The sequence below is a fragment of the Tenebrio molitor genome, chromosome 8 (assembly GCF_963966145.1).
Source record: "Tenebrio molitor chromosome 8, icTenMoli1.1, whole genome shotgun sequence".
Taxonomy (NCBI): Eukaryota; Metazoa; Arthropoda; class Insecta; order Coleoptera; family Tenebrionidae; genus Tenebrio; species Tenebrio molitor.
This window is the reverse complement of record NC_091053.1, coordinates 16181458-16432337: the sequence shown is the minus strand read 5'-3', so window position 1 is coordinate 16432337 and position 250880 is coordinate 16181458. Positions and strand designations below refer to the sequence as shown.

Below are 250880 nucleotides of genomic sequence, written 5' to 3'. Positions count from 1 at the left end.
CCGTTGGCGCGTTGACATTGTTGGCAACCATAACAAAACAAAGCACTAGATGCGGGCCTTTAGCCAGGGTCGCCAAACTAAAATCAGCTTTCCATAGCCGCCTACGATGCACATTTATAATAAATGGAGTATAATCTCGTGTCAAAATGGATTACTCCCTAGGATTTAGGGATATTCGTTACTAGGTTGCCATAAATTTGGTTAGGTTGGAGGCTATGTGGTTTCTGGTGACAAACAAAAGATATCCAAAAATGTAAGACAGCAAATTAATTGTAACAGTTGCAAATGACTAATTTCTTGCTAAGTGATAGATGATTTTTCGTTTCACAATCAATTTTGGTTACTGGCGGCATATTTATTTGGATTTAATCTCTCAATTCAAAGTAACCAACCTTAGGCATTCAAAATAACTTTTGAAAATTCTAGTTACACACAACATGAAAATCGTTATTTCCCTAAAAGTTCGAATTCTAGGGAGTGATCCATTTTTGACACGAGAGTATAATCTGTTTCAAAATCAAAAATCCACCACCTGTTGAATTATGTTGGCAGAAAAAAAGAAATCCCCAGAAAAAGTTTAATTTTTTTTGGTTGCCTCAACCTCCCGCTAAAATTTGACATTGAACTGTTGAGTTTATTTACGAAACACAAAATAATTATTATGTACAAAAAGGTTTTAGCTACCATATCATACTTTTTGAGTGAAATAATAAAATAAGAATAAAAAACACCATGAACTACAACCAAAACGACTGTCCAACAGTTTTCTTTCATAACCCCACTTTTTTCTGACACTTGCAGACACTAAAAACAAAAGTCGGCGACGTTGTCGGTTGTATTTTCGAGGTAGAATGCAGTGTTGGTGGATTTTTGATTTTGAAACAGATTATAGGTATGTACAGTTGCGGCCGTTGAAATCTCAGACAGGAAAGATTTAAACACTCTGTATAAATTCCGAAATTTGATTAGCGTAAACAGGATTTTCATCAAGGATTATAAAGTCAGTGTCAGTATTTGACATATTAGGTCAGAATCGCGCGTAACTTTTGAAATGCCGCAATTATCTGATTTGCAAAAATGTGTTTGACTGAGGGACGGTGTGAGTATAAGAGCCATTGCGAGAGAAATTAATGTGGATAATGTTTGAGTGACATTTTGAGAACCGTCACTTTGAATACCATTTACAAAGCCAAAAGTTTGGCGTTGTCAAAGTGTCTGAGTTTTCAACGGCCGCAACTGTACATATAAAAATTAAATTGAATTCATCAGATTAAAGAGAGCTGAAAGTAATACAGTTAAATGCACAATATTTTGGTCGTCAATGTCGTTTTTTGACAAACTTTAATCACAGAATAGAATCAATTGTTTTTATTCTGTGTTTTAATTGTGACATTAGCGCGGCGATGTTCATTTAAATTTATCCTCAAAGTTGGCGTTGAAGAGTCGATTGTGATCGCACCACTTGTGTAAAAACGTAAGATTTAAACAGCTGATCCGCGATAGGTACGTATAGTGCGTTCACAATCGACTCTCCAACGCCAACTTTGAGGATAAATTTAAATGAACGCAGGATACTAATTGACGTTTAAATTATTTTTGATTTTTTGATGACAATAAGGCTTGATTACACAGTGTAAATTACAAAATTCTGACATAAACGAATAATTTTTTAGTGACATTGACGACCAAAACGTTTTGAATTCGACTGTTCACCTACCTATGAATTTAGGGTATTCCTGAAAAAAGTTCTAAAATTGCTACGAGTCATCTTCTGCTCGTAGATACATACTCTCGTGTCAAAAATAAATTACTCCCTAGAATTCGAACTTTTAGGTTAGGGAAATAACGATTTTCATGTTGTGTGTAACTAGAATTTTCAAAAGTTATTTTGAATGCCTCAGGTTGGTTACTTTGAATTGAGAGATTAAATCCAAATAAATATGCCGCCAGTATTTATTATTATTATTATTATTAGTCATTTGCAACTGTTACAATTAATTTGCTGTCTTACATTTTTGAGATATCTTTTGTTTGTCACCAGAAACCACATAGCCTCCAACCTAACCAAATTTATGGCAACCTAGTAACGAATATCCCTAAATCCTAGGGAGTAATCCATTTTTGACACGAGATTATACTCCATTTATTATAAATGTGCATCGTAGGCGGCTATGGAAAGCTGATTTTAGTTTGGCGACCCTGGCTAAAGGCCCGCATCTAGTGCTTTGTTTTGTTATGGTTGCCAACAATGTCAACGCGCCAACGGCCAACCGTTCAGCGTTCTTTCAAAACTTCATCAGAGTTCGTAGTTTTCATCGTATCTGAAAGTTGTTGTTCTTTGTGAGTTTTCTTGTGGTTTTCTTCTGATTTCAAAGTTCCGTTTGCACACGTGATACTTTAAAAAAACAGTATTTTTCATACAAAGGAATGGTTGAATTGAGAGATTAAATCCAAATAAATATGCCGCCAGTATTTATTATTATTATTATTATTAGTCATTTGCAACTGTTACAATTAATTTGCTGTCTTACATTTTTGAGATATCTTTTGTTTGTCACCAGAAACCACATAGCCTCCAACCTAACCAAATTTATGGCAACCTAGTAACGAATATCCCTAAATCCTAGGGAGTAATTTATTTTTGACACGAGAGTATGTAAATAAATTTGAAAACATTTTTTTTAAACTAGTGTTTTTATCTTGAATATTGATAATATGTTAGTTTCTTCCTCACCCCCACAAATACCACCAAAAATAATTGTCCCCCCCAAAATTAACCCCATCTCTCTAAAAAAAAACCATATTTGGGGGGGAAACCCCCAATCTGGCAACACTGCATTGAACACATTGTAACAGTCAAAATCGCCGGTGCAGGAGGCGGAGCGGGTCCTGCAAATGCTAGGGTACTTTTACACCATTGTGCGAACACCTGAACACAATAAAAAGTCAAAACAGATCAGTGACGTGACTCCCGACGCTCGGTTCGACGAAGACACGTTCGCATCTCGGCTCAGCCCTCGAAGGGAGTCGAACCTAAAATTTTTATCTATTAAATTCATTTCTCGGTACCGGACGTGAGGCACCCGGACAAATACCGTTTTACCGTGCCTCAGAATTTTAGTGTGTCGGCCACTACACGTCGACAAGTCGTCTCGGCTGCTACTTCTTTTCATTACCGCTGTCCTGTCTAAATGTTTTCTTCTCAGCCGCGGAAGGCGTCTCCGCCCCCGATGACCCATGGCGAAACTCCCGTTCTTTCCCTGGGAAGGGGCTCCTTCCGAATCCTCTTCCAGTTTAGCTTTCTTCCCGAATCCCGCTTTCGCCCACGTCGCGCAGGTAAACAAACAACCTAACCTCAATCCGGTCAACCAACCATATATCTAATACTACTAGTATTAGACAAGGAGTATATAATAATAGGGAGGGAACATAAGCTAGCTTATGGGCGCGGTAAATTGAAGCGGTGAGGGACAAGGAAACGGGTGCAATTTTATGCAACCCGTGAGGTACGCCCCAGTTAACACTACTTGAGATGTTGGGAATTAACAATAAAACTGCAGGAAAATAAAATACTATAATTTTTTTTTGCATCACAAATGTATTCAGAGTATGAGAAACTAGAAAACCACATTAAATATCACAATGCAACTGATTTTATTCACTTTCTTGGGGCGTACTAATAGCAGACATGCGCATTAAGGCGGCTTCACTCGACCGGCCGCATGTCCCCTCCCTATTATTCTGTACTCCTTGGTATTAGATATATGCAACCAACTCGGAATCGGACACGGAGCGGGAAAACACTGGAAAACGCACCACGTTAAGTTGGCAAAAATGCGCGAACTGAAATCAACGTGTTTCCGGCCCGGGCCGAGCCAATAGGAGAACGCCGCGCGAGTGACGAAAAGAGGGAAAAAGAAAAAACCCTTGAGTTTCCGTCTTCATTTTTCCGTAATGGCCGTGTACTGAGACGCGCTTTCCGACCTGCAACTCAGCAAAATCGACGCCATCTAAGGTAATTATCGCGCGAATCGGCTAGCAAACGTTCGAAAATCAGCATTTTCATAGATCCAGCGGCGTTTCGAGAACCACCACCGAAAACCTGCGAGCTGACCACGTTGCCGCTTAACCTCGTCACGCGAGTTGACGTCTGACCCTCAAAAGAGGTAAAAATTGCACAAAATCAAAATTCGAACGCGCGCTACGACAAATTTCTGCACCCAGGGTCGCAGGTAGGGGCCGCCGGATCGCCGATAGGGGCCCCAAAGTCGCCGATAAGGCTACTGTACCACCGTTTGGGGTGAGAAATCCCGTTCGAGCCACCTCGGCAGGCGAAAGCCCGGAAGCTCGCATCACGACCCCGCCGCAGTCCCGATCAGCGAGGGCTACGACCACCACCCCTCCTGAGGCGCCGTAGCAGGACCAACCCGGATTACCGGAGCCGCCCGAAGTCCACCCCATAGTACGCAGGATTCCCGGAAAGCAGACCAGAGTTGTTTCGTACCCTACCGCTATTTGTATCGTTGTCAAATCGTTGTAAATCGTACCGTACCGTACCGCGTCGAGGACGGTTCGCCAGCTCGGACTATTTTGTCTTGATTTCCCGTGTCCGTGGAGGTGCGACGAATACGCACTCTGACTTACCGCTTGTCGTCCCGTTTGTTTTGTCAAAGGTAGAGAGAGTCAATCACGGAAATTAAAGTCTTGTTGTAATTGTTAACCTAGTTGTAAGCTGTCACTAAACCTAGATAAGTGTTATTTTTGAACTGCTTTGTTTTTTTTCGCGCCCAAGTGTGACAAGAGTAGTCTTGACTGGCCAGTATATTTTTTTTTGTAATACCTACTTGTTAAAGGTGGCTTTCCGGATTGTTTGTCACCATGTAAACAACCTCATAACGGCCGGAGTCCGTTAAGGGTGTCCGTTATGAGCGGGAGCGGCCGTTATGAATGATTAAATAACTATAGCAACGTAGATCTAAACTTTATTTTTCAACTTTTTTACAATTGGTACAATAATTAATGTTTAATGTTATGGGACACACCTTGAATTAATCGAAATCCGTATGCCACTAGCAGATGTAGACGAGATCGAAGATTATGCTTCAGAATTTTAACACCAACACAAGCGCGATTTTGCAGGGAATAACGATGACCTCACTTGCTCTGCGGCCATCCGGACATCGGGAATATCTTGATCGCGGTTTTTTATTGATTTCAGTCGTTTATTTTCAACGGAAAGTTAAGTGTTGAGCAAATCTGACAAACAGCAGCAAATGTAGACAAGATCGAAGATGATGCTTCACAAGTTTAAGACTAACACAAGCACGATTTTGCAGGCAATAACGATACCTCACTTCCGGACATCGGGCATATCTTGATTGCGATTTTTTATTGATTTCATTCATTTATTTTCAACGGAAAATTAAGCTTTGAACAAATCTGACAAACAACATTGAAACGATTTTTTTTCACAAACAACGGTTGACATGACGACGTCCTCCGCACGCTTATTAATCATTCGGTTTTTTCGATGGCATTGAAAAAAATGTATTTCAAAAAGATAATTGTGAACGAATCGTAGAGATATTACAAAAACTATTGTACAATACACGTCCGTTAGGGCCTTTACAGCCTCGCCAGTATTATTCGACTCGCTCTGCGAGCTCGTCTCACAAAATCTCTGGCTCGGCAGTAAAGGCTATCCTAACGGACTTCTACTGTAAAATACTATTATTTCATCCTGTGTCAAATTTCAATACTTTACGTCATCAGTTTGAATCCGGGAAAACGCAAAAAACGGCCGGACGCCGGTTAAGTGTTGCTATTGGAAACACAAAAGTAACAATCGCACAAATCGCAATAACAATTATTCAGGTTTAAGAAATGTTTTATTCAAAACTATCTAAATACAAATTAACAATTTAACTATTTCGGCCACAAAGAAGATGATGCACTTACTTTCTCAGACTAAAAACGTTAGTTCACAAATAAAATAATACAACCATTTAAACCAAATCTAAAAAAATAGGCCAGCCAGCATAACCTCTTCCGTAGGTAATTTTCTTCACATTATTTTCTGATTTCCATTTACAAAAATGGCTGAATTGTTTTTGATACCTTTCACCAGACTTGCTAGGTATTAATTCAGCACAGGCTTCTGCAGATTTTCTTACAATTTCTGGAGGATTTGCTTTAGAAGTCATTTTGACGCACCAAATTATTTCAACAAAATAAACAATTGCCAAACAGCTGTTGCTAATCATGTTCCAAAAATGTGACTAGATTTGGAGCATTTGTTAAATTTGAAATTAATTTCAATGTTTCTTTCAAACTAAATTTGAGGCAGGATGAAATAAAATACATAGCGACATTCGTCCGTGAACTCTTTTTACAGTATTCGTTTCGAGTTTCAACGTCTAACTCGTACTGTAAACTATGAGTTCCCGGACTTAATTACCAATTAATTACTATTGATCGCTGTATACGAGTTGCTCGCCACTTGACAGGTGCGAGTGTTTGACAGGCAGTCAATATATTGTTAAAAGTTTGTGTTTGTTTCCTTTTCGAGCGGCTTTCAGTAGCACAGAGCCGAAATCAAGCTACTTGGCGCCCTGTTTCGTTTTGTACAGAACTCTGTGGAGGAATCCAAGAGTTTGTCCGAACCACGACCCGCTCCATAACAAATACAGCTCCGGTGCTCGTGTGTGACTGTCTTTAGGAGGTCACAACATCATTTCTTCTTGTACACCAGTACACCATTCTCTTGTTTACCTTTTCTAATCGCCCCTCCTTGTCTGAAACATCACTCTCCATCTCTATTTGTTTTAACCTAGACTCGAAATAAAAATTCTTCTCCTTCAGCAGGTTGCAGTTCTCTTCCAGGACTCTGTTTTTCACTTCCATCAAATTGATTATTCGCTTCAAGTTGTCGTTCTCGTACTCGAGAGTGTTGTCCGCTTTGGTTTCTCCATTGCTCTTTCGACTTTTCGTCTTGGTCTTGTTTTCCGTATCACTGCCGGTTTCAGACCGTTTTTGTAGAGAAGAACTTCATATTTGCTGCACAACAGTTTTTCGTCCATCGTGTCGTGGACCGGAATTACGCGCTTCACTCACCGTAAATCCTCGTCGTGCGTCGGCTTACGTAATCATAACCCACTGCCGCTTTTTCGACAGCGAAAGGTGATTTGCCTCGGACAATTTCTTAAAAATATGAGAGCAAAACTTATGTCTTTGAAAATGTTTGGTGTATCCGTTTACCAAGTCTTGTAGACTGCCAGCGTCATTTGTACCTCATTTATGTGTTGTATTTGTTTATCGTTCTGCTATCACATATTTAATCTATTTTTAAACGTTGAAAGGTGCATTCATGCGAAAACAGCGGCATTTTTAAATCAAAATGTCAGTGGTCATTCGTCAATTGATTCTGCATCAGGCGGTTAGTTTGAATTTTACAATTAAATAAATTAAACCACTTTTCACACCATTGACCGGAACTGTACAGTAATGTCATTGTTGGAGTGGCCGGTCCAATTTAGTTTATGACGCCGCTTCCAATATTCCTGGCGACAATGATCCCCGGTGCCGGTACGTTGGTGGTCTCTTTACAATAGTGGGAAAGTCCCGCCATCTGGCTCATTCACATCTTGCAAAAGACCACCAGCGTACTACCCATGACGGAGAGGGGGTGCGAATTTACTTTTGTACATTTTCGTTAGTTTTAAGTTAGTTGATAAGTAAATATAGACCAAGAAACATCAATACATCTTTGAATTAATCTGAAGTATCTATCCTTATTTTGAAATCACGGTCCACATTGTGCGAAACCCCTACGCGTAACAAGAAAACACTCTCGGACACGCAATTGGCGTGTCATAGGTTCAAACTCCTGGGTACGGAAACATCCGTCATACTTCTTAGGAGGCAATTGAACCGAAACAGTCATTTTGTCCATAAATTAACAAAGTAAATCTGATTTGGTATTAGTTTAATGTGAACTAACCTAAACAGCTGATATTTATACGTAAACCTGTTATAGTCTAGTGGAGCGTCTAATTTTTACAAAAAATTGCAAAAACACGTTGTTTTAAGCGGAAAATACAAATCTGCAAGAAACACACAAGGGAGGATTCACCATTCACACAAAAAACTAAAATGCGTAGGACATGAACATAACCCCACTTACTCACGAGTCACGATGTTTGTTTAGATATTGAACATGCGGAAATATTTAACGGTGTTCTCTCATTTAACGTTGTTGTTACGTTTCAATCATGGTTTTAAATTTCAATCAATTTTAAACAATTTTTGTGGCTGGAGACGAAAATTCAAAATTGCAGCCATTGTTGCCAATTAAAATAATGGAACTGTACCCATTTCGTGATTTCGAGTGAATACTTAGAAGTCGCAAAATTCAAGTCTGGACTTATATTTTTTTGCGGTTGGCAGTCCTAGTGACATTTTCCCGTGTCTGTCATATTTCAAAAATGTGCCTGAATTTTTGCAAAAATGCAGATTTTGTGTTTATTTCGCGAGATAATTCACATCGGAATGTTTTCCTGGAATGTTTTGTGAACTATTCATGCAAAAAGTAAGTATGTTACCACCACGACCTTCTAAATAGTCGAGACTCTTGGCTCTCTCCGGCCTGTTCATTTGGCAGTTTTCGGCGTTCGCCGTTTGGCGAAGTATTGCCGGCGCTGAAATTGGCGCGAAATGTTAAATGTCAAAAAGATGACATGTAAAATGCTATTTGGAGACGTGTAAGGATTATAAAAAGACAAAAACATTCAATGAATTGGCTTCAGAAAGTTTAAATATTTGCCCAGGTAGGGATTTCAAAAATCTTTTAATTAGTAATAGACTTGCAATAATTTAAAATGTACTTCAAAAATATTCCTCACTAACATAATGTTGTAGGCAAGCCTTTCCAATAGTGCTGCTAATGTACCGATCCCGACGGAAACATTCTCTGTCACCGCAAACAGTCCTTTGCCTGCTTAAATCTCCATTTTCTTTTCCTTCGTCTACTTCCAATGTTGTGGGTATTATAACAAGTACTGAATTCCGTGAAATAATTAAATTCATACTCACATCTCCATAAATTTCGTTGTATTTAAGAATAGGTATATTAGGAATGATTATCTATGTAATTAATATGCTTAACTAACCGAAAATTTCGATTAAAATGTAGTAATCATGTCTTTATCCGACAAAGTGACAACACAATGACAGAAAGCCAAGTTTCAAACCGCATGGTTCCGAACTCAAATCGCCCGTTCGCTAGCGCCAAACGGCTTACAAGTGCATAACTGCATAATGGTATTTTGCTCAAATGAACAGGCCGGAGAGAGCCAAGCGTCTCGACTATTTAGAAGGTCGTGGTTACCACTTATGCAACCGTGTACTATCACTTTTGAATTTAGGGGCTAGGTTCGCTACTTTTTACTTTTTGTGTTTTTTTTTTCTTTTGATAAAAGAATCCTTCCACGGTTTTCTCTTATCGAGTCATTATCACCGCGCAAGACACGACGTTTTTGCAGATCTTTGTGAGAATCGTGATTCTTGCCAAAAACTCACATAAGGGTCAGTTTCATAAACTTCTTCCCAATCCCCCTGGACCACCATTCGGACAGACCGGATGTTGACATCATCATCGGCGACACCTCTCGAGACACAATTGTAGACACCTTCTTCGTTTTTTGATACCGCCTGAGAACCGTACCAAATTACTTCTTTACTTGGAACAATTGTGTTAAAAATAAACGCAATAATAAATTTATTATTATACAGGTGATCCAAAAAATTTTTAAAATGCTCTAGCAGCTTTATTTCTTGTCCGATTTTAACAAGCGATATATCAAATGAAAAGGCGTTGAAGGGACCACGAACTGCCATATAATATTTATTTTTTAAAGAAGCAGTTTAAGTGGGGTGATATTTAACTTTCTTATTTTAAATAGTGACATATGTTTTTCATTGCTTATTTTTAAAGTCACTATTTTTCTAAACATTGCTGTACAAAAATATTATTTGTTTTTTGAAAAAAAATTAAGAAATAAAAATGACATTTTAATGAAAAAGCGATTAAAATCAAGATGCTTTGTGAGACCTGTCAGCTAGAGCATTTGTTACACAAAGAATTTGACAATTCAGCGGCCTGTGCACTTTTTTCACTCAAAATACGCTTGTAGCATGTCGGTTATTTCTTCAAAGGTATTCATTTTTATAGTTCTCCCAGAGCTGCAGCGGTTTTATGGCAGGGCAATAGTAATTATTACGCCTGTTGAGATGCCGATACGCGACATAAACAGACCCCTGTCAATCATCATTTTCGTTCTATACCTGTCAGTTTACAGGGTAGTACTTGGACGAATTTACGATTAGGGGTTGTACTTGCGGTTTAAACCTATTGTCGGTGTTGTTAACGTTTATACAATGGTACCCTGCCATAAAACCGCTGCAGCTCTGGGAGAACTATACTCACGATTACGAGGAAATACAATTTTAACAACTTGTCAAATTCTTTGCGTAACAAATGCTGTAGAAAGCAATTTGATTTTATTCGCTTTTTCATTAAAATGTCTCAATTATTATTTATTAAACATTTTTATTTCTTCATAACTTTTCAAAAAACAAATAATATTTTTATACAGCAATGTTTAGAAAAATAGTGACTTTAAAAATAAATAATGAAAAGCATATGTCACAATTTAAAATAAGAATAATAAATATCACCCCACTTAAACTGCTTCTTTAAAAAATAAATTTTATATGGCAGTTCATAGTCCCTTAAACGCCTTTTCATTTGATATATCGCTTATTGAAATCGGACAAAAAATAAAGTTGCTAGAGCATTTAAAAAAAAAAATTGGATCACCTGTATAACGAAGTAACGTAAACATTGTGTTTTTTATTTGAACATAAAACGAAATCCCACAAGCTTCGCTCCCACCTTGAACTCACCTTTATCGTCAGATTGCCAGATAACACTTCGTATTTAAACTTGCCAATGTCGTAAGTTTGGGTAAAAATCACCAAGGTGGCAAATTATAAGTTTGGTTTTATGATGAAAAAACTTGGAAGCTATGATTATGAAAATTAGCTTAAATCGTCACTAAACTTGTGTATAAATAATATTTAAATTGGGCAAGCACAAAACACATTAATTTTTTTCTAATTTGTTTTAAAAAAAAAACCATTGCAAAAAATCGTCATTTCGAGAACTTTCTTTTTCTAGCATTAGCTTTTTTTCTTCGGCGCAAATTAGCGCAAATTAGACGAACTATCTTTTTTTAGTAACTTTTTCGGCCTTGTTTTGGTATTTTCAGCCTCGTGGTGCCATATTGCTATGATAAAAACAACAAGTATAATATCTTGTTGAAAATTGTGTAAACACAACATAAACAATACATTTATTGAGAATTTGCAATAGCAGATATCACTCCAGGAATGAAACAGTCATCCTGGGAACATCATTATCCTTTTGAGAACATGCCATCATGTCCGGGAACGTTCCCGAAATGACCGTTCACGAAATGACGTTTTCAACTAAACGCTGTTTTTTTTTTTGACGGCAGCCATTTTTGACGCGGTCTGACATGGTTAGTGTAAAATATTTCAGGTTATTGTTTTAATGTTATAATCTAAAGTGAATTTTTTTAATATTCCAAACTTATAGTTGAATTTTTTTAATAAACAATTGTCAAAACGTTGTCTTGTTGGTATGAGCCAAACTGTGATTTTCATGATAATACGATTGGTCACATTGAGTATCAACATTTTTTTATGTAACTGAGCCTGCGCCCTAACGAGCGAGAGTTTATTTCAAATTCGAAAAGGTTTCTCCTGATTTCTCATTAAATTTATTTTGAAAATGAATTCACAGAAGAAAGGTACGGGAAGTGAAGTGAACATAACCTTAACCATGATTTGGTGTCAAATTGTTATACAGCTGGTTCATATGTCCAAATTTTAGGGTGGTACAGTATGGTTTTTTACTTCATTTTGACACTGACAATTGTTTATTAAAAAAAATTCACTATATAAACGCATTCCCGGAATGATGACCTACTGATGTACGCTCTGTAAATAGTGAATTGAAAGGTACTTATCACTTAATTATAATTAATTTGGCGAAAAACACTTATGACGGCCGGTTCCTACCACAAACTGCGGCTAGCACCTAAAGGCTGTGTTCATTATAATTTTTTTTCAGCTAGTTACAACTGCGTTCACTGAAATGATGCATACTTTGTCGGACAAAATATTTAAGCATATTTCTATTTAAATTAATTAGATTTTTTGAATAATAGTTAAAAAAAATTAGATGTTAAATAAAATTGGCCGCTGATAAGTAGTGGAAACTGTTTAATATCGTTTATTTTATGGGAATTCCTGGTGTATGTTTCTAAGGATCGTTCCTTGGGACGCGTTCTCGAAATGACTTTCCATACATATGTATATCTTGAAATAATATTAAAAACTATAATTACTGTTGAAAATCTTTTAAACAAAGCTGAACTCCTTAACAGACACGTGGCTTATACTTTAATCAAAAACTGTCTTTTTATACCAAAATTTAATTTTTTATTAAGAACAACTCCATTTTGGAAATTTTCTAATTATGTTAATTCAATTGATTCTTCTTTAAAGTCTTGTTTAGAGAGAATACTTAATTTACGTTTAACTGATTTACAATGGCGTCAGTCCACTTTACCGATTAGATTTGGTGGTCTGGGAATTCGTCGCATTTCCGATATTTGCCTCCCTGCTTTCCTATCTTCAATTAATGGGGTTAAAAAGCTTGTTTCTTTATTACTAAACTCAAAGGATAATGAGCTTAATATTCACCATTATGATGAAGCTTTAGCAGTCTGGGGTGTAGCAAATGAGAACGAAATACCAACAATCCCACAATTTCAGAAGAATTGGGATAATATTAATATCAAAGGAATAATTGCCAATGACTTAATCTTTAATTCGGCTCAGCCAAGAATTAGCGCCGCACAAAATGGCGCTATCCATTAAACAGTGCGACAATATAGCGCTCGACATAATAGCACTGATTCAAAATAACGCTGATATGAAAACGCGTCGGACTAAATAGCGTCGGTCACAATAATTCTTTTACAAAATAGCGCCGAAAAATAATAAATTGCGACAAAATAGCGTCGGACAAAAATCAAAATTGCTGCCTTCAACTGTAATAATTTTAAGTGCCATCAATCGTTTCTTTCACTTGAAATTACGAAGAAGATAATGGAGTTTGGGAAGTCTCAAAAGGGTGGAAATATTCTGTTCTACGACGGCTTCAAATACCGGGTAGATAAAAAACGAGAAGGCTATACAACCTGGCGATGCAGCAGATCTACTTGTAAGGGGAGGTTGATGGTCATCACAGGCAAGGACACTCCGAATAGAACTACCGGACATAATCACGCTCCTGACCATGTGGACAAAGTTATATCTTCAGTGAAGGAAAATATAAGAGAGCTGGCTCGCACCACTGACGCGAATCCTCGTGCGATCGTACAGCAAGCTTGTAGTAATAGCATATCTTCTGAAGAGGTGGCTGTAAATCTTCCCAGTTATGAAGCGTCGCGAAAAACTATCCAAAGAATAAGAAACAAGGAATTCAAAAAATCTTCTATCTTTAACAGCATCGCTGAAGTAAGAATAGAGGGACAGTATGCGAAAACCGATAGAAATGAAGATTTTTTGTTGTACGATTCCGGCAGCAATAATAAGAACAGAATATTAATTTTTGGAACGCGAAATAATCTAGACTTGCTGAAAGAATTTACACACTGGTCCGTAGATGGAACATTTAAAGCTTGTCCGGAGGTTTTCTATCAATTATTTGTGATACATGCTTTAATCGATACAAAGGCGTTACCGATGTTGTATGCGTTGCTTCCAAACAAGCTACAAAATACCTACGTTGAACTGTTCGAATCACTAAAAACTTTGGATCAAGCGTTGGAACCTGTCAGCGTAATCGTTGATTTTGAGCAAGCTTCCATAAACGCGATAATGCATGTTTTTCCCAATTCTAGAATCGTCGGCTGTGCTTTCCACCTCGCACAGAACTTGTGGCGAAGAATTCAACGAAACGGTTTAACTCAGTTGTATAAAGATAACGAAGAAATTCGACTTCTGTGTAAAATGTTACTTGGGTTAAGTTACGTACCGGAAAGGGACGTCCAGTTTGCGATGGAAATAATTTCCCAGGAAGTTCCTGCTCAACTGAAACCGATTTTTCAATATTGGGAAGATAATTATGTCGGTAGAAGAATGAACAACATAAAAGCCAGGTTTGACATATCGACGTGGAACGCATTTGAACGTGTAAACAGTGATCTGCCAAAAACGAATAACTCTTTGGAAGCATGGCATCATTCATTACAGCGTAGTCTGAACTGTCAACATCCACATATATATAAATTATTGAACCAACTGAAGAAGGAACAAAACTCTGTCGAAATTTTCATAAGCAGACATCGTGCCGGTTTCAGGAAAAAAGATACACCCAATAGTAAATATGTACAAAAGAATAAGCGGTTGAAGACTCTTGTGGCAACGTATTCGTTTCCTAGAGTTTACCAATATTTAAAATCCATTGCGTTCAATTTATCTCTTTAAACAAGACTGTTATTTAATGATTTCTTTTTCAAATCATGTTAACTCCTTTTTTTAATATATCGATAAAGTTATTGTGTCTCGACTTGATTTTGACCGACGCTCTTGAGTTCTTAAGGCGTTTCGTCCAGCTCTCTTTAGTCTGTGAGTTATTTTGTCCGGTGCTATTTTGAATTGCGCTTTTTTTGACAGCGCCATTTTGTCCTAACGCTGTTTCGGAGCGCTTTTTTTGATAGCGCCATTTTGTGCGGCGCTAATTCTTGGCTGAGCCATTTGGGATACCGTGCGGGTTGGTGGTCAGGTTTTTGATGCCCTTCAGGTTTGACTACTCACCCTTGGCGGAACTCGTGGCCCTTTACGAAATCACGATTTGCATTTTGGTCACGACGGTTATCATAGTGATCACGATGCTGATATGCGGGGTTTTGATGCACACAACTGCACAACTGGGACACTTGAAGGGGATGATCTTGGAGATGTCGTCAGTGACAGATCGAGACGTTTTGGAGGGTAGAATGAGGTTATGTGTTAAATACCACACCGCCATTGTTGAGTGAGTCACAGTTGTAGTGATTTCGGTTTGTTAAAGTTGGTACTGCAGCTACGCCACCAGAGCCGATCAGGCTTTCAACCAGATGATGTTGTTGCATATCACTTGGACCAGTTTTATCATCAGCATTCTAGGTTTCGAGATCACCACAACCCCTGATTACCTCGAGGCTTTTAGATTTGTCCTGCATCTGTCGGGGTGGTTGGGCATGCTGTTCATCGTGTGCTACTATGGACAAGCGATCATGGACGAGGTACAGTTCGTTTCATCGTGGGTGGGACTCACTTAGAAGTTTTACGCAGAGTTCGGCCATCTCCGACGCGATTTACTCGTTCCGCTGGTACGAAAAAGAATCCTCAATGCAGAAATATGTGATCTTGATCTTGTTGCGGAGCCAGAAAGCGCTCACTTTGAAGGCTTGCGGACTGAAAGTGATGTCTTTGGCCACATTTCTGGGGGTTGAGTGCGATTTGGAGTGTTGTTTCTTGTTAATTTGCATGTTTTCAGGTTTTGTACTCGGCTTATTCGTACTTTACGTTGCTCTTGAAACTGAAGCCGTAGGCCGTTTTTTGAAGATGGCATCACTTTAATCAGCACTTTTGACAGTAGTTCACAATAAATTCGAAATCAGACTTGTTTTCTTAAACCATTTAAACCTAACCAGTAATTTTTCAAATTGAAAAAAAAACTTTTCTTCACTATTAAAGAATGAATGCATTCTTGTTAGATAGTCAATGAAAGAATGATATCAATTCCATGCCCCGTGATAGAATATGTATCTCGAAATCCACGGCTATCGGCCAATTACATCCCTCATATTTTCATTCTATCACGAGCAGATCGTCAATCGGATGCCTTTGTAAACAGTAAGTCGCGCATCGCGTATAGCAACCGCTAAACGAGGCACAATTTTAGTTGTCAAATATTAAAAATCAATTTTCAAAGATTGTTTTTTCTTGGTATAATCGTGGAGAAATTATAGTCTTCAACTCGCGTATAATAGCTATTATTCACTCAGACGATTCCACCACTCGCCTACTGCTCGTCTGAATAATAGCCAGCATTATACGCTCATTGAAGAATGTACTAAGTATTCTGGTAAGTTTTGATTGTTACTGAAAAAGAAAGGACACACTGCGCATTTGCTGATTCGTTATGTCAAAGTGTCAAAAAGTGAAAAATGTTCTTCTTTCAAAACAGCCACTGTCAGAATGTATCGTGTTTTGCTCCAGCAAAAGAATCCATTTAAGTTTCTTTGGTAGGTCCAAGACCGGACGCTACATAAAAATAACACAGAACATTTGTAAATACGCATGCGCAAGTCGTAGATTGCCGCGAAGGCTCCCGACAAGACAACTCGTAATCGCGAAGTGATCTGTTATCTGTGACTGTAATAAAACTTCCAAAACCGCCAATTTAATCATTTTATGGTTACTCCTTTAAAGTCTTAATCCTATTTTATTAATCGCATAATAAATAGCATCTGTTAATGAATCAGATATAAAAAGTCACCATCAAGAAAAACTACAATAATTCATTGAAGAAAAGAGAGAACCTGAACAAGAAATTGACCTTGAAACCGCGAAACAGCTTATAATTGAAGATTTCTAGTGCTTTGTAAATAATTTGGATATGCAATCATTTAATAAATTGTCTAGTTATTGTCGAGATTTGGAATCATCAGTGTCATTATCAAGGAAAAGAAAATTTTGAAAACGAGTAGGTACTTCCCATTGTCGAAAAAATCTAAATAAACACGTTTTTGAACTCACCACCTTCAAAATGAGATTTCGCGACCGCATAGTAGTGAGCGAAATCGATGCGGTCGCAGGACATAATGAAGCACTAGTGCGCGAAATCGACGTTCGCGCACTAGCGCGAATGCTTCCTGGATGATTTTGAAGCACTAGAGCGCGAACGTCAATGTCGCACACTAGTGCTTCAAAATCATCCAAAACGCCATTTGGAAAGAGTGGAAATAAATCGCTATGAATTCGATTGACACTTTGGCAATCGCATGGACAAACGCCATTCTATTCATAAAAGGTATACGACAAATTAGACATAATGTTCGTTTCAAAAAATATTGTAGAACGAACTTCGATGCAAGAAGACGTATTAGCCACTTTCGCGCAAATGAAGCACTCGCTCCTTCGTCGCTCGTGCCTCAAATGATGCCCTCATGCGCGAAAAATGTCTTCTCGCACTCATTTCGTAAATAACTATTTTCTACTTTTATTCAGCTTTAGTTGTGAAAATATTTTATAATTATTAAATAATTATTATAAATTATTAATTCTTTTATAATATATGAATAAATAAAATAATTTAGATATAAAAGAAAAATCAGATAAAATAAAATATTTATAGATATACCTACACATGCTAAAACCAAATAACCACCACCTGTTGAATTAAGTTGGTGAAAACAAAATTACACTGAGGGCCAATTAATAGAAAGAGAATTAAATATTTAATTCGAATTAAATTATTAAAATTTAATCAAGTTGCTTTGTAAGACCTGTCAGCTAGAGCTAATTGTGAGTAAAAATGAATACCTTTGAAGAAATTACCGGCATACTACATGTCAGATCTAAACTCCATTCGAGGAACGGAAACACCGTGTCCTTCTCAAATTCTTTGCGTAACAAATGCTCTAGCTGACAGCAACTTGATTTTATTCGCTTTTTCATTAAAATGTCTCAATTATTATTTATTAAACATTTTTATTTCTTCAAAACTTTTCAAAAAACAAATAACAACAGTTGATGAACTTAATTTTTGATTTCATTAATCAGAACAGGAAAACGTCATTTTGACATTTTTAGCCAAATTACGTACCTACGTTGATTACTAAATTAAATCACATTATAAACGGTATCAAGTGGTCTGCGTCATTAGTATTTTTGGTTGCGTACAAAATAAATTCAGAAATAAGCCTTATGTGACTTGCCCTGTATATACTTAAAATTAGTTTCCGTTTTCTAGAAAAAAAAATTAGAAGATTTTTGCAAAAATTAACAGAAATCATACTGTTCTTCTATACATTATTCTGTATATATTGTATTCTGCTTCTGTAACATCTCGACAAACAGTCCAGCAATAATACTCGTCTACAGTGGAAAAATATTCGGAATAATTTTAATTAATTTTTGCTTGTCTACCCATGCTGAATACGAGTTGATAAATAAAAGTCATTTTCACGATACCTGATATCTTCCAAATTTAAGGATCCTAACCTTCTTGAACTTGATACAAATATTGATATTTACTTAGTTATTGGCATCAAATCTTGAAAATATTGTGTTTTAGTGCTCTGTTCTGTATTACTAAGTGATAAGAGTGTTAAAAGAGACATTTTGCTATAAAATATAATTATTTTTTTAACTTTTAACACTTTTTTGTAGTATCTAGTTGTTAAAGGTGGCTTTCCGGACTGTTTGTCACCATGTAAACAACCTCATAACGGCCGGAGTCCGTTATAGGTGTCCGTTATGAGCGGGAGCGGCCGTTATAAATGACTAAATAACTATAGCAACGTAGATCAAAACTTTATTTTTCAACTTTTTTACAATTGGTACAATAATTAATGTTTAATGTTATGGGACACACCTTGAATTAATCGAAATCCCAATGCCACTAGCAGATGTAGACGAGATCGAAGATGATGCTTCAGAATTTTAACACTAACACAAGCGCGATTTTGCAGGGAATAACGATGACTTCACTTGCTCTGCGGCCATCCGGACATCGGGAATATCTTGATCGCGATTTTTTATTCATTTCAGTCGTTTATTTTCAACGGAAAGTTAAGTGTTGAACAAATCTGACAAACAGCAGCAAATGGAGACAAGATCGAAGATGATGCTTCACTAACACAAGTGCGATTTTGCAGGCAATAACGATGACCTCACTTCCGGACATCGGGAATATCTTGATTGCGATTTTTTATTGATTTCATTCACTTATTTTCAACGGAAAGTTAAGCGTTGAACAAATTTGACAAACAACATTGAAACTATTTTTTTTCACAAAACGGTTGACATGACGATGTCCTCCGCACACTTATTAATCATTCGATTTTTTCAATGGCGTTTAAAAAAATGTGTTTCAAAAAGATAATTTTGAACGAATCGTAGAGATATTACAAAAACTATTGTACAATACACGTTCGTTAGCGTTAGGGCCTTTACAGCCTCGCCAGTATTATTCGACTCGCTCTGCGAGCTCGTCTCACAAAATCACTGGCTCGGCAGTAAAGGCTATCCTAACGGACTTCTACTTAGTAATACAGAACAGAGCACTAAAACACAATATTTTCAAAATTTGATGCCAACCAACTCGTAAATATCAGTATTATCAAGCTCAAGGAGGTTTGGATCGTTAAATTTGGAAGATATCATTGATATCAGGTATCGTGAAAACTTAAACTAATAAATGACTTTTACTTATCAACTCGTATTCAGCATGGGTAGACAAGCAAAAATTAGTTAAAATTATTCAGAATATTTTTTCAGTGTAGCCCATTTGATTGTCTAATTCAAATAAAATGTTGATCGCTTGACATTATGTTAACTTTAACAACGACTTGACATCGCTTTATACAACCGGGCCTTAGTTTAGTATAAGTATTTGACATTAAAGTAAAAAATTTGAAAAAAGACTGAGAGGATCCTCATTTATGGAGGGTGTGGAAAGAATGCTGTCGCTGCTGCGGATGTTTAAAAGCCGATATAATTATAAAATGATAGAAATTACAACAGGAATGATGGTAATGCCCAATAATAATTAAAATTGTCTAAACCACATTTTATTTTTTGATGAAGCCACGTTTTGTCTGAATGGGTTTGTAAGCAGACACTACTGTTGCTACTGGTCCAGTGAAAATCCTCATTGGATGATGGAACACCATACTCAGCATCCACAAAAACTTAATGTTTGGGTTGGTATTATTGGGCACCACATAATATGTCCAGCAAGACGGCGCTCCACCACATCATGGAGTTAATGTTGACCTGTTTCTTGAATAAAATCTTTCGAGGTCGTCGGATAGGACGTCGGGGATTTATTAAATGGCCTGGCAGGTCGCCTGATTTGAGTCCCCTAGATTTTTTCAATTCAGTTATCAATAGATGTCTAACATAAAGTGATCATAGGTAATGGTTAATGATACGATAAAATAATAATTTATGATACTTTGGGCTTACAAATTATCCCAAAATCTAAAATGAATGCTCTATAATAAGATCAACTATCCCACCTCCACCCGGCGGCACGGCAATTTTGCCGGAGTACATACACTATTACGGATATTACTATCAAGTAATAGTGCAGTGCTTATCAACATAATTACCGGCGTCTCGCCTCCGCATTTTGACTTTGTTGTGTAATATGTTCTGTGTCAATGTTAAGGAATTTCCTCACGATGTGACATGAGTATAATAATATACCTTTTTGAATTTCAACTACCAATGTGTTATCTAAATCCAGAATTTTTAAATTTTTAAAAAGAGATTGCGGTACTATTCCCGTTGCTGAAATTACAAGTGGTAAAATCGAAATTTTTTCTAAACACCAAAGATTTCTCATAGCAACGGACAGCTCTAAATATTTATTAATTTTTGTGTTATATGTCTGTGTTATATTATGTGAATTTGGAACAGCTATATCTAAAAGATATGCTTGCTTTTGTTGTTTATTTAAAATTATAATGTCTGGTCTGTTATGCTTAATATGAATGTCAGTTAAAATTGTTCTATCAAAATATAACTTGTAACTGTCATTTTCCAAACAACTTTCTGGTGTATAATATAAGATTATATTTATATTTATATTTATATTTTATATTTTTTTTACACCACCCAACAGACATGTAGTCCAATTAGAGGGTAGGAAAAACCAAAATCAGTATATTAATCTGTATAGAAGCACATCCCCTTTATGTCTCTAATAATGCAGTTGAAAATATCGAGGGAAGGTAACTTATTAGAATTATGACACATCATGAAGAGCGGAGAAAATTTTTGCGTATTAATGCGAGGAGTATCCATATAAAAAGTCAACTGATTTCTGGATGCCAGCCTAGGTACATGAAAATTAATTTTACCCAGCAGTTCAGGACAGTCGAAGACGTTGTTAATTAGTCGATGTAAAAAAATAAGGGAATGGCAAACGCGGCGATGCAAAAGACTGTCTACATTCCAACGACGTAACAGGTCATGTTGTGGATGGCCGTTCTCTGGATAAGTACCATCAACTTTGAAACTCAAGTACTTTAGAAGACGTCTTTGTATTTTCTCAAGATCCTCAATCTGTGACTTATAACCAGTAGACCAAACCACACTAGCATATTCCAATTTCGATCTCACGAAAGCAAAATACAAACGTTTCACAGTATCAGTATTATTGAAACTCCGAGAGTTTCTGATGACAAACCCAAGGGATCTAACCGATCTGGTAACCATGCCCTCAACATGATCTAAGAAGCAAGGGCGTAGCAATGATTTTTTGCTGGGGTGGGCCAGATTTTAAACCACAGACAGATGATAGATAGATATTGCAGATGTATCTTGTTTTTAATGTGTTTTACTTTTATTCTGGGGTGGGCCAGAAGGATTCTGGATTCTTTGCTACGCCCTTGCTAAGAAGGACAAGTTACTGTCGAAAGTTATTCCTAGATCAACATGTTTTGTACAGCGTTGTAGGTCTGAGATGTCAAGAGTATAGTGATGATGAATAGGCTGAGTCTTTCTGGTAAATGACATAATACAGCATTTATCCTTGTTTAGTTTTAGACCATTGCTGTTGCACCAGGTTACCACTTCATCAATGGTATCCTGCATTCGCAGGCAGTCAACAGCATGGTCAATTCTTGAGTAAATTTTGAAATCATCAGCATATAATAAAATTTGAGAGTCAACTACATCCGCTATATTATTGATGAAGACATTAAACAAAAGTGGTCCAAGAATGGAGCCCGGTACACCAGATGAAACATTGATCACGTGTGATTGAAAGCCAGCACAATTAACATACTGACAACGACCACTGAAATATGACCTAAAAAATTCGACAAAATTGGTACAGAGTCCAAATTTGGAAAGTTTTCCTAACAGTATTGGATGATCAATTGTGTCAAACGCTTTCGACAAGTCCGTGAATACAACATCAACTTGAGAACGATCATTCATGCAATCAGCCACAAACTGCACAAAACTGCATAAGTTTGTAACAGTAGATCGGCCCTTCACAAAGCCATGTTGAAAGTTCGATAACTGATTTTTCACGAAGGGGGATAACGTATCGTGAAGTAAGATCTCAAAAACCTTAGCAAAGCTCGACAGCAGAACCACAGGCCTATAATTGTGAATTTGTTTTCTATCACCTTTTTTATAGATCGGACAAATTATTGAATTTTTAAAAACAGCAGGAAATGTCGAGGAACTTAACGCACGGTTAAAAATTATAGTAAGTGGGGTTGTAATATTGTCACAAATGTTTTTAATTACAAAAGCAGGAATACCATCCGGGCCAGAGGATTTTTTAGTTTTGAGTTTTTTTATTGCATCACTCATATTAGTTACAGTAAAAGTCGGAATAGTTAAGCAGCCGGAATTGCACGAATACATATCGAAGTGATTATTATCTGAAACTGCTGTGGAAGATGAGGTATAAGTTTGTTGAAAGAAATCAGCAAAACCATTTGCTATGTCTGTAGGAGTCTGCAGTTCCTTGTCGTTGAAAGTCATGTAAGTAGGTATAAAATTGTTTTTCAATCGATATAAGACCAAAAACTTTTAGGATCTTTTGTTATGTTTTGTTCCACTTGTAAAATATATTTACAATGGGCACGTTTGATTTCTAACTTGATAATCTTTCTGATAGACTTGAATTCATCGTAGAACAGAGGAGATTTGCTTTGTTTGTATATTAGCCAAAGTTTATGTTTTTGTCTTAGCTGCTTAACGATTGAGCTATTAAACCAAGGGGGATATTTCGATTTGTAAAAACGTAGGGATCTTGGAACACAAATGCTAAATATATCATTCAGTTTGCTATAAAACGCCTCCATCATAACGTCAATATCAGATATAGGTTTTAGAAAAGACCAGTCAATGTCAGACAATTTTTTGTTTATTGCAACAAAATCAGCTTTTAGAAAATTAAAATGTTGTTTCTTAGATGAAATACCTTTAACTGATGTGTCATATTTATAAGCATATTTATAAGCATATAGAATGTGAACGGCCTTGCTAACCACACATTTCTTGTTCGAGCAAACTAAGTCCAGTATTCTGTTGAAGTCATTAGCGATATTGTTGTTCTGATGAAAACCCATGTAATTACAGAATTCAAGAAAGATTCTAGATTTGTTGTCTTGGACGCCACTTAAAGCCAAAACATAATGAGAGATATTGAAATCTCCAATAATGATAACGTTTTTATTCAATACAAAGTCAAGAGATTCAAAGCTATCAAAAAGCTTCACATACACATCAATAGAAGAGTTAGGTGGGACATAGAGAGCAAAAATGTAAAGAATTGAGGTCTTGGGAATTTATATTTTTACACAAACAATATCAACATTCGGTAAAAGAGAAAAATCCGTGTTGTTCAAATCAATTCTTTCCACAACAAAAGCGGTGCTCACAGCAACAAGCACACCACCCCCCCTAGAACATTGGCAAGTAATAAAATCCCTGTCAGATCTGAAAATGTAATAAGAACTGTTACATAGTTCATTGTCCAAGACCGAGTCATTCAACCATGTTTCCGAGATAATAACCACATCAAACTTTGATGAAATAATGCCATTGTAGAGTTCGGTCAATTTATTCCTTAGACTGCGCACGTTTTGGTAATAGACCGACAAGTGCGATTTGCGTTGGTTTACTGGGCTTACGTGTAAATGAGATTCATCAACCAATACTCGCGAAGGTGAGAAAGAAGGTGATGGCTATGCTGAAATGCCAAAGACATCTCGTTTGGCTTTAGTCAGTAATTCCTGATAGGATACACATTTACCAGATTCCCAAACAAAATGACGAGTATCAATATCTCCCTTCTGACGTGAATTCAGATTAGTACAGTTAATACATCGAAGAATTTCGGATTGACATTCTTTAGTATTATGCTTTTCTCCACATTTCGAGCACGCCAAAGCATTATTGCAACTGCGAGAAGTATGACCGTAGCCGCAGCATCTGTAACAGCGAGTTAGTTCAACTGCATCAAAAATTTTACAGGTGTCAAGACCAACAATAAGATGACTTCTAGACAGAGCCTTCCTGTAAGTCATTAAATCAACCTGCAAAACAGCCCTGAAAACTTTATCATTCTTTTTCAATGCAGAAAAATTGAGTAGTTTACAAACCGAATTAGTTTCAAAAATATCAGGATTTTTTGTTGTAATATATGAAATTACTGAATCTTCTGGGATTATATTATCTTATCAAAGATCACAACAGAGAAGATAATTTCATTATCCAGTGAGTAGAATTGTTGATTGGGTTTACTAGGATGTTATTCAAAAAAAGTAAATATTTTAATTAATTCTAACAAGATAGTGTAAGGAGTAGTTAGAAATGAAAATTTGCACAATATCGACAATGATTTAATTTATCGATATCATCGTGTCATCACTGTTATACCTGTTTCCACAGTTTTGCAATCAGTTTTCAACTGGTATGGTTTTCAACATCACGTGATCCTCTACCGTTTGTGCTACCATAGGCGTGACAGTGCAAATTTTAATTAGAACCGCCTCCTAATTTTGCTGGAACAACAATTAGTGGCGCGAGGTGAATTTTCGTGTCCGCGTGTGCATCTAAAACTACGGTTTCTCAGAGAAGTACACCGCGCACAAATCACGGTAAGTTGTGCGCTACGCACAACCGCGTAAATCTAATGAGTTGATACTGATGGAAGCGTTTTCTTAGAAAAAGTTCAGCTGAACGCATTGTTGGCTTTTTCTAAGAAAACGTTCAGCTGAACGCATTGTTGGCTTTTTCTAAAAAACGCTTCCATCAGTATCAACTGATTAGATTTACGCGGTTGTGCGCAACGCACGACTTACCGTGACTTGGGCGTGGCGTACTTCTCTAAGAAACCGCAGCTTAAGCTGATGCCAGTCGAGTGACGTCGATAATCTTTGCGTGTGCAAAAGTGGCATTACCAGTGCTATAATTAGTGGCGCCAGTTAAAATTTTGTTTTTTGTTCGACACTGTCAGAATTTCAGAATTTTCTCCAGTGTGAACAGATTTTGATACCTAAATGTCACAACTTGGCAAAACGAAACGTCAAGCTAATTTTAAAGGTTTTAAGCGATTTAGAGCCTTTAAGGGGCTCGTCGAACAAAAAAACGTTGTATTCAACTCGTTCGTGTGTAGCTTGGGCCTTTTTTGGCACTCGTGGGCCTTTAAAACGCTCGTTTCACTCGCGTTTTAAAATGGTCCACGCGTGCCAAAAAAGGCCCAATTTACACACAAACTCGTCAAATAAACTACTATTATAATTTCAGCTCTGATGGTCGGGCTACTTTTACTATGTCATCTCAGTTCTTCACATCCTTCGCTAACTAAAGAGTTTTACGATGTCGTTGCATTTCTAAACGTCGTTAAGAACACGCCAGAGAGTTGCACCGGTGTTCTGATTCATCCACAGTATGTTCTGACTGCTGCACATTGCGTTCAAGGGTAAGTATAGTGGTCCGTTTTCTCTAAGGTTATATTGGGGCCGTAAAAGTAGTTACTCCGAATAAGCTGCCCTTTTGTGTGGGTTTCAGAAGCTATGCGCCCCTGCAATAAATCAAAAAACTCTGAACGAAACAACCAGCCGGGTTTGCCTGTTGTTTACAACCACAAAATGTTTCCTATTGTAGACAAATCAACTTTTACACAATGGGATAATTTTACGGCCCCAATATAACCTTAGAGAAAACGGACAACTATACCTAGACTGTTGATTTGAATTGATTGAAAAATGACATAAAGTAACAAAAATCTTGACGATAACCTTAGCCGAAGACGTTAAAGTGCAGAGATTCTTGGATTTTGTTTTGTCATATTGTCTCAACAAAATAATGGTTGAAAGCTGGCAAATAATTTAATTTTTTTCGAAAAAATAATCCACTTGAATTATTAAACCTTTTTTGTTCGACACTGTCAGAATTTGAGTATTTTCTCCTGTGTGAACGGATTTTGATAAATGTCACAATAAATTTTGTTCCTCAATGTCATTTCAAAATTTGGTTAGATTGTAACAAATTAAAAAAAAATCCCCGTCTGATTATACTCACGTCAATAAAGTGTCAAAAAATTGAAAAAAAAAATGCAATTATTAATGTTTCACAATAGAGCATTTTCTATTGTGTCAAAGAATGACATTGACGACTATGATTTATTGCTCGCAACTGTACTTACCATTTGGTTAAAACAAATTATAAGAAATCAATTTGTGATAGAAAAAATAAATACATGCCTACTCGTGTGTCAAAATAATAAGCGCCTACTGAAGGGTTAATCCTCTCAGGTACCGAACAGACCACCGGAGCAATTTGCCACTTTCCAGGAAGGCTAGGGTTAATCCTTCAGAGCAATTTACATGTTTGAGGGTTGAAATTGGGGGAATTTACGTCTGCCCCGTGGGCCTTTATCTGGCCCACTCATACCAAAAAAAGCCCAATTTACACACAAACTACGTACCATGCTTTAAAAGACAAAAAAAAATCCACGATTTAAAAAAAGATGACGTTTATGCATCGTTATCAAGTCGCAAAGTTTCTCTTTTTTCCACGTGTTCAAAAAATGGATTTTTTTTCACATGTGGAAAAATGTAGTCTTCATTTGCGCGTTTCCTAGGTTACAATGACTTGTCACAATATTTGATACTTTGATTTTCTTCATCTAATTTGCCTTCAAAAATCAAATTCTTTTTTTGACGGTTGTAGAAAAAATATTGTTTGTATTTCGTGGCAAAGTTCGTGTTTTATGGCGCTTTCGAATGTCATTTTCATACTCGACCTAACCGTCTCGGAGAAAATACGCATTCTCAAGCGCCATTAAAAACACTCATTTTGCGCACTTAATACAAAAATAACTACTAAATGACGTATCACGTGACCTTGAAATTTCAAAGTTAACAGCGCCTCCAGCGCCACCTTTACACATTCACACTTCATTTTAACGTGAAAAAGCAGCATTGCCATTTCATAGAGTTTCTATCTGATATTTCTACGTTAACCTTGAGGGTATTTTCTAGCGCAACATTTCTTTTCTAACAATAATTCCAGTTTTATCGTTTGTAGAGCATCAGATATTGACATTCTATTGGGAAACACAAATATACAAGACATCCCCAAATTCTACACCAATACCAGTCGCATCATCATCCACGAGCTCTACTCTAACACCACATATGACCACGACATTGCTCTTGTTCAACTGTACAGATCTCTCCCCCAAGATACTCTTTCCATCAAATCTCCCTCACCCGAAGCTTTGAGCAACACGTTCTCCACACTCTTCGTACTAGGATGGGGCTCCAAATCAGATTTCTCCGGTGTTCTCTCACCCAAAAATGTCACTCTTGTCGACAATACAGAGTGCACCTCCTACTACGAGAGCGTGGAAGTTGATGGCGAATCAAAATTTTGCGTTTTGGGTCAAAACGGACCCTGTCACGGAGATTCCGGAGGACCCGTTTTCAATCCTCGCGATCAAAACAGTTTCCTGGTCGGGATTGTGTCAGCTGGACACACCAATTGTTCAAAGACAATCCCGACAATTTGTACCAAAGTTGCTTATTATACAATGTGGATACTAAAGCAAATGAGCTGTCAAGAGAAGGTGGCATGGATATTTACAAGTCCTGAGCTTCTGGTGGATCTCATGTACGAAAATTTTTGTCTTCACGAGAAGGGGCCTACGATCGATGAGTTTTTGTTCGACGATAAATCTAATGGGTTTTATTGGTTTATGTTGGTTGGGTTATTTGTCTGGTTTAGTTTTAGGGCGTAATTTAAGTTATTTTTTTACCTTGTTTGTTAAGTTATATCGTCGTCAATTCATCTAGTTAAAAAGCGTCAATTGTTTTAAGTAATTTTAAGCAAAACCAAACAACCCATTAATCAGTATTCGCTCGAGAAGCGTTGTATTAAATCTCGAAATTTTTCTAGGATCATTTGGTCTGCAACCCTTCCGGTTCATTCTCGGGCAAAATTATCCCTTATTGAAAAGTTTCAATACTTGCTCAGTTCCTTGTTAGAAGAACCCTTGAATTTAGTAAAAGCCGTTTTAGCTCGTAATTTAGATTAGTTCAAAATTTAAAAAAAAAATAGTTGCACCCTCTGCAATTGGTTGTTTCGCGTAAACGATCTCAGTGTTGTTCAAAGTCGGGATTGACAAACCCCCGCAGATGAGGGACACTTTGGGAAAGAGAAAGAAGCACCTTGACCATCGTAGTATAAAGAAAAACATCGTATCGTCTCGTGTCGTGAAACCCACTTGCTATTTGGACGGGGCTATGAACCCCGAACGAGGAAGCAAACGATTGTTCGTATAGAGAAAATATTGGTAAAGTCCATGTAATACCCCAAGTCAGTAAAATATCCTTTTCTAACATAAAAATTTTGGATAAAACGGACAAGTACAGCAAAAAAACGTATCTCTGTTGATTAATTGAATCTTGTTGTTTTATAGAATATCATGCATAACATAATTTCATGCACATGAATTTTATAATTAAAAATATAAGCTTTCATTTTACTGACTTGGGGTATTACATGGACTATAGACTACGTCCACTGATAGAATGCATTTTTTTAAATATCTTTAGATAACAAAATCCCCAAACCATAACATTAAAATATTAAAGAAGTATCATAGATTGTGTTGGTAATATCTTGAAGCATTCGCGCCACTGATTCTCATTGGTTGTTATGAAACCCACGCGAAAAATAAATTATATGACATTTCAAATTTGAAATTGTCAGTTCTGTCAAGTGGTTTAAGCATTTAGATTTGCGATTTTTCATCTTCAGAGCTTTGTTTTGCGATTCTCTTGTTTTGAAAGTTATTCGTTTTGATCGTGTTGCTGTTTTGATCTGTTTCGTTGCGATTTTTTGTTGATTTTTTTAAATTTGTGAAGTGAGTACAGTTGCGGCCGTTGCAGTGATAATGTACACTCCTGAAATACCCTGTATTAATAAAACCTAATATATTACTCCTACTGTACTGAAGTTTTCTTTCGTCTTTCCTAAGTGCAAACATTCAGAATAATAATAAAACATCACGTGTAAACCTGCTCTTTCCATTTTTTAAAATTTCGCGCCTGATCTATTTGTTGTAGCGTCGAGTGAACATTTTTAGTAACATTTATGTCAAGCAATCTATGAGTGGACAGAGTTTAGAAGATTTTAAACAAGAAATATTTCATTGAAAAAAAACTAGCTTTACAGTACACAACCCTTGTCTTACTGCTCTGCACCATATCATTGAGTACAAGATGAACTTCTTGCTTAATATTGCAATGCAAGTCTGCTGTAACTCTTCTGGGGCGCTGCCTCATCAACTTTCTTGATGATGTTTTAGTTGGACCATCTTTACACTTTGACACTGTGTTTTTGCTAACTCCAGAACATCTCGCAGTGACCTTTAAGAAAAATACTTTTAACCCTTGACTAATCTGACCTAATCAATGATGATGTCAATAAAATTATGATATAATACTATTTTGTGTTATAAGGTATGAAAAGCAACCTCCAGTGGACTTTCAGTTGTAAGTTTTTCATTTTTGAAAAATGAATAAGCACTTGCATCATCCTCTGGGCGGCTGGATTGCCAGCTACAGTCAAATAGCTTCGGGTTGCCTACAAAACAGTTTTAAAGCAATATAATTAAATTAAAAATATTATCTTCATACCTTTGCATCAGTCTAGATATTGTTCGTGATATCACTAAAGGGATTCATGTTTATAAATAGAAATGTCACTTAAAAAAGGCGCTCGAAGGTAAACAATAGGGAACTTATAGAACAGAAACAAACTAAAACAACAAACCAACTAATCTTAAAAACTTGGAAAGTTTAAACACCACAAAAAAAAATAGTTAAGCAAGAAATAACGAACAAAACACACATTACTCGGAGGTTAACAATACAGAACTTAGTCAATACAAAGGAACAAACTAACTTATCCCAGATAATTAAGACGTTTTAAATACAACAAAATACCTCACTTGAAGACGAAAGAGCAAATAAACCACACACAGTGTTGACGATTCAAAAGGACAGCGGCAACGACAACAGCTGAAATTTGACAATTTGCTGTGACAGCATAAATTGGCGTAGGATTACAATGCCCGCGAAATTATTTCAAAGGTACCACCACAATAATTTATTTTATTAAATTTTTTTGTATTGTATTCTAGTGCATTTTGTAGTGTTGGGTTACAAGCCTACAATTTAAACTCTCCCAATTTCTCGCTGGACGGAGTTTACCGTCACAGGCTCTTCTGATGTTTATTCAATAAGTAAAGTTAATATTCTAGAATATATTTTAATAAGTCAAATTGAATTCGGACTGGCGCATGATAGTCGGTCATTCAGACAAACGTCTGCAGGAAGTCTCAGGATTTAATTTAAATTAACCTTGACGATCTCGTTGTCCATTTTTGTTTTATGTTTATATTACGTATTATGTCTTAAGCATACTCCATAATTTTGTGTAAGTCAGAAATTTAATTTGAAATTAACCAGTTACTGCAGATGAAAACAAGAACGTATTTGATTTTATTTATTTGAAAAATTAAATACAGGCGTCCTTCAACCCAAGGAATTGTTTTATTTTAACTCCTAGCCCCCTAAGAAGTTTCCCATATTTTGCTTCACGAACTGATCTTCCGCTATTTTGAACACAACAATTTCGTATACATTTCACGACCAGCAAAATTAAGTCGTTTGATTTCGCATTGATATATAAACGATCTTGTTGGTTGAGGTTTTACTTTTAAATGTTCTTGACGCAAGTTGTTATCAAGAGTACACGTCTTCGTGTAAAATACTGCAACTGTAATATTTTCATTCATTTGATCTCTTATTCGTTAAGGTATTTATTAATTAGAGCATAATTTCAGGGCACAAAATGTTACTGCTTGAAGCTTGAAGGATATATTTCAAATTTTACGCGCGCTAGGTACTACTTTCTCTGCGTAGAATTTAGTGATTTTTATGTCAACCAATCTCTCGCTGGACAAACTATGGTAGACTCTTCAACATGCTTTATATAGGGTTATTCACGAGAGGGGTATAGTTTTCCCATTTATAATTTGGTTTTATGGCAGTACAATTGTAATTATTAGGGGCTGGGGTTGTGGTTTTGGCAATAGACGTGAAGATATTGTAGCCACCGCAGACAACAGACAATGGACCTTCTTTTACAGTCCTAGGATTTATGGCGGTAGTTGCCTATTGTCGGGGTATTTAACTCCCTGACAACAGGGCTGGTAGTAAAACCAAATTATAAATGGGAAAACTATACTTCTGAATTTTTATTTTGCCGCAACCAACAATACAATGGCAGTGACTACTAAATCAAATGTGTTATTTCTTTTAAATTAGAAATCAAAGTAAGTTGAATAGATTTATCAGAAATGTCAGATTGACAGATAACCTGTATTTAATCAAAATTCAACAAATAAATTAACAAATTAAGTTAATGTAAAAGGTGTTCGAAGTGTCTACCATCGGCTTGGAAACATCCGCAGCGGCGACAGAATTCCTTCCACGCTCTCCATAAATGAGGATCATATCAGTCTTTTCGTCGTTATTGCAAAAACAATTTTTTCGAATTGACAAAGATTTTTTGCTTTAACGTCAAAGAGACAGGACTAAAAGCCGTCGTGGATTCAGTTATAATTATTTTCAAAATTTGAAATCAAGATATTGTTGCAATGTGTATAATGGGTTGCGGCAAAAAAAAATTCAGAAATACCCCTCTCGTGAATAACCCTGTATTCAACAATTTTAACGTTAAAACTTAAACATTTTTGTAAGAGTGTCTAGGGGTCGGAATCAACCACCGGTTAAAGTTTGAATGATTCTATATGAATCACCCTGTATACCGGGACATTTTTTTTAACATTGAACATAGTCCATACTAATTCCCCATGTCCAATTTTAAAAAACAGATCAATGTATTGTGAGTTGCTTTGCAACCAATTATACACAAAACTGCAAAAATGGTTGAAATTTTGCAATAATGTTAAGGGGCCTTATCTCGAAGTAAAAAGTCGAGCTTCGAGGAATTTGGGTTGCGTACTGGGTAAATGCTGAATCTATCATGACAGCTGAACCTGCTCAACGGAAGTTACGGACGCACAATGCAGCGATTATGACCGCTAAGAGCGGTCTTTCAGGTAGATTGATTGTAAAATGCAAATTTTCTGGGCGAGAAATATTATTTCTTTAATTTTGGAGATATCTCACAGTTTCTACCACGTTTCTACTTGCTAATGGTCTGGTGGTAGATTATTTGATAGAGCTTATTTTTCGGAATTATAATAGTTATTTACATAATTAGTGGGATAAAAGCAATATTACACGACTCTAGTGGGAAGATGACGAGGGCGTTAGCCCGAGTTCATCTGTAATCACACGAGTTTCCTGTAATATGCTTTAGCCCACGTGTTATGTACAACATTTTATCTAAGACCACCCCAAATTTAAAAAAATAAATCTTATCTATTGATTTTCGCCAGTGAAATAAATGAGTTTCATTACCGCACTCAGTCGGATCAGAATTTACTTATCCCACTGAGAGAGGTAATGAAACTCATTTATCCGATTGAGTGCGGTACTGAAACTCATTACCTCACTGAGTAAGGTAATGAAAATGCGTGAGGTAATGAAGTTCTTATCCCATTCAAAATTAGTGGGATAAGTATCATTTATGCCACGGGATTAGATTAAAAAAATAAGCAAATTAATAAAGAACGAAATAAACTTGATTTTAATAATAACTAATATAGTTATTTGTACAACTAGTTATGAAAGTCATACATTTTTACACGAATTTGCAGATTGATTAACGAGGGCGTAGCCCGAGTTAATTAAGCAAATAAGTGAAAAAAAAACAGACTTTCAGAACGTGTTGTACACACAAATTTTTTGCATATCGATGTAAGTTGAGAAATTTGGTCTAAAAGGATTTATGAAAAATTACAAAAAAAAAAAAATAGGTATGCTTTGACAATCATCTCCAAGGAGATGGAATAAAATGATGCAAAAAAGTACTACTTTCAGTACGATTTTTCGTGCAAAAATGTGCTACTTTCACTACGATTTTGAGTGTAAAAAAGCGCCACTTTCATTACGATATGCAAAAAAATAAATTAAACAATACTTTAAAGCAAAAATTTACTCTAAAAACTGTTTGACGTGTTTTTGTAATTAGGGATTATTTCTCAGAAAGGATAGTTTGTTTGGCAAAATACTAATGACATTTCTGATTCTTGATTATTATTGGTGAGGACAGCTACAGAGGGGGTGTAGTACAAGTATAAAAACATTTTGACTGTAAGAATTCCTTTACGTGTTATTTGCAATTGGTTGCTAAACACATGAAGGAAATAATCGTTATAAAATTTATTTTTTCCAAATTTATTATTTTTTTTCTCAAAAATTTCGTTATGTAAGATAACAAAATTTTTATATTGTCATTTAGACAATTAAAAGGTCTATCAGAATCAAGAAAAAAAATAGGGGGTTTCCATTTAAAAAAAGTATCGATGACGTCATCACTGGAAAACAAATGACTGCTTGGAATTTTCTTTGGTACTAAAACATGTATTTTTATAAACTAAAATTGACCTGTCCAAAGATTTTTTTGAAAAAAATTTTGTTTAATTTTTAAGGAATTTATTCCATACTTTTGGCGCTCACTGTATAAAAAATATGACGTTCAAATTTCAAAAAGGCATCTTTACATGTGGAAAAAACTAATAAATCGACCTCTTGATTTCTCAGGTGTACTCTATAATTTTGAAATTAACTGTACATTTAAACATCCTCGATAAGGTAAACTCTGTCCACTCATAGATTGCTTGACATAAATGTTACTAAAAATGTTCACTCTACACTACAACAAATAGATCAGGCGCGAAATTTTAAAAAATGGAAAGAGCAGGTTTACACGTGATGTTTTATTATTATTCTGAATGTTTGCACTTAGGAAAGACGAAAGAAAACTTCAATACAGTAGGAGTAATATACACTCACCGGCACAAAAAGCGACTCAATATAACACAGACATATAACACAAAAATTAATAAATATTCAGAACTCTCCGTTGCTATGAGAAATCTTTGGAGTTTAGAAAAAATTTCTATTTTACCACTTATAATTTCAGCAACAGGAATAGTACCGCAATCGCTTTTTAAAAATTTGAAAATTTTGGAATTAGAGAACACATTGGTGGTTGAAATTCAAAAAGGTATATTATTATACTCATGTCACATCGTGAGGAAATTCCTTAACATTGACACAGAACATAAAACACAAAAAAGTCAAAATGTGGAGGCGAGACGCCGGTAATTATGTTGATAAGCACTGCACTATTACTTGATAGTATTATCCGTAATAGTGTATGTACTCCGACAAAATTGCCGTGCCGCCGGGTGGAGGTGGGATACGATTATCTTGAAATTATATTTGTGCTTATTTTCTTTTATAATAGTTAAATTGGGATATTTCCAAAGATCGGGAGTGCTATGGTCACCATGGCAACCGATTAGCAAGAGATTATTTAATATGTACTCCTATTTAATGCATGAACAAAAATTACCTCTGTATCATTTTCGATGTTTGTAATTAGATTCTTGAGGCACGCAATCAATTCACAAATTTAAAAAAATCAACAAAAAATCGCAACGGAACAGATCAAAACAGCAAGACGATCAAAACGAATAACTCTTAAAACCAGAGAGTCGCAAAACAAAGCTCTAAAGATGAAAAATCGCAAATCTAAATGCTTAAACCACTTGACAGAACTGACAATTTCAAATTTGAAATGTCATATAATTTATTTTTCGCGTGGGTTTCATAACAACCAATGAGAATCAGTGGCGCGAATGCTTCAAGATATTACCAACACAATCTATGATACTTCTTTAATATTTTAATGTTATGGTTTGGGGATTTTGTTATCTAAGGATATTTAAAAAAATGCATTCTATCTGTGGACGTAGTCTAGTAAGTAGTTAGTACGCTAATTTTGGGACCCCCTGTTTATACCACTCTATACAAATCAAGACGTTTAAATTTGAAATTTACGTTAGCCGTCAATAATGACAATGAAACAAACGGAAATAGGTTCAATTCACAGTTTTGCCAATTTCAATTAACCGTTTTTATTGCCAACTGAAACAGTAATTGTTGCTCACGCGGTACTATCCGTCCACTTCCTAGTGTTTTTTTTTTTTTTAATTGGTTGGTGTAAGATGTTTGAGAAAAATTGTGTTTAAGGTTAAAACGTCAAAAAGTAAAATATTCTTCAAAAATAGAAAATTTTCTTCTTTCAAAACATCCACTGTCAAAATTTGTCGTGTTTTGCTTCAGAAAAAGAATCCATTTACGTTTGTTTGACTTCTAACAGGCCTGTCAAAACTTACTGTATGTTTATAATAATCCTCTACGATAACAATAGAACATATGAATCTCTTATTGGAACAATTGATAGAATTCTTCCTTATCGATAACACCGATAAGGTCGTATAATATAAGATTTATCTTATCAGAAGTTAGAATTGTGTAAGAAGGCAGTGAAAAGAACAGATTTGCAAGAATGTTATTAAAAAAAAGTAAGTACATATTTTAATTAACAAATTGTAGGTAATGGGATAGTGTAAACTGTAAGGAATAGTTAGAAATGAAAATTTGCACAATACTATTGGGGACAAAATACTTTGGTCGTCATTCTTCTGTCACTTCAAAACAAATTAATGTAAACCAAGCATTAACGTCAAGTCAATAGTGATGACAATTTCAAATTATTGACTTTTCTCTTGTCAAAAATATGGCACCATCCACCATTCAAAAATTTAGAATCATCTCAATTTTTCAATTTTTCCTCCTAGGAATATCTCCTTCAGTTGTCCATTTTTTGATATTTAACATTTTGCAATGATGAGTTTGACAGTAACAGTGGTTGACAGTAGTAAAAAATAAGGTTAACCGTCCTAATGCTTGCTTTACAACTTTATGTCAGTCAACTGACTTTGACGACCAAAGTAATTGGTCCCCAATAGTACGTAAAAATTAAACAAATTTATTGACAATGATTTAATTTCTATATATACCCATGAGTCATCGCCTTTTGTATGATTAATTTTATCACACGTTTTACCGTAAGTACAATGCCGGGTTCCACATGCAAATATCATTGGCGCCAGGAATGTGCCAGTTTCACGGCGCCAATATGAATAAATGGCACCAATAAATGTTTAACAATCAATTTTCAACTGGTGCAGTATTCGATATGACGTCAACTGGTGCAATATTCAACATGTCAACCGCTATCCTTTGTGCTATCATAGGAGTGTAAATTTTAGTTAACAGCGGCTCCTAATGTTGCTGGCGCAACGACTAGTGGCGCCAGGTGAATTTTCATTTGTAGACCCAGAACTCTAACGTTTTATGATAGGCAATACTAATAACGAGGGATTAATATTTGACACCTCCTAGTGAGAAGACGAGCACTTCGTCCAAGAGAGACTACCTGGTAAATACCGTCTGCCCTATTTCTAAATCTTTCTAAATGCCCAAAAAGGTCTGTTTATTTACGTTCACTATCTGCTTCTTTGTTAAGCTATTATTGCCTATCATAAAACGTTAGAGTTCTGAGTTCACTATAAGTGAGCATCGAAACTGATGCCAGTCCTTGCGTGTGGAAACGTGGCATTATTTTGTAATGATTAGTGGCGCCAATTGAAATTTTATTAATTATTTCAGCGTCGATTGCCTGGCTACTACTTCATTTACTTTTACTATGTCGTCCCAGTTCTTCACATTCTTCGATAAGTGAAGAATTTTCCAATGTCGTTGCATTTCTGGACGTGATTATTAAGAACACATCAAACATTTGCACCGGTGTTCTGATTCATCCACAGTATGTTCTGACTGCTGCACATTGCGTCCAAGGGTAAGTACTTAGACTGTTGATTTGAATTGATTGAAAAATGACATAAAGTAACAAAAATCTTGACGCTAACCTTAGCCGAAGACGTTAAAGTGCAGAGATTCTTGGATTTTAGCCGGTTTTTTTACCCCGATGCCGGTCTTGTCTTGAACATTCCAGGTAGGCCTCGACGATTCGCGGTGTATCTTTGTTTCATTATTCATCGTTGCGAGAAGGTACTGCTGAGAGACCCTTCTGAATGCGTCCCCATTATTATTAACGCGTTACAATACATACAGTACGTTCGCAAAGTTAGGAATAAATTCGATAAAATTATTAGTATTAATTTTTGAGAAAAATCCTCGAAGAGGTCAACTTTGTTTTTAGAAAGTGCATATTCTTCAGTTGTTCATTTATGTTGACAGTTTTTCGTCTCCTAATTATGACGTCATCAATATTTTTTTTAAATGACATCCCCCACTTTTTTCTTTTTTTTGTGAGTCATTCTTACTAGCTAAACGACGAATGAAAAAAATTGATACCTTAATTTTACTTCAGAAATTTAATTTTTATTGTAAAAATTTTAATTGACCTCAAACAAAAACAAACAATTATCTGAAATTGCCTCCCGCGAACCATTTAGCACTTTGTACACTGCGCTCAATAATGACAGGGCTTATTTGTTCCGTTTCAGCGCGAATTCTCTGCCGCAAAATCTTCTAAATTGTTTGGTCTATTAAAATAAACCTTCGATTTTAATACCCATAGAAAATAGTTATTTTTATACAACTGACATTAAAAGTGACGTTTTTAGTGGAAGCTAATTTGATTAAAAATTGCTCTTTATAACTTACCGTGTTAAAAGTATTTTTAACACTAGTAAAAAAAAAACTTTTAACACTAGTTATTTTTTATTTATTTATAAATGTTAAAGTGGCTCTATTTGCCGCTTTTTCAATATCTGCGGGAAATCTGTCGTCGATATCGGCATCGTTAACGTCGTTTTGTTTGCATTCCATGTTTACGAATGCAATAATGTGGAATTGAAAGTGTTTTACAAAACGTAATGAAAACTTTTTTGACGTTTCTAATAAACAAATGTCAATACAAGACTAGTTACCTGATTTTTGCCGCAGAAATTAAAATAAACATCAAAAATTCGACTGCGTTTTTTAATGCAATGCAAACCAGTTGTATAAAAAATAGATGTATGATGGACGTGTTAAAAGTGATTTTATTTTGTTCGTGGGGTTGGTCAACTTGCTGCGCTCGTTTCCCAATCTACCCCACTTACAAAATAAAATCTCACTTTTAACACTTACATCATAAAAAAATTTTAACAAAAATTGTCACTTTCTCAAACAATTTGTTATGTAAGATACCAATTTTTTTCACTCATAGTTTAGGTAGTACGAAGATCTATCAGAAAGAGAAGAAAAAAGTGGGGGGTTGCCATTAAAAAAATATATTGATGACGTCATAATTAGGAGATAAAAAGCTGTCAACATAAGTAAAGCACTGAAGAATATGGACTTTTTAAAAACCAAGTTAACCTTTACGAGGATTTTTCCCAGAAATTAATACTTGTAGTTTTATTGAATTTATTCCGAACTTTACGAACGCAATGCGTAATATTCTCTAGATTTTTATGCTCTTAAATAAAATCATCGCTCCCTTTCTTCTTCGGTTTTTATATAATAAATAATAATATAATAAACAAATTGTTACAAACAATTTCTTATGAGCAGTTGGTTTTTCTCTGATATCTTGATTTTTTTTTTAAACGAAATCATGAAGGAAGATTTCAAAAACAAATTTCTTTTTTGTTAATTTGGGTTTTTAATCTATTTTAATTGTTTGTAAAATTGTGATGCCGCAACGATTTACGAGTATGTTTATCTCGTTTTTTAATCAAAGTTTCTCACATTTGTCGAATACCTATCTCTATTATTTCTCGAGATATTCAAGATACAAATATCTAATATTTTACAGTATTTGGCAAGGCCAAGGTCCAAGGTCGATAGTATTCGCTAGTCATTTTGACACTACCAAAACCCTAGTGTAAAACCCAAATATCTTTAGAAATCATTGAGATGTCGAATAATGTAAGAAATATTTTATTTAGCAAGAATGTTTTTCGAATTTTTAACCATTCCAGTAAATTAAACAATTAATAATAAATAATATGGAACTGGAAAATCCAGCCACTTTCGAATAGACAATTGAAAGACCTTTCAAATGACTATCACATGACCTCGCTTCCTACTTAAAAAAGTTGACAGCGCTCGCAGCACCATCTTTACACATTCACACTTTAGTTTTACGTCAAAAAGCAGTATTGCCATTTTATTTAGTTTGTATCCGATATCTCTACATTGACCTTGAAGTTATTTCTCAGTGTATCGTAGATTAAAATTTGACATTTAACGTATCACGATTTCTCTACTTTGCAACATTTCTGTTCAAACAATAATTATTTCATTTTTATCGTTTGTAGAGCATCAGATATCTACATTGCATTGGGAACCACAAATATAGAAGACGGCAGCAAATTCTACACAAACACCAGTCGCATCATCATCCACGAGCTCTACTCCAATACGACCTACGACCACGACATTGCCCTCGTCCGACTCTACACATCTGTCCCCCAAGACACTCTCTCCATCAAATCTCCCTCACTCGAATCTTTGAACAACATGTCCTCCACGCACGTCGTAGTGGGATGGAGTGAAAAAGGAGAGTTGTCCGGTAATCTCTCATCCAAAAATGTCACTCTTGTCGACAGTACAGACTGCACCTCGTACTACGAGAGCGTGGAAGTTGACGGCGAATCAAAATTTTGCGTTGTGGGTCAAAACGGACCCTGTCACGGAGATTCCGGAGGACCCGTTTTCAATCCTCGCGATCAAAACAGTTTCCTGGTCGGGATTGTGTCAGCTGGACACACCAATTGTTCTGAAGCAGTTCCGACAGTTTGTACCAAAGTTGCCTATTATACAGAGTGGATACTGAACCAAATGAGCTGTCAAGAGAAGGTGGCGTGGATGTTTACAAGTCCTGAGCTTCTGGTGGATCTCATGTACAAACATTTTTGCCGTGACGAGAAGGGACGCACTATCGACGGGTTTTTGTTCAACGGAAATGTCTCAAAAGATGATTCTCAGTTCGAAACCGACTCGACAAAAGGCTGATCTATATTGAAATATGTTATAGTTAAATTAATTTATATTGTTATTGTATTGTATTTATGTATTTATATTTGCACCATAAAATACTCGATTTTTAAATTGTTTTTTTTTCCATGTATGTACACTTGACTCAGTCTCTTTTGTCACAGAATTTGACTGTAAGTTGTGTAAAACCCCAGTTTGAATCCAAACTGCCGTCGTAGAGTCAAACACCAGAGGGAACCAAGAGAGGGCGCACTCGAGGATCGTGAAGGTCAAGACGGCCCGAGAACAGGGATTTTTGGGTTGTTAGGTTTTTCGGTTGGTATGTTCTGGTTAGGGACTTCACTTGACTCCCGTTAGAATGTATTTATTCATGTATTCGTAAAATAAATACAGGCGTCCTCACACCGATTTATGCATTTTTATTTCGAAGTTTGTCCACCCCGCAGGTCCGCCATTTGCATCCCGAGCTGTCTGCCGCCATTTTGTACAAAACACACAACGTAGGGGTCCCACCGATTCGATGACGATCACGACATGGCCAATTTGTTCAATTTCGCGGGTCTAGTTTGAATTTTTCAAATATTCGAATGTTTGAATTTGAGCGGAAGACTGGCGATACTTGGGTTATTACAGTTTGGATTGAATATTTTCCATATAAGTAGAGTTTTAAAGTAATTTCAAACGACTAATGCCATAAAAGTGCTGTTGCAAAGGAAAAGTGTTTTTTTGTAATTTGCCTCCATTTTGATTCTCTAATAGACATATTAACGAACGCGACGTCATCATCTGGGATGTCCTTATTGGAGAAAATCAGCAACCGCAAGATGGCGCTGCAAATTGAACGAAATAGGGAAAACAAAGAACAGCTGATTTCATTTGTATTTGGATTTAATTTGCCGGTAACAATTTTTTACATTTTACATTATAATAAATGGTTTAAAACAAATTGCAAGTTATAAGAACCACCAAGATTATCAGTTTGCGTTGATTTGTCTACCAAGACCTTTGTCATTGCAACTTTCTGGACTGGCTTTTCAACATTTATGTTTGTCTGTTGTGCTGTTTCTTCATTAACATCAACAGTTGGAGAAAATTTGTCAGCATCAGCAGCGTTACCCAGATCATTTCCTGCTTCTTTTACACCAAAATTTAACCTTCACGAACTACAAAAAAACAACACTAGTTCGGTCAATAAAATTTGTTATTATAGTACCTAAGATGCGTTACCTATTAGTAGTTTGTCCACATTTTACGGTTTTATTGTGAGTATCCACTGGTAAATTGTGAGAGGGAATGGCTGTAAGTTTCAATTGTCTCACTTGACACCTTTTGCTGTTGTGTAAAAAGCTATAATCATCAAAGCTTCCCAAACTTGCCCAAAGGTATAAAATCGGTTGGTAGAAAGTGCTTTGTAACCCCAATAAAAATATCTCCGAATTTACCCTGAGTCCCTGAGTCTGCTTGCAAAAAATCGCAACATCTTGACCTGCTGCAAGGGGTTTTAAACAGTTTATTATTAGGGATTGATACCCAACTCTTAGGGGCCAATAAAGCAATTGACTCTATTCTCACTTATTTCTAGAAGCTCTTTAATAGGTTTACCGATTTTTAAAACTTCCTGCTTGGTATTTTTTAGAGTTTTTCATTGGGAAATAACATCATGGAAAGAGTGCAGAGAAATGTCTTTGCTCACTAAATATCACACTGTATCACACTGCGGCACGGAACAATAACACTTTGAGGTACTCGTTATCACTTCATGCACAATTTATTATGAAAAATAAACGAATTTGGCTATTTTTTGGCGATTGAAATGTATTACGGCCAATACGTAAACATTTGTTTTCCCTATTTCGTTAGTTCAAAAATTACCACCAGAGGTCAGCCACTTCGCTGATTTTCTCCAATAGCCATTATTTCACGGAACATTTTACGAAAATTTTTAGGTTGGCAAAGCTTGATCCGTCATGCGTGTCAGTTTAAATTACAAAATGTGCAAAGAATTATTTATCATGATTTATCAGGCAACAAATTCGCGACCGTATTTTTGGCAATTTCACGTATTTCAGCGGGCGTACATGAAAGATTATCTTTCATATTCGTGTTTTGTGACAGAATTTGGATAAAACAAAAGGCGACTTTGAAGACTTGAACAAATTTTCACTTTTAAAATTAAGACATTACCAACCGCCACAAAAATCCCTTAATCGAGGAAAGTAAACATTTTTGTTTAAAAACAACTTAAAAAGGGCAAATTACAAAAAATAGTATAAAAAAACTCGTTTCATAAGACCTTGAAGCACTCATTCTTTAAAATAACTCGTGGCTACGCCACTCGTTTTTTAATCTTGAATTCGTCCTTCAAGACTGGTCTTATGAAACTTGTCTTTTAATATACTATTTTGCAACTTGAGTTAACTATAGTTCCTTTTGGTGGGTTTTCGGCGGCGGAAATTCAAATTCAAACTGGGGTATGTATTACAAGGTCAAGAACATTTTAACGAAAGCTTTAGGATTTCCTAAATTAAATTATCTAATTTCTATTTTTCTCCATGTGAATTGGCGAGAAATGAGCCATTTGCAGCTGTTGCAAGGAATTCGCTGCCTCACATTTTTGACATGGTTACGGTATCTTTTGTTCACAGCTTTTGTTTTTCACCAGAAACCACATAGCATCCAATCTAACCAAATTGACGACAACCTTGTAACGAATATCCCTAAATCTCCAGAAATAATTTTTTGTTGACATTAAGTACTGTACGTGTACTACTGCGGGCAAAAAAAGTGGGACATCAACGTCATTGTCTTGACTTTTAATGTGAAATAACCCCGATTCTAACCCTACTTTGAACTGATTGACGTTGTCATTATAGTCTAAGATCCCACTGCATGATTTCTACGTTCATCTGTTTTTTAAGCAAAATACCATTATTATAGATAATTATGAATAGAGAAATATATTTTTGCAGGGTTGCCTATCAAAATATGGCCGCAAGTATTTTTTAATTAAAATTAAATTAATTAATTTTTTCCAAACAGTTTCGTTCACTTGTTTTTTACATAAATCATAAATCATTTCAAAGAGAGATGTGTAAAGAACTTGAAAAGTTTGGGTTGCAATTTTTCAGTTGGCCGCAACCCCTTGGCAACCGGGTGTAAACATGTACCTCTCTGTTTAATTTATAACTTCATAACGTATTCTCATAAATTATATATCAAATTGAAGCAAATTTTTTTCTCTACACGATGGAATACGGTTGCTTATGGAAAAGTGGCCGCAAATAGGGATAACTGTTAAAGATAGATAAGAGCGAAAGAGAGTTAACTCACCACACCGTGCATCAGATAAGGATGCATTGTGCGTGGTTAAAATAAAAATGACGCTATCTAATTGAGCAAAAAGAAGAGAATTGAGAAGTGGGTATTTGGAAAAGGAAAATAAGAGTATAAAATAAATTTTAAACTGTCAGCTGGAATAGTGTCAAAAAAAATGACAATAAAGCTTGAACTACATCGAATTTTTCAAAACTGACAGAAATTTGATGTCCCACTTTTTTTGCCCGCAATAGTACAGTGTGAAATAAAATGATTTACATCTAACTAGTTATCTTTGGAATTTTTGCACATGTAAATTTTCCAGTACCGCTCTACTTTTTTTTTCGAAATGCCGAACTATTAGTTCTGTCAATAAATGTCATCAATCGAATTGACAATTGTTACAATTTACTAAATTGAATTAACAAACGTTGGTGGCCACTTTCAACACTAACTGTGACTTGCTTCTGTTAACTCCTTTTTAATTTCAATCTCAACTTTTCATTCATATCATCCATTCATATCCTTCATTCCATTCATATCATCCCTCGCAATAAATCACATTTGGAATTTGGATATACATATATTTTTTGAGGTTAGGCTTTTTTTTTGTAGAGCGGCATTTCGTATTTTTGCAAGGGTAATGCAAAGGTAACTAGATGTAAATCATTTTATTCCACACTGTACTTAATTCATTATTAATGTGCATTTTAAGCGGCTATCGAAAGCTGATTTTAGTTTGGCAACCCTGGTTAAAGAGAAAGACCCGCATCTAGTGTTTTGTTTTGTTATGGTTGCCAACCATGTTATGCAATAACAATTAATTTGTATTTTCCGTGAAATTTATCAACAATAAACAAATTTTGAGCAAAAGCGTTCATTTGTCAACGGTTAGTAACTTTTCTGGTGAGAAAGCTAAAGGTGCATTCACACTCCATTGCCTCCTAAATGCACATTTATAATGTATAGAGTATATCGATAACTGGAGTCATTTGGAGCAGCACCTTTAAATTAAATGTCTTTTCCTCGCTCTGACTTGTTTGTTTTTAAGAACTCCTCGTTTTTCAATCAACTATTGCTTCGCATCACACATAACCCAATTTTCGGCGATCAATCAAACACGTCACTTCCGACAAATTTAGCCAACATTTTACCAAATCAAACAGTCATTGTTGCTCACGCGTTATACCATCCATCCACTTCCTTATGTTTTTTTAATCGTGTGATGTAATTAGTTTAATAAAAATTGAGGTTAAGGTTAAAACGTCAACGTGTCAAGTATTACTCAAAAATCGAAAAAAAATTCTTCTTTCAAAACATCCACTGTCAAAATTTGTTGTTTTACTTAAAAAAAAAATCTTTTACCTTTCTTTGACTTTTAACGGGTCAAAACATGCTGTATGTTTATAACAAAACAATAGAGCATGTTAATTTAATTCTTTATTTGAACAATTGATAGAATTCCCTTATCGATAGATAATGATATTATCTTATCACTCAAAAATCACAGATTGTGTTAAGACAGTGAGTAGAACGGATGTGCAGGAATGTTATTCAAAGCGAGTAAGTAGTAACTATTTTAATTAATACATTGTAATAGGATAGTGTAAGGAATAGTTAGAAGTGAAAATTTGCACAATAGGTAAAAATTAAACAAATACACTCGTAATGATAATTATTTAATTTATATACGTATAAGTACTTATAACCATGAGTCATCGCCTTTTGTATGATTATTTTGTCTCACGTTTTGCCGCACAGCATGCCGGGTTTCCACATGCAAAGACCATTGGCGCCAGGAGTGTGCCAGTTTCACGGCACCAGTATGAATGGCACTAATAAATGTTAACTTTCCACTGTTTCACAATTAATTTTCAACTGGTGCAGAATTCAACATGACGTCAACCGCTACCGTTTGTGTTATCATAGGCGTAACAGTGCAAATTTTAATTAGAACCGCCTCCGAATTTTGCTGGCGCTAGAATTAGTGGCGCCAGGTGAATTTCCGTGTCTGCGGATGCATCTAAACTGGTGCCAGTCGAATGACGTCAATAACCTTTGCGTGTGGAAACGGTAGCATTACTTTGCAGTGATTAGTGGCGCCAGTTGAAATTTTATTTATAATTTCAGCTCGGATTGTCTGGCTGCTTCATTTACTTCTAAGATGTCCTCTCAGTTCTTCACATTCTTGGATAAGTAAAGAGTTTTACGATGTCGTTGCATTTCTGAATGTGGTTAAGGACACGTCAGACAGTTGCACCGGTGTTCTGATTCATCCACAGTATGTTCTGACTGCTGCACATTGCGTCCAAGGGTAAGTACTTAGATTGTTGGTTTGAATTGATTGAAAACTGACACTAGGTAATAAAAATCTTGACGATAAATTTATCCCAGGATTTTAAAGTAGAGATTCTTGGATTTTAGCCGGTTTTTGACCCCGATGCCGGTCCTGTCTTGAACATTCCAGGTAGGCCTCGGCGATTCGCGGTAGATTTCATTCTGTTTGTCTTCGATATCTCAGTATTGACCTTTAGGATATTTCCCTGTGGGTAAATGTATCGTCGATTAAACTTTGACATTTACCGTGTCACGATTTCTCAGCTGTTCTAACAATATGTAATTCAATTTTTTTCGTTTGTAGAGCCTCAGATATTGACATTCTGTTGGGAGCCACAAATATACAAATATACAAATTTTACACCAACACCAGTCGTATCATCATCCACGAGCTCTACTCCAACACCACCTACGACCACGACATTGCCCTCGTCCAACTCTACACATCTCTCCCCCAAGACACTCTCTCCATCAAATCTCCCTCACTCGAAACTTTGAACAACATGTCCTCCACGCACGTCGTAGTGGGATGGGGCTCCAAATCAGAGTTCTCTGGTGTTCTCTCACCCAAAAATGTCACTCTTGTTGACAATACAGACTGCACCTCCTACTACGAGGGCGTGGAAGTTGATGGCGAATCAAAATTTTGCGTTGTGGGTCAAAACGGACCCTGTCACGGAGATTCCGGAGGACCCGTTTTCAACCCTCGCGATCAAAACAGTTTCCTGGTTGGGATTGTGTCAGCTGGACACACCAATTGTTCTGAGGCAACCCCGACAGTTTGTACCAAAGTTGCCTATTATACAGAGTGGATACTGAACCAAATGAGCTGTCAAGAGAAGGTGGCGTGGATGTTTACAAGTCCGGAGCTTCTGGTGGATCTCATGAACGAACATTTTTGCCGTGACGAGAAGGGACGCACGATCGACGGGTTTTTGTTCAACGGAAATCTCTCAAAAGATGATTCTCACTTCGAAACCGACTCGAAAAAAGGCTGATTTATATTGAAATATGTTATCGTTAAATTAATTTCTAGTCTTATTTTATTTATGTATTTATATTTGCACCATAAAATGCTCGGTTTTTAAATTTGTATTTTTTTTATTCCATGTACTATTGCGGGCAAAAAAAGTGGGACATCAAATTTCTGTCAGTTTTGAAAAATTCGATGTACAGTTGCGGCCGTTGAAATCTCAGACAGGAAAGATTTAAACACTCTGTATAAATTCCGAAATTTGATTAGCGTAAACAGGATTTTCATCAAGGATTATAAAGTCAGTGTCAGTATTTGACATATTAGGTCAGAATCGCGCGTAACTTTTGAAATGCCGCAATTATCTGATTTGCAAAAATGTGTTAGACTGAGGGACGGTGTGAGTATAAGAGCCATTGCGAGAGAAATTAATGTGGATAATGTTTGAGTGACATTTTGAGAAACGTCACTTTCAATACCATTTACAAAGCCAAAAGTTTGGCGTTGTCAAAGTGTCTGAGTTTTCAACGGCCGCAACTGTACCTATAGTCCAATTTTTTTTTAAATCAATTGTCAATGTCAAAATTCCCTCAAAGACCAGGCCGTACCACCCTAAAACCTCTCGTTTCGGGACACCTCTATCGTAAAATCTCCCTAGATCAGGTTTGAGGTTATATCAGTAATTTTCAAATGTCAGAAAAGTTTCAGGTGTAATCAAATTTTATACCAAAAGACAAGAAATAAAGACGATAATCACACTAAAAAGTGCAACTTAACATATACAGGAAAATGGGAATTTATTTGATGAGTTATACAGTGAGCGGCAAAAGTATGGAATAAATTCCTTAAAAATTAAACAAAATTTTTTTCAAAAAAATCCTTGGACAGGTCAATTTTAGTTTATAAAAATACATATTTTAGTACCAAAAAAAATTCCAAGCAGTCATTTGTTTTCCAGTGATGACGTCATCGATACTTTTTTTAAATAGAAACCCCCTATTTTTTTTCTTGATTCTGATAGCCCTTTTAATTGTCTAAATGACAGTATAAAAACTTTGTTATCTTACATAAGGAAATTTTTGAGAAAAAAAATAATAATGTTGGAAAAAAATAAATTTTATAACGAACAAAAACAAGTCAAAAAATCAAGTAGGTAAATCAAACAGTCAAATGTTACTGTCAATTTCATTCGTATGTGTTATTTGTTTTACAAAACGTTTTCGAAAATGACTCATTTAACAGAAACACAACGTATAGAAATTTTAATTTTGATTGGGTGCTGAGATAAAACTAAAACAGGGGGAATTTTGCTTAGTGTCAACAAGCTGGGGGATGGTAATTCATTCAACATTTAATTCCATATTTTTAAGTACTTACTAACACAGTTTTTGACTTGTTTTTGTTTGTTATAAAATTTATTTTTTCCAATTTTATCATTTTTTTTCTCAAAAATTTTCTTATGTAAGATAACAAAATTTTTATACTGTCATTTAGACAATTAAAAGGGCTATCAGAATCAAGAAAAAAAATAGAGGGTTTCCATTTAAAAAAAGTATCGATGACGTCATAACTCGAAAACAAATGACTGTTTGGAATTTTCTTTGATACTAAAACATGTATTTTTATAAACTAAAATTGACCTGTCCAAGGATTTTTTTGAAAAAAATTTTGTTTAATTTTTAAGGAATTTATTCCATACTTTTGCCGCTCACTGTATAAGCAGTTTACCTATTCATTTTCAGAATCTAACCCCCAATCGTCTTCCGAATATGATTCTGCGGAAGAGGAATGTCCTCAATTGGTAGATTTCCCATCAATTTTTTCCAGTCCTCTTTAATCAGTTCCTCGCAGTGACGAACCCATATATTAAAAGAAAATACCTCGAATATGATGCAATTTAGCATGGTCGGTTTTTCTGTCTGCGTTTCTTCACGTAATCTAATCATAGCCTATTTTTCTCGTTGTGTTAGATCCTTGTTTTCGGAAACTCTTTTAACTTTGTACTTTTATTTAAATGTAATTGCGCCTTCAATAGCGCAAGCGCCTTTACATCAAAATGACTGACATATAGTTGACATTTTACGTTGCCAATCTAATAACTATCAAATAACCAGTGGTTTATACCAACATGACAACACTTTGACAATTGATTTTAAAAAAAATTGGAGTATAGTTTAAGCTTTATTATCATTTTTTTTGACACTATTCCAGTTGACAGTTTAAACATTTATTTTATACTCTTATTTTCCTTTTCCAAATGCCCTCTTCTTTTGATAAAGGTAGATTTTGATTGGAACTTTGCATTAAATAAATATTTACCAAGTAGGTACTATCGGTGGACATAAAAACCTGGGACAAACGTCACAATTGTATAAAGTCAAAAATCAGAAATATACATTGGGTAAATTTGGCTTTTTACAAACAAGGTTATAAAAATTATGACATATTGTCAGAAACACCAAGTTAAAGTTCAGTTCTTTAACGTTCTCTTCATTGACAATGATTTTATATAATAACACAATTGATCTAGCATCTCTTAGGTTCAAGGAGTTAATTTTAAATACTGACAATTTTTATTTTGAGTGACAATTCAAAAGTCTGATATACAATGAGCAAATTTTGGATGTCCCAGGTTTTAATGTCCACCGATAGTACGTGCTTACTTACAATCATTTCCTACAACCTACAATACTTAATAGGTGCGTTTTGTTGGGTCATCCAGACTGAACGGAATGCATCCCACCAACAAAACGGCTTAAAATTTTTGACAGTTTTGTCATAAAATCCCCACTTTCTAACACATTCCAACCGATCATTCTATGTAGTTTAACGGAATGAAAAGTTTCGTAGGAGTCGGTTTTGTGCACCAATAAAACGGTCGTTCCACCATAAACCGATTCCGGTTATGTACCATGTACCAACAAAACGTACCTAATGACAACGTCAGTCAATTCAAAGTAGGGTTGGAATCAGATAAGGGTTATTTCCCATTAAAAGTCAAGACAATGACGTTGATGTCTCACTTTTTTTGCCCGCAATAGTACTGTCGCGAGCAAAACATTTTGGTCGTCAATGTCATTTCAAAATTTGGTTATCTAACCAAATTAAAAATTTTCCCCTGCCCATGTCAACAGTGTCAAAAAATGAGAAAAAAAATGACAATCAATGTCATACAACATGATGATAAGTTATGATATTTATGACCGTTTTACAATGGAGCATTTTCCATTGTGTCAAAGCATGATTTTGACGACCAGTTTTTTTTGCTCGCGACAGTAGTACACTTGACTCAGCCTCTTATATCACAGAATTTGACTGTAAGTTGGAAAAATGACATCACATAAATAATCTTTAGTAGTATGACGTTAGAAGCTGAGTTTAGTGTACTCAACTTACAAAGAAAAGTGTGACAATAGATTTTTTTTACCTCGAGCTCTGCAACCAACTTAACAACGTGTCACACCTGTTGCCCGGCTGCATCTCCTCCTTCTCCCACCTGTGTCGTCCCGCCTTAAGAATCCACCTTGCTTAATGCTTAAGTTGTCTCTCGTGAATAAACAACGACACAACTGTCAACAAACTATCCAACATCTTCACGATTCGTCAATAAAGGGTGAGTCAAACCGTTCCTTTGATAAGCACTAGACCCTAGACCCGGTTCAAAAACGCTGACCCCCCTTAATTGAACTCTAATTGCACGTTAACACCTTATTTGGAAATGATGTGACGTGCAGAGGCGGGTTTCCCCAAGCACGGGGGCCCCCCATGATGCAAAAACAAATCACAAGAAATCCAGTCGGTGATTTCAACGCTTCTGAACCAGGTGGTTTATCCCGATTTCAAGGTAAATATTATCACAAGTGTCGATTAATTAGGGTGGTGACGTTTGAGTGACATTCTTGACAAATTTGACAATTGGGCAATTACAAACTTGAAGAAAATAAAATATGGACGAGGGTAATTAGTAAATGAGATAAGTGGCCAACTAACCTTGACTCTTAATTAGTTTAATTGTTATTCAGAAAGTGGGGGTCACGTTTCACCCTTGATGCAATTTTCAATTGGATTTTTATATACAGGGTGGCACAAGTTGCGATTCGAGATGCTACAAAAGCGCCCCCTTTGTGTCATCTTTTTGTTGTTCGTGTTGGGCGAGGCGAACGTCTTCCAGTGTCGGTCCAAATTGCTGACAGGGTGCAACTGCGGGAAGATCTACTACCAATCGGAGACCCTCTTCACCGTGAACTGCACAAACCTGTCGTTCCGGGACACCGCGATGCTGCGGGAGCTCCCCGAAGAGACCCAGATGTTGGTTTTCACCGGCAACCACGTCGCGGTGCTCGAGATGAACGTGTTCGGCGACGACGCCTACTTGAGCGAGTTGAAAATCGTCGACATGAGCAACAACGGCATCAGAGAGATCAAGGGCAAAGCCTTCCACCACGTCCCGAGCGTCGAGAGACTGATTCTCAACCACAACAACATCTCGATCTCGAACGAGGACGACGGCAACTTCCACCACCCCAGGGTGTTCTCGAATTTTTACAACCTGAAAGAGCTGCACCTCACCAACGCCTTCGCCGACAACACCGACTCGGCGTTGGCCGACGACCTGCACGACATCTTCGTCAACAGCAACCTGACCAAGCTGTACAAACTCCACTTGGAGCAGAACGAGATCAAGTTCTTCAAAGACGCGAACGTCTTCTGCGACTTGCCCAACCTCCACGACGTACACTTGGGCGACAACAACATCCCGAGTCTCAACTTCAACGTCAAGTGTTTGAGGAAACTCAGATATCTGGATCTGGAGAGCAACAACATCACCAGATTCAGCGAAAAGGATTTGGAGGCGTTTGACAGTCTGACGGGGACAGATCGGGAGGAGAATCTCATCTTGGAGATCAAGGGAAATCCGTTCCGCTGCGACCAAGCCATCAAAGTCTTGTACAATTGGCTCCTGGAGACCAAAGTGGAGGTCCGCGACAAGGACCACCTGGAGTGCCATCAAGCCAAATACGGCACCAAGTACATAATGAACCTGAAGAATCTGGCGGCGGCGAAGCACGCCAAGATCTCGCAAGCGATCACCGTCCTCTTGGTGGTGCTGGTGGTGATTCTCATAACTCTTCTCGCCGCCTACATTTATCTCAAAAAGGACAAAGTGAAGAGCAGGTTCGGGCCAGTTCTCGACGTCCTCACCAGGAAGGTTCATTACACGACCATCGACTCTCAAGATGTGTGATCTCAATTTTGTGTTCGTGACTAATTTTTTGTAATGTGTTCCTAACAGTCGTTTTTCCCATATTTTGCTGCATTTATACGAATAACGCAACTAAGTTTAGGTATTTTGATATTTTATTGTTGGTGCTTATTTATACTATTTTGTTACGCCTGTGTAAACTGTACGACTGTACATAAATTCGCCCTAATTTAAGATAATTACATGTAAATATTTCTCCATTTTGTAAATAACTTGTCAACAAAAAAGTCATTTTATGAGACACCGTGTATATATTTCAAACGACCTTCACTGGATGGAAATTCCACAAAATGCAGAGTCGACGGGAAAAGATCCGACGAACAGAAATCGTCGTCCACATTTGACAATTGGAAAAATGCAAGCGCCACCTGGTGGCCGTGTCGGAACTAGATTTAAGCGAAGGTGGATTTGAGTTGTTTCATATCCTCTTTATTTAAATCACTGTTACAGAATTAAATTTAAACAATCTCATAACACTTAAAAAACTAATCGGTAAGAAGAAGAAATGCTTCCAAAAACAAATCAAAACAACAGTGTACCCATGCCAAACATTCACTGCGATAAAATGCTACATAAGAGCTAAGCTAAATGCGAGAAAATCCATTTTCTGAAAATGAACTCGTAAAATAAAGAGTTACGAGAAAAATGAAATACTTCTGTTGACGATATCGTTTATCTCTACGAATAGAAAAGCGTCTAGTCGGGCTTGAACAGTGGAAACGTCTTCGATTCGAGCCGTCGATGAAATCAAACTCTCAACAATAAAAAAAAATTGAAAAACTTTTTCGTCCTTATCCTGTACAGTTAACGTGAACTTAAAGTACAGTTGTATTGCCGACCAAATTTTTCATGAGACTTTGAACGTATCACAAACATTAGGAAAAATGTAAATTTCTAATAAAAAATATAAACTATTCGTTTCGGGGAGGTACATATATAACAACGACACATCTTTATGCATCCGATACAGAAAAATAGACTTTGTCATCTTCCTTAAAGAGAGTTGTACCTTCTGCCCTTAAGCCTCGAGACCAGATTGCATATTTTCAATGCGGGACCCAGTTTCAGGCCCATGTACTTCATCATCATGTCCGAATTGAGGAGAAGCAAAGCCTTGCCGTCGATCTCCTGCAAGCACGAGTGAGATTCGCTCGATCATTTCACCACCCGACTTACGTGTTTCCGGAACAGGTCGGCGTGCACTCCTAGACAAGAATCCGCCGATTCGATGAACTGGATCACCTCTTCGATCCCCCACTCCGGCGTGGGAATCTTGTTGAGACTAGCTAGGGGAGATTCGGAGTTGGAGGTGTCGCCGGGGGTCGTCGACGTCGCCGCCTCCTGCTCGGGCGGCGGCTTGCGCTTGGGCGGCGTCGGTTTGATGTCGCACGACGAACACTCCTTCTTCGCGCCGTCCAGACCTGCGGAAAATGACACAGTTATCATCGTCGTCGCTATTGTTGCGACACTTACAGAAGAGGTTGTGGCAGCAGCCCAGAGCCGACGCCAGCGCCGCGAACACGCTGTCCAAGTCCGCCGACTTCGTCAACTGCGGCAGCTTGATCGTGTACGTCGTCCCCAGGTGCGTGATCACCATCTCCTCGCCGCGCAACGCTCCGAGTCTCGCCAGGATGGTTTCCGACTTGTGCGACGCCGACAGGATCTTCCCCACGAGGCTCTTGGCGAGGGCCTTCGGCGTGGCCTCCTCGATCGCGGATGGCAGCTGCAACGAGTCGACGAGCGGGCCCCCGGCGCAACTCTTCTTCACGTGGACCGCGATCGGGGGCGGTGGCGGCGCCGAAGTGTCCGCTTCCGGCGACTCCGCGACCGTCGACGAGATCGGCACGGGGGCCATCAGCGCCGGCTTGATCTTGTAGCGGCTGTGGCCGGTGTTGTTCTTCTGGCCGGGGGGCTGCATCGGGTGGCCCGACTTGGCGCACCACCCCACCGGGAAGATGTCTCTGCTGTCGTATTTGCACCAGTAGTCGAAGGCGCCGCGCCAACCGTCGAACGTCACGTGGATCTGGTCGTTCTTTACCGCGCCGACGGTGGCGCAACATATCAGCTGGGGGTTCTTCTTGTCGACGGCCTCCAGCTTCTGGCCCACCTGGAAGAGGTTGCTCTTGGGGCCCGGCGGCTCCTTCTGGAAGATGTTGGCCGGCGCCATCAACGCCCCGTTCAAGGTCTTCGTCAGGAACATCGGCCACGAACTCGCGTTCATCCGGAAACCTGCAAAGGCCATCGCGGCTGTCTTTAAAAAAAAACTTTCAAATTTATTACCACCAGAGACCGGACTTATATGCGCTCAACGCGCGGACTTCTATGCAAAAAATTTCATATAATTTGACATCAGCGACCAAAAATAAATTAAAAAGCGGGACAAAAGGCACAAAACTGCACATTTTATATTCTATTGTCTCTATTTACTGTTAAAGATTGCTTAAAAAAATTCTTAGTCCAAAATATAAGTATTCGAATAAATCATTCAGCAGCTTTAATTTCGATCCAACGTCAGTTTCACGAGAAACTCTCCATCAATTATTCAGCGACCACTTAAAAATCAATATTTCACTGGAAACTATTTAATCAGGCATGAAAGATTGATATCTGTGGCCCATGAGGGATTTTGTGGCCATAATTGAGTGAATTTTGCTGGGCCACCCTGTGTATCAGGGGCGACCTCACCTAAGGGCGGCTGGAGCATGCCCCCGGACTGCTCGCAGTGTCCCACGGGGTTGATCTCCCTCGAGTCGACCAGCCTCCAGAAGTCGTTTTTGTTGTCGCTGCCGTCCAGCCGGAGCCTTAGCCGCGAGCCGAGCACCGTGATCACAGTGGCGATGCACGTCGACGTCACGTTCCTCGGGTCGAGCGCCTCGAGCTTCATGGAGACTTTGAATTCGTTGAGGGGTGGACTGAGGCCCTGCTTGAAGCAGTTGGCAGGGGCTGGCGCGCTGTTCGTCTCCTTGAGGTACTCGTCCCAGTCGAAGGGCTGGTAGGTCTCGTACTGGAAGGGGCCGGGGGAGGCGTCCAGCGGCGTCGTGGGGGCTATGGCGGCGACGCGGTTCTGCAAGTCGGCTTTTTTCTGGTACTTGTTCATGCAGTACGTGGAACAGAAGTCTTTCGAGGGGCTGTTGGCCCCGCGGATCACGTTGTCGCACTGGAGGCACGCCCCCTTGATGTAGGCCTTGCGGAATTCGGCCAGACAGGTCTCCGAGCAGAACTCCTTTTTGCCGTTGGTCGTCGGCAGGACGTACTTGAGGGGCAGTTTGTTCTCGTTGCACCACGTACACGACACGATCTTTTTCGGGGGCCGTCCGGGGCCCCGGACCTTGCCCGGATGGGGACTGTTGCCGCTCGACATCGTTATTCAAAATCCATCAGTTTACCTCCAAAATCAAACACATCGAGCGAGTGCTTATACCGGCACCGTTTTCACTAGTTTCTATCAATTCACATCCCGATCGCGTGTCAATTACATCGGGGTAGCTAAATCTGCACCATTCGTTCTGTCCAACCGCGGAAAATTGGTAATTATCTGGAAAAACACATTAATATGTCAACGTCGAAATGTCAACAACGCGTTACTGTTTGGATAAGGGCTGCCAACAGTGCCAACCGCATCCAAATTCCCCCAAACCCCAACTGTCAAACAACCAAATATTTGCTTTGTAAAAACTTTATTCTTATTAAATAAAACTTAAAACTATGTAAACCTAAATCGTTTTAACCTAAATTACAATATAACCATTTATACAACATAACAACAATTGCAACACGGCCTCAACCCAACTTCTGCTTTTTCATTTTATTATTTACATTATTATTCTCAGCGGTGGCGAGTTTGGCCGCCCTTTTCAGTTTTCTTTCGTCGACGGTCTTTTTCAGACCCTTCATTTTACGGGTCTGTATTCTGTTTATCTCTTGCTTGCCCACGTGGATGCGTCCGTGTGTCGTACCCAATTTATCTACACTAACATTCTTCTTCTTTGTCACCTTCAGTTCTCTAGGTTTGCGCAAGGCTTCTTTCATCAAGTCTTCAGTTGGAAGTTTGCTGCGTCGGAGCGACAAGTCTATTCTGGGACCTAAGATTTCCAAAAATGTCAAATAACGGCAAAGTCGAATTGACGATCGCGACTCACCCATTTCTTCCAGTTCCACCCGCGGCGCTCGACACCCTGATTTCTTCAACAAAACTTTGTAAGACCTGATCAGAATCTTTCCTTCCGGTGTAGCTGTAAAACTGATGGTGTGTTCGAGTCCCTGCAGCCTCACCGAGTCCACCTCTTCTCTGTGGAAAATATCAATAAATATGCTCTTCAAGTGCTTCAACACTTCAGTCTCTTCCCATGCTGGGCCATTAAACACCAGACTCGGCTTTGTTCCTAGTACTATTTTTGAACAGGCAAACGCTTTCATACCCTCTATATTCTCTACGTGCAACTCTACCATATCTAGCAAATTGTGATTGAACATCCTACCGATGACTAGATTATCTGGACGTTTTTTACTGTGCGAGGTCATCACGAACACCGGAGATTCATGTTTCTTGCAGAATGCCTCTACTGGGGTTACATTTTCGAATACGGTTATGTCATTTTTCTTGGTGAGCATTTGCGCATCCGGCTTTTTTAAGTCAAAGAGGTCTTTGGAGAGCCGCCGCAGCTTCTCCGAGGAGCGTCTACCTTGAAAAAAGAGAGCTTTTTTGGGACCTTCGATCACTTGCGGTTCCTTCTTCAGGAGAATCTTCTTGCCTTTACGTGTGGTTGCTTTACTGGAAATTAGTCACGGGTCAACCGGAAACGGTTAAATATGCACTTGTACTTACACCACACGTTGTATTACGACCATTTTCGCCGCTTTTCACACTATTTTCACGATATTTCGATTGTAAACTTGTCTACACGTGTTGAAATAAACTAACCTTCTCTCCACCAACACGACATAGCTGCCAACATAATCGCAACAAAACAACGAACTTGTAAATATTTTTTAAACATTTAACTCACCACATCTGATAAGAATTTCACAGAGATTGCAACAAACAAATACAATTTGCCATTCTAAACTCCTTTCAACCCCATTACGTGCAACAATCAGGTTTTAATTCATATTAAAACAACTGGTGTTAATGACTTTGGTTGGTATCAGTGATAGTGTTAAAGCGCAACATTTAAAGTAATCAACCTGTTCAAACAATCACAATATTTTAATATGGAAAAAGTTTGCAATAAAAAACGTGTGTCAGTGGCGTAACCACAAATTTTTTACTCCCCGCACGCGAGATCAATTTATCTGCTACTGTCCCCCCAATTTAGACTGAAGATCTTGCTTGCCCCTCTACGTTTTAAAATAAAATAAAAAACTTTAAGAATAGCAATAACATGCTTATTCTAAATATGTAAGCGTTATACATGTCGGAAGGAAGCGTTGATTTTAATATAACACATAATGCTGCCCTGAATGCAGCACCGATTTCCACCACGAGAAGATGGGACATTGACATTACACCTTAAAAACTCGCAGAAAAAAATTCATTATACATATTCATATACAGGGTGAGTCACGAGGTTTAGTTGATATTCAAATTTCATACAGAGTGATCAACAAGGACTGAAGCTGTTGGCAACAATGACAACATGATAAAAATTTCAGTGAAGTTGGTAGCATTACATTTTCAGTTGTCAATTTTGACGGGCAAATTCAAACTTCAAAATCAAGTGTCAGTTTTGTATCAATTTATTAATTAAAATGGTTTTTACACTAGAGCAAGACATTTTTATTGGTATGGCGTACTTTCGGACTGGAAATTTTGATGCTGCTAACGGTTGGCAGTATTCCACGGAGCACGGACGATGCATTTTACCAATTTCAACAAATGTTCCCCGAGCCAGTTGCGTTTAGACAGCATTGCACGAGGTTGGTGCAACGTTACCTGCAAACAGGTGATGTGAAAAAGGCAAAACCTACAAGTAGAACATCTACATTCACAGAAGATGTCGTCGAGAACGTTCGAGGTAGAATGGAACAAAGCCCTCGAAATGCGAAAACTTTCACTCCAAAAGGGTGTGATTCTTATTTAAAACACACGCATCCAAAGTTCTTTGTTGGGCACGTTTAATGCAGGGCCTAATAATTTTTACCATTAAAAATCCCGTCAATCCTTTTCCTTACTTTACAGGCTTGTCATATGGAAGTTGCCTAACCATTTTAAAGAAGAAATTAAAGTTCCACCCTTACAAATTTTCCGGATCCAATCCCTGCATCCCGCAGACTTTCAGCTTGAAAATAATAATGCGGGCACGGCCTGTCGCTTTTATGAATATCGAAACAGTGGGCCATTTAATTAAGTATGGCAAATTACTTTTTATACTGTTTTTGGTCGTTTTGTACGTATCGTGTTTTAAAACTACCAACCCAAGGCACTACCAACCCGTAACACCTAAATTTTTTGACATTCACAACTTGCAGCGGGTGCCAACACTGACGCACAAAAAATTTTCATACTTTGGGAATATTTTGCTGTCATTTGCTGCCAACAGCTTCAGTCCTTGTTGATCACGCTGTATTTTACAACTTCCAAATGACAATTTAAAAATATGTAGATTAAAATGTCAAAACAAAAGTAAAAAATGATGCCACTTTGAAGCGAGTGAAAACTATTTGGTTGTCACAAGAATATTAATGAGTAAATACGTACTCATCAAGTGAAAACATTATACTACAAAAACTATGTTCACTTTCGTAGAATAAAAAGGAACAAAAACAATGGCGCCGGGACACAAAAACCACGTTCACTTTCATCAAACAAAATCATACATAAATCAATCAATAATCACAGAATAGATAATAACAGTTTTCAACATTCTTTTGTTACATTATTTGGGCTTCATCATGAATTTGCCTTATATATACAGGGTTATTCACGAGTGATAATGAGCCCGACGGAATTGAAAATGCAACCAGCAATACATTTTCGAAAAAAGCTGGATATTTCAATAGCCAGCTTTTTTCGGAAATGTAGTGTGGGTTGCATTTTCAATTCGGTCGGGCTCATTATCACTCGTGAATTACCCTGTAGATCCTCCACGGTATCACATAAATTTTAATGAGTATCGCAGAAATAATAAAAAGAATAATAATCTGTTTCAAAATCAAAAATCCACCAACAGTGCATTCTACCTCGAAAATACAACCGACTTTTGTTTTTGGTGTGTCTGCAAATGTCAGAAAAAAGTGGGGTTATGAAAGAAAACTGTTGGACAGTCGTTTTGGTCGTAGTTCATCGTGTTTTTTATTCTCATTTTATTATTTCACTCAAAAAGTATGATATGGTAGCTAAAACCTTTTTGTACATAATAATTATTTTGTGTTTCGTAAATAAACTCAACGGTTCAATGTCAAATTTTGGCGGGAGATTGAGCCATCCCAAAAAAATTAAACTTTTTCTAGGGATTTCTTTTTTTCTCCCAACATAATTCAACAGGTGGTGGATTTTTGATTTTGAAACAGATTATACTTACATTTTGAAAGATTTGTTATTTACAACAAAGATAAATAAGACTTATAATAAGGTTCCGCGTACACCAATTGTTTCATGTGGCCCCATACGAAAAAATCGCAAGGATTTAAATCAGGTGAACGAGGAGGCCATGGTATTCTTTCGTGTTTTCATCACTCTAAATATGTGTATTGCTGCTGTCATGTACACCTTCACGCGTAAACCCAGCTTCGTCAGTTGTCATCAAGGTCTTAACAAATGCATTATCTTCATTGTGCTACCGAAGGAACCATTCACAAAAATTTACTCGCAGGGGGAAGATCTTCGGGTTTTAATTTAACGCGCTGCTCGTGTGATATTGGGAATAAATCTTGTTTGCGTAAAATAGGTCATATCATTGGTTGTTACAAATTTTTTGAATGGCAAGCCACCTTGTACTTATCCCTGGAGTTGCTGCAACAGATTCTTCAGCTTCCAGTCTTCGGTCATTTTGTGTAGGACCCATGTCCGTTGTGCGGAAGGCATCGTCGTCACGAGGATACTGCAGTAATACCGGTGACAAACGCGCATCCGAATAAAGAGTCCGTAGGACGAGTAATTTTTTCTGGCAGTTTTTTTGAGTTTAATTGCAGGCAACAAAATCGAATTACAAATGTCAAGTTTGCTTCTACCCAAAAAAAAGCTTGAGTGTAATTCGGTAAGACAATTTAATGAATACGGAAAAGTACAATGATGCAGACCTACTAGAATCAGACGCTTGCAAAAGTTAGGTTCCGTTTTGTCACTGGAAAAGTTAGGGCAAACTTTTTTCGCTGTCATAGTGACAAAAACACCGCTGCTTATGGGATTTTTAGTGTATGAATTAAATTGTCAATGGTACAGTTAATTTTACCACTTATTCTGGGATATTGTGGGACAATTACAGGAAATGTCAATAAACTTTGCTGAAATCGAAAAGTTGTTTTCTAAGTTAACAACAGCACGTAGTTGACGTTTCTTTGACATTTCAGCGAAAAATCTGCTTACTAGGCGGCGCGTTTAGCAATAAAGTTGGTAAATTACCCATTCTTACAAATGTAAAATGTTGCTTTTGTTTATTTTATAAATTTTCTCCATTATCAGATAATAATAATAAAATTCGTGAGGTATGATTTAGTATGAAGTAGCGTTTGAGACCACAAATTGTCTACGCTCATGCGTTGGACGCTTATTTGCATGGAATTCCGCTACAACATGACCGCATTTGCAACGCGCAGTGCTTGAAATAGCCCAAAAAGCTTTTGAATAATATTCCCAGACCACAATTATTGGCTACCCCACCATTCAATTTTCCGTATTTCGTTCTCCATACTCCGTGTCCGGAGCAGTCGTAATCGGTACTTCACAGAGAATCGGTTGCTAAGTTTATAAATTGTCACAATTAAATAATGTCAGAATGACATGTCCGCTAAAGTGTCAACATCAACATGTTAGGTTAAGGCACATGTTATTCAAGTTGTCACTCGCCATCATCTTAATTAAGTTTTAGTTTGTTAAATAAAACAACAAAACAAATGGGGGTTTTGAAAAGAACCTTGTTTATTATAACGCGTGAACTTATGTTAAAAAAAACAGGAAAAATGGTATAATAAGATAATAATAACAACAGAAACAACATAGCTAAAAGGAATCACGAAACGAAAAATAAATACAATCAGAGCAAGTGCTCAAAGTGGCCCCCTTCATTTGCAAGCATGCAATTGTCTTTTGATGAGGATTTCTCCTTTTTTCTCTGGGGCGCGAGTTCTGGGACACCGTGTATTTGAGTTGTATTTGGGACATTTTAACCAACAAAGAGCAATTTCAATCACAAAATTGCGCTCACGCGAAGTGTCTTTTCTAGGTTCCATACATTTACGTCATTTGTTCATTTGCCACCGTCTTACGCAAAGAAAAACAAATAAAATAAAAATAAATGCGAATCCAACAATTGTGTAAAATGTAAGCTCCAATAATCTTTTAAGACAAGCATATTTATTTGTCTTATCTCTTCATCCTCCATTTTTAGGTTCTGCATCACACCTTTAGTGTGTTTAAAGCAATTCTTTGAGGCAGAACGTTTCAATGGCGAATTTTGTCGAAAAAGAAACAGAAGAAACAACCAAATTTATTAAAGGTATTTACATTTTCGGTTTTATACGAACATTATAAACGGGAACGAATGTCTTTTTTTGTTTTCCTGTTTGATTCATTACGTCTTAATTTATTTTTTTGTTTGACACTGTAAGAATTTGAGAATTTTCTCCAATGTGAACGGATTTTGATAAATGTCACAACTTGTCAAAACGAAACGTCAAGCTAATTTTAAAGGTTTTAAGCGATTTGGAGCCTTTAAGGGGCTCGTCGAACAAAAAAACGTTGTATTCAACTCGTTCGTGTGTAAATTGGGCCTTTTTTGGCACTCGTGGGCCTCGTTTCACTCGCGTTTTAAAGGCCCACGAGTGCCAAAAAAAGGCCCAATTTACACACAAACTCGTCAAATAAACTACTATTTTTTAACGTCCGTCAAAAAAAGTGCAAGTTTTTCCATTCGTTTGCGTTCATAAAATATGTGATTTTTGAATCGGTCAAGAAGCGTTAAAATAAGTGCCATAGAGGTTCATTTTTGCACGCATTTTGTGTTAAAAAAAGTGCCGTAGCGTGTCATTTTTTAACGCAATTATAAAATTTTTCATTCATAATTAGTAGTTTTTTTAACGAGTTCGTGTGTAAATTGGGATTTTTTTGGCATGAGTGGGTCAATTTAAAACGCAAGTAAAAGGAAGAGAAAATTTTCAAATTTTTATTGTCGAAATAGCTATTTATGCAACGAGTTGCAAAATGAGCGTCTTTTTTGCACTAGACATGACAATTGGACCACGAGTGTCAATGAGTGGTCTAACATGTCGTGTGCAAAAAAAAATAGCCATTTTGCTACGAGTTTCATACAAGATTTTTTCTAATTTAGTTACGAAAAGCACACATTCTGATTAAAATCCTGTTTAAATCTGCTATTGAAATAATTTTCTGGGATAATACTATGTACTAATATCACTAATGTCACTTTTTAACACTAGTGATAATATAGTGTCACTTTTTTTCACAAGTTATTAAATCAAGCACATTTGACAACTAAAATGACATATCACAATGGTTGCTTTTAGTAACTGAATTAGAAAAAAATTGTTATCTAAACTTACGGGCGCCAAAAAAATGTTGTATGCAACTCGTTAGTAAAGTACCTACCTATTCTTTTTTTACTCGGCGGATTTGCGCACTCGCTTCGCTCGAGCGGCAAATTTTCCTTCTCGTAAAAAAAGTATAACTTTACTCACTTGTTGCATAAATAACTAATTCTTTGGATTTTGGCTAGAGGTGTGCAATAAAATATTACTTTTTTTTTTAATAATATATTCATATCTCTGATAAATCTGATATAATAAAAAATAATGATATAATACAGTACAATCGCTGGCCCAAAAAAAAAAAACTCGTAAAGCCAAAATTTTAGTATTGAATCGAAGTCTACAACATGGAATGTCATTGTCAGTGTCAAATTTGAGCGATTTTAACATTGGAGTCGGTCCTATCAAACCTATCCATGCATAACCTTTATTAAAAAAACGATGTTTATACAACTCAAATTTTTAATTTTTGGATGAGTTGTTCTGTCATCTGTGTACAAGTTTTTTTCTCAAATCGAGAAATACATAAGTGGTCCTATGTTTTACGTAATAACCAATTGGGTTCACATCACGTGCTGTACACTCAGCTCAAATTGTAAAGTTCCAAAGTTGTATTAATGCATCATCAAAACAATTAAAAATTAAGTTACGATATTGATGACAGCTAAGGGCAACTCTCACCACCAGACTTTCCCTCGAAATATCTTTTTAAATTAAACAAGCGTACAAATACAGGAGTGGAAACATTTGCACGAAAATAACCTAAATATATAGGCTTTTCATTTAAACAAGATACATACAACCTACAGTTGTAATGGAAATTTTCAATTTCAATTTCAAGTTGTTTGTTGTTGACTTTAAAAGCGAGGTGAAGTCTTAGAAAACGACAATAAATTTAATTCATTATCATTCTTTACATGGAAACAATAAATCGTCTTTTATTCTTGTGCGAGAACAAATGTCTTCCATTAATCAATCAAATGAATACTTATACCTACTTAGTACATACAGGGTGTTTCAGAAATAAGTGCGTTAATTTTAACTGGTAATAGAACTCATCAAAAGGAACAACTTTTCTCTCTGCCATTTTGGCGAAAAACGTTGCGTAATGGCTTAAAAAACTAGGAAAGATTTTCCTAAAACCGTTCATACAATCTCCAAAACCAAGCTACCTAAAAAAAAACAGATTCTTACGAAGTGGATTTTTTGCTATACGGGTAGATTTATTTGAATTTCGATTTCGGCGTTAAAACACGTTTTCTGGATGAAAATGGATGTTTTTTTCATATTAGCGCTGATCTCAATTAGCCATTGCAGTATTTAGTGGCGTAGGGCTATTTTAGTGAAAAATCTCTCCAATTTTATTTTGGAATTAAACATCGTTTTTCGGCAAAATGGTAGATAGAAAAGTTGTTCCTCTTGACGAGTTCTATTACCAATTAAAATTAACCCACGTATTTCAGAAACACCCTGTATACAGAATGTCCACATCACACTACCGAACTGCTGTGAGCACAACTGTCAAATTTTCCTTCGTTCGTTTTAAAATGATGAAATTGACTATTTTTTTCCACAATTCCTTAATGTCGGTCTTTCATTAAAAGTAAATTAGTTTGTACAAAACTACTTATTTTAGTAGTTTGTTATTTACGCACAATAAACACAGACCGAATAAATAAAACACAATTTATCTATTTTCAAACACGCTGTATCAACAATTCCCTTGACTGCACAAACTCTCGGACAGGTGACATAACACGACACTAACAAGAATTCCTGTCACATCCAGAGCGATCAAATCGCAAAATTGATTTGTTATTCTTGTGCTAAATGAACGGATTCTTCGAAAGACGCTTCCACGAGCGAACTCCACTCACCTCTTCGAGACTACGATCACTTGTAAGTCGCTTTTCAACAAACACACCAGTCTAAATTTATAAACGCTGTATTTTATTCGCAATTAGTTTAATGCTCGCGACCTCGTCTGACATCACAACGTAAAGAATAGAGGCATAAGGTGGTAGAGTCGCGCTACATATAATGAGCTCTTAGGCCGCGAAGACCATTCGGGTGTGAGAGTGCCTGAATGTTGCAGCTCTTGGGAAAAATTACTGAAAGGAATCTTGGCCCAAATTCTGCAAGGATTAGAGAAGTAAGTGATTGTTTTTGATGATTTAAAGTGGTGCTGGGTGTTTGTGACCTGAGTGTTGGATTGTTTCGCGAGCAGAAAGGATTAGCATTTGAAAAATCGAAATAGGGGCAAGTGCAGAATGTCCAAAGAGCGACAAGGTCACTACTGTCAACGTAGGGTGAAACAATTTTTGTGACCACTGCCTACTACAGAAAATTGTAATTTCTGTGGACAACTTCATGAATTTAGAAGAAGTAGAAGAATCTCTGACATACACAAGATGGTCTCGAATTTCATATGTTACTCGTATATCATTATAATGATTATTATTAATGGTCATAATGACCATAATGATGTAATAAGTTTATGACTTCCTAGACAGGAACTTTTAATTTTGTCAAGTTGGTACTTGTCGTGATGCTACTTGATTCCGGCAAAATCTTACCGCTTCCGCACTTTCAGTGATTCCCCCGAAAGATGTCCCCACTATCGACATCATCCAAAAAACAACTGGCGATCTGGGCCGATGGCACATCGCCATGTGCATCATAATCTGCTTGGTGAAGTTTCCAGTGGCGTGGTTGCAACTCAGCATAGTATTCCTGGCCCCCCCGACCACCTTCACGTGCGTGGACAACTCGACAGACCAGTGTTCCCAAAACTGTACCGCTCACGAGTTCGACAGGTAAAACACAACACCAGATTTCATCCCTATTGAAATCGCCTGGTTCAGGTCTACGTTCACCGAGACCATCATCACTGAGTGGGACCTCGTCTGCGACAGAGCCTACTTAGCAAACCTGGCCCAGACCGTCACCATGTTGGGCATCCTCTTCGGCAACTGTCTCTTCGGATACTTGTCGGACAAGTTCGGCCGAAGAAATCCCCTGATCTGCGCCGTGGTCCTCCAAGTGATTTGCGGCATCGGAGCGGCGTTGTCGCCATGGTTCGTCTTGTTCCTGGTGATGCGGCTGGTGGCGGCGCTCGCCACTGGGGGCAGCATGGTCATGAGTTTCGTTCTAGTCATGGAGATTATAGGTCAGTGTACCTGAGGCATCTCATCATTATTCCTACACTCTTTTGGATCAAAACGCTGCAAATTTGACATTTGACAACTCACACTTGTCACTTTGCAGTTTTTCACGGTAGTTGGCTGTGATTTACAGATTTGTCGTTGTAAATTTGACATTTGACAGTTCACACCTGTCACTTTTTGTTTGCTTCAAAATTTTTCCTTGGCGGGTACAGATACAGTGTGTTCAAAAAATGTTTGTTTGTAGGACTCAAGTGGCGCACCATGTTCGGCATCCTCTACCAGATCCCGTTCAATCTGGGCCACGGCACTCTGCCGCTCTTCGCGTACTTCTTGCGGGACTGGCGCCACTTCCACCTCGCCATCACCGTCCCCGTGGTGCTACTCTTTTCGTACTACTGGATCCTGCCGGAGTCGCCGCGTTGGCTCCTCACGGTCGGTCGCAAAGAACAAGCCATCAGGGTACTGGAGAAGGCGGCTCGTCACAACAGACAGCCCAGCGCGACGGTCCGCGACGACGTCGACCTGCACATGCAGAAGAGGCCCCAGAACCAGGAGAGCGGCAACGCCCTCGACCTCGTCCGCACGCCCATCATGCGCACCTACACCGTCTGCATCGGCTACAACTGGTTCGTCTGCGGGCTGTGCTTCTTCGGGGGGGCCCAGTACATAGGCCAGTTGGGGGGCGACATCTTCATCAACGTCGCCCTCTCCGCCGTCATCCAGATCCCCAGTTCGTTCTTCGCGATCTGGGCGCTGAAAAGCTGGGGGCGCAAGCGCACTCTGGTGTTCAGCAACCTGGTCGCCGGCGGGTCGTGTCTCTTGATTGGGGTGGTTCCGCCGGAGGCGGCGTGGATCAGATCGGCGCTAAGCTGTGCCGATATGTTCGCACTGGCTATTTGCTTCGTCACGTGTTACATTTTTTCGGGGGAGTTGTTTCCGACAGTGGTGAGAAATGTGGGCGTGGGGACGGCGTCGATGTTTGCGAGGTTGGGGTCGATGGCGGCGCCCTTCGTTGCGGGGTTGGTGCTCGTGGAGGCGTGGCTTCCACCCATCATTTTCGGGGTCGTGCCGCTGATTGGTGCGGTGCTGTGTTTCCTGTTACCGGAAACTCTAGACTGCAAGTTGCCCGACACTGTGGAAGAAGCTGAGAGTATCGCTCTGAAGAAACCCGAAACTGAAGAGAAGAAATAAGAAGAGGAACGGGGCAAAACCTAACACGTTTCAGCTACTCTTTCATTAAAGAGATATTTAGAAAATTGTACGCCATGTTTTGTTACGAAACTCGAACAATAATTGAATTTTTTTGTAAAATATATCAAAACTGAAAAGAAATGAAATGCCTTTTTCTCTCAGATTATACAACATATTTGTTTTGTAATAGAATCCCTGAAGAATATCGTTAAAGCACGTTCAACAAGAAGTACACATCACGTGGGGTCCACCATTACTAATTGTCACGTAAATCATAGGACCGCCCATGTACTTCTCGACATACATTCATTCATTCTGATACGAGCTAACTTGACCTTACACGATGCAGCTTCAAACGATTTCTCCCGGCGCCTCCGCCATTTTTGTTTCTTAAGCAAAAACATCCGTCCAGACCCAAACCAAAAACAATTTTTAATCACGTAATAGATTTGACACATCTGACATATTCTACACCTTTCCCGTAAAGAAAAACGTTGAAACAATCGTCCTCTTCGTCACACCCCAACCCCTGAACGTCGGCGACAGCCGAATTGTATCTGTCCACGGCCTCGACGAACAACTTGTCTTCATCAACGCGCCACTTGAACACCAACAGCTTCTGGTCAACGGAAGTCGTTAGAAAATAATCGCCACTGATGAAGACGCCCGTCACACAGGCGCAGTGTGAGTGGCTGTCTCGAACTGTTGCGACTGTCACAAAGTCGACACCTTCTGCGTTGTTCTCGATGCGAAAGAGAGTCAACACGACGGACGCGTCGTCTCCTCCCGACAAGAACACCAACAGATCGTCTTTGATCAGTTTGTGGCAACACGCTGCGATTCCGGATTGGTGGCGATTGAGCGTTTTGAACAGGGTGATTGGCTTCTTGTTTTGAAGTAGCGAAGACACCTCCCAGAATGTGAGGTTGCCGTCGGTGCTCATCGCGATCAACACGACGAGTCCAAGAGTTCGCACCGTACAGATTCTTGTCACACATTTGGGCCTCGAGAATAAATTCGTCAACAGGCTCATCCGGTAATTGGCACTTTCTGTATTTCGACACACTTGAAACACTTTCACGTTTCCGTCTGAAGAGGCGGCGAATAAGAGTAAACCGTCAGCGCACTCTAACGTCTCCATGTCCATTATTCTTATTTCCGATTCTGACAGTTCGTCCCCGCTCGCTTTCTCGTAATACGAGTTTTCTTCGCTACAGACACTTTTACCGATATTGTTAGGGTCAAGTGACAGCTTCCAACAAATAATTTGTCCGCGACCGCCCCCTGAAAACATCAAATAATCTTCGAACGTACCGATTTTGTCGAGTCGATGCAATCGCACACTTCTGATACTTGACAGGTGCAATTTGAAGGTCCTGATCGACGAAAAATAGTCCTTACCGGTCAGGCAAATTCGCAGATTGGTGTCTTCGCTACCTGACACCAACACGAAGCGATTTTTACTCAACTTAACAAACTGCAGCGCGTTTATCGTCTTGGTGTGAAACCCTGGGACTATATTCACAGGATTGAGTTTTTTCGCGTCGTACGTGACAACATTAAGCGCGCGATCCTTGACGTAAACGAACTTCATTGTGTTTTCCTTCTTTTGAAAATCCCAAGAGCGGTGGCCGCCCCCGCAAACATGTTCAAACAACGTCCTTCTGGTCTCGACGTCCCACACCACAAAACTGTCACCCGAAAATGTCAACAGGACGCGATCAACCAGTGCCACCAACCACACAAACGGCATCTTCTCGTTTGACATTTGTACGAGTTTTTCACCGGTTGAAAACGTCTTCATATTACCGTTTCGCCCCAAAGACACGATCTGGTCGTTGAAATTGTACAGTTGTGTGACTCCTAGGTGGTTGTGCGCTCTTTTGAAAACTTGGACCGGTTTGCGTCGAGTCACGGTGTAGACGTAGATGTTGCCCCTTCGGTCCCCCACGATGTATCTCCCGTTGGAGGCTTGGCACGCCGCACTACTCCACAAGTCTTTGGCTTGTGGTAAGTCGAAAGTCGTGACGGGATGGACGCGGTTGCCGTACAAACACCACAAGGTCAAAAGTCCGCCATGTTGACAGGTCAAGTAAGTCGTGCAAGTTAGCCAATGGAAAGAGTAGATTCGGGACTCGGGGTCCGTTTTTGCGGCCACCAACAGTTCAAGTGTGTCGTTTGTTGCTTTGTAGATGTAGATTTCGCCGTGATAGCCTGAAAGTTGAGTCATGGTTAATCTAACTTGACCCGCGCCCTCTGTTGACTGGTAGAATAACCAGTGGTGCCGTCTGTTATTCCCCGGATTGTCTTACCTGAAAGAGAGACCAATTTCCTGCAGGGAGATATCTGAAGCAAATTGTAACTCTTCAGATTTTCATGGTGACCGATCTTCGTCCATCCTCCAGAGTCGGATAGATGGTACAACGCCCCTTCTTCGGTGACCACCACCAAGCTGTCACCACATAAAATTCCGATTCTCTTGGCGATTTGATTTTCCGGTGGTGTGTACCGAGTGCATGTCGTATCGTTGGGGCGCAGAGGCAACAATAAGACTCCGCAGTCTCCGCCTCCCGAGACGATCACGTCATTTTTACAATGCAAAGCCCAAACTGGGCCCCCTTGATGCGTTTCGATTTTCCGTATCAGTTCCCCCTCGAAATTCCACACGTTTAAAAGGGAATCTTCACCTGCGGTTACCAGAAACTCGTCAGTAACCACACACCGAAAGACTCTAGACTGGTGACCGTAAATCTTGCGTTGCAACGTTATTTTAGGAACTGGTCGACGTAATTCGGTGTGAACGCATTTATTTTCTATCGACCACAAGATGGACGAGCGGTCGTCGGAAGAAGAGCAAATGTAACCGGCGATTTTATTGTAACTGATGGAAAATATTACGCCCTGAAATTACAAAGAATTTTGTTACACAAAAGTGGGAAATTTATTATTTGCTATGTGACTACCTTGTGGCCCTCTAATTTTGTTAAAACTGGAGAATTTTCTTCATTTTCAAAGTGTGAGACCTTCCAGATCAGTATCTCACCAAACACTGTTCCAGACAAGACAACCAATTCTTCTGTTGGGTCATCATAACAAATGAAGGCGCTGTACAAGATACACTTTTCATCACAAACAACTTCCTTTAATCTGGTGAGGTCATCTTTGTATATTATCAACTTGTTGAGCATGACCACCACTGCGATGTGTTTGTTTTTCAACCAAGAGGCTGTCAGTATCCAGTCTTTGATTTGTTGGTGGTCTAGTTTACTTATTGGGAGAAGTGCTCCAACGTCGAAGGTTAATGTTTGCATGTAGCAACCCCCATACAATAAAATACTCGCAGAAGGTTCATCAATTTCGATTCCGTGTATCTTGTGACCGTCAAAAATTTGAATTTTCTCAATAAAGTTTCCATTTTTGTCGAATACATTTAAAAAATTGCCAATACCTACAAAAAACGTAAAAATTTATCGACATAATGAAGGAATTGAAGTAGTTCATCCACCTGCTAAGACATAACCGTTAATTAGTCTAACGGAAGTTACATCCGTTTTAATCAATTTTGATTCAAAAAACATGTTTTTTCGAAAGCGATTCTTTCGAATTATTCGGAGCTACACCTTCACATCGAAAATTACAGATAAGGTGAAATCATTAATCCTAACCCAACTTTTTCGCGTTCATGTTTGAGGAGATTAATTCGGTTCTTTTGGCGAATATGTGTCAAGTTGAAGCTTCAAATGAAGATTCCAAAGTTGCAAATTTTAAAATGATTCGATTTTTGTGAAAATCATATTCAATGTGAGGTTAGAACATAACCTCAAATATCTCCTAGGCCATAATTTCACGAAGTTGTTATCTATCAAGGATAGAATAAATCAATGAAACCATTTTTTATATTAAATCGTGTATTCAATAAATAAGAACTATAAAAAAATAATATTTTACAGGAAGTGAATTCGAGTCTGGCAAAAATGTAACTACCACACAATGGTAAAAAGTTAAAAAATATTAAGCATCATCACACATCAGCTACTCAAGGCTTTTTCTTAATTTTATAAAATACTATAAATATGTTTTTGTAAATAGTTACAAAAAATGTACGTTTCTCAAATTTTTTTGGTTTTTGATTTATTTCTCCAACGATAATCGCCTAAAAAGGAAGAAATCAAACACATCCGTATTCGTACCAGACTGCCGTTTCTTTAGCATTCTCGACCTCTTTCTTGTCGACACCCTCCTTACCGCCATCTTCCGGTACTTTCTGGTGAGCCGACGAACGCGCCGCATCTCCGATCACCGTAGATATTTTATTATAAACGAGTAATGGCGACTGGTTTTGATTATTCATCGGTGCCGCCACCGTCTTTGGTTCGTCTTCTGACAAGTAAACGGTCCGTCGAGAACCCACCGATCCCAAACTCAGCGTACTTTCAGGTTCTCGCGAGTAATTCTCGTCACCTGAAATGCGAACGTTCGTACAAACGAAACTGACACCTAGAAACTTGTGTCGGGTTGGTCAGTTCACCTGCTATGCTGTTTCGGTGTAAAGCGGCGTCTTTGTGCGACCTCCTGAGCACGACGTCTTCTCGTGACCGCCTCTGCAGACTCCCTCCGGCTATTGTCGACCTCTTGAAAGGCTCGCTCCGGGAATTTGTTTCCTCGACGCTGTTGTCCGAATCGTTTCCGGCTGACTCGCCTGACCCTCCGCCCAACGTGAACTGGGACTGCGTCAGACGCGATGAAACGTCTTCGTGCCAAGACCGACGATTCTACCAAAATAATTCAAATTTTAACGGCGCACTCTGTTGAGCGGTAGCGTCATTACAAACAACCGGCGATAGTGACGCCATCTCTCATCCGGCTGCGAACCTAACCGAGACACTCACCCTGCTGGGCACTTTGTTGATGATATCCGACCCGGCCTTTCTTACTTTCCGAACCAGGGTCGCCCCGAATCCCCTCTTCTTACATGACGCGTTGTCCAACTTGCGATAATGTTCCATTATCTTCTCCTCCAACTTCTCCTTCTGTCTGCACAAGTTGTTCACCTTGTCCGTGTAGAGCTTCTCCTCGAGGTGGTAGTGCTGCTTGTCTTCCAGCGAATGCGTCAACAACGAGTGATACTGGGTGAGGAGCTGCGACACGTGATCCATCAACGCCCTCCTGTCCGAATCCAACGAGTGGTTCATCTCGAACAACATCTGAAAATCCAAATCTCAAAAACCTCCCCGAGATTGTTTCCCACGTTTTTTACGTCGCACTTCTGCTGCAGTTTCGCGTTTTCCAGGTGAAGTCCCGCGACGAGATCCGACGTCGAGTTGAGCTCTCCCTGCATCTCGGTGTGTCCCAGACGCAGAGTTCTCGACTCGGTCCTCACGTTCTTCAGTTCTTCTTGCACGTTCCTGTACTCGACTTTGAGACGTTCGCTCGCCGTGAACAAATTGCGGAAGTCGTCCTGAAAAATCAACAATTCGCGTCAAAAATCCACAATTATTTCATCAAAACTTACTTTCAACTTTGAGTGTTCCGCTCGAAGCACTGCCAGGTTCTTCGCTCCGTTCTTCAACGTCTCTTTCTCGCCCTCCAGGGTAGCGATCTTCTCTTTTTGCGTCGAGTTTGTTTCTTTCAGAGCGCGCATTTCCGAACGCACATCTCTGTTGAATTTCTTCAACGACTCCTGTTCGGCCTTGAGCTGCTCGTATTCGCCGGTCAGCTGCTCGTGCAGAGTCCTCAAAGTGATTTGGTCCAAGAGCAGAGTATCGTGTTGAGTGCTTTGAATTTTTTGTTGTTTTGACAACTGCAAGAATCACAAATTATGAGGTAAGGTTCGTTCCGGTATAAGACCCAATCACAAGCGACAATAAACAACACTAAGTTGGTAGTAAAAAAAATCCCCAAATGAAAAACTAAGTTGGCAACAGAAAAGTACCAACAATATTTTTATTTTTTTTTAATTTTACCTCGTCCTTCTCGGCGACCAGTTGACTGTTGGCCAACTGCAGCGCCGTCTGTTGCGTCTGCAGCGAGTGCACCTGGGACTTCAAGGTCGCAATGTCCACTTGCAACCTAGCGTTCTCCGCCTGCATAGTCTCGTTGGCGTTTTGCAAATTGACCATTTCGGTTGACCTGGGATCGGCCTTCTTGTGCACGTTCTCTTCGCACCGCGAACAAATCGCTACTTCCGAATCGTCGCTCTCCTTGCGCAACTCCACCACGAACGACTTCCTCAACTTGGAATTTTTGAGGACGTGCTCGACGATCGCGTCGACGTCGTTGTCCAACAGTTCCATGTTGAGGCAGAGCTTCTCCAGATTGTTTTTGCACTTCTCGTTGATCAGTTTCTCGCTGACCAGGTCTTTTTGGAGCGTCGCTATCGTCTCCTCGTACACCGACGTCTGCAGGGTCAACTCTTGGGATCTGTGCTCGAAGTCTTGCAGTTTTTCGATCTGCGAACGGAGATTTTCCGCGTCTTTGGTCAGCTTTTGAACGTCTCGGTCTTGTTTTTTCGATTTTTCCACTTCCGCGTCCAACTGTACGTCTTTGGACTGAAAAACAAACAGTAGGCTCAAACCTTGCACGACCGTGGCACCATCATCAACTTCGTATTATCTCCCCACTCACCTCTAACGACTCCTTCAACTTGACGACGTCCTTCTGCATCGTCACGTTCTCCTTTTCCAACAAACTAATCTTGTCCTTTTGTTCCGCGGCTAACTTCTCCCACTCCTTGCACTGCTGCATCTGCACCTGCACAGACTGTATTTGGTCGGACATTTGCACCAGAGACTTCTCCGCGTTGTCCGCTCTCTTCTTTATCGTGTCGCACAACGTCTGCACCCTCTGCTTCTCCTTGGTCAACGATTCGACATTTTTCTCCAATTCCGTCACTTTCACACGCTCGTTCTGCAAGTCCTGGACCTGTCGTTCTGATGTCAGCTTGACCGTGTCGATGTTGTCTTGCAGCTTTCGATTTTCTTGGATCGCGTTCTTGAACAGATTCTCCAACTCTTCGTTCTGTTGGGTCAGCTTGTCGCAATTCTCTTGCAACTGATCGCACTTCAACACGAGCTTCTTCTTCTCCTTTTCCACGTCCAACAACTTGTTGGCGTTCTCGTGGAAGCTTCGCTCTTTCAGAGAGTCGATAGTCGACAGCAACTTCTTGTTCTCCAGCTCGAGCTTGAGGGCGCGGGCTTGCGCGTTGTTCGTCAGTTGTTCGGACAAGCTGTTGTCGCCGGAGTTAGCCTCGTCGTGGTCCGAATCTCCCGCACTTAGCGTACTGTTTTCCTGCAGGACCGATTTCGTCACTTGTTGCAGCTGGATGTTCTCCTCGATCAACTCTTGTATCTTCTCTTTGGCGGCGTCTCTCTCCTAAAAATCGAATTGTTTTCGTCCCCTCGTTAATCTATTTGAAAACTTACCAATGACACCTCGTTGAAGCTCTGCTTACTCGCCAACAGCTCGGCCTCTAATTGCAAAACATGTTCCGCTCGCTGCCTCGCCCTCGCCAGTTGCGCCTCCAACATCTCCCTCGTCTCTAAAAGAACGCGATTGTCTTCTCTCAATTCGTCGACTCGGACTTTGTAGTATTCCGCGTCGGCCAATCTTTCCCTGTAGCGTTGCGTTTCTGCCTCCAGACGGTCCGCCCTTTCGACTCGTTCCCTCATGGCGTCCATCTCGTCCTGGTAAGCTTTGGCCCGTCGCGCCTCCACCACCAGATCGCTGTTCTACATCACCACCATCGTCTTTATTAGCGTCAAAAAACTTCAACATCAAAATTACCTCTGCTTTCAATTTCGTCGCCAAAGCGGTCGCATGTTCCAGTTCTTCCCGACATTCCGTCAACAATTCCGTTTTTTCTTCTCTGAAAATTCCAACATAATTATTTACCAACGACCAACCGAAATCTTACAATTCTTGTCGTTGTTTCCTCAAGCGAGCTTTCCAATCCGCAAGCTCCACAGCTAAATGATTGGACTCCGCCGCTTCGACTGTCGAACTCGTCGGACCGTTCACCACAAACTCTTGCCCCAAATCGGACATCCATTGCTGCAATAATTTGTCTCTTTCGACCGTCAACGAGCGGACGTGGCTGTACAGTCTCTGGGCTGGCTGCTCCGTATGATCTAGCGTGAGAACGATCTTCTGCTCGTCTGTTACCTAAATATCACACAAATCATCAAATAATTTGCCACTTTAATGGTTTCTTCTCTGTTACCTGTTTAATGCATTCCACAATGTCATGCTGAGTATCTACCGGAAGCTCTTTTATTTTGATGATGAAGTGCTCCTTCGTGGGACCTTGAACGGCGCAACCCAATAGCAGAAGAACGAGCAGTTTTAATTGTTCCAGTGAGGCTTCCGACCCCGGAGATCTACCCAAAACTACGCAATCGGGCAGAGAAATAATGATCTGCCCCAGTTCCTCCTGAAACACAACTTACGTCAAAACTGTCAAAAATGTTAACAGAACAGTAGGCTTAGGTTTGAAGTGACAATCGAAACATCAACGCAGAGGGCGCCACCAAACTCACTCTTGATAAATTTTTAAACGCGATTCATTCTCCCGTGTCTATTACGACCCAAAAGTGCATTTTTCGACGAAGACCACACACTTTTAAAACACATCATTACATCAAAATGTGGTCAAAAGTGTCAAACAATACCATCAGGGCAGTTGGCTTTGACGCAAAACGTCAGTACAGAGGGCGCCACCACCACTCCAAATGTCTTTCTTTCAGTGAATTTTTCTGCTTTATTGTGCATTTTTGGGGGCGATTGCGTTACCTCATATATATTTTTTATGTTGCGAATGATGCAGTGGAAGATCTTGATTCGGGCGAACGTGATGTTGACGCCTTGCAAATTCGAGAGCGAAGGCACCGGTTGCAGCGGCTCCGGATCGATCTGGAGAAGGACCTCCGTGATGGGTGCCCCATCGAAGAATGTCTCATAGACTTGTAACGTTTCGGGTTTCCGCACGCAAGTCGCGAGCTGAAAATGACACATTTCTGTATTGAATCGGCGACGATCGAAGACGTACCCATGCAACTAAGGGGCCGGAGAGAAATTCTTCGATAGCTATCGCGGATGCTGCCATATTACTTGAAGGACATCAACAGAGTCATTCTTCTTGTACTTGAGTAATTATGGAAGAGAGTTTGTGCCGCGATTTGAAATTGACCACGATTTTCCAGTCGAGAGACGATTTTATGACTTACCGATACTCATTAAATGTCACTTTACAATGAAAAACCTTTTAAATCGGTGGTAGATGAATGTACACAATGAAGGGTCACACATTGTTCAAACATAAACTTCACCGTGACCACTTTGGACGACTCTACTGTTTGCAACAATTTTCTTTGTAAGATTTTCACACGACTGGAATTGTCTTGTCTTCGCCACAACTGTCATCTTATTGTTGAACAATAAAAACAAGAAAGCTGTGGAACCACAACATTGTCTTGTTATGACAGAAACAGTGTTGCCACACGCTTATTTATTTCATGACGAAATTGTAAATATCGATGTCCTTTTTCTACGTTTTGTTTCTTTCTTTAAAAGGATCAATTTAAAATGACACACAATTAAATGACTCATTAAGTGACGAGTGACGACACTTTTTTAAATGACAGTTGGTTGGTTAATCGTAGATTCCCAAAACGAAACCTATCGAGGCGAATACAACCAACAAACCTTTTTGTTTTCAGGATCGTGGGAATTTTTTAATGGATTTATTCATTCGAATGTGTGCTTTTAGGCGAGGTCTACACCCTTCACGATTACCAACCTACAGTCGTCAATGCCACCAATTTTAACATTCTTCTTTAAATGGCAATTAGGACAATTCGGCTCGTGATTGGTCAAGAACAGTGACGTATGAGTTATGACATTTATGTCACTCCTTCTCAACTTCTTCACGTTGACATTATTATGAATAATTGTGAATAGAAATTACATCGATTGCGGAATTCACGTAAGTTTAACTTTATCTTCTTTGTCACATCCTTCCGATGTCGTTCTTCAAGTTGTTGCTTGAACATTTTTGTTTACGGTCACGGATTGTGGTTTTTGCTTTCAGTTCCTGTCCTGTTTTCATTTTTCCCCTTTTTGGTACGAAGAAGTTCTAAAATGTCGCCAATTCCCATGCCAGGGTAAGCATACAAGTATGCAGTTAATAACCGCTCACGGAACAGGGGCGCATTTCCATCCTGGTTGCTGTAGAAAACTGAGAACCACTTATTTCCCTGACACCATCCTTGCACCTCTTGCATGGCCTGTCAATGTTAAATTTGCTGGGGTCTTAATTTTTTCTTCTCAATGAGCTGAAATTTACAATTTGTATTCTTGTGGCAATCCAAGTTTTAACTTGAGTGGGTTAACGTATTGCTGTTGGAGCTATAACAACATAACCTCTCTATACAACTTCTGAGATGAGGAATCAAATGTTTTTATAATATTTCGCAGTAGTAAGACATGTTTTATAAACTAATTACTAATAAAATTCTAGTGTAAATGGTGATTAAAACAAGACATCTAAACAAACAAGAATAAAATGGCAAATACTAGAGACATGATTTAAAACAGTAATGTAAAAATGACAGATCTTTGAATATTTATGAGGTTCATAAATGTACATTCAACTTCTTGTGCATTAATAAGTGATCTAAGTACGTATTTGTTCTAACACTTCTAACCTATACTGGAACATCCTGCAGCGCCAGCGGCGCAACAACGAACTACTTACTTTCCCAGATGTGTCAAATTCATTCAAAACTGTTCACAAAACTAATATAATAGATTCAACTCTACTAAAGTACAATTATGTCCCTAATAATATGACAAGTGACTGATTGCACAACCTGTCATTGTTGTGGTGTTAAAATCACGTCAAGAATAACACTGACATGACTACTTAAACATGGAAACTAACACTCACCAAAAGTAAAGTCTTTTGTATTTTAAATGTTAAAACTGCAACCTTCAAGCGCACACGATACTTCGAAGCCGTTCCGATTGTGATTTACCTCAACTGTTAGCTCAACACTATGTATATTGACATTGGGTGATAAGTGATAAAGTAATAAAATTTAAGTGGGAGTTGGTAAAATCAAAATGTCTCGCGATAAAGATTTGTCTCCATACATTCCACCTTTGAAACCTATTTTTGAAAGTAAATTGTTTCGAAGAAGAGCCGACTCCAAGGAACAACTTGGAGATTATTACGACTTCGAAGATGTCGATTATGAACTCGATCAAACAACAATTTCCCAAAACCAACAACATCAAGCGTCTCGGTACGACGCTGCGTCATCTTAATGTTGTTCATGACACACTCGAAGGAGTTGTTCCGTTTTGATTCTTCTGAGACTGTCGAATGCTTAGAAACTGATTGATTTTTTTTGTAGAGTCACCACCAACATGTCTCTGGACAGCATGCTGTGCGCTCGGTGCGGCGACGGTTTTGAACCCCACGAAAAAATCGTCAACTCCACTGGACAGCTGTGGCATCAGCAGTGCTTCGTGTAGGTATTCCTCTCAATGTCCAAAAATGAATTACAACAAAGATGTTTTTTCCAGTTGCGCCCAATGCTTCCAAGAGTTCGAGGACGGCATCTTCTACGAGTACGACGACCGCAAGTACTGCGAGCGCGACTTCCAGATCTTGTTCGCTCCTTGTTGCGGCAAGTGCAACAGCTTCATAATCGGTCGCGTGATCAAGGCCATGAACGCGAGCTGGCACCCAGAGTGCTTCCGTTGCGAGATGTGCGAGACGGAGTTGGCTGACACTGGGTTCATTAAGAACGCCGGTCGCGCCCTCTGCCACGAGTGCAACGCCAAAGTGAAGGCGATAGGGTCCGGGAAGCACGTCTGTCACAAGTGCCAGTGAGTTGAGTATGTTTCCATTAGGTCATGTCTAGTGTGCCTCTTTTAGCGCTTTGATCGACGACAAACCGTTGAAGTTCCGGGGGGAGATGTACCACCCGTACCACTTCAACTGCACCAACTGCGGCATCGAGCTGGACTACACCGCCAGAGAGGTGAGGAGTCGGCCGGGCTTCGCCGCCAACGACATGAACGAGCTCTACTGTCTGAGGTGTCACGACAAGATGGGCATACCGATTTGTGGGGCCTGTCGGCGACCAATCGAAGAGCGAGTCGTCACAGCTTTGGGCAAGCACTGGCACGTAGAGGTGCGACTCACTCCCTAAAAATCTTGACTATAATAATTAATTTTTTCTGTCTGATCCAGCATTTCGTGTGCGCCAAATGCGAGAAGCCTTTCTTCGGCCATCGCCACTACGAGAAGAAGGGTCTGGCGTACTGCGAGACTCACTACCACCAACTCTTCGGCAATTTGTGCTTCGTCTGCAATCAAGTGATCGCCGGCGATGGTAAGTGGATGGGGTCGCGCGTACAGATTGTCACGACAGTGTTGCAGTTTTCACCGCCTTGAACAAGGCTTGGTGCGTCCACCACTTCGCCTGTTCCGTCTGCGACCAGAAGATGAACCAGAAGACCAAGTTCTACGAGTGCGACTTGAAGCCGGTGTGCAAGAAGTGCTACGACAAGTTTCCGGCCGAGTTGCGGCGCAGGTTGAAGAGGCAACACGAAGCGATGCCGCCGAGGAAGTCTCAGACGCCTACTTAAGTAAGCGGTGGGTACAGTGGGACACGTGCGCATGATCTGATTTAAGTAAGGTAGGGGTGTGGTATGTCGTGAAAAATAAAAGTCGAGTCACGGCTTGGATTCAATTTATTTTTCGTATATGCTTTAAAAAAGTCATAAACATGCGTTTCATAAAACCATTATGTATAGATTTTATGTGTTAGGGTGACAAGTTTACGTAAGCTTAATTGTGACGTATGTCATCTGTTTTTCTCTTGCTTTATTTCGTATTAATCTAGCACCAAGTTATTTTTAATTAGATTTCGTGTACCTTGTGCTTGTGCATACATCAAAGATCCACCAACACCGCAATTCACATAGAAACTACAAGTGGCAACGCTGTATGAAAGTTATTTTTACGTTTTGTCAAGGAATTTTTTTTTTTTCACATTATTAGATCTGAATCTTTCTTAAGCAAATGCGTTAACTTTACAAAATACAATTAAATTTCAATTGTGCCAACTTGAATCGTCTTCATCTACTATGCGGGATTCTAGGGATATTTATTTTTTGACCAACTTAAGTCACTGTGGTGGATATTTGACATGTGAACAGGGTTTAAAAACAACAAATAAAACTTGATTGTTACTCGTCGTCTAACATCTCAAATTAATTGACAGTTTATTAGTTTGACACAATACAAGTGTGTCGTAGTTGACAGTGTCATTAACCTAGAATTAAAGTTTATTTCGTTTTGCTTTTATTGCTTTATATACTTTTTTTTGCTTAAATTGGAGAAAGTTAAAAGAAAAAAAAATAAAGTATGTATAAAGTTGTCAATGTTGTGTATTTTATGTCTTGAAGAGAATACTGCAGTATGTTGTCCCCAGAAGCTTTTAATATTTTATTAACCAGACAGGTATGGACTTAATTTTATATGTGCCATTAATATTAATACTTTGAAAACGCTTCGTAATACGTAAAATTGAGAATTCAGTTGGCCGTGAAAAACCAAAGTCGAGTCGTTGATTGATTCGTAACGACGTAATTGTGACAGGTGTAATATGGCGGTTGGACGCCATTAGCTTAGAGCGAGTGTCAAATTTAATTTAAAAAACTATATGAATCAATTTAAGACACAGCTGTTATTGTTCACAGCCAACTAGACAATACATTGTTGTTATATGCTTTAACAAACTTCTAGTTTTAAGTATTATTTATTGTTGGGTCCACATCCACATGCCTTTCACAGTAAATCATTATGTAGAAATTTTGATGTGTTCTTAGATCACAAATTGACACCATCTGTCAATCAGTGCCTTACGTCATTTCTTTTTCTCCCATTTTGTTAATCGTACGGTTTTTACAAAAAAATTGTTTTTTAATCGAGTTTTACAGTGTCCATGTAATACATTATTGTTATTTGTTGTGTTCATAAAATTTAGTTAGTCAGTAATTTTGACAGAACATAAGTGTACTCTAACCTACATTCTAAAGATTATAATATCGGTATCTTCCACATAATTGCCTATAAAAGTTATAAAAGAAAGTATTTATTAAACGATAACTCTATTAATATTGTATATTTTATGGTTTGACAAGAATTGTGTAGTACAATCATCATTTCAACTAGTTTTTAATAATATTTTATCAGCTACAAGTCTTGTACTATTTTTGTATGTTAACAGTTTTTAATAATGAAAATAAAAGACTTACGTATCCATTATTTTTCTTTATTCGTATCCTCAACTTCTTTTGGGAAGTGCTTTGATTTTTGGCATTTTGAAATTTTGATGCCCCCTGTCGACGAGTAGTGTAACTAGAGCAACTGTCACTTTCGTCGACAATTTGTGGGCGTCGCGTTCTGCCTCGGTCGGCAAGTGCGGTAGCTGGTCGTGCATTGTATGCGCAGGTAGCCATTTTAGCCAAGCCGACCACCATTTTGCGTTACAGTCTCAGTTTATAGATTTGGAACCGTGCCGATACAGATTTTAAAATCGTAAAATATGGAAAGTCGTGCGAATATCTTGCGGGCCATGAACATTTGTCGTTTCTGTCTGACCGAAGACGGCCCACTGACAAATATCAATGAACGTCAACCCAAGGACAACAAACAGACCGTTCCTCTTCCGCTGCAACTAATGGCGTGCGTTGCAATCGAGGTTCGTAAATAAGCTAATTTTCTAATCGACAGTCCTACAGGAAAACATCGCAACTACTACAAAAAGTTCGCTGCTTTATTTCCACTAAACCTGTAACGTTCGAAATTCGGCGTTTTTCTATGAATAGATCGACGGCGACGGTGTTGGCGTTTTTTAATTTTGGCCGATTGTTGGTTTGAAATTCGGCTTCTTCAAAATTTAATACTCATTTGCGGCACTAGTTCGCGTCGGTGTGGAGGCAGCGCCTACTTGTTAGCGGACCAATTGTTTTCGAAATTGACACAATAACAACGAAGATCGTAGAGCAATCGTCAGAAATTGCATTTTGCATTTTGGACAAGCTGAACTGTAATCGCAGAAAAATCTCTTAAATTCGATCAGCTTGTTTACAAAACCATTCATGATTTTATTGATTGTTTTTGTATCTTCTGTTAAATTTCATTGTTTTTTCAATGCTGACAACTACATAGAATTGAAATTACGTTTTACCAACAGAACCGATGCGTTAAATAAAGCTCCTTTACCTTCTACAGAGTTTTACTTTTATTTTTCACTTGTGTTTTATATTTTGTCCCGTTGTAGAAATTTCTATCGACAGTAAACCGTTTGTAATTAAAATTATAATAATCGCGGGTACACACGGCTCAATATCAACTGTCAGCGTTCAAACCGTACCTACATCTCAATTGAAATTCTAGATTCTTTTTTTAAGGATTATATAAACGTGGAAGTATTAAAAGCATCAGGTAATTCCAAAAATTGCAAATCATTTTATTTGTAAAAAGTGCTCAGTCCATGAAAAAACCAAACTTAGCAGTTCCGTGGAATGTAAAACCGAATACTCACGCAATCAAGAGTCAGTAAAAAAAATGTTTTTTCACGTTTTTCGTCAATTTTAAGAAACAGTGATTTCAGGTTTTTGAAAACGACGGGATGCCCCAAATGATTTGCAAAACGTGTCGAGCACAGACCCTGCAAGCTTACACATTCAAAACAAATTGCAAAAAAGCAGACGACGCCCTGAAAGTGTTCCTGGCGACGGGTTCGCTGCTGCGCCCCTGGACACAAGAAGAGATCGTCGAAGTAGGTCCACATTAAAAATTTAATAAAAAAACACTTTTCGAAATTAGAATTGCGTGTTGCAGCAAGCTCGGACCTTCCAAGCGACCAAACGAGCGGTCGACAGAGCCGAAGAGGTGAAATCAAAAAAAATCAAGAACGAAACTCCCGAAGTGATCACGCTCAACTATTCCAACAATTTGAGTCAAAGCAACAGCGAAGAAGAAACAGTTCTGAACGAACAGTCGGACGCTCCAGTTTACGAACACGACGAGAGCGCCGAACAGAGCGACCAAAGAATGGACGACGAAGATTTCATGAATTTGGAAGAAGAGTCGGTGTTGAACCCCACGTTGAAAGTGAACCAGGTGAAGACCGACTGCTACCCGTGTCCCCACTGCGAACGGTCCTTCCCCCTGAAGCAACTGTTGGACCTTCACAAAGCCAATCACACCAGAGAGCGCAACTACAACTGCGACGAGTGCAGCAAAGCGTTTTTCACTAAGTACGACCTGAGCAAACACATGCTGACCCACACGGGGTGCAAGCCCTTCACGTGTGTGGTGTGTCAGAAGTCGTTTTCTAGAGAGTCTCTGCTCCACAGACACGAGAAGGTTCACATCGACGTACCGAAGTACTTGTGTTCGCAGTGCGACCGGACGTTCTTGACCGGCGAAGATCTGGACGCGCACACCGCCAAGCACAAGAAGAAGCGACCCTTCATGTGCAATATCTGCCAGAAGAGCTTCGTCTTCAAACAGGTAAAACGTCACAATTTTTGACAGATCCTCTTTCGCAAACGGACAACGTTCTGACAAGGTTTGATGTGTCAGGGACTGGAGCGCCACGAGCAGACCCACAGCAACGTCAAGCCCCACAAGTGCAACTACTGCGAGGCCAGCTTCACATCCGCCATCAAGCTGACGCGCCACGTGACCTCCCACGCCGGCCTGCGACCCTACCCGTGCAAGATGTGCGGCCGCACCTTCCTTCTGAGCCACCACTTGACGCGGCACATGCGCAGCCACTACGCCGCCCACCAGTCGGAGGCCTTCCTGCCCCCGATCGGCCAGCACAAGTGCGACATCTGCAGCATGTCCTTCAGACGCAAGGACTCGCTGATCAACCACAGCGCCATCCACTCGATGGTCAACTTGAAATGCGTCATCTGCAACACGGAATTCGACAACGTCGTCAAGGTGAAGGAACACATCACGACTCACCTGTCCGATTTGCCGTTCCCCTGCGAGAAGTGCGACTACTCCTTCGAGACGCAAGAACAACTCGAAGATCACGAGTTGAAGCACGCCGAGATGGAATACGAAGAACAGATAGAGCAGGAGGTGATGGCCGAGGCGCGACAGGCGGCGGGGGTGAGGGAGTCCAACGACGAGGACAATTCGGACTATTCCGGCGACGACATCGCAGAGTTTACCATCACCAACGATATGAACAACCCGGAAGTGGTGAGGAGGTCGAAGCGAGTCACCAAGATCAAGAACTACGCGGAGTTCTTGAAGGACGAGTTGGGGTCGGACATGGAGGACAGCGGCGAGGCCCAACCGAACGAGCCCGAAGAAGCCGAGAGCGCCGAAGAGGCGGAGACGCAGCCGACGGAAGAGACCGAAGAAGACGCGATCAAGCCGATCGTGCGGTCCGAAGGGACGAAAGTCTACTCGCGGAAGAACGTCCCCGACAGGCCTAAAGTCTTGCCGCAGATCAACCTCGACCAAAGCAACGTCGTCCCCCTGTCGAGGATCACCCAACCGCACACCATCAACACCCTCGACAACCTCTCGAAGGACATCAGCAAGTTCCCCGACAAGGAAGTCTTCAACATGAAGATCGGCGACAAGACCGTCACCGTCCAGAAGCTGCTTCTCACCAAAGAACAGATGAAGGCGATGGCCAAAGAGGGCAAGATCGAAAAGAAGGGCAACACGCTTTTGCTGAAAAAGAGCGCGACGCAGTCGTTCCAGAGCGTCAGTCTCGAGACGATCTTCGGCGGGTCGAAAGCGGAGGCCGCTTTGAAGACGCAGCCGAAGAAGACGTACCAGAGGAAGTCGATGTCTTCGGCGGAGGACACCGAGAGCGCCGCCGTTACGTTAAACGAACAGTTAAGTCTACCAGATGAAAGCATGTAAAGTAGATGAAAGTATGTAAAGTACAATAGTCGTAAGGTAAGGTGTACAAGTCTTAAATGTCTCTACATAAGTGTATGCAAGTACAAAAATAAAAATCGATAGTCCAGTTTGTTTTTTTTTTGTACCACTTCTCCCGTGGATTTAAATGTTGGGGGTTGGTGGCACTGTCGAGGGGTGGAAATATTGATCGCCGCACGAGACGGGTCGATATTTTTCCGCAACTTGAGGAAACGCGTGTGGGACCATGTTTGGGAAAGGTATTTTATTGTCGGTGATAAGTCTCATCGACGTTTTGCAAATCGGTGAGTACTGGGCCCCCGAACGGTGCTTTTCTCATGTTTTGGTCGACAGTGGCGTCGATCGACTGTTTCAAGTGTGTCTCCATCAATCATGACTACATGCCGTGCGAAGACCCCTTTCACAATAACTATACTTTGGATGTTTTTGAGTCGCCTTGTATGGGGGGCAGAAAAGGACGCGACGGGTTGTTTCCGGCCACCGCCTGCATAAAGATAACCGGAATATTCGGTAATTGTTTATTCTTATTTGCCCCTTCACAGATTTCAAGTGTTTGTATTTTTTAACTTGATTCAAACATGCGTGGGTCTCAAATTGATTCGTACATATTTTGAACGTAATCTTGACGAGAAATCTAATTTGTAACAGAGCAGATTTTCAAAGAACAAAGTAGAAAATATTTGTAAAGACGCGAAAACAGGGGAAGACAGTTTTATGAAAGAAGATATCAAATTGTGCAGGGTGTAAATGTAACCTATTCGCTCGGTAACGCAAAACAATTTACTACAAACTAATATTATTATGGTAAAATACTTACATTGTAAATAAGTCGTTCATGAAAAATAAGGCAATTTTCGAATACAAACTGGCAGCGATAAAACTAAACTAAGTTTTTACAAATTTCGAACGAGATGTTAGTCACAAAAATGTCGTAAGTACTACCAACCACACAAAACAAAAAACTCTAATTGTTTTTCGATTCTTATGCCGAACAATAACTTCAATTTTTATTATTATATCAGCTCTAAACAATGTCTTGCTGATCAATGATTCCATCACATTGCCAATAATTACAATTAATGATGCATTTCAATGGAAATTGTCTAGAAATTGTAAACCTTCTTTAGAGTCATACTTTTCAAACGATTGGCAACCTCGACTAAAATTTGAATTTTAAAAATCGTTCATCGCGAATTAAAAATATAAGTTTAATTCTTATTTATTAATGAATTCCGATTGTTGTAAGTGAAATACTAAGAACTGCTTTATTTTAAATGTTACAAACGAGCCGTTCATCTATTGTGGAGCAATTGAGGTTACGTTGACTTTCTACTTTTTTCCGCGATAAAATGTATTCCCCCTCAAGTTCCTCTTGCGGATTCTTATTTTCACCGAATCAGACGTACTGTTTTACCATTTCAGATGATAACGGCGACACCATTACCGTCCGTGGATGCGCCCTAGACAGCGGTACTTTAACAACCGACACGGAAATCGTGCGAATGTCCCATTGTGGGGGCTTCTTCTACGACAATCGGTACCACTCCATTTCCAATTTTAAATTAATCATTAAATCACCTTTTTCAGATATGCAAGGGGTTGCGTCCAAAGCTGTAACGACGTAGATGCCTGTAATTCGGGTACAAAACACGACTCATTTTTGTTTTTAATCACAACACTCGCTCTTCTGACTACTATAACGTAAAAGTAAAACAACGATTCGTCGATATTCTTATTTATTACGAAATATTACTTAAAAAAGAAAACAATTTATTTTTTAAGAGTTGGTACTATACTTAGGTTTGGTTTCTTGGTCTGTCACTGCTCTGATATAGATGGCGTCTTCGGGGAGAGGATTTGGGGGATTTTCCTCTTCCAAAAAGTACGAACACGCAATTGCCAACACTGATCCTGAAAATAATTCAAAAATGTAAATACCCGAGTCGAGTGTAAGCTCGAGGGAGTTTTTACCGTTATGACTAAAACTGAGCGAAGTAATTGACGTGTGGTACTGATGAAACTGACACAAACGCTTCTTGTTGAATCCGTCCCAAATGTTGACGTAGCCGTCCGACCCCCCCGTTGCAAATGTATTGTGCGTGGGATGAAAGCTAAATAAATAAATAATAAGACAAACTGACGTGTCAATGCATTTACACCGACCTGATCGCGTTCACTGGGTATATTTTCTCCATCCCGTCCTCCTTGATCCTGTGACACTTGAACGCGTACTTCTTCTTCTGCACCTCGGGATTCGTGTCCAAATACTCCACAGCCACTCTACCCTCGATACTGCTCAACACGAAGCCTTGCTTGTTGGGGAAACACCTGATAGCGCGAGTCTGGTACTTGAGGTTCGACTCGCGCTTCTGCAGGGTGTAGGACATGTTGCGTATGTCCCATACCAGTATTTTCCGGCCGGCCGTGCCCACCACCAGCTTCTCGCCGCACACGCTTATCGTGTACACCTTCTCGCCTTGGTTGTAGCTGCCGCTGCAGATGGGGGTCCTCGGGTCCCACAGCTTGATATGGTGGTCCCAGCTGCCCGTCAAGATGCCGTTCACTTCGTTGCAGTACTCCACGCACTTGATGGCGTTGGAGTGTGCCCCCACGCAGCTCTCTGTCGTGGTGTTGAAGTCGAACGATTTGAGAGTGTTGTCGAGGCCGCCGCTGTACGAATGGACGGCGTCCTGAAAATGGGGCTGCAGTACTGGGGCGCGAGGTGTTAGATGGACTCACGGTGAAGCAGCAGTCGAGGACCGGCGACTCGTGGGCGTACTTGTGGCGGAGGTTGTTGGTCGTGACGTCGTAGAGGCGCACGGTGCCGTCCCACGAACTCACCAGCAGGAACTGGTTGGTGTTGGGGCCGAATTTCACTGAAGAGATCGCGTCTTCAGGGGGCGACTTTAGCTTGTACTCGGTTTGAGATTTCATAATTATGTCGTATTCTTTAACAGTCACTTTTTAGCGTAAACTATAATCGACAGTTTAAATACACAAATGCAGTAAAATTAGAAATTGAGGTTAGTTTATCGTTCAAAATTGTCAACATTTCCCCCACTACTCAACTGTCAAAACGACTACCATAGAAACAGAGCAAGAATTTAATGGAGTTATGAACTGGTCTTCTTTTTTGGGTAGCCTGTATATTACAAATACTTTAAATTAACAATTATTATAACGATAGATATTGTTGAGTTATGCCACTTAATTACAATTTAACAATTAGGTAAATGCATTTATTATTATTATTTATTTATTACACAGATGACAGATGCAATAAAATCACAATTTGTGAACTCGATTTTCAAAATTGTCAAAAGTTTATCTCTGCTTGGGGATTAACTATTGAATACGCTTCTATAAATCAATTTGAGAAAGATATAATAGCATTACGTCACTGTACGTATCAATTAGAAAAAAATTAACAAAGACCAATTCGATAAAATTATAGTTTGAGAGGTTAGGTTGTTTTTCAAAATTGTCAACCATAGAATTCACTTATTCTCAATATCACAATCAACTATAGATAGATGATAGATAGATCACCTGATGAGGTTTCAGATTAAATTAACAACAATCTGAAAGGGATACTTAATTTCATTTAATGAAAAATAGAAAGAAACAATGCTAAATAATCATTTGAATCTTTTTCCCTTGCTCCGCAGACAGAAATGGAACACATCTACTCTTGGAGATTCTGCAATTGGAGATAGGTATTTTATGCCTGTTGGTTGAAAATCAGTTCGCTAATCCGAAAATTCTGCTTCCAAACTATTGAGCAACTGATATCCCCTTTCAAGTATAGAAAAGTTAACATCACCCTCAATTGTAGAGAAGTGAACTTCAGGATTTTCGATTTCTACAACATCTTCTTTTTCAACTTTCACCCCAACAATCCTAATAAACAGTACGAAGTTTAGTACGAAATAAAACAATTTAAATTCGAGATGTACTCGTTCAGCGGATTCACAGGAGAGGGTACTTTCGGTATTAGTAAAGCTTGATACTCTTCGGTCAAGTCTTTACATCGATTTTCAAGGACAGTAACATATTTTATCACTCTGGATTGGTAATAGTCGTCTAGGCCTTTCACGCCGCCCATTCCCATTTCGGTCAGCACCCTTTCGATGACGTTCTGGAAAACAACGAATTAAACGACGTATTCTATCACATTAGTAACATACTGGAAATCCCATACGTTGCATTTCTTTGTCATCCATCGCGAGTTTTATGTTGTGCGAGATTTTTTTGAGGAAATCTTGCAGAACATCGCTCAAAACGTCTAACGCGCTTTGATGGCTCGCTGAAAAATTGTCTCAGTACTTGTGTCAAGACAATTGCTCACTCACTTTCATATCCTATGTGGGCAAAGAGTGTGGAGATGCATTTGGACAAGACCTGGCTAGCAACAGCTGTGCTCAGCTCACAGATCTCTACCTCCTCTCCTCTCGCAAAATTTCTACAATTACTTCTTTATCAACAGCATTAATACCGTGCGATCAACAATTATTTAAATCAAAGAAGGCTTTGACATTTTGGCCGTATGTCAACAGATGTCTGGCATGCACGGAAGTATTTCTGGTTGCATATACCAGTTTCAATTTAAATTTGTAATTTTTTTCCGAAACTCGGCCAAATAGACAACAGCGCTGTATGTTCATTCGTCGTTATTGAAAACACCATTGCGAAAGTAAGATGAATCTTTTATGTTCTGAGGTAAAAACCATGATTCATAGTGACGTTGATTCGCTGAGTAGCAAAGCTACAAAAATCTGTCACTGTCAAAGTCATAGCCGCTCCTTATCTAAGTAATTGTTGATCACACTGTATACATCACACTCACTTAAAATCTTGTGGTGTAAAATTCAAATCATTTTTATTGTTGTCCATTTTATCAAACTGTGGCATTTTCAACTCAACTTTTTCTGGGTTTTTGTAAACTTCAGTCAATTTAATCAGTTCTGTGACACTGTTCGCGTGTTTATGTAAAGATATGGTGTAGAGCATGAGCGGATTCAATGGGGGTACTCTGTGATCAAAAACATGAAGAAAAAAATCGAACTAAGTTTGCCCCCGCTTACCTAATTTGTTGCATTTTAACCAGATTCTCTTCACCTTCTTCTAACTCGTTGAGGAAAAACTTGTTCATGGAGAGCTCAATATCAGCAGTAACATCAGGAACATGTTCAGTCTCTTTCTCCATTGAGTTGTTTTCCCAATGTTCTAGTCCCGCCATTACTTGTCAGTTCAAAACAAATAAAATATTTCACATTTATTTAAAACACCGCTTCAAATAAAACTTATTACAAAATGTTTGTTTACAAATTTGCAACCTAACCTAATTGTCACTTAACCTTACACGAGATTTGACACTTGCGGGGTTGGTAGACCTGCAAGTGTCCATTTGAAATTCAAAAATGTCATTTAATTTGTGGAAGTATTTGTTTCACTTCCTTGGAGTAATTTAGGCCTGAGAGCTGCTAACGTAACCAACACCGCTTCTTCGGTCCTTATCGTCCTCGATCCTTGATCAGGCAAAGTGTTCAAGTAATGATCAAAAATCAGTTTTGGGTTGTCCACGTTGAAAACGTCATCACTTTCTAAAGCAACTTCTAGTCCTTGGACCCCTCCAAAGACTATAAGGGCGTGATCAAACGACGGACACTCGAATTCATCCACTGAAGTCCCTTTGTCCGACGTCCCAACCGTCAGGTCGTAACTACAAAACAAAATTACATTTTGCACCTTAATCTTGCAACATTCGTACCCTTTTTCGAATGGACACTGCGAAAAGACACTCGACAAAGAATTTGCGAGTCTAATTGTGTAGCCCCAGTAGGTCCCAGTCTCGTTTTTTGGAGTCGAAGGCGCAACAATTATTCCTTTCAACTTCTTGGAAGTTTCTTGGTCTGGTAGCAACTTGACGGTGCAGCGCAAACCCGGTGTTAATAATTTATCCACATGTACTTCTTTCAGCAGTCCGACATTCACAATTGACCCACGTCCGGGCTTGACGGGTTTGTTCGTAACTACACCTTCCCTAGAAGTATGTAAATCACACGTTTTAGACAATTGGAGTGATTACCTGAACGAGAAATGGTCATCTTTGCCCAAGTGATGTGGTGCGTTTAGAGGATTTAAGACGCCACAAAATTTCAGATGGTGGTGGATGGGGAAAAAATATTTGCGGAGGTATTGGGGGCACTCCATGTACTGCAAAATTCGGCCCAACTGGACGCAGCTCTCTCTGATGTTCTTCACACCGTAGTTATCTTGCAGCGTCGCTTTTTTGGCGTTGGCTTCGTCTCCGTAATCGTCGAACACTACGATTTCGTCCACTTGGAAGATACAGACGGCTCGCGCTATCTGACCCGCCAGGTAAGCTCTCAGTTCCTGGGACTGCGCCGTTTCTAGTATAGACCCCGGAACTGCGACAGAAATTGTTGAAACCTTTCTTGCAGTGTTCTCCGCTTTTGAGGAAGCAGCAAGAGACTCGTTCGCTTCTTTCTCTTTCTGTTTTTCGAGTTTCTTTATCAAATTCAGCTCCTTCCATTTTCGTTTTTCTTCTTTCTTGGTCTTGTTTATCTGGCTCCAGCTTTTCGTCTCTGGTTTTGGCCGGCCCATGTTGCAACGAATTAAAACGAGTTTCTAAAGTGTTGAAGGATTCGTTTTTGCTTTATTTGACTACTATTGAAGCCAAAAAAGTTCACGTTGCACTTTCAACAGACATAACCTAGAAATCGTTGCCATAACCTCAAATTTCACCGATCTAAATCAAAGACGTGTTCCCCAACAATGGTTTATTATTAAAATTTATAATAAAAATACAAAGAAATTACACTCGGTAAAAAGAAAATTCAACAATAATAACAACCTTATGCTCCTCGTTTTGGAGAAAAAAATGCATGAATCACAAATGGCAGCCTTAAACGTTGCATTTATGAATTGAGCTTTCGACCGTCTCCCTCAAGCTGGCCATGACGGCTCGTTGGTCAGTTGCGTTGATTATTGCAGTTCCCGCGACTATCATGTTGGCCCCCGCCTGCAACACAAATGTTTTCAAATGTCCACCCTGTACACAATTCTAACCTCGGCGCATGCATTGATTGTGTTCAGTCCGACGCCCCCGTCCACTTCGATGTCGAGCCCCGGATAGTTGTGTCTCAGCCACTGCACTTTAGGCATCATGTCGCTCATGAACTTTTGTCCGCCGAATCCTGGTTCCACAGTCATGATCAAGATCATGTCGGCGTGATCGATGTATTGTCTCACAGCTTCGATTCCCGTTCCGGGTTTTAACGCTAGGCCGACTTGCATACCCGCCTCTCGTATTTTTCGACAGAGGGAAATCACTTCTTTGACCGGTTCTATGTGGAATGTGTATTGGTTGACCCCGGCATCGGCCATCGGTTCGACCCACTGGAACAGTCTTTCGTAACTATGGGGGTGTTGACTTGATGTGCGGTCACCTTCAACGGCTCCGAGACCATCATGTGCGTCTCGAAAAATGCGTTCCTTATTTTGTTTCGCAGGCATTTCACAACCGGATGACCTAAAGTGAGGTTAGGAACGAAGTGGCCGTCCATCACGTCCAAGTGTAAGTAGTCGGCTCCGTTATCTAAAAGTTTCTGGGATTCGACGTATAACTGGGATAAATCGGCGTTTAAAATTGATGGTCCTATTTTGCATTTTAATGATTTCGCGTGCACAGCCATGTTTGCAAATTGGCGATTTTTATTATCATTTGGGATGGCGATAACGAGCCGATTTCTTGCCAACATAAAGAACACAAATTAACCATCACCGGATCAACGACCGTCGAATTTGACACTTCACTTGTTAAAATTATTAAGACATAACAATAATTACGACTTATGTTAAATAAATTGCAAAGAACGAAACAGCTGACGAGTTCATTACGTAATAGTGTCATTTCTGTCTCTTGTTTCATAATGAATTACTCTTTTTCTGAAGTAGAGAAAATATCCGATGAACGCGTCATGTTATCGTAAAAATGTCAAAAATGTCCTCCACTGGGCAACTTTTCCCCACTTTCCCCTACCTAGGATCCGTACAATGCGGAAAATGAAAGTAATGATAATGAAACTCATTCCTGATAATAATCACCTTGATCCTTAAGGTGAACAGCAAACCGCCCGCCTATGCAATGCCATTAACTCGTCCAACTGTGTAGCACACCGCGTTAGAATCATGAGTGGCTCTGTTTCCGTTATCCTGGACGAAATTTGCGCATTATTAGATACGTACAAAGGCAGAGACAAGGTGAGTTGCGACCCGGAGCCCCCAAACCCCCAACGACTCCTCTCCTTCCAGATCTTGCGCACACTATGCTACAGCACGAAGCTCATTGGAGGCGTACACTCCAACAAAGCCCTCGCCGAGAAGTTCCTCCTTTTCAGCAAACACATGTCGAACACTAGAGCCACTCTGAGACTGTTGGACGACTTGCCAATGCTCAAGTACAATCTGGAATACGGTTTCGGGAAAGAGGTTAGGTCACGTTAGATTGACTCAAATGAATATTTACTTACTTGAACGGATTATTAAACAAATTGTAGGAGCCTGATAAGCTAATGGCAGCGCTGGGAGTCACAACAAATGTGATAGACCAGGTCTATTACCCGATTGAGAAAGTGGCATGGCTTGCAGAGAACAGACTTGTGACAGGAGTAGACAATAACAAGTGGGACACTATCAGCTCGATATTTTGGGTGGCGTCGATTTATTTAACTCTGATGAGGTGAAAATTGCTTTTTAAATGATTTGTTAGTGACAAGTAGTTGGGGATTTAAGTGTTTAATTGTTGGCAGCACTGGTCAAAATGACAGAAATTGAAATGCTTTGTAAAATGTGGTGTTGTGCGCAACTGATTTAAATTTTTATGCAGGAGCTTGCGGTACGTTAGCGTTTTGCAGAAACACAAGACTTGTGTTATGAAAACTGAAGAGAAGTAAGTACATAAGGCAATTTATTTAAACATTTCAACAGTTTGTTTAGTCCTGCGTTGGAAAAGCTGCTCGCGAGACAAAATTACGAGATCCTGACTTGCGTCCGTTTGTGTTTGGATTTCGTGCACGCAGTCAACACTCTTCCGAAAGGATTCCTCTGGTCCTCCAAGCTGAACACTTGGCACATCGGACTTATCGCTACGACTTCATCCCTCCTAGGTATCTATCAGATTTTTGCCAAAAGAGATTTGTGATTTATCGTTGACCTAAATAAATGTTTACGAGTTTATTGTTTGGATGGGGCGAAAAAACCGAAACTGAACAAACGTCCTTTATTGGAATGTTTAAAACTGGAATACATTGTTAAATGCGACTAGTAAAAAGAACAGAAACTAAAAATAAATTGAAATGAAAATTGAGATTCTTGAACCATAAAACCTGCATAAAATCCACGTGTCAATTTAAAAACTTGCACTTGCCCAAAATATAGCTGCTTTGCTAAAAACACAGTTAAAACATGATTTTACACTTATGGCAGTGGAATTTATCGAATAAAATACGAACAAAAGCGAATGTTTCCGAGGCAACAACTATATTTGGTGGCGCACCACAGTGTTAGTTAGAATTAAAAGACTTAAAAATTAAAACCATAAAAACCGGAACAGAGAGTGAAATCGTCCGATTTAAAATTGCCTCAACGTCCCCAATGACAAACATTTCTGCTTCAAGAATCTTTGCTGACTAAAAGGATTTCAGTCTCTGCTGTTGTGATTAGTAGTGTTAAAATCCACAACAAAAGGTAACTACTCCGAAGTCGGTAAAATCGCTCAGGTAACAGGTTAAAATCAATCGTTTTACCGACTTTCTGGTGTCAGTTAAATAATAAAAAAAAAAAACAAAAAACCTTACGAGCTAAATCACAAAACGAACACTTAGAAACGATCAACATAAAATATATTCTAAAACAAAACGAAACGAAAAAACTAGAAAAAAACTTCTTATTCTAAAATAGCGAGGTGAAAATAAAAAGAATGAAAGAGAAAGTCGGTGTGAGTTATGCATGATATTTAATTGTATTAAACAGCGCAGAAATATTCTATTATTGATTAAACATAGAAAAACAAAAAATCGGTAGCCAAAATCATATCCGAAAAAACGTCGCGGTTATGTTACCGAATCAGTCCTACTTATACAGTCGTCACTGTAAGTTATACATCTAAGTGTAATGTAGAAATATTAAACGCTACCCAACTACCCACCTAAATTTAGAGTTAAATTAGCACAATTATGATTAAAAATGGTTCATCAAACGCTTAAAACTATTAGTTTAAACACTGAACGAGGCATTCAGATCTATTATAAAACGTCGGTTAGAGTTACTTGGAAGAATAATTTCAACGACACCGTAAAATCTGTCCCCAAATACATAACCATCATTATTAAAATGAGATATTACCGTTCGCTTTGCTCATCTATTTGAGATGTTTCTTTTAAAAATGATCAAAATGAATAACTACAGAGTACATAAAAATCGCGACCGCATATTCGCAGAGTTCGAAAACTCTCCAGGGCCGCCAGTACCGATAGTTTTTGAACAACCTACACTTAAAGAAAAAATATATATATAACAACAACAAACAATGTAACCGATTCTACATCTAAGAAGAGTTTAACTAGGAAGGAAAAAGCATTTTCTTATACGACTACTAAGGCGGTTCAATTTGGATTGGTCATTCCTAATCCGGCGCCGTTTTTCGAGTTTCTCATCAACGGCTTGTGGTGGCGGATGCCGCCGTTGTGCTGCCACTGCCAGCAGGTGCGACAGAAGTAACGAAAACACATTATGTCACGACAGAAATAGGGACCTTGTTGGACTCCGCACACCGAACACAGCGAGTCTTCCAGGTAGGGGTCGACTTGCACCTGAAAAAAAAATATCTACTGTACGGTACGAAGTTTTGTTTCGACAACTACAGTCGTCCGAACCGATCTACGACTCGAATTTTGTTTTTTAGGTGAGTTGTCGTTAATTTCTGTTAATGGTAATGTCTTTAATTTGTTTCCAATTTGGTCAATTTCAAATGAACATCTTTCCGATGTTTCGAAATATCGCTTTATTTCCAAGAGTTCCAGTTTTTCGTGTCGTTCAGAATTTAAAAAAAATGCAAAGCCTTGAGAACCAACACGGTAAGTAAATTATTCGATACATTTTTATATTATCAGATAACTTAAACGTTCGCCCAAAAACTACAAAATTTGTTTTTTAATAGTTACATAACAAAAATTCCACGAAAGTTCTAGGTTGGAAAATATTCAAATAATTAATAAAGTGCAAGATCCAAACGACATTAAAAAAACTGTTTCATTTATTTATCTTATCTAAAAAATGCAATTTATTAATTACATAAACTCAGAAATGGATCTTGTACGAGTTTTTCATATCAGAAATTGTGAAATAAATCAGATTTGATTCAAATTATCTGATAGCTGTATGATGTCATCTGTGAATAAATAAAACACGATAATAGTTATTTTTGTATTAAATGCGCAAAATGATTGTTTTTTGTTGGGGCATGAATGAGTTTTTGGTCGAGACTTCAAACTCATTCGAATGCGCCAACAAAACAATCATCTTTCGCACGAAATACAAACACTATTTTTTCTACAACCGCATTTTAAAATTTTTGAATTTTTTAATTTTCGTAAAATTTTCTTTGGATGCTAAAATATTTGTCAAAAATGACATACTTGGCGACTAGATAACGATGCATAAATGTCACGTTTTTTTGACGGTTGTAGAAAATATAGTTTGTTTTTTAATCAAAGAACCACGACCTGTTGATTTAGGTTTGCAAATATAAAATTTTACTAAATTTAGGAAATTTAATGATATCTGTTGGCTATACCAGCCAACGCCTGTCATTTTTAATGTCCTTGAAAGTACGCAAACTCGCATCTAAAATTTGAACGTGTTATTAAAAATGCCTCGCAAAGTAAGACATTTATTAAACTTTCAATTTAGTTGTTATGAGTTATTGTTAACTTTATTAACATGCTGCGCTTCTAATATCTCTAATAACCTCAATTTCTATATGATGAGATTTTTCACCCTATGTCAAAAGTGTACAATGTTGTCAGCTCTATTTTAGGTGTAAATTGCGGTGTTGTGGTTCTTTGATTAAAAAACAGACTGTAGTTATTTTTGTATTAAGTGCGCAAAATGATTGTTTCTTGTTGGGGCATGAGAATGAGTTTTTGGTCGAGACCGTCAGGCGAGTGCCAAAAAGGTCCAATTTACACAGGAACGAGTTGAATACAACGTTTTTTTGTTCGACGAGCTCCTTAAAGGCTCCAAATCGCTTAAAATCTTTAAAATTAGCTTGACGTTTCGTTTTGACAAGTGGTGACATTTATCAAAATCCGTTCACACGGAGAAAATTCTCAAATTCTGACAGTGTCGCACAAAAACAAAATTACATAAAATTGGCAAGACTATGAATTGTACCTATTTCCGTTTGTTTTATTGACATTATTGACAACTGGCATATATTTCAAATTTAAACGGCTTGGTTTTTGTAATCTTTTATTAATAAAATGGTTTTCTCGTTGGAACATGACATACATAAAAAGTCACCAGAATTGATTGCCAACTCAAACACGGTATAACATAACCGACATAACCTTTTTTTTAATGTGTCAAGTAAGAACACCAATATTTTTCAATTGTTTCATTGCAACACACTCAGTCATTGTTGATTACGCTGTATCTTTTTTCCCTTTGGGTTTTTCGAAGAGAACTTGTCCATATCAATTTTATTTATTCCAAAGAAACATTTTGTAACAATTCACATTCGTCCGTCCCACGCAATGACATCACCTTTTTTTCAACGGCAAAAATTAAAATTTTAAATAAGAAAATAATACTGCTGCGGCTGAATTTTGATATTGCAATTAGCTGATAAGCTAAGCAACGTTGGTAAAGTGGAAACACTTTAAGAACAACATGTTGAGTCATCATAACATACCTGCGGCTTTTATTTGAATCATTGTGCTATATTCAGCCCCTTGAAAGATAATTTTTTGCTACAAATCACGTAACATTTATTTGCAAAATACTAAGCACTTATTCACACGAAACACAACGAAACGAATACTGGCAATGGAAATCACAAAAGAGCAGCATGGCTAGTGAACGGTCCAAACCTTCCTCCCTTCCCCTAAGTTTGAAAATGAACTCGTCTGTACGTGTTGCCATTTAAACAAATTAAGATGTTTTAAAGCACCGGCCCTAAAGTGGAGCCTTGCGGTATGCCGTTATCACAGTAACACTTACCTTCAGATGTTCAGACGAAGAAGCTTTCTTTTGGAAGTACATGCGATTTCCAAGAAGATAAGAACTGATTTTTCTGCATTTCACATAAAACAATCTTATCGTAACACTTTCGCATTCGAGTCTGCCTCGCAGAAAACATTTAATTTATATTTTAATAATTTTGACGTTGTCTACGGTTCCGCTATTTCCTTCCTCCCGAGGGTAAATCCTCCGACCCCAACAATTCTTGAAATTTCAATTCCCCTTACCTTTTTGCTGAACTTGGAAGTCTTGATTTCGATGAAAGCAGCAGCGACCGCCTTCATGTACGACCTTGGATTGTTAAACGTGACCCTGCCGGATCCGATCGGATACTTGTACTTGTCCGTGTCTATCCCCGTGTAGACCACCCCGTCGAACAGATCGTTCATTATCTTGGCCAGACCCTCGGCGTTGAGCATCCCGTGGAGGGCCCCCACGAACACCGTCTTGCTCGGGTCCAACTTCTGCGTGGTGGACTTGGTGCAGTTCGAGTCGTTCAAGATCCACGGTATCACCTGGACCTGTAATCAATCACACCACCGATCGACTCCTCTCCCCACACCACCCCCCGCAACCGACCTCCTTCGCCTTCATCCTCTTCGAGCTGATCTTGTAGTACCAATTTCCCGAATTGGCATAGTCGTTGGTGCAGGACTGCAGCAGCGCCCTCACGTTCTTCTCCGACTCGAAGATGATGTAGACGTAGCCCTTCGGCTGCGACACCTGCTTCTCCTTGCCCGGCCACTCGACGCGTATCGGTCCGAACTGTTTGAACGTCTGTATCAGCGACTGCTCGGAGATGTCCCACGGCACCCCGCCCAGGAAAACCTTGCTCGAGTACCCCGACGGTTTGGTGGTCCGCGGGGGCAGGACCCCGCTCCAGGTGCACGTCGCGTCGCACACCGCTGCAACGAAACTCGACTGTCTCTCGCCGCCAGAAAATCGTGAAAATCGCGACTCACAAGCCGCAGATCGGTGGAAACGAGCCGCTCTATCCAGCTGGAGGCTCTCAGGGATGCCGACCAGAGAGGGACCGGAGTTCCACTTGTCCAGGACGTGCTGGAGCAGGATCAGAATTAAATCAACCCCGAAAAAAGGTTTGTGGGTGTCGTACCTGGGAGCCGTGCGAGCAGGTGGTGGGCAACAGCGACCCCAAAACGCTGGACGGGTGCTGCAAGTACTTGAGGGCCTGGATCGCTTGCAGACTTTGAATGTTCGGCAAGTCCAGATCGGTGTTTCTGAACAGGTTTCTCGCCAAGGTGTCGTTCAATGTCAGCGAATTCTGCAAAACACGACTCAACACAAATCGAAAACTCCTCGGTACACTCACCAATAGATCCGACAGGTTTCCGTCGACGTTCGAGGCACAGCTGGAATCGGATTCTGGAGAATTTGAACGGGAACCGACACCGCCGAAGGCGGACTGTTCCAGAACGACGGGACTGTTGTTGCCGCAGAAGTCGCTCCTGAAATGTTGTTCGTCACAGATTTGTTTTTCTCTAATGGATGGTGCTTACCCAGGGGAAGAACTCGCCAAAGAGTGGGACGCATGGTAGGAAGATGGCGTCGACGGTGATCCACCCAGCGACAAGTTGATGGGATACTTGTTGGAGCTGGTTATCGACGAGTAATTCGGAGATGTTGGAAATTTTGCCTCGTCAAAATTGAGCTGGACAGAGAAATCGTAAAAAATTAAATTGTTGAAATAAAAATAAAGAACGCATATAACAAATTATTTCTAAACGTAGAAGACTGCAACGCAAGATCCAAAGCTGTTTGAATGGAACAGAGGTAAGCGCGAAGCGAGCCCACTACACCGCAACATACTCCGTACAGATTTGATTTTGTATTTTTTTTAATGACATCAATAAATAAACAACTTTTCTAAAGACAAGTTTAACATAATATAGCAGTGGCAACCGGATTGAAATAAATAAAATACCAGCGTTAGTAAGTGTTTCACCCGGTATTAGTAATTTCTAACCTTGACGAAAACACAGAAATTTGTAAAATTAGTTGGGACCAAAACCTACACGTGTGACCTTCAAACTGTAAATTCTTTATTATTTTGAACAACAATACAGATGGAGGTGTAACTGCTCCACCCTGTATCGGTCGATCACTCGATCCTAACCGCAAAACTTGTACCGAAGTTGGCAGTGCAAAATGGCAAACTGTCAAATTGTGATCATAAATAGCAACCGAGAAATCAATTGTTTTTTTTACAAATCTCTCTTTGAAGAGGTTATGCAGGGCAACTTTTTCTTTTTATGTTAATTTCATCGTCGCACCTCGGCTCAAAACCTACTCCCCAGCGTGGGTCACCAAAAATGACCAGTTCCGCTTCAAACCCCCCAAACAAAACCCCCCACATCGTCCATGATTTCGCACTGCATCGTGAACATTTGCCAAGAGCAATATCGCAACGAGCGGTCCCATTTGCTTGTGACTAATTCCGGCAAAAAAACCATCCGACTAGGGACTAGATGATTCGGTGAACAAAACGCGAAACGACATTGTTACGAAAAGTGCCAATTTACCTGGAGACTCGTGGCGTTGACAGGTGGCGTGCAGAGTCCATTGGTTGACGAATTTGCGAAATCCAACAATCCCCTCGGCGAGTTCAACCCGAACAAGTCGCTGATGGACATCGTCTCACCTGGTACAGACAAACTTCGCTATTTACGGACGAAATCTCCAATTAAAAACTATCATTAAAGCGTTCGAAACTTCAAAACAAGCAATCCGTAGCGGTTTTCGTTTGCTTGTTGAAAAACCAAAGCCACCTACGGGTTTTTGTGCGTCGGCCGGGGACGAAAAAATTATCGCACGTACGAAGATTCGCGTCCATTTTTAGGGAAATATCGAACGGAAGGTGCGATAAAAATACGAAAATGATGGACAAATGCGGGAACGGCGGACGGGGGCGGCTTCGTCGTCCTGATTTTGGTGGGTTCTTTTCGAAATTTAATTGTACACGGGTGACAGTTGACAAGTCTAGAATCGAGGTGTACTTTTTACCGACCCATAGATACACCACGGTTGGAATTGTGTCGACTTGTTGCTAAGCGCGGATAAATGACAGACACAAAAATGATTATTTTTAAGAGAAATGGAGAATTTTTGCGATTTGTGGTCGAAATGGTTGCGATACACACGCGGTGGGAACTATTTTTAAAAAAACTAGTTCCAACACGGCTACCAACCTTTGTTTTCAAATATTACTAAAATTTTCTCGAAATCTCTTACATTTATTGTCAGATAAACTTACTGTCTGCATCTAATAAAACGTCGTGTTGGTCCAGCAAGGAATTTATAGAATGTCGTTGCAATATGTCGCTAGCAAACATTGGGCCATGTGTCGACGGTGAAGTCACCTGAAAGTTAAAAAAAAGGCGTTAGATAGATGGAAACAACAAGTGTACGGCACTCCATAAAGATTCAACAATTGATGAAAACTGTTAGTGTTATTGGGCGAAATTAATAAACATTTTCACTCCCAAACAACAAATTTGATTGAACTGTTTGTCTCTTTGACCCCGGTCTCACTTCTCTTATTGCTCCGCTGCATTTCATTTGTACTTTTGTTGGTTTGTACACTAATTAGTAAACAATCTTGACTGGACCAAATCAGCGTGTCAATTTCAGTGCGTATCTGAAGAATTGTACGAAAATGAACACCTGCCACTACTTTTTTTGTTTCACGACGCCGGTAGGAGTCGTCATATTTGTTTTTGTTTCCGTAGCCTTCAACCCACTCCTGTTGTTTTTCAAACGATCTTTGTCAACTTTAGGGTCGTTTGTGTTAAAATTTAGATGTCCGCGCTTTGCGACATAAAATTCAAATGAATGGATGGAACGATTTGCAGCATCTTGTCTAGGTCAATAAGACAATTTTGTTCCGATGCCAGAACGGGGCTATTAACAGATATGTGCCACCAAAAGGGTGAACACGCTGGAAAACAATCCGAGAGAATTGTTTTAGACTTTTTACGCTGTTTTGAGCAATAATATTGATGATGGGGATGTAATAGTGATAATGTTAATGATGTTTATTTATATGCGAAGACTGGCCGGACCGAATTGTGGGAATGGGGAGAAATAAGAAAAGGAAAAAGAAAGTGTATACATATATCGTGTGTTCATTTAAATTTATCCTCGAAGTTAGCGTTGAAGAGTCGATTGTGATAAAGTTACTAGATATCTAGGGACTTTAGATTGTGAAGGCACCAGTTGTCAGTCTGCAGAGTAAAAACACAAATAACGCAAAAAGTGAGGTTAAAATGCTTTAAAAAACAAGAGTTTCGTATCAAAAGTATTTAATTTTTCTGAAAATATTTAACAAATGATCATATCTCACAAGATGTGGTGATTTATTTATGCGTACGATCGTTCAGAAAATTGCTGCTTAACATTTTTGAAGATCATGTATAAAACTGGAAAACCTTTTTTTAAAATAAAGAGTTGATCATGAATTACTCTTGTCAAATTATAATACACATTTTAATTGAGAAAAAGATCTCTACGTCCTGATGTTACAGGAACTAATTTGAAACGTGATTTCTAAAACTTCGCAATTTATTATACGTTTTTTTGCACATGCATTGTGGATTGGTGAGCTGTCGAGATTTTTTTTAAGCGTAATTCGGTAAATTTGCTTTCACATGCTTTTCAAAAAATGATCGCAGTGAAGGATTTTGTAATTTCCATAGCACATAAGCGCTTCACGAAAACTTGCATTGTCGATTGGATTTTGACACGTTTTCAGTACCTACCAGAGTTTTTGAAGCAGCCGCTTTTTTTTCGACTGCTTTTTTATGGAAGACTCCTTCAGTGTGTTGAGTAACAAAATACTTTTTCTCGAAATCACAGATATTATAAAAACATAAGGAACCATTATTTGAAAAAAATTATTCTCGAACTCCCACACAAATTTATTTAATTTGTCGGTAAGTGAAGAACGTACTTTCGGCATTATGATTTATGACAGAAACGATCCTTCAAAATGAAAATGAATGAACATCACAGAAAGAAAGTGGGTATTTTCATTCATCTTCAGGTAAAATGAGATAAAACCAGAAAGGGAGATTTTATGAGTTACATTGTGGATTATGGAAAAACCAGAATCAGGTAGTGTAGATACCGTAAAGGGAAGGGATTTTCTGTGAACTGTAGGCAAACTCAATCCGTTGCTGCTGTTTATTCCATGAAAAACAAAATATACCACAAAATAGGTAGGCAGTTTAAAGCAAAAAAGACATTTATAAATTAAATAGTCAAAACAGGGATTTTAGGCATTTTGCCTGACCATCCGGGCTCTACTCGTAGGTAACAAAATGCAGTTGCGTATTTCATTCTGGAGAATTTAAATAATTTACAATTTAACTCCTACAAAAAAAAAAATAGTTGATTATACCGAGTGATCACAAAAAAACGCCCCAGCTTATATGTTTCTTATTTGAAATCCAATTTCAACGAGCGGTACATCAAATTAAAGGGTTCAAAAAGTACTATAAACTGGATATAAAATGTTGCCCTTAGCAACCCTATCTTACAAGGGTCAAGGGTCAACTTAAATTTTTTAAATATCAACATATAATTTTTTTGGTACAGTTAGATTCATTATGTTTTTCTGAGTAAAAAAATATAGCACACCTGTATATTTAAATGTTATTCTAACATAAGAAATAAATAAAATTCAATTACAAATCATTAGGAATAAGTAGAACTTTATTTGTAAGAGGCCATGAATTACTTAAGATATTCTTCTAGCCATGGAAACACAAAAAAATAAACATTTATTTTGAAAATAAACTTTATTTGTCGTAATTTTTGTTTAATTTTTTTTTCTCCAATTTCGTGTTCTGAAATAAAATGAACAATAATGAAATTGTGGATATGTTGCAAGCATATTTCGGAAATAATAGAAATTACTAAGTACTTGCACAGAAACGCCACCTGAAAGCCTTCTGAATGCCACGCGAAGTGTCTCGAACAAAATGGTGCTTAATTTGAACAGATCAGTTGAAAAAACATTATTGTATATGACTATCCCACCTCCACCCGGCGGCACGGCAATTTTGCCGGAGTACATACACTATTACGGATAATACTATCAAGTAATAGTGCAGTGCTTATCAACATAATTACCGGCGTCTCGCCTCCACATTTTGACTTTTTTGTATTTTATGTTCTGTGTCAATGTTAAGGAATTTCCTCACGATGTGACATGAGTATAATAATATACCTTTTTGAATTTCAACCACCAATGTGTTCTCTAAGTCCAAAATTTTTAAATTTTTAAAAAGAGATTGCGGTACTATTCCTGTTGCTGAAACTATAAATGGTAAAATCGAAATTTTTTCTAAACACCAAAGATTTCTCATAGCAACGGAGAGTTCTAAATATTTATTAATTTTTGTATTATATGTCTGTGTTATATTATGGGAATTTGGAACAGCTATATCTAAAAGATATGCTTGCTTTTGTTGTTTATTTAAAATAATAATGTCTGGTCTGTTATGCTGAATGTGAATGTCAGTTAAAACTGTTTGTATTACTTAATAAATATTGTTTCCATGACTACAAAAATGTCTTCATAAGTAATTCATGGCCTGTTACGAATAAAGTTCTACTTATTCCTATTAGAATTAGAAATTAGAATGATATTTAAATATACAGGTGTGCTATATTTTTGAACTCAGAAAAACATAATGAATCTAACTGTACCAAAAAAATTGTATGTTTTTTTTTACCCTTGCAAGGGAGGGTTGTTAAGGCCAACATTTTATATCCAGTTTATAGTACTTTTTAGACCCTTTAATTTTATGTATTGCTCGTTGAAATCGGATGTCAAATAAAAAAGATATAAGCTGGGGCGTTTTTTTGTGATCACTCTGTATCATTAAGTGTAGAAGTGAGTCTTTCTGTGCCAAGCTCAAAGACTGAAAACCGAAACGAAGTGGAGGTCGGCAACTGGGCAAACTTGCAATACATACTTACTGTCGCGAACAAAAAAAAAACTGGTCGTCAAAATCATGCTTTGACACAATGAAAAATGCTCCATTGTAAACGGTGATAAGTATCATAACCTATCATTATGTTGTCTGACATTAATTGTCATGTTCTTCTCTTTTTTTTTTGGACACTTTGTTGATCTGGGCACAATCAGACAGGGAATTTTTTTTAATTTGTGACAATCTAACCAAATTTTGAAATGATATTGACGACCAGAATTTTTTGCTCGCGACAGTACTATGGCGGCCAAAAAATTTTGGCCGTCACTTTCTTGACATTCAAGTAAAGTGTAAATAAACCTTTAGGAATCGTAACCCCACTTTCGATTCTTGTCATTTTGACAATCAATTTAAACTGTTTGAAGCTCAGATATTCCAAAAATCCGACATGAATAAACAAAATTAGAGTAATCGTACATAGATAACCTGAGGTAAACGTTCTGTGTAGTAGAAATGACAAAATAATTTTAAGTTTTGAAATTTACCACCCAAAAAATAACGTTCATAATGAAGACGGTAATCATGACAATAAAGTACGGATTACAAATTTTTTTTTTGAATTGACAGACAATGACGGCAAAAATTTTTTGGCCGGCATATTACGTAACATGTGTTCAATTGAAAAGTTCATGGAATTGGCTTTGATCTTTGTCGCTATCTTTGTCTAACCAACTTAATTTACAATGTTGTTTCTTAAAAAATAAAGTCGAAGCCAACTCCATGAACTTTTCAATTGAACACCTGTTATAAGTTTTTTCCTCTTAATCTTGGATGCAATTTAGATACTTGTGAATGATTGTTTTTTATATGCCCAATGAATTGAAATAAAACTGTTTTTAAACTCATTTCACCATCAGGATTTTAAACAATATACCTCCTCCAATATTCCAAGAATGAAAAGAATTCTCCAATGAGAAAAATTCCGTGAAATTCGGGGTATTACTGAAGACCATAAAATAATTTACTCACAAGCTGATATCAATAAAAATTTCCATAGGCCACCCACCGGATATTTGACAAAAAGAAATGACCGCCAATCTCAAAGGACCTGGTTTATTGCTGATATTTCTTGGAATTTCGTAAATCATAATGACGCGTCGGTCTCAACTAAAAGCGGTCGAAGTTTAAAAACAAACCTACCGAAGAGAAAGTGCACGCCCGACTTGTTCTCTGAAAAATATTTGCAGTCCCTGCAGTTTGTCGACTTTTATTATTTACTTTGAGTTTATATTTTATTTGGTTTTAAAATATCTTTGGATCAAAATTAGAACTTGATGTGGATACATATGACAGGTTAATTTTTTTTCACTTATTGCAATATGAACATTTACAATTGCTTTGCATCGAACGTTCAAAAACATCTGTGGTCAAGCAGACTGTCGTCTTGTCTCTCTACTACGATTACATATATACCGGGTGACTTTTAATGATTGAGACAAATTTAATGGGTTGGCACTCCCGAATAATTGGTACGCCTAATCATTTGTCAAAGAGTTGTCTGTTGATTCGCTTTCTAGGTTAAGATTCTAGAAATAAATAATCACAATTTGATTTATTTTGACTTTTGAAGTGTCTTAGGTATTTGAATTTGACAGTCAAGTGTACCAACATAAAATCGTAAATGTGAAAAATAATTTCAATCATTAAAAATCACCCGGTATTATACCAGCATAGGTTGTCTTTTTGATTGATATGCTTTGACGTTTCCTTCAGATACTCAACTCACTTTGATTATAATTTTATTGTAAATTAAATCATTAATCTAAAGATTCTAAAGCAACAACTGTCATTCATCAGTTTGAAAAAGAACTGTTGTTTTTAACAAAAGAATTAATTCAGACCACTGCCCTGAATAAATGACTTTGATATCTATGGTTTGACAGCCAAATGCCAAGCCAGTTAATTAGAAATTTTTTTGAACGCTGTTTACAAAAGCCAAAAAGCAGCAACACCACAATGTTGTGAATGCCAAGAATAAATAAATCACCACATTACAGATAATTTTTGAAACCGTGTGAACAATGTCATATTCAGCTTTGGCAACATCAAAAAAACAGCACCACAGCAAAGTAGATTGCGAATTATTATAAACTCAAAGTGATATGAAGAAAATATACTAAATCTAAAATTAAAAAAAAATAAATTTGATAACAAAAATCAGAACTGTTTCATTCAAAGAAAGTTGGGACTATATATTTTTTGTTATAGTTTTATTCTTGATGGTCTTGAAAAATATCGCCGACAGTTCTGATTGTTTCTTAAATATTTAAAGAAAATAATCAAATATTTCGATCTATTTCAGTTATGAAAAAACATGTAAAAATCTGCTTAGGCACAGAAATATGATAATAATAATTATAATATAAAATTTTATTTTATAATTATGTAGTTAAATTTAGAATGTTTTCTAATTTGATGGTCTAATTAACGATCAAAAATATAAAAAGTGGTACAAGGTCAACTGAAAGATGATTCTAGAAATGTTCGAAGCACATGTATACCAAAAAGTACATACAAAAAAATATTGGAAATTCTTTTTGAAAACTACCTTTCTTTAGAATTTTTACGTCAATAAGAACAAAGTAGACAAAAAACAACTGACTTTAAAACTGATAAAGTTGTTGAGTGAATCATTAACAGTAAATTTCCTTTTTTGTTCGACACTGTCAGAATTTGAGAATTTTCTCCTGTGTAAACGGATTTTGATAAATGTCACAACTTGCCGGAACGAACCGTCAAGCTAATTTTAAAGATTTTAAGCGATTTGGAGCCTTTAAGGGGCTCGTCGAACAAAAAAACGTTGTATTCAACTCGTTCTTGTGTAAACTGGGCTCTTTTTGGCGTGAGTGGACCAGTTCAAAACGCGAGTGAAACGATCGTTTTAAAGACCCACGAGTGCCAAAAAGAGTCCAATTTACACACGAACTTGTTAATTAAACTACTATGTACTACATGTTTACACTTTTTTTTCAATTTAATACCGGATGACTTAAAAAATATCAACAGTTTTCTAAACCATCCCTTACATAAATAAATCACCATTTCTTACGAGATATGATGCTGGATTCTACAGTGTGGAATAAAATGATTTACATCTAGTTACCTTTGGAATTTTTGCACATGTAAATTTTCCTGTACCCCTCTACTTTTTTTTCGAAGTGCCGAACTATTAGTTCTGTCAATAAATGTCATCAATCGAATTGAAAACTGTTACAATTTACTAAATTGAATTAACAAACGTTGGTGGCCACTTTCAACACTAGCTGTGACTTGCTTTTGTTAGCTCCTTTTTAATTTCAATCTCAACTTTGCATTCATATCATCCCTTCGCAATAAATCACATTTGGAATTTGGATATATATTTTGAGGTTAGGCTTCCTTTTTTTTGTAGAGCGGCATTTCGTAATTTTACAAGGATAATGCAAAGGTAACTAGATGTAAATCATTTTATTCCACACTGTACTTTAGGCAATGGTCAAAACATGGGTTGCAGATTTTAAACGTGGGCGTACAAGTAGTAATATAGATGCAGAGCGCTCAGGTAGGCCAAAATCGGCCAGAATGGAAGTGGAAGATATGGTCCTAAAAGTTCATAAAATTGCCGTCGATTGAAGTTGGTGGACATAGCTAAGGCTGTGGGGATATCAAAAGAACGAACACATGATTATGCTTTGTCAAGCGAAAGATTGGGAGACTTTAAATTGTATTAAATTAATCCAACACTTAGGTACTACTTCCTCTAAGTAGAATTTAGTGGTTTTTATGTCAACCAATCTCTCGCTGGACAAACATCATGCGAAATTTTGAACGTTTCAGAAGAGTATCTGTTACTATATTTAAGCGCAATTCGAAAACTCGTTTCACTCGCTTTATAAACTGGCCCACTCATGCCGTAAAGAGCCCAATTTACACACGAACTCGTTAAATAAATTATTATTGATTTTTTTTTCTCTCTCAGACTGGAAATTATTCATCCCACCCTCGTACATTCAGAAATTAAAGGCGTAAATTGTACAGTCGATGGCAAAAAAAAATCGAGTACATAACAAAAATCAAGAGTACATACTTAATTTTCCTATTTTTAACACATGTAAATCAGTCTTTTCTGACTTTTAATGGCATGATTTTTCAAATAGATTATGTTTGACGTAAGATGGTGGTGGATGATGTACTATCGGATAGCAAAAAAAACTGGTACAGTATGTTACTGTAGACACTTCCAAACTGAATGAGTTTTGGAAGTGTCTATAGTAACATACTGTATATACCAGTTTTTTTTTGCTATCCGATACTAGCGTGCCTTCAAGAAAATTCGGAATTAGAGTAGACTGTGATTTTATTATAAAGTTGGCAACATGCAATTTTTAGACAACATGAGTGACCTTGGACAGCACAGTACACGTGTTTATTCTTCTGATTGTGACATTAAACTATTGAAAACTGTCAATACTAAACAGTCTACCAACCGTTAATAGATAAAATATATGAATCACAGCGTACTCTACTTCCGAATTTATTTGAACTCACGGTACTTACAAAAATATCAGCCAACAATTTTCTCAACCACCCCTTTCATAAATAAATCACCACATCTTACCAGATATGATCATTTGTTAAATATTTTCAGAAACAATTAAATACCTACTTTGATACGGAATTCTGTTTTGTAAAGCTTAATTAAAAATTGGCGTTGACCGCATCGAGGAATTATACCACAGTAATTAAGTAAAATTTAGAATGTTTTCTATTTTGATACTCTATTTATCACGATCATAAAGATGCAAGAAGTACACAGCCAATTGAGACGGTTTTGGAAACATTAAAAATAAAAAACAAATAATAGTACGGCGGCCACGGAATTTTGGCCGTCACTTTCATATCAATTCAAAAAAATGGATGTAGTCCATGCTTTATTGTCATTATGACTTTTGGAATTAACATGCAAAAATTTGTCAAGGTCATACTTCATTCAAATACTTACGAACATGCTACCAATACCGTATTTCAATAAAGTGCCGAGAATATCCCTGTTCCAAGATTGCACGAAATAAGGAAGCGCGTTTTCTTGTAAGTCAGTCAACATCAAAATGACAAGTCTTGTAATAGCAGAAAGTGAGGTTACGAATACTTAAGGGTCCTCATCTCGAAATCGTAGCCCTATATGTACTAAACCAACGTAAACACAAATTACTTCTAAAAACTTCAAATTTAACAATTTGAGGTTGAAAAGCTGCTCGACGGTTCTATCCACTTTACATCTCAACTGAATGGAATGATAAGTGACGGGCAAAATTCCGTGGCCGTAATTGTACAGTTAGTTGCAAAAAAAAGTAATTGTCTACTTGACAATACCTATCAAATAATTTTTCAAAATGTCATTGAATTTTGACCATAATTCTAACCTATCTCTCGTAAGAAGGTTTCACACTACGAAAACATTGTAAAAATGTGTCAATTTTATTCTGATAGTTCGCGTTTTTTTTTTTTTGTAACCAACTGTACATATATTATTTAATGAGTTCGTGTGTAAATTGGGCTCTTTTATGTTTTTTTGTTCGACGAGTCCCTTAAAGGCTCCATATCGCTTAAAATCTTTAAAATTAGCTTGACGTTTCGTTTCGACAAGTTGTGACATTTATCAAAATCCGTTCACACAGGAAAAAATTCTCAAATTCTGACAGTGTCGAACAAAAAAAAACTTATTAGGGGGTTGTAAGGGCAACTCTTTAGAATTAAATGTGCAACAACTTTGTCTTCTACAAAAAACTTAATCTTCGCATCTTTGGAAACACTTCTTCTCCATTTTTGTCATTTTAAATATCCATCTAATCCTTCACAGAAAACCCTTATTCAGAGTACTTCCGTGTTATTCTCCTTACACTGAGTAATCATACTAAACAAATTACTTTTAAATTATTACCGGATGTAAATAACCACATAACTATTTCACACTACATAATTACATACACTTTCTTTTTTCTTTTCTTATTTCTTCCAATTCCTACAATTGGGTACGTTCAATCTTTACATAGGGGCCGTTCAAAAATTACGTAACGCATTTTTTCACCGTTTTGAACCCCCTCTCCCCCCTTCGTAACTTTCTGTAACACTTTACGTAGTCCCCCTTTAAAATTACGTAACAATTGAGCCATATGAACCCCCCCCACCACCCAAAAAAACGCAATTTAATTTAAAATATAAAAATGAATAATGAAAACTAAGAAAAACCCATGACTAAAACCAACTCATTTTTTCCTGGGTTGCAAAATTGCGTCAGGTTTATGCGTTATGTAACGTAGGAACCACCACCCCCCTCCCCTATGTAACAAAAAATAACGCTTTAAGGAGACCCCTCCCCCCCTTTCAAGCGTTACGTAATTTTTGAACGGCCCCATACAGGGTCTCTCAAATTTCGAGAATTCCGAATTCAGAGCGTGGTAGGGAAGGACCCAGTGGAGCTCGAAAAATACTTAAAAAAAAAATCGCTCTTCCTGAAGAAGATATAAATACTTTAATTTTGTTCAATTCTGGAGATTTTTTACTCCAAAGTTTTTTCAAAAAATTGTACAATCATCTACACCATAAATAAGAATATACACTGAACTTTTCAGCCTGTATTTGAAGAAAACGCACTTCAAAGAGTGCACATTCAGACCAATGTATCTTTGTGGGGAAGAGTCCCGATTTTTTTTATTTCCATATTTGGACTACTGAAGTGATCCCCTACAACGCTCTGAATTTGGAATTAGCGAATTTTGAGACACCTGTATAAATAAACATCATTAACATTATCACTATTACATCCTCATCATCAACATTATTATTCAAAACAGCCTACAAAGTCTAAAACAATTCTCTCGGATTGTTTTCCAGAGTGTTCGTCCTTTTGGTGGCACATATTTGTTAATAGCCCCGTTCTGGCATCGGAACAAAATTATCTTATTGACCTAGACAAGATGCTGCAAATCGTTCCATGCATTCATCTGAATTTTATAATGTCGCAAAAGCGCCGACGTCTAAATTATAACATAAACGACCCAAAAACTTGACGAGATCATTGTTGAAAAACAAAAAGTGGGGTGAAGTTATGAAATTGTATTGTAGAATACAATAGAGGGAAGAAGTGTTTATATCTAAAAGGCAGAAATAATAATCAATCATTGAAATTAAATTCGGTTTCTGCTGAAGAAGTAAATTTAGTATCAAGATCCCCATCTTTCTAAAACTACAGTTTTGTGATCGATCTATAACATCTCAAACCTTTCTAAACCATCCTGCTCTCGTCCACCGTTCCAATTGCTAATTCCCAAAACACTCTGTATACAACAACCGTACCACTAACCGATCTCGGTTCGATTATGTTATATATCATTAATAATTACCGACGTTATTAGAAACGTTCTAATAAACTTAGACTAACAGGTATTTCTGCACATAACACTTTACGCCGCCACTTACATCAGCCGTGTCGAAATTGGAATAATTTTTCATGGTTTAATTTTTTAATTAGTGCACACTTGGCGAAACATTTCGCTTACATAAAACCGAAATAAATATGTAAGAATGAAAGTATAACGTTAAAAAATACTTCGTGTTTATTTACTGTAACATCTTCCCGATCCGAAAAAATGCTTCATTCCGACAGAAAAACCGCACAAGAGATAGTGTCGCCTCTAAAAAAAACCCAAACCATCGTTCGGACCTCGACTACAAACTGATTAATTAAATTTTAACGAATCGGTAATTCATGGTACCGTAACGACTTCTTCCAGCAACGTGCACTCGACTCGATCTAAATTAACGAATCGGATTATCGTTCTTGGGGTTAGTTAGTGCAGTACAATTGCGTTTTTGTGAGTAAATGGTAAATACCTCTATCTTCTGCAGAGCCGGCATAGCCTCTAGTTGCACAAATACAAATCCGGCACTGACACTGCTTCACCAATCGCACTGACCACCGTCCGTTGTTTTTCTGCTAATTTGGTGATGGTTGATCATCATCAGCAAGTGTGCTTCTTGGAATTCAAACCATTGGAGACTTTCGAGCGCTGTGATTGGTGCGCCTGACGCGGTGGGGGCAGTGTTTATCCCTAGCACGTGTTCGCTAAGTTGTCGTGCGGGGGCGAGAGGGTGCCAGACGTGGAAGAAAACAAGACGATTTAGCACCATTCTAACTGGTTTTAATTGTTTGTTTTGTGGGCGGCATCACTGCTCCCTCCTATATCCAATTTTTGTCACTACGATTTTTAAATATTTAGTTGAGGCAAGAGGTGGGACCAGATCTAAAACACAGTTTGGGGGTGCCCGAATCCGAGGTGAGAAAGTATGAACGATTGGGATGAATTCAATTGCAGAATAATTAAAGGAGTGACAAGGTCACTAGTGTCATTTTAGACGTCAACGCAAAATACAGGTGTTTTCGAAGTTGAGGCGTTCCTTTTAACATGTGATAGTATGCGTTCTTCTAAAGAGTTTTAGCCAAAATCATCTTAGTAAAATGTGTACGGCAATGAAGATACAATAAGTTAATTTTTTTGAAATTTTTCAAACCGGTCCTGTTCAAATTTGCGCTGATTTGTTAGAAATTGGAATTGACAAAAAAAAAAAACAAATGAGCATGGACGTTAATCAAAAATACTGTCAGAGTTGTCATCTAATTAGTCCGAATGGCTTTATTATTAGGAAAATAATGAGCTCACAGATATGTTGCTAATGTATGGGCAATGTTATCACGTTATCAGAATGCAGCTGCGGCGTCCAGAGAGTACGCAGAGCGATTTTCGGAAAGACACCATCCTGGGCCAAGTCAGTTACAGCGGAGAAATAGACAGGACCGGCCTCAAAATTTTAGAAAACAATAAAAATATACAATCAATTATCTCCGTTAATACAAACATTTTACTAAGAAGGTTTAGGCTAAAATTCTTAAGAATAATGCATAGTACCTCGTGTTACAAGAAACGCCTCAACTTTGAAAACACCCTGTATATACACTAAATTATTGTTTAAAGATTGTCACAGTGTATACCTGATTGAAAATTTTTAATAAACAATTGTCAAAACGTTGTCATGTTGGTATGAGCCAAACAGTGATCTTCATGATAATACGATTAGTCACACTGAGTGTCAACATTTTTTTTAATGACGCGCCAGTTTATTTCAAATTCGAAAAAGATTTCTGCTGATTTCTCATTAAATTTGTTTTGAAAAAGAATTCGCGGAAGAAAGGTACGGGAAGTGAAGTGAACATAACCTTAACTATGATTTGGTGCCAAATTGTTATACAGTGTGGAAACTACTTATGGAATAAATTCAGTAATGTCGAAACAAATGATATTTGTAGAAAACGCTGAAACAGGTCAATTTTTATTTTTCATAGTGCTTATTTTAAGTTGCTTCACTTGTTCATGACGTCATCGATTTTTGAGTTATGATGTCATCACCAATTTTTTTAAATGGAAACCCCCACTTTTTTCTTCTGTTTCTGATAGACCTTCCTACTACCTAAACGATGAAAGAGAAAAATTGGTACCTTACATAACAATTTTTTTGAGAAAATGACAAATTTTACTTCAAAAATTTGATTTAAATTTTGATGTAAAAATTTTAACTGACCGCAAACAAAAACAAACAAACATCTAAGGTTAACAATCAAATGTTACGCAAAAGTTGAATTTGTCCCCCGCCAACTATTTGGCACTCACCGACACTTTGTACACTGCGCTCAATAATGTTAGGGCTGATTTGTTCTATTTCAGCGCAAATTCTCTGCCGTAAATCTTCTAAATTGTTTGGTCTATTCAAATAAATCTTCTATTTTAAATAAACCCATATAAAAGAATTTTTAAATTAAATTTTTGAAGTAAAATTTGTCATTTTCTCAAAAAAATTGATATGTAAGGTACCAATTTTTTTCTTTCATCTAGTATGAAGGTCTATCAGAAAGAGAAGAAAAAAGTAGGGGGTTGTCATTTAAAAAAAATGAGTGTGACGTCATAGCTCAAAAATGGATAACGTCATGAACAAGTGAAGCTACTTAAAATAAGCATTGTGAGAAATAAAAATTGACCTGTTTCAACGTTTTCGATAAGTGTCATTAGTTTTGAAATTACTGAATTTATTCCATAAGTACTTTCCACGCCGTACAGCTGGTCCATATGCGCACATTTTAGGGTGGTACAGATGGTTTTTTACTTAATTTTGACATTGACAATTGTTTATTAAAAAAATTGCACTATAGGTAGGTACTGTACAATTTTTTGCGTATTTTAAACTTTCACAATAATTATTTCCATCACTATAGCAACACAGCCAATGGTCCAATGAGAATTTGACTTTTGAACCAATTATTTTTGTTTATCTCGGATAAAAATTCGCTTCCTCTTGTCAGTGATTAAAATTTTTCTTTCCTCTTGTCACATTTGACAGTTCATTTTAGGTATAATTTAATGAAAATGACTTTTTCGTCGATAAATAATAAGATATTGTCGTTGTTTGTTGTTTTTTTTTTTTTTGTTCTGGATATAATCTCAACAAATATAACTCGATTTTGCTTTTTTCGATCGGATAATTTTTTTAATTTATATACTCAAACTTTTTGCGTTTGATAAATTTACTCATTGAATTGGACATTTTTCTTCAAACAATCAGGAGAAAAATGTCCGATTCAAATTCGTAAATTTATCACCAAAAAGTTTTTGTGAAATAAAAACATTTTTTGTTCGACACTGTCATAATTTGAGAATTTTCTCCTATGTGAACGGATTTTGATAAATGTGACAACTTGTCGAAACGAAACGTCAAGTTAATTTTAAAGATTTTAAGCGATTTGGAGCCTTAATTGGGTCGTCGAACAAAAAAACGTTGTATTCAACTCGTTCTTGTGTAAATTGGACATTTTTTTTGGCACTCGTGGGCTTTTAAAACGCTCGTTTCACTCGCGTTTTAATCCGGCCCACTCATACCAAAAAAAGCCCAATTTACACACGAACTCGTTAAATAAATAACTATAATCCAATTAAAAAACAAGGTCTTGTAATATTATTATCGATTAAAATTTCTGCACGTTTGCAAAAAAGTATGTTTACATACTAAAATCTGGGGTTATTATTGTTCGTCCGTTACCTAGTGAAAACTCTCCAGGTGTAACATGAGTTGTTTGGGGGAAAATCTTGTTGTTAAACGGTGTCAAAAACGTCAAACCAGATTACGTGTAAACATGAAATCGGGTGTTAAATACGGGTAACCAAGAAGGACTGTTTGAGTTGGCAATTCAATTAAGAACATGTTTTTTATTGGCGGTTTGCAACACTGCAACCGGATATATTTTCTTGGTTTGCTTGACAGAAATATGACGTAACATAACAGCGACAAAATAGAATGTTATGAGAGAAAAAAATTACGGTAAAAAGAAATTAAACTTGAAACACCTAAAAATTAACTAAAGGAAATGCTCTAAACATAAATTAACTTTTCTCCCGAACAGATTCAATAGTTTGTTTAGGAATTTAATTTGAAATCACTCGGAAGTTACTCCAGTTGTAAAGGTCGTGCTAAAATCAAATAACCACCAACACTGCTGTTCAGTACGGCGCCAGGAAAGGATTAGACGCGCCGTTTTTCTTGGAAAGGTGCGGTGACACTTATTAGCATTGGTACCGCCACCACCCGATTCTATCCCCAGACAATAAACCGGCAACGTTTGTGGAGTTAGATTTGATTGGTCTAACATCCTAGTAATATCAAAATACACTTAGTGTAATTTTGTTTTCACCAACTTAATTCAACAGGTGGTGGTCTTTTAATTTTGGCATGGCCTTTACCCACCTTTACCGCTTCAGTGTTACCAACTTAAACACTCTTTCTTGATTAAAGTTAGTATATTAAATAGAGTTGGCTCCATCCTGGTTCCTAGGGGCGAAAAACGCCCCTAGGAACCAGGATGGAGCCAACTCTATCTAATATACTAACTTTAGATTCAGTCCATACTCTCGTGTCAAAAATAAATTACTCCCTAGAATTTAGGGATATTCGTTACTAGGTTGCCATAAATTTGGTCAGGTTGGAGGCTATGTGGTTTCTGGTGACAAACAAAAGATATCCCAAAAATGTAAGGCAGCAAGTTAATTGTAACAATTGCAAATTACTAATTTCTCTAATTTTGTGCCGTTACCATGACAATACAAGTTGCAACTCAACTTGAAATCGGCCTCTTAGTGATAGAATGATTTTTCGTTTCACAATCAATTTTGGTTACTGGCAGCATATTTATTTGGATTTAATCTCTCAATTCAAAGTAACCAACCTTAGGCATTCAAAATTACTTTTGAAAACATGAAAAACGTTATTTCCCTAAAAGTTCGAATTCTAGGGAGTAATTTATTTTTGACACGAGAGACGAGAGTACTTGATCACGCCGTATTAGCCGTGCCAAAATTTAAAAACCACCACCTATTGGTAACTTCGATATTATTAGGATGCCAGACATTTTTATCCATGTCAAAAGGCGGTTATCTCACGAAACATTATATAGCAGGTTTAACCTTTATTTTTATAATTTTACTTCATTACACGACCACGGCGCAAAGAAAGTGTTTCTTAAAACGCAATTTCGTAAGTACATATTTTTAAATGTGACTGAAATGAATATCTCCAATAACAATAGGGTACAGGGCCAAGGGCGTAGCAGAATCCTTCTGGCCCACCCCAGAATAAAAGTAAAACACATTAAAAACAAGATACATCTGCAATATCTATCTATCATTTGTCTGTGGTTTAAAATCTGGCCCACCCCAGCAAAAAATCATTGCTACGCCCTTGTACAGGGCAGACAAAAAACATTTCTTAATGGCTGGTCGAGTTTTAACTTTGCCTTAAGAGTAAAAATAACACATAATTCAGTATAGAATCATATATTTTTGCCTTCTTGAAATCCAATGGAATTCAACATCTTCAATGTAAATCCTTGTGGTGATGAATGTTTAATTTCTGAAGTTCAAACCAGCTATTCCTCATTCAACACTATTAATGAGCGTTTTCGATCGCCATTAACAATGGGCCGTATGATTTCATCTTCATTAAGAGACAGTCATTAAGGTCTTAAAAACGGTCTTTAATTTTTACCTATGATTTCCCTTTAATTAAGTGTTTTTTAAATAAAATTTTAAACAACGGCAAGTGATGGTTAATATTTTCATTAACTTTACATTGTTTCCTTAAAGAAGATATTTAGTTAACGAATATCTTAAATAAAGGAAATCATAACCCTTTATTTAAATAATTATTTAAACAGTTGTTTGGCCAAATCAATTATTTATAGATAAAGACGTCTTAATGAAAGTTTTAACGAAAGGGAAATCACACTACCCACTATCACTAAATGACTGCCGACAAATCTCAATATTAAGGGTCTTAAAACACAGCTGTACCGTACTTAGGTATGTCTTGTTTTTAAGATTTTTTAGAATGATTAAAATATTTTTGACAGGTGTTAGGGTACTAGATGCCGCCATAAATAGTCGGTCGTTATCCTCTCACGGTCAATTTCGCAACTGCACCGGTCACAAACAACACCAAGACATTTTACACATATTTTCTTTATTTAATCATATCTACAATAAGTTACATGATTTATTTAACGACATATTTCAGTTTATTTTCCAAATACTGGACTCGGTGCACCAGTTTGTCCGTTATCTTAAACTCGGTGTACGGAATATTCAAAACTGTGTAATTCTGGGCCTCGAGAAGATTACAAGCGAGTACATTAGCCCCGGTGGGCTCGACTTTACCCCTGCACATATTATGGTAGTCGTACCCCATAATGGCGATCCTGAAAACATCCAATCAATTTCGCAAATAAACAAACACAACACCTACTTGGTCACATCGGTTCTTCTCTCGTTTTCTTCTGTGATCGTCAACGGATTACACTTTTTGTCAAGCAAACACTTGGCATCTACAACTTGAATCTTAGCAAATGTCACCAACAAACCACCAAACCTTACCAATAGAAAACCCTAGATTTGTGTTCACATTCGTGCCTAGATGATTCTCCGAGTGAATCAAATTCTTTACCGTGTCCATGATCGCTTCCACCATTTCGGTCTTTTCTTTCGTTTTCGCCATATTTACAGTGTGGACACTTGACAAAGGATCGAGCGTGGGACCGTCGTAATTTTTCAATAAATGAACGGCGGCCCCGTTGATGTTGAGAAGTTTCACTTTTGCGAACACGTTCGATGATTTACTGCCTACACGAAAATCCAATTTACAATTTTTCTCACATCAAAAAAAAAAAAAAACACGTTCTAAGTGTCCAAGTATCAAAAAATGATCTGATATTCGTTGCATAACAATTGAAATCTTTAATGAGAATATATTTTGGGGTTTTTCTGGAATTGAAAGTTCCTCAAATATTCAAAGAACAAAAAAAAATTTGTGCGCCGTAGAAAATGATTGATAATTAAGATCAGTAAAAAGATCTCCACCAGAAACTTGAGTTGCTATCAAGAAATTTTTGTGGGACACTCTGTATGTACGAGTGGTCATGTACCTTCGATTTTATTGACGAAATCCTGTGCCAACACGCTCGAGACATGGTCTGGGGTTGCTTGATTCAAGACAACCAACGACCAGACAAAGTTCAACCAGACCAAAGGTTTTCGGGCTTCGGACATCGATAACTGTGGCAACAACGCCTGGAACAAAGGTTCAATCACATTTTCCCAAATTCCAAATTGTTCACGTTACTTGGAAAAGTTTTTCATAGTTGCTGGGCAAGTGGTTCACTGTGGCTAACGTCACGAACAGACTGAAGACGTCCTGGATCCTACATATCGAACTGTTGTCCAAAATCCATTCGCTCAGCGTATCTAGCACTTCTAGAACCCCAAATCAATAAAAATCATCGACATTTCTGTTAAAACCGACCACAGTTCTTGTACTTGAGGAGCCCCAAACTGGTCACCACCGACCCGATCACGGAACTCTTCCTCACGTCCGTCGTCAGCTCGTTGATCACGTCGGCGCAAATCTTAGTCAGCAGATTCTCGTCGACGAAGTTCAACGTGCACATGCTGTACAGCAGATCGGCGCTCTGCTTCAGGTCGAGTTGTTCGCAGTTGGCCGTGATGTTGTAGGCCAGAGAGCGCAGCAACGAAACCGACCGTCGCTTCCTCATCGTCAGCGTCGTCATCACCTGGAACTGGCGCTTAATATCAAATCTTCGACTCGCGCGGGCTTACCTTGACCGATTGGTCGAGGGTGAGGTTGGCGACGAGTCGCGCCGCCTCGTCGTCCGCCGTCACGTTCAGGATGGTGGACAAGTCTTCGCTGGTGCGCGACATGTTCCTGTTCAGCTTGCTCCCCTTGCTCAGAATGCGGCACAGTTTTATGAAGCGGAAGTCGCTTTCGAAGTCGGCGAGACGCGCTTTTCCCGTCGCGGACCATTCAGCTAGCGTTGACACCACCTGGTACATCACGGTTTGAGCGAGTCACCCTGTATATACACTAACCTTGAGTGCGTGCCTCCTCGAAATTCCCGTGCCCTCGGATATCGACAACAACTCGTCGATGTTCGTGGCTTTGCTGATTTTATCGTCTGTTAGCGGCGTCTTGATTTCCATGTCTTGGTTGTTCGGCCGCAAAGACGCGAACACGGCTGCGACCATGCTGTTGTGCGACTTTACATATTTTCGCGATTTTAACCCCTCTTCTTCTTCCATTTCAGTCTCAAAAACGTTGGGCTGGGTATTTTTTGCTTCCGCTATGGTCGACTTCATATACTTCTCACATTTCATTACACTAACGTTCGCATTGTTACTTCTCAGCTTGGTTAAAATTGTCTGCGTTAGTTTAAACATTTTGTAACAGAACGAAGCAGTTTCTTCACTTTTTAAAAGCCTGTTTTCCTTTACTTGGCTATGACATAATACGTTTAGGTTATGAAAACCTAACCTCTTCGGCACCTCTAGACAAACTTCGTTCTGATACAAGAAAGAATTCCAGCTAAACTGCAGTATCAAATCCCACTATCTTTATTAATTCTGATTGATTTTAATGCAACTTTCAATGACATGTATCTAATATTATTCCCACAAAAGTTAATTCCACCCTACTATTTTACATGATTTGACGTTTGACATGACACACAGGAATCAGAGACAGGTATACCAACCGTAGACGTCTGTTTATAATTTGACGATAACATAACCTAAGAATATTTTATATTTAACAAACTTTACATAACTAATGCAAATTGAATTGAACCCAAGAACTGCTAACAATGATTGCCGTCCATTGTGGTTAGTACGGATTTTTGAGTCATCAATAAGTCTTGACTAGCGCTTTGTGCAGGTGCCGGCAGTCATAGCAGTTCCCACTACGGAAAGTACAACAAATTATCAAAAAAAGCGTGCAGGACCGGGATAGAAGTACTACGAAACGGTGGAAACGCGTTGGAGGCGGTAAAGGCCGCCATCACAGTTTTAGAAGATGACCCAGTAACTAATTGCGGTTATGGATCTAACCTAACTAATGAGGGTTGTGTAGAGGGAGATGCTTCAGTGATGGACGGCAAAACTCTAATCTATGGCGGTTGCGGTGCTGTCAAAAGTGTAAAAAATCCAATTCATTTAGCTTATGACATTTGTGTTAAACAACTAGAACCACTACCCTTGGGCCTGGTGCCCCCATCTTTTCTTGTGGGTAGAGGTGGGGTGAAATACGCCAAAGCAGCTGGTCTAAAGACTGTCAAACAGAAATCGCTAATCAGTGCCAAAGCTTTGTCACAATATAAGAAATATAAAAATCTTGTTGAATCTAATAAAACTGAAGAGTTGCTGGATACAGTGGGGGCGGTATGTGTTGACAATGACGGACACGTCGCGGCGGGTTGTAGTTCAGGTCTTACAATTGAATTTTTTGTCACCCCCTGTATAAAAATAAGTTGTAGGGGGCATTCTTTTGAAGCGTCCTGGTAGAGTAGGTCAGGCTGCTGTGTACGCCAGTGGGGTGTGGGCCGACAGTTTCAGTCCTGAAGCACAGTCTTCAACAGCTGTGTGTACTTCAGGCTGTGGTGAACACCTGATGCGGACCCAGTTGGCTAAAGTAGTCGCCGAAGATTTACAAACTAGTGTTTGCCCAACAGTAGGACTCAGTCAGTCCATAACGGACAAATTTATAAGTGAGTCGATTTGATTCTACAAGACATTTTGTAAATTTGTTTGTTAGACTCGAGATATCTGGAAAATGTGACGACGAAACTGTGCGGAGCCCTGGTCCTGCACGTCGACAAAAAAACCGGGGACACCACCCTCTTGTGGGGCCACACGACTGAAACCATGAGCGTGGGTTTTATGCGCTGCTTCGACGACAATCCAAAGGTGAGACAAGTCAAAATGTAGATTGGCAACACTGTACACTGTTCGTTGTCCAGGCTTTGATTTCAGAGCTGCCAACCGGCGTGCCCGTCGGTGCCAAGGTCACTGTAAGTGGTGTCTACGGTAACAAAAAATAAAACATTACGTGTCGAATTTTATTTTTAATGGATTTTTTTTACAACAGCAGTCTTAGTTCTAGTTCGTATCTATTCAATAAATACAAGAATTATTATTTTTGACAAGTAGCGACAGTGACAGTATTGATCGAAATTTATTTGTTGTTGGCAGTGTCTAAGATACTTCTAAAATCTGTGCTAATACCGGGTGTTTCGAAACTCTCGGTAGAATTAGATATGAGCGGGTTCGCTGCGCCGCGTGATGTACCGGGTGCTCTGAAAAGCTCGTCTCCGCTGTCTTCTTCGTCGTCGTCTTCAGACGGCACTGAAATGTCCGTGAAAATCGACATGAAAACTGACGTTAATAAACTTACCCAAGTAGGAGGGATGTCGATATCTGTTTTTCCATATTCTGTAGCCGGCGTAGCCTACTCCGGAAATTACCATCAGCGTACCCAGAACTACCACCACACGAAATAAGTTAACCTAAAAACTTACTTGTCACTAGCTTTTACTTGCAGGTAAACGGAGATAAGCGCGACGCAAGCCCACTACAGCACAATCTAAGTATCTACTCAACCCAAATAAATCAAATCAGGACACAACAAGTTAATATCGCAACCGCCTGATCCAGTCGTATTACTATTGGCTTACCTTCACCGCGGCTATCGTCTCTTTAAACTTCCCATTTTTCAAGGGACAGTTGATACCCCCATCCTGCATGGGACAGTCGATACCCTCATTACCGTGTTCCTCAATAAAACTCTTAATTTCGTTTTTTTTTTCTTTAATCTTGCCCAAAATGTGCGGCAATTTCGGCAACGCAACACCGAATAAGACTCCACTGATGCGATCCTTCAGAGACTTGCTCTTATGACTCTCGTCACTTTCCTCCTCTTCCGAATCCTGCGGTTGAACATCTTAAAATAGCTTTCAGCAAGATTTTATTTGAATATTTTGCCAACGTGGTAGGTACTTCCACAAACAGTACACCATTCTCTTGTTTACCTTTTCTAATCGCCCCTCCTTGTCTGAAACATCACTCTCCATCTCTATTTGTTTTAATTTTGACTCAAAATAAAAATTCTTCTCCTTTAGCAGGTTGCAGTTCTCTTCCAGGACTCTGTTTTTCACTTCCATCAAATTGATTATTCGCTTCAAGTTGTCGTTCTCGTACTCGAGAGCGTTGTCCGCTTTGGTTTCTCCATTGCTCTTTCGACTTTTCGTCTTGGTCTTGCTTTTCCGTATCAGTGCCGGTTTCAGACCGTTTTTGTAGAGAAGAACTTCATATTTGCTGCACAACAGCTTTTCGTCCGTCATGTCGTGAACCGCAATTACGCACTTCACTCACCGTAAATCCTCGTCGTGCGTCGGCTTACGTAATCATAACGAGTGCTCCCACTGCCGCTTTTTCGACAGGGAACGGTGATTTGCCTCGGGCAATCTCTTAAAAATATGAGAGCAAAACTCGCTAAAAATTACTATGTCTTGGAAAATGTTTGGTGTATCTAATTACCAAGTCTTGTAGACTGCCAGCGTCATTTGTACCTCATTTATGTGTTGTATTTGTTTATCGTTCTGCTATCACATAGGTATTTAATCTATTTTTAAACGTTGAAAGGTGCATTCATGCGAAAACAGCGGCATTTTTAAATCAAAACGTCAGTGGTCATTCGTCAATTGATTATGGATCAGGTGGTTAATTTGAATTTTACAATTAAATAAATTAAACCATTGACCGGAACTGTACAGTAATGTCATTTTGCCCATAAATTAACAAAGTAAATCTGATTATTCTGATTTGGTATTAGTTTAACTAACCTAAACAGCTGCTATTTATACGTAAACCTGTTATTGTCTAGTGGAGCGTCTAATTTTTACAAAAAATTGCAAAAACACGTTGTTTTAAGCGGAAAATACAAATCTGCAAGAAATACACAAGGGAGGATTCACACAAAAAACTAAAATGCGTACGACATGAACATAACCTCACTTACTCACGAGTCACGATGTTTGTTTAATATTGAACATGCATAAATATTTAACGGTGTTGTTACGTTTAAATTATGGTTTTAATCAATTTTAAACAATTTTTGTGGCTGTTGACGAAAATTCAAAATTGCAGCCATTGTTGCCAATTAAAATAATGGAACTGTACGCATTTCGTGATTTCGAGGGAAATAAATTATTTGAAATCTCCTTGTTATTAATTCGATCATGGGATTTTTTTTAAAGTAGAGTCCTCAAGAGATTCTTGCAATTTAAATGATAGAAGTCGCAGAATTCAAGTCTGGACTTATATTTTTTTGCGGTTGGCAGTCCTAGTGACATTTTCCCGTGTCTGTCATATTTCAAAAATGTGCCTGAATTTTTGCAAAAATGCAGATTTTGTGTTTATTTCGCGAGATAATTCACATCGGAGTGTTTTGTGAACGATTCATGCAAAAAGTAAGTATTTTACCACTTATGCAACCGTGTACTCTGTACTATCACTTTTGAATTTAAGTTCGTACGCTACTTTTTACTTTTTGTGTTTTTTTTTCTTTTGATAAAAGAATCCTTCCACGGTTTTCTGTTATCGAGTCATTATCACCGCGCAAGACACGATGTTTTTGCAGATCTTTGTGAGAATCGTGAGTCGTGTAAAAAACTCACATAAGGGTCAGTTTCATAAACTTCTTCCCAATCCCCCTGGACCACCATTCGGACAGACCGGATGTTGACATCATCATCGGCGACACCTCTCGAGACACAATTGTAGACACCTTCTTCGTTTTTTGATACCGCCTGAGAACCGTATCAAATTACTTCTTTACTTGGAACAATTGTGTTAAAAATAAACGCAATAATAAATTTATTATTAGATAACAAAGTAACGTAAACATTGTGTTTTTTATTTGAACATAAAACGAAATCCCACAAGCTTCGCTCCCACCTTGAACTCACCTTTATCGTCAGATTGCCAGATAACACTTCGTATTTAAACTTGCCAATGTCGTAAGTATTGCTAGGTCCGACGATGATGTTCTTCTCGTTGAGGTACCAGTAGAAGAAGTTGTGGTTTTCGTCGTTGCTTTGGCACATCAAAGTCACAGTTTCGCCGACCGGCACCTGAACTAACACCTCCGAAATGGCACTGGTACCGATTTTATGTAACAAATTTAACAAGAACGCTGCAACCACGACCAGGGTGCATCTAGCTTGGAGGCACATTTTTGCACAGTTGTCAGGACCGCTGGGGTGAAGTGTTGTTATCGATTGTGGTCGGTGAAATCTTACAAAGACCGATTTATTTTGAAAATATTACTCAGCAAAGTGAGGACGGAGTGTCTCGTGATCTCGGCGCTGGTGGACGGCCGTCCCGACGTCATTGCACCAATCAGTATAAATTTAGCAAACGCATAACGTGTCGTAGGGAACGAGGTCAGAGACAGTTTGGTTTTACTTGAATTATTCGTATTAGCTTGTACTTGTACGTTGTGGAACGATTTGTGTGGATTGTTTGTCGATGAAAATGCTTCAAGGGGAAGGCGAGCTGTAAAAGTGTCAAGTCGGACTAATATTTCGACATTTTTTTTGTGTTTTTAATTTTCACACGATATTTTACAATATTTTGGTATAGAACGTTCATCAAAGATTACAGAAAATAGAAATGTAATACTACTTTTGTGTTTGTCCAAAGACTTTGTCGCTCCATCTCTTCCAGTCAGTTTAACGGCTAAAAGCAAAAAAAAATTCCAAATGACTCGAAAGTATTCAAGTGGTTAAAATACCATGTGATAATTTCATCGTAAAACAGACGAGCCCCCAAATCGTAATCGCACTTCATAGTTAAGATATCTATCTCATTATCACTGACTAATTTCACATACCTACTTAAACAAATCTTACGCAATTTATCAAATACATACAATGAAAAGTATTGACAAGACATAAAGCTTTAAACAGAACTGTACTTTGAGCTATTGGATACCGGGTGACTGATGAAAAAGATTTGACGCTGTATCTTGCTTATTTTTTATCCAATTTGAATAAATGACACATCAAATGAAATAGCTCCAAAAACACTTCAACACTATCTGATTCCATATTTTTTTGGACGTGATAGCCAACTTTTTTTTCAACTTCCAGGGTATATTGTTTTTATTCGTTCTTATAGAAAATTTTCTTCTGAATATCCGTACACTAAAAAAAAAAAATTAATTGAAAAATCAAAAATCAAGTCACCAAATTTATGAAAAATCTATTCTGGTTGTCATTTTTGCCGAAAGTGCATTCATCTGACCAAAGCACGTGACGGTAAAAGATAGGATCTTCTCTTAATTTAATAAAGCAAGTATTAAAATTCAATCCTACGCTGGGGGTCATTTCCAAATAGAATATGTATCGGGTGTTCATTTAAATTTCCGGTCAAAGTTGGCGTCGAAGAGTCGATTGTGAACGCACCACTCGTGTGAAAACGTAAGATTTAAACGCTGATCCCTGATCCGTAGTGCGTTCACAATCGACTCTTCAACGGCAACTTTGACCGGACATTTAAATGAACACCCGATACCTTTCGTAGGCAAAATGTTTGTTTCTTGAGAATGTGTTCGGTGAAGTTTTGGTCGTTGCAGTAAAAGAATTAATTCCATTCAGTTGCAGAAAATTCAAAATCCCTACGTCATCACGTTTAATAATTTTGTTTTTCTTGATTTTATTTTTTACGTCATCGTTTAAAAATAAATATTGCAAAATTAAATGGAATTATTAAACCAAGGAGAAACTATATTAAAGTTTTACAACCTAATCACAGGTTTAGGACGTGACGTGATATTTTTAGAATCTTAATGACATATTTTTCATTATATTTAATTAATGTCATTAATTTAAAAGAAAATTGATTCTATATGTTAATTTAAGTGTTATAAATATAATCAACTGATCAAAGAACTACTAGATTGGTGAAAACATACACTTCGTTCACTTAGGGTGTACAATAATAAAAATATGTGATTTTCGCATGTTTGGGCACATTTAATGAAACATTCTGTACCAGTGCCGTGTGCAATTACGACTGTCACACTGCGAAAAAATTTCACAATCAAGGAAAAAAAAACACCACGATTTCAAGGTCATTTCATGACCATTAAAGTCGTTTCCCTTATATTTTTATTAATTACGTATTTTCGAATATCGTATGTTACGCCACTGAAATATGTCTTAAACGACTCGCAACGAGAGGCGGAGCCTCTTAGCAGTGCACGTGATTACTATGTTGCGTAACTGAACGGAGTATAGGAACGGTTACAGAACTGTAAATGCTTCTAGTCCTATCCCTTTGTCTTTTGCAGAAACTTTACTTTATGATGGTCACTTCAATTTAAAAAAGAAATCTACAAAGTTTCTTCGACAATAAGTTCAATCCTTGTAAAAGTGAAAGATAACATATTGTATCTACGGAAAGCGATAAATCCAGGAACATCGGTGATAGTTTTGTAGTATTGATGGATACTTATTCGTTGTTAGTTTCTCTTCCAATTAGGCGAATTTCAAAGCTTTCAGAGTTAGTCCTCGGTAAAGTTTCTCCATTAAGTGGGTCGTTTGTTGTAGGGACTGAAATGTTAACAGTGAAAATTAATTGGATCAAATTTTATTGAGAAATTTATTTGGAGAAGAACGAAATTTGTAACTGGCGTATGTTAGACCACATAAAAGGAAAATTGAAACTAAGGCAAAGAAGATTGTGTGGAACTAAAAATAAATTTCGGTTGCAAAAACACACAAGATTTTACGAGATAAGGTCTTATTACAATTGTAATTTATTATTGGAATAGCTTTGCACAAAAATGTGTTGACAATGAGGAAGATTATTGTTTTTTATTGAATATGAGTGAATATGATTTATTCATTACACAGGCCTGCAAAACAATAGCTATTTATGTAATAAGTACATAATATAGGTCTTTGTGGACGAGCCCTATAGTTAAAGCGTCCGCTTTACTTTATCATTACGGACCAGTCCATAAATAGGTAGATTATGGACGATATCATAAATCATTAATTATAATACAATCGAACATAAAACTTTTTAATCGATGTTTTGATTTTGATAACTGATTTTGTATAATATCGGAGCCCTGATTACAAAAATACCCTTTATTTTTTTGTATCACGTCAGGTTTTTTCACAATTAACAAAAAAAAAATAAGCAATTTATTTAGGAAAATAAGATGTTTATAATAATTCTTGGTTAAAAATCTAACTAAATTTTTTATTCCTTATGACTTATGAGAATGGCATCTTTGACGCTTTGTGAGGAAACTTCTTTTAATTGATTGTCTGCTGTATGTTTTTTTTGGGTACATCCAGCAAAAGTCTGCCATCATTGATACGCTCCATCTTCCTTGATATCACCTCTCCATTTGTTTTATATCTTGGTCAAAACGTTCCCCTTGTTCCTCGCTGACAACACCAAGATTTTTAGGAAAAAGATTTAAGTGCGAAAATAGGAAATGCACTTTCAGAATCATATTGCATCCCAAGATATGAACATTTTTAAACATGATTCTTACAATATTTTCGTAGTCTTCATTTTTGTGATTTCCAAGCAATTTTTCTATGACGTTCTTAAATGCCGTTCAGGCGTTCCTTTCAACAACATTCATAGAATTTTGAAAATCCTTACCTTTGTACAAAGATCTTATTTGAGGTCCTATGAATTGGAGAGATCTGGAAACTTTGTTCATAAATACTTGAAACATTGTCCATTTTTATCAAGAGGCTTTACAAATTGCTTCATCAAACAGAGTTTGATTTGCATTAGTGGTATCTAATACGACTTTTTTAGGATACAAATAAATTATTTTTTATTATTGTTTCCCGGTACAAGTCTAGTTCTTAAAGGCCACTTCTTTTGAGTCCAGTACTAGTCTCGTGCCCGGCTGTCCCACTCGCAAATAAAACAAAGAAATTTCGAATATCCATATTGTTGCCCGATATTACAATATCGAAATTATGAATTAATTAATTCATTCGAGGTGAACATTCCAATTTTAAGAAGAAACGAATTGTGAAAAAACTAGACGTGATAGCGCAAAACCAAAATCATTTTCGTTATCAGGGGGTCGAAATCGAAATCAGTGTAGACCTGTGTTATCAATAGATAGGTGCGTAAAATATCAGCAATTTGCATTTTATTGATGATTTTATTCAATACAATAGTATATTAAAAGACAAGTTTCATAAGACCAGTCTTGAAGCACGAATTCAAGATTAAAAAACGAGTGGCGTAGCCACGAGTTATTTTAAAGAATGAGTGCTTCAAGTAGGGATGCGCACGATGTATCGATATTGTTGAGATATCGATATTCGCATTTCACCGATACGATATTTACATCGATTTAATTTTTTTCGATATAATCGGTGAGAATCGATATTTTTTAACGATATTTTATGCTATATTTTTTTCCGCATTTGTCAGCAAAGTGAATTCTTTCACACACAGAAAGGCCACATATTTTATTTGCTTTTGTTTTTTAATGGCAGACGCAATGTCAGCTTTTTTAATCCACTTCGATTATTTCATGATTATTCTCGCGGTTTTGTTTTTCTTTTAATTTTATAGAAAAATATTTTTGTGATTATTATCAAATTATTTCTAACTGTTGTTACGCCATTGAAAAATAGTTATTTATGCAACGAGGTTCTGTGTAAATTGGGCTTTTCTAATTGCCCGAGAGGATTGAAATACGAGCGTAGCGAGGATTTTAAGGCCTCGAGGGCAATTAGAAAAGCCCAATTTGCACAGAAACGAGTTGCATACAAACTGTTATTGTTTGAAACGACGTCCCCAAAGCTTCCAAATCTATTAAAAATGATTTTGCATTTGCTTTTGACAGTTTTGACAAATTTTTCAAGAAATGTCAGTTCGAATGTGTTGCCTAGGGCAACGGTTGGTTATCTGCTATTTTTTGCTTTAGAGCAGTTAGGAGGCAGTTTACAAAGGAGAAAAATGAGAATTTATGACAGTTGAAAGCAATAAACATTAATTTTCACTATTTTGATTAATTACTCTTTTTTTTTTAGAAATATCGATGTTAAAAAAAATCGATATTTTCTGGTCGATATATTTAGCACATCGATGTTTTAAATTCGATGTATCGATTGATGACATTATCGATGTTTCAAAAATTTTGCGCATCCCTAGCTTCAAGGTCTTATGAAACGAGTTTTTTATACTATTTTTTGTAATTTGCCCTTTTTAAGTCGTTTTTAAACAAAAATGTTTACTTTCTTCGATTTAGGGATTTTTGTGGCGGTTGGTAATGTCTTAATTTTAAAAGTGAAAATTTGATAAAGTTTTCAAAGTCGCCTTTTGTTTTATCCAAATTCTGTCACAAAACACGAATATGGAAGATGATCTTTCATGCACGCCCGCTGAAATACGTGAAATTGCCAAAAATACAGTCGCGAATTTGTAATTCTTTGCACATTTTGTAATTTAAACTGACACGCATGACGGATCAAGCTACGCCAACCTAAAAATGTTCGTAAAATGTTCCGTGAAATAATGGCTATAAGGACATCCCAGATGATGACGTCGCGTTCGTTAATATGTCTATTAGAGAATCAAAATGGAGGCAAATTACAAAAAAGACTTTGTATGAAAACAGAAACATTCACAATTACATCAGCAAAAATTTTCCACAAAAAATATGCCATTGTTTTTATTTACTTTTGAAAAATATTTTTACACGAAATTGTGACGTCCATTAAAATTGCTTTTATAAACTCTTTCAACCACACAATTCGAACTGAATAAATATTGATCTTTTTTGCTCAATACCTCATAGTCATAAAACACAGCTGTGTACTTCTTCTTTTGGCGCATCCTGAAAACAATTTCAGATTGAATTTTGTAATAAAACTTAACAAAATACGAAGGGATATTAGCTTTGGTCATTTCTAATAAATCTAAATGAATGTCGTTATCGTGTAAATTAAGTATAGACATTAGTAAGTGCATGTGCAAAATTTCATATTAAAAGGTCCGGTCGTTCACAATTGTGATTTTTGTAAGAGGTCATGTTGGGTAAAAATTAAACACCGAAAGAGAGAGCTGAAAAATCAATTCCTGTGTCGTGCTGTCCATGATATGTCTAAAACAAATACAATACCGGGTGAGCACAATAACTGTTTCAGTTGGCAATAAAAATATTTACATGAAATTTTCAAGACTGAATTGTATCTACATATTTCGGTTTGTTTTATTGACATTATTGACAGCTGGTATTGGTTTTTGTAATCTTTTATTAATAAAATGGTTTTCTCGTTGGAATATGACATAAAAGTCACCAAAAGTCACCAGAATTTATTGCCAACTCAAACAGTAATTGTTGCTCACACCGTAGTAGTTTATTTAAAATAAATGTAAATTGGGCTATTTATGGCATGAGTGGGCTCATTTTACTCGCGTTTTAAAGGCCCACAAGTGCCATAAAGAGTCCAATTTACACACGAATGAGTTGAATACAACGTTTTTTTTTGTTCGACGAGCCCTTTAAAGGCTCCAAATCGCTTAAAATCTTCAAAATTAGCTTGACACAGGAGAAAATTCTCAAATTCTGACAGTGTCGAACAAAAAAAAATTGTAAACACCTCATGACTAGATATCGCGCCTTCAAAAGAAATTACAATCAAGCAGGCGTTCTCTGTTACAAAAGTGCGGATTGTCTTTTTAGTTGGCATCCCTTGACATTTCCTTCAGATACATTACGTCACTAAAATTATGATTTTTTTTTCGAAATTAAATCATTAAATTAAAGTTAATACCTTTTTGTGCACCAAAACCAGTAGAATTCTCGTTGTTCGTTAACACTTAAAGAGTAGAATTGTGTTTGCTGTTTGTACGCTGAATAAGTGACGCTTGACATCTATGGTTTGAAAGATACCTAATGAAGCTAGCGGATACAAAAGTCTGCACACATTTTTTGATCGCATTTATATCAGTCTATGAATTTGTAGTATTTTTACCTCTCTCTTTAGGTCCTTTAGAGGTATGTGTACATTTTTTGTGGCGAATGTTCATTTTCAGAACGATCTGGTTCATCAGTTCGTGTATAGTTTTGTCAATTTCACTGTAGGTCGTAAAATTTTATAGTACTTTGAGTTAAAAATCTTGCGGGGCTTATAAATCCTAGTTTACCATCAGCAGGTAATATTTTAAGCAGGGTTGTATTGTACATTTTATACAGTATGTCCCCGGATTGAGTTTACAAGAGGGAAACAATTTTTATTTTTGATTTTACGTAAAAACTTTAGAGGAATAACATTTTTTGCTTCATCTGAAACCTCGATTTCCGTTATTAAAATCTCAGTATTGATACACTGTATTCTTAAATTCACATTTTTTGTTCAAATTTGGACTTAGAATTAATTTTTATGTTATAAATTTTATTACAATTGGCCTGGTTTTTTGACAAACAACTTATTACTGTTGCAAAATGTTGTCTTTAGAACAAAGAATTTATTTAATCCAATGTTGGACCGGTTTTTGTCACATAATTACAAAATTTAATGAAAAATTTCCCAACAGTTATGTATCAGGCATGGGTGTTCAGAAGCAGCTTAAACTTCGAAACAGGGTTGAATGATGTACAGAAAACGGCGCATAGTTAATAGAATAGTTTTATATTCAATTAACATTTGATTTTTTCAAAAAAAAAGGAAAATATTTTTTCTGCAATTTCTTTGATTTTAATGTTAAGTCTTCCTCTGTGTTGAAAAAGACGTTTTAATAACAGAAATGGGGGTTTCAGATGAAGCAAAAAATGTTATTCCTCTAAAGTTTTTGCGTAAAATCAAAAATAACATTTTTTTCCCTCTTGTAAACTCAATCCGGGGACATACTGTATACAGGGTGTCCCAGAACTGGCTCCCCAGAGAAAAAAGGGAGCCTTAGGGCGAATATATTAACGTGTATTTTGAAGAAAAAAAGTCCTATCTCAAATGATAACCGAGAAAAGACATTCTGAAGTTGACCAATTAGAGTTGAGCATCATTAAGGTGGAATAATCGCAATTTTGCGTTGCCTAGGTTTCCTTTTTATCCGTAAACCTCTACAATTCTGTCGATTAGATTTGGTCCACTACATTTATTAGAATGATTGTTTACGTCAGTTTGACATTTGTTACACAATTTCGCTGCGATATTTAATTCAAGTGTATCATTTAACATGTATTCTTCCTCTGAGTACGTAGATATGATTCTTACTTTTGCGCGATGTGGGAACAATGCACGTGAAGCAGTAAGGTTGTACCGTGAACAATTTCCACAAAGACAAAGTCATCCGGATCATAAAACAATCCTGAAATTAATCGCTCGGGGTCGAGAAACGGGTCAGATGCAGCCAGTTCGAAGAAGAAGTTGAGGGGTACTCCAAGAAATGTAAGGACTGTCGAACACGAGGAAGCCGTATTGAATGTCTTTGAGGAAGACGGCACCCGGAGTATTCGAACAGTTTCTCGTGAAATGGGTTTATCCAAGAGTTCGGTGCAGAGAGTTCCAGCTGATAATAGGAGGCACCCGTACCACTATACAGGAGTACAACATCTTCTGTCAGAGGATTATCCAATTAGGCGAGAGTTTTATCTGTGGTTAATAAACCAAAACGATGCTCCACACTTCTTGTCACGGATACTGTTTTCTGATGAGTCGCTATTTTACCGGTAAGGTTGTTCCAATTATCACCACCTTCATATCTGGGCAAAGGAAAATCCAAGAGAATTATTTCCCAGAGGTTTTCAATATAGGTTTTCTGTGGACTGGGCTATTGGGCGATCGTTTGGCAAGTATAAGCGTGGTGGATCCTTCCATTTGTTAACATTCCGAATCCCCGGCTCTAGATTGGACCGTTTCAATTCTCCGCAATATTAATGGGAGCAAGATATGCTCAGTTCATTAGCACGGAGCTACCTGATTTACTTGAAATTGTACCTCTTGCTTATCGCATAAATGACTGGTTCCAACATTTTAGTAGAAACGCTCGGGAAATTTTGGATAACCAATATCCACAGCGCTGGATCGGTCGAGGAGGACCGCATCATTGGCCTGCCAGGTCTCCAGATCTGAATCATTTATCGGCGGCCCATAAATTCAGAGGCTGATCTGAGAGTTCGAATTCAGGAGGCTTTGTTTCAGTTACTGAAGAAATGATAACTAACGCTACTACAAGAAGTTTGTTACGTAGAGCACAATTGTGCATACAAATGAATGGTGGTCATTTCGATCATCTGCTTTAAAATTGTTACCTATTTAAATAAATGGTTCTTTTTAGAATCGCCATTTTTATTGTTTTATTTCGAAGTTATTATCTTTTGCAATTGTCAAGTCTTGATGTTGATGACAGATAAACGTCAACGAATTTTTATATCGGAAAACGTCAAAATTCCAGTTGCCCAAACATTTTATTGATTTGTGCGATATCAGAGATTTTTTGTTGTTGTTTAGCAACCGATCGGATTTTTTAGTAACACCTGAGGACGAGCTTCCGGGATTGGTGAAATTAAAAACTTTATAACTCGGTAATTTGAGCTAGCAGAAAATTTATTTTAGTCAATTTGGAGTCTCTTTTGTTGTCGGCACATGCCTGTTTTCTCTGGGGAGCCAGTTCTGGGACACCCTGTATTTGCATTGTAGGGCAAATGGCACGCGCCCCTTCCTAATCTTTTCAAATCCAATCATTGTGCTCGTTAATCGCTCTTAATATGTAATAAAATTTTACGACCTATAATAAAAATGATAAAACTAATTTAAAGAATATAAACATTCAAACTAGAGTTCTCTTTACCCAAATCTGCTATTGAAAGATTTAATTTACCACGCGAAAATGGTGGTAGGGGTTTTTCAAATCTAGAAATTCTACAACACAATCAAATTGCTTCACTAAAAAATTATTTTCTCAATAGAGCTCGTGATAACACTTTTTTTAATGCTTTGGTTTCAGCGGATAAAGGTTACACACCTTTAAATTTAAGTGATAATGTAATTTCAGATATTGTTGAGCCAAATATACCTGACACTATAGCAAATATAAAACAGAAGTCTTTACATGGGAGATATTTTAAAGAACTGGAACAAACAGGAATTAATATTCAGGCTTCTCATGCATGGCTTAAGAAATCAAATATTCATCCTGAGACTGAAGGTTTTATATTTCTAATACAAGATTGTGTTATCAATACAAGGAATTATAAAAAACACATATGCGGTTTACAATCGATCATCGATAAATGTATAAATTTGTGGAACTGAAGGGGAAACCATTGAACACATCATTTCTTCTTGCACCGTTTTGGCTCAAAGCGAATATAAGAAACGTCATGATATATTCGACTATCCCACCTCCACCCGGCGGCACGGCAATTTTGCCGGAATACATACACTATTACGGATATTACTATCAAGTAATAGTGCAGTGCTTATCAACATAATTACCGGCGTCTCGCCTCCGCATTATGACTTTGTTGTGTATTATGTTCTGTGTCAATGTTAAGGAACTTCCTCACGATGTGACATGAGTATAATAATATACCTTTTTGAATTTCAACTACCAATGTGTTATCTAAATCCAGAATTTTTAAATTTTTAAAAAGAGATTGCGGTACTATTCCCGTTGCTGAAATTACAAGTGGTAAAATCGAAATTTTTTCTAAACACCAAAGATTTCTCATAGCAGCGGACAGCTCTAAATATTTATTAATTTTTGTGTTATATGTCTGTGTTATATTATGTGAATTTGGAACAGCTATATCTAAAAGATATGCTTGCTTTTGTTGCTTATTCAAAATTATAATGTCAGGGGGTCTATTCTTCAATTTCGAGTGATAAATGGCGCATGCGACATTTGTCAATTCTCGTACAAATTTTGGTTTTTGTATTCTTGAATTTCGTATGCGACAATTCTCTCTCAAAAACCATGCGAGTTCATGTCGGGCGCATAAACGGCGTGCGACTTTGCAATGATGCCCGTTGCCAATCAACATGACGATTCTGTTGATATTTCTGACAAGGAATTGTCCAATCAAATTTTGGCTGATGGCAAACGATGAAGAAATGTTTGTACTTTTTGAATATTTTGAAAGACAGCGGCGACAGTTTTATCACGGGCAAAGTCCTTTTACAAATACATACAACTGAAAATTGTTTTCAAAAACATTTTCGTTTAACAAAAGTATTGTGGAACCTTTTATTCATCTACAAATCGCAAACCCGCACTTCGCCTATGGACATTATTTTGCCCTTCTTTTTATGTGAACCTAGGTGAGAATTTCCTTGATAAAAGATCCGGTGCATTTTGTAGTAATTCTACCAATTTACTTTTTTGAGCATTGCTAAAATATTGTGACTTCTTTTTTTATTTTGCCATCGCAAACAGACAAATCGAAAACACAGAAAGTTAACAACGCATGTATAGTCCTACAGAAACTCTAGTAGAATTCGATTTTGGTTGTAAATTTAGCAACAACAACCGAAGAATAAGATTTTATCAGTAGGATTATTGCTGCAGCACAAAATTCTATTTTCCAGTGACAAACATAAATTTACAACCAAAGTCGAATTCTACTAGAGTTTCTGTAGGACAAGGTGGGAACAAAATTCATGCCTTCAAATGGGCTTCAATAGATACCTTCAATTGACCTTCAATTTTGGGCGAGCATGAAAGTATAAAATTACAGGGTTCTGTGAAATATTTTGTCAAATTAATTCATAAATTGCCATGTTGTCATATAGACCACTCGTCAATATTCCGTGTGCGAGAAATGTTTTTCGCATGGTATTCAAGAATAGAAAATATTTGTAGTGTGCGACAACAACCGTTCGAGATATGTCGTGTGCGACATAAACTAATCGAAATTGAAGAATAGACCCCCTGGTCTGTTATGCTTAATATGAATGTCAGTTAAAATTGTTCTATCAAAATATAACTTGTAACTGTCATTTTCCAAACAACTTTCTGGTGTATAACTATAATGTGGTTGTGTATTCTTTAATAAATTGAATTTAACAGCTAAATTCATGTGTATAATTTTAGCGAATATATCGTGTCGTTTTTTATATTCGCTTTGAGCCAAAACGGTGCAAGAAGAAATAATGTGTTCAATTGTTTCCCCTTCAGTTCCGCAAATCCTACATTTATCAATTATCGATTGTAAACCGCATATGTGTTTTTTATAATTTCTTGTATTTATAACACGATCTTGTATTGCAAATATAAAACCCTCCGTCTCAGGGTGAATATTTGATTTCTTAAGCCATGCATGAGAGGCCTGAATATTAACTTCTGGTTGTTCCAGTTCTTTAAAGTATCTCCCATGTAAAGACTTCTGTTTTATATTTGCTATTGTGTCAGGTATATTTGGCTTAACAATGTCTGAAATTATATTATCACTTAAATTTAAAGGTGTGTAGCCTTTATCGGCTGAAACCAAAGCATTGAAAAAGGTGTTATCACGAGCTCTATTGAGGAAATAATTTTTTAGTGAAGCAATTTGATTTTTTAGCAGTATTTCTAGATTTGAAAAACCCCTACCACCGTTTTCGCGTGGTAAATTAAATCTTTCAATAGCAGATTTAGGATGGTGTTTACTAAATTTAGTAAAAAGAACTCTAGTTTTAATGTTTATGTTCTGTAAATTAGTTTTGGACCATTTTATAACACCGAAAGAATAGGTCAGTAATGGAACAGCATATGTATTAACTGCTTTAATTAAATTATTACCGTTTAATTTTGATTTTAAAATAGATTTAATTCTTAAATAAAATTGCTTTTCTAAATTTTCTTTTATAATTGAGTGTTGAATATGATTTGATTGATTAATACCTAAATATTTATAAAATTCTCCTTTATTTAAATTTTTAATGATTTCTCCTTCTTGAGTTATATATTCTAAATGTTCGTAATGACCGCGACATATTGATTGCATTTTACACTTATCAATACCAAAACTCATCCCAATATCATTTGAGAAATTTTCAGTTATTGTTAGTAAAGATAAAATTATACACATGAATTTAGCTGTTAAATTCAATTTATTAAAGGATACACAACCACATTACATTTATAAACCAGAAAGTTGTTTGGAAAATGACAATTACAAATTATATTTTGATCGCACAGTTTTAACTGACATTCACATTCAGCATAACAGACCAGACAATCAGTGCGATTCTGTTTCCAAATAGTTATAATATCGATCGTTACATTGAAAATTGGTTGTTGTAAATATTTTTAAAAAAATTAGAAAATCACTTCCGAATCAAAATTTAAAAAAATCAAGTTAATTTAGCAAATATATACTTGTAGAGATCATCAACTTGCTTTAAGAAATCAGCAAGCTCTTTAAAAATCATTTTAAAAAATCGATCGTTACAATAACGAGCGCTAAATCATAACAATGTGTAAATGGAATCGCACAAATTATTATTATTATTATTATTATTACAGCACCCAACACACATGTAGTCCAATTAGAGGGTAGGAAACACCAAAATCAGTATATTAATCTGTATTGAAGCACATCCCCTTTATGTCTCTAATAGTGCAGCTGAAAATATCGAGGGAAGGTAACTTATTAGAATTATGACACATCATGAAGAGCGGAGAAAATTTTTGCGTATTAATGCGAGGAGTATCCATATAAAAAGTCAACTGATTTCTGGATGCCAGCCTAGGTACATGAAAATTAATTTTACCCAGCAGTTCAGGACAGTCGAAGACGTTGTTAATTAGTCGATGTAAAAAAATAAGGGAATGGCAAACGCGGCGATGCAAAAGACTGTCTACATTCCAACGACGTAACAGGTCATGTTGTGGATGGCCGTTCTCTGGATAAGTACCATCAACTTTGAAACTCAAGTACTTTAGAAGACGTCTTTGTATTTTCTCAAGATCCTCAATCTGTGACTTATAACCAGTAGACCAAACCACACTAGCATATTCCAATTTCGATCTCACGAAAGCAAAATACAAACGTTTCACAGTATCAGTATTATTGAAACTCCGAGAGTTTCTGATGACAAACCCAAGGGATCTAACCGATCTGGTAACCATGCCCTCAACATGATCTAAGAAGGACAAGTTACTGTCGAGAGTTATTCCTAGATCAACATGTTTTGTACAGCGTTGTAGGTCTGAGATGTCAAGAGAATAGTGATGATGAATAGGCTGAGTCTTTCTGGTAAATGACATAATACAGCATTTATCCTTGTTTAGTTTTAGACCATTGCTGTTGCACCAGGTTACCACTTCATCAATGGTATCCTGCATTCGCAGGCAGTCAACAGCATGGTCAATTCTTGAGTAAATTTTGAAATCATCAGCATATAATAAAATTTGAGAGTCAACAACATCCGCTATATTATTGATGAAGACATTAAACAAAAGTGGTCCAAGAATGGAGCCCTGCGGTACACCAGATGAAACATTGATCACGTGTGATTGAGAGCCAGCACAATTAACATACTGACAACGACCACTGAAATATGACCTAAAAAATTCGACAAAATTGGTAGAGAGTCCAAATTTGGAAAGTTTTCCTAACAGTATTGGATGATCAATTGTGTCAAACGCTTTCGACAAGTCCGTGAATACAACATCAACTTGAGAACGATCATTCATGCAATCAGCCACAAACTGCACAAAACTGTACTTTATGTACTTTAAATAAACAACAAAAGCAAGCATATCTTTTAGATATAGCTGTTCCAGATTCCCATAATATAACACAGACATATAACACAAAAATTAATAAATATTTAAAGCTCTCCGTTGCTATGAGAAATCTTTGGAGTTTAGAAAAAATTTCTATTTTACCACTTATAATTTCAGCAACGGGAATAGTACCGCAATCTCTTTTTAAAAATTTAAAAATTCTGGATGTAAAGAACACATTGGTAGTTGAAATTCAAAAAGGTATATTATTATACTCATGTCATATCGTGAGGAAATTCCTTAACATTGACACAGAACATAATACACAACAAAGTCAAAATGCGGAGGCGAGACGCCGGTAATTATGTTGATAAGCACTGCACTATTACTTGATAGTAATATCCGTAATAGTGTATGTACTCCGGCAAAATTGCCGTGCCGCCGGGTGGCGGAGGGATAGTAAGTATAAAGAGTGTAACACACTGGATAAGTTCTTCCAAAGGAGTGACAACATTCAATGAACACATCACAGCGTTGGCTAAAGTAACCTTGTCGTTCTTAAATATTTTGTCCAATTTGAAATCACCGGAGCTTGCGTTTTTTGCAACTTCCAATTTTCGATTGAATGGTTGTTTTAAAGTTTAACCTGGACATACTCGTATACAAAGTGTCTCTAAAAGAACGTAGGTATACCTATCAAGAGTCCTGTGGAATTTGAATATAGGTATTTGATTTTTGCCGCTTGTAATGTAAGTCCATTAATGAAGGTTTAAAAAAAATTATTGTAAGATAAAAAGTAATTAAAATATAAAAAAAACTGAAAAAAATCACGAGCTTCAACGGCTCGTCATAGTTCGACACAATAAAATTATAGAACCGCACAATTTCAGAGAAAAAGGAAAGGAAAAAAAACTTCCAAACTGAATTTTTGCATTTATTTTTTATTGAAGTAAAAAATTGTTTAATCATTATCACTAGCCTTTTTGCTTTTTTCGAGATCAAATCTAACCTAGCATCCTGGTCCTTCCAAGAAAGAAAATTTACATTCTTAATTAAACATATAAAATCAAAGACAACAAATGTATAAAAATTACTAAACAATAGCACAACACTTCTTGATAAGTAGTGATTTGTTGTTTTCGTTATTCGTTTGTAGAGTGCTTGCAAAGTCTGTTCCAGTTCCGTTACTTCCAAAGTTTCCGGAGTCAGAGAGCAAATTTTCGTCACTGCGGCAGACATTTGTCGCCGTGTCTAAAATATTTGGGATAAAAATGACTCGAACGACGTGTTAGGAAAATTTACCTTCTCGAGAGATCCCTTTGTGCTTATTTTTAAAAATTACGTAAACGAGAATTGCCCCAGCAGATAAGACAACTGGACCCAGAATAAAGATGATAGGAAATGGATTTCTCTAAAAAAATATTTATATGAATTGATTTTCTATATTTTTGTATCGAACAATTGGATAAAGTCGGATCAAGAGAAATTAACAAATTTACGATTTTGGTATCTAATCCACAAAGTAAATTTTTTTTAATTACTGCAATTGAGAAAATTGCAAAAATTGAAAGAAAAGGAATTATTGCGTTTGGAGCAATTGATCAAAACTTTATATGTATTTATGGAAATGTACTAATAGTGATAAGGAGTACAATCAATATTCAACAATTCTTATCGATAAATACTTATACATACTCGTACTTGGAACTTTGATAATCTGACAATGACAATTAGGTACAAATCAGTAATTTACATTGCAACAGTAATTTTTGTAAACCAAGTGTATCTTTTGGAAGCGTCTCTTGTCATTTACAAGAATTTCGTTTTTCATTCTGACACATTTATTTTCCTTCATTTCTTTCAATCTCTAATGCTAATGGATTCTAATTTTTTAATATGTAAATATTTTGGACGAAAATTAAATTTATTTCTTCCCTCTTTTGTTTTTCAACTTTTACTACTCAAACATTTGCTTTCGCGTTTGTCAAAGATAACCTCAAAATTTACGATTACATAATTCATGTTTTTCAAAATTTTTGCCTAAACGAACAAAAAAACGTTATGTGCACCTTGGCCAAAAAGTGCCTTTTGTGCTCGTCTGTTTTGAAGACTCGGCTGCGCCTCGACTAGAAAACCCAGACTTGGACGAAAAAGATGCACTTTTTGGACCTTGATACACAAATAACTATTTCAAGATGGTTTGAAAATCGTGGCAATAAACTGTTACTTATCTGTTAAGTTCTCTTGACCACTTAAAAACTGTGACTTTTTTGTAAATGTTTCTTAAAATACAATGTATTATATTTTACTCACTTCAGATATGTTATCTTCTTTTTCTAAGACTGCCACTTGAACGGAATCAACTTTTATATCGTCTTCTTCAATGCCTCTAGAGACACAGTTATAAACACCTTCTTCTTCTTTTGTCGCCGCCTACAATTTTCAAATTGTTTTATTTGTTTCTAGATAATTTACCAAAATTTAATATTTAAAAGAAGATGTCACACTGAACTCACCCGTATCGTCAAATTGCCAGACAACACTTGATATTTATATTTCCTAATATCATACTTATTGCTAGGACCAATCACAATGTTTTGTTCGTTAAAGTGCCAATAAAAAAAAACGTGATCTTGGTCGTTGCTTTTGCACAATAATGTCACAGCTTCGCCGAACGCCACTTGAACTATCCTGTCCGAAATGGGAGCAGTGCTAAATTTTTGTAATAAACTTAATACTAACACAGTAACTGCCATTGCACTCTTCAGAAGGCACATTTTTTGTTGAATTTATTTCTAAGAGATCGCAAGAAAATTCGAAAATCTAAAACGCGTATGCCACACACGACTTATCATTCGTCGAAAAACAGACGAGCCCCCAAATCGTAATCACACTTTATACCTATGTAGTTAAGATATCTCATTATCAGTGACGCATTTCCGGTTATCTCACGCAATTTATCAGAAACAGCGGAAAGTACTTAATAAGAAACGAAATTTTAAACGCAATTATTACACTTGCTATAGCTATTGCTATATATACAGGGTGTCTCAGCTAAGACTTTCGAGCCTAATACATATCTTAGTTATTTGACAAGGGATTTTTATGAAATTTAAAATACTGATATTTTAGTCGGTGAAGATTCAATTAAAAGCAATAATAAAATTGCCTCAAGTTAAAAAATGTAGTTTTAACACATTATTAGATTGTTAAACATTTAAAAAGTAGGGCTCTACACAAACAATTAACTAAATCACTCGTCTTAAAATATCTGCATTTTAAATTTTATAAAAATCCGTTGGAAAATAACGGAGATATTACGCTCGAAATTCTTAGCTGAGACACCCTGTACATTTGAATTTGTATTATTTTTTACCTCTTTCTTAGGTCCTTTAGAGGTATGTGTACATTGAGTTATCGGTTGCAGAAAAGGTACTGCGGTTATATTCTTGTGGCGAACGTTCATTTTCAGAATGATCTGATTCATCAGTTCGTGTATCGTTTTGTTAATTTCATTGCAGGTCGTCAAATTTTATAGTACTTTAAGTTAACGATCTGGACATATACAAAGTGTCTCTAAAAGAACGCGTATCCAGAGTTCTGTGGAACTCGAATATATTTGATTTTTGCCGATCTATAGCATATTGTGGTTTCAAATAAAAAAACAGAGGTTATGTAAGTCCATTAATGATAGGTTTTTAATAAAGACTGTTGTAAGATAAAAAGTAATTAGAATATAAGATTTAATAATTTGATATTTGACTGTCGACATCTCATTTGGCAGCTTCAACGGCTCGACATAGTAAGACACAATAAATTTATAGAACGGCACAATTCCACAGACACTGTGTATTTTGCTAATTGTAAAAAAAACTTCCAAACTGAATTTTTGCATTTATTTTTTATTGAAGTATTAATTGTATAATCATTATCACTAGCCTTTTTCGAAATCAAATCTAACCTACTCTAGTACCTACTTGCAAGAAAGAAAATTTACATTTCTTAAACATATAAAATCAAAGACAACACATGTATCAAACTTAACAAATAATAACAACACTTCTCGATAAGTGCTTATTTGTTGTTTTCGTTAGTCGTTTCGAGAGTGCTTCCAAAGTCTGTTCCAATTTCGCTACTTCCAAAGTTTCCCGAGTCAGGGAGCAAATTTTCGTCACTATGGCACACATCTGTAGGCGCGTCTAAAATATTTGGAATAAAAGTGGCTCGAACGACCTGTAGCAAAATTTACCTTCTCGAGGGACCCATATGTTCTTAATTTTATAAATTACATGGCTACCGCCATATGCCCCACCAAATAAAAAGACAACTAAGACCAAAATAAAGATGATAGAAAATGTATTTATCTGAAAAACATTTACCTGAATTGATTTTCTATATTTCTATCGAGCAATTGAGTTAGGAGAAATTAACAAATTTTCAATTTTGGTATCTACTCCACAAAGTACAATTTTAAGAAAATTGCAAAAATTGAAAAAAATTGGTCAACACTTTAAATGGAAATGTACTAATAGTAGTCCAGTCAATAGAGACATAAAAATGGCTTCACCTTGCAAAAGGTACAGAAAAGTTTATACTTGGCAGGAATCTTCTATTAGGCATGTTATTAATATTGCCGAGTTTGCGACCTTGGGGGGTTGGCGCTCGCCCCGCCATACTGGAGAATAGGGGTGGAAAATCACATTTCTGCGATTATTTCATTATCCGTGCGAGATACGTCTATCTAAGTTATTATAGAAAATATAGAGCGTACAATTCTCTACATTTTTTTTTCTTTATGTTTTTTTGTCAGATCAATAGTTTCGTAGTTACCACCACAGAGGTAGAGCAATAGGGTGCGTTTTTTTTTACATAGTCCACGATGCAGTAAAAGTTTACTGTTTTACTCTTTTTGATCTCTTTGTAACGTAGACGGATCCAAATAATCTGGATCGATCGGTATAGGTGAGCTGAATTTATCAAAGTTTATGAATTCGGGAATTCCTCTTGAGAATTTTCCTCTTGTTCCTCAGGGTCATCATCATCATCATCGGGATCATTTGTCGTTTACCTGTTTCATTAGTATACACGTTGGAGTCCGATATGCCCGTAGACGAACAAACAATAAATGTTCGATTTCTACAGGCTGTAACTGCGAAACTATTGATCTGACAAAAAAAACTTTTTGTAATACCTAGTTGTTAAAGGTGGCTTTCCGGATTGTTTGTCACCATGTAAACAACCTCATAACGGCCGGAGTCCGTTAAGGGTGTCCGTTATGAGCGGGAGCGGCCGTTATGAATGACTAAATAACTATAGCAACGTAGATCTAAATTTTATTTTTCAACTTTTTTACAATTGGTACAATAATTAATGTTTAATGTTATGGGACACACCTTGAATTAATCGAAATCCGTATGTCACTAGCAGATGTAGACGAGATCGAAGATTATGCTTCAGAATTTTAACACCAACACAAGCGCGATTTTGCAGGGAATAACGATGACCTCACTTGCTCTGCTGCCATCCGGACATCGAGAATATCTTGATCGCGGTTTTTTATTGCTTTCAGTCGTTTATTTTCAACGGAAAGTTGTGTTGAACAAATCTGACAAACAGCAGCAAATGTAGACAAGATCGAAGATGATGCTTCACAATTTTAAGACTAACACAAGCGCGATTTTGCAGGCAATAACGATACCTCACTTCCGGACATCGGGCATATCTTGATTGCGATTTTTTATTGATTTCATTCATTTATTTTCAACGGAAAGTTAAGCGTTGAACAAATCTGACAAACAACATTGAAACAAATTTTTTTCACAAACAACGGTTGACATGACGACGTCCTCCGCACACTTATTAATCATTCGGTTTTTTCGATGGCGTCGAAAAAAATGTATTTCAAAAAGATCATTGTGAACGAATCATAGAGATATTACAAAAACTATTGTACAATACACGTCCGTTAGGGCCTTTACAGCCTCGCCAGTATTATTCGACTCGCTCTGCGAGCTCGTCTCACAAAATCTCTGGCTCGGCAGTAAAGGCTATCCTAACGGACTTCTACTGTAAAATACTATTAAGAACAAAAATTGTAGAGAATTGTATGTTTTACATTTTTTGTAATAAGTTAGATATACGTATCTCGCACGGATAATGAAATAATCACAGTCGTTCCAGAATCTAAAGATCAAGACGAACAAATACCTGAAATCAAGGAATTTCTATTTTGGCAAACGCCAGATGATCTTGATGATGATGATGATGACCCTGAGGAACAAGAGGAAAATTCTCAAGAGGAATTCCCGAATTCATCAACTCTGATGAATTCAGCTCATCTATACCCTTCGATCCAGGTCATTCGGGTCCGTCTACGTTACAAAGAGATCAAAAAGTGTAAAACAGTAAACTTCTACTGCATCGTGGACTATGCCCACTGGGGACACCACGTCAAAAAAAAACGCACCCTATTGCTCTACCTCTGGGGTGGTGTAGAAAAGAATAAAATGTACAAAAATAAAAGAAATTCTCGATTTCTACACGCTGTAACTACGAAACTATTGATCTGACAAAAAAACATAAAGAACAAAAAATGTAGACAATTGCATTCTCTACATTTTCTATAAGAACTTACTCGTACATAGAGGTATCTCGCACGGATAATGAAATAATCGCAAAAATGTGATTTTGCACCCCTATTCTCCAGTATGGCGGGGCGAGCGGCAACCCCCCAAGGTCGCAAACTCAACAATATTAATAACATACCTGATAGAAGATACCTGCCAAGTATAAACTTTTCTGTACCTTTTGCAAGGTAAAACTCCCTATTGATTGGACTATAGTGATAAGGAGTACAATCAATATTCAACGATTATTATTATCGTATCTACATCTAATCTTATAATCGTACTTCGAACTTTGATAATGCTGAGAATTCAACGCACGTTTCAAAAAAAAACAATGAACGTTAAGAATTGGACTGAATAACAGCCAATTACGAGCGAGCTTTTTTATATTTTATTATAATTAATAATAAATTAATAATTTCAACAGAGACCAAGGTGTTGAGCTTTCTAGCACGTGGAATTCCGTTATTCGACCATGTACGCACCCCCCTACTAACTTCACTCACCGAGCCACGCCTACCACCCCCACCACCAATCCCACGGGGACCACTCCCACCACTAACCATATAAATAGTCCAACACGGAATAGACCAAACCAGTTTATTTACAAGCTTCGAAGAAGGTAGCAGCTTGGCTTTGAAACGTCAGTTACCCAGCAATCTAGACGACCGCGGCACAACCCGGAAAACAATAACCCTAGGATTTAACGCCGACTTTACTAGAACCGGTTTACTAACGCTACACCACCTTACCAACAGGCGTGACGTTAGCAAGCGGGTGTAAAATATAGGTACGTGTAAATGGCTACCTTTGCTTAACACCGGTTTTGAAGCAGGCCTGCCAACACTAGCACAGTCGTCGTTGGCAACCGCTCCAACAACAACGTCAATCTCGGAAGCATTTCAGTTGGTCACACTTCGAAGAGGTTTTAGCTAACACCAAGCCAACACCGATGTAGATTTTAACGCCTGTACAACACCTCTTGTGTAAACGCACGTTTTAAACCAGTTTTAATAACACGGGTTTAAGTAACACCGGCGTTAGCGGTCCGTGTAAATGTACTCTATTATTCCCAGAAGATGATGAATTAATTCACCGTATTATTTTGGTCCGCCAGTTCTGATAGATCCTGTATTTGCCACACATGACTTATCATTCGTCGAAAAACAGACGAGCCCCCAAATCATAATCGCACTTTATACATAGTTAAGATATTTCATTATCAGTGCCGCATTTTCCGTTAACAAATCTTATGCATTTTATCAGATACAACGAAAAGTATTTCTAAGAAATAAAACTTTAAACGGAACTAAGTACACTTCAATAATATTTGTTTTTTGATTTCTACAAAACAGTACCTAAAGTCCATTCACGTTGGATTTTCCTAGTCAAGGTCAGATAATTCAATATTGTGGTCGTGTGATTTTTAGTTCAAAAATGCTTTAGCTGTGTATGTCACCAATACGGGCTGATAAAGTAACCAAGTCATTCGTAGACTGTCGAGGTTATGTTATTCGCTGTCAGCAAAGAAACAATCATTTTTCAAATATTGTTATTAAACTTTTTAGAGGATAACAATAGGTAATAATACATCCATTTTGTTATCATTTGCACTAAAAATAGTGTCAGTTGTTAATAGGTTAATCGCCATGGTAAAATCACCCAGCATTTTATTAAAAAATCTGTGACTTTATTTCACACGTCAAACTAACATTCAAAATTAAAGATGTCAAATCGCTCTCAATCGCTGTATCACGAATAAAACACGATAATGTAAAGATTACTAGAAAAGGATGCGCAGGCTTGCAACGTGACAACAATTTGGCAGGGAAAATCCAACGTGAATGGACTTTATAATCTGTTTCACAATCAAAAATCCACCAACAGTGCATTCTACCTCGAAAATACAACCGACAACGTCGCCGACTTTTGTTTTTAGTGTGTCTGCAAGTGTCAGAAAAAAGTGGGGTTATGAAAGAAAGTTGTTGGACAGTCGTTTTGGTCGTATAGTTCATCGTGTTTTTTATTCTCACCTTATTATTTCACTCAAAAAGTATGATATGGTAGCTAAAACCTTTTTGTACATAATAATTATTTTGTGTTTCGTAAATAATCTCAACAGTTCAATGTCAAATTTTGGCGGGAGATTGAGCCAACCCAAAAAAATTAAATTTTCTCTAGGGATTTCTTTTTTGCTGCCAATATAATTCAACAGGTAGTGGATTTTTGATTTTGAAACGGATTATATTAATCTTGAAATGCTAGAATTTACAGATGTTATTGCTGAGTATTTTGCAATAAAAAGTAAGTTCTTAAAAAATGTATCAGTATTAATTTTGAAATGCTAGAATTTGCAGATATTATTGCTGAGTATTTTGCAATAAAAAGTAAGTTCTTAAAAAAATTATCGTGAAAGGAAAAACATGGTGTATACTGTACGAATTGAAAGCATTCGATGAACGGATATAATGTTTGTAGCACGTTCAGAAAAATCTTTTTAGATACTTTTAACCGTCACATTATCCTACATTTGAACAACGTTTAAATGCGATTGTTATCACAAACAATACAATCAGAAAAGATAAATACAAATAAAATTCTGAGAAAAATACATTTTTTCCTAGTTGTGGTTTTTGAACGTACTCTATGAACCAATAATGACAGTCTGTCAAAAATCAGCTGTCGCTAACAACGAACAACTGTCATTTAAGTACAGACTTAAATAGGTTAAAAGTGAAATTTATTGGCAGAATTTAGTCATAATGTGGCGTAAATAAATTGAGAGAATTTATTTGTGTCTTGTTTTTAAGTTGTTTTTTTTTTTGGTGAAACATTTTTGAGGCTCTGTAAAACACAAGTGTAACTACTTGTGGGGCCCAATTGCTGCAATATTGAGAAATTACTAACTAAACCGAGAGATTTAGCGATGGCGTCGACTTCTGCAACACCGGTAAAGTACTCCATTTGCGTGAGAATCTGCAAAAATTTGAAACAACACCGTTTTAGCCGGCCAACGTGCAAGAATACACCATCAAAGTGCCGAAAAACGTGCAGAAGCGCTACCACGTCATGCGCTTCAACGGCACGTTAGACGTAGATTTTGCAAAGTGGACCCAAGTCAAAATGGAGCGAGAGAACAACTTGAAGGAGTACAAGGGCATAGATGAGGAACAACCCAAGTATGAGGCATGGGGTTTTTCATATTATTTGTAATTCTTATAAAATTAGATTTGGGGCGGGTTCCGAGTTCGGTCGCGAGGCTAAGGAAGAAGCCCGTCGCAAGAAGCTTGGCATCGTCGCACGTAAGTACCGCCCGGAGGACCAACCCTGGATTCTCAAGTCATACGGGAGCACAGTGAAGAAATTCAAGGGGATTCGCGAAGGCGGCGTCTCCGAAAACACGGCGTATTACGTGTTCACTCACGCTTCGGACGGTGCGATCGAAGCGTTTCCTCTGCACGAGTGGTATTCGATCGATTAAAGTCGCTGAAACGTAAATTGTATGCCATTTTTCAGGTATAAATTCCAGCCGATCCAGAGGTACAAAGCTCTGACGGCGGAAGAAGCTGAACAAGAATTCAACAAGCGCAACAAGCATCTGAATTATTTCTCGTTGATGTTGAGGAAACGGCTGAAAGGCGAGGAAGAGAACGATTTGGAAGAGGGTGAAGAGAAGAGCAAGAAGAATTCGAAGAAGGCAAAGGAACTGAAGATTTCCGACATGGACGAGTGGATGGACAGTTCCGACGACGATGCGTCGGAAAATGAGGAGAAAGCGGAAAGCGAGGAGGAGAAACAGGACAAGAAGAAGAAAACGAAGAAAGTCGATCCAAAGAAAAAGAAGAGGGACACGGATTTGGAAGCCGTTGAAGATTCAGACGATGGTGATGGTGAGGGTAGAGAATTGGACTACATAAGTGATAGTTCTGATAGTGAACCGGAGAATACAAATTTGGAAAGTGTTGCTGAAGAAAAAGCACTCAGGTTTTGATTGTTTTTTTTTTTGGTTGAATAGTCGCAAAGTAAGATTTTGGATTTTAGGAAGTTGCTGACGTCCGATGAGGACTCAGAAAACGATTCAGATAAGTCAGATAAAGAACAGAGTAACGAAGATGAAGAAAACAAAGAGAAGGAAACGGAAAAGACTGATGAGGGCGGCGACAAAGATAAGAAGAAGAAGAACAAGAAGAAGGTCAAGAAAGAGGTGAAGAAAGAAACGAAAAAAGAAAAGAATGGTAGGAATGGTGGTGTTGAGATTTAATTTGTAAACTAAACGTTGCGTTTCCAGATTCCAACAGCGATTTTAGTTCAGACAGTAGCACTGATGAAGACGTTAAGAAGAAGAAGGAAAAGAAGTCGAAGAAAGACGATAAGGAAGCGAACAGGTGAATACTATAGAATAATGGTAAAAACGAGTTGATTGAGTTACTTTCAGTGCGAATAGTTCAAGGTCGGCCACACCAACAGATAACAAAAGGAAATTAATAAACGACGTGATGGCCGGTCCTTCGACGAAGAAGCAGAAACTGGATTTGCCCAACTACATCGTCGGATCAAAGTAAAGAAAAATGAGAAAAATTTGGTTCAAATTTAACGAATTATTTTTTTTAGCGAGTCTGGTATAACGGAAGACGCCGTCAGGAAGTATCTCATGAGGAAACCGATGACCACGACGGAGCTGTTGCAAAAATTCAAGTCCAAAAAGACCGGTTTGTCCAGTGAACAATTGGTAAACATAATGACTCAGATACTGAAGAAGATCAATCCTGTCAAGCAGACTCTGAAAGGGAAGATGTATCTTTCCATAAAATCGTGATCGTGAGGTAGCTCAGGGGAAGAATACAGAATATAAATGATTTTGTGAAAATAAAAGGATTTGTTTTGCTGTTTGTATTTTGAATAAGCATCTACGAACAGAAAATCCTAATCCCAGACTCCTGAATTAGTTGAAATTTGCCATGGGTTTCACAGAACATCGTCGAAATGAATGGTCAAGTGGGAGAAAACGGAGGAAGATAATTGCATTAGTGTTATAGTGAAATTTGACGATTTAGATGTAATTGAAAAGAAAACAAAGAGTGGCGATAGAGAATATGAGTCATAATTTTTGTTTGGCCAGTTTTAAAAAAATACGAAGGTGAAAAAATTAAAGGTTAATTTATAAGTATACATTTTAATGTAGGAAGATTCACGAATTTAATTTCAAAGCAGCAAAAAACAATTGGTATATTATTATTATACATACGGGGTGATCAAGAAGGACTGTTTAGTTGGTAATGCTGAATTTTATTTCTAAATGGTACAACTAGAGTAACTTCCGGTTGTTGACGGTTTGACACTGACAGCCGCATCAGTGACAAGTCATCAAGTCAAATTTGACCTTTCAAATTAAATTAAACATGCTGGAGAATCGTTCGAGAGAAGAGTTAATTTATGTTTAGAGCAAAATGGGGAGCACTTCGAGAATTTCCCTTAGTTAATTTTTAAATTATTCGAATTCCAACTTTGATTTCTTTTTGCCGTTAATTTTTACTCTCATAGCCTACCATTTTGTCGTTATTAATGCTAAGTGCTACGTCAGATATCTATCAAATAAACCCACAAAACGACAAAACATATCCGGTTGCAGTGTTGTAAATAGCCGAATAAAAAAAATTTCTTAATTGTATTGCCAACTTAAACAGTCCTTCTTGATCACCCGGTATATTAGCCGTTGACGACTGTTTGATTGTTATAACCACGCAGCAGGCCAAGATATTTTTTTGTTGGATTGGCGTCAGGTCCTGTCATATAACGTTTCGTTTTTAAATATTCGCCTTGTCAATTCCGTCATTAATTTAGTTAGTGGTAATAATTTACCCATTTGAATACATCAGGAATGTTCTTAAACGAGAACTGTGCTACAAATATTCATGTTTCGTTTTAAATTATTGATCTTAATGCGTTCACTTATTTAAAAAATGTAGAAAACAACGTTCGGTTCAGTTATAACCTAAAATATATTTATTATTTTATTATGACAAATCACAATACTGCCAACTGAAATGTCAGATTTTCATAGATAGTCCGAATTTGAAACAATCGTGAACGGTATATACAGGATTATTCACGTAAGATGACGAGCCTGACCAGGTAAAAATGCAACCCAAAATACACTTTCATTCATTGTGTTTTGGTATTTAAAAATTAAATCAGGAATCCAAGTAGGTATTTTATTAATTTGAAAGGTACAGGGTTATTCTAAATGATTGTCCTCGAAGTAGGCCATGCCTACTATTACATTTTTGCCGCTTCCATGTGAACTGTCAGTTTTGTCGCTGTCATTGTCATTTTTTAGGTGAAAAGGGCGATGACGAGATTTTGATTACTATCCCACCTCCACCCGGCGGCACGGCAATTTTGCCGGAGTACATACACTATTACGGATAATACTATCAAGTAATAGTGCGGTGCTTATCAACATAATTACCGGCGTCTCGCCTCTACATTTTGACTTTTTTGTGTTTTATGTTCTGTATCAATGTTAAGGAATTTCCTCACGATGTGACATGAGTATAATAATATACCTTTTTGAATTTCAACCACCAATGTGTTCTCTAAGTCCAAATTTTTTAAATTTTTAAAAAGAGATTGCGGTACTATTCCTGTTGCTGAAATTATAAATGGTAAAATCGAAATTTTTTCTAAACACCAAAGATTTCTCATAGCAACGGAGAGTTCTAAATATTTATTAATTTTTGTGTTATATGTCTGTGTTATATTATGTGAATTTGGAACAGCTATATCTAAAAGATATGCTTGCTTTTGTTGTTTATTTAAAATAATAATGTCTGGTCTGTTATGCTGAATGTGAATGTCAGTTAAAACTGTGCGATCAAAATATAATTTGTAATTGTCATTTTCTAAACAACTTTCTGGTTTATAAATGTAATGTGGTTGTGTATCCTTTAATAAATTGAATTTAACTGCTAAATTCATGTGTATAATTTTTGCGAATATATCATGACGTTTTTTATATTCGCTTTGAGCCAAAACGGTGCAAGAAGAAATGATGTTAAATTAACGTTTAAATCCAGAAATATTGAGTTGTTTTGCAATCAATTTTAAAAATATTGAGTTGTTTTGCACCCAATTTAACTCCCGTGTGTGAACGGTGTGTACTCAGTTACTCACGTATTCACATAATTTTCATCTTTTTTTATGTGGAGCGGCAACCATAAATTTTACATTCAGTTTTTACGCCTACTTCGACTACAATAACTTAGAATAACCCTGTATATCTGTCATTGAATTTTTCGTTCATATTTAGTATTTGAAAAGGTTTTGGAGCGATGACAGAATCCATATGATCCTACTTACCCATTACTTTTGTGATTTTAATTGCTTATTATTGTTATTAAATCATACTTTGTTGAGAGAGGTATTTTTCTGTCAGAACTTGACATTTATTAGGCTGACGTTAAAACCTGTCTATGTTTTATGTGCATTATGATAATGCCGGATAATGTCACAGGGATCGAGATTGCTTTGTGAATTGTCTTTTGGGTTGCATTTTTACTTGGTCAGGCTCGTCATCTTACGTGAATAATCCTGTATATTCGAGTTTTATAAGACGCTTGATTATGACATGAGTTGTGTCCAACAGAACGAGTGTCACAGTGCGTGTTATAAAACATTGTAATATAGGTACTATTTTTTATTATACCTGAATCGTAATCCCTGTTTTTGACACTAAGGGCCAGTTTCATAATAAACTTAAAGTCGACTTTATCTTAACGTGACTTTAATGGATTGTTGCAACAATATGTTTCTATGGTAAATGGTGAACTTTAATGTTAAAGTAACTTTAGGCTGATTATAAAATTGGGGGTAAAATGCGTGCGAAAATAGTATGTATATTAAAAGACAAGTTTCATAAGACCAGTCTTGAAGCACGAATTCAAGATTAAAAAACGAGTGGCATAGCCACGAGTTATTTTAAAGAATGAGTGCTTCAAGGTCTTATGAAACGAGTTTTTTATACTATTTTTTGTAATTTGCCCCTTTTAAGTCGTTTTTAAACAAAAATGTTTACTTTCCTCGATTTAGGGATTTTTGTGGCGGTTGGTAATGTCTTAATTTTAAAAGTGAAAATTTGATCAACTCTTCAAAGTCGCCTTTTGTTTTATCCAAATTCTGTCACAAAACACGAATATGGAAGATAATCTTTCATGTACGCCCGCTGAAATACGTGAAATTGCCAAAAATACGGTGGCGAATTTGTTGCCTGATAAATCCTGATAAATAATTCTTTGCACATTTTGTAATTTAAACTGACACGCATGACGGATCAAGCTTTGCCAACCTAAAAATTTTCGTAAAATGTTCCGTGAAATAATGGCTATAAGGACATGCCAGATGATGACGTCGCGTTCGTTAATATGTCTATTAGAGAATCAAAATGGAGGCAAATTACAAAAAGGGCCTTTAAAACAGTAAAGCTGTAAGGGTTGCTTAGGTAACAACAAATACACCTACATTTTTCCTTATAAACTTGTAACATACGTACTATTTTCTACTTTGGTGGCATTAATTACATAAAAACTCAAAAATCTAATTATAAAATAATCTAGGAACTTTTTGTGGCATGAGTTATGGTGGCATTTCTGTGAAATTTATGTCAATTGTCAAATGTTTTAATTGTTCATAGGAGCTCGCTAGAGATGCCGGACGCCGGCCAGCGTGCTGTAAAACCAACGTAATAAGTACGGTCGGTGGACAAATAAAACTGGGACACTTAAAATTTAATCTGTGTAAATAAGGCCATTGAATTGTCAATATACATATTTGTCAGTGTCTATATAATATGTCATACCAAAGTTAACCTATTTGTGACAAAGCCGTAATTAAACGATGCAAATTTGTAAATTTTGACTTATGTGGTTGTCATTTTTGCCCCAGTTTTATTTGTCCACCGACTGTACGTATAAAAAAAAAAACAAAAACAGTTTCACAAAATAGTTATTTATGTATTAAGGGCATAATCAGGAGATTATGGCACGAGGGAATGTCTAAAGCCTGAGGAACGAGGGCTTTTAAATTCCCGAGGGCCATAATCGACAATTATGTCCGTGGTATAATTTATAAAAGATTCAAACAAATGTTTAGTATTCCTTAAAGGAAATCAACTAAAAATTGTGTCCATGCAAATTTAGTTAGCTATTTTGATGTTGTTAGGGTTACTGTGTATACAGGCTGATTCACGTAGCCCGTTCATTAGAAACTTTCTGATTTCCCGAAATCATATTAATATGAAAATTGGTAGTTGACTATAATCGACTACTCCAAGTTCAAATCAAATATTTTCAAAATGGTGGCACTTCCGGAAATACCGGAAATCAACGCAATCTTTATTTTTTTAAATGGAAAGGCCTCATTTTGACTTCACATTTCGATTCTACGTTAAAAACGTCTTTAGGCCAACACTTATCTGTCATCGTTTTTGACCTATGTCAACTTTTTTGCAAAAAAGCGAGGTTGCAGGGCTTCATTAACAAATTTATAACTCTTGAACCATCGCAAATATATAATTAATTTTTTTTAGTTGAATTCCTAAAGACCTGGCCGATCTTTTCCGCCATTAGTGAAATTTTTTTAATGTTTCATACGCCTACTGAAATTTTTCAAAATTGCTAATCAAAAAATGTCAAAAACTTCATTTTTTTAAATGGCAACCACCATTTGTGACACTAGATATAAATGTAAAATTTAATTCTAAGCCTAGTTTTATTAACATTGTGTATGCCTATTCCCAGCCCTTTTGGAGAATTTCGATTTTTTGAGTAAAATATTCTTTTTTTTTTTATCAAACAATTGTTTTATTTGAATTTTTATTCAAAAATCACATGCAATAAACAGTAGATAACAACGAAATAATAAAAAATAAGCAAATTAACAACAAAATATTTTCAATGAAATCATTTACATTAAAATATTTTTTTTGTTAATTTGCTTATTTTTTATTCTTTTGTTGTTATCTAATATTTATTGCAATGCTATTTTTGAATAAAAGTTCAAATAAAACAATTGCTCATAAAAAAGAATATTTTATTCAAAAAATTGAAATTACGCCTAAACGGCTGCAAATAGGCATACATAATGTTAATAAAAGTGGCCTTAAAATGTAATTTTACATTTATATCTACACTTCGCCGCAAAATTAACGCATAATTTAAAAAAATAATCGTATTCCATTTTACAAATTTTTTCACTGCTAGTTGGAAACCAAAAATGTTGATTCAGATTATCTTCATGTTTTCGTGCGATATTCATTAAAAACCATTGATTAGTTTTTGTTAAATTCTAAAAAAACCAAAGTGTTGCACTTTTTGCTTATTGGTATCGAAGAATTTTGCTACATATTTATTAACCAAGTGAGGTAGACATTGTTTCTGTCATATTTTATAATAAAATGAATTGTAATCAACGACATTCAAGAAATCTTTCACCGGAAGAATGTACAGTGGCTGTAGCACTTTCCGAAAAAGGAAGAACGCAGCAAAGTATTGCAGAACGTTTTGGTGTGATGCAATCAACCATTTCAAGAGTCATAAATCGGTACCTAGAAACTGGAATAAACAAAAGACGAACCGGGAAGGGGCGAAAATGAATGACAACGGCTAATCAAGACAGATTTTTAAGATTACAGACGTTAAAACAGAGGTTTGTAACAAGTACTAGCCTTCAAGAAGCCTTTTCTTTGAGGTATAACGCTCTGATCAGCCAAGACACAATTAGGAGAAGGTTAGCAGAACATCAGCTACTACCCTACGTTCCTGCTACTGGTCCACTTTTAACGGCAGAACATCGTTTAGAATTTGCTCATGCACATTTAAACTGGCAAGAAGCTGATTGGGCTAGAGTGCTGTTTACGAACGAGTCTAGGTTTTGTAGATTTTCCAATGACAGGAGTATGAGGGTTTATAGACGACCAGGGGAACCTTACGTTCACTGTAACATTGCTCAGGCCGTCAGTTATGGTAAAGGCTCAATTAAGGTTTGGGGTGGGATATCTTTAGAAGGCCGTACACAGCTAGTAATTGTAAACCAGGGAAGGTTAACAGCAGAAAGATACGTAACAACCATTTTGGAACCTCATGTTGTACCTTACGCATCTTACATCGGCGAAAATTCCATATTGATGAATGATAATGCCAGGCCTCACACAGCTCAGATAGTGAGACAGTACTTTCAGGAAGTTATAATTGTCACTATGAATTGGCCAGCTCGCAGCGCGGTTTTGAATTCCATTGAACATTTATGGGACAATATGGGCAGAAGCCTAAAAACCTTGTATCCACCTGCATTAAGTTTTGGTGATCTTGGAAACCACCTTACAGAAATTTGGAATACTATCGATCAAAATGACATTAGAACGTTGATATCGAGTATGGGTAGACGATGTGAAGCAGTTATTAATGCAAGAGGATGAAACAAGCGTTATTAAATTGTTTTTTTTTCGAATTTGATTTTGTTAAGCTTCAAAATACCCTGTATATTTCTGTTTATTTAATTAAAAATTACAAAATAAATGCTTTACTATTATAACGTAACTTCATTTTTCATAATACATCATTTAAAATTAAAATTTACAGGCTTTTTTTAAGTTTTTAAACAGTATGCGTTAATTTTGCGGCGAAGTGTAGTATCAGAAAGGGTAGTTGCCATTTAAAAAAATGAAGTTTTCGACATTTTTAGATTATCAATTTTAAAAAATTGCAGTAGGCGTATGAAACACAAAAAACATGTCGTTGATAGCGCAAAAAAGCGGCCAAATCTTTGGCAAGTCAGTAAAGTAAAATTAAATTATTTATTTCTGATGGTTCAGGAATTATAATTTTTTTAATGAAGCCCTGCTACCTCACTTTTTTGCAAAAAAGATGACATAGGTCAAAAACGATGACAGATAAGTATTGACAAAAAGACGTACTAAACTCAAAAGTTAACGTAGAATCGAAATGTGAATTCAAAATGGGGCCTTTCTATTTAAAAAAAAAATGGTATTGATTTCCGGTATTTCCGCAAGTACCACCCTTTTGAAAATATTTCATTTGAACTTGGAGTAGTCGATTATAGTCAACTACCAATTATCATATTAATATGATTTTGGGAAATTAAAAAGTTTCTAATGAACGGGCTACGTGAATCAGCCTGTATAATGTATGATTTTCTTTAATAAAATAATGTTTGATACCATTGTTTGAATAATTAAACCAACCGCTGCTTGGCAGATTTTTGACAGATCTGTGCCATAAAGGCCAATTTATGCCCTCATTTGAGGGCGTATGAAGACGATTATTGACTAAAATACACTCACCGGCAGAAAAAAAGCGGAACACCATTATTATTTAAAATCTATCGTCGCGGTATGTGGTTGCTCTTTTTCAACCAGTCTTTTGAAGTTAACAACAATAAAACATTACAAAAGTTATAAAAATCTAACCAGGTTGCTTGGTTATTATAAAAATGGTAAATTTAAGAAAAGGTTTTTAAGCCAAAAATTTGTTTTTAAGCGAAATTGCTAATAAAATAGCCTATACTAATGTTCAAGGTTATGTTTGCTATCATCGCCTCCTGGTCAAAATACATCAAAATAGGTATTATGGGAATAATTTGTTGTTGACTAATTAGTGTTCCGTTTTTTTTTGCCGGTGAGTGTAGAATAAAGCTCTTTATGATACCAAACTGTAAAAAGAGTTTTTTGACTTCAAATTCAAAATGTCATTTTAACAAGAAAAACTCTCGGTGACAAAAACAAAGATGAATAAATAATATCCCCTAAAATCGACTCGCCATTTTACCTCCAAGCAGCTAATACGTATCGCGTAACTTTCTTTTATCTAGGGATTTAAAAAGCACCCGTACAGTAGCGCTCTGCGGGGATCACTCAAACTACACTTTTGAAAAGGCCGTGCCAACCAATTTCTTTTCATGTTAAGTCACGTATGAATAATAGCGTCCTTGATTCAATTTTGTGTTAAGATCTTTTCGACTATTCCTCAAATCAAAAGGTTATTCCAAGTGGATGACATTGTATCACAGTAAAATATTCTTCCCAGCCGGAACATTATACAGCGTTATCAAGAATGACTGAATCTGAATTTTGGTACCACTGTAAATTAAACGCATTTCCGGTTATCAGGTTTGACAGTGTTGACAGGCAAACTTCAAATTTACGATTTTTGTAATAGCATAAACCTAACCGACATAACCTAAACATTTTTTTATGTCGTGTCAAATTTAAACATCCGGCCAGTGCCAATTACGAGACAAGAAAATACCAAAATTTTGCAATTGTTTCATTGCCAACAGACTCAGTCATTGTTGATCACGCTGTAAATGTCAATCATAAGTTTTAGGCACGACCTGCTAGATAGTCAGAGTGTCTATAGCGGCCTGGGCGTAGACTGAAAAATCCTATGTTCTCATGATTCTGACGTTTAGGGTTGATTTCGGGGGTTGCTGTTAGCAACTAACTGTCATGCTATCACATCGTCATGTGCATCGTGACAATTTTGACATGCAGTCCAAGATGCAGTCCTCACACATGTATCTGCATGATGCATGCAGTCATGCGTCGCTGTCCAGTGATAAATGATACATTACTTTAATTGTAATTAGTAATTACAGTTTGGATATTCTAAATGGCAAAAGCAAAATGTTGCGCACTGGTTCGGTTGTGCGGGAGGGACAAAGTTTCGGCGCCGCGTTTTTTGAAAATATCTCGGTCAGTGGCGAGTGCAAATTCATAGAATAATAATTTGCCCAAAATGATATTCTATTCAAAACTGTACAAAACGTAAAATATCCTTTCCACTCATTTCCACCAAGAATGGCACGGATTAATTAAGCAAATATAGGTAATTGTTTTGTTGTGGGCCCATCTTTATCTGAAATGACCCGCTTAGGAAATAATGTAGGTACTGCAAATCCAAGAATGAGATTATAATTTTAATATTAATCTAGAAGTAGGAAGTTGTTGCTGCATTTACCGCAATATCGGTTCTAAGATGATAAAAGAGCCAGTTCATAAACACTAACAGCAAAATGCTAAAAACCAGAAACACCACACAGAACTAGCATCAACAAAATTAATAAAATTGTTGTTATTAAAGCTACTTTTAAACTGCGACACTCTTTGAGTCTTTGACACTGCATTTTGACAACTTCACTGAATTCATAACATTTGTTTATGAGGTTATGATTATTTAGTGATATTCCCCCCTAAAGTGGCGCCGTGGAGATCACAGGCACTAAAGCTTCGCCCAGGCAGATGTATAGTGAAATATGTCAATCATCAAGACGGCGGTGGTTTTAGGTGACCTTGAGTTTGACAATCCACATCTAAAACGTTTTTACTATACAGGCTGTCCCAAAAGTACCGCCTTTCCTTGTTTTTCCCAAATTCCATTTTTCGAGGTTCTCGGTTATATCCCATTTTTGGGAGAAGCATTGAACCAGCAGGTGTCAGTCAAAGCTCAATTTAAAGCTAAATAAATATACTTCAAGTTCATTACCTAAGACTTTTCTCATCTGAGGAGTATTTTTTACGATATTTAATAAAATAATGGACCTAAACAAAACTTTGTCCACTTTTTGGAAAAAATACCCAATTTTTCAAGAGTTGTATCTCAGGAACTACTGGAGGAACAGAGCTCACTTACACCTCAAATTGTAGCAAATTTGATGTAGTTTAAAAAAGATAAGTTCAACTTTTTCTATGAGACTCATATCTTAGGAGATATTGAGCAAAAATTGAAAATAGTGCAAAAATTTCGCAGTTCTTTGGCTACCACGCAGCGCACACAAGTCTTCCGAAGTTGCAAATTTGGTTTTTTACTCTTGGCTAAGGTCCAAACAACATATAAAAAAATTAGAACTACATGATCTTTTGCAAGGTCGAATGTATACAGGTGTCTCAAAATTCGCGAATTCCGAATTCAGAGAGGGGTAGGGAAGGACCCAGTGGAGCTCGAAAAATACTTAGAAAAAAAAATTCGCTCTTCCTGAAGAAGATATAAGCACTTTAATTTTGTTCAATGCATAGCAGCCTTCATATCCACAGTGACAAAATACTATTCTAGCTACGTTGCAGTCCCATTTTTAAGAAAAATTACAAAAATTTAAGATTTTTTTTACTCCAAAGTACCTAAAGCTATTTTCCAAAAAATTGTTTTACGTTATTATTTTCCACAATCATCTACACCATAAATAACAATAAACACTGAACTTTTCAGCCTGTATTTGAAGAAAACGCACTTCAAAGAGTGCACCTTCAGACCAATGTATCTTTGTGGGGGGCGTCCCGATTTTTTTTTTATTTCCATATTTGGACTTCTGGAGTGATCCCCTACAACGCTCTGAATTTGGAATTCGCGAATTATGAGACACCTGTATATTGATTGGACTACTTATTTTTCAGTCGAATTATGCTCCTCGGGTCTTTTAATATGTAGGTGGCAAGTTCGACTTGAAGACTTCAGCCTGTTCTTCATTATGAAATTTTAAAAAAACATTTTCCCACACAGAATCCTCTTGTAACTGTAAGGTAATTGTCTCCTTCACCATGGACATGGTGCAACTTAATATTTCCTCACATGGTAGAACCACATGTCTCTTGCTATCAGAACTTAGTTGAACATGAAAGTAATTTTCAATCTTCACAATACTTATAGTCCCAGTATATGTTTTGAAGACATTTGCATTAATCATCATAGCTTTACCATCTCCAGTGGTAACTTTGGCAGTCATTTTGGTTTTCAATCTTGTTCTTTGGATTATTAAACTAACAAAAACAAGTCAAAAACTGTGTTACTAAGTATTTAAAATTGTGGAATTAAATGTTCGAATTGCCATCCCCCAGCTTGTTGACAATAAGCAAGTTTATGAAGAAATTCCCCTTGTTTTAGTATTATCTAGTTTTATCCTCGCACCCAATCAAAATTAAAATTTCTATACGTTGTGTTTCTGTTAAATGAGTCATTTTCGAAAACGTTTTGTAATAGTAGTTTATTTGACGAGTTTGTGTGTAAAAAAGGTCCAATTTACACACGAACGAGTTGAATACAACGTTTTTTTGTTCGACGAGCCCCTTAAAGGCTCCAAATCGCTTAAAACCTTGACGTTTCGTTTTGACAAGTTGTGACATTTATCAAAATCCGTTCACATAGGAGAAAATTCTCAAATTCTGACAGTGTCGAACAAAAAAACAAATAACACATACGAATGAAATTGACTGTATGATTTACCTACTTGATTTTTTGACTTTGTGACAATCTAACCAAATTTTGAAATGACATTGAAGACCAAAATTTATTGCTCGCGACAGTACCTATTGTTCAAATATTAATTAAAACGTTTTATTAAGTTTTCGTTGCTTCGTTTGATATTGATCTTATCCCAATTCTTCTGAAATTGTGGAATTGTTGGTCTTTCGTTTTCATTATCCTTTGAATTTAGTAATAGAGAAACAAGCTTTTTAACACCATGAATTGAAGATAGGAAAGCAGGGAGGCAAATATCGGAAATGTGACGAATTCCCAGCCCACCAAATCTAATCGGTAAAGTGGACTGACACCATTGTAAATCAGTTAAATGTAAATTAAGTATTCTCTCTAAAGAAGACTTTAAAGAAGAATCAATTGAATTAACATAATTAGAAAATTGGTATGAAAAGACAGTTCTTGATTAAAGTAAAAGCCATGTGTCAGCTTTGTTTAAAAGATTTTCAACTGTAATTATAGTTTTTTCGACAGTGTTTTTGAAACTTTGATCAAAGATTGGAGAGCCTGAAAGAGATAAACCTCCTCGGTCACAAATTTTAATATCTGGTGCAAAATTTTGAAATTCCTTTATGACTTTTAAATCTGTATCTCCAGAACAGCAAAAGATATCGCATTTGTTAAAGTTTAATTCAAGACCAATTTTTCTGGATAAATTGATAACTTTCTTAAAGTCGGATAAAACTACTTCTGGGTAATCAGCTAAGGTTCCATCATCTAAATACCAAATATTCAGTTGAGAATCCAAAGATAAAATAATTGGTTGAATGGCAACACTAAAAATCATGGGACCGCAGGGATCTCCTTGCTGGGCTCCAACAGAAGAAGAAATTAAATGATTACCAAAAAATAAAGTTGAAGGATTTCTATAGCATTGATAAAGATAAGGGTAAGGAAGTGGGGTATGACATTGGACTTCTTTTAGAATACAATCCCGTTCGACTGAGTGAAAGGCGTTTTTGAAATCTAATTTAAGAAGAACCTTGCCACGGTTTTGGTCGTTATTAACAAAGGTTCGTGTTATGAATTGCTACTTCGCATCCTAGTTTAGTTGCCACTCCAAGTTGGTGTGGAGATAAATACGAATTTACAATATTACGACTTTGAAAACAGACTAGCTTTGAGGTCAATCTTTGCAAACAGTTTCCGATAGCGATTGGTCTAATTCCTCCATCTTTCTTATGAAGGGGGCACATAAAGGCGTACCATATAATAAATGACAAATTTCTGAAGGAAGTTGACCAGACAATAAAAAATTGCACAGTTTTGTCAAAGCTCTTAGTGCCTGCTGACCTGCTTCACCCGCTGACAAAGATATAATATCTTTCAAGGATTGTGGTCTCATGCCATCTAAACCTGGTGAAGAACCGGCAGGAAAGGAATTAATAGCTTCTCGAACGTTTTGCTCATTGACTATTAAAGAAATGTCTCCTGAAAAACTAATTTGTCTCCAGAAATTGCACCGTTTGGGCAACAATTACTGATTGAGTTGGCAATAAATTCTGGTGACTTTTGGTGACTTTTATGTCATGTTCCAACGAGAAAACCATTTTATTAATAAAAGATTACACAAACTAAGATGTTTAAATTTGAAAAGTATGCCAGCTGTCAATAATGTCAATAAAACAAATCGAAATAGATACAATTCACACTCTTGAAAATTTTGATGTAAAATTTGTTATTGCCAACTGAAACAGTTATTGTTGCTCACCCTGTATGATGACATTTCTTGACATTTCCGAATTTCTGTTCAAGATTAATTAAATCTTTGTCACTAATTTTCGTAAACGAAATCGTGAGTCTTGAGGATATTTACATTCAAGAAAACTATTATTTTCGTCAAGACAAGTATCAGATGATGTTGACAGCATGGCATACTTTTTTTTAATTTTCAACAATTTTTTTCTAAGTTTTTTTTAAATGTAAGAAGTTAAAATTTTTATACTGTTATGTTGACAGTTAAAAGATCTATCAAAATTATGACGAATAAATATAGGTTTTTAAAAAAAATAGATAATGACGTCATTACTTTGACAAGGAACACCCTGTATAAAAAATGTTACGTCAATAAACGTGAAATTGAAATTAAAAATCGACCTGTTTTTGTTCTTTTTTCAAAACTCTATATAGTTTATGATTTATCGAATTGTTGCGTTACTTTTGCCCTCCTGTATGTTCTTTTATAGACACTTTGTATAAAGAATGGTAAGGACAATGTTCCGATCGAAGACAGCGATGATTCCAAATATTGTCTGAGATCGGTGCTATCCTTAACGTTCGTGATCCTTATGAAATTTTTTGCGGACTAGGAGTCACTTGTTTCCTCGAAGTTCAGTTACATTGTTAGCTAATAAAGGTGAGGACCTTCTTGGACTGAAAAGACATGGGGGCTGGAAGTTTTCAAGTACAGCTGAAGGCTACATCGAAGTTTGTCTCGAAAACAATAAAATTCTCCATTTTGTCCCTTTTTCCTTTAAATAATTCAAACTTCAATTTCTGCTACCGTAAAATTTCTATTTCCACTGTTTCCACCAAATTAACATTTCTTTTTTTTGCTTTTTGTCTCTTTTACAATTTTCACCACCCTTCGTTTTTTCACAATTTCTTCTCCACCGTGCAACGTACTATTGGAGACAAAATACTTTGGTCATCATTTTTCCGTCACTTCAAAAAAAAATTATGTAAACCAAGCATTAACGTCAAGTCAAAAATATGCTACCTTCCACCGTTCAAAAATTTAGAATTGTCTCCCTCGCTTCTGAGGGATGTCCATGAAGCAAATTGCCTTGTGGAAACCTTTTCAAGTTTTCCTCCTTGGAATTTCTCATTCAGTGCCCCATTTTTCGATATTTAATATTTTGCAATGACGAGTCTGACAGTGACAGTCAGTGACAATGGTTGACAGTAACCATCCTAATGTTTGATTTACAACTTTATTACTTTGACGACCAAAGTAATTTGTCCTCAATAGTACTAACATTATTTTATTTTTTAAACATTTGCATGTTATCTTCCATTTGTAGCAACGGGTATTCAAAAACAAAACGTCGACTCTATCTTAAACAAACATAAAATGCATTCACGTTGTTTTGGCATAATGGGAGGCCATGGAAATTTTGCATTTAATTTGATAGTAAAGCTGTCTGTTGAATTAGGTTATGTTTTTCTAATTTTGAGGTTAAAAATGGCATCAATGTCTAGTGCATTGTTGTCAGTTTTACTAGATTGCAATAGAAGAATACCCAGACATCGCGGCAAAATCAGCAACATGTTATGTTCATTTTGATAGGTCCGCATGTCAGGCACTTTAGTGACGGAAATCAAACAGTGTGTCCAACGTTAAAAAAATAAATCATGACCTCCCATTATACTAAAATAACGTGAACGGTGTTTAACTGATTGTCCTCTTTTTAACACCGACGATCTTCAACTACATATTTTACTAGTTATCTTTCATGTTACATATTTCACTTGTTTTTCATTATAAATCCATTCCAGCCAGAAATATTTATTGTATTTTAGACCTCCTGGTTTTCTATTCTTCTTCTTTTTTTCTTCTTCTAACAAAATGTCTATAATTCCTTTTTTTGTTCGACACTGTCAGAATTTGAGAATTTTCGCCTGTGTGAATGGATTTTGATAAATGTCACAACTTGTCAAAACGAAACGTCAAGCTAATTTTAAAGATTTTAAACGATTTGGAGCCTTTAAAGGGCTCGTCGAACAAAAAACATTGTATTCAACTCGTTCTTGTGTAAATTGGGCTTTTTTTTGGCATTCGTGGGCTTTTAAAACGCTCGTTTCACTCGCGTTTTAACTGGTCCACTCATCCTAAAAGAGCCCAATTTACACACGAACTGATTAAATAAACTACTATTATACAGGCTGTCTCAGCTAAGACTTTAGAGCCTAATATCTCGGTTATTTGCCAACGGATTTTTATGAAATGTAAAATGCAGATATTTTAGACCGTGAAGGTTCAATTAGTAATAATAGAATTACCTCAAGTTAAAAAATGTAATTTTAACACATGTTTCCTTTATCGAAAATTATGCGCGATTATTATTAGATTGTTAAACATTAAAAAATAGGGGTCTACACAAACAATTTAGTAAATCACTTGCCTGATTCAACGAAAAGATTAGATTTTGTAGTTAAAAATTTAATGTAAAATTTGAAGATATTTGAGCAGTTACCTTTTGAAACAATTGATGATTAATTGCCAAGCAACATTTTGTACACCCTTTAAAGTCTGTCAAAATTGGGCGTGCTTTATTAGAAACGTCAAATTGTGAAAATTTATTGAAAATACTCTAAAAATAGACTACAGCGGCAGAAATTTCAATATTGTTGAAAAAGGAAAAAAAATTTGCCTATGAAGTGTGTCGTAAGAACTTCAATGACACAGTTCGTTTTCTCGTGGAACACTATTATCCAAATGTAGGCTTTACAAAATGTAAGGTTAAGAGAGTCGTCAATTTATTTGAATACACAGGAAGCGTACGTGAACTAAATTACCTTGCTAAAATATCCCGATCGTCCTTTATGGAAGAATTAAAGCATCCAGTATTATAAATTACGTCCAAATGTTGTCTTTAACTTTGTAAGTGTTTGTAAGGTTAGCAAGATAACCGTCAAATATGTCACCTGCGCTTCTGCGAAAAGGGATGACCAAAATTCTGCAAAATTGCGCGTTTGTTTCATACGCGTCTACGTTTTTGCATTTGCAGCCACGTTTAACACAGTTTTTTGCTTTTTTTCTTGCAAATCAGACGTCTTTCAAGGACGAGTTTTCCCCTACAGCATTTTTTATTGACGATCAATTTTTTATATAAATCTTAATTGATTCAACATTTTAAAAAGGCATATAAAAATTACGTTTTTAAGACTTGGGTGATTGCATTAATGGGATTTTATTCTTCACCGTCTAAAATATCTGCATTTTAAATTTCACAAAAATCCGCTGGAAAATAACTGAGTTATTAGGCTCGAAAGTCTTAGCTGAGACACCCTGTAGACTTTACACCTCACATTAACGTTTTATTTCCGGTTTAGTCTTATTTTTAGATTTAACTAAAGCTTTGTAATAAGTATCTAAAAAATTGTTAGTTCTCTTGTTGATAACAGCGAAGAAAACAATATTTTATTTGTCACCTTGTATATGTAACGTAACGGAATAAATTTGTTTTCTTGAGATTTTCGCTTCGGGAACGACGAAATGATGTCAGGAATTTGAGAAAATTTCCAATAAAAATGAAATACGTCATGCGAAGGGTGTTCGTTTGCAGATTGATGATGGATGCGCCGGTCGTCAGTTCCCGGAGTCGTCCTCTCCGGTGGCGTGGGTGTCGTCGTCGCGATGAATGAACTCCGCTCCGGCGCCCGGAGCCGAGTCCGGCGTCCGGATCGCGCAGGACAGCGCCACGCCAGGATCAGGCGCGAGTCCAGCACGCATTCTCGTGTTCGGAAAGTGTCGATCCCGGCCGAACACTTTTAACCCAGAAAGAACGGGTGCGGACCGAACCAAGAGACGTCGTGCAAAAGGTGAATTAACGCGAAAATGAGGTGCTGCGAGCCGTAGGCGAGGTGCGAGCAGTTCTAGTGCAGCGGGCGGGAGTGCCGTGAGGATGACGGCGGCCACCGGACACGGCCAGGGCTGCTGCTTCGCTGGAATCCCGACCACACAGTAACACAAGATGGAGGCATGCTGCTGTAGGCCCACTCTGACGAATCAGGTTAGTCGAGAGGGGCTGGGGATCGGTGGTCGGGCCGCGGACCACGGACATCGCGACCGGAGGGCTGTCGGGGCCGGCGATGGGGAGACGCGCCGCCAAAATCCGACACCGCCGCCACCACTGTCATTCCGTCAGTCACATTGATTCCCGTGACCCATATATCGGCTGTGCACCGCATCTTTTTGCACTTGGGGCTCTTGCGGACGCGAGGATGGTTGGCTGGTTGGCCTCGGAGGGCGCAGCCGAGGCCCCCGTCAGACTTTTTCCGAACGCGCTGCAGATTTTTCAAAATTTAACGAATCACTCGGTCCTTTTACCTGATACCTATTTACCTGATGTTTTGCAAAATTCTTGTCGTGAACGGCTCGGTTTGTTTTCTTTTAGCAGAACACCCTAGACACATTTTCCAAAATTTCGATCGATCTATCTTTTTGGGCCATGTCTGACACGTTTTCCAATTTTTTGTCATTTATGAGAGAGTCCTATTTTAGAATAAATTTTGTACATTTTCTAAAATTTTTATACCCAATAAATTAATATTTCTGGATTTTTTCAATCACTCATTTTTTAGCAAATTACTGGATCGCTCAGTCTTTTTGGAATCTGCTTTACGCAGTTTTATACATTTTTTTTGCCAGCTCAGAGCACATTTGAGGCATTTTGCGAAAATTTATTGGATCACGCGGTGTTTCATTAATTTGGCGGAATCTTTAAAATTGTAATAAGTGATAAACCCTGTGTCCAACTTTCTTTGCTCATGTTTTGTTCACGTTTCACACACTTTTTTCAAAAGTTCTTTCATTTGACACTTACATTTCAAAAAAATACCGTACTGAATCAATTCTTCTTTTAGATGATGTATTTACAGTCAACAAAGACTATAAAGGATTTTCTAAAATTATTAGACATTTTTGATCTTCATTTGAACCATATTTGACACATTTTTAAATCACATTTGTCACATTTTGGAAATGTACGAGTATTAATATCGGGTGTTTATTTAAATTTCCGGTCAAAGTTGGCGTTGAAGAGTCGATTGTGAACGCACCACTCGTGTAATGTAAGATTTAAACAGCTGATCCGAGATCCGGAATCTGTATTGTGCGTTCACAATCGACTCTTCAAGGTCAACTTTAAGGATAAACTGATATCGTGATCGCACGATAAATTTTAAACAGCTGATCCGTGATCCGTAGTGCGTTCACAATCGACTTTTTAACGCATTTTTGACACATTTTGAAAAAATTTTTTTTTTAATTTCAAGTATTGTTAGTAAATTTTTAAACATTTTAATCTTGATAAACCACTGCCGTTTTTCTTTTGACATATTTTAAAATTTTTATCTCTGATGGGTAAGTCATTTTTTAGAACATAATTAATTTTATTTCATTTTGTGGTTCTTGTAAGTACCACATTGTTAATAAATCAATTTAAAAATTTTTTTTTTTGTCATTTAAAACAGGTGTTTTTCAAAATGTTTATGTTTTTGGAACACACTTAAAGTATTTAATTTTTTTTCTTATTAATTCTTTTTTTTAACATTTTTCAAGTTTTTTATTACATTCACTGACTGAGAAGCAGCTGATTTTTTTTAGAACATTTAGTATTTTTTCTAACACACGTGACATATTTTTTTAAAATGTATTATTTGGCGCTTTTTTGACATATTTTTCCAAATTACCATCCATTTTTTGAAACGACAGACATTTTCAAAAATGCTTGTCATTGTTTTTTGGAATATGTTTAACACATTTTTCAAAATTGTTGGTCTTTATAAAACGATCAGTCTTTTTGTAACATAAATTTTTCAAAATTTTTACCGTTACTGAATTAATTACTCGTTTTAAAAATACAGATAAATAATTCAATAATGTATTGATAATATAATTACATAACATTTTTGATTTCAATAATTATATGCCTTTTCGAAAATCAATAATAAAAATAGAAAAGAATTGAAAAAATATTTAAAAAATAGTGCTTCCAAAGGAATTATCTGAAAAATCCGGCCTGGATGCCGTACTCTCTGTTTTTATAGTAACGACCGTTTAATAAAAAAATTGACACATTAAATAAAATTAAACCATTAATGAATAGATAGACATTTTTTTGCAGTAGTCGTTTGACCAATTTAAAAAGATATTTGGGACATATTTTCCACAAAAGATAAAAATTACAACAAATCACTCAAAGCAACAGGAGATTTTTTTTCCTAGATAATAAATTGAAATTTTTGTTATTGAGTTCTGAAAGTATTTTTTAAAAGAGAAATGGAGGCAGCAGGACAACATTGAGTATTCACAACTTTTAAAAAATTGTTTTAAATTTTAAGTCATTTGGCGTTATTATTTTAAGGAATGAAGAAAATGAAAATGAAAAATGGCCAAAATTCTCTTAATTTTTAAATATTTTGACAATCTAGAGCGACTACGTAAAAAATTGATGCATGTATAGTTTTTTTTTATTTCTGTTAAAGTTGAAACTAAACACGAAATTGAAAAGAATCTACAGAAATATTTTTTTCGGTGTCAATTAACGAAGTGAAGTTAGCCAATATTTTTTTGTCAAGACAATTGTCAGGAACCAACTTACGCTTTCCAACGCAAATTCATGGAAAATTCCATTAGATTGTTTTTTTATCAGTTCTGTAATTCGGAAACAAACCAGTTCGTTTCTTTTTACAAATCCCTAAATAAAATGGAAAATTTCAACCTTCATATTTCTTGATCGGCTAGAACTGGCAACATCGCCTCTTGGTCATATAAATTATCTTCACTTCAAATATGGATATTTTGTACAATTGTTCTTTTAACACCACTTTTGAAACTGTTTCTGTTTTCTTTTCAATTCATTCTATCATAAATATTTAAATAAAAATCGATTCGAAGTGCAGTCCACAGCGCACAGCTCATAAAACCCAACACACGTCTAAAAATTAAAACCGAAACCACAACAAAATGGTTATTCAATTAAAGCGATTGCCAAATAAAATAACATCCTACTCGTTTAATACTAATAAATAACAATTACAAATAACCGAGACCTGACAATTGACAGATGACATTAATTTAGTGCAAAACTGAAAAACACTATTCAAAACACCTCAGCCGGCTATGATTTACCTTGATCAGCTGCATCTCTTGACACATTGACAAGTGCCGTTTTTATTGAATAATGGAGATCAGTCTAAGACAATTGATCTCCAGCCCCAAATCGTGCTCCAGGACAGGAAGAAGTGTTAAGTTGATCGTGACCTTTGAACAATTTCCGTACAATATTTCAATTAAGCGTAAGTTACCTCTTTGAACTGCCGCCATAATAACACTCCAATTTCATTAAATTATTCGGTTAGTTCGATTGAATGGAACTTTACGATCCATGGTACATAATTACGATGGTGTCCGATGTGGTGTTACTTTTTTATAAACTTAATAAAAACAGCAAAATAAGTAGATAAGTAAGTAACAAGAAATAAGTTTTATAGTGAGAACAGTTTTTTGTGAGAGCCGGCAGCCATCTTACCTCGAGACTGAGCTAAATGTCAAATGGCAAACTTGTCAACAGTAGTAATAACAATAATTGTATTGTCAGTTGAACTGTTTGAAAAAATATTAATTTTATTGTCTGTCAAAAAAGTGTCAATATCTGACACAACATATTTTATACACTGTTGTGGTTTTTAATAACTGGTGATGAAACATTTAAACCAGGCAAGTTTATAACAATCTCTAATCGAACTGTTGTCAAATTTGAATTTTCGCGCATTTTTGTTTGACAGCCGAAGCGCCCCGAATTTATTTTTTCTTCGTCCTACACGCGCCGAAAAAATCCCGTCCAATCTGACCTCGCCTCAGTTTTTCCATTCTTTGTTTCAAAGTATTCCAATCGAGTAATTAAATTACGATGTAATTCTTGCAGCGTTGCCGGAGAATCTAGGTTAGATCTCATTAAATGTCACCATCTCCGCCACACCAAGAAAATCCCAGTTCGGCTCACTTCGTTTCGTTAATTAACGCAAAAAGTGCGCCAAATACGAATCGGCCAAGATTTTATTTTCGAAATGGTTGAAAAATCGTTGTCATTTTTACGTCAAACGAGTGTCGACTTGTCCGTGACAGTTGAGTAACGCTTTTCATTCAGACAAATTCCGCAAATGTCTGATTCATTAATAAAAAAAATTAATTATGCGTCGCGAGGTCGTCACGCAAAAATGCAGCTTCGCGGAAATTTCCAAATCAATCTTAATTGGTCGAGTCGTTTTGTGGGTTAATTTGCGAAGTGGTTTCGATCATTGATTTTAAAAATAATTGGAAATATATTGAAAACGTACTGATATGGACTCAATTAACTCATCACGATATCCCGGTACTGCAGTTAGTTATCGATCCTAGGCGGCTGACGTCACGTGTTATCATGGCGGTTGTGACGTCACTTTGCAGCTTTCTGCTTCATCAAAGACACGTGGTTTTACTCGGCAACCATTGAGATTTTCCGATTTACAAATTGTGGAATGTTTCGGTGGAAATGCGGGGGACAAAATGGCGTCCAGGCATCCCGTTCGCAATGATTTTGATGTGTTGACGTACTCATAATGAAAAAAGTTGTTAGCGATGACGTTATCGGGGAAAATAAGGGGATTTATTACAAATAACTTGTGTCGGCGGTATTGATGGTTATTAGCGAATGTTTTGTTATCGGTCGTTGGGTCGAGGGTTGTAGCTCGAACAGAGATAACATTTTGCATTATGATAAAATACGTGGGGGGGAACAGTTTTTGCTCGTTCACCGATACAGATTGTTCTTGTACAGTTAGAAATGTACATCTTGAAGAGTTCCATACGTGTTGAGGCTATCACAAACATTTTCTAAAATATATTTTAATGCCAGGGGTTTTACTATTCCACTATGGAAATGGTTGTTTTAAGGTAATGGACATTTTTTAACAAAATTCTGGTCAGTAAAATGGAGGAAGCTTTTGGAAGACGACAGATTTAAATTCAATTCAAAATACCTAATGTGAAGGATTGGTTATAAAAGTTTTTTTAAAATTTTGATTTCACTAAAATGGTGTGGTAGCAAAGGAATTGTCAATATTTTGGAAAATTTGATTTGCTTGCAGGTCGATTAGTCTTTGAAAGTTGAGACTGAAAAAATAAAATCAAAGTAAGTGAGAAAATAAAGATTTAGTTGAAGTTGCAGTTCATGAAAAAATTTAAAATTTTGGTTTAATTTGGGATGTGCAAGTTTTTTCCTACTTTTCCTAATTTTGGCCATATCGAAAAGTACAAAATTTTTCATAATTCCACGTGAAACACTTCAGTGATATGAAGTTTAGTTCTTGTTTTGTTCTTGTTTAGTCAACCAGACTGTATTTTTTTCACATTATTAAAAAAATCGAATAATTATTGATACTATTATTTATCTCAGCTTATACGGAAGAAAATAAAGAAAACATTGTGAATAATTTGAAGTAATATTTTTCTTACGAATGGAGAATTTTTTTGAAAAATTTGCTGGGCAATCAGGGCTTTAACTAGTGTGACGAACGATATAAACATTTAATTTTTTATAACAATAGTCTCGTCTTGAGAACGGTATTTTTTCTATTCGAAAATTTGTATTTATTAAACAATAGTAGATTACGTTACGAGTTCAGAAAAGTGGAAGTTTACTAGACAAGTATGGCAAGTTTAAGTACGAGCATCAGCGAGTATTTAAATGCCATACGACTCCAGTAAAATCACTTTTCTGACGAGGTGCGTAAAAAGTTGAATATTACTCAAAGTCGTACAGTAATGGTTGCTATGCTGTAAAGTAACCTATTACTGCACAATTGTACAAAATCGTACAGTAATGGTTGCTTTGCTGTAAAGTGACCTATTACTGTACGATTTTGAGTACAGTAATATAGTTCATTACTGTACAAAATGCGAAAAAATATATTTTTCTAAACAACCTGATACGGCCTCAATTTTCTTATGAGGAGATTAATATCTAATTTTTAAACTTAGGTACCTTTTTCTCTGATTGAATTATTTTTTCGTTTATAAAAATGTTGGAAAATTTTGAAAAAAATACGAGTCCATAGTTCGCTTATTTCGAAGGATTTTAATTATCTATACACCAAATTAAATGGTTGTGAATAGGCTACAAAATGGACTAATAAAATCTCGTATAGGCCCAAGAACTTCAAGGCTAAACTCAAAATATTTTTTTCAAATTATGAAAAATTCTATATTTAAATAAAAAAAAGTTTAATAAAAAAGATTGAAACACTTGAAATAATGTTCACCTTAACTTATCAGTTTATAATCTTGGCGATTTCTGCTACACTTCCTGACAGATTAATTTAAATGACTAGCGTGGCAAACAGGACACATAACGAGCGTTCAAAAAAATGTGTAGACAAACAGGCTAAAATCCATTTTTTAATTACAGTCCGATGGATCAGTTAATAACCAGAACAACTGTTATATTGCTATCTCGTTTCAACATAATGTAAAACAAGCTTTTAAATTCCTGTACGTATTGTATTAAGCCTGTCCCACTATGCATCTCGCTTTGGCATGTGCGATTAGAGCAAGACGCGAGTTATACTTTTATTACATTAGTGACGTCAAATTTTTAGGTTAGGTTTTAACCACATTTGTGATAATTTTGTTTGAAATTTCCACTCTATGATGCCAATGAAAAGCTACGCAGCAAGTGGACAGATTCATTTGTAGAATTTGTAATCGCAAAAATTCTGAAAAGAATTGTTTTTTGAAAAATAAAATAAAAACGGAGGAATGAATTTGCAGGAAAACCAAGAAAGCACGAAAGAACACAACTCAAAATAACAAAATCTCAAAAATTAAAATTTGTAGGTAATGACATAATGTCTCAAGTTCCCAAACATAAATTATCAAATATTGGTAGGTATAGTCTGTACAACATGGCAACATTGTACACTTTTGAGCTAGGGTGAAAAATCTAATCATTAAAAATTGAGGTTATGTAGAGATTAGTAGCGCAGCATGTTAATAAAGTTAATAACAACTAATAACAAATAATTTGAAAGCTATTGTCTCACTTTGCGAGGCATTGTTAATGACACGTTCAAATTTTACTTTCAAGGACAACTGGTATAACCAATAGGTAGATATCATTAAATTTACTAAATTTAGTAAAATTTTATTATTCCAAACTTAAATGAACAGGTCGTGGTTTTTTTATTAAAAACAGACTATAGTTCCATGCACTGCTGTCAAATGTCAAAAGCAGACGCAGGCCATGTCGACTTCTTGATTGGGACTGAGCTTATCGGACTAGAATTAAAAAATGAACTGCACATTTTTTTAAAATTTCAGGTGGTATGCTTTGATCAACTTTTATATGACATAATTTTGATCATGATTCTATTTATTGCAAACTAATTCATTAATTTAAAGTAAAGTTTGTTTAAGTAAAACTCCCCTTGTTTAGTTTCAAACAGAACTGTTTTTTCCAGAGAAATAATTAATTCACATCACTACTTGTTTCTTGAATAAAACATCTATGGTTTCACGGTTGATTAAGTTACGTCATACGTAAAATCGAATAAAAGCAAGCACCAGGTCACTTTACCACAAAAATGTTTGAACGTTCTCTGTTTCATTTTCATGTGATGTTTCTTTTTTATTTATAGAGGTTTTTTATTTAATTTGACATTCAACACAATCTTTTTTAATTCAAAATTTTTCTTAATATGTAATGAATGACCTATTTATAAAGTCCGTTTTTTTTAATAAATCAATTGTCAGTGTCAAAATACAGAAAAAGACCAAACTGTATATTAAAAATCATTGACAATTGGTCGTTATATCTCAGTTTCACCCTAGATTTCCCCTAGATCATTATTGAGGTTATGTTGCATATGTTTGTGAGTTTGAGACACGTGTTTAATTTAAATTGTCAAATATGACAATCGATGACAATTTCAAAGGTCAATGCTCCAAACGTGATTTATAAAATTCACTATTTCGAATTTTCTGCCAACCTGACAAAACTTTGACAATTGATTATAAAAAAACGGACTCTAAAAAGCTTAATTTCTATAAAATACGACACTCAAAGAATTTCAAATAATCGAAAATAAATATTTATCCCATCGAAATTAAAATTACAAAACAACAAAAATTGCAATTGCAAATTTCGAAAAATGTTTATGAATTTTTTGACATAAATATTTTTCAAAACTGCATTTGCACTCTTTTCGTTGAACAAGCAAAAACTCGACGCAACCAGCTCAACTATCATTTTCATGTTTTCAAAAAATTTCGAAAATGCTACCAAATCTTTTAACCATTTACTCTTCAAATGAAAATATTTAAATGACTAATCAGTGTCACAAGTGAGAAAGATATCTGAATTATAATGTACAGGGTGATTTGGAAAGTTGTGCAGATATTTTAACCAGTGGTAGAACTTCACAATTGGTAACGATTGAGCCAATAACGCCTTATACAAATGTTGATATTTTTCGAGAGAAAGGGGCTAAAATTTTATCAAAATAAGTTTGGGAATCACCGAATTTTATGAAAAAATCTCTCAATAAAGAATCATACTAAACTTTTTTGTTATCATTTAATTCAAAATTAAGTCGCTTTGATAAGAACCTCAATCTTAACCTCAATTTCAATCACAAATGGCTTTCACCAACATGGAGAAAACCGATATGGTTTTTGATCTACGGCGAAGCCCGTGGACATTCAGAGCTAGCACGGCAAATCTACGGTGAAAGCAAGGGCATAGCAATGATTTTTTGCTGGGGTGGGTCAGATTTTAAACCACAGACAGATGATAGATAGATATTGCAGATGTATCTTGTTTTTAATGTGTTTTACTTTTATTCTGGGGTGGGCCGGGCCCACCTGCCCCCCCCCCCCCCTTTGCTACGCCCTTGTGTGAAAGGTTTCCTCAAAGATATACTTCCCAATGCACGAACCTTTGTAAACGTTGTGCAGCATCTTCGCGATTTCGAGCGTTTCGAAATGAATGAGCGCGATCTTGGCCGCCAACGAGAAGATCGTATCTTAGTTGCAGAAGAAGAAATTCTTCACAAAATTGAAAACCAGCCACGAACAAATACTCGGGGTCTTCGGTCTTGCAAATCACCTGGGAGTTTCTCAGTTTGTAGCTTGGCTGCGAGTTCAAAACACCGCTCAAAAAATTCGTCAAAACAGAAGCATTCTGAATCGAGTTCGGCTTTCCTGCCCACGTGGTGCTGAAGCTTGCATTGCAAACAATGGCATTGTAAGCAACTTCTTTGATGTTTCATTTTATGCCTTGACTCACAATTACAGTGTTTTTACTTTGTTGTTTAAGCCTTTGTTGTTTTCTGAAACAATTGTAAGCACTATTTTATCATCACTTGACAAATTTTATCAAAGATTCATGATGAAACTCAAAAAAAAATTAACGATAAAAATCAAATATAACCTTGAATGACAGAAAAACTTGACACTTTAGGTTGGTCGTACGTTAAAACTACCCGCCAAATTTGAAAAATCTCAGCGGTTCCGAAGCAAACTGATTCCTTTGGTTCCCTTGTAAACCATTAACATTTGTATAAGGCAAGTTGGGTTTTTTGCCTTCTTTTAACACGTACTACCTCAGGTTAAAATATCTGCACAACTTCCAAAATCACCCTGTATATTTCTTTGAAATAAAAATTTTGAATTTTTTTTGTCGGTATTGCATTTAATTTTTTTTAAATAAAATTATTAAGTCATTTTCGTTTTTGAAAAATTCAGACAATTTGTTTCATTGCCTCTTCTTTTCCAATGTTATTTTTATACAGCCATTATAGTCCCCAACAAAAATTAAAATACAAGTTATTTTTTTAAATATGAATCATTGGTGTTAGTTGTTTTTGTCGCCATTATCGTTAATTACGAGCGCAACTTCCCAACTGCTCATCGATTTCCAAAAGAAATAATTCCAGAAATTGAGAACAATAGCGGAGGAAAATTTATATCTCGTCGAGAATAAATATCGTTGCCAAGCCAGTACTCCAATAAAAAGCGACGATATAGCAGCGGCGCCAGTTCTCAATTCACACACGTCCCACCCCCACCGCCGTCATTAGCAACATTTCTTATTACCGCTGCAACAGCCGAGGTCTTGCGCCATCCCTCCACCGAGGAGACAACAAAAGCTGTCGAAGTATCGTGATCGGTCCACCCTCGCCTCTAATTATTGATGTCCAGGACGAATGCCGGTTTGGTAACCCATATCTGGCGGCGGCTCCGAGTTGGCGGCGACGTCTAAATAAACGTCGGGCGCCGTCTGGATGCTCGCTGATGATGCCAGTTTTAGAGGCTGGGCGCTCTGGACAGTACGGTCGGTGTTTTCGTACGTAGCGTCGCTGGTGACAAATGTAGAAGTCTTTAAGATGTTTGATGGTCTTGTCGGAAGTTTTGCCGGAGTTTCCACAAATGTTTTCTGCGAGACGTAGGAGTGGACCGTTGCGAACATGTTGGCTGAATCACTTAGGTAGAGTTGCAGTTTGTTTTTTTTCTTTTCTTTTTTGGAAATGTTTTTGCTTCAAGTTCTTATTTCGTTTTTGACACGTCGGTTCAAGTGTTTTAATCGATGAAGGACTAAATTTAGACCCGATCGGGAATGTAATTGGTGGATGCGCCGGGACAGTGACAAATTTAAATAACGAAATATTTATCTGGTGTATTAATAACTGGAAAAATCTCTTTTATAGTATTTTACATTACAAGCCAGGTAAAATGGTTTTTACTGGCGAATGGAGGATATAACTGACGAGTCGAAGACGAGTCAGTTACCTCCTTGAGCCAGTAAAACCAGTTACCTGGCGTGTCTTGTATAATATTTTATTTGTTACTAAATTGTAAACAACTAAATAAAATTAAAAATGATCAAATTCTGTTTTCTTCCAAATTATTGCTCAAAACTCAGAAACCTTAGAAGTACAATTACTATGACAACGCGCCGTTTGTTCAAATTGTTTATTTCCGTCAAGATTTTTTCTCAAATGAACGTGCCAGAAGAAATCAAAAAGGAAGCTATAAACGTGGCTTCCAGTTTACTGCCAGCGAAGTCTTTAGCAAGATATGAACGAGAATATGAAGAATTTAAAAATTGGCAGAAAAACAATAACGTAACTGGTGTAACGGAAGACGTTCTTTTGGTGTATCTTCACCAACTATCAGACAAATTTAGCCCCAATTCTTTGTGGTCGAAATGGTCCATGTTAAAAAGCTGCCTGGAAATTAAAGAAAATGCTGAAGTTCGCTGGTTTGTTTTCCTATTACAGACGTTGTCAAAAAAGTGATATTTTAACTTGACATTTGTAGATTTCATAAGGTAATTGCTTTTCTCAAGAGAAAAAAATGAGCGTTACGTGCCGAAGAAGGCAAGGGTTTTAACAAAAGATCAAGTGGAAAAATTTCTTGTTGAAGCTCCTGATGACTATTGGTTGTTAGATAAAGTGATTACAATTTTTGGAATTTTTGGTGCTTGCCGGTGTGACGAGCTTCTCTCGTTGACGGTGAAGGACGTAGAAGATGTTGAGAAATATATTATCGTCACTTTACGGAATACAAAGAATTTAACAAGGAGATTTACGATCACAGATGAGGGCTGCAGTTTTCAACCTTGTGTTTTGTACAGAAAATATGCAGCTCTTCGTCCTCGTCAAGCAGACCAATTACGTTTCTTTTTAACCTACCGTAATGGCAAATGTATTTCCCTCAATGTTGGCCAGCACACTATTGGCGGTGTACCGAAAAAAATTGCAACATACTTAGGGCTACAAGAACCTGAATTATACACAGGTCACTCATTTCGCCGATCAGCAGCAACAATGGTTTTGGATGCAGGTGGAGATATTTTGACACTAAAACGTGCGGGAGGATGGAAAAGTAGTGGAATTGCGGAAGGTTATGTGGATGATTCTATCAATAAAAAAATTGAAATTGCGAAAAAAATGTTTCCTGGACGAAACTCAACAGATGTGGCTTCCACTTCGGGAGGTTCTACAATTAATTGTCCAATGACGAGCGAATTCACTTCCGCTTCAGGAATGTTCGACATTAGCGGAAATTCTAATTGTACATTTAATTTTAATTTGTATGAAACAAAGAAATAAAAATGCTCAAATGTTAAAAACGCTACTATCCTTTCCAAATTTCAAATTTCTCTACTAACTTGTTAAATTCATAACTGGTCTGCTGTCAATTTAACGCTACTAGCCAGTTAAAATGACTTTTCAACGTCAAGTGACAGTTCGAATAAATGACGTTTACAATTTAGTAACAAATAAAATAATAAACCAAGGCTTGATTTGTCTTTCTTTTTCTAATCAAACCAAATTTTTATTTTGAGAATTTTAATCTAGATACTTACAGAGAAAATATTTTTTGAAAATTTATATTTAAAAGGTGGAAAAAAAATGAAGACTCTAATTTTGCGATTGATCTGCTGTTTATAGATAATCGAAATATTTTGGGTATTTGGACTTGATTTAGAACATACAATGCTTTGGAAATCATATTTGAACATACTTTTTTGTTGCATTAGGCTAAGCAAGGAATTTTCCAGATCTTTTGTGGAGCTGTAAGTGTCAAATGTCAAAAGCCAAAACTGTCGTAAATAAAATTGTTGTTGGCACAACTGGCATTATTTGTACCTATTTTCACACGCCGGTTTTCACATTCGGGGAAAATTCTGTGGAATGAAATGTTCATTTCGGAGAACTTACCGTTTTCTTCCAAGACGATTTTTACAAAGCTCGCATTGTACCATGGGGGCTTTTATCTGCGAAAGACGCTCAGTAAAGATTGAAACCATCACATGCATGCAATTGTTGCAGGTTGGCTGCAGCGCAGGAGGCGGCGGCACAGGCGGTGCAGCAGCAGACGGGGGCGGGCGCAGCTGATACAATGGGGGGCGCCAGCGCGGCAGGAGGGCAGGGGCCCAGCTCGTTGTTCCTGTTCTCCGAGGAGAACCCTATCCGTAGACATACGCGCTTCATCATCGAGTGGCCATATCCTTTCATACATGTATTATTGTCCAGTACGACCTTCCACTTCTTAATATTCAAGTGGAAATCACTTTTCAACAACTATTGCAGCACGTTCGAAGGTCACTTGTGTCAAGTGAAATACGTTCAGACAATGTTATCACTCGGCACTGTCGAGCGAGTCAAAATGCGTTCGTGTGATACTGTCACTTGACAGTGTGGGGTGGTAACATTGTAAAAACGTATTTTACGTCGAGATTAGTACTGTATAATAATTAAATAATAATAATTGTGATGTTTGCCTTGACTCAAGCTTAATCCGTTTGAGTATGCCGTGCTTTTGACAATCATAGCCAACTGTGTGGTGCTGGCACTGGAGGAGCACCTGCCCAATCACGACAAGACTTTATTAGCACAAAAATTAGTAAGTAGAGTTTGTTGTCTTGAAACAACATGTTACATGCGGTAATTGTCGATTTGTGTGTTTTCAGGAGGCAACCGAAGTTTACTTTCTAGGAATATTTTGTGTTGAAGCTTCGTTAAAGATTCTAGCGTTAGGTTTCGTTCTTCACAAAGGATCATATCTTAGGAACATCTGGAACATTATGGATTTCTTTGTTGTGCTCACGGGGTAAGTGTCCGGACGAGTTTTGAAGTTTTTTTGTGTTTTGAATCGAGTACGGAATGACTATGTGTGTGCAAGACGATGTGTCATTGTCATTCTGTATGCAATTTCAGGCATTTAACAGCTGCAAATCTGGTTTATGTACTGTATGTGTAATCTTGTCAGGTCTATGACAGTTTTTGCCGAAGCGAACGTTGACGTTGATCTGCGGATGTTACGGTCGTTCCGCGTGTTGCGACCCCTCAAGTTGGTGTCCAGGATCCCAAGTAAGGGTCGAATCGTCATTAACCACCACTCTAACTGTCTAGTTCGGGCCCGCTTTAGACCAGACTAGACTATTTAGACGGTTTTAGACCATAGATCAATAGCTTAGTCCACCAATACACTACCTCATACTACTGTTACAATTATTTATATTGGTATTACGGTAGGATAGGAGTTTTTGGGTACTGTCGATGTCTTCGTCTTTCAGCCATTACTCTACTGATTGCGCCGCGGTGTGCATGTCTGTATAACGTAGGTAGACAGTGCTCGATGCATATACCTATTTCAGTTTTATTTGTAGATATTTTATAGTTAGTGGTATCATTGGATGCTTCATTTGTAAGAATATATTCTCCTTGCCGAACGTTTATTTCACTTTCACAACTTTGACACTCGATCGACGACTCGAAAACGTTCTCTCAAATTCGTATCCTTCACATTCCTTTGTTTCTTTATTAATTTTACGCATTTGTAAAGATCCACACGCTCTATTGTTTTTGTTGTTCGATTTGAATAAGCGAGATAGTAACAACGTTCGCTTGAAATCTGGTGTGAAGTTTCACTCGAATCGGTCGCTCCTCCATTGAACAGTGCTGTCCCTGGACTTACGTTTCCTGTGTATTGATTTATCGAGGCATACATAATGCATAAGAAAGTAATTTAATTTATGATGTAATTCCAGCCAAGAATCTTGTTAGATCGTTCGGTGTTTATTGAAATCTTCAACAATACGCTAACCCCAAACAGACCAAAATGCACTCGTCTCACTTATTATTTATGCATTACCCTTGCCTTCACATTGACTTTTCTCCAGGATTTTAAAGAAACTTCCATTTATTACACTGTCAGGATTTTAAAATATTTTTAGACTTACCACACAAAAATGTCGCCCCAGCGATTCACATGATCTTTTGATTAAAATGTTTTTATCGAGCTGAGAATACAACGGCGCCAATGATGCATCCTTGAGACACGCCATTTGTAATATTGAACGTTTTACTACTTTTTTTAGGCGTTGCTCTTTATTTGTTAAATAATAAGAAGGCATAAGTTTTGGGGAAAAGTGAGAAAAATAGCAAACAGAAGGGAAAAAATGCAAAGATGTTTACGCATACTTTGTATGGTCCAGAAAATAATTCGCATAAGCTTGTTTCAAATCTTGTTCTCGAGACAAGAAAAATCATGATGTTAAAAAAATAGATAGACACAAAAGTGAATGAGAGTTATGAAGTTTATAAAAAGATATACACAGTAGAAAAAACATACAGGATTAAAAAAAGAAAAAGAAAGAAAATTTAATAAACAGTCAAATGAAGATCTTTTAGCAATGCTCCGGCAAAAGCGGTTACAAAAAGCTGAAATATATACTCGTAACATGACAAACAGTTGAAGATTCCGGTGTAATCAAAGAACGCATAGAATCATAAGATAAGTATATACAGGGCCATTACAAATGATTGTAGTCGAAGCAAGCCATGACCATGTTATGAAATGAAAAACATAACTCTAATGTGGCGTGAACTGTCAATAGTGTCAGTTGTGTGAACCGTGTGTATTCACTTATTCAAATAATTTTGATCATTTTCATATGGAGCAGCAACCATAAATTTTACATTCAGTTATCACGCCAACTTGGACTACAGTAATTTATAAATGACCCTGTATAAGAAATAAAAGAAGTGAAGAAGAAATTGTGAAAAGAAATAATGTATACCTAATGTATACCTTTCCACCTGGAAAGCGTTGAAATGGAGAAGACAAAAATTTAAAAAAAAGGACAGAAAGAATGGAAAAAATAGGGATCTTATGGTTTTTAAAGACCGAGGTTTCAGTAATAAGTACAAAGAGGAAAAAAACAAAATGTGGATAGAAAATTTTAATTATAAAAAAAGAACTACCAAAAAAATTACTAACTAGATATTATAATTCATCCAATACTGAATGAAATAAGTGTTCTCATTCATGTCCGAAAAAAATTAAAATCAAAAAAGTGTATGAAAGATTTTATTGTAATTTTTGTCATGTGCGAAAACACTCATTATTGCATGTTGCATATTATTGTTCATTTAAAAAAGTGTGTCATAATTTATCGCGAAATGATTTGCAACTTTTGGGTCATAAATCTTTTTGGGTGCATTCTAAGGCAATAATTTCCTGGGCTATCAACGAACTGATAGTGTTTTATTAGTGCTGTAACGTCATAAATCTTTGGATGAGAGCTTCTTATTTTGATAACAGTGTCATTACCACACGATGAAGTGTTCTCGTCGGTAATAACGTAAACATTTTTTATTTGTGTGTATTGGAATAAAGTGGGACCGAGGAGGCATCCTTGAGGTACGCCATTGATGACATTGACATCACGTGAAGAGATGAGACGTTGTTGTCTATTTGTTAATTAGATGGATATGTATTTAGTGCTATTTGGATGAAAAACATGACAAATGATTTTTTAAGATATAGGGTGTCTCAAAATTCGCGAATTCCGAATTCAGAGCGTTGTAGGGGATCACTTCAGTAGTCCAAATATGGAAATTAAAAAAAACACCCTGTATTTCACGGAAGAGATAAGTAGAAAATTTCATTAAACGCAAAATTGTTACGAAAAGTGTAAAAAAAGTTAGCAAAAGGGAATAAATGTAGAAAAAATATGAGTTAAAAATAATTTTAAAATTGTTTATAATTATTTATGTTTGGCCAGAAATGATCCAGTCTTGTATTTATGTTGAATTGAACACAAAACTTGTAGCCAAAAGGAGAAGAAAAATATTCAAGAAATAAATAAACAAAAGTTGATAATAAAATAAATCGTAGAGAGAATATTCAAAAGAGTACAAAAAACCTAGGAAAACAACAAACAAAGAGAACCGATAAAATACTAAAAACAAATGCTTAGGTACAGTTGCGAGCATGAAATCTTGGTCTTCATTTTGAAATCTCCCGCTACTGTCACAAATTAAAAATTTTGCCTGCTTAATTAGGGAAAATGTCAATAAAACGTGATCAAAAAATTCAAAATTATGGCCCTAATATCGTATTGTAAGAGATGTCTCAGAAGCTAGGGTGGCAACCCAGTTGGGCTTCCAAAAAATTGACAAGATCTTGACAAAACAAGACAAATAGAAATTATTAGAGGTTATGCCCGTTTCACATTAGAGCACTTTCCATTGTGTCAAAGAATGACCTTGACGACCAAAATTGTACATATTTTTGGCAATAATACGACGGATGGAACTATTTAAACACAAAGAGGTGAAATACGCAAGTTAAAAAACAATATTATTCAAATATGTAATCGAAGATCGAGTACCGAAACACTGAAAAGAAAGTCCAAAAGAGACTAAAAACAAAAAAACACAAAGTAAATTGATGGAAACAGTTGAAAAACCATGAAGTTTGTGCTTTTCGAGAATCGAAGTTTTAATAATAAAAAGAAAAAAGAACGAAAAATGAACACAAAACCTATACACAATATACAGGGTATCTATAAATGATTGTCGGATCAAGCCAGTGTTGGAAAACATATTATTGCCGCATTTTTGAAACAGATGTCCAATTTTAATTTATTATCAACTGTCACTTCTGACATCAATGGATTGAGGTTTTATTCGCGCTTTTCAATCCAGTTTTCGTATCTTATATTGGTTTTATCACAGTTAATAAACACAAAAAATCTGTATTTTTTAAGCTAAACAAAATTTGTGAGAGTAGGATATAGCCAACAACCTAACCTAAAAATGTGACATTCAGAATTTGTCGAATTTATTCTACATACCGTATGTCCCCGGATTGAGTTCACAAGAGGAAAACAATTTTTTTTTGACTTTACGCAAAAACTTCAGAGGAATAACATTTTTTGCTTCATTTGAAACACCCATTTCTGTTATTAAAAAGTCTTCTTCAACACAGACTTAACATTAAAATAAAAGAAAATGCAGAAAAAATGTTTTACATTTTTTTTTTGGAAAAATCAAACAATATTTGAATAAAAAAGTATTCTATTAACTCTCCGCCGTTTTCTGCACATAATTCAACCCTACATCCAAGTTCTTTAAAACTATTTCGAATTTCTTTGATTGTTAATAATGCTACAGCGTTCCTTATGCGCTATCTTAGTTCTTCAGCACTATTGGGCAGGTCTTCACTATAATTTTTTTGTAAATTAGTTACTGATCCAGTTTTTTAGAAACGTTTTTATAAGCTTCTGCGCACCCATGCGTGATACATAAGTGTTGGGAAATTTTTCATAAAATTTTTAAATTATGTGCCGAAAACCGGTCCAACACAGGATTATAGCTATTTATTATACAAGTGTCTTATAAAGCAAATAAGTCACGAAAGAAATGTTTAGCCACGAGAGCTTGCTCGAGTGGGCTAATTTTTCTTGAGTGACTTATTTGCTGTTAAAGCACGAGTGTAATACATAGTTTTATCCAACACCTCCTTCTGTAACAGTTCTTAAAACATCATCAAAACCCAAACATTTATTTTATCTTTTAATGTAAATGTCAACGTACTCGTAAGCCTCAACAAATGATTTCATCTGAGATTCCTGTTTCATATAATTCTATTTTTATGTATTACATTTTTTGATTTTCAATAAACTGTTCAATTCTCTCTAAAATGTTTAATTATGGGTTCATAAGTCCACTAGTGTTTTATAGACCTTATAATATATTCAAAATCGGCATTATTATGACTTCATAATAAACAGGTGTTGGATAAAATAAATTATACAGGATGTCTCAAAAATCTTCTGCGTCTTATAAAACTCGTATAATAATTATACTATTATTGTATTGTTGATTTCTCCACACTGGAGGATAAGAAAGTGTGTCTAAAACATTTGCCGCAACTTTATAAGAACTTTGGCCTCTATGTGTTGTGAATTGTGACACCAATCAGTTTCTCCCAAGCTTCTGAATTCTTTTATTTTAGTATAAATTTAATATTTGCATATGTTTTTTAATTCCGTAACTGTGGCACTGTATCTGCGTTCAAAGTTATCGAAAGATTTGTAAACGTTTTCAATAACCTATCACTAACTAATCAACACGAATCATCTAGAACACAGAAAAGTGATACATTATTTACTCGTTCGTTATTTTAATTTGCCTTTCCTTTTGGACCTAGTGCACTGTGAATCCCACCAGTCTGTGAAAGCACTTGCCAAGAACCGGTGCATCTCATCACTCTCCCCCATTTACGCTCAACTTTATATTCTTGCAGATGAACTCCAATACGAAATTTCTACTATGAATGTACTCAATGTCTGTATATATCACGTTCCTATTTTTGGATGTGTTAGTTTCGAGCATTGTTTATCGTTTTGTAGCGGACTGGATTTTGATTACACAGATCAGTACATTTTGACAAACATCCACCGACAACGCCGCCCAGACCCGATCGTACTCGGGCCGGCAATCAGATTTTTTTTCTTGATTTTGCTGTGTGGTGTTGTTTTTTGTTTTCAGGTCGCATCAATTAGTACGTTTACATTGACTTAGTGTATCCGTATTTAAACACATAGTACCATAGCATAGTCGTATTTCGAAGTAGATGAATGGCTAGAGGCTAGTGTTTTGCAGGTGTCTGACGTTGTTCCTTCAGGATTTCGTAACAGTGGATCTGCGCACGTTGCGGGCTATTCGAGTGCTAAGACCTCTCAAGCTAGTCTCTGGCATCCCTAGTAAGTAGATGAAAAGTAGGTGTGTTCGACTCTCTGTGCCGGAGGCGACAGCGTCCCCTTGCCGGGACCTGTCGCCTCCTGTAGACTGTCGCATTTAGGTGATGCAATGTAGCCAAGTCTAGATTAGGAAGCTTATAATCTGGTGCTTCTTCTACTTCTTCTCTGTTTTGTGTTGACACGACTTCAGATTCTGAAAGACAAACCAACACTTGACACACCGAACTTAGACCCATCGAATCGACCCCATTAACTCTACTTCTGTGTAGGCCTGCAGGTCGTGCTGAAGTCCATCATCAAGGCTATGGCGCCGCTGCTCCAGATCGGTCTGCTGGTCTTGTTCGCCATCGTCATCTTCGCCATCATCGGACTGGAGTTCTACTCGGGAGCCTTGCACAGGACCTGTTACAGCCTCTACGACATCGGTTAGTACAACTCCTCACTCCCCCCCCACAACTTCTAAACCACCCCTTCCAGACGAGATAGCCAAAGAGGGAGACGCCGAAGTGCCCTGCAATACCGACAATGAGACCCAAGCCAAGGCTCAGGGCAGCAATTGGTGCCGCGACGGCAACTCCGTCTGTCTGGAGCGATGGGAGGGCCCCAACAACGGGATCACCTCCTTCGACAACATCGGATTCGCGATGCTCACTGTCTTTCAGTGCATCACCATGGAGGGCTGGACGTCGATACTCTACTGGGTAAGTACCAACTCCCCTCCCCCCAAATCTTCAATTTCTCCTTCCAGATGAACGACGCTGTCGGAAGCACCTTCAACTGGATGTACTTCGTCCCGTTGATAGTCCTGGGCTCGTTCTTCATGTTGAATCTAGTTCTGGGTGTCCTGAGCGGGTGAGTACCACCCCCCACTTGTCCCCAACCCTCTTTTCAAACATACCATCCGACAGAGAGTTCTCTAACGAGAGACTAAGAGTCGAACGCAGAGCCAAATTTTATCGAACCAGGTCGAAAAACCTGTTCATTGAGAGCTTCGGCCGGTACCTCCACTGGATAACCGAAGCAGGTGAAATTAAGCTAGCACCTAGCTTAATTCAGCTTAGCGTAAAATTTGGTCTCGACGCTGCTAGAACTAACCCTAACTTCCTTTTTGTTTGCTTTCGCTAGTGAGTTTGCCAAAGAAAGAGAGAAAGTAGAGAATAGGCAAGAGTTTTTAAAGTTGCGGAGAGCAGCGCAGCTAGAAAGAGAGCTGAACGGCTATGTGCAGTGGATCTGCAAAGCAGGTTAGCTAGCTCGATCGGAGACGAATCCTTCGAGGATCATGTTACGTTTGTGTTTGCAGAGGAAGTGATCCTGGCCGAGGAACGGACGACTGAAGAAGAAAAATTGCATATCATGGAGGCGAGGAGGAGAGCCGCCAAAAAGAAGAAGCTCAAGAAGATGGGGAAGAGCAAGAGTACGGACACGGAGGAGGAGGAACAAGAGGAGGAAGTGGGTGATGATGGTAAGAGAGACATTCTGATAGTTGTCAGTGCACTGATTTTGGAACTGTTCAATCATAGAAGAGACAATATCGTTAGGAAAAGACTGGGTTAGATTTTTCTCTTGTTATCGATAGAAAATCTTGTGCATGGTAATTTTTTCGATCACTCTATTAATATTGAGACGATCTGGACAAAGAGACATTTATTACATCACCCATTTTTCACCGATTTTTTCAATTTACATACTTGTACTGATATTCTGTTTTAATCCACAGTATTTCTTACAGAGTCTAAGACAAAGATAAAAGGTATGCCAAACTGATGGAAAATATTGTGCAAAGTGAAACCATTAGAATTGATTTGTTTAGCTGACATATTTAAAATCTCTGTAGTGCTTATACTGCGGGTTTTCTTACTCTTGAGGGGTAAACATCGATCACTCGAAACTTTTTCTATGACAGTCTTTCTGCATCGAAAAAACGACAGTGTTTACCTCTCCTTCTAAATCTTTAGACCTGTGTTGCTCCTTTTCATTCTTCAACCATTAAATTCATTTCATTCCATTTTATCTACTCAGACACAGATTTTTCTTGATATATAAAGAGAAATTGATAAATTTGCACTAGTAACGTTTCACGTTTTCCAAATTCGACTCTAGATAGATATTAAAGTGATTCAGGATTCTGTTAAAAGGAGACGATAGGTTAGAATTTTCTCAACTAACAGTTAAACTTTTACTTTACTACAACTTCCAGTTGACCTTGATACGATACACTACCAACCTCCGTTGCCAACCTAACCTTCTTATCCTAGGGTTGCCAACTTGACATATATTCCAACCCTACTACAAGTTTTATCACCGTTTTGAAACATCTCTTTTCATTCTTCCCAAAACCAAAAGAGCATCAGTTTCTTTGTATCATAGACAGAAGAAACAAAAAAGGTGTAGCTTGCCAGTAAAAGTTTAACTGCGTTTGGTACTCATTTCTTGTATTTACCAACAAAGAAAGCTTCACAGGTCAGCTTTGGCTGAAGTGCCTCCGCATTGCCGTATCTTAGCTGATTGGATAAGAATCTTGATGAGAGCAGTAGAGAATTAGAGTTTTTAATGGCGATGTAAATTTTAGAGTTAGTTCCGTTGATTCGTGCTACTCGCTGTAGATATAGCCGATCATGATCATGTAGGATCTAGACAGTTTGTAGGTTTTAAAATGACTCTTTAAAAGAATTTAACAGCAACAAGAAGACGCCTCGATTCGTATTTTAAAACGTATAAACCATCGATAGTCCAAATTCGACATTGTCGCATGTTGAAGTTAGTGTTGTTAACAGGATTTGGGCGGACGTCGTACATGAAGACGCGAGCGCAAGGCCAAGGAGGCTGTGCCAGGTTCTGGAGGGCGGAGAAGCGGTTCCGCTTCGGCATCCGCCACATGGTGAAGACCCAGTGGTTCTATTGGTCCGTCATCGTGTTAGTTTTTTTTAATACGTTCTGCGTCGCCGTCGAGTACCACGGCCAACCGGAGTGGTTGAGCAAATTTTTGTGTAAGTGTGGGAGCGCGATCGCCGGATCTGGCTCCCATTGAATCTGCTTGGTTTGTTGCAGATTATGCCGAATATGTATTTTTGGGCCTGTTCTTGTCCGAGATGTTCATCAAGATGTACGCCTTAGGCCCGCGGATTTATTTCGAATCAGCCTTCAACCGTTTCGACTGCGTCGTCATCACGGGTTCCATTTTCGAAGTGATTTGGTCGGCGGTGAAGGGCGGCTCGTTCGGACTGTCCGTGCTGCGAGCCCTCCGCCTCCTGCGCATCTTCAAGGTGACCAAGTACTGGTCCTCGCTGAGGAACCTCGTCATTTCGCTGCTCAACTCGATGCGATCCATCATTTCTTTGCTGTTCCTCCTCTTCTTGTTCATCCTGATTTTCGCGCTGCTCGGCATGCAGCTCTTCGGCGGACAGTTCAACTTCGAGAACGAGACGCCGCCGACCAATTTCAACACCTTTCCGATCGCACTCTTAACAGTATTTCAGGTGAGGTGGTCGGGTGGCCGCTCTGCGCCGCAGCTCACTCTCCCGTTTGCAGATTCTGACCGGTGAGGACTGGAACGAGGTGATGTACTACGGGATCGTGGCCCTCGGGGGCCACGAGAACGGCGGTATGGTCTACTCTTTGTACTTCATCATACTGATGCTCTTCGGTAACTACACTTTGCTCAACGTGTTCTTGGCCATCGCCGTCGACAACTTAGCCAACGCCCAAGAACTCACGGCTGCCGAAGAAGAGCAAGCGGAGGAGAACAAGGAGAAGCAAGCGCTCGAACTGGAGAAGGAGATGGAGGCGCTCCAGATGGAGGGGTCCAACCCGAGGGTCGAGGTGTGCCCTCCCAGTCCGGTCAAGAGTCGCAAGAAGAAAGACGAGAAGCCTTCGGAGGAAGAGGAAGAGATCGTCGGTCCCAAACCTATGCTGCCATACTCTAGCATGTTTATATTATCTCCCACTAATCCGTAACACCCAGACACGCCCTTTGTCGCTCGATCTCACCCTTCTGTTGCAGTGTTCGAAGATTTGCGCATGGAATCGTCAACTTGCGTTACTTTGATTTTTTTATTATGATCGTCATCTGTCTGAGCTCGATGGCGTTGGCGGCCGAAGACCCCGTCAACGAGGACTCGGGCTGGAACTTAATACTGGACAGATTAGATTACGCTTTCACTGGAGTGTTCGCCATCGAGATGCTCCTCAAGATCGTCGATCTGGGGATCATACTCCACCCGGGCTCCTATCTGAGGGAGTTCTGGAACATCATGGACGCGGCCGTCGTCATCTGCGCCCTGGTGTCCATGGGATTCGACGTTGCGTAAGTAGCGTCCTCTTCGGGGCCACCCCCGAGACTCATTCCGCTCTTGGTGTTTCAGCCAAAACAAGGCGGGCGCTAATTTGTCGACGATTAAGTCGCTGAGGGTGCTTCGAGTGCTGAGACCGTTAAAAACAATTAAACGAGTGCCCAAATTAAAAGCAGTGTTCGACTGTCTAGTGAACTCATTAAAAAATGTGATAAACATTCTTATAGTGTACATATTATTCCAGTTTATATTTGCTGTGATCGCCGTTCAGTTGTTCAACGGAAAATTTCGACACTGTACTGATGCAAGTAAATTTACAGAAGCCACGTGCCAGTAAGTCCCCCACCTCCACTTCCTAGCCTTCTTATTTTCAACGGTTTTCGCTTCCAGGGGTCAGTATTTTATTTTCGATGAAGACAATGATGTGCCTCGAGTAGAAAAACGAGAGTGGAAGCTGCAGAGTTTCCATTACGATGACGTAGCGATGGCCATGTTGACGTTGTTCGCCGTTCAGACCGGAGAGGGTTGGCCTCAGTGAGTACCGTTGCGTGGGTCTCGACCCCGATTGAAAATCTTTCCCTTCAAGGGTTCTCCAACATTCGATGTCTGCCACATACGAGGATCAAGGCCCCATACAAAATTTTCGAATAGAAATGTCCATTTTCTACATTGTATATTTTGTAGTGTTTCCATTCTTCTTTGTAAATATATTCGTAGCCTTGATCATCATCACGTTTCAAGAACAGGGTGAAGCGGAATTGCAGAGCGGTGAAATCGACAAAAATCAAGTGAGTGGGTGGTGGTGTGAGGGCACGAATGATCCTTCTGTTGCAGAAATCTTGTATAGACTTCACTATACAGGCGCGCCCCCTCGAGAGGTACATGCCGAACAAGAGGAACAGCTTCAAGTACAAGATCTGGCGGATCGTGGTATCCACACCTTTCGAGTACTTTATAATGATGCTGATTGTATTTAATACGTTGTTGTTGATGATGAAGGTATGTATCTCTTGTATTTCGACCGTTACAAACAATGCAGACTCACCGTGTCTTTCAAACTGGAAGAATTCGTGGCGGAGCGTCGGCTCGGAAAATATTGACACGGGTATTGAAAGAATTTGAACATTTTATGCGGCGCACGAATCTGCGAGAGAAAAGCGACCGATTATCTATTTTTTTGATGGAAAAAATTAAATAATGGAGGTTGTTGATCTAACCTCACTTACTCTGAACTCGTCAGGGTATGTTTTAAACGTAGTCCACGAAAAAAGGAAATTTGTCCGATATAAACCGCCCAGCAAAACACAAACGAAACTTACATTTTTTAATAAATTAGGAACACATTTTTGAAATGACAATCACCCAAAAAAGTATTGGCAACCGTAAAACAATAAATCCCTAGTTTTTCTTTTAATGAATTCAATAATTATTACCTAATCGTTTCTTGAAAACTCTCGTAAAAACCGTAATATTGTAATTTCCTTATACATTTGTCAAATATACAGGGTGTCTCAGCTAAGACTTTCGAGCCTAATATCTCGATTATTTGCCAACGGATTTTTATGAAATTTAAAATGCAGATATTTTAGACCGTGCAGGTTCAATTAGTAATAATAAAATTACCTCAAGTTAAAAAATGTAATTTTAACACATGTTTCCTTTATCAAAAATTATGCACAATTATTATTGGATTGTTAAACATTAAAAAATAGGGGTCTACACAAACAATTAAGTAAATCACTTGTCTGATTCAACGAAAAGATTAAATGTTGTCGTTAAAAATTTAATGTAAAATTTGAAGGTATTTGAGCAGTTACCTTTTGAAACAATTGGTGATTAATTTCCAAGCAACATTTTGTACACTCTTTACAGTCTGTCAAAATTGGGCGCGCTTTATTAGAAACGTCAAATTGTGAAAATTATTGAAAATACTCTAAATATAGACTACAGCGGCAGAAATTTCAATATTGTTGAAAAAGGAAAAAAAATTGCCTATGGAGAGTGTCATAAGAACTTCAATGACGCAGTTGGTTTTCTCGTGGAACACTATCCAAATGTAGGCTTTATAAAATATAAGGTTAGGAGAGTCGTCAATTTATGTCAATTTGAAGACACAGGAAGCGTACGTGAACTAAATTCCCTTGCTAAAATATCCCGATCGTGTTTTAGTCCTTTATGGAAGAATTAAAGCATCCAGTATAATAAATTACGTCCAAATGTTGTTTTTAACTTTGTAAGTGTTTGTAAGGTTAGCAAGATAAACGTCAAATATGTCATCTGCGCTTCTGCGAAAAGGGATGACCAAAATTCTGCAAAATTGCGCGTTTGTTTCATACGCGTCTACGTTTTTGCATTTGCAGCCACGTTTAACACGGTTTTTTGCTTTTTTCTTGCAAACCAGACGTCTTTCAAGGACGAGTTTTTCCTTACAGCATTTTTATTGACGATCAATTTTTTATGTAAATCTTAATTGATTCAACATTTTAAAAAGGCATGTAAAAATTACGTTTTTAAGACTTGGGTGATTGCATTAATGGGATTTTATTCTTCACCGTCTAAAATATCTGCATTTTAAATTTCACAAAAATCCGCTGGAAAATAACTGAGTTATTAGGCTCGAAAGTCTTAGCTGAGACAGCCTGTATAGTTGACTGAAGTTGCAAAAAACCACTTGTCATTTGCAACAGCGTTTTTCTCAAATTTTTGAACCAAATAAAGGTACAAAGGAACCAGAAAATCATAGTTTGGGCTGAATATTTTCCATATAAGTACAGTTTTAAAGTAATTTCAAATGACTAATGGCATAAAAGTGCAAATGTAAAGTGTTTTTTTGCAACTTGAATCAACTTTAGAATCCTAAAATAATTTACTTTAATGGAAAATTCAAACAATCTTTCTTGACATTGACACGAAAAATCTGTTTTTAGAATCTGCGTCTCTAATAGGTCTATTGTTGTATTCAATTTGGAGTCGTTTATGACTATCTCTTAAAGCACTCGTAGTTTAATAGATCTCTAAGAAAATTTTTATCAATATTTCAGTGTATTATTGTCATTTACACCAAAAAACTTCCAATATTAATGTTCAAACTCTACTTTTTAACATATGTTGCAGATGTAGTTGCATCCGTTACCTTGAATTTGCAATTAATACAAAATTTCCTAGAATTTGAAAATTTAATTTTTTTATTTAAAAATTAAAACAAGGGTGCAAATTCTAAAAAATAACATAAAAAACTTGTTTTATAAGGGCATTGGCGCACTCGTTCCATACAAAACTCCCCTACGGGTCGTTTTCTACACCTGGAACTCGTGCGCCAAATCAACCCTCATAAAACTCGTTCTTTAATATACTATTATTCGACCCAAACTATTAACGAATAAGGAACATGTTTTAATTTTCAAATGGAAGTACAAAAATAACATAATGTAATCATTACAATGTGAGCAATTTGTCTTCTATTTCCTTGTTCAAAAGTGGGGTTATGTTCTTGTCGTAGGTTCTACGTATGTGAGGTTATGTCAAAATATGAGACTAGCTCGCTTCCTCCAAAGTAAATTTCCGAAGGATTCATTGTTAACTATTTAATTTAAAACATTTTCAATAATTGTGTTGAATAACGAAATACACTGCGCCGCAAAATTAACGCATAATTTAGAAAATTAATCGTATTTCTTTTTAGAAAATTTTTCACTGCCATTTGGAAACCAAAAATGTTCATTCGCATTATCTTAAAGTTTATATCCGATACTCATTAGAAAACCACTTTTCATAATGCATCATTTAAAATTTAAATTTACAGGCTTTTTTAAAGTTTTTACACAGTATGCGCTAATTTTGCGGCGCAGTGTAATAATGAAATAACAATTGGCAACATTGGCTCTCTTATTTGTTTACATTTGCAAAATTTGCTTAATAAAGTCTGTCTCAATTCTAAATTTCCACCAACACTGCATTCTACGTTGGAAATACAACCGGCAACACTGTTTGGTGAAAAATGCGTCAGACTGTATTTGTTAGATTACACAAGCCTGCACTGATTTCGATGTTTGCATAAAATTGACAGTTTTTGAACAATTTCGACCCCCTGATTACGAAAATGATTTTGGTTTTGCGCTATCACGTCTAATTTTTTCACAAATCGTTTTTTCTTAAAATTGAAATGTTCACCTAGAATGAATGAATTATTTCAAAATTTCGATATTGTAATATCGGACAACAATATGGATATTCGAAATTTCCTTGTTTTATTTGCGAGTGGGACTGCCGGGCACGAGACAAGCATTGGACTCAAAAGAAGTGGCCTTTAAGAACTAGACTTGTACCGGGAAGCAATAATAAAAAATAATTTAGTTGTATCCTAAAAAAGTAGTATTAGGTACCACCAATGCATATCAAACTTTGTTTGATGAAGCAATTTGTAAAGCCTCTTGATAAAAATGGACAATGTTTCAAGTATTAATGTACAAAGTTACCAGATCTCTCCAATGCCAAATGAAAAGAGGTTAGGAACTCAAATAAGATCTTTGTACAAAGGTAATGATTTTCAAAATTCTATGAATGTTGTTGAAAGGAATGCCTGGACGGCATTTAAGAACGTCATAGAAAAATTGCTTGGAAATCACAAAGATGAAGACTACGAAAATATTGTAAGAATCATGTTTAAAAATTTTCACATCTTGGGATGTAAAATGAGTTTGAAAGTGAATTTCCTCTTTTCGCACTTAAATCTTTTTCCTAAAAATCTTGGTGCTGTCAGCGAGGAACAAGGGGAACGTCTTGACCAAGATATAAAACAAATGGAGAGGTGATATCAAGGAAGATGGAGCGTATCAATCATGGTAGACTTTTGCTGGATGTTACAGCGCGATGTACCCAAAAAAAATATACAGCAGGCAATCAATTAAAAGAAGTTTCCTCACAAAGCGTTAAAGATGCCATTCTCATAAGGAATAAAAAAATTAGTTAGATTATTAACCAAGAATTATTATAAACATCTTATTTTCCTAAATAAATTGCTTAATTTTTTTTGTTAATTGTGAAAAAACCTGACGTGATACAAAAAAATGAATTGTATTTTTGTAATCAGGGCTCCAGTGTTATACAAAATCAGTTATCAAAATCAAAACATCGATTAAAAAGTTTTGTTTTGCAGGCCTGTGTTATCTGTCAATTTCCGTTTTTACAACTCAAAATTTTAGAATAAAGGAAAAGAACGAAAACTTTTTTAAAATGCAGCAAATAAGTAGGTATAAAATCAAATTCTAAAAGCAAAATAAACTTATGAACTAATTTTAATGTTTTCGAATCATGTTTCTGAAAGGCTTTAAGGCCTCGAGGGCAATTAGAAAAGCCCAATTTACCCAGAAACGAGTTGCATACAAAATTTTATGGTTTGAAACGACGTCCCTGAAGCTTCCAAATCTTTTTAAAATGGTTTCGCATTTGCTTTTGACAGTTTTGACCAAGTTTTCAAGACCTGTCAGAAATGTAACGTTGAATGTGTTGTCTAGGGCAACGGTTCGTTATCTCCTCATTTTGCTTTAGGGCAGTTAAGAGGCAGTTTACAAAGGAGAAAAATGAGAATTTAAGACAGTTGAAAACAATAAAATAATTTAAAATTGTGCTATATCTTCACGGTTGGTGACATTGATTAAAAGTTTGAATTACCGGATGATTTTAAATGATTGTGACATTTTTTCACAGATTGGTAATATTATTGTTGGTTATTCTGCTTTTTAATGTGATAGTTGACATAAACATAGGCGTCCTCGCCTATTTGACACAATTTATTACTACATAAAATGTCAAAATGACGTACGTACGCCAATGTGTTGATTAAGGTATCAAGTTTGCCAAAATAATTTATAAAAAATGTTCCCAACTTAAGAAAAAAAGTCACAATCATTTGAAATCATCCGGTATTTATTAATATTGTTTAAAATGAATCTAAATCATGATTGATTTGTTAATTTGGGCCAGATTATTAAGAAACTGTGACATCGAAACATTTAAATATAAATAGCGAATTTCAAAATTCAAGGTGAGAAGAAATTTGTTTGTTGTTGCCGCGAAAGTGAGGTTATGTTCGAATCACAATTTAATTTTTTTCTGTAATAAAATGAATCCTCTCTCAAGATTCTCTGCGGATCCGTGAGTTGCGCATGCAACAACTTGTCATTTGCAAATTTTCACAAAGATCGGAGCTAAACGAGATTGATTCTCGAAAATGAGTAAAAATCGGTCGATATTTTCCGAGCAAACGTCCAGACCTGTAACAAAAGTCGGCAGTGTAGGTTTAGCAAAAGACAACAACAACACACCAAATTTTATGCAATCTGCACACATTTAAATGCATACTGGATGAGCAAACGCATTGTGTCTCATAAAGTCTTCATTTTCAAATCGCTTACATGACAACAGAACACGCTACTAAGTAAAATCGATGTGTTAGATAAGTTCTGATGCGAAACTAGACCGAAATTAGACTAACCGTACTGACAGTTAGCGTACATCTAGATCGATGTTTCTCGAACAATTGGCTATACTATAGTGTAAAGAGTAACTTTCTTAGTGTCGTGCTGAATACATTCTGGCATGCTCTGTGACTGCTGTTTGCTTCGAAGTAAGTCATGTTATGGATAATCTCTAAACGAACAATCGTTAGAAATCGCTCAGACTTGCTTAAAGTTTTTTTTTTTGTAAACGTTAGATGATGGAACTTTTTGCAAGTTGTGTTCTCATGATCATCATGTCTGAGATACTCTTTTGGAAACATTGCATAACACCTAAGCATGATTTGTGTGTAACTGTTGAAACCCAAGCGACAAAGATTCAGATGGCACCATTGTGAATGTATTTGGGATCCTAGACTAAGACAAATTCAAGGATTGTCTTGCATTGCTCTGGCTGCAGTGCACTTGTACAACACGAATCCTTGTAGTTCTCTCATAGAGTATTATCCACAACTGAACCTATCCCATTCGTGTGTTATGTTATCGATGTGTCGTTTAGTCGGAGGAGAACCCACCGAAAATAACACTCTCTCTCTTCTAATTAATCAATTCATTCATTCCGAACGATTATTATTACATCTTGTGTTATTTTTGGTGAAGTGTTGATCACCCAATCATCGTCGATGTGTCCGACTGAGTTTGTAAATATTTGACGTTGTGTTCGATGTCTATGTTTTCACACACAGTGAGACTCAAAAGTTCCACAGTAAAAAAATACACAAAACAGAAAAAAAAATGGAAAAATATAGAGTGAAAAAGAGCCAAATCAAAATAAAGATCAAGAAGCGAAAAAAAAACAGTTGAATGGCAAAAATGGCGGATGCGCCGGGAAAGAATTATTATCTTTTTAAAAAATCCACTCTGGAAATGTTTGTTTGTCTTTGCTTTTTATATTTAAACTTGAAAAAGAATAATTTTCTCTGATAAGAAATGTCAAAAAAACTCCTGTTTGAAAACTTGCCTCTCAAAATACACATCTATTTTGACATTTGAAATTATGTGGAATGTTTGATCCTCACTGTACAGTACAGTGGCGAGCACGGAATTTCGCACACATTGGACATTTCACTGACTTAATTTTATTAAAATGAGATACCTACTGGCGGCAGTTTCGTGACAGTTTAGGTGAAACATCAGTCATGATCACATATATCATGCGTATCCCACCTCATTATTGATTATAATGACAATAAAGCTTAGACTAGATAGTTTTTTTTAATGACGTACAAATTGGCGTGCGAAATTCCGTGCTCCCCACTGTACATGCACCTGTTTATCGGGAAACGATTTTGTTAGTAAAAATTTGAGATTGTTGTTTGACGGAACAAATTCCAAAATTTGATTGATCTGAACGAATCACTTTGAAATCCGTTCGAAAAGATGCAAATTGGATTTTTGTCAAAACCGTAGAATACAGAGATCTGTTATACCGACATCGAAAATCGATTTTTCGAATGTTACAAACGAACCCACCTCTAGCAGAAATTCCCTCGATTAGCGATAACGGTGAATTGGGAAGTTTTACCGCGAGTCTCGATTCTTGAAGCGAGAACTGGCAATCGTCAGGTAAAACTTCCCGGACCACCTGAAATTAGATAAGAAAAATAGCTGTAGAAAAGTGTATTGGAAAGTCTGGCCACGTGTTGTGTGTGTTTTGACAGTTTGACAAGCAAAGCGATATCTACACCAAAACGCTTAAGTACCTCAACTGGGGCTTTACGGGCATGTTCACAGTGGAGTGCATCCTCAAGATCCTTGCCTTCGGCGTTCGGGTAAGAAGCGTAGACTAAAACCTGTCCGAAGCAGGACACCTCCCTTTCTCTTTGTTTATTTGAGTCGCGACAGAGATCAAACCGACTCCCCTTCCATCCTCCCCTTTCTGCTACACGTTCACTGTGCTTGCTGTATGTCTGCACGGCTGTTGGGTAGCTGCAATGCATGATGGTCACACTGAGATACACACTACACCACAAGAACGAAGATTTGGAAGAGCGAGCGAATCTCGATCATAAAATTGTTTTGTAGAAGATGCGGACAAAATAGTACCTAATACGTAAAACACTGGCCCTGCCGACTTTTTGACCTGCGAGACAGGTAGGCGTCTCGCTTGTAGAGTAGTTGCTACATTATGTAAGTTGTTGTAGTACCACGAGTCACCGCCCTTGTTGTCCGACATCCTGGCAGCAATGAATATTCTATTTACCTTCCTCTTCCTTTGTGAGACCGTTCTCAAGCTCATCGCTTTCGGCATCAAGGTAACGTTGACAATCACCATTTTTGCCAACATTTTATTACACTTTTTAGGTATTCCACCGACCTCCATATTGTATCGAGTAGTTTTCGTAGATATTTCATATTACGTCGTGTTGCACCTTTTTTTTTAATACATAGATAGCATAGTTTTGGGCAAGAGTAGTTAGAGCAAGCAGAATTTTTCTAGGCACTGTTTCCCATAGACGAGAAAGCAGTTTTTCATTCGTATTTTGCTTCGGATAGACGCATGGTTCATACAGTAATCAGTCCTGGTCCTTCACCCCCTTGTTCAATTTGGTTTTTTTTTTGTATTCTAGATTTTACTGCTAGACAACCTTCCAGAATGACATAGAGCACACAATTATTTTTTCCACCTTGTCGAAACACCTACGTCTTGGATTTTGCATCTGGACCTGCAAAATCTACGACGGAGGACGTCGCATCCACAATCCCCAAATATTCTCCCTCTCCCATAGATACAAATTTATTTTGATTAATAGATTTCAAATTTCCAGTGGTAATCAATAAGCTCACTTGGGATTTACAATGTAGAATCTTAGACAACCCACGTCCCCCACCCTTACCGAAATGATGTAGGAAACGTAATTTGATAGATCTAAATTTGCTTGTTATTTTTTTATTTGCTTCATGTTGTCACCAATAAATTCAAAATCAGATCCGCACAAATTTTCTCTCCACTTCTATTTCGTCAGTATTTTTTTTTGTATATTTTACGACTCTCTTCTGCAAGATTTGAATTTATCTGCGACAACATTTAGCAACAGTACAATTTGACAATTACCACAATTACAAAAACCCATATGCGGCCGGTCTGTTCTGAACTCACCAGTGTCCCAGCAAATCGATCAATAATTTTGCTGGCACACCTTCAGCCGACATAGTTGCGGTCACTTCCTAATAAAATTTTGTTCCGACAGAACTTCTTCAAGGACCCGTGGAACACCTTCGATTTCATCACCGTGATCGGGAGCATCGTCGACGCCATGGTCGTCGAATTCGGAGTAAGTTGTTTTTGAAAGATTTCCGGACAAAATAAATATTGTACATACTTTACAAACAAATATTACCACTACACAGATAACACAGTATTTTTCCTCGATTCGTCGACAAAGGTACAGATGGATAAGATATTTTTGTTTCCACAGCACTACCGCATTGAATGTTATTGCACAATATGTCCGTTTTCTAATCACACTTTACTAAATTGTGTTTTGTTCACTTCAAGGAAAGGGCAGCGAAAATATCGAAAGAGAGGGTACGTTTTTATTCGTAATACGATTTCTATATTTTTTTAAGTGATCAGATGACCTATAGATAAGTGTTTAGACAGATTAATAAATTATGAATTAGGCTTAGATTCGAAATAGGTATTTGTAAAATTGTTAAACACGAACTGGTGCTTCTAGTGACACTTGTTATTTTGGGGCAAAACAGCACGAATAAATTAAAAAAAATATTTGTCAGGTGTTCTAATTTGTGGCGACCAGTGTATTGTGTATGTTTTTCAAACAGTTCTGATTCTTGCTCTTTTGCCAACAAATCCTTGTTCTATAACGAAGGTTAGTTTTAAAAATAATGTCTTAGATGTAAATTCACTGTTAGATTTTGCTTTAACCTATTCCTTTTTGTAGTCTCGAAAACCTGGAGCAAAATTAGGTACCTTTGATAGCATCGTTAAGTGGATACAGGTATACATTTGAAGATTTTAATAAGCTGTTTGTAATAAAATCCCATACAGGGGGTCAGAAAGAAGTACCAAAAACTCGCCACAACTTGACAAATAACGTACAAAAAATGAATTGACGAGTGTATTTTTTCGTTGCAAAAAATTCTCCGAGATCGTGAATCGTTATTTCGAAAGTTGTGGGAGTTGCGTTTTTTCTCGCCCTGTGCAGAATCAACTCCGAAGTAATTGCGCTTCAAGCTCTTAACTTATTAAAATCTCTGAATAAGAATCAACATATCATCTTTGGAACGGCTGGCATGCGGTCTAAAAATGCATGCATGACAGTACCGGAGGTTTAGTAAAATGTAGTTTCTGTTTTCATTAGTTTTGTATAAGAAGAGTATAGTTTTCTGCTTGGTAAGTATGAGCAGTCACACGACATAGAATACACTAACAAACTACATATTACATTCCCTATACATGACATCGTAGATTGAACGCGACTAGAATAAAAGTTTAGTGTAGTTCCAGTGCCCGAAGTAGCGTTAATGTAGTTCGAATAGAGTGCGAATGAGATTTGGCGCGATCATCATCGTCTCGACTTGTGGACTCGTCCGACTGACGGGATCGTGGTGTTTTTCAGGAAAACTTTATCAATGTCGGATTCTTGAGGCTGTTCAGGGCGGCCCGTCTGATCAAGCTTTTGCGTCAAGGTTATACAATACGTATTCTGCTGTGGACGTTCGTTCAAAGTTTCAAAGCTCTTCCCTACGTCTGTCTTCTCATCGCCATGCTGTTTTTCATCTACGCTATTATCGGAATGCAGGTAATTAATTACATTTAGTCGCTACTATGAATTTCCCTTGTAGACATAGCAAAATAATCAAGTACTCGGCTTCGCCTCGTGCCTGAAACCAAGTTTTTGTTTTCAGGTGTTTGGAAACATTGCAGAAGTCCCTAGCGAGTCCATCACTCGCCACAACAACTTTCGGACATTCATCCAAGGACTCATGCTGCTGTTTAGGTACTTTTCCAAAAAGACACCTCCCAACAACCCCTCAAACATTTTTGTTTCGACAGGTGTGCGACAGGGGAGGCTTGGCCTAACATAATGCTCTCTTGTATCAAAGGACAACCTTGCGACCCGGAAGCGAAGAAACCGGCCAACAGTTGCGGTTCAAATATCGCCTATGCTTACTTCGTTTCGTTCATTTTCTTCTGTTCGTTCTTGGTGAGTCCCCCATAAAAAAAAACCTTCACGATTTACTCCTGTCTCTCCCTTTAGATGTTGAATCTGTTCGTCGCCGTCATCATGGACAACTTCGACTACTTAACCCGTGACTCTTCCATCCTGGGGGCCCATCACCTGGACGAGTTCGTCCGGATTTGGGCCGAGTACGACCCGAACGCTACGTAATCCAGACTTGCCACACTAACTTTCCGAATAATTCAATCGGGACAATTTCAGCGGGAAAATACACTACGTGGAGATGTACGACATGCTGAAGAACATGGACCCGCCTCTGGGCTTCGGTAACAAGTGTCCCAACCGTCTCGCCTACAAGAAACTGATCAGGATGAACATGCCCGTCGATGACGAGGGCAAGGTCAACTTCACGACGACGCTGTTCGCCCTGATCCGGGAAAATCTCAACATCAAGATGAGATCAGGTGCGTGAACAAAATGGCCGGTTTTGAATTTGGCGCGCTTTAGGTAGACGACCTTGAGGGCGAGTTCGTGAATTTTAAACTTGGCGCGCTTTTGGTTTTATGACGTTGAGAGTACCTACCAGGGTAGGTCAGTGATTATTTTATTGGTTCGGTACTAATTACTCGTATAACAAAAAAATAATTAGTATAATTTATTAAGGTAAAGCAAGCGCTTCCATAATGGCAGCTGTAGTGTTGCCAACTTAACTTACATCCCTAAACAGTAAACCTAACAAAAGTCAAGTTACTAAACAAACATCGGTGAGCCTTTAATGTATCTGTCACAATAGTGTTAATGGTAATGTCAATGTTAGTGTTAGCCAGAATGTTAATCTTCAGAACATTGGTGAAACGTTCAACCGTTCACAATAATGGTGATGGTGATGTTAATGTTAGAAACGATGTTAAGAGATCCAGAAAATGTCTGGTTCTTTAACATCTTCGTTAACATCTACCAATCACCATCGAGAATTTCACGCACGCGCAGGCACAGTGACAGTTCACACCACGTTGACAGCTGTAAGAGTAACATTCCGTTAACATTATTGTGAACACTGGACTACTAACATCACCATTGCCATCTCCACTAACATTATAACATTACCACTAACATTAACACTATTGTGACAGACCCATAACGCTGTTTCAGCCGAGGAGATGGATCAAGCCGACGACGAGCTCAAGGAGACAATCAAAAACATTTGGCCGCTGCAGGCCAAGAACATGGTGGACCTGCTGGTCCCCCCGACCGACCACCTAAACAACGGAAAGTTGACAGTCGGCAAGCTGTACGCCGGCCTCTTGATCCTCGAGAGCTGGAGGTGCACCAGGTTCGGTCAAGTGGAACCGACCGGAATCCCGGTAAGTGCGATTCCGCGTTAGGCGAATGTCTTTATCAATAATACTGACCGGTCGATATCTGTGGCCAACGATCGGGGTGCGTCTTCGAGTGCACCCGTGAAAACGGTCAAAATCAAAATTGTAGACAAGTTCAGACAGAAATATCGCATTCTCCGCAATCGAAGAGTACGTTCGCAAAGAACCAACGAATGTTGGAGATTGTTTTCGAAAGATAGGTGCATTTGATTAGGGGGTTCCCTCCACTACCCTTTGTCCAACGCAATTGTGTCGAAGGACAGTAGCGAGTCTTATGTTTCTGGAAATTTTCTTTAGAATGTGGAAATCATAGTTTAGGTGTTTAGTATGTGTTAAAATGAGAAATAGTAGGCACACTGATTGTTGTAGTAAATGGACCCCATAACCACACAGAACATAGTAGAGTCTCCCCGATTTTCTTTATAATACATTTTCATTTTTGTATTATAAATGAGAAATTAACACGAATTGTTCAGCCGATGTCAGCCAGAGGGCGGGGTTGCTCAATGACACACGAGGGAGGATCGCGGCACGGAGATTTTGCAAGGTTCAGATGGAATCGTCGGCCATGTTGGCAAGATGGCGGCAGAAATCATTTTAAACAAAATTTTAGAATCCTCGAAGTAAAAACAAATCGGACCAACTAAACTTCAGATTCAGTTCAGCGTGGATTTTTTCCCTCCAAATTAACTAAACATAAAAATAAATTGCACTACAGAGTGAGAGTAAATAAAAACCGAATGAAATATTTTCGTCACGCGAATGTATCAGATTCGGTGCCAACCTAGAATTTATATTTGATAAGTTCGATGCCTTCCGGACAAATGGCCGCCGCGCGACCTTGAAGCTTCACACTCGGAATCTTGATTATTCGTCTGAAATTTACAAAATCGCCAACTTGCTGCTCGCCCTCACCCGTAGTTGCGCAAAACCCTCCGTCGATTGTGAATAAGAAAAACTACAAGTTAGATGAGAAGTAGTAACCCTATAACTGTTGTATATTTATTTCAGGGTTTTGGAAATAGTCCCTCAGCAAATCACGCGGTAGTATAATAATTATCCCTTTTTCATTTTCTATATTTTTCTTAGATTTGTACAATATACAAATTCTCATTCATAGTACAGTCCTGTAGTAGTAATTTGGTATATACATATATTTTTCTATATATTATATTCTCGTTAGCATAATGTGCCTGTTTACTGCACTTTGGTTGCGTTCTATATACTTGAGAGTGCATTTATCTGTTCTGCAAGTTTTAATAACTGTCTGTATTTTGTCTATATCCGTAGGTAACATATTTCTGCATGTTTTAACTATTTTTCACTAACATTCTACGAGATTTATCAAGTTTTCATGTTGGCATGTTTCCACAATATTTCTATTTCTGATTGTTTCATTTTTATTACCGAAAATAGAGTCGAGAGAACGATTTTGACGTTCACTTGTTCATACAAAAGTAAAAAATCGCAACCAGTAAGTATACATATATCGCTATCGACTCACCACCGACTCAACGTCATTTCAATGTAGCCAAATCCGGTTGAGTCGGTGGTCGCTCACTTGATATTCGCTTCTTACGAAGTATCGGTAGATTTCGTATTGCTTTGAGTAATTCTTGTACCATAATTAGAGAGAGAGATAAGGTAGAGTTGAGAGTATTTTTGTATTATTCGAGTTCCTGCATGTCTTTGCTAGTGTGTTTTGATACACGTCGTACCGACGTCTCTTTTGGCCACATTTCGTATAACCATAAACGACTAGCGAACTTTTTAACTAGCACTAGTACAGTAGCGTTCGTTGCTTATTGATTTTTTGGTGATAACAAAGAGTGAAGAAATTGATTTAAAAAATAATAATAATGAGAGGAAACTCTGCGGTCTGTTAGAGTAGAACTGGTTAAAGCTAAAGTTTGTTGAATGACAGAAAGCGTCGTTTTTTGACTGCCTGTTGGATATGGCCGGTCACTTGGGCGGGAGTCGAACAGGTTCGATGAGCTTAGAGGGCGCCCCGCTGATGGGGGGCCAAGAGGCCCAAGATTCGCACGCCCACGAAGAAAGCTCCTTGGCCACGTTAGCACGAAGGAACACGAAGAGAAATCGATCCATGAGGTGAAGTTTCGACACGATGACACTTTGACGAAATTGTAACGTTCTCTTTCTGTTCCAGGAACAAAAAGGTGAAAATGAGAGATTTGGCGGTAAATTAGTCTTAGGTCAAACATGTTTAGGTTTAAATTATTAGTAATGAAAGTCAGCAGTCATAGGTAATTGTTGGATGTTCGTTACAGCTGCAGAGATAATGATGTTATTGTTGTAAGTTAGACACAAGATTAGAAGGTATTTTTTAGATTCTTAGTCACTACGACAACTACAGAGTACTAGATAGACCCGTTACAAACATTAAAAATACGTCTTGCATGATCGAGGTCGGGGAATTTCGGACATGTTTCAAATTTCTGCTGACGCCATTTTCTCGTCGGACGTATTTCTACAAAAATATGTTTTTCTTGACCGTTGTTAGCGTTCTAGCGTTTCTAGTTTCTTTTCTTTTCCTCTTTCTTTTCTGTTAGTTATTTAAAGTAGATGAAACTAGTTTCTCAAGTAGTACTGCTTGGTAGTGTCAGTAAACCAGCCGCGAGATGGCGTTAGGCTATTTTTATCATGTCGTAAATGTACATAATAATATACAAAATTTCATTTGAAAAATACAAACTATTGTTATTTCTGGTTTAACTGAAAAGTGCGAGATGACGTTCACGAGAATACGTCCATTTTTAGCTTGTGTGTTTCACAACCAACTTTTTTTAAACTGTTCCTTCTCAACAGTAGTCTTCTTAAACTACAATATCTTGAACAAATTAAAAATAATTGACTTTGATTGATGTTTCTTAATTTCACCACTTTGCTTACGCAAATTAATTTCTCTCAATTATTATGTTTGGGCTAAACGAAAAATAGAACTGTGTGAACGATAAGACTCGAATTTGGAAGAACTTCACGAAAATGAAAATACAGAAATATACAAATTACATTTTTTTTTACTAAATTACAAATAGAACAAAAATACCTCTTACATAAGTTAGACAGGTAATGTAAAAACACTTTTTGGCCTCCTCAACTCTAATTGACATGGTCACACATTTTGAACAGCTACGGTATCTTGATTTTTACACACTAATCAAACTATCTGTCATTTTACCGCACGGAGTGTGTAAAATACCACGAAAATTTTAAGCTTACAAGGACCTCCAAAAAAACTGTTAGCTTATCATAAATAAAGTCCATTTATACTAAGACAAGGTACGGCTACCATTGATCCGTTCACTTTTCGAAAATGAACATAATTTAAATGTTTTCTTCTGAAAAATTGTGAATTCTGATGCCGCCATCTTGTGGCATAAATCGTAAGCATATCAGTTATCGGTATAATAGGTAACTTTCTGGTATTTTATTAATCAAATGTCAGTCTTTGACAGGTTTTGCAAAATTATTGGTTACAACAAATTTCAAATTTGAGAAAACGAATTGTCCGCCAAAAAGATTAATACATTACTAATGCAGTAGGTATTTTACATCGCTCGGTTTTTTTTAAACACTCCCGCTGCGCGGTCGTGTTTCAATCTAAAAACTTCGCGCTGTAAAATGTAGCCTACCGCATTTGTAATGTAAATAACTATTCTTCTGTGCACAGTGACGTCTTTCAAATTGTTACCTAATTCAACTAAAAATATAATTGAATTCATATAAATGTTCATCAAGTGAGCTGTGCATTTGTAAAAGCACCTTTAATTTAGTTACATTACAAAAGTCACATTTATGAAGGTCATGTCCAATAAATCTTTACTTGGTAAAAATACAAAGACAAAAACAAATAAGAATTACTTTAATTTAATCAGTAAAAAGACGTAACATTGCTTTTGAAATCAGCAATGTTAAAATGGACAAAAACTGAAAAATTAGTCAAATCGGGTTCGCGCAGAGCAAGCAACTTTGAAAGTCAAAGTCACTAGCTTTAGCTTTACTACCAACAGAAAATCAGATTTTCATGGCTTGCTTAGATGCACATTTATATGAAATTGAGTATAGAATGAGATTTAATTGTATTTTATATTCAAATTGTGTTTTGGAAGTCTTCATGTTACATTTAACCTAACGTGAATTTCTTGTCCGTAGAATTTGATGGAGAATTCCTTTTTTTAATAAGCTTTAATAAGCTATACATTATTAATGTGCATCTAGGAGGCAATGGAAGTGTGAATGCACATTTAGCTTTCTCACCAGAAGTGTTACTAGCCGTTGACAAATGACAGTAATGACACGAGTTCGAGCAACTGGTCCCCGCGTCTAACCTTGAAATGATACGCTTTTGCTCAAAATTTGTTTATTGTTGATAAATTCCACGGAAAATACAAATTAATTGTTATACCGTATTGTCAGACTGGACAACATGGTTTGCAAACATAACAAAACACTAGATGCGGGTCTTTAGCCAGGGTTGCCAAACTAACATCAGCTTTCATTTTTCATTTATAATGAATTAAGTATAGAAGTTTTCAGGGAAAAAGAAATTTATTCTGTATTGTCTGACGTTTCTAAATTCGTCTCTTTAAACTAAATCAAAAGTAGAAAACGATATTTAACCGAAAAAGGCATTTCCAAAAAAGTAAACAAGACCAAAACCGCTTTCTTGAGAACATTTTCAACCCAGATTGTGTGAATAAAACAATTTTATCGTGAAGTTCGTCAAAACCAAAACGGTATTCATTAATTTTTCCTAAAGTTTGTCACTTAAAATGCTTTGTAGTGTCTATTGTGATCTTTTCTTGAATAACTTTGTAACAGAAATGATACATTTGACATTTCTGAACTTTTTCTAAATTCGCCCAAAAGCAGAATGAGATTTAACAGAAACCATCATGTCGCGAATGAAGAGGCCGAAAAATTGTTTTTCCTCAGAAACTTTTTAAATTCAGACGATGTTTAACTAAGAATTCTTATTGGATTAAGTCATAATAACCCAAAGTAAATCTCTTATATACTCAATTTGACACTTTACGTTATTGAAGTAGATTAAAAGCAGAACGAGATTTAATCGAAAAACTAATATTTAGAATTTTAATGTTTCAAAGTTGCAGTACTAAATACAGCGTGGTCAACAATGACTGAGTCTGTTGGCAATGAAACAATTGAAAAATATTGGTGTTTTTTTGTCTGGTAATTGGCACTGACCGGATGTTTTAGCTTGACACGACATTAAAAAAATTAGGTTGTTTATGCTATTACAAAAATGAACCTTTGACGGTAAATTTCAAATTTGCCTGTAACACTGTCAAAGCTGACAACTGGAAATGCGTTTAGATTACAGTAGTACCAAAATCACTCAAATTTTCATTGTTACCAACAGATTCAGTCATTCTTGATCACGCCGTAATATGGCGTTTTTTTAAATGCAAAAATTTGAAAGGGTTGCAGGTTGGCCAACATTGAAAGATTTCGACATGATGACACTAACAGTAATGTTTTTTTTTAATATTTTTTTTATAAGACGGGGTTTTCATGAATTTTATTTTTCACTTTAGTATAATTGCATGATAACTCCTAGGATACGAAATACGTAAACATGTCCATAACAACCGGGGAATAAAACAGGGCGTAATAAGAATAAGCGGGCGTAATAAGAATAAGCGGGCGTAATGAATTCATAACGCCCTCATCAATTCATAATTGCAAAGATGCCAATTTTTTTTTTTAAAGAACACATAGTGAAAAATAAAATCTTGTATGCACCACGGCGTCACCGAATGATTACGCCCATCGAACGATATCCATCTCTCGGGCTAAAGCCCTCGAGCTGGATTCATCGTTCTCCGGGCGTAATCATCGTTGTAACGCCCTTGGTGCATAAATAGCTATTTCGTGTCAGATGTGTCTCCATTTTAAAAATGGAGTCACAGCATACCTGACGCATGAATCATTTATCATTTATGAAATCCCTGTACTAGGAACGTGTACATCATTCCAAAGGCAAAAGTTGGTTGTGTTGCTGGCGAAACTAAAGGAAAAAAAAGTTTCTATTGTTAAACTGCTTTATTCGAAGAATCTTAAATACTTATGCTCGTTCACAAAAAGCCGAAAGTTTGTGACATTATCATATTCTTGTGTCAGTTGAAGGAATTTTTGCAGATTATCAGACAGGATCGACGTATCTAGACTGATCACGATTTACCTAAATATTTTTTCTCCAAGTCAAGGAACAACTTCGGTGAAATTTCTCCATTGTACGATTATTGCACTTGCAACTGTGTGTCTTTTAAATTTCAAGCAAGCAAAACAAAACGACTTGTTTCACAGACTTGTCTGTCGAGAAGATTTTTGAGTGTCTACCACTTTCTGCATGTTTTACCTATGCATGCCTCTTACTGTTTACTGTTGGGACAGGACCTGGTATGAATGGGACTGTTACAGTTTTGAATTTTCCATTAAAATTTGTTTTCCGATTGTCGACCCGTCGAAGGTCTCGTGATGATGTGTGCGTTTGATGTCCAGGTGATGGAGCTTCAAGAAGGCATGGGTTCGCGGAGGCAATCTTGCGACAGCTTGGGAGACCAACATCTGCACCCTTCTAGTTTCGCCAATTCGTCCCATCGCCGATCCCCCAGCCTTCGGTAAGTCAGTTTCCGCCGTAAACCGCCCACTCAGCGAGGTGTTGCAGACGGGGCAACTCGCCGTCGCTGCAGAGAAGTCCCTCTCCTCGGCGAAAGTACCTCCACCACGACATCGGCTTCTCGGACACGGTGTCCAACGTGGTGGAGATCGTGAAGCACGAGCAGCACAGGGCGCACTCCCACAGGAGATTCGTCAGAGGTAAACCACAAATCGGTGATAGTAGCTTGTTACATCCGTCGCGTCCAGGTTCTTGGTCGGCGTCGACGAGCCCCGCGCGTTCGCCGTCCCCGACGGGGACCAGACACAACTCCGGTTACGGTCCTTTGCGGTCGTCTCGCCGCGTCTACGGCACCACCAGTCTGTGCCAACGGTCGCGCTCGCCTAGTCCCACTCACCCCATCCCCCATCACCAAGGTCCTCCCATTATCGGTAAGTCTGAGTGTCGACGGACGTAGCAACTAAAAGAGTAGACGGTTTCACAGCCGGTGCTGTGGTAGGTATTCCGATGCAACAGTCGGCGGCCCACCAGGCCAGCGTCCAGCACAGCCACCCGATGCTAGGGGGGCGACGCGGCCAGGGCAGGAGGCTGCCACCGACGCCCTCCAAGCCCTCCACGCTACAGCTGCGCCCGGGGCCCATCAATTTCCCCAAACTCAACGCTTCTCCCACACACGTGAGTAGACCTACGAAAGTGTCTAGTGGGGCGTCCGACACCCTAAAAACTTCAAGGACGCGCACACCGAACACCAACATAATTGAAACTCGCCAGAGAATTCATTTTGTCAAAGAAAAAATTCAATCATGAACATAACCTCACTTACCACCAGACGGATTTCTCACTTGTAACGTTTACGATGAACCGTTCATTTTTAATGTTTCACTTATCACGTTAATAAATATAAATTACGTTCACGGTTTTAATCACTTTTACAAATATCAACCAAAAATTTCGGCAGTGTTGCCAATCGTACCGAAAGTAAGACACTCACTCCACTCGTTTTTATATCGTGAGATCATTTAAATTGAAATCGTAACCAAATTAGTTTATTAGAAAAAAAAATACTTAAATCATCACAGGTCAAACAGTACGCAAAGGTAAAAATGAAAGGGAGTGAGTTATATTTTTTTGCGGTTGGCAGTGCTGACTTTAAGATTTCCGTGCCCGTCATTTCAAAAATCTGCTTGAAATCGATGAAAAGTGCAATTTTGTTCGTGTTTTATCGCATCATTCGTAAGTAGAACAATTTGGGTTATTTTTGGTGAAGGCTGCGTCGAAAAATGCGCGTATTTTGTTGCGGTGCACGAACAAGTGAGGTTAGGTTCGGACAAGATTTATTCTCTTTCGGGTGCGGGGCGGCCGCGACTAGACGCGCGCCCGGATGAAATGTTCTTGTGGGATTTTCCAGCAGATGCAGTCTCACTCGGCCCACGCCACGCCGCACGCCATCCCCCACAACTACCACCACCGCGAGCGCGAGCCCCTCCGGGAGATAATGCCTTCGAGCGGCGGCGGCGTCGCCTCCGCCCGAGACAGCAACCAAGCCCCGCTCAGTTTCGAACAGGCGGTAGCTCTGGGCCGCGGCGGCCGAATGCTACCCAGTCCGGTGCCTAACGGTTACAAACCGAAACCGACCCGGTCCCGTCATTCGGACTCTGACGACGACGACTGGTGCTAACACACGGAGAACGCTCAGTAACTGAGTTGCATAATATATAAATCTAGGCATAACGAATAGTGCTGCGATCCATACAAATCAACTGACGAACGACGAACCGGACGATCACTGATTTAACAAAACGCTGTTGACATAACTGTTATTCACAATAAATCTCTGGCCTTTGAGGAATTGAATAACATGTTGATGTTGTGTTGGTGTCATTCCGCAGTGGTGAAGATTGTCATCACGGAACTCTTTATTGAATTTTGTAACTACTGCCAATACCAATTTTTAAACTTATCGCCCTTTGTATTAAGCGGTGCCAAGGATTCGTGAAGGTGAGGTCAGGTTCGTTAGAGAAATTTGGAAAATCATCCTAAAAAGAAAATTCAAAATTTATCACATTTTTTCCAATACAAAATTTGAAACGTCATTCGCCACGTTTCATCTGTACTAAAAGCAGAAAAGTCATTTGTAGAAAAACCACATTTTCAAAATGCTGTCCAATTTGAAATTTTTATCCATAATTTGACATTTATAAATCGTCGTTAGTAACAAATCAAAAACAGAAAATTCGAAAACTGTTTTTCACATTCCAAAATTGAGCTAAAAGCGGAATTACAATGCTGGAGAATTTGAAAAACTCGTGACCAAATTTGACATTTCGGAAGCCGTCATGTTACACCAAATGCAGAACGAGATACCTAAAAAATTAATCAAAACCAAAATGATGCTTTCTTTAGAAATTGTTAAATTCAAATTATACTTTTGAGTTCATACTAAATAGTTTCATTAAACCAAAATAATTTTCGTACGTGTAGAATTTGACATTTGTAACTGCGCCATTGCCAAACGGAGCTAAAAGCAGAATGGAATTTAATCGAAACATTTATTTTTAGAATGCGATTTATTCAGATGGAGGAGTCTTGGATAAATAAATGTTTTATTTTCCATAGGAAATTCATGTTTTTTAACAAGAAAGCATTTTTTTGCCAACAATTTGACGTTCTTTAGTCTATTCTTTATAAATCGAAGCAAAAGCAGAATTATATTTATTCGAAAGTGACTGACGTGAATTAATCGAAAGGGACATTTCGAGAAAGAAATTCGTCAAAATCAAAAATTGTTTTTAGCAATTTTAAAATTCTCGTTAGTTCGACTTTTTACCAAAAATCGGTCTGAAAAGAAATTTTTTAAATGAAACTAGAAAACGTCAAGAAAGTATTTTTTACGATAAGAGTAACTATTATGAACCCCTTTCTTGATAAAATAAATTCAAACCAAAATCGCATTTAACAGAAACGATTCATTTTTAATTTAAAAAACCTTGTTAAGTTGTATTCTAATATTTTTGGACCACCAGAGAACTAAAAACAGAATGTCATTTTATCGAAATGCACATTTTGCGAAAGAATACTGCACGAAAACTAAAAAATTGTTTGGTGACCAATTCTCTCTGGCTCGGTTAAATTCAAAACGAATTTCTTTCAATTCAGTTGTGTTTTAGAATTCCTGCCAGGTCGATCCTCGGGCGAGAACGATTTTCGGAGTGTGCAGAATGTGACGTCATCGAAGGTGACCAAAAGCAGAACGAAACATGACCGAAAACGAAAGGGAAGGTTTTTTCGATTTTTCAAATTTCTCCGTCAGACCAAGTCGCGGTCCTCACCGTTCACCGATCCTCGGCAACCAATCTGCATAGTGATGTGCGAGTTAGAGTTTCGTATACATGTACATAAGTAATAATAATGATTGGTAGTTCTGAAATTTACATAAATGTAATTTATACCAACCATTTTATTCTGATAAATAATTATAATTCTTCCCTAAAGTGCTTTAAACACTAAATTTACGAAACATACTTGTTACATCAATAAGAGTTATTTGAATGTTTCCGTTGTTTTTTCATGTAATTAGTTATAACATTATTTCTGTGATATGAGCACATGCTGTGTGTTAAGTGTTATGGTTTCAGTGCTCTCTGAACTGTTTCTCTTCAGTTTCGAACCTACCTACCGTACTTAAAAAATATACCGTAGATTTCTACTAGCGTTGAAAACCACTCGGTAGGGCGTTTGCCCGCTTAGTTTATTAAAAATGATGCCTTATACTATTAACCAAAGTCTACGCGGAGAAATACAGTAATCTCTATTTTTAGTAGTGTTCGTTCGTGAATTGTGTTTTTCAGTTAACCACATGGCCAAAAACGGGAGAAAACACAACACCCCTCGGGACGCCCGCCAGGGTGCGCCGGTCCACACTCACGACTCCGTCAGGGGGTGCACTAGTTCTGTTCGTTATCACATAACATCAAGTATTGTCGTTGATGACAAAAAAAATAAAGAAAAAACCGAATAAATAAATAAATAATCTCAACCGGTGGAACCGTCGTTTCTGTTCCGCGTTCGGGTTCCGTTCGCCTGTTTTATCATCATATTACGATTAATTGTAATATCTCTGCCAATTGAACAAAATGCGGGTCTCGTATTCATCTTACTCTGTAGAAGATAAGTAGCTTAGTTTAAGTAATCGAGGGGCGAATCGTTAATCGCGCCGACAGTGCGAATGCGGGTGTGTCTCTATGTCTGTTCGTGTGGCTTTGCAGGCGACAACAACAACAAAAAAAAAAAAAATGAAATAAAAACAAAAATAAATAAATGAATTATTCGATGAAAACAAAAAAAGGCCATTTGTATTCACAGACATTTCCGAGATGCTGTTCTTCGTCTGTTTTATTACATATTGAATTAAACAAGTCCAAGTTTTATATCCAGCATCTGTAAATAACTATAGGTATATTGAAGGAAAAGAAAATCTATAATTCTAGAAATATCTGTTGATACATACTAATCTGTTGAAACATTTCAAAAATGATGCTGTGCAATCTGTTAATAAATTGAAAATGAAGTATTATCTTGTTATACACATACTTAGGTGAATAATTATTTATCTCTAGACTAAGACGACTAGCAGCAGCATTTTTGGAGTACGTTCCAGTATGTATAAATAAATTTATATCTTTTTCGTAATTATGTTATTAAATATTTATGTATTTATCCATCAGTGAAAATTTGCATTAGTGTTAATTATATTAACATCGCTTACAGCCCATTTTTTAATGAAAATTGTGAATAAATAATAATATACTTGGGTTCGTTCATTTGACACCTCCACCACTAGGTTTTTGACTGGTCGATGAGTCAAAATGTGTACGTCGTAGATTGCTTCGTACTAATTAGTTTAGAGAAAAAAAAAAAAACAAACACACGTTTATAGTTCTCGATGAGAAGTTGGGGATGTACAAAACAATCTTATGATAAAATTCAAGATCCACCACCTCTTGATGTATGTTGGTCAAACAGTAAATGTCCCTAGGATCGTACGTGGCATCTGAAAACGAAAACGAGTTGGCACAACTGAAACAACATTCAGTTGGCAAATTGACATAAGTGATTTGAAAATATCAATTTGATACGATACAGTCAACAAAAGAAGAGATAAAAGCAGTTGTATAGAACAAAGCTTTTGGAAACGTTTGGCGCAGCTTGGATCGTACAGTGGGGAGCACGGAATTTCGGGCAGCAAATTATATGGCATTTAAAAAAAACAATGTAGTCTAAGCTTTATTGTCTGAAATGTCATAATAATTAATTTTGACTGAACTTCAAAATAAACTGTCACAATTATTATTATTTAATTTTCGGAAAATCACATCTCTAAGCACTTCCTACTCTTCAGGATCGATGAATGCAATTTGTCAAAATGACATAGAGGTGTGCTTATCGATTTTTGAGGGGAATCGATTCAATGACAGACAAAATCGATAAAATCAATTCGATTTAAATTACTGGAATTTATTTATAATTGTATTTAACGTACGAAAAAACATTAAAACGAATAATAAAATTAAAACAAAATAAAATTCAAAAAAGAAAATCAAATGTCAGCTAATAGGTACTTCATTTATTTCGTGTAGATGCCCATGGAGAATGGAGAATTAAAAAATAAAAATCACTACAGACATTGCTAGAAATACTACGTATTACATCTTACATCATTTCAATTCAAGAAACTGTTGGTACAAGGACAAGGTACAAGAAGGATGGTGAACTCAATGTAACGAGGCAGTTTCAAAAAATTCTGGCAAAATAAATAAATAATAATAATAACTTGGAATTAATTGTTCTGCTGCGTTTATTTACAATATTCCAATAAAAAAATGTTGCGTCGTAGTACATGTAACATGTTGCGAAAACCAAATTCTCCCCTTAAAAACTTGTTTGAAAAATGTGGAAATAATTGATAAATCGAATTTTTACCAACATCGAATCGATATTCTTCGAAAAATAAACGAATCGATCTAGCACCTAAAGCCTATTTCAGATCTTATATCAGTTAAATTTCAAGTCTGCCCGAAATCCCGTGCTTGCAATAGTACTATACAGGGTGGAACAAAAGTATCAAATATTGGCTGTAACTTTTTAATTTGACAATTTATGAAATAATGTTTAATATAAAAGTTGATTGGTGTATTATCCTGCATCATCTGGTCTTTCTAGTTTGTTCCTATCTTCTTTTGTTTCGCTGCTATGGCAACCAACTTTGGTTTTTTAAATAGCACCCATACATTTTTTGCGTGATTTTCAAACAAGCGTATTTTTCTGTATTCATAAATACAGTTTTGCCATTATGGGGAAAAAGAATAAAATTAAAAAAATAAAACAAAGGTGATAAAATTAATTTACTAAGTAATAAAATGCAATATCAAGAATACCATGGAAATTTGACAATTTTTGTTGAACGTCATGCCTGATAATAAAACAAACAATTTTTATATTTAATTTGAAAAATTATGAAAAAATGTTTAATATAAAAATTGTTTGGTTTATTATCATGCATACTAAATATGAACGAAAAATGCAATGACAGATATAGGCACCTTTCAAACTAATACCAGGTGACTATTGATTAAAACAAATGTTTGGGTTTGCGTCTGTGAAAAATTGGCAAGCCTCATCATGATGTCATTGTCATTCCTTGATTTGTGTTGTAGGTTAGGTTTTGAAGTCTGTGTTAATGTGTGATGACAGCTTTAATTTTGTTGACTGTTGGTTTGAAACATTTGAATTTGAAAGTAGAGTATGCCAACTTTTAAATATGTTGCCAACCGAATAAACAAATCACAAACAGTCACTTGGTAGAATACCATTGATCTCTATGGTACACCATAGACATCAGTATGCTTTGTAAAATGTATTTTGGGTTGCATTTTTAACTGGTCAGGCCATGGTCAGGCTCGTTATCTTACGTGAATAGTCCTGTATGAGCTTGCCTCAAGCTTATCTCTTATATCTTACCTCACCTTACATGTTTTCGTACGTTGACAACCCTTTACCAGTGGGAAATAAAAAAATGCAGAATATTAAATTTATTTTTAAATTGTATTCCACACACCAAAAATATATGATTAATACTAAGTAACTATTGTAATGCAACAAGAAATTACTCCCTGGGATTCGAACTTTTAGGGAAATTACGTTTTTCATGTTGTATGTAACTAGAATTTTCATAAGTAATTTTGAATGTCTGAGGGTGGTTACTATACTATCAATTGAGAGACTCTTTGCGCAAGTCCAACTAAATATGCCGCCAGAAACCAAAACTGATTGTGAAACGAAAAAATATCTATCAGTTAGCGAGAAATGAGCTATTTGCAATTTTTGCAAGGAATTCGTTGCCTTACATTTTTGACATGGTTACGATATCTTTTGTTTGTTATCAGAAACCACATATCTTCCAACCTAACCAAATTTATGGCAACCTAGTAACGAATATCCCTAAATTCTAGGGAGTAATTCCTTGTTGAAATTACTATACAGGGTTAGTCACGAGAGACTTCCGATGAAAACTTCGTTATATGCAACCGAAACTACAATTTTCAATGGTTTCTAGCTACTTAAATCAACGAATGCTGGCCCTTATTGTCTGTCACGTCAGTTTTCACATTTATATTAACTTTTGCTCATAACCTCAATAAAGAGAAAGTGTCATGATTAATTTTATTCGCCAAGCTACAACAAAATACAAGTTCTAGGGGTTTCTTGTATTTTGGGTTGTATACAACGAAATTTTCATCCGAAGTCTCTCGCGAATAACCCTGTATACATTTATATTATAATTATTTTTAAATGTGATAAATAAGATGCAAATGATTGCACAGACAGTTACATCAACTACAAAAAGCATTTAAGACTTCTTGAATGTTAACTCTGATGCATAAATTGAAGTCTCAGCAAGAGAAAGATGTAAATGGCGCTGTTATGTCTTGATGACTTTTCTGTTAGACAATTTGGACAAAAAAAATTCTATAAGACTGAATTATAAACGTAATTACCTTTTTATGTGATTAGGAGTCACTTAGGCGACGGAAAATTATTCACCAATCGAGATCTTCCTCTATTACACAGAAATCGAAGGAATATACCGTGCTATCAACAATTATTTAGATCAAAGAAGCCGTGAGATTTTGGACGTAGATATGTCCACAGATACCCTGAAATGCATGGAAGTATTTTTGGTTGCATATACCTGTTTCAATTTAAATTTAGAATTTTTTGCCGAAATCGATTAAACAGGCAACAGTGCATCACCGCTGTGTCCATTCTCCGTTATTGAAAGCACTATTACGAAAGTTAGATTCAATGATGAATCTTTTGTGTTCTGAAGTAACAACTATTTTTGCCTTAAAATTTGATTAATAGTGACAGTTGTTTGATATTTATTAACTGAGTTAGCAAAGATACGAAAAATCTGACACTGTCAAAGTCACAGCCACCTCTTATCTAAGTAATTGTTGCACACAGTAGTTCATCGGCTGATAAATTATGTACAGTTGCGGACAGTAAAAAGTAGGACAATGCTTTTCGCTAATCTAAGTCTGTTTACTATCTCTATGGTTATTATTGAAATATTTATTTATTTATTATAATAAGCCAGGTTTACTCAACTCAATTTTAACTAAATTTCTGAATAAGACTTGTCCTACTTTTTTCTATCCGCAACTGTATCTATAAAGATAATGTTATTTCCGAGTACAATCGGATAATTAGTGATTATGTGTTCACATGGAGGAAGGGGTGCAAGTTGCAGAGTGTTTGGCAATTATCATCTGCCCGTGTTGTAAGTGCATAATTACGAAATCAGAAAAATATGTGTCTTTGAAACTTAAGCTCATCTGTTAAGCTAGTGTGACACGATACTAAATTTCACAGAAAATTCTGTAAAAATGACAAAGACAGACTATGATCCTGATCGTTCATTGGTTCTGATCGAGGGTCTCTCTCATTTTCTAACAAATTTTCTAGAAAATTTAGAATCGTGTCAAACTAGCTTTAGTCAGGATAAAGCGAATAAATGACGAAATCAACGAAAATTTAAAATTTTGTGTGGTTTAAATTTAAAAAAATCAGATGATGCAATTTAATAAAAAACCCAACAAACTGACGTAAACAAGTTGAGATATGTTACACAAAATAAATAGTTATTTACATTACCAGATGCGTAAGTGAACTTTTTTTGCCAAGGAGGTAGTTCAAGACCCGAGGCGACAGCCGAGGGCCGTGAAACCTCCGCGGTGAAAGAAGAAACTTGCGCATCGTGTATTGTATTAAATTTTTCCTACTACGAAGCACCATTTTATAATGTTAAAAAAAAATAGCAAAAATCGTGCCGTATCGCGACCGTCCTTGGATCTTGGAAGTAAAAACCATAGCAACAGCTTTTACAAAAATTTTATTTTTCGTTTTCAAACGGCGTGAATTGTGTAAGTGCGTGTAATCCGTAATAATGTTAGTTTGATAGTTTGCGGTTATTGGTATTTATGCAACAAGTCTTCCCGCAAAATATGGAATGTGACGGAATTGAAAGAGCCTGTCAAGTCGGGTGAGCGATATAACCTTACTTTCCAACAATTCATAAATCACAATAAATGTGAATAAGTAGATTAATTTTCCTTTGTTGTATTCAATTGGACTAATTAAACTACATATTATTATAAAATGTGTTGCTGTTTTCCATTTAATGATTTGGGTACCTCAATCGAAATTGTCACAAAATAAAATAAATTCTCCTCGTCCCGTAAGAAATCTCCTAGTCGCGTAAGTATTTTACTTTCGTAGCTAGCAACCACACGCAAGATAGGATTCACTTTCGATTACAGGTGTGTTGCTAGGGCAGTAGATGAAACTTTCTAGATACGTAGTAGGAAAAGAATGTTACGATCTAGAGAATCTAGAATCTAGAGAATCTACGATTATTTTGCATTACTCAGCTGGAACAAACCCAACGCGTAGGAAAAGGAAAATCTCGCCACCTACAAAACAAGATATAGAAAATTCTTTAACGCCCATCGGGCACCATTTACCTACATTGACAGAAAATTTGTAACCGAGCGTCATTCCAGCGAAACAAAAACTCAGTGGATTTATCGAATTTGCCATACAAATCAAGAGCGTCTTCCTGTTTTTCAAATTCCAATTGTACCACGGACAAGAAACAAAGACGTCGAACATTTGGTCGCTCTGCAAAATCAGTTGTGATGGCATCATCGTAAATTGGGATATTATCTTATACCTCATCGACTATTTCTTGGCCGATTTTTGCGAATATTACGGACATGGAGATGTTCGTTAGTAAAACAAAAACAATGCGAACTTTTAACATGGTGGAGGAGGCGAAAAAATTCTGAAAAAAGAAGTGAACGAACAGAAATTGGCGAGTGTCTCTGCTTACGTTCAAAATGAAGAAATATGTAGTGAGAGTACAAAGTCCCCCAAGTAAAAATACAACTGGCATTGCTATTTGTACAATATCGCAAAGAGTGTTCATGTATCTGTAAAGAATGATAATAACAATTGAAATTCAATTAATGAAATTGAAAAAGCGGTGTTATCATTTTCTTGCCATATTGTTTTGTTTTGAACACGGAACAAGAGGACGTTGCAAGTTACTACTTTGATAGTAGGTAATCCGTAATGATAAATGAATCCGGCCTGTTATATCGAGAGTTATGGGTCTGTCACAATAGTGTTAATGTTAGTGGTAATGTTATAATGTTACTGGAGATGGCAATGGTGATGTTAGTAGTCCAGTGTTCACAATAATGTTAACAGAATGTTACTCTTACAGCTGTCAACGTGGTGTGAACTGTCACTGCACCTGCACGTGCCTGAAATTCCCGATGGTGATTGGTAGATGTTAACGAAGATGTTAAGGAACCCAAACATTTCTGGATCTCCTAACATCGTTTCTAACATTAACATCACCATCACCATTATTGTGAACGGTTGAACGATTCACCAATGTTCTGAAGATTAACATTCTGGCTAACACTAACATTAACATTACCATTAACACTATTGTGACAGATACATTACATTGGTTGAAGCATATAAATAGAAAGCAATGATGCGCTGCTTGCGAAGAAGCTACAGAAATTTCCAAGCAATACAAAATTTACAAAAATGACAAAATAATCAACTAACTATTCAAATAAATGCACCCACGCACGCAAAAGAAATATTCATTTGTATAAAGAATAATAAAAGTTGGCGTTGAAGAGTCGATTGTGAACAAACCACTCGTCTTAAAAACACTAATTTTTCAAACTGCAGATTAAAAACACAAACAACGCAAAAAGTGATGTTAGATTTAAACAGCTGATGAACCGTCTTAAAAAAGGGAGATTTTTCAAACTGCAAATTAAAAACAGGCAAAAAGTGAGGTTAGATTAAAACAGCTGATCAAGAGTTGGTAATTCGATGGTGCGTTCACAATCGACTCTTTAACGCCAACTTTGACGCCAAATTAAAGAAAAACACCTTTTTGGCCTCCTCAACTCTAATTGACATGTTTACACATTTTGAACAGCTACGGTATCTTAATTTTTACACACTAATCAAACTACACACGGAGTGTGTAAAATACCACGAAAATTTGAAGCTTTCAGGGACCTCCAAAAAAACTGTTAGCTTATCATAAATAAAGTCCATTTATAGGTACTAATTTAAGATACCGCTACCATTGATCCGTTCAGTTTTCGAAAATGGACATAATTTAAATGTTTTTTTCTGAAAAATTGTGAATTCTGATGGCGCCATCTTGTGGTATAAATATCAGTTATCAGTATAATAGATAACTTTCTGGTATTTTATTAATCAAATGTCAGTCTTTGACAGGTTTTGCAAAATTATTGGTTACAACTAATTTCAAATTTGATAAAACGAGTTGTCGGCCAAAAAGATTAATACATTACTAATGCGGTAGGCATTTTACATCGCTCGGTTTTTGTTAAAACACTCCCGCTGCGCGGTCGTGTTTCAATCTAAAAACCTCGCGCTGTAAAATGTGGCCTACCGCATTCGTAATGTAAATAACTATTACACATTCGTACTTTTTGATTGCACAATGCTGTTCAATAGCGATCTGCAGACTTTCGCTTATTTCCTTTTGGTACAGAACACTGTACGTTTTGTCCCAGTCATCCAAACGGCTAAATTTATTCCCGATTTGCATAATTTGTTGGTTGAGGAGAACAATTTGCACTTGCAGTTGGAGAATGATGTACAACCATACAAACGACAGTTGAAAACTTCCGTAACACACGACTGAATAAGTTGCAAAATAAATATTGGACGGTATTTGCGACCATTTCCCAAAAAAATACTCAAAAAATTGAGTGTAGAGAAAAAGTTCGTTTTGATCACCCCACACGGGCCAAAAGATCACAACTGTAAGACCCAACAACAGCATGATCAAATAGCAAATTCTGTTGGTTTTCGTTGATCTTTCCAAGATGGTGGATTTCACCTCGGCGCCTGCACTGTCGAGAGACCAAGCAAACTCTTGAAATTGGTTTTGAAGATCTTGGATGTTGTAAGTGCAGAGGAACATTGTCGTGTACAAAATCTTCACAACAAAAAGGAAATATTAAATTGTTCGATAATTGTTTACAGTACTTACGTAAAGAGTCAAGGCCGTCGTGCAGGAGTACCTGATCACCAAATCTTGATTAAATTTAAAAATCATGTAGCACAATTGCAGAAGGTAGAAAAGAAATTGAAACAACAGACACAAAACACTAACAATTTTTGTGATTTTGTGGTGAGCGAATTTCAAAAAAATCTTCATAACAACGAAGCATTCATCTCTATCCTCGTAATTGGAAAATTTACCTCTGTAGGGAGATGGTTTGTTGCACATCTTGGTGAGGTTCTCAACTGCTGGAATAAATTCCAAAACGTAAGATTAAACCGATTTGTCAATAAATTAATGCACATAGCTTATTAGGTGATTAAAAGAAGATTTGTATTATTTACTTTTTTGACATAAATGGAATCGGTTAAATTACTATTTATTTATTAATGAAATTTATTGTACATACGAAACCAGGTCACTTTTGACGGAAAACTATCGTGCGATCCATTGAATTTGTAATTAGAGTTGGCGCTGGAACTGTCAACGCATGTCTAATTTTGAACTATCGCGGAAAACGTCACATTTAATGACAATTGTAAAACAGAAAATGGCGAATTAAGGATTCGAGGGATTAAGAACAAATTACAATGGTAATGTTTATTGTATTAAACAATGTTACAACAGATATTGAAAGTGTTAACCATTTGGTTCTAAGCACAAACGGGCCCTTCGTTTGACTCCACTGATAGCATTTTGTAACATTAATTTATACACAAATAAGTGTATCGATTCAAAAAGACCTACGGCTTCAGTTCCAGGGCCAACTCTAATTACAAATTCAATGGATCTCCACGATATTTGTATCGTATGACCAAATACTTTTTACCTTATACAAATATTTTGTCCCTCCTAAGTGAACATAATTTTGATTTTTAGAATTTGCGTCTCTAATAATAGTATAGTAAAGAACGAGTTTTATAAGGGTTGATTTGGCGCACGAGTCCCAAGTGTAGAAAACGAGCCGTAGGGGAGTTTTCTATGGGACTAGATCTGTCCTCGGCAGGATTTGACACTTTGTCATCAACTGACATCCTTGGTATTAAATGCTCCAATAATATTTCCACTGTTTTTATTTTCGTTATATATATGCACCCCAAATCCTCTGCATCTGAATATGAACTTTTATTCCAATTATTGGCCCAATTTGTCGATATTCAAGGACACAGGATTTTACTTGTCGGCGATTTTAACATCTCCCATTACTCACCTGACTTACCAATCGATAGCATTGGAAATGACCAAAAATTGTCAATTTTATACAACTATTTAAACTTTTTCGATGTCAAACAGTTTAACAATGTACCAAACCATCATGGTCGTTATCTTGATTTGATCATTTGCAACGAATCGTGTGAAATTACTAAAGCCAATGATATTCTCACAGCTGAAGATCCGCATCATCCATCACTCTGTATAACTTTGAAGCATGTTAGTATTGCTAATAGATCATTCTGTAATTTAAAATATAAGCAATGGAATTTTAAGAAAGCTAACATTCAGCAGTTGTATGATAATCTTTCTAAGATAAATTGGTCCTTTCTTCACAATTGTGACAATGTAAACTATGCTTGTTTATTGTTTTATAATAAGCTATACAGTGTTTTCGATACCTGCGTGGCCAAAACGCACTGTGGTAGCAGCAAATCTTTTCCCCCGTGGTTTACAGCAAATATTATAAAAATGATAAAATGTAAATGGCAACTGTGGCGTAGCTATAAAAAAAAATCGGTCAGTCACTAACTATAATAAATTCAAAACAATTAGGGCTGAAGTAAAAAAGAAAGTCAATGCCGCTCACATTGACTATCTCAAAAAAGTTGAAAACGATATAAAGATGGATCCAAAAAAAATTTGGAGCTTTCTAAGTAATATAAAAGGTACCTCCGGTATTCCCAGTCAATTGATCTTTAACGGTGAAACACTCTCTACACCAATCAAAATTGTTGATGCCTTTGCTGATCATTTCAATGTAAATTATATCAAATCTAATTCAAGTCCTAGTCTAACTGATAACTTAATTTATCACATTATCTCTTTTGGCTCGGTTTCCGAAGTTCAAGTCCTTTCTGCTTTAAAGAAAATTAAACCGAAATCAACAACTGGTCCCGATGGCATTCCGGCTTTTCTGCTGCCCAATTGTGCCGCTACACTTGCATTTCCTCTCTCAGTCATTTTTAACCTTGCACTAAAAACAAGTGACTTTCCTTCAACATGGAAAAATTCATATATAACCCCAGTTCATAAAAAGGGTGATAAGTATGACGTTAGTAACTACAGACCAATTTCACTTATCTGCAATTTTGCCTAAACATTTGAGTTCATTCTGCATGAGTATTTATTTACTAAAGTATGTAACCATTTATCCAACTGCCAACATGGTTTCTTTCTGAAACGCTCTACAATCTCGAATCTTTGCTACTTTACCCAGTTTTCAGCTGAGTGTATTGATGAAAGAAAACAGGTTGATGTGATCTATACGGATTTCTCAAAAGCCTTTGACAGATTAGATCACAATATTCTTCTCTCTAAATTACACAGTTTTGGGTTTTCTGCTTCTTTGTTAACTTTTTTTAAGTCTTACCTAACTGGAAGGAAGCAGTATGTTTTCTATAAGGGATTCAAATCTAAAGAAATGATTCCAACTTCAGGTGTTCCTCAAGGATCTGTATTGGGACCCCTCTTTTTTTCGATTTTCATCAATGATATAGTCAATGGCTTATCATCTTTGAAATTGCTATTTGCTGACGATTTTAAGTTGTACCGTGAAATCTCTACCATTAGTGACTGTGTGCTTCTTCAAGATGACTTGCTCAAACTCAGTCGATGAGTTTGAGTATAGAATTAATAACGTGAAATTAGCAAGAGTTCAATCGGTTGTTGATTTAGGTATTACGTTTGACAACAAATTGTCCTTTGTTCCACATATAAACGTTGTCGTTGCAAAAGCATTTCAGGCACTTGGCTTTATTATAAGGTGTTCCATGCACTTCAGAAATATTGACACATTAAAACTCTTATATTGTGCATATGTAAGATCGAAACTTGAGTATGGCAGCATCATTTGGGATCCAAGTTATCAGAGATATGTGGATAAAGTCGAAACTATTCAGCGTCGTTTTCTCAAATTCTTAGCATTTAAGACTGATGGTGTCTATCCTGAGAGAGGTTATTCTCAACAGAACTTACTCAAAAGATTTGACTTTCTAGACCTTCAGACCAGGAGAAGAAATTTTTCAATGAATTTTAAAAAAAAATTGATCAAATACAAAATTGACTGTCCTGACTTGCTGAGTCAGATTTCTCTTCATGTGCCTAACAAAGGAACTCGCCAGTCGAGAACTTTTTACATATCCACACCCAGAACGAATGTTTTGAAGTTTTCACCTTTACATCAAATGTGCACTTATTATAATGAGTCACAAGACAATGATATTTTCAAGTTGATTGCTGAACGCCGTAAAGTTTCCTGCCCCGTAATTGGATTCGTCTGTCGGGCAGTGTATAATAATAATAATAATAATAATAATAATAATAATACACTAAAATATTGATAAAAATTTTCTTAGAGATCTATTAAACCACGAGTGCTTTAATAGATGGCCATAAACGACTCCCAAGTTGAATACAATAATAGACCTATTAGAGACGCAAATTCTAAAAATATATTATTGTATTCAATTTGGAGTCGTTTATGCACTCGTGGTCTAATAGATCTCTAAGAAATTTTTTATCAATTTTTCAGTGTATTGTTGTCATTTACACCAAAAAACTTCCAATATTAATGTTCAAACTGTACTTTTTAACATCTGTTGCAGATGTAGTTGCATCCGTTAATACAAAATTCCCTAGAATTTGCACATTGCACATTCTAAAAAAATAACATAAAAAACTGGTTTTATAAGGGCATTGGCGCACTCGTCCCATAGAAAACTACCCTACGGGTCGTTTTCTACACTTATATACCGGGTGTATTATGAAAAACCTTTGGTGCTATAACTTCCTTATTTTGTATCCGTTTTTAACAAATGATACGTCAAACAAAATCGTTTTAGAAACACTATAGCCCGACATGCTATAATTTTTTTTTAACATTATATTTTTGACAGACCGCAGCTAACTTTGTTTTTTTAAGTTGCACTGTATATTTTTTTATCTTTATTCTGATAGATGTTTATCTTCTGAATACATAAACATTAAAATAAAAAATCAAAAATTTGTTTTTAATAAAAAAAATAGCATTTCCAAAAATCAAGTAACCGTAACTTTACTATAGCAAATGTTTGAAATTACTTCCATTCTCTCTAAGGCACATTCGACACCTTCCACTGACGCCCATTGCGGCGTTTAATAAAAATTCTGGTGGTATTTGTTCACATACTGCTACGATTCTTTTTATTAAATCATCTCTGTTATTGGCCGGAGTCAAATAGACATTGTCTTGAATGTCCATAGCTCTCTTAGTCACTTTGCAAAATTAGAATGCACTTTTATTACTGTTTAATGTGACTGCTTAATTTAAAAAAAAAACATCGTTTTTTAATTTCTTCTTTTTGCTTCTATGCATGAGCATGGTTGTTTATATTTTCATATTTAAAATAAAAATCTCTATAAAACTGGGCAAAAAAAAGTTAATACATAGTGCCATTTGAAAAAAAAAAGTTGACTATTATTTGTCAAAAACAGAACTGAAGAACAAATATTGGATCAGTTCAAATTGTAGCCCATTTAAAACGATTTTGTTTGACATATCATTTATTAAAATCGGATAAAAAATAAGGAAGTTATAGCACCAAAGGTTTTTCATAATACACCCGGTATATAAAACTTGTTCTTTAATATACTATTGTCTATCGATTCGTTAACGGCACAATAAGTTTAACTTACCGAATACTTGTTGGTCGTTATGGAAACTACGATTTAGCAATCTTTATAGGTTATAAAGGTAGGTACTTGTGATGTTACAAGTAAGAAGTTAGATAATCAAAGCTGATGAGAAATATTTTTGGACGTTTTTGTTACGCAAACCTCACTAATTGTCAAACAGACTGTTTAACTTTAAAAACACAAAGGTAAATTGACAAAAACTGCAAAAGCAACAATAACAGAATCAAATAATAAATTCTGTGTTTCTTTGTATCCAAAACTACACCAGATAGAGCAAAATTTTTCCGAAACATTCTAGCAGTGTACACATATTTCTACAAAACGATCACCAAAAGTCGTATTACAGCTGTTATAGTTGAGACGTGAGAGACGTTCTGTTGTATAAAAATTCACATAATATTCTTTACAATAGTAATTTATTATACACGATTTATAAGACACAATTTTGCCACACGCGTTTTTTAGAGCACGAGGAGCGCAGCGAAGAGTGCTATAAAGCAAACAAGTGCGACAAAATGACTTATAAAACGAGTGTAATACAGTATTTTTTCTATTTTGCCCTTATTGTAAATTTACAATAAAAAGAAAAGTTCAAAACATAATGCCAGGAAAATTATATTTGGCAAATATAAAGGGTTTGTAACACTGGTAACTAGACGAACAATTGCAAGTTTTGAATTTAAAGTGTCGTTAACAAGGAAGTTAAAATGAGCCTCCTTGGTCGTGAAGTGCAGTGGTCATCTAGCAACTACTCACTGTGAGTCACTGCCAACATTAAAAATTTCAGTAAATGTTCCTGAAACCGGTATCGAAAATAACTATTTTGAACACGCTACCTTCAAAATGACATTTCGCGACCGCATAGTAGTGCCATATATCTAATACTTATTATTATACAGTATATTGCGATGTCTTCAATATGCCTAACTGCCATCAGGCATTTTACAAAATGACTGTAAACGGCAGGTCATTTTGAATAATTGTAAGTGATTATTCAAAGTGACGCTGTTTTGCAAAACGCCTAATTCTGCTAAACTTCGTCCAGCGAGAGATTGGGAGATTTTAAATTGTATTAAATTAACCCAACACTACAAAATGCACTAGAATACATTAATTAGAGCATAATTCCAGGGCAAAAATGTTACTGCTTGAAGGATATATTTCAAATTTTACGTGCACTAGTTAACTCCTTTCTCTACGTAGAATTTAGTGACTTTTATGTCAACCAATCTCTCGCTGGACAAACTATATAAGAGTGCGACATATTTTATGTCTATTACATACTAACTGTCATGACGTGAAATGGTGGACACGTGCCTGAAAATCTTCCGAATTCGTACCTGTGTTTCGAAGGGAGTTGATGGGATCGAGACTCGAAGACGATTTATTCATTAAATCCGGAAGGTGTTTTTCGGAATATTCCGGTGACAGGATCGGATCGTATAGAAGAACAATATGACTTTGTTCTTATTGCAGTTATAAAATTTCTTTAAATCTTGGAATTTATAGTCACAAAACGTTGTAAAACTATATTAAGTAATATGGTTAATATGTCTGAATATTTGGTAACGAATCTGTCCACCTACTAATGTAGCTGGATATTTATAATCCACATAAAATTCATTATTTTGAATAAATGATGTAATTACCGTTTGGTGCCATTGGAAATCACTTATAACACAATTAGGGATAGGTAATTATTCAACTGTTGAAACGAATTTGTTAGATTTCATTCCGATATTGCCACGACAATACAAATTACAAAAAGTGTGAGCTCGTTGTGCGTATTCCTTCAGTCAAATTAGGAGGTGGTTCAAATAAGGAAACTCCCCTTACCTATTTCAACACGTACAGGAGTGTCAACAAAAAATTATTTCCTAGGATTTTAGAGAAATTACGTTTTTCATGTTATATGTAACTAGAATTTTGAAATAGTACCTACCTTAAAAAACAAGTTTCATAAGACCAGTCTTGAAGCACAAATTCAAGTTTAAAAAAAGGTGGTGTAGCCACGAGTGATTTTAAAGAATGAGAGCTTCAAGTTCTTATGAAACGACTTTTTTTATACTATATTTTGTAATTTGCCCGTTTTTAAACAAAAATATTTAGTCGATTTAGGGATTTTTGTGGCGCTTGGAATGTCTCAATTTTAAAAGTAAAAATTTGATCTAGTCACCTTTTGTTTTATCCAAATTCTGTCACAAAACACGAATATGGAAGATAATCAAGATAATCTTGCATCTACTAATCCGGACACGGATTCTTGACCAACGTTTTTTTTTTTGACGTTTAAAAAAAATTCACAGATCTCGCAATCCTTGCAACCATCGGGGGATGTTGAAAACAAACACGATATAAAGTTGACTCAAGTTGCAAAAAACCACTTTGTATTTGCAACAACACTTTTATGGCATTAGTCACTTGAAATTACTTTAAAACTGTACTTATATGGAAAGTATTCTATCCAAACCATGATTTCCTGGTTCCTTTGTGCCTTTATTTGGTTCAAAAATAAGAAAAAAATGCTGTTGCAAATGAAAAGTGGTTTTTTGCAACTTGAGTCAACTATACATTGTATAGTGAACACTGTTTATTACAATTTTAAAAATAGAATTATAAATGTTGCTTACTTCAAAGTAAGTCGTTTTTTGTGCCGGTGAGTGTATTTCATTAAATTTGTTTGTTTTTTTTACTTTGCTCCTGACACCGTTCAACACAAAACCTAACCTTTTAACTTTTCATTCCCCCAGATCAAAATGTCGCGGCGTTGCCACGTGGATTTTCGAGGTAAATTGCGGTGTTAATGGATCAAAAAGTTTGACATTCTTTTTATAATAGGTACGGTTGGTGGACAAAAAAAACTGGGACACGCAAAATTTCTTACGTTTGTATCAAGCTTTAATTGTCAAAATAAAGTCAAAATAAAACTGACTTTTACAAACACTGTTGACAGTTATCTTGTCAGATATAATGCCAAATCTAACAGAATTACAAAACCACGTAATTAGACAACGCCTTGGGGAGGGTATTACCATAAGAGCAATTGCTAACGAGCTAAACGTTAGCAAAAACACTGTTTTGCTCGTCAAACAAAAACTTTAAAAACTTTTGGTAACATTGTAAGAAGACCAGGCTCTGGCCGTCCAAAAGTTACCACAGATAATAAAGATTTTGATATGATAAACTTTCTTCGTTTACATCCATTTCAAACCGCCATCAGAGCTCGACAGGAGACGAATTTTCCTGCTTCTTTAAAAACAACAAGAAGAAGAATAAAGAAATCTGAATTAAATAATAAATGTGCAGCAAAAAAAAATTTTTAACTGCACAGAATAAACAACAAAGAGTTATGCTTGCTTAAGAATAATTATATTCATCAAAATATATGGGATGCGGTAGTCTTTTCTGATAAAAAGACATTCCAGTCTTCTAACACTGGACGGCTCCGCGTATATAGAGCTGTAGGGACAAGATATAATGAAGAATAAGTTCACGCCACCAATCGAAGTGAACGATTTGTAGTCAATGTATGGGGATGCATCAGCATTAGGGTCCCAGGAGTTTGTGCAAATGTGGAGGAGAGGCTAAGAGCACCGGTTTATGTTAGAATTCTGAGGGAGATAATGCTTCCCTCAGTAACACATGTGTTTGGTGAACGAAATTTTATATTTCAAGACGATAACTGTCATGTCCATAGAGCCAGGGTTGTTAGAGAGTTCTTGGATGAGCAAGGGGTGCGTACTTTACCGTGGCCTTCAAGTCACCCGACTTAAATCCAATAGAAAGTATTTGGGGGCGTATGACCTCAATTATGTATAAAAATGAGTTTCGTCCAAATACTGTCGAACAGATGGTCATTGATAAATAATGGTGCAATGACGAAGTATTAGGTTTAGGTTTTTTGTTCGTTAACAACTTGTTTTAAACAAATATGCAATATATAAGTATTCAACTTACCTTTACCTACGTGTTTTTATAAATTGTGTGGATTTAAAAAAGGAATTGAAAACGGATGAAATCTAAAATTCGATTTGATGTTTGTAAGTGTCACACGTGGCATTTTTGTCTTATGTCATCATATCATAGTTAACCTATTTGTTCGCAAGCCTGAATTAAACGGTGCAAATTTGCCAAATTTCGATTTGAATAGTTGTCATTTTTGTCCCAGTTTTTTTTGTCCACCAACCGTACATTCATTTTTGTAATGATGACCTAGCTGGACCTTTTTTTTTTGTTAGATTTTTTTACACAATAAATACAAATTAGACAGTTGGTAAAGATTTAAATTGTCATATTATTGTCACTGCTGTAATATCCCAGTTTGAATTCAAATTGCTGCCGCCGAAACAAACACAAGAGGAACTACATATTTGGTTCTTTTATTGTGTCATTTTTATTGTAAATTTTCCTATTTTAGGGAATGTAAAGGGCCCCACATACTGCGTTTTTGTTCGACGAACAAGTCTGTTCGAACAATAACGACGAACACGAGTTGCACACACACTTCAGCATTATTTAAAGGTTTTAATGAGTGAATAAATATCAAGTTATATTTGTATGCAGTGGCGGCATATATTTTCCATAAACACGGAAGACTGCGAAGGGTTCTATAAATTCCAGTAAGAACTTTCTGTTAATCTGGCGAAAATCCGTCATTTTCAAACAATAATTTGTCGCGAAATACAAATCGCCGAAATCTGGTTTTATTATTTGGTACTACACCACTGCAAAAACAGACGTTTTTTAAAACCGTTCACCGCACACACTTCAGATTTGCTGGAATTGACAAGTCTGTCGAACAAGTTCGACGGACATAATCAGGGTAAACCTGAAAATTTTCCTCATTTTTGTTCGCCAGCAAAACCGACGATTTTCCGGGCACACACTTCAGATTTGCATTGTTTTTGTTCGAACAGACTTGTTCGTCGAACAAAAACCCAGTCTGTGGGGCCCTTTAGCCTCGTATGGGGACATAGGGAATTTTTCCACATTCTAGGGAATTTTAGACATTTATCAAAAATAAAAATTTCATTTCCAACACTGATCTCTATGGTACCATAGACATCAGTGATTTCCAGTTAAATTCAGTACTGTACCAATCGTAACCTCCGAGATAGATAGAGGCCGCGACCAAAGCTTGTGTCACGTGATCTGACGTCACAAGCCGCGGCTCACGTTGTCCATGCGATGCGTCGAGCGGGAACTCAAAACAGTCTATTTGTTCGTTTATCGCGGCGTGTAAATAGTCCCGTTTTCGCAAGTTTTCTTTGTAAAAAGTGTCAAAAAAACTTCAAGAAAGTAAAAGTGATAAATTAAAGGTGGTAGTCTTTTTATATTTATCAAATTTACGTTGAAGACAATTTTTGAAATCAGTGAAAAACATTAATTCATTCTCAACTGATTGATTGATGCTGTTAGCGTCAGCTAATATTGGGTGATTCAAAATGATTGTGGCCAAGTATGGCAACTATGTACGAAAATTTATGTGGCAACTGTGTAAATCGGGTAGAGTTGACATTTGTATGACATTTCATAAGCGTGCATTTGATTTTTTCAATTCCATTACACATTGATTTGACAACTTACAAAATTGCGCGACTATGAACTGTCAAGGAAATGTCAACTCTACCCTATCCACACAGTTGCCACATAAATTTTCGTACATATTTGCCATACTTGGCCACAATCATTTTGAATCACCCAATATATGGCCGCTGGCTGTGTTTGAAGTGCACCGAAAATTTGTGTTTTTGCAACAAATGAAAACAGTGAAAGCGAATTTTGGAACATTTTTTTTAAAAGACTTTTCAGTGGATGACAGAAAAAATTCAAATTTTTGAAGGAACTCTGAAGTTTCAATGCAGTGACCATGTACCTAACTAATAAAAAACAGTGCGTGAAGTCAAAAACAGAAGTAGTCATGCACGGATAACTATGCGTGAATTTCAATTTTTTTAATCAATGTAATAACTATTTCGCTGTTACGAATCTGGAGTCGTTATTTGCTTGTGTATTGTCACATTGTAATCAGAGCTGTGCTGCGTAAACATTCACCAATCGCATGTTGGTGTCACTTACAGGTGCGAACCGCGTGTGTCGCCGACGTTTGGCGCGTTGGAATTCAGGAGCGCGTTCATAAATACTCTGGGTAGGTACAAAGGTTACCCAAACACCGTTCATAAATTTAAATTGGAGGAATAATCACGCTACCCCAGATTGTTCACAAATGTTTAGAGTGACACAAAGAGTGTGCCCATGTTACCGATGTGTAGCGGTGCGGGAAAAATTTCCCATACGTCAGATTTGACGCCTGTCAAATATCTGGCGGCAGTGAAGCGGCGGCTGCGTGAAAAAAATATGTTCTAAGGTGTGTTTTTATACCTATTTATAATTTTTAATCATGTTTTCAATAATGGGGACAAAATTTCGAAACTGGAAGGGCTGACGCGGAAATGGATTTGAAATTGTGTGTAAATTAGGGATGGATAAATGACCGGTCATTCATTTTTGGTCAAAGTTGACCGGTCCTTGAGCGGTCAATTACCAGTCATTATTGGTCAAAAAGTAGGAACTAGTTAAACATCACAAAATGATTCTTTCAATGTCAAGGATTATTTTAATACCAAATAAATTCTAAAGCAACATATTATTTGAAACAAAGGATTTCTCTTGCAATCCAACGCGGTAATGGTGCCATCATTTTGGGGAGCTTACCAAATTCTCCAATTTTGGAAGAAATTTTTCTTTTATAGTTTTAGTTTACGTACTTTGTTTTGTTTACGTTAATTATGTAATTATTATTGTTTTCTTGTATTAAGTTTCCTATAAATTGTTTATTTTCATAATTAATAAATATACATTATTTGTTGCATTAAAAAATTAAACAACAATTGAACTAAATATTCGCCGTTATTGTCAATGACTTCCAACCATCTTTGTCCCAAAAGCTCAATTCCAGGACGATAGAAAGTCCCGAACGATTCTTATCTTTAAGACCTTCTTCCCCATTCAGAAATTTCGCAAACCATCGCCGACAAGTAGACTCTTTTACTGTTCCCGCACCTTCAATTCTACATAATATTTCTTGTGGCTGCTGCCGCTGAATGTCCACATTTAAATTCATATAATATTAAATTACGATTTCGTTCTTTTTCCATGTAAACAATCAATTACCAGAATGTAACCAATTGAAAATTATTTAACTGAGAAACGTCAAATTGTTTATGGACAAGTGTACTTCATATTTTAAAAAACTAACAAAAATTACCAATTCATTTTACATTTATTTTATATCGAGAAACAGAATACCACAAAAACGCTCAGAACTTTCTGGACACTCTAATATTTTGTTTGTCACCAGAAACCACATACCCTCCAACCTTACCAAATTTATGGCAACCTAGTAACGAATATCTCTAAGTTCTAGGGAGTAATTCCTTGTTTACCATTACTATATACATTTATATTATGATTATTTTTAAATGTGATAGGTTTTCAGTAAGATGCAAATGATTGCACAGACAGTTACATCAACTACAAAAAACATTTAAGACTCCTTGAATGTTAACTCTGATGCATAAGTTGAAGTCTCAGCAAGACAAAGATGTAAATAGCGTTGTTGTGTCTTGATGACTTTTCTGATGGTCTATTTGGACATAAAAATAAATCTATAAGACTGAATTATTAACGTAATTACCTTTTTATGTGATTATGAGTCACTTAGGCGACGGAAAATTATTCACCAATCCAAGATCTTTCTCTAGTGCCTCATTAACACAGAAATCGAAGCAATATGCGGTGCGATCAACAATTATTTAGATCAAGGTAGCCTTGAGATTTTGGACGTATGTCCACAGATACCCTGGAATGCATGGAAGTATTTCAATTTAAATTTAGAAAATTTTGCCCAAACTCGGTCAAGCAGGCAACAGCGCTGTATGTCCATTTCCTTTAGTGAAAGCACTATTACAAAAGTAAAATTCAATGATGAATCTTTTAAAGTTGACTCAAGTTGCAAAAAACCATTTTGTATTTGCAACAGCATTTTTATGACATTAGTCTTTTGAAATTACTTTAAAACTGTACTTATATGGAAAATATTCAATCCAAACTATGATTTTCTGGCCTTTTTTTGCCTTTATTTGGTTTGAAAATATTGAAAAAATGCTGTTGCAAATGACAAGTGGTTTTTTGCAACTTGAGTCAACTATACAGCCTGATTCACGTAGCCCGTTCATTAGAAACTTTTTGATTTCCCAAAATCGTATTAATATGAAAATCGTACGACACTCATTAATGACCAATAGAAAAATTAGTTCACGAGCCATAACCATGGCAACAAAAAAATTTCTTGGAAATTTTTTGTAGGTAGACCAACCTAACTGTGATTAATAAGTGGAAATTTTTTCAGCCAATCAAAATCATTTATTTTGTTGTTGTCTTGGTTATGGCTCGTGAACTAATTTTTCTATTGGTCTTTAATGAGTGTCGTACGATTTAAAAATTTATAATTGAAGAAGCATAATGTCCGTGTCGTTGCGATTTTCTTACCGAATATGCCCTCGTGCATTGATTAATATCCGGAAATGCATTCGAAAAAATTTCCGGAAATAATCAATGCACTAGGGATATTATAAGTGAAAATTAGTAGTTGACTATAACCGACTACTCCAAGTTCAAATGAAATATTTTCAAAATGGCGGCACTTCCGGAAATACCGGAAATCGATGCCATCTTTGTTTTTTTAAATAGAAAGGCCCCCATTTTGACTTCACATTTCGATTCTACGTTAACTTTTGAGTTTAGTACGTCTTTTTGTCAATAGTTATCTGTCATCGTTTTTGACCTATGTCATCTTTTTTGCAAAAAAGTGAGTTTGCAGGGTTTCATTAAAAAATTTATAATTACTGAACCATCAGCAATAAATAATTTATTTTTACTTTACTGACTTGCCAAAGATTTGGCAGCTTTTTTGCACTATCAACGACATTTTTTAATGTTTCATACGCCTACTGCAATTTTTTAAAATTGATAATCAAAAAATGTCGAAAACTTCACTTTTTTAAATGGCAACTACCATTTCTGATACTAGATATAAATGTAAAATTAAATTTTAAGGCCACTTTTATGAACATTATGTATGCCTATTTGCAGCCGTTTAGGCGTAATTTCAATTTTTTGAATAAAATATTATTTTTATAATCAATTGTTTTATTTGAATTTTTATTCAAAAATAGCATTGCAATAAATATTAGATAACAACAAAACAATAAAAAACAAGCAAATTAACAAAAAAATATTTTAATGTAAATGAATTCATTGAAAATATTTTTTTGTTAATTTGCTTATTTTTTATTATTTCGTTGTTATTTACTGTTTATTGCATGTGATTTTTGATTAAAAATTCAAATAAAACAATTGTTTGATAAAAAAAAACAATATTTTACTCAAAAAATCGAAATTACGCCAAAACGGCTGGGAATAGGCATACACAATGTTAATAAAAGTAGGCTTAGAATTAAATTTTACATTTACATCTAGTGTCACAAATGGTGGTTGCCATTTAAAAAAATAAAATTTTTGACATTTTTTGATTAGCAATTTTGAAAAATTTCAGTTGGCGTATGATACATTAAAAAAATTTCACTAATGGCGGAAAAGATCGGCCAGGTCTTTAGGAATTCAACTAAAAAAAATCTATTATTTATTTCAGATGGTTCAAGAGTTATAAATTTGTTAGTGAAGCCCTGCAACCTCGCTTTTTTGCAAAAAAGATGACATAGGTCAAAAACGATGACAGATAAGTGTTGACAAAAAGACGCTCTAAACTCAAAATTTAAAGTAGAATCGAAATGTGAAGTCAAAATGAGGCCTTTCCATTAAAAAAAATAAAGATGGCGTCGATTTCCGGTATTTCTGGAAGTGCCACCATTTTGAAAATATTTCTCTTGAACTTGGAGTAATCGATTATAGTCAACTACCAATTTTCATATTAATATGATTAGGGGAAATCAGAAAGTTTCTAATGGACGGGCTACGTGAATCAGCCTGTGTGTTCTGAAGTAAAAACTATTTTTGCCTTAAAATTTGATATACTTATAGTGATAGTTTTGACATTTATTAACTGAGTTAGCCAATCTACGAAAAATCTGACACTGTCAAAGTCACAGCCGCAGCCGCCTCGTATATAAGTAATTGTTAATCACACGGTAGTTCATCTGCTGATAAATTATGTACAGTTGCGGCCAGAAAAAAGGAGCCCAATGTTTTTTCGCTAATGTAAGTCTGTTTACTATCTCTATGGTTACTATTGAAATATTGATTTATTTATTATATCAAGCCCGATTTACTCAACTCAATTTTAACTAAATTTCTGAATAAGACTTGTCCTACTTTTTTCTGTCCGCAACTGTATCTATAAAGATAATGTTATTTCCGAGTACAATGGGATAATTAGTGATTATGTGTTCACATGGAAGAAGGGGTGCAAGTTGCAGAGTGTTTGGCAATTGTCATCTGACCGTGTTGTAAGTGCATAATTACAAAATCAGAAAAATATGTGGCTTTGAAACTTGGCTCACCTGTTAGTAAGGATAAAGCGAATAAATGAAGAAATCAACGAAAATTTGAAATTTTGTGTGGTTTAAATTTAAAAAAATCAGATGATGCAATTTAACAAAAAATCCAACAAACTGATGTAAAAAAAGTTGAGATATGCTACACAAAATAAAAGAAAGTTAGTTTGAAAACTTCAAAGTGATGTACGATTATTTTGCATTATTCAGCTGGAACAAACCCAACGCGTAGGAAAAGGAAAATCTCGCCACCTAGAAAACATAATATAGAATGCTTTAACGCCCATGGGGCACCACTTACCTACATTGACAATCAATTTGTAACCGATCGTCATTCCAGCGAAATAAAAACTCAGTGGATTTATCGAATTTGCCATACAAATCAAGAGCGTCTTCCTGTTTTTCAAATTCCAATTGTACCACGGACAAGAAACAAGGACGTCGAAAATTTGTTCGCTCTGCAAAATCAGTTGCTGATGGCATCATCGTAAATTGGGATATTATCTTATACCTCATCGACTATTCCTTGGCCGGTTTTTGCGAACATTACGGATATGGAAATGTTCGTTAGTAAAACAAAAACAATGCGAACTTTTAAAATGCCGGAGGAGGCGCAAAAATTCTGAAAAAAGAAGTGAACGAACAGAAATTGGCAAGTGTCTCTCCTTACGTTCAAAATGAAGAAATATATAGTGAGAGTACAAAGTCCCCCAAGTAAAAATATAACTGGCATTGCTATTTGTAAATCCTTGTTAAGAGTTTTCATGTATCTGTAAAGAATGATAATAATAAACCTGAAAGTTGTTTGGAAAATGACAATTACAAATTATATTTTGATCGAACAGTTTTAACTGACATTCTTATTAAGCATAACAGACATTATTATTTTAAATAAACAACAAAAGCAAGCATATCTTTTAGAAACAGGGTGTTTTCGAAGTTGAGACGTTCCTTTTGAAATGTGATAGTATGCGTTGTTCTAAAGAGTTTTAGTTAATTTTTTTGCTCAAATTTTGCGCTGATTTGTTAGAAATTAGAACTGACAAAAAAAATCAAATGAGCATGGACGTTAATCAAAACTACTGTCAGAGTTGTCATCTAATTAGTCGAAATGGCTTTATTATTAGGAAAATAATGAGCTCACAGATATGTCGCTAATGTATGGGCAATGTTATCACGTTATCAGAATGCAGCTGCGGCGTCCAGAGAGTACGCAGAGCGATTTCCGGAAAGATACCATCCTGGGCCACGTCAGTTATTAATCTAGTACAGCGGAGAAATAGACAGGACCGGACTCAAAACTTTAGAAAACATTAAAAATATACAATCAATTATCTCCGTTAATACAAACATTTTACTAAGAAGATTTAGGCTAAAATTCTTAAGAATAATGTATAGTATATACCTCATGTTACAAGGAACGCCTCAACTTCGAAAACACCCTGTATAGCTGTTCCAAATTCCCATAATATAACACAGACATATAACACAAAAATTAATAAATATTTAGAGCTTTCGGTTGCTATGAGAAATCTTTGGTGTTTAGAAAAAATTTCTGGATTTAGAGAACACATTGGTAGTTGAGATTCAAAAAGGTATATGTATTATTATTCTTATGTCACATCGTGAGGAAGTTCTTTAACATTGACACAGAACATAATAAAACACAACAAAGTCAAAATGTGGAGGCGAGACGACGGTAATAATGTTGATAAGCATGATATAGTGGAGTAACGTTAGGTTTTTATTTCGGAACCGGTAGCAAGAGCTCGGATTTGAACGAAATTTTTTTAACGTGTTATAAATAAAACATATTAAAACCTTTATACGTTAAAAATTGCCGCTCATTGTTTGTTTCAGTAATTTATTGTTTATTTATAAGAACTGAAATTTTCCAGTTAGAAATCGTTATTTTCGCAAGAAAAATACTAGAGAACAATATACAGTACTTATGTCCCCGGATTGAGTTTACAAGAGGGAAAAAAAATTTATTTTTGATTTTACGCAAAAACTTCAGAGGAATAACATTTTTTGCTTCATCTGAAACCCCCATTTCTGTTATTAAAAAGTCTTTTTCAACACAGAGGAAGACTTAACATTAAAATCAAAGAAAATGCAGACAAAATATTTTGCTTTTTTTTTGAAAAAATCAAATGATAATTGAATATAAAACTATTCTATTAAGTATGCGCCGTTTTCTGTACATCATTCAACCCTGTATCGAAGTTTCAGCTTCTGAACACCCATGCCTGATACATAACTGTTGGGAAATTTTTCATTAAATTTTGTAATTATGTGACAAAAACCGGTCCAGCATTGGATTAAATAAATTCTTTGTTCTAAAGACAACATTTTGAAACAGTAATAAGTTGTTTGTCAAAAAACCAGGCCAATTGTAATAAAATTTATAACATAAAAATTAATTCTAACTCCAAATTTGAACAAAAAATGTTAATTTAAGAGTACAGTGTATCAATACTGAGATTTTAATAACGGAAATGGGGGTTTCAGATGAAGCAAAAAATGTTATTCCTCTGAAGTTTTTACGTAAAATCAAAAATAAAAAATGTTTTCCTCTTGTAAACTCAATCCGGGGACATACTGTAGAATGACTTTGGGAAGAGTATATTGTTATATTGAAACTTGTTTGGAATTAATTGTATGTGGAAAAAGAAGAACAATAGGCAGATGTTCGGTGGCCCGGTGTTGACCGGCTCAGATAGCACGTTCAGTTTGTCTTCTAGAGTCGCATAGTTAGCATTTTTTGAAGAAAATATATAATTATTTTTAATGGTTTTTGACAAAAAAGTGTAGTAATATCCTTGCGATCGAAAATAAAAAAAAATCCAGAGGTCCGTGAGTAATACGCTTCAGTTGGCAACACGTAAAAATGTAATTCAAATGTCATCAGATGTCATTACAATGGAGAACTGTCATTATTAATTATTGACTATTAAAATTGCTATTGCAATATGTTCACTTCAGAGCAAAAAATTTTCATTGTGCAGTGTTACTTCAGAAACAGCCAATCGTCCTATTCATCACCTCTAATTTTCGAGGAATTTCAACAAAAGTTTCCGGACTTTCAAGGCACTTACAGTGGAGAGTAAAAAAAACCAGACATAATTTTTGACATAACAGTCATAAGTGTGAAACCGCCCTTCCTACATTTAAACTTATTTAGACTGATTCTGACAGTTTAGTTAATAACTGTGCTACAATCGTGTCAAAAATAAATTACTCTCTAGGATTTAGGGATATTCGATACTAGGTTGCCATAAATTTGGTTAGGTTTGGGGGCTATGTGGTTTCTGGTGGCAGACAAAAGATATCTCAAAAATGTAAGTTGCAAATTAATGACTAATGCCTCGCTAAGTGATTTTTCGTTTCACAATCAATTTTGGTTTCTGTCGGCATATTTAATTGAACTGAATCTCTCAATTCATAGTAACCAACCTTAGGCATTCAAAATTACTTCTGAAAATTCTAGTTACACAACATAAAAAACGTTATTTCTCTAAAAGTTCGAAATATAGGGAGCAATTTATTTTTGACAAGGTAGTAGGTACGTCTGATCAATTCTTCAAATGTTCCAGTTGTCATAAACTGTCACATTGACAATAAAGAATGGGTTATATTGAATTTTTGAAAATGTCACAATTTTGATGTCCGTTTTTTTACTCCCAACTGTACCAACAACTTGCCTTGATTATTTTGTTTTTCCATTCCTGAAAAACAACGTGTTCAAAAATAGGCCACTGTAATTGCCCACCATCAACAATTTTAGATGAAAATGACAGAAGAGGATGAAACCGGGGAAAATATTTAATTTTTATAATACACTCTTAATAAATTTTTACTTTCAGCATCTCTTGTATATTTTTTACCAATACCAGTCACAATGATCGTTTGAAGAGTTCTACTCACTTTGAATTTTAAGTAATTCATTGTCTTTGAATTTTTTTTTGGTATCATGTTGTATTGGTAGGTGCTATTTAAGTTATTTTTTGCCAAAGAATATCCGACAAACAAAACATTAAACACAGGAAATAAGATTTTAATGAAAAATGATAAAAGTTATTTTTTAGAAAAAAATTTTGTTATAAAAAATTTTCAAAATTTGAACAGTATTTTGAATTAGTATCTCGTATTGTGAAATTACAAATTTTAACACATAAAACAACGGACAAAAACACAACATGGAAGTAGCGCAAACTTTTCAATAATTTATTTAAACAAAACAATTCGGTTGCCATGGTGACCATAGCACTCCCGATCTTTGAAAATATCCCAATTTAACTATTATAAAAAAAAAATAAGCACAAATATAATTTCAAGATTATTTATTAAAGAAATCATAATGAGTCGCTTTTTGTATCGGTGAGTGTATTTCCCACTATGAGCGTCAATTTTTAACCTATAAAGGTTTTAGTATTTTGTATTCATGACATAAAAAAAATAAATTATTACAATCGGAACTCTTGCTACCGGTTCCGAAATAACGCCGTATTTTTGTCTATCGTTACTCCGCTAATAGTAATATTCGTAGTAGTGTATGTACTCCAGCAAAATTGCCGTGCCGCCGGGTGGTGGAGGGAAAATTGAAATTCAATTAGTGAAATTGAAAAAGCGGTGTTATCATATTCTTGCCATATTGTTGTGTTTTGAACACGGAACAAGAAGACGTTGCAAGTTACTGTTTTGATAGTAAGTAGGTAATATCCGTAATGATAAATGGATCCGCCCTGAATGCCCACCTGTTATGTCGGGAGTTACAAAGGTTGAAGCATTTAAATGGAAAGCAATGATGCGCTGCTTGCGAAGAAGCAACAGAAATTTCCAAGCAATACAAAATTTACAAAAATGGCAACATAATCAACTACGTATATACCTACTCAAATAAATAAATGCAGCCACGCACGCAAAAGAAATATTCATTTGTATAAGGAATAATAAAAGTTGCCGTCGAAGAATCGATTGTGAATAAACAACCCGTCTTAAAAACACAGATTTTTCAAACTGCATATTAAAAACAGGCAAAAAGTTAGGTTAGATTTAAACAGCTGATCAAGAGTTGAAATACGGTGGTGCGTTCACAATCGACTCTTCGACGCCAACTTTGACGCCAAATTAAAAAAAAAAACACCTTTACATTCGTACTTTTTGATTGCACAATGCTGTTCAATAGCGATCTGCAGACCTTCGCTTATTTCCTTTTGGTACTGAACACTGTACGTTTTGTCCCAGTCATCCAAACGGCTAAATTTATTCCCGATTTGCATAATTTGTTGGTTGAGGAGAACAATTTGCACTTGCAGTTGGAGAATGATGTACAACACTACAAACGACAGTTGAAAACTTCCGTAACACACGACTGAATAAGTTGCAAAATAAATATTGGACAATATTTGCGACCATTTCCCAAAAAAATACTCAAAAACTTGAGTGTAGAGAAAAAGTTCGTTTTGATCACCCCACACGGGCCAAAGGATCACAACTGTAAGACCCAACAGCAGCATGATAAAATAGCAAATTCTGTTTGTTTTCGTTGATCTTTCCAAGATGGTGGCTTTCACCGCGGCTCCTGCACTGTCGAGAGACCAAGCAAACTCTTGAAATAGGTTTTGATGACCTTGGTTGTTGTAAGTGTAGAGGAATAATATTGTCGTGTACAAAATCTTCACAGCAAAAGGGAAATACATATTAAATTATTCGATAATTCTTTACAATACTTACGTAAAGAGTCAAGGCCGTCGTGCAGGAGTACCTGATCACCAAATCTTGATTAAATTTAAAAATCATGTAGCACAATTGCAGAAGGCAGAAAAGAAATTGAAGCAACAGACACAAAACACTAACAATTTTTGTGATTTTGTGGTGAGCGAATTTTAAAAAAATCTTCATAACAACGAAGCATTCATCTCTATCATCTGAAATTAAGAAATTACTAAAGATGATGCAAATTTGGAAAATTTACCTCTGTAGGGAGATGGTTTGTTGCACATCCTGGTGAGGTTCTCAACTGTTGGAATAAATTCCAAAATAATAATTAATGCACATAGCTTATCAGGTGATTAAAAGAAGATTTGTGTTATTTACTTTTTTAGAAAAAAAATGAATCGATTAAATTACTATTTATTTGTTTATTAAATTTATTGTACGTACGAAACCAGGTAACTTTTGACGGAAAACTATCGTGCGATCCACTGAATTTGTAATTAGAGTTGGCGCTGGAACTGTCAACGCATGTCTAATTTTGAACTATCGCGACAAACGTCACATTTAATGACAATTGTAAAACAGAAAATGGCGAATTAAGGATTCGAGGGATTAAGAAAAAGTTACAATGGCAATGTTTATTTTATTAAACAATGTTATAACGTTACAACAGGTGCTGAAAGTGTTAACCATTTTGTTTTAACCCTTCGTTTTACTCCATTGATAGCATTTTGTAACATTAATTTATACACAAATAAGTGTATCGATTCAAAAAGACTTACGGCTTCAGTTCAAGCTACAACTCTAATTACAAATTCAATGAATCTCCACTATATTTCTATCGTATGACCAAATATTTTTTACCTTATACAAATATTTTGTCCCTCATAAGTGAACATAATTTTGATTTTTAGAATTTGCGTCTCTAATAAGTCTATTATTGTATTCAATTTGGAGTAGTTTATGACTCGTGGTTTAATAGATCTCTATTTTTCAGTGTATTATTGTCATTTACACCAAAAAACTTCCAATTTTAATGTTCAAACTCTACTTTTTAACATCTGTTGCAGATGTAGTTGCATCCGTTACCTTGAATTGCCAATTAATACAACAAGGGTGCACATTCTAAACAATAACATAAAACACTCGTTTTATAAGGGCATTGGCGCTGTCGTCACATAGAAAACTCCCCTACGGGTCGTTTTCTACAACCCTTATAAAACTCGTTCTTTAATATACTATTGCCTAATACTTGTTGGTTGTTATGGAGACTACGATTTAACAATCTTTATAGGTTATAAAGGTACTTGTGATGTTACAAGTAAAAAATTAGATAATCAATGCTGATGAGAAATATTTTTGGACGTTTTTGTTACTCGACACTCACTAATTGTCAAACAGACTGTTTAACTTTAAAAACGAAAAAGTAAATTGACAAAAACTGCAAAAAGCAACAATAACAGAATCAAATAACAAATTCTTTGTATCTTTGTATCGAAAACTACACCAGATAGAACAAAATTTTTCCGAAACATTCTAGCAGAGTACACATTTTTCTACAAAACGATCACCAAAGGTCGTATTACAGCTGTTATAGTTGAGACGTGAGAGACGTTCTGTTGTATAAAAATTCACATAATATTCTCTACAATAGTAATTTATAAGACACAATTTTGCCACACGCATTTTTTAGAGCACGAGGAGCGCAGGGAAGAGTGCTATAATAAAGCAAACAAGTGCGACAAAATGACTTTAAATGTTCCTGAAACCGGTATCGAAAATAACTACATATTTTGAACTCGCTACCTTCAAAATGACATTTCGCGACCGCATAGTAGTGCCTAATATCTAATACTTATTGTTTTACAGTATATTGCGATGTCTTCAATATGCCTAACTGCCATCAGGCATTTTGCAAAATGACTGAAAACGGCAGGTCATTTTGAATAATTGAAAGTGATTATTCAAAGTGACGCTGTTTTGCAAAACGCCTAATTCTGCTAAACTTCGTTCAGCGAGAGATTGGGAGATTTTAAATTGTATTAAATTAACCCAACACTACAGAATGGACTAGAATACATTAATTAGAGCATAATTCCAGGGCAAAAATGTTGCTGCTTGAAGGATATATTTCAAATTTTACGTGCGCTGGCTACTCCTTTCTCTACGTAGAATTTAGTGACTTTTATGTCAACCAATCTCTCGCTGGACAAACTACATATATAAGCCTGCGACATATTTTATGTCTATTACATACTAACTGTCATGACGTGAAATGGTGGACACGTGCCTGAAAATCTTCCGAATTCGTACCTGTGTTTCGAACGGAGTTGATGGGATCGAGACTCGAAGACGATTTATTCATCAAGTCCGGAAGGTGTTTTTCGGAATATTCCGGTGACAGGATCGGATCGTATAGAAGAACAATATGACTTTGTTATTATTGCATTTATAAAATTTCTTTAAATCTTGGAATTTATAGTCACAAAACGTTGTAAAACTATATTAAGTAGTATAGTTAATATGTCTGAATATTTGGTAACGAATCTGTCCACCTACTAATATAGCTGGATATTTATAATCCACATAAAATTCATTACATATTTTGAATAAATGATGTAATTACTGTTTTGTGCCATTGGAAATCACTTATAACACAATTAGGGATAGGTAATTATTCTACTGTTGAAACGAATTTGTTAGATTTCATTCGGATATTGCCACGACATTACAAATTACAAAAAGTGTGAGCTCGTTGTGCGTATTCCTTCAGTCAAATTAGGAGGTGGTTCAAATAAGGAAACTCCCCTTACCTATTTCAACACGTACAGGAGTGTCAACAAAAAAATTACTTCCTAGGATTTTAGGGAAATTACGTTTTTCATGTTGTATGTAACTAGAATTTTCAAATAGTACCTATATTAAAAAACAAGTTTCATAAGCCAGTCTTGAAGCACAAATTCAAGTTTTAAAAAAGGTGGGGTAGCCACGAGTGATTTTAAAGAATGAGTGCTTCAAGTTCTTATGAAACGACTTTTTTATGCTATTTTTTGTAATTTGCCCGTTTTTAAACAATAGTATATATTATACACCAAGGTGAAGAAGTTCATGTTATAATGCACTTACTAACCTTATATCCCACTTGCATAAACTTATTGCTTTATAACAAAAAACACTGTTGCGGCCTTGGAGAAAATAATGGAATCTTAAATGCCTGCACCCGAAGATCTGTAACGGCCTTACCGCCTTACCGCAATTACAAATCCCACATCATAAATAAAACCAGTCTTCAAATTTTTAATATCGATTTAAAATGTAATTCATATTTTTCGTCGGTAATTTCGTTTATAAATGTTAGAAATGAATTCTCTTATCAGTGTAAAAATCAGAAGTTAAGAATTTTTTGTAAAACAGTTTTTTTTTAAATTTATTAAATGCAATACGGATGTGGCCGTTGCAATAACAATCACCGCATTATCCTGTGTATGATAATTACTTTCGAGCAAAATACTTTCGAGAAACTGCCGTTCGAGGAACTTGCAATTCGAGCAAAGTCATATTCGAGCAATTGACTTTCGAGCAGCTGATTTCGAGCAATTCGTCTTCGAGCAATTGCATTCGAGCAATTTACCTAGATTCATAATAAGGGACTTCTTCACCGTGGTTTATATACAATTTTTTTCACTACTAGATACGTTAAAACCCTTTCTGATAATAATTATTGATCGAATTATTTTGTCC

The 250880-nt window shown here is 36.7% G+C and overlaps 24 protein-coding genes and 4 long non-coding RNA genes across 44 annotated transcripts; 14 read left to right on the top strand and 14 right to left on the bottom strand.

Annotated features, from left to right (window-relative positions):
* The first annotated feature begins 13180 nt into the window (after nucleotides 1-13180).
* pre-mod(mdg4)-AB lies at nucleotides 13181-14818 on the top strand. The gene has a single exon (XM_069056807.1). The coding sequence runs from the start codon at nucleotides 13258-13260 to the stop codon at nucleotides 14638-14640; it is 1383 nt and encodes a 460-aa protein (XP_068912908.1). The 5' UTR covers nucleotides 13181-13257; the 3' UTR covers nucleotides 14641-14818.
* On the top strand, nucleotides 14676-15748 carry LOC138137077 (odorant receptor 4-like). Its single transcript, XM_069056366.1, has 5 exons — nucleotides 14676-14777; nucleotides 14907-15190; nucleotides 15239-15440; nucleotides 15490-15645; nucleotides 15695-15748. Exons 1-5 carry the CDS (start codon nucleotides 14676-14678, stop codon nucleotides 15746-15748), a joined length of 798 nt encoding a protein of 265 aa, XP_068912467.1.
* Nucleotides 15749-23049: 7301 nt separating this feature from the next.
* Nucleotides 23050-25032, bottom strand: LOC138136828 (uncharacterized). The gene is made up of 3 exons (XR_011161446.1): nucleotides 24561-25032; nucleotides 24212-24507; nucleotides 23050-24148 (listed from the first exon to the last, which is right to left on the bottom strand). It is a non-coding gene; the product is annotated as an uncharacterized lncRNA (long non-coding RNA).
* On the top strand, nucleotides 24668-29414 carry LOC138136824 (brachyurin-like). Its single transcript, XM_069056145.1, has 3 exons — nucleotides 24668-24722; nucleotides 25708-25882; nucleotides 27493-29414. Exons 1-3 carry the CDS (start codon nucleotides 24707-24709, stop codon nucleotides 28202-28204), a joined length of 903 nt encoding a protein of 300 aa, XP_068912246.1. The 5' UTR covers nucleotides 24668-24706; the 3' UTR covers nucleotides 28205-29414.
* Nucleotides 29415-29577: 163 nt separating this feature from the next.
* On the bottom strand, nucleotides 29578-31774 carry LOC138136830 (uncharacterized). Its single transcript, XR_011161447.1, has 2 exons — nucleotides 30108-31774; nucleotides 29578-30054 (listed from the first exon to the last, which is right to left on the bottom strand). It is a non-coding gene; the product is annotated as an uncharacterized lncRNA (long non-coding RNA).
* Nucleotides 31775-35472: 3698 nt separating this feature from the next.
* On the top strand, nucleotides 35473-40640 carry LOC138136821 (brachyurin-like). 2 transcript variants are annotated; one of them, XM_069056142.1, is made up of 3 exons: nucleotides 35473-36040; nucleotides 37191-37380; nucleotides 39854-40640. In XM_069056142.1, exons 1-3 carry the CDS (start codon nucleotides 36025-36027, stop codon nucleotides 40548-40550), a joined length of 903 nt encoding a protein of 300 aa, XP_068912243.1. In that variant the 5' UTR covers nucleotides 35473-36024; the 3' UTR covers nucleotides 40551-40640. The 2 variants fall into 2 exon arrangements, with proteins under 2 accessions (XP_068912243.1, XP_068912242.1); XM_069056141.1 differs by lacking the exon at nucleotides 35473-36040 and adding an exon at nucleotides 36552-36837.
* A 4774-nt stretch (nucleotides 40641-45414) lies between these two features.
* Nucleotides 45415-46474, top strand: LOC138136935 (uncharacterized). The gene is made up of 3 exons (XR_011161507.1): nucleotides 45415-45489; nucleotides 45978-46161; nucleotides 46272-46474. It is a non-coding gene; the product is annotated as an uncharacterized lncRNA (long non-coding RNA).
* A 4136-nt stretch (nucleotides 46475-50610) lies between these two features.
* LOC138136424 (trophoblast glycoprotein) lies at nucleotides 50611-52661 on the top strand. 2 transcript variants are annotated; one of them, XM_069055615.1, is made up of 2 exons: nucleotides 50611-50770; nucleotides 51237-52661. In XM_069055615.1, the coding sequence occupies exons 1-2, from the start codon at nucleotides 50689-50691 to the stop codon at nucleotides 52400-52402; spliced, it is 1248 nt and encodes a 415-aa protein (XP_068911716.1). In that variant the 5' UTR covers nucleotides 50611-50688; the 3' UTR covers nucleotides 52403-52661. The 2 variants fall into 2 exon arrangements, with proteins under 2 accessions (XP_068911716.1, XP_068911717.1); XM_069055616.1 differs by lacking the exon at nucleotides 50611-50770 and adding an exon at nucleotides 50798-51001.
* A 166-nt stretch (nucleotides 52662-52827) lies between these two features.
* On the bottom strand, nucleotides 52828-55990 carry Scm (Polycomb protein Scm). The gene is made up of 4 exons (XM_069055614.1): nucleotides 55106-55990; nucleotides 53894-54649; nucleotides 53597-53841; nucleotides 52828-53548 (listed from the first exon to the last, which is right to left on the bottom strand). Exons 1-4 carry the CDS (start codon nucleotides 55779-55781, stop codon nucleotides 53414-53416), a joined length of 1812 nt encoding a protein of 603 aa, XP_068911715.1. The 5' UTR covers nucleotides 55782-55990; the 3' UTR covers nucleotides 52828-53413.
* Nucleotides 55991-56080: 90 nt separating this feature from the next.
* Nucleotides 56081-57371, bottom strand: Non3 (Ribosome production factor 2-like protein Non3). The gene is made up of 3 exons (XM_069055618.1): nucleotides 57246-57371; nucleotides 56560-57191; nucleotides 56081-56502 (listed from the first exon to the last, which is right to left on the bottom strand). The coding sequence occupies exons 1-3, from the start codon at nucleotides 57266-57268 to the stop codon at nucleotides 56201-56203; spliced, it is 957 nt and encodes a 318-aa protein (XP_068911719.1). The 5' UTR covers nucleotides 57269-57371; the 3' UTR covers nucleotides 56081-56200.
* Nucleotides 57372-61929: 4558 nt separating this feature from the next.
* Nucleotides 61930-67640, top strand: LOC138136815 (organic cation transporter protein-like). Of its 2 annotated transcripts, none has more exons than XM_069056133.1 (4): nucleotides 61930-62073; nucleotides 65715-65937; nucleotides 65986-66290; nucleotides 66533-67640. In XM_069056133.1, the coding sequence occupies exons 1-4, from the start codon at nucleotides 62022-62024 to the stop codon at nucleotides 67477-67479; spliced, it is 1527 nt and encodes a 508-aa protein (XP_068912234.1). In that variant the 5' UTR covers nucleotides 61930-62021; the 3' UTR covers nucleotides 67480-67640. The 2 variants fall into 2 exon arrangements, with proteins under 2 accessions (XP_068912234.1, XP_068912235.1); XM_069056134.1 differs by lacking the exon at nucleotides 61930-62073 and adding an exon at nucleotides 64846-65273.
* A 246-nt stretch (nucleotides 67641-67886) lies between these two features.
* LOC138136812 (tRNA (34-2'-O)-methyltransferase regulator WDR6) lies at nucleotides 67887-71207 on the bottom strand. Its single transcript, XM_069056125.1, has 4 exons — nucleotides 70985-71207; nucleotides 70443-70927; nucleotides 69792-70380; nucleotides 67887-69693 (listed from the first exon to the last, which is right to left on the bottom strand). The coding sequence occupies exons 1-4, from the start codon at nucleotides 71055-71057 to the stop codon at nucleotides 67916-67918; spliced, it is 2925 nt and encodes a 974-aa protein (XP_068912226.1). The 5' UTR covers nucleotides 71058-71207; the 3' UTR covers nucleotides 67887-67915.
* A 185-nt stretch (nucleotides 71208-71392) lies between these two features.
* Girdin (protein girdin) lies at nucleotides 71393-76972 on the bottom strand. 2 transcript variants are annotated; one of them, XM_069056124.1, is made up of 14 exons: nucleotides 76523-76972; nucleotides 76267-76473; nucleotides 75698-75907; nucleotides 75392-75639; nucleotides 75262-75343; nucleotides 74901-75206; nucleotides 74104-74850; nucleotides 73443-74027; nucleotides 72992-73279; nucleotides 72737-72937; nucleotides 72369-72683; nucleotides 72008-72251; nucleotides 71725-71940; nucleotides 71393-71632 (listed from the first exon to the last, which is right to left on the bottom strand). In XM_069056124.1, exons 1-14 carry the CDS (start codon nucleotides 76577-76579, stop codon nucleotides 71589-71591), a joined length of 3750 nt encoding a protein of 1249 aa, XP_068912225.1. In that variant the 5' UTR covers nucleotides 76580-76972; the 3' UTR covers nucleotides 71393-71588. The 2 variants fall into 2 exon arrangements, with proteins under 2 accessions (XP_068912225.1, XP_068912224.1); XM_069056123.1 differs by having other exon boundaries at nucleotides 71394-71940; nucleotides 76523-76966.
* Nucleotides 76973-77315: 343 nt separating this feature from the next.
* stck (LIM zinc finger domain containing stck) lies at nucleotides 77316-81812 on the top strand. 3 transcript variants are annotated; one of them, XM_069056136.1, is made up of 7 exons: nucleotides 77390-77458; nucleotides 77564-77636; nucleotides 78891-79007; nucleotides 79063-79368; nucleotides 79418-79676; nucleotides 79736-79877; nucleotides 79925-81812. In XM_069056136.1, exons 2-7 carry the CDS (start codon nucleotides 77614-77616, stop codon nucleotides 80131-80133), a joined length of 1056 nt encoding a protein of 351 aa, XP_068912237.1. In that variant the 5' UTR covers nucleotides 77390-77458; nucleotides 77564-77613; the 3' UTR covers nucleotides 80134-81812. The 3 variants fall into 3 exon arrangements, with proteins under 3 accessions (XP_068912238.1, XP_068912237.1, XP_068912236.1); XM_069056137.1 differs by lacking the exon at nucleotides 77564-77636 and having other exon boundaries at nucleotides 77316-77458; XM_069056135.1 differs by lacking the exons at nucleotides 77390-77458; nucleotides 77564-77636 and adding an exon at nucleotides 78598-78779.
* A 171-nt stretch (nucleotides 81813-81983) lies between these two features.
* On the top strand, nucleotides 81984-85563 carry LOC138136813 (zinc finger protein pita-like). Of its 4 annotated transcripts, XM_069056128.1 has the most exons (5): nucleotides 81984-82253; nucleotides 83169-83336; nucleotides 83384-83817; nucleotides 83917-84073; nucleotides 84146-85563. In XM_069056128.1, exons 1-5 carry the CDS (start codon nucleotides 82098-82100, stop codon nucleotides 85454-85456), a joined length of 2226 nt encoding a protein of 741 aa, XP_068912229.1. In that variant the 5' UTR covers nucleotides 81984-82097; the 3' UTR covers nucleotides 85457-85563. The 4 variants fall into 4 exon arrangements, with proteins under 4 accessions (XP_068912229.1, XP_068912227.1, XP_068912228.1 ...); XM_069056126.1 differs by having other exon boundaries at nucleotides 83384-84073; XM_069056127.1 differs by having other exon boundaries at nucleotides 81985-82253; nucleotides 83399-84073.
* Nucleotides 85564-85656: 93 nt separating this feature from the next.
* Nucleotides 85657-87212, top strand: LOC138136827 (uncharacterized). The gene is made up of 4 exons (XM_069056149.1): nucleotides 85657-85758; nucleotides 85808-85984; nucleotides 86897-87011; nucleotides 87062-87212. The coding sequence occupies exons 1-4, from the start codon at nucleotides 85701-85703 to the stop codon at nucleotides 87177-87179; spliced, it is 468 nt and encodes a 155-aa protein (XP_068912250.1). The 5' UTR covers nucleotides 85657-85700; the 3' UTR covers nucleotides 87180-87212.
* Nucleotides 87194-88568, bottom strand: Bub3 (mitotic checkpoint protein Bub3). Its single transcript, XM_069056140.1, has 4 exons — nucleotides 88214-88568; nucleotides 87638-88164; nucleotides 87446-87585; nucleotides 87194-87385 (listed from the first exon to the last, which is right to left on the bottom strand). Exons 1-4 carry the CDS (start codon nucleotides 88406-88408, stop codon nucleotides 87252-87254), a joined length of 996 nt encoding a protein of 331 aa, XP_068912241.1. The 5' UTR covers nucleotides 88409-88568; the 3' UTR covers nucleotides 87194-87251.
* Nucleotides 88569-89056: 488 nt separating this feature from the next.
* On the bottom strand, nucleotides 89057-90713 carry LOC138136822 (STAGA complex 65 subunit gamma-like). 2 transcript variants are annotated; one of them, XM_069056143.1, is made up of 6 exons: nucleotides 90559-90713; nucleotides 90321-90506; nucleotides 89827-89948; nucleotides 89662-89780; nucleotides 89431-89612; nucleotides 89057-89374 (listed from the first exon to the last, which is right to left on the bottom strand). In XM_069056143.1, exons 1-6 carry the CDS (start codon nucleotides 90711-90713, stop codon nucleotides 89224-89226), a joined length of 915 nt encoding a protein of 304 aa, XP_068912244.1. In that variant the 3' UTR covers nucleotides 89057-89223. The 2 variants fall into 2 exon arrangements, with proteins under 2 accessions (XP_068912244.1, XP_068912245.1); XM_069056144.1 differs by having other exon boundaries at nucleotides 89827-89936.
* A 21-nt stretch (nucleotides 90714-90734) lies between these two features.
* LOC138136818 (putative methyltransferase C9orf114) lies at nucleotides 90735-92241 on the bottom strand. The gene is made up of 3 exons (XM_069056138.1): nucleotides 91563-92241; nucleotides 91245-91517; nucleotides 90735-91196 (listed from the first exon to the last, which is right to left on the bottom strand). The coding sequence occupies exons 1-3, from the start codon at nucleotides 92099-92101 to the stop codon at nucleotides 90902-90904; spliced, it is 1107 nt and encodes a 368-aa protein (XP_068912239.1). The 5' UTR covers nucleotides 92102-92241; the 3' UTR covers nucleotides 90735-90901.
* A 21-nt stretch (nucleotides 92242-92262) lies between these two features.
* On the bottom strand, nucleotides 92263-93744 carry Rpe (Ribulose-5-phosphate-3-epimerase). The gene is made up of 4 exons (XM_069056146.1): nucleotides 93605-93744; nucleotides 92947-93539; nucleotides 92567-92896; nucleotides 92263-92519 (listed from the first exon to the last, which is right to left on the bottom strand). The coding sequence occupies exons 2-4, from the start codon at nucleotides 93256-93258 to the stop codon at nucleotides 92403-92405; spliced, it is 759 nt and encodes a 252-aa protein (XP_068912247.1). The 5' UTR covers nucleotides 93259-93539; nucleotides 93605-93744; the 3' UTR covers nucleotides 92263-92402.
* On the top strand, nucleotides 93623-94733 carry Pex11c (Peroxin 11c). 2 transcript variants are annotated; one of them, XM_069056148.1, is made up of 5 exons: nucleotides 93623-93760; nucleotides 93812-93988; nucleotides 94057-94238; nucleotides 94386-94448; nucleotides 94496-94733. In XM_069056148.1, the coding sequence occupies exons 1-5, from the start codon at nucleotides 93689-93691 to the stop codon at nucleotides 94698-94700; spliced, it is 699 nt and encodes a 232-aa protein (XP_068912249.1). In that variant the 5' UTR covers nucleotides 93623-93688; the 3' UTR covers nucleotides 94701-94733. The 2 variants fall into 2 exon arrangements, with proteins under 2 accessions (XP_068912249.1, XP_068912248.1); XM_069056147.1 differs by having other exon boundaries at nucleotides 94487-94733.
* Nucleotides 94734-94763: 30 nt separating this feature from the next.
* Nucleotides 94764-113875, bottom strand: orb (polyadenylation element binding protein orb). 3 transcript variants are annotated; one of them, XM_069056132.1, is made up of 10 exons: nucleotides 102350-102487; nucleotides 102072-102177; nucleotides 101341-101459; nucleotides 100318-100469; nucleotides 100131-100266; nucleotides 99915-100082; nucleotides 99763-99859; nucleotides 99380-99705; nucleotides 99028-99321; nucleotides 94764-96369 (listed from the first exon to the last, which is right to left on the bottom strand). In XM_069056132.1, the coding sequence occupies exons 1-10, from the start codon at nucleotides 102374-102376 to the stop codon at nucleotides 96163-96165; spliced, it is 1632 nt and encodes a 543-aa protein (XP_068912233.1). In that variant the 5' UTR covers nucleotides 102377-102487; the 3' UTR covers nucleotides 94764-96162. The 3 variants fall into 3 exon arrangements, with proteins under 3 accessions (XP_068912233.1, XP_068912232.1, XP_068912231.1); XM_069056131.1 differs by lacking the exon at nucleotides 102350-102487 and adding an exon at nucleotides 113689-113875 and having other exon boundaries at nucleotides 99380-99859; XM_069056130.1 differs by having other exon boundaries at nucleotides 99380-99859; nucleotides 102350-102488.
* A 5520-nt stretch (nucleotides 113876-119395) lies between these two features.
* On the bottom strand, nucleotides 119396-121679 carry LOC138136275 (FAST kinase domain-containing protein 4). The gene is made up of 8 exons (XM_069055382.1): nucleotides 121332-121679; nucleotides 121062-121286; nucleotides 120748-121015; nucleotides 120568-120698; nucleotides 120371-120515; nucleotides 119823-120068; nucleotides 119695-119773; nucleotides 119396-119647 (listed from the first exon to the last, which is right to left on the bottom strand). Exons 1-8 carry the CDS (start codon nucleotides 121677-121679, stop codon nucleotides 119446-119448), a joined length of 1644 nt encoding a protein of 547 aa, XP_068911483.1. The 3' UTR covers nucleotides 119396-119445.
* Nucleotides 121680-121980: 301 nt separating this feature from the next.
* On the top strand, nucleotides 121981-124670 carry Tasp1 (Taspase 1). The gene is made up of 5 exons (XM_069055383.1): nucleotides 121981-122120; nucleotides 122173-122721; nucleotides 122771-123001; nucleotides 123049-123200; nucleotides 123254-124670. The coding sequence occupies exons 1-5, from the start codon at nucleotides 122102-122104 to the stop codon at nucleotides 123332-123334; spliced, it is 1032 nt and encodes a 343-aa protein (XP_068911484.1). The 5' UTR covers nucleotides 121981-122101; the 3' UTR covers nucleotides 123335-124670.
* Nucleotides 123339-126825, bottom strand: LOC138136277 (uncharacterized). 2 transcript variants are annotated; one of them, XM_069055386.1, is made up of 4 exons: nucleotides 126260-126825; nucleotides 125969-126100; nucleotides 123688-123799; nucleotides 123339-123638 (listed from the first exon to the last, which is right to left on the bottom strand). In XM_069055386.1, exons 1-4 carry the CDS (start codon nucleotides 126524-126526, stop codon nucleotides 123469-123471), a joined length of 681 nt encoding a protein of 226 aa, XP_068911487.1. In that variant the 5' UTR covers nucleotides 126527-126825; the 3' UTR covers nucleotides 123339-123468. The 2 variants fall into 2 exon arrangements, with proteins under 2 accessions (XP_068911487.1, XP_068911486.1); XM_069055385.1 differs by lacking the exons at nucleotides 125969-126100; nucleotides 126260-126825 and adding exons at nucleotides 123968-124219; nucleotides 124322-125053.
* A 15101-nt stretch (nucleotides 126826-141926) lies between these two features.
* LOC138136278 (uncharacterized) lies at nucleotides 141927-145607 on the bottom strand. Of its 2 annotated transcripts, XR_011161238.1 has the most exons (6): nucleotides 145385-145607; nucleotides 145255-145332; nucleotides 143522-145204; nucleotides 143319-143438; nucleotides 142308-142416; nucleotides 141927-142256 (listed from the first exon to the last, which is right to left on the bottom strand). It is a non-coding gene; the product is annotated as an uncharacterized lncRNA (long non-coding RNA). The 2 variants fall into 2 exon arrangements; XR_011161237.1 differs by having other exon boundaries at nucleotides 145255-145606.
* Nucleotides 145608-150297: 4690 nt separating this feature from the next.
* TfIIFalpha (transcription factor IIFalpha) lies at nucleotides 150298-152516 on the top strand. Of its 2 annotated transcripts, none has more exons than XM_069055865.1 (8): nucleotides 150298-150581; nucleotides 150638-150810; nucleotides 150860-151096; nucleotides 151148-151615; nucleotides 151673-151866; nucleotides 151920-152016; nucleotides 152076-152189; nucleotides 152243-152516. In XM_069055865.1, the coding sequence occupies exons 1-8, from the start codon at nucleotides 150558-150560 to the stop codon at nucleotides 152445-152447; spliced, it is 1512 nt and encodes a 503-aa protein (XP_068911966.1). In that variant the 5' UTR covers nucleotides 150298-150557; the 3' UTR covers nucleotides 152448-152516. The 2 variants fall into 2 exon arrangements, with proteins under 2 accessions (XP_068911966.1, XP_068911965.1); XM_069055864.1 differs by having other exon boundaries at nucleotides 150299-150581; nucleotides 152067-152189.
* Nucleotides 152517-179895: 27379 nt separating this feature from the next.
* On the top strand, nucleotides 179896-218077 carry cac (cacophony). Its single transcript, XM_069055220.1, has 35 exons — nucleotides 179896-180200; nucleotides 182551-182724; nucleotides 183019-183124; nucleotides 183192-183331; nucleotides 189178-189278; nucleotides 189545-189700; nucleotides 189753-189976; nucleotides 190024-190127; nucleotides 190401-190516; nucleotides 190576-190737; nucleotides 192038-192262; nucleotides 192324-192751; nucleotides 192804-193225; nucleotides 193276-193578; nucleotides 193637-193897; nucleotides 193955-194098; nucleotides 194151-194352; nucleotides 194399-194563; nucleotides 202224-202334; nucleotides 203271-203354; nucleotides 203579-203608; nucleotides 203985-204041; nucleotides 204663-204845; nucleotides 204952-205043; nucleotides 205100-205250; nucleotides 205305-205432; nucleotides 205488-205690; nucleotides 206379-206590; nucleotides 208530-208714; nucleotides 208773-208782; nucleotides 213152-213270; nucleotides 213318-213469; nucleotides 213518-213700; nucleotides 213742-213944; nucleotides 214678-218077. Exons 1-35 carry the CDS (start codon nucleotides 180181-180183, stop codon nucleotides 214945-214947), a joined length of 5826 nt encoding a protein of 1941 aa, XP_068911321.1. The 5' UTR covers nucleotides 179896-180180; the 3' UTR covers nucleotides 214948-218077.
* The last annotated feature ends 32803 nt before the right edge of the window (nucleotides 218078-250880 follow it).

Excerpts from the sequence above, each read along its gene's own strand:
- LOC138137077 (XM_069056366.1), top strand. The coding sequence starts at position 14,676 with ATGTTAACTCCTTTTTTTAATATATCGATAAAGTTATTGTGTCTCGAC. Across the intron at positions 14,778-14,906 it reads GTTTCGTCCAGCTCTCTTTA|CCATTTGGGATACCGTGCGG; the intron begins GTCTGTGAGTTA and ends TTCTTGGCTGAG. Across the intron at positions 15,646-15,694 it reads CTTTGGCCACATTTCTGGGG|GTTTTGTACTCGGCTTATTC; the intron begins GTTGAGTGCGAT and ends GCATGTTTTCAG.
- LOC138136824 (XM_069056145.1), top strand. Across the intron at positions 25,883-27,492 it reads GCTGCACATTGCGTTCAAGG|AGCATCAGATATTGACATTC; the intron begins GTAAGTATAGTG and ends TATCGTTTGTAG.
- LOC138136821 (XM_069056141.1), top strand. The coding sequence starts at position 36,807 with ATGTTGCTGGCGCAACGACTAGTGGCGCCAG. Across the intron at positions 36,838-37,190 it reads GCAACGACTAGTGGCGCCAG|CGTCGATTGCCTGGCTACTA; the intron begins GTGAATTTTCAT and ends TAATTATTTCAG. Across the intron at positions 37,381-39,853 it reads GCTGCACATTGCGTCCAAGG|AGCATCAGATATCTACATTG; the intron begins GTAAGTACTTAG and ends TATCGTTTGTAG.
- LOC138136424 (XM_069055615.1), top strand. The coding sequence starts at position 50,689 with ATGCTTAAGTTGTCTCTCGTGAATAAACAACGACACAACTGTCAACAA. Across the intron at positions 50,771-51,236 it reads TCACGATTCGTCAATAAAGG|GGTGGCACAAGTTGCGATTC; the intron begins GTGAGTCAAACC and ends TTTTATATACAG.
- Scm (XM_069055614.1), bottom strand. The coding sequence starts at position 55,781 with ATGTCGAGCGGCAACAGTCCCCATCCGGGCAAGGTCCGGGGCCCCGGA. Across the intron at positions 54,650-55,105 it reads CATGCTCCAGCCGCCCTTAG|GTTTCCGGATGAACGCGAGT; the intron begins GTGAGGTCGCCC and ends TGGCCTTTGCAG. Across the intron at positions 53,549-53,596 it reads CCGACCTGTTCCGGAAACAC|GAGATCGACGGCAAGGCTTT; the intron begins GTAAGTCGGGTG and ends TCGTGCTTGCAG.
- Non3 (XM_069055618.1), bottom strand. The coding sequence starts at position 57,268 with ATGGTCGTAATACAACGTGTGGT. Across the intron at positions 57,192-57,245 it reads GTCGTAATACAACGTGTGGT|TAAAGCAACCACACGTAAAG; the intron begins GTAAGTACAAGT and ends ACTAATTTCCAG. Across the intron at positions 56,503-56,559 it reads GGTGGAACTGGAAGAAATGG|GTCCCAGAATAGACTTGTCG; the intron begins GTGAGTCGCGAT and ends TGGAAATCTTAG.
- LOC138136815 (XM_069056133.1), top strand. The coding sequence starts at position 62,022 with ATGGCGAATTTTGTCGAAAAAGAAACAGAAGAAACAACCAAATTTATT. Across the intron at positions 65,938-65,985 it reads ACCGCTCACGAGTTCGACAG|GTCTACGTTCACCGAGACCA; the intron begins GTAAAACACAAC and ends CGCCTGGTTCAG. Across the intron at positions 66,291-66,532 it reads TCTAGTCATGGAGATTATAG|GACTCAAGTGGCGCACCATG; the intron begins GTCAGTGTACCT and ends GTTTGTTTGTAG.
- LOC138136812 (XM_069056125.1), bottom strand. The coding sequence starts at position 71,057 with ATGTTTTTTGAATCAAAATTGATTAAAACGGATGTAACTTCCGTTAGA. Across the intron at positions 70,928-70,984 it reads TAACGGTTATGTCTTAGCAG|GTATTGGCAATTTTTTAAAT; the intron begins GTGGATGAACTA and ends CGTTTTTTGTAG. Across the intron at positions 69,694-69,791 it reads GAAATTGGTCTCTCTTTCAG|GCTATCACGGCGAAATCTAC; the intron begins GTAAGACAATCC and ends CTCAACTTTCAG.
- Girdin (XM_069056123.1), bottom strand. The coding sequence starts at position 76,579 with ATGGCAGCATCCGCGATAGCTATCGAAGAATTTCTCTCCGGCCCCTTA. Across the intron at positions 75,344-75,391 it reads AGGAAACAACGACAAGAATT|AGAAGAAAAAACGGAATTGT; the intron begins GTAAGATTTCGG and ends TGGAATTTTCAG. Across the intron at positions 71,941-72,007 it reads ACACCGAAACAGCATAGCAG|GTGACGAGAATTACTCGCGA; the intron begins GTGAACTGACCA and ends TTCGCATTTCAG.
- stck (XM_069056135.1), top strand. The coding sequence starts at position 78,598 with ATGTCTCGCGATAAAGATTTGTCTCCATACATTCCACCTTTGAAACCT. Across the intron at positions 78,780-78,890 it reads CAACAACATCAAGCGTCTCG|AGTCACCACCAACATGTCTC; the intron begins GTACGACGCTGC and ends TTTTTTTTGTAG. Across the intron at positions 79,369-79,417 it reads CACGTCTGTCACAAGTGCCA|CGCTTTGATCGACGACAAAC; the intron begins GTGAGTTGAGTA and ends TGCCTCTTTTAG.
- LOC138136813 (XM_069056126.1), top strand. The coding sequence starts at position 82,098 with ATGGAAAGTCGTGCGAATATCTTGCGGGCCATGAACATTTGTCGTTTC. Across the intron at positions 82,254-83,168 it reads TGGCGTGCGTTGCAATCGAG|GTTTTTGAAAACGACGGGAT; the intron begins GTTCGTAAATAA and ends CAGTGATTTCAG. Across the intron at positions 84,074-84,145 it reads AGAGCTTCGTCTTCAAACAG|GGACTGGAGCGCCACGAGCA; the intron begins GTAAAACGTCAC and ends TTGATGTGTCAG.
- LOC138136827 (XM_069056149.1), top strand. The coding sequence starts at position 85,701 with ATGTTTGGGAAAGGTATTTTATTGTCGGTGATAAGTCTCATCGACGTT. Across the intron at positions 85,759-85,807 it reads CATCGACGTTTTGCAAATCG|TGGCGTCGATCGACTGTTTC; the intron begins GTGAGTACTGGG and ends TTTGGTCGACAG. Across the intron at positions 87,012-87,061 it reads GGCTTCTTCTACGACAATCG|ATATGCAAGGGGTTGCGTCC; the intron begins GTACCACTCCAT and ends CACCTTTTTCAG.
- Bub3 (XM_069056140.1), bottom strand. The coding sequence starts at position 88,408 with ATGAAATCTCAAACCGAGTACAAGCTAAAGTCGCCCCCTGAAGACGCG. Across the intron at positions 88,165-88,213 it reads TCCTCGACTGCTGCTTCACC|GACGCCGTCCATTCGTACAG; the intron begins GTGAGTCCATCT and ends CCCCATTTTCAG. Across the intron at positions 87,586-87,637 it reads TACCCAGTGAACGCGATCAG|CTTTCATCCCACGCACAATA; the intron begins GTCGGTGTAAAT and ends TTATTTATTTAG.
- LOC138136822 (XM_069056143.1), bottom strand. The coding sequence starts at position 90,713 with ATGGCGGGACTAGAACATTGGGAAAACAACTCAATGGAGAAAGAGACT. Across the intron at positions 90,507-90,558 it reads GTTAAAATGCAACAAATTAG|AGTACCCCCATTGAATCCGC; the intron begins GTAAGCGGGGGC and ends TTTTGATCACAG. Across the intron at positions 89,949-90,320 it reads TTTACACCACAAGATTTTAA|AAGTAATTGTAGAAATTTTG; the intron begins GTGAGTGTGATG and ends CTGTTGATAAAG.
- LOC138136818 (XM_069056138.1), bottom strand. The coding sequence starts at position 92,101 with ATGGGCCGGCCAAAACCAGAGACGAAAAGCTGGAGCCAGATAAACAAG. Across the intron at positions 91,518-91,562 it reads GATGACCATTTCTCGTTCAG|GGAAGGTGTAGTTACGAACA; the intron begins GTAATCACTCCA and ends ACATACTTCTAG. Across the intron at positions 91,197-91,244 it reads CAGTGTCCATTCGAAAAAGG|TTACGACCTGACGGTTGGGA; the intron begins GTACGAATGTTG and ends TTTGTTTTGTAG.
- Rpe (XM_069056146.1), bottom strand. The coding sequence starts at position 93,258 with ATGTTGGCAAGAAATCGGCTCGTTATCGCCATCCCAAATGATAATAAA. Across the intron at positions 92,897-92,946 it reads TGGTCTCGGAGCCGTTGAAG|TGGGTCGAACCGATGGCCGA; the intron begins GTGACCGCACAT and ends AGACTGTTCCAG. Across the intron at positions 92,520-92,566 it reads CAATCAATGCATGCGCCGAG|GCGGGGGCCAACATGATAGT; the intron begins GTTAGAATTGTG and ends TTTGTGTTGCAG.
- Pex11c (XM_069056147.1), top strand. The coding sequence starts at position 93,689 with ATGAGTGGCTCTGTTTCCGTTATCCTGGACGAAATTTGCGCATTATTA. Across the intron at positions 94,239-94,385 it reads ATTTATTTAACTCTGATGAG|GAGCTTGCGGTACGTTAGCG; the intron begins GTGAAAATTGCT and ends ATTTTTATGCAG. Across the intron at positions 94,449-94,486 it reads GTTATGAAAACTGAAGAGAA|TTTGTTTAGTCCTGCGTTGG; the intron begins GTAAGTACATAA and ends ACATTTCAACAG.
- orb (XM_069056130.1), bottom strand. The coding sequence starts at position 102,376 with ATGAAATGCAGCGGAGCAATAAGAGAA. Across the intron at positions 102,178-102,349 it reads GCAGCGGAGCAATAAGAGAA|GTGACTTCACCGTCGACACA; the intron begins GTGAGACCGGGG and ends TTTAACTTTCAG. Across the intron at positions 99,322-99,379 it reads AGAGGATGAAGGCGAAGGAG|GTCCAGGTGATACCGTGGAT; the intron begins GTCGGTTGCGGG and ends GATTGATTACAG.
- LOC138136275 (XM_069055382.1), bottom strand. The coding sequence starts at position 121,679 with ATGTTTAAACTAACGCAGACAATTTTAACCAAGCTGAGAAGTAACAAT. Across the intron at positions 121,016-121,061 it reads CCCTCGACCAATCGGTCAAG|GTGATGACGACGCTGACGAT; the intron begins GTAAGCCCGCGC and ends CGCCAGTTCCAG. Across the intron at positions 119,648-119,694 it reads AGAAGAACCGATGTGACCAA|GATCGCCATTATGGGGTACG; the intron begins GTAGGTGTTGTG and ends GGATGTTTTCAG.
- Tasp1 (XM_069055383.1), top strand. Across the intron at positions 122,722-122,770 it reads CGCGGCGGGTTGTAGTTCAG|GGGGCATTCTTTTGAAGCGT; the intron begins GTCTTACAATTG and ends AATAAGTTGTAG. Across the intron at positions 123,201-123,253 it reads GCTTCGACGACAATCCAAAG|GCTTTGATTTCAGAGCTGCC; the intron begins GTGAGACAAGTC and ends TTCGTTGTCCAG.
- LOC138136277 (XM_069055385.1), bottom strand. The coding sequence starts at position 124,633 with ATGACGGACGAAAAGCTGTTGTGCAGCAAATATGAAGTTCTTCTCTAC. Across the intron at positions 123,800-123,967 it reads AGACGATAGCCGCGGTGAAG|GTTAACTTATTTCGTGTGGT; the intron begins GTAAGCCAATAG and ends GTAAGTTTTTAG. Across the intron at positions 123,639-123,687 it reads TCGACATCCCTCCTACTTGG|TGCCGTCTGAAGACGACGAC; the intron begins GTAAGTTTATTA and ends CGGACATTTCAG.
- TfIIFalpha (XM_069055864.1), top strand. The coding sequence starts at position 150,558 with ATGGCGTCGACTTCTGCAACACCG. Across the intron at positions 151,097-151,147 it reads GCGTTTCCTCTGCACGAGTG|GTATAAATTCCAGCCGATCC; the intron begins GTATTCGATCGA and ends GCCATTTTTCAG. Across the intron at positions 152,190-152,242 it reads AACTACATCGTCGGATCAAA|CGAGTCTGGTATAACGGAAG; the intron begins GTAAAGAAAAAT and ends TATTTTTTTTAG.
- cac (XM_069055220.1), top strand. The coding sequence starts at position 180,181 with ATGTTGGCTGAATCACTTAG. Across the intron at positions 193,579-193,636 it reads TCCATGGGATTCGACGTTGC|CCAAAACAAGGCGGGCGCTA; the intron begins GTAAGTAGCGTC and ends TTGGTGTTTCAG. Across the intron at positions 194,353-194,398 it reads GTGAAATCGACAAAAATCAA|AAATCTTGTATAGACTTCAC; the intron begins GTGAGTGGGTGG and ends CTTCTGTTGCAG.